This window comes from Pinus tabuliformis, chromosome 6, assembly GCF_031772625.1.
Source record: "Pinus tabuliformis cultivar Carrire ecotype Pingquan chromosome 6, CPIR1, whole genome shotgun sequence".
Taxonomy (NCBI): Eukaryota; Viridiplantae; Streptophyta; class Pinopsida; order Pinales; family Pinaceae; genus Pinus; species Pinus tabuliformis.
Genome location: NC_142292.1, coordinates 492094272 through 492382629, shown reverse-complemented (window position 1 = coordinate 492382629; position 288358 = coordinate 492094272). Strand labels below are relative to the sequence as shown.

The 288358-nt window shown below is 38.6% G+C and overlaps 2 protein-coding genes and 1 pseudogene across 2 annotated transcripts; 2 read left to right on the top strand and 1 right to left on the bottom strand.

The window, feature by feature from the left end:
- Positions 1 to 51154: 51154 nt before the first annotated feature.
- On the bottom strand, positions 51155 to 51432 carry LOC149259471 (protein RADIALIS-like 3 pseudogene; annotated as a pseudogene).
- A 1747-nt stretch (positions 51433 to 53179) lies between these two features.
- LOC149259470 (uncharacterized) lies at positions 53180 to 54028 on the top strand. Its single transcript, XM_089454234.1, has one exon. The coding sequence runs from the start codon at positions 53180 to 53182 to the stop codon at positions 54026 to 54028; it is 849 nt and encodes a 282-aa protein (XP_089310360.1).
- Positions 54029 to 58781: 4753 nt separating this feature from the next.
- Positions 58782 to 181903, top strand: LOC149259469 (cell number regulator 6-like). The gene is made up of 4 exons (XM_089418309.1): positions 58782 to 59232; positions 156701 to 156815; positions 180733 to 180998; positions 181403 to 181903. The coding sequence occupies exons 1-4, from the start codon at positions 59122 to 59124 to the stop codon at positions 181622 to 181624; spliced, it is 714 nt and encodes a 237-aa protein (XP_089274435.1). The 5' UTR covers positions 58782 to 59121; the 3' UTR covers positions 181625 to 181903.
- The last annotated feature ends 106455 nt before the right edge of the window (positions 181904 to 288358 follow it).

Below are 288358 nucleotides of genomic sequence, written 5' to 3'. Positions count from 1 at the left end.
GTTTGAGCTTGATTTTTCGTTGATCGCATGCTTGGTATCAAGTGTGATGGGATCGGTATGGTTCTTAGATAGTGGTGCGCCTTTTCACATGACAGGAGATCAAGATTTGTTTTCTGATATGGAGGAGAAAGATCTTGGAGTGCACATCGAGATGGGCGATGATGGTCGATACAGTGTGATCGGTATCGGTACCATTTCCTTTGAGAGGGAGTCTGGTAAACCCTTCGTATTGAAGGAAGTGATGCATGTTCCAAGATTGAAGAAGAATCTTATCTCTATGGCGATGTTAGAAGACAAGGGATATGATGTTGTTTTCAGCGAGGGAAAGGATTTCCTGCGCAGCAAGACAACTGGAGAAACCCGAAAGATAGGGGTTCGAGTCAGGAACCTTTATCAGTTGCATGTAGATGGCTGCGCAGCAATGGCATGCAAGGCAGAAGGATTGGTGATCCGGGATGATGGTGAGCTATGGCACAGGAGATTGGGTCACCTTCACCATGGAGCCTTGAAGATATTGTAGCAGATTGCTACTGGGCTTCCTAAAGACACTCTTGCGCAGTTAGATTAGTGAAAGGGGTGTACTTTGGGAAAATTTGTGAAAGCCACCTTTCACGAGAAGGATAGTCACGCCACGACGATCCTTGAGAGAATTCACACAAGCATGTGTGGACCTTTCTCAGTAGCTTCGACAGCAAAGCACAGGTATTATGTGATCTTTGTTGATGATTTCTCTCGAAAGTGTTGGATCTTCTTCATGCAGAAGAAGAGCAAGACATACTCAAAGTTTTGTGAGTTCAAAGCACTGGTCGAGAAGGAGTCGGGGAAGAAGGTGAAGGCTCTTAGGAGCGATAATGGTGGTGAATTCATCTCTGGCGAGTTCAAGGATTTCTGCAACGCAGAAGGAATTCGAAGAGAGCTCATAGCTCCCCATAACCCACAGTAGAACGGGGTTGCTGAGCGGAAGAACAGAACGATCGTGGGTGCTGCACGGGCGATGTTGCATGATTATGGCCTACCCCTTCACTTGTGGGCGGAAGCATGCAATACTGCAGTATATGTGCAGAACCGTTGTCCTCACAGGATACTTGGCATGCGTACACCCGAGGAGGCTTATTCTAGTAAGAGGCCTGATATTTCTCATTTGAGGATTTTTGGTTCTAACGTTTACATGCATGTGACGAAGGATGCCAGGAAGAAGCTGGAGCCGACCACAGAGGTTGGGATATTTGTGGGGTACACTAATACGCCCCACAACTATCGTGTGTATTTTCCAGACAGTCGCAATACTGTTGTGCGACGGGATATAAAATTTCAGGAGGAGAAAGCCATGAAGTGTTCGCTTGAGAGGGAGCCACACTTGCATGCAGATGAGGAGCTATTAGTTCCTAAGGATGAGCTTCAGGACGTGGATTAGCCACAGGACAAAGTTCACAGAGTGGAAGAGACCACTAATGCAGTGCCAACCATCAGAGGGTGAAAGCGCATTACAGAAGCTGAGCGACTAGCTCAAGATGCAGAGAAGGTTGTAGGACCACCTACAACTCAACGTAGACAGAGACAGTCACCTGATCGGTACACTGGATACATGGATCTTGTGAGCAAATGTGTTGTGACTGAGCCATCCTCTTTCGAGGAAGCTGTGGAGGATCCCGCATGGGTAGATGCCATGGTGGAAGAGTATGATTCGATTGTCAGAAACAGTGCATGGGAAGACTGGAAGGGAAATCAGTGGTGGGTTCGAGATGGATCTACAAAGTGAAGCAGGCAGCTGACGGGAGTGTGGAGAAGTACAAGGCAACATTTGTTTCCCAAGGCTTTTCACAGATAGAGGGGATCGATTATGAGGAGACCTTTGCACCTGTCGCAAGGTATTCTTCCATACGGACGATTCTTGCTCTCTCAGCACAGATGGGGTGGCACATTCATCAGATGGATGTGAAGACTGTGTTCCTCAACGAAGTCATTGAGGAGGAGGTGTACATAGAGCAGCCCGAAGGTTTCGAGATCTTCAGCAGCGAGTCGCATGTGTACAGGCTCAAGAGAGCAATGTATGGGTTGAAACAAGCACCACGTGCTTGGTACACACAGATAGACAGTTATTTCACCGGACTTGGATTCTCCAAGAGTGAGGCGGATCCTAACCTATACCATATTGTGGTGGAGGGTAAGTTGCTTATCATTGTACTTTATGTAGATGATTTGATTCTAACAGGTGATGAGCTGTTGATACTTTCATGCAAGGATGATCTTGCTAAGGAGTTTGAAATGAAGGACTTGGGCCTCCTTCATTATTTCCTGGGATTGGAAATTTGGTAGCGCAGTGATGGACTATTTGTTTCTCAGGGTAAGTATGCTTGGGAGATACTGGAGAAGTTCAGCATGCATGGCTGCAAGCCTGTTGATACTCCTCTTCCTAGAGGTTGGAGGAAGGAGGATGCTACTTCAGCAGAAGTAGTGGATGCCACTGTTTATCGACAGCTGGTGGGGTCGCTTATGTATCTAGTCAATACATGACTTGATATATGCTATGCTGTTAACCAACTTTCACAAGCTATGGTTAAGCCAACCAAGCTCTTCTGGGAGGCAGGCAAGCATGTATTGCGTTATCTCAGAGGCACATCGGGATATGGATTTTGGTACAGACAGGAGGATGAGGTGAAGCTGTGTGGCTTCACGGATGCAGATTGGGCAGGGAGCCCAACGGACAGAAAGAGCACAACTGGAGGGGTCTTCAGTATCGGGTCGATAGCAGTTTCTTAGTATAGCAGGAAGCAAAGATCCGTGGCACTTAGTTCAGCAGAGGCCGAGTATATGGCAGCAAGTTTGGCTGCATGCGAGGCTATATGGATGAAGAAGATCTTGGTCGGGTTGTTCGGTTCTCACTTGGAGCCTACAGTGATTTATTGTGATAACCAGAGTTGCATTAAACTCTTAGCTAATCTAGTATTTCATGATAGATCCAATCACATTGACATCAGGTACCATCATATCAGAGATTGTGTGCAACGGAGAGTCATGTTACTTTCATACATTCCAACGGAGGATCAGGATGCTGATATCTTGACGAAGGCGCTCAGCAGGAGCAAATTCGAATACCACCGAGGCAGGATAGGGGTTGCTTGATAATCCATATCTTGTTGAGAGGGAGTGTTGAGAATGCAACAAGATGATGGAGCTTAGTGGAAAGAAGTCGCCTTCACTAAGTGGGCCCGCAGGCTATTTTTTTGGCACAAAGTCTATTTTTAGACTATGTCTATTTTTAGACATATGGATCATGGTCTATGAGTTACAGGATGCTATTTGTGGATGATTGGTCATGTTGGTAAAAATATATGGACTTCTATTTTTAGGCATATGGGTTGTTTCTATTTTTAGACTACCAGGCTAAAAATAGAAAAGTCGAATATTATTAGCTCATAATAATATTTAGACTATAAACATTATCTTACCCTCTTGGAGCACTTCAGTTTGAGCTACAGATGTGGCACATGCAGCTGTCAGAAAGAAATACTATTTCCTTATGGGTCAGTTGAGCTATTGCATGGTGGACTTCAGTTAGAACTCAAGTGATTGAGTTTGGTGGAGTTGATTGAGGAGTTGATGGAGTTGTGTTCAGTTTGACTTGGTTGAACTAGTTGTATCACTAACGTACCTGGGCATGGTGGTAGTTAGTTATATATGAGCATGTAGTAGTTTAGGTTCAGTATGGCGTAATGACATATATAATGATAGTGATTTCCTAGCTAGTCTAACTAAAGAATACACTAGCGATGAGTTGTGTGAATTAATTATTAATTAATTCACTAATTATTAACTCATAAAGCAACTAAAGAATACATCAGTTAACTCAGTGCATGGACAGTTCAGTGGAGATAGGTGTTAGAGGTTGAGATTGCTATCAGTTGTGACTATAGTTGTGCATGAGATTTTGCACATGCATGGATTGAGTATTGCCAATGAGGATTGTGTGGTTCAGCCAAGTAAAAACGAGCTTGGAAAGTAATCATACCCACTTTGGATTGCGCAGTGGAGGCAGGTAAATAGTGGAGGAGATTTGAGGCATCAGATCTGAGCTAGTTTGTGTGTAACAGTTGGAGATAGTACTGAGTACTTGCAAGGAGTATTGTACTATGTATTGTTACATGTTCTCTATCATTATAATATACAAATAGTGTGGGGTTTTCAGCTGTATGCTTTCCCCGGGTTACATACTGTGTTCATGTGCACATGCAATTGATGTTTCATTGTTTTTAATTCCGCAAAATTGATGATCAACGTAGAGGAGATTATGTATTATGCATGTATTCCGCAATAGTGTATAATCAAGATAATATCTGTGAATAAGTGTCATATTATTCAAAATTTCTACAAATTCTGGTGTGGCATCCAACATCATGCCACTCTCCATTCCTTAAAAGATCAATGCACAATGGAGCGAGACATCCGCGCGAATCATCCAAGTTGATCGAAAATCGGTGCCAGCCATTGGTGAACTATGAGACGTGATCATATGACTATCTCATGACAGTCGAGTCCACCAATGCATCAAAATAGTTTTTGTGGACATACCGGAAGCATACGGTCTACTACTCAGCAAAGACTGGTCCAGCAAGATGGATAGATATCCTGTTACAGACTGGTCTCACATGTGGCTTCCGTACAAGGGCAAATGCAACCAAATATGGGTATTGTATGAGAGGTATATGAAGCACAATGTCACTCCCCTTAATAGCGAGAATAAACCGTTGGCCTTCGCAGAACTAATGTTTGGCAACTGCCTCCTAGAAATAGCGTTGCGGTGTTATCCTGCACGGTCAACTCCAACCCCACCAGACACACAATTGGGACTCCTTTCATGCCCAACCAATGGTAATGAAACTTGTACAATGCATTGTACCAATCGTAGCAGTAGCAGTAGCAATAGTAGTAGTAGCAGTACTAGCATGTCAAACGGTTCGTGTACAGACAAGTTGTGGGCCATGTATTTTGATGTCTCAAGAATCGGGTGTATCTCAGTTGCCCAAAACAACAGAAAATGCATGATTTCAAGATGCTTGAAGTCTGAGTGCATAAACAAGGTTGCTGAGTACGAAGCACTCGTGTTGGGCTTGCAAAAGGCCATCAGCCTCAACGTGGTCGCACTCAAAGTGATACTACACCCCGCAAACAATGTTGATGCTTTCAAGGACACGACAGTTGATGGAGATGAGCACAAGCAACCCATGAAAACTGCAGTTGATGGCAAGAAATGAAACCCCATCCCCAAGGGTGTGGTTTCTCTCAACAAGATCCATGACTTGCAGAACTTTTGTCAAAGTGCCAAAAAACAGCGGAACCCACAGGTCCACCACTATGAATAGACAAATAAACCTAGGAACCAATCACGGTCCAAAGATAGTCAGTCTCGGTACAAACTGCACACTACAACAGCAGAAAGTCTTCAACTTCTTGATCAAACAGTACTGGGATGTGTCTGTGTGGGCAGATGATGACCTAAGTACATATGACATGTGAATAATCCAACGTGGGATTCCAGGTAAAGGAGGAGCCAAGCCATTTCAGCAAAAGCCAGGTAAAACACATATGTTGTTTGAACTCCTTATCAGAAAAAATTGACTAAGATTTTGGATGTTTGGATTTCTTACAAAGTTCGTCATCATACATGGGTTTCTAATTTAAGTTCTGAGCATAAGAAATCTAGGTAAATTTGCTTATGCATTGATTTCAGAAACTTGAACCGCTCCCGAAATAAAAACAACTACCCTGTGCCATCATCAGAGCTTATGTTGCACGTAGTATCTGAAGTAGTAGTGTCGTCTTCACTTAAAGGTCTTTTGGAATACCATCAGGTTCCGGTAGCGGAACCTGGTAGCCTTATACTGGTTCATGAGAAGCTTGGCACACACATACGTCGTTTATAATCACTTGAAAGGAGGACTGACAACCTTCCTGTCAATGGTCGCGCCCTGTGCCATGTACATAGTTTGCTTGTTGCTTGTTGTTTCATTTTGTTTAACTTTGTTATTGTCTTTATTTTCATTTGGTTGTTTCACTTACTATTTATGTTTTCATTTGATTAAGTTTCTTAATACCTTACTACTTTTGTTTTCAGGAATAAGTGTTGCCAACTACTACGTTCTGGCTTTTGAATAGAGTATGTGGCTGAAATTTGAAGAAACTTGTGACGTTGTAGCACTTGGCCAATCTTGTGTCCGTCTTCTCCGTGCTTAGTTATAACCTTTAGCTGATGAAGTCTTGACGGAAAATACGAACCGTCTGCAAGGGAAGTTTTGGTCCAACCATGAGCCTGTGTCCACACTGGGAAGCCCCATGCCTACACTCAGCCCTCTGCTCTGTGTGTTCAAGCTCATCCAACTAGTAGAAATGGAGAAGGGGGAAATCTAAACAAGAAAACCTATGTCAGAGGTCTTACATTCTTCTATAAAGGAACAACCTCTTCTGCTCTCAATAAGTCGGGATCCCTCTTCCACCCCAAAAATAAATAAGTGCCTATGCACAGTCCTCTTGAAAAAAATACAAAGGCGAAAGAAGAGAAAGGCTTCCTGTGCAGAGAGGTGAAGCATGCAACTCCACTGGGGTACTAACCAGGCTTGCTGGTAGTGGAGCAATGTGTGTGTTCCTGCATGACTCCGTCAGGGTACTGTCCAGGCCTACTGGCAGTGGAGCAACACTAGAGATGAAAACTTATACTCTAAAAATCTTCAACTCACGAGCTAAACTACCCTTCCCGAATTCAAAACACTGTGATCAAGATGAACTTTTGATTGTGTTTGACTGATTTGGAAAAATGTGAACCATGTATGTCCATGGGGTAAGTGGGGAAGCTGAAGTAACCCGCACAACGATTCAATACTCCTCGAAAGACCAAGGCCCTGTGCTAGCAATGAACCAAAATAGAGAAGTTGGAGTTCTACCAGTGTGTCGCCAAGTGTTGTAGCGGCTACAACCACCCTCCAAAATTTTGGCCTGCACCCAATTTTGGAGCCTCCCTTGAGAGTTTCACTTGATGACTACACACACTTGGGTTCACTCCATGAGCTCGTGTGAGTCTTCGCATCCGCCCTGCTTGTTCATTTCACCCAAGTTTTTGCATGTTGATGTCAAAGTCATGCTTGCGACCATGTTCTGGTCATGCTCAAAGTCTTCGCTTCATGTGTACTTGTTGTGTTCGCTATGAAAACATTTGTCGCACTCACACACGAAGTCACATTCACTGTCGTGCAAGCATTGTCACGGTCGACCAATGATCAATCACAAGTGTCGCGCTTATCGCTTATACCGTCGGTCAATCATGTTGAACATGTGTGTCTGGATGGTTTGAGTCATCTCATCGTCGAGTCATGTAAGTGTGTGTTTGCAGGATCACATATGCATCTTTCACTCATTCACACACTTAGTCATTTTTGTTGAAGTTATTACGACCAAACTCCCCTCTCACAGCGAGACCATCACCCTGCCATCGACTCGATCGACTGTCACCCAGAACAGTGCAGAAACACCAAGAAAGTCATTTCAAGATGTGTTGCTCGTAAGCAACTCAATTTTCCTTCATGTTGGTCAACCAGATAGTTTAAACTAACAGCCACCCCGGGACTCACTCCCCTCAAAAATTGCGTAGAGGTTGCATACCTTGCCCGCTCCATTAGCTGATAAAATTGCGATGACAAGCTAGACATACACCCAATGCCCATCCCTGTCTCCCTCGGAAAATTGTGTAGTTTTTCCAGCCAAGCCTCCCGATAGTCAATCGGCTGCTCACCCAGAAAATTACGTAGTTTTCATGAGAAAGATATCTATTGCCCAGTGATCTGCTCAGCTCAAAAATTGCACAGAGGTGATTAGCAGGAAATCTTTCCAGCATCAGCGTAGTTTTTCCAACTGCTCCCGGCAGCAGACTGTCAATTCCCTCCAGGAATTGCGTAGTTTTTACTGTCGAGCCCCAACAGCTAACTGCCAGTTCCCTCCGGGAATTGCGCATTTTTTGTTGCCAGTGTCCTGAAAGCCAACTTCCAGTTCCCTCCAGGAATTGTGCAATTTTTGCTGCCAAACTCCCACTGCCCGCTCGTTCCAAAAACTGTGCATATTTTGCATGCCTAACCTTCCTGCAGCCTAGACTGCTCCCCTCAAAAACTGTGCAGTTTTGTCCTCCAGCTGAGCTAGACCTCGCAGATAGTCGTTGTTAATCCGGATTTCCCATCTTCATCACCCAGTGGCTCTTGCATAGTTTTCATCAACAATGCCCGAAGCCTCCATCCCACCTCGCAATATTGTTGCCTCTCCCAGTCACCTACATCCAAAATGATCATGTATCATCATAGACTAGGAGGTTTTTGGACTTGATGTCGTCTCGTCATGAGTGACTGGAGGAACAGGTACACAAACGAACATGGCACAGCGACTGATGGGATGAATGAAGGGAGCACATGTAGAATGACAGGTTCACCAACAAACAAACAAACGATGCATGTGAAGAGATGTGCTCGTGAACAGATGATCATGCAAAGATGTGTTCGCGGACAGACGGATGAGCAAACATGCAAGATGTGCTCACGGATGGACAGACGAACGAACATGCACCTTTCGTGAACAGACGAACTTGTCAATCCTTCTAGCATACAAGAAAGGAGCAACTTGTAAAAGCAACATCAATCGAACCCATCAAAGACTCCGCACACTTTTCCATGCAGAGGTGAAACTGTGACACACCATGAAGACATCCATCATCCAACAGCACTGCAACTCGACATGCACACCATCAGCAGCACGAATGTACCAGCACTGTCATGTCGAGTCATGTCATGAGTCATTTCGTCCACATCTCTAATGTGGGCCATATTGTCTATCAATGTAATGTAACGTGGAAGTCCAGGAGACCCACTTGTTTTACAAAGAGTCATGTAAAGTCGAAAAGTCATGGAAGTCAAACATTCATGAGGGTAATCAAACAGCCACAAGGGTTAGTTTCACCCTTGGTTATAAATACCCCCTCATTTGTACATGCAAAGGACTTTTCACCTCAGCTCCTCCCACATAGCCAAGAGACTCTGTAATCTTTTCTTTGAGGAGTAAGTAGTGGCTCCAACGCCCCGACCACGGGGTTAGCGATGTATGGTGTAACGATGTGTCTTGGAACTTTCGCTTAATTCAGAAGCCTGCTAACAGGCCAGCACGTTTTCACACATGTATTGTAACTATTGTAATACTAATCTTGAACACTTGTGATGCATGTTGTTTTAACCTATGTTAACACTTGAACTCATTCACTTGTTGTAATACATAATCTATTAATGAAAATGTGTTGTATATGTTGTTAACACTGTCCTGCCCGTGGTGGCTACCTCCCCGGACATCAGACAGACCTTTCACATAAAACTTGCTATAAAAATTGTTGCACTCACGTAGACTCATCCGCTGAGTGTTGTACGTGTTATTTTCCCTTGTGTGTTGTGACTACTGCATCCGTGTGCACTGCTCCTCCGGAAGTTGTGCACATCCTGTTGTGTTGTGTGTTCCTAGAAGAGTTGGGGCTTCCTCCCAACCGACTTGGGACTCACTCCCACCCTCTCCCTCTACAGTGAAAGAACCATTGACACAAGTGACACTTGCAATCACCAGGCACGCGAACCTCACTTCTCGAAGATAAAGCATACCACTCTCCTGTGCTGACAAGCAAGAGTTGAGGAAAATCTTTAAGATAATAGCAACCGGGCCATCATACCGGATGGGTATCCCACACCAAATGGTGTGAGCTCTAGTTGGGACTTTATACCAGGGTGATCCTCTGAATGTTGGCGAGTCTAGCACCGTCAACAAGACCATACAAGGCCTTCTTCAGCTTGCAAACATAATTAGGATGATCAAACAATTGAAAACCATTTGGTTGTTCAATGTAAACTTCTTCCTACAATTCTCCATTTAGAAAAACATATTTGACATCCATCTGATATATCTTGAATTTCTTGAAACAAGAAAATGTAAAAAACATTCCAATTGCCTCTAATCAAGCAACAGGAGCAAAAGTTTCATCAAAGTCCATACCTTCAATTTGTGCATAGCCTTTGCACACTAATCTTTCCTTGTTTCTTACCACTTCACCACACTCATTTAACTCATTCATGAAGACCCACTTCGTGCCAATTACATTCTTGGCTTTACCTCTTCCATTTGCTAGACTGGAAACTCCTTTACCAACAATCTTACCAGGTGCATTATTTCCAAAGGTTACATTACCTTTCTCAACTGGTTTTTATGGAAAAAACTTATTTTTATCTCTTGACATGTTCCTGGAAAAACCATTGTCAACATACCAATGAATTCCTTCATTCTGAGCATATAAACAATATTACATTGCTATGAATTTTCTTTTTCTTTCCAAATCTTGGGCTCCTGGCTTGTTTGATTGGTAACTAGATCAGGCCATTTATTCTTAAGTCTGCAATCTACTGCTCTATGCCCAAAATTTTGACTGTTAAAGCATTGAATCAAATTGTTCAAAGGAGTGAATGAATTGTTGGACCTGGGTCTCTCCATCTTCTTTGTAAGTGGTTGATTGTTTGGATGATAATTTCTTCTCTTTGGTCTAAGTTGCGTGTATGTTAAATTCCCTCTGCGATTCGTTGCTTTGTGTCCATAATTTGTGCATGTAAAGCAATAACATAGATATATTCCATCATACCTAGGAGAAAACTGATTTTTGAAGCTTTGTTGGGCTACCCTTTATGTATTTCGATTTTCCTCTCCAATGTTGCTCTTTCCTTACTGGTTGAAATAGATCCTTTTATTTCATTGTTTCTTATTTGTACCTTGCTACATATTGGACTACGCACTCCCTTTTCTTTTTGTGGTTGTGTTGGATCTCCTTTATTTGTTGCTTGCACAAAAGTGACCGACTTCTTTCCTTTCAAATCAACTACTAAGCTAGACTCAACCTCAAATCAAAGACCAATTCGATTAGTGGAGACTCTTTTTGCTTCTAGAAGCTCATTGAGATTTTCAGTCCCCTTTCAAAACTTTTGATTAAAGCTCAGCGAGGTCTTTGCCTTATCTAGCTCTTTCCTTAGCAAAACCACTTCCCTTTCAAGCCTTTCATATGCTTTATTCTTCTAACTAAGTTGTTGATTTTAAGTCTCTTGAATCTTCTTGTCTTATTCAATTTCCCGCAACAAAGATTCAATCACTTCAACTTTGTCCTTGAGCATCAATTCTTTCTGGGTTTTATTTTTCTTTCTCATCCTTTCAATCTCTTCAAGAGCACTGACCAAATCTCCTTCCAATTCAACTTTAGCCTCTTGTTAATCAAAATCAATAGCTTCAATTTCTAGATTGTCTATAGCCATGACCATGAATTCTTTTTTACTTCCATCATCTTTGACCTCATCATAGGATTGGATGCTTTCACTTTCAAAAGAGTTGGCATCATGGGTGTATAAGCTCTTCTTCTTAGCCTTATTTCTTTCCTTTTGACCTTTCTTGAACTTCTCTCGTAAGTCATATTCCCTCTTCTTCTTCTTAGGCCTCTTGGAATCATAGTGACCAACTTTGCCACAATTAAAAAATTTAAAAGGTAGCTTAGCTTTGTACTTTCTTAGCCTCTCTTGAGCTCCCTTGCGAACTTGGATTCTTCTTCATCTGATTCACAACACGAATCATCATGCTCTTCCTTACGCTTCTTATCTACTTTGAAGGTAGACTCCTTTACAGTAGGCTTGCCATTAGAAATTCCCATCTCATAAGTCGCTTGCTTTACCTTGTTGTCACCTTCATAGCAGTTGTTCATCTTGTCCCAAATAGATTTTGTTGTTGAGCAATCCATAACCCTAAATAATTTTGATTTAGGTAGGCTAGCAAGCAAGGCATTCATAGCTTTAGCATTTCATGTGAACTCCATATTCTAATCTCTAGTAATCAAGGCTGGAGACTTTTGATATTCTTCTTCTACTGCATCCCATACAACAACATCAAGTGATCGAATATAGGTCACATCCTTACTTTCCAAAGCACATAGTTTGTTCCATTGAACATAGCTACCCTATTTTTGAATCCTCCTTCCTAGTTTGACATGCTCTTTGATCATTCTTCCAGTTTTAAAAAATTGATCCGAAGCAACCTAGTTTTATCTGATACCAATTATTAGAAACTAGGACAATACTAAGAGGGGGGGGTGAATCATTGTTGTAGTAATTTCAAAGCTTTCTTTCACTTGTAATGATATTAGGACACCAGTCAAATTTCCAACAATTAATTCATATGAGCTTAGCAAGAACTAACATAAGTAACACAAAGAACACACAAATTCTTCAAATCTTTTCTTAAATTTACTTCACAAGGAAAGCTACCACTTGTTGTCATAAAGTTCTCTAGCTACAACTAGTAGGAATTCACTACTCCCCGATTTTTTAGTTGCAATTGAAAGGAGCTGCAACCCCTAATTTTATCAGCTACCACTGAAAGGAGCTCCAATCCCTAACTTTTACTAGCAACTACTAGACACAACCCTTGCCTTGCAAGCTACAACTTTCCTGACCTCAATGATGCATCTTTCATACTCAAATCATGAACTCATTCCCTTTTACAAAAATAAATAAATGTGTCACTTCAAACACTCACCAAAACCACCATTAAAACACCTTCAACAATCTATGATCACTAAACAAATCACCAAATACACCAACAACATCAATTCATCTCACACCCACAACTTCCACAAATTACACACATCTTGAAAAATTGATTATGCTTTTATAGAATTTGGATTAATATTTTTTAGTTATTTATACTTTAGTTTTCTTCAACTCTTTTCTTGCATGAATCTTTATTTTTTACTCATCTTGTGCATTTTTCAAGTCTTCTATATGTGTTCTTCAAGTCTTCAAAAATTTCTCACTTGTCACTGCAACAACATCTGAGTCAAACTGCTTAATTTCTCTATTCTGGAATTTTAATAGTGTTTAACATTGTTCCTTCTAAATCTGGCACATCTCTAAACTTAGATTTTTGGCTAAATTTGTCTCTAAATATGTCCATTCCACTATCCTTCTTGTCAACTCTTTCATTCCTATTCATTTTAAACTTTAGTGCTCCACCATTTATTTGACATAAACGCCAAAATTAGTTACCGACATGTTCTAATGCATAAGCCTTTAACTATAGCCCAAAGTGCTTTTATATAAACACTGCCAATTATAACTTTGCGAGCCCATTTGACTATAGCCTCGAGGGCTTATTCAATACTTGAAAATTTCATTGCACTTGGTCACAAACTCCACATAAAACCTCATCTTTCCCTTTAAGTTTGGCCCCTGCCTTTATTTACTTCTGGGATTGCATGTATCGTGGGTCTAGCACTCTTCACTTATGCTCTTTTCATTGGTTGTTGACTCCGAATGTATATGCCTCGATGTACCAGCGCTGAATCATCCCAAGATTCCTCGCCCTGCACCTTTTATTTTACTTCCGGGGCAACACCTACGTATTGATGTGTCTCGAGCCTTCTGCTATTGGTTATCGACTCTAATGTCAACTGCCATGGTTTCCTAGAACTCTGTCAGCCCAAAGCATCCTCTGCTAAGAAAAATCAAGTCCTTCCAGGGTTGTTGTTCTTATATTATGTTTCTCGGTGAGAACCACCTCTGCATTTGCAAGCCAATCAATGACCGATCGGAGTTATTTTTCCACACATTCCAAATGCCTAGTCATCCTGGTATAAATTTTCATGTACACCTTATAAACATTTCGAGGTCGACCATTTGAGGTGACATTGTGCTTACATCACCAATGTTATGTGGTTCCCTGTGAGTGGTGACACGTGTCACTCAAATTTAGCCAACTAGGCCACCCAAAAATGTTGAAAACACATGCCACATGTCCTCAGGTCTAACATCATGTTGACATCATCATCCACCTATGTCTTCCAAACTGTCTATATGTACCAATAGAAAATTGTCATGTGTATTCCAGTATGGAGAGAGAAAGGGTCTCAGGCCTTTTATTTTGTGATGAATTTATTTATTAAAAAAAATTTAAGGGTCCTAGCCATTTATAATGTTGCAATGCTTCTCCTTGGGATATGTTCCCCAACCCTACATCATCTTGGGCCTTCACTTCTGTTTGCACCTTTGTTTCTTTGGGGGAAGACCTCTCAGGGTGACATGGCTCTAGGGACCATATTGGTTAAACTCCGCCAATGAAAGCCTTTCCCACCGTTGTGTGGACTGTCCACCTCCGCCCAAAGCTATGTCATCTCAAGCGCTCCCCTTTTGCACAGCTTTGAAACCATCTGGGGAACATTTGCTGGGATGCTTTGTTATGGGGGGATCCCCCACTAGCCAATAGAAACTCATTCCACTACTGCGCTATAAGCCACATTCACTTGGACCATTAGTTAGTCACTTTGCTAAAAAGCTCCACTAAGTTTCGAAACCTCGCCAAACTTAACTTTATCCAAATGCTCCTTCACCAAATTAGATCTTCAATTTTGAATTTGTGGTACCTGAACTTTGACTCAAAATAACTTATGATCCAAGAGGGAATTTTTGGACTTCCATATACCGTTGGAAAACTCTTTTAGAGCTCTACCCATCTCAGTCCCAAGTCCTCTTAAGTTGATTTTTCGAGTTGAAAATAGATTTATAGTCAATGTATCTTCTCCATGTTTTCCTTTAACATGATTTGGGTTGATCTTCCTTCTTCTTGCAATCATCTCTACTTTTTCCTTCATCCTCATCACTTTTTCCATCAATGACAACATATTTCTAACAAGTAAATCACCATATGGGTCACCCATCATCATTATGCAAAAGTAGGATGGGACTTGGTGAATGTTTATAGATTACAAGGTGTTGAACAAAATTACGCTCAAGAACAGGTACCCCTGCCTAGAATAGATGATCTGTTGGATCAATTGCAACAAGAAAAATACTTCACCAAGTTAGACGTAAAGTTTAGATATCACCAAGTTCGATTTAGAGATGGGACTACCTTTAAAACCAGACAAGGTTTGTATGAGTGGTTAGTCGTGCCATTTTTTCTATACAATGCATTAGCTACGTTTATGAGGTTAATGAATGATATAATGGGCCCTTTTTATATATTAATTTGTTATTTTCTATTTGGATTATATACGTGTATACAATGGTACCTAGGAGGATCATATCTCACATTTTACGCATGTATTAGAGACATTAAAGAAGCACCAATTGTTGGAAAATATAAAATAAAATAAAGTATGAGTTTGCAAGATAGCCTTTGGTGTATCTAGGGTATGTAATAGGTGGAGGAGAGATGAAAATAGATGTTGCCAAGATGGAGGCCATCATGAAGTGGTTGGTGCCTAGGAATGTTTATGAGGTCGAGAGTTTCATTGGGGCAACATAATACCTAAGGAAATTCATAGCCTCATTTTGAATAATTGAAACACCAATCCACGCCATAACAATAAGTGGCAAGAGATTCCAATGGATAAATGGTTAGCAATGGGCCTTTGAGGAGTTAAAAAATACAATCAGTCAAGCACCAGTTTTTGCATTACCAAACTTGCAACAACCCTTCGAAGCAGAGACATATGTGAGTGGGTATGGTATGGGAGTTATCTTGACGTAGGAAGGAAGCCTTGTATGCTAGAATTCTGAAGTATTTCATGGGGTATTTCTTAACTACCCTACTTATGACATGGAGATTTATAGTTTGGTGCAAGATATCAAGAAGTAGAAAATTTGTATGATGGGAAATGAGACAATAATCCACACATATCACCAACCACTATAGTACTTATAGGCCCAAAGTAAGCTACAATAGACCGAGCATAACGAGTGGATGGGGTTTCTACAACAATTTCATTTAGTGATCAAGTATAAGAAGGGCAACAACAAAAGAGTTGGTCAACATGCTTTCAAGGCCACCCACATCAAATATCACATCTTTGGGAACTCGCATGCACATGGATCCATTCACCCATGATGCATATAGAGAGGCATATTCAAAGGATGAGGACTTCAAGGAGGTGTTTCAATAGTTGTAGATCCACAGTCACATGTACGATGGTGACAACACCACTTACTACCATTTTTAGGACGAGTTACTCTATAGGTTGGATACGTTATGTGTTCCTAAAGGTGAGCAATTGCAGCTGATTAGAGAGGTTTACACCTAAACGTTACAGGGTACTTTGGTGTAGGGAAGATAGTGCCCAACTTGCAAAGGTATGTGTATTGACCCAAAATGAAATAGTGGGTAGCTAGGTGTTAGGGTCCTATAATAATAGGATTCAAAATTTTGAATTGGTTATGGTTAGTCTTGTAATATTGTACATACTTTTGCTTTCTGCAAAATGTTTTCCCATATTAAAATTAAAAAATGTAAAGAGGGTATGTCCTAAAAGAATAATCAAAGGACAAAAAAGAAAGAAAAATATCAAAAAAGTAAAAAATATGAACCCCAAAAAGAGATAAAAATAGATCATGAAAGTGTGCAAATTCAAATGCCACTCCTTTTACTTTACTTTGTAAAATAATATTGTGTGCAGCTTGTCAAAAATGCCACAATCCATGATGGTCAAATAGTTTAATCTTGACTCATTCATGCTTTAAATTTCATGTTGATAGATAGAGAATAAAGATCTAGCCAAACTGTTTAATCTTGGCAAATCAGTAGTTAGGTAGAGAATAATAATGAGCTCATTAGTTTAATCTGAGCCATTGGAAGTTATAAGGTTAGAATTAGATAGTTTGCTTATCAAAAGAAAAAGAAATGAAGGGTCAGCAAGCTCAAATGCACCCAATGAATGAAGAGAAAATGCTAGGGTAAATAAAGGGTAGGTAGAAGAAGTTTTGCAAATGCACAAGGTTGCTAAGTCAAAATCACATTCATCATGCTTAATCCTATGTTTCATGTGCAGGAGGAATTGTCAAAGAGAAAGGACATTCACTAAAGCTTATTTACTAATTTCCCCTCATTATCCCATCATTACCTGTAAAAACCCTTTCCCTTCATTTTGACCTTTTATCCCTTTGTTTCACACATTTCCCTGAACATTACCCTTCAAAAATCATTCCCCCTTCCCAAAACCCCTTTCCCTAGTGTGAAACACATTCCCATCACAAATAATACATTCCCACCTTATTAATTTCCCCTTTTCCCCTTAAAAACCCAATAAACCCCTTTTATCCTAAGTTATTTCCTAAACTATACCCCCCGCTTTAAGTATTTAACATCTCCCACATTATAATTCCCCGACACCCTTTTAACTCACCAAACCTTGGTGTATAGTTAAAACCCCCGCCATATAACCCATGGTCCCCACCTTTTATTAACCCGCTACTTATATTAAAATCCCATCATTATTTGTTAATTAATTACAATTCATTGTAATTAAACCCCGGGCCCCGCCAACCACTTTCCAACTCCGTCTGTGCAACTTCACCGCGTGATATCCCTCTGATCTCCCACCTCCAGATCCAACGGCGCACATCCATATCACGCAGATTCATTGTTTGACGATTAACGATACGAGAGCACGTGAGATTCGCGGTTTTGGCCGAGCACTGTTTTGCTACATGGCAGCACTAGGTTATATCGCGTGCTCACGAAAAATACCGCCCCCCACCCAAAAGCGGTGCGATATGGCCTAAAACCACCTCCCCCCTTAAACCGAAACTGCCCATTGTTCATTCAATAAATCTCGCGCCAAAATATAACCGTTATTGGTTAAAAGGCCGAAAAAGCCCCATTTTACTCTTTTCGCTCATTTTCACTGCAAACCTCTATTAACCAATTCTGACACCCTGAACCTCTGCGTGACCAATTTAGCCACCTTTTGCCACCCGAAGACGCTGCAAACACCAAATTGAAGCCTCAGAAGCCTCTGCTGCCACCACAGAACCCTGTCTACGCGCCAAATCGCAAATTTCCAGGTATTCTTGATAGAACCAGAATGGCCCTGTAATTTAAAGTTATACACAGTAATTATCAAAGGTTAATTAATTAAATTAATTAAAAAGCCTTCCTGAACTGAAGAGAAACCTATTGTGCATCCAAACCCCTTTTTTACAGATTGAAATTACCCTCCCACTATTCCAGACCTTCTGACCTTATTCCTAAAGCCACAGAAAGAGTAATTTAGTTGAATAAACCAAATTATGGCTTCCCAAACCTCTCTAGATGTAAGACCTCTACAAACCCCTCACCTAGATATTGACCACCTTCCATTAGCTGACAGAGAATTTCAAATCAAGGACACTGCTTCCCCTAGCCACCTACTGAAACTCCACTGCTGGAGTAAAGACAAGTTTTTAAACTAGAATGATGACATTCACCTATGGGAGTCAAATTTGCCCAAGTACTTGTTCCCACAAGTACACCTATTCCCAAAAATCATCCACTTCTGCCAAGCTTGCTATATTCCCAGTCAAAGAGCCATAGTCACCCCTGACCAACAGGTTTTATTCACTATTACTGCAGAATCAATAAATCAAATGTTGCAGATCCAGCCAGGCCCAAATGAGACCCCACTTTCCATTGAAGGCTTACTTGAACTCTACACCAAGCTAGACCTTCCCAAGAAAGCTCAGATCTTTCAGACTTTCATCATTGAAGAGTCTCATACTCCAACGGATAGTCCTCCATATGCTGCCACCATTTTTCTGAGAAAGGCATATAAATGATAACCATGCTCTCTTGCATTCTAGGGTACAACATTGATGAGCATGTGGATGAGGTTATACTTGCTTTCTTGTCTATTTTTTGCCCGGGCAAACCTCCTGCTATAGTTTACAACTTTTCTCAGTTCGTGGCAGACATAATCCATGAACAATTTATCAGATTACCAAATGAGAGAGTATCCAAATATTCATCAGTATTATTTCATATGTTCTTATACTTTCAGTCAGACAAGTTTCTAGTCAGCATCCAAAAGTTAGACACCGAGGGCAATCCAAGATTTGTCATCTTTTGGACACCATTGATCCAAAGATATTCCACCGTTTTTCTTATAAAGAGTTCATTGATTCATTTGTTCATCCAGTTATAAACATGCTAACCAGTAGCTATCAGCCCAGAATAAGTGAGGAGATTAAGAGAGTTTTATAGTTGGCTAAGAACAATAGAGTGGGAGACTGGTATCTATACTAGGACCACACAGAAATCAGGATATATGGATGCCAACTCACTCCCTACAAGCTGCCCAAATACCTCCCCATGAGGATATTTTCATTAGAGTATTTCAGGCAAATCATAAACTCTGATGAAGTTAATTTCCTGTCAGCTAGGAAGAAGACTCAGTTTAAAATGAAAAACCAATTGGGCCCTTTTATATGTAATAATAGGGAAGCTAGACCAGAAGCAGACAAAATCCTACAGCAGATGAACTTCAAAACCAGTTTCATGTGGCAGTATGACCCTAATGGAGTCATAAATAAACTAAGGCTCAAATTCAAATTGAGTCCTTTCATACATGATCCTAGGCTAGACATTGAGAGATTTTCCAACCAGTCAGAATGGTTGGAAAACACTTTGATAGATGTGGAGAATATTGTAGTAGATGTGGAGAATACTTTGATAGATGTGGAAAATCAGATTGATACTAGTTCCTTTTTGTAGGTTCCAGCCCTACAAGAACAGATGACTATTACTCCCATTCTACAGACTCCAGCCAATGAGGACAGAAATGTGAAAAGAACTAGGAAGAAGGTTCTAGCTTAGGGATGGACACTACAGATGACAGGTTTGAGATCAATTACAAGAAGAGGCCCAAGCTTAATCCTATAATTGAATAAGAAAACACCATTGAGACAGTGGAAATCACTAACGCTGACACAATGGTTGAAAGGAGCAAAGGTCTAACAGTTTCAGAGGAAACTCATCAGCCTTCTACCTCAAACACTCAACTTATTGAGAAAAAACTTAGCATTGAAGTCTCTTCATCCAGCAAACCAGTGGATAAAGAGAAAGATATAAAAGAGAAGTACAAGGAAATCAAGTTGAGGAATGAGGCATTAAAGGCTGAAACATATGCCTAGTACTTCAAACAAACACCTGCCAATCAAAATAGGTTAATGTCAGCCTTTGACATTAAAACAGGTAAAATGCAAATGACATTCATGCAACCTACAATCCAGCAGCCCAAATCATCAGCAGACTACAGGAAAACAGATTTTGAAGTTTTGGCTAGGGATGTTCACCCTATTGACCAAATTGAGTTCCATAAATAGGCAAGTGAGATGATTTACTCCATAATGACCAATAAAGCAATGACTTTGCACAAACTTCAAAGATCACTGGATAACATCAAATCACAATATAAGCTAGAAAAGGCATCGTCACAGACCAAGGATAACATAACAAGTCAATGGAAGACTTGGTGATTGAGCTTGGATATAATCCCAATGATGTCAAGGCTACAGAAAAACTAATAAAAAGGAAAAATGATGATATTGCTACTTTGAAGATGCAACTAAAGTGCCTCATTCAGAACATCCATAGACCAAGGAGGTCCTAGAGAGCCAAACCCAGCAGGAGGAAATGATGAATCTCATTCTTCAACTGAATGCTCAAATGAAAGAAATGGAGAATGAATTGGACAGTTTGATACAGTTGAAACAAGCCAGCCTAGAGACAGCCACTGCCATTGCTATTCCCATAGTAACTACAGTAGTTCCATCAACCTTGGTAGCTTCATTGGCCCTAATAGCTCGACTAGCTACAACACTTCCAGCTGCAATAGAAACTACATCAGCGACAGGTTCTACAATAGCAGCAGCTCAACCAAGTGATGAGGCAAGTAAACTGGTCAAACCCATAGAGGACATGTCCATTCAGACCAATGAAATAAACAGACTTAAAGAACAAATAATAAGTCTGGAGAATGAGAAGAAACTAGCTCAGATTTTGCATAAAAATGAAGTACAAAAGTCAAACAGGTTGACTGAGAGTATAAAGAACTTGGAAAAAGAATTAGCATTGAAGGAGCCACTTGTCCAAGTGAAAGAATAGTTATGGGCCAATATCATTGACGCCATCTACACAAGTCATCTTTGAACAAAATGATTTAGTCAAAGAGGCTACTGAAGCAATTCAGAGAGTTAAGGCCGAACTTGGAGATATGCTAGAAGAAGCCTCAAGAATAATCCAATTCCTTAACTCTAAAAATAAATATGAATTGCAAGAGCTGGACATAGCTGACAGGACTGGAACTATACTAGAGGTGAAGAAAGTGCTCACCAAGAGGAACTTAATGATGCAGCTTGAGGACAAATGCCAAACCATGGAGCTGGCTATAGGCAGGTTCATGGTTAAATTTGATGCTTTGAGGCAGAAAGGTCTGCCAAATCCCTTGGTAATAAATGACAGATTAATGCCACATGAAGACTATAACAGGAAAATCAGAGAAGTGGCAAGAGATCAAGCCAATAATTCTTCTATGAAAGGGATGCCTACAGGAAAGGTTCTGTACCAAACTTTTGAGAACCTCTTTTACCTCCAGCATGAGGTAAAACACCTTTTTGTAAATAAGCCCACCTTTGCAAAATACACAGAAGCAGATGAAGTCTACAAAAGAATGGTAAATATTAAATTACCAGACACAGAGACTTGGGAAAAGTTAAATGACTTAGTGTAAAAATGCAAGGTGAAAGTGAAAACAGAGCAGTGAAAGAAAAATAGCATGTCATATTAGTCAAAGAGTATCAGATGAAAGAGTATCAGTTAAAAGGCAAAGTGAAAGAACAGTCAGCGTGGAAGACAAACAACAAATGAGAAAAGGCTGCAAAAGATCTGACAGCAGAGCCAAATAAACAGGGACAGCTTGTAGCAGTTGAATATATGTCTCTATCTTCTTGCATGAAGATATTTCTTTTTCCTAGAATAATTCCCAAAATAGTTTGGGATATTTTGTAATAATTTTTTGTATAAATACTTCATAATTCGAAGTATAGAGGGTGGATTGCTAGACATTTCTATAGTTGTATTGATCTGAAACCTAAGGGTTCATTGTACCATTTTTTCAAGTCAGCTGACTGGACTGAGTAATAAAGACATTGCATTACAGGATTCATGTATTGGGCCACTTCAGTGAAGTATTTTCTGTTTGTAAAATTGTTATCTTCTTAAGTGTTTCATATACTTGCATGTTATCTAAATTGAATGAAATAACTAGAAAATTATTACAGAATTTGTTTAAATACACTTTGTCTTGAACAGTTAATCATTTTAATGTTTTCTTCTGATATCCAGAGTAGGGAATCCTTCATTTCTCCCTAGTTTCGATTGACCCTTACCATTTCTTTCATTATCCGGTTTGAGGAACCCTTAATTGCTTCTTGACCCCGATTGAAAACCACTTCACCATCCAGCCTAAAATATCTGAATTTACTCAGCTACCTTGTCCTGTAAACACTATTTTTAGAACTTGATCCAGTCTTGTTTTCTTGACACTTGACCCCATAGCCCAATGGTAAAAGACATCCCTCTATCCATCTAGGTCAGTAATCCCACCACCAAATCAAAATCAAAACCCAATCAAAGCCTAAATAACTAGCCTAAAATCAATTAACTAAACAAAGTTAAATCATAAAGAGAGAGCCCTCTCTGACCATTAGGAAGGCTAAATCTTGATCTCGAAAGTAGGTTTGTGGTTACCTCTATCATTTCTTTCATAACAACTCTAGGGAAATTTTAGAGTGATAACATATTGGCGACCATACTGGGACCAGTCCTCAGTTTAATAAAACTTTAAGTAAATCTTAAATCTCATCTTTTGCACCTTAAGGTTATTTTAGAGTTGTCAAAAAGTTTCATAAAGAAATTAAAAAATTCAAAATTTTGGCTTCAAAAAGAACACACTATACCAGGGCAAATCCAGATCCAAACCCTGCTACAATAGTTGATGATCCTGACATAATTTTAAGAAAACCAAAAAAGGTAAAAACTCAAGGAAGTAGTAGTCAGTTAATTAAAGCAAATTCACTCCCCAAAGAATTATCAAGTTTAGAGGATATTCAGTTTGATTTATCATTTGAGCTTTCTTTGTTTAGAACCAAATCTGAAAATTCAATTCATGATACTGTAATAGACCCCAATTGTACTCAATTTATTGAGGCAGAAAAGGTGCTTATACATCCAGATTTAGATCAACATGTTTTGATACTTTTGATAAACTAGAAGCTTTAACCTCAACATTGATAAGGCATATAGATGAAGCTTATCTTCAACAATCAGCTGAATTAGTTTCCCTCACTCCTGCTACCCCTGAAATTTCTACAGAGTCTTCAAAAACTGTAAATACAGCTTCATTTACTACCACCTCACCTATAATATCCACCACAGTTCATTCCCCTAAACCAGTTATTACTCAACTTCCTCTTCAACTGAACATCTCAAGTTCATCTAGTTTATCTACAACCATCTCAAGTTCTTATCCAAGCACCACTACTTTACCCCCCAATCAAACCAAAATCTTAGCCATGGAAGACAGATATGCACCTTTAGTCTTACTAGCTCAACTACATGCCATGCCCCAAGATTACCAAAGTAAAATCTTTCTGTTTGATGCTACTGGTCAGTATACTGCCCAACAGCATGTGAATAAAATGACTGATTACTTTGAGTTACATGAGATTGATGAGTCTGATGTGAAAATGAGGTTATTTGCCCAAACACTGACAGGGGATGTCAAAAAATGGTTTAAAGGTTTACCTTCTAATCATATTGTTGATTTAGCCACTTTTCATAGATTGTTTATTGATAGATGGGAAAGAAAGAAAAACCCTTTACAAATATTGTCTGAATATGAAAACATTAGAAGAGCTCCTAATGAATCTGTTCAGGACTATTATACTAGGTTCAACAGTATCTATAATGCAATCCCTGCTAATATAAAACCTCCACCATACTTAGCACTAATCAAATTCCCTGATGGTTTTGACACTGATATGTCTTACCAATTGAGAGAAAGAAACCCTGTAACATTGGAACAAATGCAAAGTAATGTTGTTAGTGTAGAAGCCAATTTATTAGCTAAGAAAGCTAGAATGAGAAATGAAAAAAGAGTAGTCATTAAAGAGGAAACATCCACTTCAGATGGTAAAATAGATAGTTTAGCTAAAAGTGTAGAAAGGATAATGGATAGATTAGAAAATATGGAAAGAAAAACTCAGTGGGAAAATCAACAAGCACCCCCAATTAGAAACCCCAACTTTAGGAAAAATCCTAATACTGGAAAAACAAGAGATGTTATACCAGATCAATAGATTAGACCACCTTTCCAGGAAAATTATGCTGAAGGTTCACAAAACCATGAAGAAGAGGAGGACACCTAGATAAACCTATTAGGGATTAAAAACAAAGATGTTGTTTTTCTTACTCAAGAAGAACAGGAATTGTACATGTTACAACAATTACAATTGGAATCTGGAGAGTCCTTTGATTACAAACAAGGCTATGAATCTGCTATCTATGAAGTTCACAAACAGTATAGCCTTAGAAGCAAAAAGAATACTAAAATTCCCACTAAGAAATCAGTCCAAACCCAAACTAAAAAAATAGCAGAAGCTCCTGTGACCAAAGTTCTACAAATTCTCCCTAGAGGAACTCAGGAGACTTCCAGCCCAAAAATTGTAGATATAACTTCAGCTGAAACTCAAACTTCAACTGTTACTCAGACTATTCCAAATAAGAGAATTCAAAACAAAACTGCTGATACACAAACTGAATTTCCAAGTGTTGATAAAGAAGATAAAAGTACATAGACCACAATTGCCAAGGAAGATCTCATATAATCAGGCAAAACTCAATTACCATTCAACATAAAGACTGAGATAGCCAAGTTGAAAATATCAATTCCTTTGACAGAGCTAGTGTAAAATGAATCATACATAGCACAAATCACTGAAGCACTAAACATAGGTGAAGATGAAGATGCTATAAACCTTAATGATGATCAACTTGAGTTATTATTTGGTCTAGAAGTAAATGGCAAGCATCAACAAGGGGGTGTCCCTCCATTCTACATTAGCTTAATTGTTCATGATAAAATCTTACATAATGCTATGCTAGATTTAGGGGCATCCCATAACCTAACGCCTAAAGCAATCATGGAGAGATTAAACTTAGATATCACTAGGCCATACAAGGATCTGTTTTCCTTTTATTCTAGCCAAGTCAAATGCCTTGGCCTGATTAAAGATTTGTGTGTCACTCTAGTCGAATGCCCAGCAAAGAGTATTGTTATGGACATAGTAGTTGTTGATATCCCACCCGAGTATGGAATGTTATTATCTCGCTCATGGGGAGAAAAATTGCAAGGATATCTAGAATTAGACATGTCATATGCCATCATTTCTGTATTTGGTTAGCAAAGAAAGCTTTACAGAGAAACATTGATGAAATACATGGTAAGTAGTTCAGAAAACCATAGAATTACCCTATATACTCCATGCATTCTGATATGGACTCATTTATCTTATATAATTCAAACAATGGCAAAAATGAAATCACAGTTGTAGAAGAAAAATACAAAGCACCTGATAGTGAAAACATATTTCATGAGTCTCTATGGCATTTAGATTTTGATGGCTCTGTCAATAGATTAGGAGCAGGTGCAGGAGTTTGGATTCATAACATGGAATATAATCATTCTGAAGGTCATGCCTTTAGATTAAACTTTAAATGCACAAACAACATGGCAGAATATGAAGCTTTAATTTTAGGACTGCAAATTGTAAGAAAAATTGGAGCCAAGAGAGTTTCTATCATAAGAGACTGGGAATTGATCATAAAACAAATTAAAGGAGAATACCCTGTGAATAATCCTAGGCTTAGCCAATACAAAGAAACTGTTCTAGATGTGATTAAGGAACTTCTTGAAACTATTTTGCTACTATTCCTAGGAAACAGAACATGCAAGCTCACAATTTGGCTACTTTTTCTAGCATTTGCAAATTACCTTTTCAACCCAACCACCAATACACTGCTGAAGTAAGACATAGACCTGTTATACCTGATAATCTGAAATATTGGTAGATTTTTTCACAAGATTCTCAAATCTATGATTTCATGAATGTTGAAGGGGAGTTTCAAAACTGTAACATAGATACTGATTGTACAGTAGATAACATCATAAACAGTGAGTTAGATATAAATGCTTTAGATGTAGATAAACCCACTAAATTCACTAAAGTAGAAATAGATAACTTAGAAAAAATAGAAATAGAAGAAATAATCAATGATGTTCCTGAGATTCTAAACCTTAAAAATAACTTTTTGCCTAAGGGATTAGTCCCATTAGAAGATTTGTTTGATTCAAATGATGTAGCTAGAAAACCAAAAATGGAGCCTTTAAGATCAGACATAGAAGAATGTAACATAGGAACAGAAGAAAAACCCAAGCTTATCAAAATATCCAAAGCATTACCTCCAGATGAAAAACTGAAATACATAAGTCTGTTCAAAGAATTTCAAGATGTCTTTGCCTGGAGTTATAAAGACCTTAAGTCTTATGATACCAACATTATTCAGCATAAGATACCCCTCAAAGGAGATCAGAAACCCTTTAAACAAAAGCTTAGGAGAATTAATCCAGTTCTTATGCCATTAATTGAAAATAAAATAAAAAGGATGTATGATGCACAAATCATAGCACCAATTAGATATTTAGATTGGGTCTCTAATTTAGTCACTACTAGAAAGAAAACAGGAGAAATCAAACTCTGTGTTGATTTTAGGAATTTGGACAAAGTTTCATTAAAAGATAACTATCCTCTCCCTAAAATGGACCACATCCTCTAGAGGGTAGTAAGTGATTTTAGGAATTGGACAAAGTTTTATTAAAAGATAACTATCCTCTCCCTAAAATGGACCACATCCTCCAGAGGGTAGTAAGCTCATCCATAATTTCATTGCTTGATGGATTCTCTGGATACAACCAAATCTTAGTTCAACCAGAGGATCAAGCAAAGACTGCATTTACGACTCCCTGGGGTACTTTCATGTATTTAAAAATGCCTCTTGGATTAATGAATGCTGGAGCAACATTCCAAAGAGCAATGAACATAGATTTTGCAAAAGAAATCCATGACTTTCTAGTGGTTTACCAAGATGACATCACATTGTTTTCCAAATCAGATAATGAACATCTAGATCACCTAAGAAGAGTTTTTATTAAATGTATAAAATTTGGCATTTCCTTGAATCCCAAAAAAACAATCTTTGGTCTAGAAGAAGGTAAACTCTTGGGACACATAATATCAAAATATGGAATTAGAATAGATCCAGCTAGGATAGAGGCAATCTTGAACATCACTCATCCTAGAAACATCAGAGAATTACAATCATTCCTAGGAAAAATATTTTTTCTTAGAAGATTCATTTCTAACTTAGTAGAATTAATCAGAGAATTAAATAACATGTTAAAGAAAGATTCAACACTTAAGTGGACAGTAGAGGCTAAACAGTCTTTTGAGGCAATCAAAGAAGCCCTTACTAAAACACCAGTCCTCATAAGTCCTAATTTCAAAAAAGATTTTATAATTTTTTCTTTTGCTTCAGAACATACTATTGCAGCAGTCTTGTTGCAAAAGAATGATCAAGGTTATGAGAAGCCTATTGCATTTTTCAGCAAATCTTTGAGAGATGCTACACTAAAGTACAACATAATGGAAAAACAAGCACTTGCTTTAGTGAAATCTATTAAAGATTTCAGAGTGTACATTTTATACTCACACATCATTGCATATGTTCCAAATTCAGTAGTAAAGGACATTTTAACACAGAATGGGCCTGAAGGAAAGAGAGGCAAATGGATTGCCACCATTTTGGAATATGACATAGAAATAAAGCCTACAAAACTTATCAAGGGCCAAGGTTTAGCTAAACTCATGGCTGAATCGAACTGTCAGGCCTTAGATATAAATTTCATTGGTGCCCTAGATGATCAAGAAGGGATGGCGACTCCACAGATCAGTGAACCTTTCATAGATTCACCTTGGTGTGTAGATATCATATTTGTTTTACTAAACCTACAAGCTCCTCCTAGTTTATCTAGAACTAAAAGTAGATTTTTGAAAATGAAATCTTGTATCATAGATAATGCTTTATTTTGGAAAGATAATGGTGGCATTCTATTGAATTGTTTATTAAAAGATGAAGCTGAAAAGTTATGCAAGAATTTCATGCAAGAGATTGTGGAGGACACCTATATTGGAAAACAACTGCCGATAAGATTTTAAGAGCTAGTTTTTACTGGCCCACCCTTTTTGCAGATGTCAAGAAATATGTGACCTCCTGTCACAAGTGCCAAATATTTGAGGGCAAAAGGAAGCTCTTACCCTTACCTCTCAAACCCATCTCCACATAAATGCCTTTTCAACAATGGGGTTTAGACTTCATTGGGGAAATTAACCCATCCTCCTCAGCTCAGCATAAATGGATTTTCACAGCCACTGATTACTTTACTAAATGGATAGAAGTCATCCCTTCTAGACAAGCCACAAACTCTGTCATCATTTCATTCCTTGAGAACAACATCCTTTCAAGATTTGGATGCCCCCAAAAGCTCATTATTGATAATGCAGCTGCTTTCAAATCCAAGAAAATGGTAGACTTTTGTAACAAATATCACATTACCCTTGGCCATTCCACTACCTATTACCCTCAAGGTAATGGACTTGCAGAATCCTCAAACAAAATCCTTGTTAATATCATCAAGAAAATGCTAGAGGACAATAAGAAGACATGGAACAAAAAGTTGGTTAATGCCTTATGGGCAGACAAACTAACTACTAAAAAGTCCATTGCTACATCTCCTTACCAGCTAGTATATGGAATGGATGTTGTTTTTCTATCCTCTTTAGGAGTACTAGTGATGAAAATGATTCAAGAATTGCAAGTAGAACCGAATGATATCCAAAAGAGGATAAATCAGACAATACACTTGCACCAAAGCAGAGAAGAAGTCTATGTCAAATCACAAGTGATCCAGGATAAAATCAAAAAGATTTTTGACAAGAAAACCAAAGCTGATGATTTTTACATAGGTGATAAAGTACTCAAATGGGATTCTAGAAGAGAAGAGAAGGGTAAACATGGAAAATTTGATTTCCTATGGCAAGGCCCTTATATCATTTATGGTTACAGAGGTAACAATGCATTTTTCTTGAGACAGTTAGATGGAACAGATCTACCAGGAGGACCAGTCAATGGTAGAATGTTGAAGCATTACTTATCCACATATTAATAGTAGTTCATTTTACTTTGCTCATTGTATATAACATTGCAAAGTTTAGATTGGATTGGATGGTAATCTTTTGAGGTTGAAACCCGAAGAGAAGGCCCTGAGCTTTGAGAGGTGTACCATCATATGTATGAATAAAACAAATCATAGAGGAGCAGTTACAAGGCAACCACAGACAAAGTTTCAAAGGCTATTGTTCTTAAAGTTCTTCTCATTTCACCAAGAAATGCCATCCCCATGTGGAGCCACTGTTAGGGTCCTATAATAATAGGATTCATAATTTTGAATTGGCTATGGTTAGTCTTGTAATATTGTACATACTTTTTCTTTCTACAAAATGTTTTCCCATATTAAAAATAAAAAATGTAAAGAGGGTATGTCCTAAAAGAATAATCAAATATATATATATATATATGAACCCCAAAAAGAGATAAAAATAGATCATGAACGTGTGCAAATTCAAATGCCACTCCTTTTACTTTACTTTGTAAAATAATGTTGATGCAGCTTGTTAAAAAAGCCACAATCCATGATGGTCAAATAGTTTAATCTTAACTCATTCATGCTTTAAATTTCATGTTGATAGATAGAGAATAAAGATCTAGCCAAACTGTTTAATCTTGGCAGATCAGTAGTTAGGTAGATAATAATAATGAGCTCATCAATTTAATCTGAGCCATTGGAAGTAAGGTTAGAATTAGATAGTTTTCTTATCAAAAGAAAAATAAATGAAGGGTCAGCAATCTCAAAAGCGCCCAATGAATGAAGAGAAAATGCTAGGGTAAATAAAGGGTAGGTAGAAGAAGTTTTGCAATGTACAAGGTTTCTAAGTCAAAAGCACATTCATCATGCTTAATCTTATGTTTCATGTCCAGGAGGAATTGTCAAAGAGAAAGGACATTCACTAAAGCTTATTTACTAATTTCCCCTCATTTCACTAGACCCCCACATACTTATTTGCTAATTTCCCCTCATTATCCCATCATTACTTGTAAAAACCCTTTCCCTTCATTTTGACCTTTTATCCCTTTGTTTCACACATTACCCTTCAAAAAACATTCCCCCTTCCCAAAACCCCTTTCCCTAGTGTGAAACACATTCCCGTCACAAATAATACATTCCCCCCTTAATTTCCCCTTTACCCCTTAAAAACACAATAAACCCCTTTTATCCTAAGTTATTTCCTAAACTATACCCCCCGCTTTAGGTATTTAACGTCTTCCACATTATAATTCTCTGACACCCTTTTAACTCACCAAACCTTGGTGTATAGTTAAAACCCCTTCCATATAACCCGTGGTCCCCACCTTTTATTAACCCGCTACTTATATTAAAATCCCGTCATTATTTGTTAATTATTTACAATTCATTGTAATTAAACCCCGAGCCCCGCCAACCACTTTCCAACTCCGTCTTTGCAACTTCGTCGTGCAATATCCCTCCGATCTCCCACCTCCAAATCCAACGGCGCACATCCATATCACGCAGATTCATTGTCTGACAGTTAATGGTACAAGAGCACTTGAGATTCGCGGTTTTGGTCGGGCACTATTTTGCTACATGGCGACACTAGGTTATATTGCGTGCTAGCAAAAAATATCATCCCCCACCCAAAAGTGGTGTGATATGGCCTAAAACCACCTCCCCCCTTAAACCAAAACTGCCCACTGTTCATTCAACAAATCTCGCGCCAAAATATAACCGTAATTGGTTAAAAGTCCGAAAAAGCCCCCAACCTAAAGGAGACTCCAATCTCCCCCTTGCGCCACTCTGCCACCCTACTCAGCAAGCCACCACTTTCCCTAAAGGTTCTAGCCTTCAATTAACCATAGTGGGCCACATTTAATCTATTTTCACACTGGATCCACCTTTGCTCAATAACAATATAAACAATGTAAATACAATTTGTTGACTTTGTCAATATGTAGTATTGGCACAAGGTTATCATCAACAAAACTATCTCTCTCTGCTCACCAAAAATATCAAACACTAGTTTTGTAATTGCCAAATACATACCCTGTCTCAATAGCTCTGCTCAAGACATATACATCTCTACCAATCCCTAGTAGCAACAGGCCATAACTCTTCATCACTTGCTTATACTTGTACAACATCAACGTATCTACTCAACACTCTCAAAAACATAAATCAAACTCTTCCCTCATAAATCGAGACTCTCATAGTACAACAACTTCATACTTTCTCACTCAATGATATACATACATCAATTTCATAAGAAACATACTCATACATGCAACAACACATACTCTAGAAAGTGCTCTGACTCAACACTCATTCAGCCTACACTTTCTATCATAACCTCATAAAAGCTTACATGTATGCAATAATTTAACCAACAACAGTGATACAAAACAATTACAAGACTTTTGCAACAATTAAGACATGAGTATGACCTCTCTAGCTCAGTCAAATAGCATCTATGTGACGCACTATTAGAAGCACATGACAAGGCATTGTAAACTCAACCTCTAACACTTGTCAACTACAAAAACCATAACACCATCAAGAGAACACAAATACTCTTCCTCTGTCTCTGATCACAACTCTGCTCAGGCACCTCTGTTAAAATAGCTCTTTGATCTCTCACACACACTGGATCTAATGCTCAACAATCTATCCATACAATGCAAGTTGTTTTAGCAAAATGCTCATTATGCAAATTACTCACTTACCAACTCAAATCCTCAGTTCGATATTAGCATATTGCATAATCCTTGTATGTTCGAGCTGAGGATTTTAGTTGGTGCATGAGTAATTTGCACAATGATAATTTTTCTAAGATAGCTTACAATGTATCCATAGATTGTTGAGCATTGGATACAGTGCATGTGAGAGATCAGAGAGTTATTTGGACAGAGGTGTCTGAGCAGAGTTGTGATCAAAGACAAAGGTAGAGCATTTGTGTGCTCTTGATAGTGTTATGGTTGTTGTAGTTGACAAGTGTTAGATGTTGAGTTTATAATTCCTTGTCATGTGCTTCTAATAGTGTGTTGCAAATATGTTATTTGACTAAGCTAGAGAGCTCATACTTGTGTCTTAATTGCCTAGGAAACCACACAATTATATAACGCACTTTATAGGGGACAAACACTTAGTTAGATGCACACTTTGTAATATCTGATGCTCCTGGACTATTTTCAGTCTCATCAATCAAACACATAATCCTCAGCGTAGGCACTGCTATCCTAGATACGCAATAGAAGTTCAATCACACCTTTTGGAGCCATATGCATAGTTATATTGTTCCTTATGCATTGCACATTGTCTAGCACATTACTTGCACAAGAACCACGATCTTTGGTCTGGTAAGGTTTAAGCTATCTTCATTAATGCACGTCCATATGCATCGACCAAATCCATACATCGATCATACCGTAATAGTTTGATCCTCAACCTCAATAGTTACATAATGCACACAAGTGTCTCTGATCCAACACACTCTACAACAATGTGCTTTGAAATCGAACCCTTTATTGGAACACATGCTACAAGTTTGCACTATGCCATCGCTCTGATGGATATGCATTTTGTCCCACCTCCATTCAATCTACCACAAAATATATCTATAATTACTTGCCCAACATACACATATCATACCAAATTGTTGACCACTAAGCCACTACACCTTTATTGCTTTGATCATTGACCATATCCAAATGCCTTTACATTCTGTGTGAGGGCCATGTCATGCCACTATCACCACTTCAATGCGCTCACATGGACTAGTGACCAAATCAACACATTCACTACAATGCACAACACAGAGCACCTTTATCCATCTAACATTCACACAAGTAATGTTATAAATTGCAATTTAATTCAATGGGCACTCAATCACTATTATTCAAAACTTGGAGTCGATCCAAACTAGGATCAAATTAAAAATATCAAATGCATTCACACTTATGCAAAGACCAAATCAACTTTGAAGACCAACTCGAGGCATGGATTCTTAAACCAGATCTGATTAGACTAATTAATAATGCATGCATCAGATATGAACTGAACAGAGACAAAACCAACAATCTATGAAAAAACCTTTGAACTTGTGCCAGGAAAAAAATAAAGAAACAAGAAAATACAAAGAGATCAACAATAGATGAATGTTTGTGCCAAAGACAAATGATTCCACTTCAAATAACTCAATCACACTCCTCCTCAGATCTGCATGATTCCTCTTGTGTGGTGTCATCTTCCATAGTCATCGCATTCATATTTTTGGAATCGACGTTTCGAACTATCCTCTGTGGTTCATCATCAGGATAGATCCATGAGTGAATAAGCGAGAACTCAATAGGGTCAATAAATAAAGGTGTGGGCTAGGATGGGGATGAAAGACAACCGACAAGTTCTGATAAAAGGAGAGTGAAACAATAGATAATGATTCAATTCTAATTTTAGTTGTTTGTTATTTAATGATTATAAAATAGATTTCATTATTTTATTAATTAATTTTTATTAGTTTATATTAATTATAAATTAAAATTGAGTGTAATGTTTTGAATCAATTAAAAAAAAAAATGTTGGAAGTAAATTGTTATTGTACAACCTTTAATTTTATTAATAATAATTAATAACTACTATTTGTTTGTGTAGATCATCTTCCGGATTCATCTCGCATTAGGTTTTTGTTATGATCGACGTTTCGAACCAGCAACGATGGTTCATCTTCAGGATGTGAAAGATTTATGGAAGACTGGTATATTATTCAGTTCAATAAATAGATGTTTGAGATGCAGAACCGACAGTTATCTTAGGATTATTAATTTTATTAGATTATTGTTAAATTATAATTTATTGGGGTCATAATTGTTTTAAGTATATTTTATTATTTTTTAAGTATATTTTATTATTTTTAATTACAATTTATTAGGATCATAATTATTTTAATTATATTTAATTTTTATTGTTTTGTTTCAATTATTTATTAAGATTAATTATAAATATGGTTCTTAAAATAATATTAAAATTCTATTAATACTTGTTATGAAATTAGTTATTATAGTTTTAAATTTATATGATTTAGATATCTTTTATAATTAAATTAAAGTTTGCTTAAAGTTTTTCACTGTCATTAAAGGTTTTTTTTATTGCCAATTAGTTAAATTATTGTTAAATTATAATTTATTAGGGTCATAATTATATTTCATTTTCTTGTTATTTTTATTTCAATTATTTATTAAGAATAATTATAAATATGGTTCTTAAAATAATATTCAAATTAAATTTTATTAACACTTGTTATGAAATTAGTTGTTGTGGAAATTTATATGATTTAATAAATAATTATAAATATGGTTCTTAAAATAATATTCAAATTAAATTCTATTAACACTTGTTATGAAATTAGCTGTTGTGGTTCCCGGATGCGGGTGTCATCGGAGTGGACAAGGCAGTGCCACATGACGAGCACGGGCTGCCACGTGAAAATGAATGGGCTTTTAATGCCCCATGCCGTCGAAGCACCGGAACAGAGGAGGCTTCAGGGCGTCCTTAATGGAGCCGCTGGAGGTGATGGCAAGCCTGCGATGTGCATTCAATGCAGGTCACTTCATCAGAGTTGGTAATGAGCATAAGAATGAGCGTTGGCTGGCGATGGAAGCACAATGCGTGGAGAAGAATTCATGGCATGCTAAGGGTCCATGTCTCGACTTGGTGGTGGAGAGCTGGGGTGAGGTTCGCTTCATACCTGCGCCTCTTGGCCTGTGTCTACACTCTTTTGAGCACCGTTCAGTCTCATTTCAGAGGCAGCAAGCTGCGGGAAGGATTAGCATACTCTATAGGCCCTCTTGTGAACAGTACGAGGAACGGGTGGTTATCATGGTGCGCGAAAGAATGCCCTGCAGGAGAGGTCCTGGGCGTGGAGAATCCTCCCGTCCCCCTGCAGCGGACATTCATCACCATTGTTGCTGCTGTTATTGTTACCGAAGAATGGGAGCTACCCCAATTCCAGCATGTCAAGTTATGGAAGTTGGCAGCTCTTCTGAGGGGGAGCCCATGCTCCCAGCATTCGGCTCGGTTATCTTCTCACTGGGTAGCTCCAGGGATAATGAAGGAATTAATGCACATATCTCTGTGCTTTTCACCAAAATTCCAGCGGAGAACGATGAGGGGTCGTCACTGGTTCTGGCGGAGGACAGCACAGCGCGTGGCAAGGGGAAGCTCCCAATGGGGGAGCCGTCAAATGCAGTGGATAGCTCAGAGAGTGGCAAGGGAAAGCTCCCAATGGGGGAGCCGTCTACTGCTGCGGGCACTTCCGGAGGAGAACATCCTCAGCCCCCCTCCCAATTTCGAGGCCCTGATCAGCCATCCCCTGCGCAGAATCCCATGGCTATGTGGGAAGGCGTTCCAGAAGGAGAGGGCTGGAGCAGAATTGTGGAAGAAGAGCCAGAGGATTAGCTCCCAACGTCGCTCTCGTGCTTTTGCTTCCTTCTTTCAGGTTGGGTCCTCTCAAGTCGGGTTCTGGGTTCTGGTTAATGTCAATTTCCTGTTTTATATTATGGTCTGTGTTCTTCATGTAGCTAAGTCCTGCTCGCGGACACCACAGTCGCAGTGGGCGCGGAGTCTTCTGTTTGGTACTTGGTTTATGTCGCTGTTCGTTTTTTGTCTGTTCATGGCTATGTCTTCAGGCTATACAGATGGTTTATGTCACAAGTCTGTTTTGAGGTGCCCCTGCGTGGGTTGTCATGATGTTACTCGGGAAACTCTCAGTGTCATGTATTTTGATCTTTCTGCAAAAATCGCCCTGCGAGGCAATTACATGAGTCGGTCAATGCCACCCATGGAGCCACATATGGCCCTGGGCAGCCAGCTTCCTTGGATGTAAAGTTTTTTCTGTACATATCAATATAATAGTAGTTAGTATTGCCGAGAAAAAAAAAAGAAATTAGTTGTTGTGGAAATTTATATGATTTATATGATTTGGATTATCAGATTAATCTTTTATAATTAAATTAAAGTTTGGTTAAATTTTTTTATTGCCATTAAAGTTTTTTAAATTATGATTAAAGTTTTTTATTGTCATTAAAGTTTTTTAATTAGATTAAAGTTTGATTAAAGTTTTTTATTGTCATTAAAGGTTTTTAGAGAGAGAAATTGTATGATTTAATATTTATTTAGAATTGATGTTTCAATGATAATGGATTATTGTGTTGAGATTCATTTAATTAATAATCTGCTGATTGGATGTTTAAAATTTTTTATTTGTCCTAGGGATATGATATCAAATGAATGGTTAATTAAAGAATATTAATTAATATATCAACCCATGGTTAATGGGTTGTTTGAATTATTTATAGTTTTTAATAACTATTATTTAATGAATAAGTTTCTTTATTTTATTTTATTAAATTAATTAATTTTCATTAGTTTTTAATTTTATTTTTTTGGATAAAATAGAATTTTAATGTTTTAAATTATATTTAATGTTTCGAATCAAATTAAAATTTTGTTGGAAATTATAAAAATTTTAATTTTAGTTATTAATAATTAATAACTAATATGATCATAAACCTACTAGTTCTTAACTATTATGATTAATTTTTAAGATAAAATTAGAATTGAAATTAGTTAAAAATCATAGAATTTTTAGCATCTATTAGTAAGAATTTTAATGAAATTTTTTGAGGGATTATGAATTTTCACACTATAAGGAAGACATTGAAAGGGCTAATTAAGCAGTAAGAGGGCATGGATTAGCTAGGGGAAGGTGGATTCGAAGGTTACAGTGGGAATCCAGTTATCACTTATTTTCCAACCATCATCACGGTTAAGGTTGTTTGGGTGTTTTCCTATCTCTATAGCTTCTAAACTTCCTATGGTGATAATGCTCAATTTTGGCCACAACACAAGAGTTTTCAATACAAATATGATGATTGGTTTCACTGGAGTGCTCTGCCAAAGCTAAGGTTTTGGATCGATTATGTTTTATGTCGGCAACATGCTCTTGAATCCTTGCTAAGATTGATTGACAGTCTCACCAATGTAGGTTTTTCCACAGGAACAAGGAACCACATACACCCCTTTGTGGCATTTTGGATCAATGGGATCTTTTACCGATTTTAGGCATCTACTAATGGTGTTCATAGGTTTAAAGGTGGTTTTTATATTATTCTTTTTTAAAATATGAGCAATCTTATCAGTGGTGCCCAATATGTAAGGGAGGTGAACCTTACTAACATAATCATCCATTGGTTGTTTGTTATGAGGAGCCTTTGCCTTCTTGAAAGCTTTGATTCCTTGGTGTCTTCTATATCCATTCTTTTCAAAAACATCCATGAGATGGTTCTTCTCCTGTTCAAAATGGTCATGATCTGAAATGCGAACAACCCTAGTTGCTAGAGTGTTGAGAACTCCAAGTTTTTGAGCTAGATGATGGTGAGAGTTGACATGAAGATAATGTTCTATGTGAGTTTTCTTACGATAGACCTGGTGGGATATGGAGCCATCTTGGTTTCTTTTGATGAGGATGTAAAGAAAGGGAAGGTTGCCATTTTCTTCTACTTCCATTGTAAACTTGATAGAATTAGATTGACTGTTAAGGTGTTTCAGGAAAAAGTCTAATCTTTCTTTTCCACGAGGCCAAATAATATAAGTGTCGTCGACAAATCTTTTCCAAAATTTAGGTTTTAGTCTCAAAATCTTCCATAAACAGATTGGTAATGATGGGAGACAGAGGTGATCCCATAGCTACACCGCAAGTCTGTTCATAAATATCATCTCTAAAACTGAAAAAGGTCGATTTTAGACAAATTTCTACTAATTTAGCAGTGTCAGGATCAATGATTTTATGGACCACTTCCATGGCTTCATTTATCGGAATGTTAGTATAGAGAGATTTTACATCAAAACTAACCAGGATGTCATTCTAGTCAAGTTTAATCTGTTTGATCTCATTGATGAAGTAATTGGAATCTTTGACAAAGGAACCGGTGTTTCCCACCATGGGTTTAAGTTTCTTAGCAAGGTATTTCGCTAGATGGTAAGTAGGACCTCCAATGGTGTTGACAATGGGTCTTATGGGGACACCTTCTTTGTGTATTTTAGGGGCTCCATAGATCCTGGGAGTGTAGGGATTGGTTTCAATAAGATTTTTAATGTTGTGTTCTTTGCTTGATTTTATCAAGTTATTTACATTCCTAGAGATCCTTTTTATGGGGTTCTTTTTTAATTTAATGTAACAGTCGGTATTGGTCAGGTGGTCCAGCATCTTCTCATTATAATCATTTGTGTTCATTATAACAGTTGCCCCACCTTTGTCAGCTTTCAAGACCACAATATTAGGGTTTTGGTTTAGGTTCTTGAGAGCAAGATGTTCTTGTTTGGTAATATTGCTTTTGGGTGGTTGGGCTTTCCTGAGGATGATGGAGCAATCTTGTCTAACAATTTCTTTAATGTTATCTAGTAAATCCTTAATCCCATACTCAATGTTGCACATAATGTCTTCTTTGGGGATGGAATGAGGGGAAATGGAAAAATTCAAGCCTCTTTCAAGGAGACCAAGAGTAACCTGGTCAATCTTGTTGTTGGAGAGATTCACAATATGTTTGCTTACTCTCTTAGTATTTGATTTCACCGTCCCATTCTCAAAAACGTTGTTTCCTATTATTTCATTTTTTGTGGAAACCTCATTTTGGTGTGACATGTTACCCTTTTCCCTAAGTTTGTTTCTGGAAACATATTTGCAGGCAGTATCATTCAATGTTTCTGTTCCATTCATAATATACCCGTTGTTATCAAAAGAATTCATCATCGAACTGTATGCAACTGTATCTTTTTTAATGTATTCGTGGGTGTTTTCTCCTGCAGGTGTCATCGGAGTGGAGTCTTGATATGCAGATTCTGAAGCCACTGTTGTTGCTCGAGGAATTGTTGCGTTAACTATCTGCGTGATATTCTCTTCAGAAGAGTTGCTTGGGGATGGTGGCCTGGGTCCATTCGCTGTCCCAATCACTTCTTTAACATCATGGGTGTTTTCTCCTGCAGGTGCCAGCGGGGAGGAGTCTTGATGTGCATATTCTGAAGTTGTTGTTGTTGCGTTAACTATCTCAGTGATGTGCTCTTCAGACGAGTTGCGTGGGGATGGTGGCCTGGGTCCATTCGATGATGTTGTCCCAATCATACTCGTATCTTCTTTAACGTCGTGGGTGCTTGCTCCTGCAGGTGCCAACGGAGTGGAGTCTTCTGAAGCTACTGTTGTTGCATGAGGAACCGTGATATTTGTTGTGTTAATTACCTGAGTGACATGTTCTTCAGGCGAGTTGCGTGGGGAATATGGTGGTGGCCTAGGTTCATTCAAAATGAGTGAATTCAGAAGTGTGATCTCTGCAGCATTTATTCTGGAAAAATATTGCGGTTCACGGGACGCTATCATAGAGTAGGGAGTTGATTTCTTGTTCATTTTTTCAAATTTTAGGGTTTGTGTAAAGCACTTTTGTTCTTCAATTTTAAGGGATTTCAATGCTGAGCAAGCATTTATTCTAGGCTAGAGCGCTTGATCAATGTGGTTAGATAAACTTAAGTGTAGGTAGAAAGATTTTTTATTTAAAAGGTTGAGTTCAACACAGATTTTACTGATTTCTGAGCGGAGAACAGATTGGTTGGCTTTAGTAAAAATGTGATTATTTCTAGAATTTATGAGGTTATGTTTGATGCAGGCAAATGAAGGAATGACGGAGGCGTCTCTGCAATGTTTAAGAAAGGTGAGATCTGACTTCTTCTTTGCAATCAGTGATCTGAATCATTCTAATGTACGAACTTCTTGTAATTTCTCCCTCCCGTACAGGGTGAAAATTATTGATTTGAGGCTTTTGCGATTTATATTTTGTGTGGTGTCATCTTCCAGAGTCATCGCATTCATATTTTTGGAATCGATGTTTCGAACCATCCTCTGTGGTTCATCATCAGGATAGATCCATGAGTGAATAAGCCAGAACTCAATAGGGTCAATAAATAAAGGTGTGGGCTAGGATGGGAATGAAAGACAACCGACAAGTTCTGATAGAAGGAGAGTGAAACAATAGATAATGATTCAATTTTAATTTTAGTTGTTTATTATTTAATAATTATAAAATAGATTTCATTATTTTATTAATTAATTTTCATTAGTTTATGTTAATTATAAATTAAAAATGGGTATAATGTTTCAAATCAAATTAAAAAAAAATTGTTGGAATTAAATTGTAATTGTAAAACCTTTAATTTCATTAATAATAATTAATAACAATTAATAACTACTATTTGTTTATTTATTATTAACAAATATTAATTAATATATCAACCCATGGTTAATGGGTTGTTTGTTTGAATTATTTCTAGTTTTTAATAACTATTATTTAATGAATAAATTTATTTATTTTATTTTATTAATTAATTTTCATTAGGTTTTTTTTGTTGGATAAAATAGAATTTTAATGTTTTAAATTATATTTAATGTTTAGAATCAAATTAAAATTTTGTTGGAATTAACTTGAAAATTATAAAAAATTTAATTTTAGTTATTAATAATTAATAACTAATATGATCATAATATGATTGATGTGGCTTACTTTCTATGGTTTACTTGTTTTATGATTAATATTGCTCATAATCACTGACGTATCTCACATAATGTTTGTAATAAACTTATGGATTAGATGCATTGAAAAGAAAAGTATAATCTCAGTAAAGTTTTAATTGGGCATGAAATACTAATTCACCCCCCAACCCCTCTTAGTATTTCTAACACATCCCTTGTCGAAGACCCCTTTGAGCATGGAAGAAAGGTGAAGCGACTCCATTGGTAAGCACAACAAATGAGACCATTTGGATGCAACTCATAACCCATGTAATAAAATCGAAACTGAAACCCACATGTGCTAGAAGTAATTGGAGGTAGATCCAACTAAACCTATCATAAGCCTTCGACAAATCGAGCTTGAAAATTGACCCTTTTAAGTTCATGGCCTTCAAGCTGTGAAGACCTTCTTGAGCCACTCCAATTGCTTCATGAATCTGTCTCCCTTTTAGAAAGCCAAATTGTTCCATAGCAATTGATTTAGACTAAATTGGATTGAGAAGAAGGGAAATAACCTTTGTTATGACCTTGTATATTGCATTATGTAGAGAGATAGGTCGAAAATCATCAAAGGAAGAAGGAGAAGCCACTTTAGGAATCAAAGCAATAAAGGTGGAATTTAAAGCTGGAAGCATATAATGATTCCTTCAGGATTCTTCAACCACTGCTAGATAATTATTCCCCATTATTTCATATAGGCTTAGGAAAAATTCAATTCCCCAACCCAAGAGTGGTTGGAAATCCCACCCAATACAATCCATTATTTAATATAGGAGAATTGATCTAGGATGGCCTTGACAACGAGAAAATGATCCAATCACTTTCCAATACGGTCAAGGCTAGTCCTCTTATTACTCCAAGTAGGACAAATTCTTTGGGGCACCACATCAATGAGAGATCTAGCCATCAGAAAATCCCAAAAATAATCAACAAGAGGGTCAACAGTTTCCTAGTCCCCCCATGATTCAGAGGCTCCCATGAAACATTAAGATCACTCCCAATGATAAGATTTGACTGATTGATAAAAGATTTGCAAAAAAATTCCTACAATGATCTTTAGTTTTGAGGGGGTCCATGTACATTGAGTAAGGTAAATGACCAAGCGAGCTCTTCAGATTGTGGCTCGACACCAATACATGCCAACATACTCCATGAATTTAAAAGTTGAAACCATCGGCGATACCACCCCACCACCAGTCCCCCCTGAGCGACCCTCAACATCAATGCATTGGAAATTCCAGCCACGCAACAGTTTCCCCAAACATTGGACAATTGCAAAACCATGCCCCAAAGTCTCTTGCAAGAAAATAATTCTAGGTGATTCAGAATTGATAATATGCTGTAGAGCAAGTCTTTTGAGAAGACTCGCCAAGCCCCTACAATTATAGGAAAGTATTTTCATGAGAGCACAGAGGGAGGGGTTGCAATTTCTATAAGGACCCCATAAATAGAAGCTTGTCTTATTGCAACCATATCGACTTTAGCTTGTTCTTTTGCCTTGGTGAGGTTTGATTTTCAGTCCCAACCCCTAGAACCAGGGCATGAAAGTTGGAATTGGCCCAACCCAAGATTAGGGGGTTTCTGAAAACGTCTATTTGAACAAGGACAAAGGTTGTAGGAAGAGGAATCATCACTCGACATCAAAGAGTGGGAATGTGAGGGAGATGTAATGTGGGACGATAGGTCGCAAGGAGGAATAGAGAGGGAGCAAAGGGATTGTGAGGGAGCAGAGTGACGAGAAGGATATGGCCCAAGAATAGTCCAATTTGAGATAAAAGAGAAGGAGCCAAATAGACAATTCATAGATGCAGAAACATTACAAGCATTAGGAAAAAAAAGGATGAGGTTGAAGAGGTACTATGCCTAGGAAGATATGAAGGGGCCGCCGAGACGTCCTCCACGATCATAGGCTCCACTTGGGGGTAGCTGCAGTGGACACTAATTCCTCTGTGCATTGAGTGGGAGCCCCTGTTTCCCCACTAGAATATGGGAGACCATTATCATACTAACATCCTCCCAAACAGAAATGGCCCTCATCCACCGTAGCGGTCTGAGCCATAGGGAATTTTTTAGCAAGGTGCCCATATCTGTGACATTTATGGCAACTAAAAGGAACACCTTCATAGTCAAGTTCCTGAACATTTTCCTCACCTTCTCCAAGTTCCATCTCTTCAGGGAGACCCCCCCTAAGGTCCACCAGGACCAATAAACGAACCATAGTCAAAATTCCAATTGTTAAGTATGACGAATCATGGTCTAGATATGTACCAATATAATTACCCAAGTCCTCGAAGATTTCATTGGCCATGTAGTTAAGAGGAAAACTTGACACGCATACCCAAATAGGCACCACATCTAACCACCCCTTCTTAGCATTGAACATATGAGACTAACATCTGAAAATAATCAGAGACGAATTTATATGCCAAACCCTCCCTATAATGGCCTATGCATCACTTGCAGCTGTAAATTTTAGATGAATTCAGCCTTTAGATAGAAGTTCTACCACAGGCAGAGACTGAACAATAGGAGAAATATCATGGCCAACCCATGCCTTGAGGGCTTCTAGAAATCCCTTGAGTTGATTCCTCCACTTTTTCCACTCCGAATGTATCTGATGGATGACAAACAATAGGATGATCCAATCCGGATAAATGGGAGTAACAACTAGCTCTAGAAATCCGGTTCTAGCTCTAGCTCTAGAAACCCTAGAATCCAAAGCTCTAATACCAAATGTTATGAAACCAGCTCAAGAAAAGATAGAAAAGATAGATCAACGGCTTAGAATTTAGCCTCTTCGAGGGGGCAACCTCCTTTACATTACATAAATGAACAATTCTTGGATGATACAAATGAAAAGACCTCCTTTCTATATATAGGAGTCTAAGGGGTCATAACATAATCAGAGCCGACATAACAATAATAATGTAAGGGCACAATAATAACAATAGTGGGCTTCTATGGGGCACAATAGTAACAATATGGGCACTACATGGGTACATCAATATAATAAGTGGGTTGTACTAATAACAATAAGGGGTTACACTAGTAGTATAGGGTCCTAACATGCCCCTCTCCTTCAAAAAGCGTTGTCCTCAACGCTTGAGTAGTTCTTGATGCTTCTGTATAAAATTCTTGTCCTCCCATGTGGAATCTTCAACGGGTAAGTTTTTCCACTTGATGAGATACTCTGAAATTGATCGATTTCGTAGCTGTCAGGTTCTTGTTTCCGTGACTGCTCTAGGTTCCAATTTTATTTTTCCTTCCTCTTCAATTTCTGGAAATATTGTTTGAATTGGGATCTTTTGAAACTTTTGAATAAGTGGCCATACTTCTTCTTTCTTCTTCCATTCATCCCTTGCTTCGTTTATCCAATCTGGTTGGATAATAGAAATAGCGCAAAACAATGCTTCCACATCCTCATCCTTGAAGAGTCTTCCCATTTGGTAAGGTTGCCATTTTTTAAGTGCATGTAGTATTTGCTTGCTTGAGATGTAGCAGTAAAAATACCCAATCACCTACATCAAAACATTTTTCACTACGATGTTGATCTACCTGTTGTTTCATTTGATTTTGCACCAAAGTAGCATTATCCTTTAAAATTTGGAGAACTTGTTGTTGATGCTCGATGTGATCTTTCACTGCTTGAACCTTTTTCTTCTTGATATGTCCTTCTATCTCTAGAGTTTGAGGAGTGGTAATTTCTTCCAATCCTTTACAAGATATGGTCGGATTCATTTCTTGATGCTCGATGTGGTCTTTCACTTCTTGAACATTTTTCTTCTTGATATGTCCTTCTATCTTGATAGTTTGAGGAGTGGTAATTTCGACCAATGAATTACAAGATATGGTTGGATTCATTTCTTCTTTCTCGATGTGATATTTCACTTCTTGCACCTTTTTCTTCTTGATATGTCCTTCTATCTTGAGAGTTTGAGGAGTGTTAATTTCGACCAATGAATTACAAGATATGGTTGGATTCATTTCTTATTTCTCGATGTGATCTTTCACTTCTTGCACCTTTTTCTTCTTGATATGTCCTTCTATCTTGAGAGTTTGAGGAGTGGTAATTCTTGCCAATGCTTTACAAGATATGCTCTGATTCATTTCTTCTTTCTCTGGGGTGAGGTCCTGGCATATATCTTCTTTTTTTGATGTTTCTTGATCCTTTTCTTCCTCCTCTTCATATTCTATGTAAAATAATTTCTTCTCAGCACACTTATGACCTTTAGTGCATTTGCTATCACAATTGTAACAAAGCCCCTTTTCTCTTTTTTCTTCCAATTGTTGTGGTGTAACCCTTGTAGGTTGTGGAAGGCTAGGAGAAACAACACTTCCGTCATTATAGTTGTGAGGGGTATGCTTCCTGGTTTCCATAATTTTTCTTTCCACCATGTCACAAAGCCCTTTTACTCTTTCCAATTGTTGTGGTGTTGCTCTAAAGAAGGTGTTTCTCTTTGTATCCTCATAATGTGCTATCATTTCCTCCGTGAAAATTGACCATGTAACAAGTTGTTTACGAGAACAAAGCCCTTCATACCATAAAAATTGATCTGGTTCTAATATGAAGATGCAATACATACCGTTTGTAACAGTGGTACACCATGTAGATCAAAAATTGCTCCATCTGAAGTATCCAATTTACCGGATCCTTGCCATCAAACTTCCTCATATTGTTTTTTCTTGATTTTAGGAGCTCGATCTTGAAACGACTGTAACTCTATACTTTTGGATCTTCAAGTTCTGAAATTGTGACCTGCAGTAGCCCTCTGTGTCCTCTTTCCAATGCCACAATTATGACCCAAATTGGATTCTCCAAGGAAGAGTTATGCGAAATCTCCCACAGTGACTTGATTATATACTATTTCAGTAGAGCGAACTTGTACGACGTGCCACGAGTCACTATTTCGACTTTTGGATCTGAAAAATGCATACAAGAACTACAGTCTGTCCTCTTTCTGTACCTTCTTATGAAATTTCAATCCGATCCCCAGAGAGACAGTTATGACGATTTTCCCCAGGTCACCTGTTTGGAATGTAATTTAGGAGTCTGCAAAAAGACCAACTTCCTCAGATCATATCTCCACAAATATAGCGTGAAAAGCTCTGAAATTCGGACCCGAGGTTCAGAGCAATTTCTTCTCAAATGGGTTTTTTTTTGCAACTTCTGAAACGTTGCAAAAAAAAGTTATAGCGAAAATGCTATGATGACCTGTTTGGAGTAGCGAAACCCTAGATTCCAAAGCTCTGATACCAAATGTTATGAAACCAGCTCAAGAAAAGATAGATCAACGACTTAGAATTCAGCCTCTTCGAGGGGGCAACCTCCTTTACATTACACAAATGAACAATTCTTGGATGATACAAATGAAAAGACCTCCTTTCTCTATATAGGAGTCTAAGGGGTCATAACATAATCAGAGCCGACATAACAATAATAATGTAAGGGCACAATAATAACAATAGTGGGCTTCTATGGGGCACAATAGTAACAATATGGGCACTACATGGGTACATCAATATAATAAGTGGGTTGTACTAATAACAATAAGGGGTTACACTAGTAGTATAGGGTCCTAACAATGCACCCATCAAATCCGACCCATCAAAGAACAATCTCAAAAAAAATATTTTATTTATTTTTTAATAGACAATTATAATATTTCATAATTGTAAAGTTTAAAAATATTTAAAATTTTTAAGTTAATTTTTCTTCCATGTAATTAATCATTTTACCCTCCTATTTATAATTAAAGGTAAGATATTCATATTTTTGGAGATTCAAGGCCATTTAAGAATAATATTCAAGCCATAATAATGTTATTCTCAATATAGATTAAACATGCTACTTGTGGGAATTGAATCTTGAAGGTGAACGATGATAATCATTTCTCCCAACCATGAAATCTAAACTTTTGACTAGTCCACACTCTCTTTATTACGTGGAGTCTATTTCAAATAGGAATTCTAGAATTTTAATTTAATTATTAATAATTATTAGGTGGATGGTAAGGATTTAACCTCCATGAAATATTTTTAATATTGAATTGAGATTTATCTCAAAAATAGTTCTACTATTTTCGCTTTTCAATTTAATTTAAAAAAAAATTGCATCCACAAGATTAAGTTTTTCATTCTAATTTTCTTTATGATGAATTCTTATTTAAAAGAAATAACAACTTACATATTCATAATGAATAATATATACATTATTGTCCATGTTGTTTGTTGCCCTGAGAGGCCTTGGAGAGATGATTATCTTTTATCGGTTTTCCTTTTTTCCTGAAAAATTATGTTTTTTTTACGACCTTTTTTTTCTTTCTAATCATCATCTGTACATCCTTTGTAGTCTTTATCAAAAATGGGGAAGCATGACAAACACATATGTCTATAAAAAAAAAAAAAAGAAGATGAAGAGAGGATTATAGCTGAAACTCAATGGCTTCAGTTTCTTCTTCGCTGCTGAATTGGTAAATGCTGGAAGAACACGGAGGAAGCTCCAGAGCTTATTTAGAGAGGGCATTTTCTTCCTCATTTATTTCTTGCAAAATATGATTGAAAGTAATCCACTCGAAAGTGGAATCTAACTGCTTAATATCCTGTAGAATGTGATTGAAGCCGATGTTTTGAACTGTGGCCCTTCCATTGGCCCAGTCAATAACCAATTTGGAGTCACCGAGGACTTGAAGGCTGAATATGTTTTTCATCTTTTCTATTTCAAGAAGGAGACAAAACCCAATTAATTCAACTTTATTGTTGGAGCCTTTGCTAGATGACTTGATAGACTTGTTATTAGGGGTTAAATTTGATGCTTGTATATTTGGTTTTTTTGCTTTTTTACATGTTAAATACTATTGGTTTCCACATCTACACGTCATTACTGACTCGCAGATAATTTTTGAAAAAAATCATATTGAAGTGCGTATTGAAATTGACAAATTATATATATATATATACACTGCATACTGTGCTGGCAAAGCAACTACTCCGAGGATGAAAAGACAGAGAGAAGCCAATTTATGAACGAATACAAAGCAGCGCAGAGCAAGTAAGCACGCGATGGACCTCAACTAAAAAAAAGGTCCCATTTGGCATTGAGCAACAAAATTCCAAACAAATGTATTGCTTCGGGAAACTATATGTACCACTCAATACGACATCGGGCTTTCCAGCGTTTCCTCCACTAATTTTCCTCTTTCCTTAACTTTTTCACACAGTCGATGTCTATGCCATATGGAAATGTAACGAGTCAATGTTAGACTACACTCTATAAAACCGTTTATATAAGTACTCCTATAGTGAGCACCATGTAGATCATTAATTGTGTATAGCAGATAAATTTTGTAAAAGGGCATCAAAAGGAATCAAAGTTCCATATTCGAGTAGTTGGCCTCGTGGATTAGTTACCACTTTGTACATGGGTTTGGTAGATTAAACAATGTTTTGCATGAGCGTTGAGATGTACCAAAAGATATATGAGTGAAAATGGAGAATAATTTTGTTTTTTCAATTATGGAAACTAAAAATTCCATTTATATTTATAATTAATTTTATAATAAAAAGAAAATTTGAAATAAATTTATTATTTTGTATTTATATTAAAATACGAAGTTCTGTCACTCCACAACAATAAACCTATATTTATAACGACTTGATCTGTCAAATGCTCAGGCTCCATAGTTGCGAATGGCCATGATGAAAAGGTTACATAGTTAAAGCTGCAGAACTACGCAATAAATTTCAAGTGTGAATGTCAACCCATGCAGCATGAATTAATTGGGTTGATGAGTTGTAAGCTCCCAGGTAGTAGTTACCAACCTACCAGTTATGTCCACAGATTCTAGACTCTAGTGCAAATTCCAAACTCTAGCCATTTTAGCCATCACAGTTTGAGAATAGATTGTAGACCACTTGCACAGTTTGAGAACAGAATAGATTGTAGACCACTTGCACAGTTTGAGAACAAGAATATGTTCGATGGTTCTTAAGCTTCTTGCCATTAGATTTGGCCACAGGTAGGTGGTTTTTGCGTTTGGTTTTTTTTGTGTTTTTGTCTGAAAATTTTGAAATAGTGGCTTCATTGAACATAATATATGAATATAATTTGTGTTTCACATATTTATAGTTTAGTCATGGGATATTGCAAAGTACTCTTCCTTCCACCCTTCTTTGAACTTCTTGTGCTTGTTCTTGCTGGACTTTTTCTCTGCTATTTACATGGATTTAATAAGACTCAACTCTCCTCTTGATTCTTTATGGACTTTTGGGGTCTTGGTTCCATCAGTCTCTATTTTCTCCACCTTGTCTCATCATCCTAGTTTCCACTCCTAGAAAGCCTAATTTGACTACCAATCCACATAACTCAAATGCCCATCTTACTGATATATTGGCGAAGTCCTATAAATCCCCACCCAAACCCATAGGGGGAAGGCTAAGGCAAGGTGAAAACTGAGATTGGTCCCCAAACCAACCGAGGATGCTCATCCCCAAACCACAAATTTATAGTCACTTTTCACTACCAGTGTTGTATCCGCGACGGGCTCGAGTTCCGCGGCCTCACCCTCCCTTTGGATTAGAAAGGAAGGGAGATTTCAATGTGAAAGGAAATGGCGAGGGCTAACACATTGCATCAACACCTGTATTGCCAAAGATGGCATGTCCCTTACGTTTATATAGACCCGTTTTTGTTGTTGGTAATACACCCATCGCCCAAGCGAGACTCAGAATGATCTTAAATTTATATTATTTATATAATTTTTAAAAATTGTGTTTTTTCATCGTTTTAAACATCTTTTAAAATAAATCTCTGAAACACTATATTTTTATATATTATATATCTTAAATTTACTGTTAATTAAAATTAAAAAAAATAATAATACAAAACAGAGAATAATTAGACTACGTTATAAAAATATATATATCAATGAAGGAAGAATAATTAGACTACCTTATAAAAATATGTTGGGCAATAATTAAGTACTGAATCAACGCTAACAACTATTGGTTGCCTCTTTTAGTAAACACTTATATCACATAACTTGCATTAATGACTTCAGTTACTTGGGCTCTTAGATGTTCAATAAATTTTGAGTCCACAAGACTTTGAAGTGTCTTGTTTGTTTTTCTTCTACCGCCATTGACAATAGCTACATTCTAAATTTCTACCTGCTGGCTCTCATAATTAGTTGAATTCATGTAAAGAGGTCAGGAGCAGGGACAAAATTAGGTGAGTTTCCAGTCAAATATAATTAAAATTTTTACAAAATCGTAAATATTTTTCTTTGAAATTGTGAATATGGGTCAGTAAGGTGTGAAAATTGTGAAATTTAATAAGTGGATTTGTTTTGAAATTCCCAAGCTGGTCAATTTTTTTAATTCAAATTTCAAGACCAATCCATGTTTTTTTCAATGAAAATGAATTCATTATTTAGATGAAAAATATTAATTACCACTTTCTTTTATCACTTGAATATTATTTTACTTTCATATAATAAAGATGTAAAAATAGTGAGTCAATTCACTGTATAGTGTATAATATTTACTGGCATTTGTGCGAGATTGCTGCATTGGAGTGGGAGATAATGTCTGTCTCGTTCCATCATACCCTAAGGATCCATTCTCAGCGCCGATAGAGGTGATTGGGAAACTCTAGAATTAGATTTAATAATGAATGAATATGAATCTGTCATCTTTGCTGATTTAGCTAGATTTACTAATTTTCATAGATATAAGGGAAGTCAATTTATTGATATTTCAAAATTCAACTGTTTGATTTGTTTATATTAATTGAATTTTGAAAATATATAATTCAACTACTCTAAAATATATAATTCTCTGTGACCATGAAATAGTTATAAGCTGATATAAACATAACAGATACCTTGATCATAGACAGTTTAGAGTGATGAAAAAAACGTTAGTCAAAAGGTTAACTGGTTATCGATACGCTTTTGGAGACTGTTAAATGGTTGGTCAGTGATATTTTTATATAACCTATGCGTACTTTTCACACTATGGTGCACTTTACGATCCTTTTACACATTGAAAATTTCCAGCCTAAAAGTTAAATCTCTTGGTTCTTAAAATTTCTCTGTCACTCAAACCTAATTCTCAACACACCTGTCCGATAATATTTGAGATATTCGGTAAAAGGACAGTTAGGGCCGAGCTTAAATATTCTTTTTACGATATGTGCATAAATTAACACAGTCATGTCACTGTCATGGAAGATCTTAAGTAGCGAGATATTTCAAAAGACTGAGATTCAAGGCCACTGTTTAATAAAAAGATTACAACATGTACTGCAAAGAACAGAGAAAATTGTACTTTCCTGTGCTCCTCTTCTACTGGCCATTGCGGCTGGCTCCCAAGTCGTATCTCCTCGAAGATTTGTAGTTGGGATACAACACCTGGCCTGCTTCAATGCACTTCAAGTCCTCTACCAGAATCTCATAATGTTTTTTGACTTCCTCTGGGGATTTACCATTAACCATGGAAGCAACATTATGCCAACGGTCGGAGTGTCTTTGTCATAAAGAGCCAACACATTCTCAAATTGTTTGTTTTGCTTAGATGTCCATGAAGAATGCCTTCCCGATGAAGAAGCTGATTGAGAATCCATGGCACTCTTAGGCTTGGAACTGACACTTTCAGGCACAACGAATTCAATGGCAATGTTTACAGAGGAGAAAAATGTTGCTCTCGTGTATGTTCGACTGACCTTTCAACAATATTAACATCTGAGATGACAGAAAACAAATACCCAACTTAAACTTTTGGACAAAAAAAGGACCCAACATACACTTTGTGGCGAAAAACAAAGACCCAACAATGACAAAATATAGATTGGAGTGAACTCAATATAATTTTATATTAACACTTATGCCAAATTATCCTTTAATATAGAGGTTCCCGATACTACTCTATTTCAATCCACCTCTAACTGGTCAAAATTTGTTTGGGTTCTATTTTTTCTGAAAAATAGTATGAAGTCTAGGCCTTGCCACTTTTCTTTAGAGCATTATATAAGCAATGCCATTCCCATTAAATGTTGTACTGTAAAAATCTGCAAGGTTCAGTGATGTGGGGGTGTGTAAACATCTCAACTTTATTGAGTGTAATTTGTAGATCCTGCAGTGGGGGTGTGTGGTACTGGTTTGTATGACTGTCGATGATTTTCTTATGATTTGCAAGGTGACTCTGAGTACAATTTTGTATCATAAGATCAATAAACTGATTTTCTCGTGATTAGAATCTGACTTCGTAACAAAAATATTTCAAAGTTGCTTTCAATCCCATCCAAACATGGCAACTTACTAGAATTGGGAGTTTTTAAAATGTCAGCAATCCTCATGCATTTTTTCCATGTAATTAGAGATGTACATCTGTATGAGCTTATTTGTTCAATTTGGTACTTAAACAAGAATACTTAAAACAAGAATATAAATTGATTATCTTAAAAGAAATGTTTCACATTTTTTTCTTCTTCAATATTTGGTAGAAATTTATAGTTAAGATTTATAGGTTGTCCTCAATTTTTGTTGTTGGCATTCCAAAACAATTCAAAAATAGCTAAATTTTTTGTTTTGATTTTGGCCACAACAGGACAACCACCACAGTGTTGCTGCAAATTTTTTTGTCTAACCTATTCCCTAAGCAAATCGCCATAAGTGCTCAAGAAGGAGTAAGTCAATTCGTGTATATATATATATATTTTAATATGTGAGCAAAAAATTATATTTATATGTTTTAAACCAAATAAAATATTAGTTTTTTTATTTATTTGATAAAACATTAGATCACTTAAATAGATAGAAAAAATACGCAGTTTATTATAAATATTGAAAAACTTTTACCTAGACTTGAGAAATTATTAAATATTGTAAAGAATTAATAGGTATATTATTAAATGTTATAACGAATAAATAGGTATATTCCGTGGTGAATATCATTTTTTGAAATCAATGCAAGATTAATTTTTCAATATGTTTTTAATTCATGAATTGAAATTCATATATACTAATTAATTTATTTTTATTATATAGGTATTATATATCAAAAAATGTCTTCAAAAAAAGGGAATCGACTTTCCATCAAAAATTTCTTTGGATGGTTGAGTACATCTCAAGTTTTATTGCTTGATAAAGAAGGCCATGATTTTGATCTAAACGAAGATTTATATGTCTTGGGGCATAATAAAGAATGTGATGAAGAATTTCACGAGGGCGAACCTAGCACCCAAAAGAAAAAAAATGAAAGTAAGAAGAGAGTTTCGTGATTAGTGGAAAACTAAGTATAAGTGGTTGAGATAGGCAAAACATGAAGGAAAAACAGTTATGAAATGCATATATTGTGAAATTCATAAGGCAATGGGGCCATGGGGATTTGGGACTGGTTGCTCTACATTACAACATGATTATGTAGTTGTTCATGCTAGTTCAAACATCCATAAACTCTCACAGACAAAGTGGATATGTGGAAATGAGAAGAAAGTGAAGCCTATTACAGAACACATTGCATGTATTGATGATATGAACAAAGAAAGAGTCATCACTACTATGAAATTAGTGTATTGGATGGTGCAAGAGGATCTACCACTCTCAAAATATGAATCTCTTTGCTTGTTTACAATGTCCTTACACACACCAAATATGCCAAAGAATAAATATTATACATCATATACAAATCACATGGTTGCAAAAGAATTCCTTTTTGCTATATCTCAATATCTTGAAGAGCTACAAATTTCAAAAATGCTAGATAGCCCTTTTTTTTCATTGATGCTAGATGAAAATACAAATCGTAGCTTAGAAAAGCATCTTGTGGTTTATGCCACGTTTTTAAACTCAAAAGGATTGGGGCCTCCAATTTCACAGTTTTTAAAGCTCATAAATGTTTGTGATGGAAGAGGGAAAACAACTTATGATGCAATCAAACATTTAATGGAATCAAGGGGTCTTTCAAAAGAAAGATTGATAAGAGTTTCCACAGATGGTGCTTCTTCAATGGTTGGTAATGAAAATGGTTTTATTACTTTCTTGAAGAAAGATGTACCTAATCTTGTAGGTGTTCATTTCATTGCTCATCGTGAAGCTTTAGCCGCATCAGATGCTTCAAAAAGAATACCTCAATTATTGTTTGTTGAGAAATTAGCAAATAAGATATATTCTTGGGTGCAAAATTCTATGAAAAGAAATAGTCAACTTATTGCTCTATAAGAACTTATGCAACTTGAAACTCTCCAAGCTCTTCAAATCCATGGAGTTAGATGGCTTTCAAGGGGACAAGTCATTGAAAGACTTGTTGTACTCCCATATTAATATTGTGGAAAAATGAAAGAAAATACTCATGGTATGATAAGGCAAGGATCTTTTCAGTGCAATTTTGTTTACATATGCTTGCAGATATAATGTGTGAATTAAACAAGTTGAAGAAGCAATTCCAGGAAGAGTAAATTGATGTCAGCTCTTTAGGGGCAGCCATAGATGTTACTGTAAACACTTCGAAAAGATGGTTTTTAAGAAGTGACACATTTGCAGATGGCACATGTTATTTATCTAAATTTATAGATGCCTCTAAAATTGGCTTTCTAGAAATATGTGATAAGGAGGGGCTTGTTCACAGATATGAATTGCGATTTGTAGCAATTCCACATGCATATGATGATTGCGTTGATATACAAAAACAATCATGGAAACCTTGTATTGAAGGTTCAATAGAAAGTTGCAAACAACTTGCAAAGATTATGTTCAAGCTCTTGTAGAGAGTTTGAATGGAAGATTCCATGATCTTGCATTTTTCAACTTAGCAAAGTTGTTTAGCCCTTGCCATTATTTAGAGGATGTTTATGGAAGCGAACGAAATTCAAAGCGTTGGCTTGAAAATATTTTTCAACACTTACATCCTTATTATGAAAGTGAAGAAAACAAAACATCATCTGATTTTGAGGCTTGTTTGAAAGAGTTGCATCCATTTGTCAACACTCTGTGTTAATTGTGAGGGATCATCCATGAAAGATGCATGGATGATTTTTTATGTTACAAGGTTGCATACAAATTTTCCTAACATGTTAAAGTTATGGTAGGCAATACTTACTATTCTTGCAAGTACAATTGCTTGTGAGAGAGGATTCTCAAGACAAAACATAATAAAGGATGTACGAAGAACAAAGCTATCATTTGCTACATTGGATGCCTTGATGCGAGTGTCCTTAACTGGGCTTGATTCATCGATGGTGGAATGGGATAGGGTATATGACATCTAGAAAGATGCTAAAGAAATAATAATCTTAAATATTTAAAGTTGTTGCTTTTATGTTTATGTTTGTAATGGTGTTGTGTTTTGACAATTACCTCTTTTGGTGAAACTATCCAAAATTTAGTTTGTGTACATGTTGATATTGAATGTACTTTTTGAACATTTACATAGTTCATGCACATTATGTTTTTGGTTTGAAACTTATTTCACAACTATTGTTCTTGTAATGGGATTGACATCCAAGTGACTTAAATGGAAAACATGGTATGTGTGCTTCAATTTTTGTTATGTGAATTTTTTTTGTCTAATTTTAGTTGCAACAATATTTACATTCACTATTTTCATGTGAGAGTAATTATGAATATATATATTTTTCACTTTTTAATATATATTTTTGTTATTTCTTAGAAATAAAAAAATGACAGATATGGAGATACATATTTCCATCTATTTTCTCACTATTTCCATCTTAAAAAAAAAACGCTGAACATTTCAACAACTTGGAAAAATCACAGAAAAGTTTCATCAACAAGTCTCAAATGAAAGTGTAGCAATGACACTTGAGTTGATTGGTACAACAGAGCATGGAAATTTTGCAACAATTATAAATACAATTTGCAGAAATTAGATGAAACTTGTACAAATAAATATTAAAAGTCATGTGATGAGTAGTTTAAAAGTAAAACCATCGTAAAAAAATTCTCTAACGTGTAGGGGCACCCGTCAAATTTAACCCCTACTTGCTATAAAAAAAATGTGTTTGATTAAAATAAATAACCATGGCAACTCCACAGCGAGAAGGATGTCCTTAGCTCGTACCATCAAAGTATCCCTATGGGATATCATCGTCAAGCTTTGGCATTTGTGGGGCATGCTAAGGAGTGGTTTTTGTTCGAACTTGAAATCCTTAGCAAGTGCAATGATTTTAGAGGCAAACATATCAAGAGCCATTTCTTTATTTTGGAATAGTATTGTATCACGAGCTTGTCATATATCTTCAATTAAAATTGGAATCCTTAACAAGTGTAATAATTTTAGAGGCACACAGATCAAGAGCCATTTCTTTGTTTTGGAATACTATCATATTACGAGCTTGTCATATACTATCAATTAAAATGCAAGACAATCCAGAGAAAGAGTGCATTGATTTGTCCAAAGACACTGATGAACATCTAATAGAATTTGGAGTGCATTGATTTGTCCAAAAACACTAATGAACACATCTAATAGAATTTGAATTCTTATTGTTTATTGTTGTTTTATGTTTTTTTATTACATTTTTTTTAATGTATATACATTTAACTTTTATATATATATATATATATATATATATATATATATATATATATATTATATAAAAGTAATAATAATAATAATTTAAAATAAAGTTATATTTAGTTATTATTATTATTTTATTATTTTTGGCAAGGTGGCATGTATCATGCAGTAAGTGTTTTGATGTTTATTATGAATTGATATCTATCACCATTTATCAATTATTTAATTTATACAGGTACATTATTTATTAGAAATAGAGTTTAAAAATATATTGATGTGTAGAATGAATATTTCACCTCTCATTTCATTACGTCAAAATAGCCCTTCCACACTTTTAATTTAATTATCAATAATTATTAGGCAGATGGTAAAGATTTAACATCCATGGAATATGTTGAGATATTCATAGTAGTATTCCCAAATCAAGGGTGAAGATTAGTATTCCATTTTTAAGGTCATAACCAAGCCAGACACCAAATTGGTGTATGAGACCCCCTTGTTCGTGGGACAAGGGACCCACCTTCGTGCAATGATTTGACTACTAAGTCTACGAAGGCATACATACTCTACCTGCCTCTGGTTTTGAACCTGTGACCTCTTAGGATGAAACACATGCTCTTAACCATTAGGCCCACTCAATGAGTAGAGATTTTGTATTGTAAACATAATCTGGTTTCCTAGCTAGAATCCTCACAAAATTCATCATATTCCACAGTGACACTGTTTTCACCATATCAAAAAATAGAGTTTCTATGCCTATGACATTTTTTACAAGCTATTCTAAATAGTTGTCTACCATATTCCTTAGAGAAAACTCCTAACAACTTATATTTGCAAAATATCACAAAATTCCAAAACATAACAAATTATCTGGCATTAGACAACCCTGCCTCAGTAGCTTCTACCCACTGCTCAACATCAATGTCCCTGACCTGTTGTTCCTGATCTAGTGCTCTTTTGATCCTTTTTTTTTTTTTCCAGTTCCTTGTTTGTCTCTTACTCAACCAAGGCACCCTTTGCTCCATTGCTAAAATTCTCCTCCACCTCTACCAATTTGATGTCCATGGCTGCTAACTCAGTCTGAAGTTCTAATTGTGATTTTTCATACTTTCTCTACATTAGTTCATATTTCGTGTTCATCAGTGTTAGGTGTGTCAGTCTCTCCTTTTCCTCTAGGTATTTTCGTTGTGACGTAGCTTTCAACAGACCTTCCACTGCCTCCAATAGTCGTTCCAAAAGCTACTTCATCTTCTCTTGCGCTTGTTCAAAAGACATAATCTCAATACCGCCACAGATGCTCCTCAAAGCAACACAATACATCAAATCACACTAGTTATTGTGAATCTCCTCGTCTCTTTGTGTAGCTCTTGCAACGATGAACAATTTTTATTCCTATTATAAAAGTCACTAAGAAGTATTATTCCACCCCTCCTTTGAACCACTGTCCATTAGCATTTAATTGCATTTTCGCTAAATCCATGGCACTAACACTACAAAATATCTAGGTTGGATATTGTGAGTGGTAAGCAATGCAGAGGGAGAGAGAATTTAAGGTCATTCTAGTATAAAATGATTTATTTAGCACTTGTATCCACCACTATCCAACTGCTAATAATTGAACCTGCATCCACTAATTTTTTTCAACCTAATTAATTTAAGAAAATATCATATCAACAAATGTCATACTAGGCATGTTGTATTGATAAACCATGGTATTGGTCCATGATATTCTAAGAAGAACTATTTACAAGTTAAGGATTTTCATGATAAAGGAGGGGCAAATCTCAATGATTAAGAATATTGTTATATATATATATATATATATATATATGCTAATTCTTTTTATAAATAGTAATAATTTAAAATAGAATTATAATTTAATTTTTATGTTTTTTTTAATCTGGCCAATGTGAGATGTATAATGGGGAAAGTGTTTTCAGGGTTATCATGGATTGATGCCTATGGAGGTTTACCTACCATTTAATTTATATGGGTGGAGTCTAACTTATGGACGAAATGACTTTTTTTACATGAATTAAGTAATACAATTTCAAGCAAGATTGTAATTTCTTGTTATTTAAAATATATTTTTGAATGAAAAACCGAAGACACTCAAATTCCACAAATTAAACAACATAAACTTAAGTATCTCTACCAAAATTTAACTAAAATTAAAAAAAAAAGAAAAGCCAAAAACTATTTTTTTTATTAATCAAGTTATAAGTTATATGATTGCACTAATATCCATAAGAAATATTCAATTATATTTGATTTAACTTTTAAATAAAATATTTTTTCAAAATGTATTAAAATGTGGCACTAAGGGCTTTGAAGGCAAAATGTTTATCGGGCTTTTTACGGTCAAATACGGTTAAAATTGATGATCATCCATTATTAGAGTGGACAAAATGTTCATATAACACCACTGGATACGGTCAAAATTATAATAAACCCACCATGGCAAATTGTCAAAACTGAACAGCTCACTTTGTTTTGAAAGTCCAACCCTGGTTGGCCTCGCTCTCTCGTTCATTCGTAGGAACAATATGAATTAATTTCGCCTGTGATGAACCCAACGACTAATAGGTTGAGCAATTGTGTCAGACTCCCAATTGATTCCGCTAGTCACCCCCTTAGTCAACTACGGTTAAATCTAAAACCAGTTAATTTGTTTCTAGGCGGCCCAAATTTCTGAATTTAGCGAACTGATTCGGATCTCGGCTCAAGAAGTGACAATCTTGAGTTTGTGAGAACCCTGTTAGCATATTGGCCAAACATGGCAGAAGATGACAATGCCTCACGTTATGTGAAGCTTACCAAGGAGCACGATGCTGCTATTGAAGAGATACGCCCGGGGGAGCTCAATCAGCCTGTCCACGTTCCACAGGTTGGTTTTATTTTGAATCCCACTCATTTTCAGGTTCCTTTATTGTTCTGTTTCGTAGAAGATTTTCGGATCCTTTATCTGGCTTTTGCATGCCTAAATAGCTGGAATGCTAAACCGGTGCTCTTGATCTCTATTCCCCGAATGTCAAAAAACTAAATGACCAATGGGAGCCAGATCAAAGCTTTTCCTGTTCTGATACACAATGAAGAGTACCCATGAGAAAAATTGACGTTAATGGAGCAATTCAATTTAGATGAGGGCATGGATAGCTTATATGATCCCATTGAAACTGCAGCATTAGAACCGTGTTTTGTCTGTTTGCCCACTGATCTGGGGATTTGCATTATCGTAGACCTTTACTTTTGGTTCATTGATGAAGAATGGAAGGTGGATCTCATGCTTTCTTTGATCTGGTAAATCTGGTAGATGGCCCTTTTTTAAGGGACCGGGCTCTATCTTTAAATTAGATGCCTCAACTAATGGATATCATTTTTTGTCAAAAATCGCCCAAAACTTGTACCTAGCCTCATTGATTATTGCTTAGGCTTAGTTAATAGTGAAACATCACAAGGTGACACTTAATTGGCTGCATTAACACACAATTTTTTTCTGGGAGGAATTGAACCCTGATCTCCATGAAGAAAGCTCAGTTGTTTACCTCTCTTTGACAACCAGGTTGAGTTCATGTATCACATGCTTATGCATACAATATAGAGCACCTAAAATTGAATTTGTGTAACTGATGGACACGATTGTTATGTAATTTTCCATCTTGGAATTCTCATTTAAAGAATAGACTGAATCCAAGGACAACGGTTGACAATGCCATGAATGAGGGGTATTCTTATCCATTGAGAGACACTTTCTAGGACAAAATAACTTAGGTTTGCTTAACAATGAGATATTGCCAGAGGGCATCGGGATTACCCAAAACTTGCACCTAGAACATCTGATAAGATACACTGCCTCATACAAAATATACTTAGTCTCAGTTAATAATGAAATACCACAAGATAGCTCAAAATTGGCTGCATTAACATGACATATTGTTTGGGAGGGATCAAATCCTAAGAAAGCTAACTTGATTTACCACTTGAAACACAACCTTTTTGACATGGTGTGTCACATTATGCTAATGCGAACAAATTACAAAATATAAAATTGAGTTTGTGTAGCCGAGGAATAGAATTAGATGCAATCACCAGCATTGTTTAATAATTTTCATCTTGGAAGTCTTCTTCAAGGAGCGGACTGAATTCAAGGACAATATCTCACTCTTTACATCTGTCTTCTTTCTATATCTATTAATTATCATATCATTTTACTATTCTTTTGTCTGCTGCATTTATAATTTTCTGGTTGCTTTCCATTCTGTTATTGACACCATATGAGGGAGAAAGAAAAACTTAAAGCTGCCACTACTTTGTATTCCCAACTTTTTATAGAAATCCATCTGCCACTTGTTTTGTTGCTTGATCTGTAAAGTTGGTTTGCTATATTACCGTAATTTTCTTTCATTGTTCCTTGGACAGCCTTTTGCTTATCCTTCTATTGTTGTTCTTCTAGAATTTGTTCTGATAACAAACTGCAATATCCTTGCCATAACTTTTAATAGTGGAAACATATCTCTTGTTGCATCGTGAGAAAGAAGATGCATTCTACAACTCCAATGGTAGTGATCCATCATTTGTTTTGATGTTTATGTGTTCCCATGTGTGTAATAGTGCACTAGGTGCATTAAATATAGCTGATCTATCAAATTTTGGAACTTAAGATATGCAACATTGTTAATTTTAGGTATGTTCTATGCTTAGAGCAATTTATTTCAATTTTCACAGTTAGCTCCATATCTTTTCCAGATTAGCAATCACATCAGCATTAAAGTAAACTGCAGATAGAACATAAACATAAATTGCAGAAGACAAGCCAAGACAAGAGGACACAAGATGTGGCGCTAGCCAGGGACAAACCCCAATGTGGGGAAACCCTTGATCAATTCTTCTTATATGTTCTTCAATAGTTCAGCAGAGAGAGAGAGAGAGATAGTACGTTTACAACAGAAGTCAATACTTTGACTTATTTAGATAAGAGCATAGATCATCTCTAAGAAGATGATACATGAGATCAGTTGAAGACATGCTGCTTCAACTAATTCTCCAAGGTGACTCCTTCACCTATCGTTGTGCTGCATTTCGTCATCATGCTGCACCTCACCGCGCTGCACCCATCATCACTATGTTGCATCTCATCACGCTTCATTAATCATGATTGTACCCATCACTGTACTGCATTATGTGCCATTGCTGCACCATGTTGCCATCCTGACCTATGTGTTGGCTGCACCTTGCTTGCTTGTTGTCCCTAGCATGCTTGTTGTCCTTAGCATGCTTTTTGTTGCATGCTAGTTGTCCCTTGCATGCTAGTTGTAACATTGCATGCTTGGTGTATTTGCTGCTAAGTACCATACAACTGTCCCAATGTTAGTTAGCTCTCCCTTGCATGCTGCTCTCCTTCGGAGATAGATGCTCCGGCTGTTTTAGTAGTTCCCGGCAGTTCTGGCAGTTTTGGCTGTTCCCGGCAGTTCCGGTTGTTTCCGACAGTCTCGACAGTCCCGGCTTTTTCGGCAGTTCCAGCGTTTCCGGCAGTTTCGATAGTTCCGACATTTCCGGCTTTTCCGGCAGTTCCGACTTTTCCGACAGTTCCGACTTTTCTGGCTTTTTTGGCATTTTCGGCTTTTCCGGCATTTTCGATAGTTCCAGCTTTTCCGGCTTTTCTCGCTTTTTTGGCATTTTCGGCAGTTTCGACTTTTCTGACATTTCCGGCTTTTTTGGCAGTTCTGACTTTTTTGGCTTTTTTGACAGTTTCGACTTTTCCGGTAGTTTCGGCTTTTCCGGCTTTTCCAGCAGTTCCGACTTTCTGCACTCTGGATCAGGGCAACGTTATTCCTTAAGATCTCTCCTCCTACTAAAACCCAAAAACAAGTAGAGAGAGGAAGAGATCCCAAGTGTGTTGAAATGACTTGAAGGCCACCTTTATTTATACTAAAACGTTGAGCACATGTGGGGTTTATTTGGTTGTTGGCCGACCTTGATGAATTGTCTTACAACGCAAATAAATTCATAACTCCATGAATACTTATCGGAATTGGATGATCTTTAGATCAATCCTACACCTCTCGATGAGAGGGATCCAAGAAAAATATTAGCTACATAAATAAGACGACCCACATGGAGTTTGGCCCTAGTTGCGAATTTTAACAAACATAAGTCTGCACATTCTTGAGGTGCGTATTAGACCCAAGTTTACATTGGTTTGTGCTAGTAGAAACACAACGCAAAAGGCACCTTGTTGGCTTAAAAGAATGAACAAGGTTCAATGCTTAAGTAGGGGAACACAATGGACCAAACTCCTAGCTTCAACTTAAAATCTTAAAATCCTCCAGCAATTGAAACAACTTCGACATGGTCAATTCTCTCATCTTGAGAGAATCCTATAGCACGAGCAACATCATACTTAACTCCCTCTATTTGAGAGAATCCAACAAACCTACCCTTGTACTTGACAATACTCTCATTAGTTGCAAACATGGAATCATCCTCAACATCATCTTCCATCAAGGTATCACACTTGTCCTCCTGAAGACAAGTAGAAGGTAGAAGGCTCATAGATGGAAGAAACCAATGCAGCATGGCTAGCATATCTTCGAGGACGTATACTCGTCCTCATTGAATAAATGGGTGCTCCTACATGCTCCTAAGCCTCCTCAAAACCAGAAGACTCATCTAGCTTCTCACTGGAATGTACACATGCTATTGGATCTACAAGTAATCTGTAAATGCCATCCTTTTTCTCCCTTCTAGCCAAAGTCCTTGGACTATCCAGATTACAATCACTAATTGTGCACTATTGCCCCTAAAATGCAACTCTTCACTATGCATTTGTCATACAAGAAATTGAAACAAGATTTTTCTTCAAACTAGTAACAACTAAAACATCACTTAAAGGTATCTAGAAGGAAATGGAGCCAACTCCTCTCATAGGATAAGTAGCATCATTGCGAAGCTCCACACTCATGCCTTCTCCTTGCCCTTGAAATTTGTTGAATAATGATCAATCATATGTCACATGTCTCGAAGCTCCACCATCAGCATACCATCCAACACTAGACACAATGTTAGAGGAGACACATTAATTTCCTTTTGGCCTAGTCATAACAACGCTGAAATCAAGGTGTATTGGTCAGTGTTTGAGGGCAATTTTCAGTTGAGAATAACCATGTTTTCAGCAAAATTATAAACTGTCTCGTGGCTCGAGTTTCAGTGTATACAGAGCTGATATGAAGCCCAAATTCCTTGCCCGAGGAGACCTGACCATGAGTAAAATAAATATCACTCCAGAACTCAAAGGAAAGAGGTCTTCAGAGACACTTCTTAAGGGAAGAGATAAGTTGACTTTTCTCTGTGTAAATATTTTCCTTAAGAAGCAAATACAATCCTCCCTTAGAACTGGTTTTCCCCTTGTGGGTTTTTCCAGGGTCATTAGACCAAAATATTGTCTCTATATTCTGAGTGTGTGTGCTTGAAATTTATTCTTGTATCAGTTGTTAAAAAGAAATTGTAGAGTAGCTCTTTGTTTTCATGTAAATGCTAATCTGATATAAATTATCAGTCACATGTTTTATGATGGGTTTGGGCATTAAACCATGCAAAACATGAAAACTGGGTTGGGCTACATTCTCATATAATATTCTACAAATAGGTTGAAACATGAAACTATATAGCTTCCCACTCCGGACTCCAATAGGTCTAGCATGCTCAACACTAGATCCCCTAGGATATATCGATACTTGTCCCTCTCGGAACAACACCTCATACCCCTTGTCCTCCAAGCTAGAAATTTATATCAAGTTTTTCTTCAGCCGTGGAACATAAAGAACATTTGTCACTTCCAGAGGAGGTAATGACTCCCTCTGACATGATACTGTCCCCAGTCTTGCTGCTGTGACCTTAGAGTTATCTCCAAGCACAACCTCCAAGTGAATGTCATCCTCTGGGAGACTCGTGAAGTGCTCTCTCACTCCAGTCACGTGGCAGGATGTTCCATTATCAACAAACCATGCATGGGAAGATGTAACATGAGTGGCTAAACTCAACCAAGGCAAACTCAGTCTCAAATCTGGAAGTGAACTCGTCGACCTATGCTGAAGTTGCAACTCACTTCTTCTTCTTGTTGAGACATTGAACAACATAGTGACCCATCTTCCCACAAGCAAAGTATTTTTCTTTGCTCATGTCCTTCTCCTTCGTCTTCTGCTTCCCCTTATCCTTCTTTGCTACACTAGAAGACCACTTATTGGCCTTCTTCTTGCCCTTCACTGCAAGGGCAACATTCTCCTCCTCACCTCCCCCACCACTCTTGCTGCCCACCTTAGCACTCCTCCTGATCTCCTCCTGGATGAAATCATTTCACATACTCCTCCAATCTAGAAAGTGCTCTCTGGCCACAATGCCATATTGGAGGAGTATGCCTCCATCATGAAGAATGATGTCTGGGAGGTAGTGCCGTGACTTGAGGGGAAGTCAGTGGTGACTTCCAGGTGGCTTTACAAGATCAAACATGCTGCAGATGGTAGCGTGGAGAAGTTCAAAGCTTGTTTTGTGGCGCAGGGGTTCTCACAGGTAGAGGGAGTTGACTATGAGGAGACCTTCGCACTAGTTGCTCGTTATACTTCCATTAGAGCAATTATATCTATAGCAACTGAGATGGGTTGGAGGATTCACCAGATGGATGTGAAGACCGCCTTTCTCAATGGTGTTATACAGGAGGAGGTGTACATTGAGCAACCACAGGGATTTGAGGTGCATGGGAGGGAGTCTCATGTATGCAAGCTTAAGAAAGCTTTATATGGATTGAAGCAGGTGTCGAGGGCATGGTATGAGAGGATATATGCCTACTTGCAGCAGCTGGGTTTCCAGAAGAGTGATGTAGATCCAAACCTCTATTTCATTATGGTTCTTGATGGTCCATTCATTCTGGTTTTGTATGTGGATGATTTATTTATCACAGGAGAGGACAAACTCATCCAACACTACAAGAGAGATCTTGCTTCAGAGTTTGACATGACCGATATGGGACCGATGCATTGCTTTTTGGGGTTGGAGGTTTGGCGTATCTTCATTGTTCAAGGCAAGTATGCAAGTGATATCTTGAGGAGATTCTGTATGGAGGGTTGCAGGCCTATGGATACTCCTATGATTACTAACTGGAGAAGCTGCATGCTTCAGATTTCGAGTTGGTGAACCCCATCTTGTATTGTTAGTTGATCGATTCCTTGACCTATATGGTCAACACTAGAACAAATATTTGTTTCGCAGTCAACATGTTGAGTCAATTTATGATGGAGCCCAGGAGAGTGCACTGGGTGGCTGCAAAACATGTATTGAGGTACCTACAAGGCACAATGGATTATGGTCTGGGCTATGTCAGGTGTGATGGAGTCAGATTGATTGGTTGCACAGACTCCGATTGAGATGACAGAGCTAGTGACAGGAAGAGTACTTTCGGGTGTTGTTTCTCGTTGGGCTTAGCAGTTGTGTGATGGTTCATCAAGAAACAGAGGCTAGTGGCATTGAGCAGCACAAAGGCAGAGTATATGGCAACTAGTCAAGCAAGTTGCGAGGCATTTTGGCTTCGCAAGATGCTATTTGGTTTATTTGGTCAGAGGCTGAGACCAACTATGATATACTGTGATAATCAAAGTTGTATCAAACTCTCTGAGAATCCAGTATTTCATGACCGGTCAAAGCATATTGAGATCAAATACCACTTCATCAGAGACTGGGTTTAGAGGGGAGCTGTGAAGCTTGAGTATATATCCACTGATGAACAGGTAGCAGACATTCTCACCAAGTCATTGCCAAGGGGCAAGCATGTATTCTTCAGAGACAGGATGGGAGTGGTGAGAAACACCTTCCTCGGTAAGAGGGAGTGTTGAAAATGGTACCAAGGAGGTGTTTCCTAGGCATTTCTCCTTTTGGCCTAGGGAGACACATTAATTACCTTTTGTCTAAGTGATATTATGATTTTATTAATATCAAGGGGGCTAAAGTACTTTTTATGTGTAAAGTACTAAAGTACACTTTATATTATTAAAGTGACTTTTATATTCTAAAAGTTACTTTATGAGGAAAAAGTGACCATGGTACTAAAACATTAAAAAGTACTAGGGAGGCTCATTAATAGAAAGGGGGACCACATTAAAAAGGGGGTCAAGAGGAAATGATCTCCACCCTTGATCTAATGAGCTGAGATTTAATCTTAGCCATTAGATCTAAGGGTTAGGGTTCTCCACACTAAAGGAAGACAAAAAGGGAGAAAAAGGAGGACAAAGCTAATTATTCTCATGAGAGCCATTAAGAAGAGAGCAAGGGAGAGAAGGGAGGCAAGTTTGCAACCAAAGGGAAGAGGTTTAACAACTCAAGGAGGCATCCTAAATTTTCAAGCGAGATTATAGTGTTGGAGAAAGCAGTAGGGCAACTATTAATTCATTTTCTCCTTAATCTTAATAATTGCTTGTGAATTTTATTTATCTTCACGTGTTTCTTTATTAGATCTTTTCATCAAACAATTATCAAGTGCAAAAACAATAAAGACAATGGACAAAAGTATTAGGCTCCAAGCCAAGGCAAAACCCTTCCAAGGGGAAAACCCAGAAGGAATCTCTTCTCTTCTTATAGAATTTGCTTCAAATGAGAAAACCAAGACCCAAAACCCTAAACCAAGTCCTCGTCCAAGCACCAAATCATCCCTCCAAGAAACCCTTCTAATTAGGTCAGAGATCAACCAAGTGAACAAGGGTTACTTCTTTTTCAACCAGCTTCCAACTTCAACTTCGGCTCCTAGCTTCAAGTTTGCAACTTCGACCTCTTAGAACAACAACAACATTTCTTTTTGACATGTGGCAATCTTCGAAGAGCTTCTTCCTCAAGCAAGATAATGTCTCCAAAGTCAATGAGATTCAAAGTGAAACTAGGACAATATCTCGGCCTTCTTGCAACTCAGATCTGAAATTTTCAGCCTCCTGCAACTTGGACCTGCAATTCTCGGTCGACAAAAGCCTAACCCTCGCACGTGTGAGAGAATATGGCCCAAAAATAGAATTTTCTTGTTCTTCTAAGCTTCTTCTTGCTTCCTTGATCTTCGCTCCAGCTTTCGTGATCTTCCTTGCTCTAGATTGAACTTCTTTTCTTGAAAGATCGAATGGGTGCTAAATGAGGTCGAAGATGCTTGTATTTATAGCCTTTCCATGAGGTCGAATAGCCTCCTCTAGGCCGACTTGTCATTGCCTAGGCCGACTTGTGCTTGGATGCTTGTAGGACTTTCTAGAGTCTAGATTCATAATTTATATCTTTTACATGTTACAACTTGCCTAATAGGGTCTTATACAAATGATAATGAATTTCTTGACTCAAGAAAAATATTCTTTTGACTTGACAAACCCTAGAAGCATGAAGAACATGCTTTACGTAGATGACCATCAAAATGGAGCATAAAAGCCATGCTTAAAAATAATATTTTTCTTGTAACATAAGATATACATAATGACTTGAGTACATTGACAATTTTGAAGACCGAAACTAGTTACATTTTCCAACACTCCCTCTTAACTAGGGAGGTATTCATATTTGTACACTTGGTACAAGGTTATTCTCAAACTGAAGAGTTCCCATCAGAAGAGTCAAATTGGTAAGCTATCATTAAGCATCAACATTACGACCATCATTGTCAACATAGTAAGGACTTAACTTGACATGCTCTTTCTTATACAATAGCATAATTGTCAGGCCAAGAGGTAACTCCATAATGCGAATTGTATTTTGCATTAAGATTGCTCATGGATATATACATGGAGGGAGTGACTCTTGGGCTTCACCTCCCAATGTCCCTTCATATTCCTATTCTCCTTATTTATTATTTACACTATTTTACATATATTCACCCAATCCCAATGATTAGGTGTCAACATCAGTGGCTAGAGCTTCATGTGGGGGAGAGAGTGCTTCAGAAGAAGATTCCACAGATTGATCCTGTATAGGAATCCCCCTTTCAAGATGTGGAATGTGATTATCAAATTCTTGAAATGATTTTGCATGTCCGAATCTATCCAAACGATCAAGCTGTCGCTCAAAACATTGTCCGAAACTTCTTATTAACTTCATCATAGAGACGATATGCTTTGGAGGTATTTGAATACCCCAAGAAGATACACTTATGACTCCTTGCACCAAGTTTGTTTCTTTGTTCCTTTGGTATCAAGGCATAACAGGTGGAACCAAAGACCTTGAGATGCTTTATCGAAGGAATGTGGCTATACCACATTTCATAAGGAGTCTTGTTTCTAATAGCATTAGATGGACATCTATTCTTTACATACACAACACAGAACAAAACATCAATTTTACATTCTTGAAAAACATCATGGAACGTACCATATTTAAGATTGCCTTGTTCATTCTTTCAGCTACTCCGTTCTGTTGGGGATTATAAGACACAATCGTTTGATGTTTGATCCCATGTTGCCGAAGATAGTTTTCAAATTCATTTGGAGTGTATTCTTTTCCATTATCAGTGCGAATTGAGCCAATATGAGATTGTGCATCATTTTCAATCCATGCATGAAAGTTCTTGAATGTTTGAAAAACATCAGATATGTTCTTCAATAAATAAACCCAACACATTCTGGTGTAGTCATCAATAAATGTCATCATTTATTTATTTCCATTTGTATAAGGAACAGGCATTGCACCACATAAATCTGAATGAATGAGTTCAAGTTTTCTACGTGCTCTGGAATGTGAATCATGAAAAGACTGTTTGGTATGTTTTATAGTTTACTAGAATACAAGCATCACATTGCTTAAGTTTCCTAGGAATTGTAGGCAAACCAGTAACACCATTTTTCTTCAACAAGCGAACATTATCATAGTTCAAGTGTCCAAATCTAGCATGCCATAAAAGATTTGATGGAAATGTACCTTCATCATAATGAGAACTGTATGAGAAGTTTTGTGCACAAATAGAGGTACCTTGCAGCTTCAAAAGTCTTTCTTCTTCTATCCTCGTCATGACAAGTGAGTGATTTGATGCTTTTCTGACCTCTACCTTGCCATCAAACATATGAATGGAGTGCCCTTGCTGGCGGATGTGGACCAAAGGCAACAATTTTCTCCTCAGCTTTGGGAGATATAAAACATCATGCAGAAGAAAGTCTGGAAGACCAAGCAGTTTGAGCTTGATTGTGCCAAGCCCTGATGGCTTGAGTTTTGATTTATCTGCAAAGTATATTGCTCCATCAACATTGTCAGGAAATACTTAAAAAAAATCTCTTCTAAATGTCATGTAGCAAGTTGCCCCTGAATCAAGCAACCAATCATTTTTCCAAGAAGCAAGTGAAGCATTAAAGAAGTCTTTAGTTACTCCAATATTACAATGTGCCACAACATAGTGGGTGGATTCAGGTGCTTTACTTTTCTCTTTGTCATGGGTTTTACCTTTGGCTTCATTTCTTTCTTGCTAAATTCTTCCCAAGGCAATTTACATGTGGATGCATCGTGTCCATCTCCATTGTAATGTATACAATGAAGATTTGACTTTTCTCCTTGGAAATGTCCGCCCCCCTTCCTCTAAAATTTCTTCTTCCCCTTCCTCTTCCTCTTTGGCCACCTCTTCCTCTAGAAGAATCTTAAGCATGATTCTTCTCTCTATGTGCAAGACACACAACTTCTTCAGAAGATTGAGGAGCAATCTTCTTCCCAAAAGCCTTCTCTCTCTCAGCAAACTTCTTCTCAAGGGAGTCAAAGGTAATCTCCTTGAGGTTTCCACTTGATTGCAATGACTCAAGTTAATTTGAATAAGTCGAATATAGTGCCTTGACATAAGCTATAAGAGGAATGTCTATTTAAACACCAGTGGTTTTAATATCATGCATAATAGATCTTACTTCTGATGCTAAAGCAAGAGGGTCATCATTTTTAAATTCAGATTGAACAATTTAATCATCAATTGGACAACTTCAAGTTCAGAGTGTGAGTCATAGAGTTCCTTCAACTTCTGTAAGGCTTCAAAAGAATTTGAAAATGGTGAAATATGGCGACTCACCTCTTCATTTATAGATGCTGCAATCAAGGCATAGGTCTTGCTGTTCTTATTTTATCAAATGGCGATCTCCTTATCTGAGGTGGGCTTTGCATGTTCAGTATCTCCTTCTCCTACACAAACTCCTTTCCACAACTCATTGAAAATGAGAGTCTGTTTTATCTTCCGCGACCATTCTGGATAGTTCTCTTTTCCAGAGAGGACTATTCCAACAATAGATATCAATGAATGCATCTTAAAGACTATGTAATGTGTAAAAAATATGGTGTAAAATTAAAAAAAAAATACACTCCGATATATAGGACAAAGGTAATACTTGGGGGAGTGGTTACTTGGGGAAGGTGGATGTGGGGACGGTATTAACGTAATGGGCCAGGCGTATGGTAGCGACAACGTTTGCGTGGACTTTGAATATGGAGACTGAGGGATTAACCTTTGTGGGGAGGGCCGCATATGGCAACGACAACATTTGGAGTTGGGAGGATGGGGGACGGTTCGAACAACGGGAGAGGTAGTGTTGGAGTTTGGGTATTATGTAGTGTTTGTGGGTGCTATATTATATGAGTGGTATTAAGACGTAGCGTGGAGTAGCACAACGAGGGTGGTAATAACACTGGAGGGTGGTAATAACAGCGTGGAATAGCGCAGCGTGCTGTGGGAGCACAATCAGGTTGTATGTGGACTGTGTAAAACAAAGTTTAACATAGTTGACACCAGCGTTCAACGTTGCAGAGGGGAGTTGACTGTGGTGGAGATGACAATGTTTGCTGCGCAGTGGGGAAGGACTGTAGTGGAAGTGGTATACATTGTGTGGAGGGGTCGAGGGAGAGGGCCAAGGCTAAGGTTGTTAGCAACGTATGTATGAAGAGCACCGTTGAATACCGGGGAGACCGTTGAATGCAACGTTAAACAAAATGTAGAGGGCATCGTTCATTGGGTATACCACATTGGATCGGAGCCAGCGGTCCAGGCCGAGACCAACAGTGCAGGTGTAACGCATAGAAAGACAAAGTATGAGAAACCAGAAACCATCGAGGCAATGGTAGAGGTGACAATTCTGCAAAATAGGCAGAACAGGAGGGAGTTACAAGGGAAAAAAAGCTAAAAATGGAGTTGGCTCTGATACCATGTCAGGCCAGGAGGTAACTCCACAATGCAAATTGTATTTTGCATTAAGATTTCTCATGGATATGTACATGGAGGTAGAGACTCTTGAGCTTCACCTCCCAATGTCTCTTCATATTCCTATTCTCCTTATTTATTATTTACACTATTTTACATATATTTACCCAATCCCGATTCCCAATGATTAGGTGTCAACAATAATGATGGGAGGTTTTATGTGAGATACCACACTACCTCTACAAGGTACATACCCCATCCAGATGTTCACTAGGTATGTCCTTTAAGGAATATTCTTATCTCGGGTCCCCAATCCTCAAAGAATATCGGTCCTCTTTGACCACTCTTATCTTGGAAACCTGTCCAATCCTCAAAAAGTGTCGGTCCATTTCCTATATTGGATTTTCTATCCTCAAGGAAATCTTAGATGCTTCTCCAATTCTCCATCCACCATTCTCCCTCCATGGCCTTCACTTAGACTTATGACTATTAGTCTTGGTCAAGTTCATGACACATGAAGAGGAGAATACAAATGTGATGTTTGTCATGACTCCCTCTCAACCAGAGAGTAGATCATCATTCCTTGTTGATTAGGGAATTGATCCTTGCTCCTTTTCATGTATTCAAGGAGACTCTTTTTACTCCCTTTCAAATATAGAGGAGATTCTTCCACTTCCTTTTAGTTGGGAAGTCATTCAAGCTTCTCGTCTTTATAAGTGTATCAACTACTAGTTCTTCATAATTGCATGGCTCCCTCATTCCTTTGTTTTGTATCTCATTATGTTGAGCTTCCTTCTTGGATATCAGGAGCCATCTTCTTCCTTCAATCTTGTGACAGGGTTCAGGTCATCAACCTTTTGTATCACTTTCCTCTAGGTATCATCAATGAAGGCATTGTATTGAGCCTTCCAAAAATAGAGTTAGCCATAGCTTCCTTTAAACATGAAAGTGATCTTCATGAACATCATGCTATCGTCTTTATACTACTACCTTTCAATCTTAAGGTGATGATGTGAGAACCATATACCCAATCCATATGTTCTTTGAATTGAGTTCAACCCCCACAGTTGAACTTTCCTCAACTGTCATCATGCATTCCTGCAATATTATTCTAGGTAGCAAAACAATATGTTAACCAGATAACCAATATCAAAATATTAATATCAAACTTATGTTATTATGATGGCCTTCTCATTAAAGCATCAACTTACTTGAGTTATTCGAGATCAACATTCTTTCGCATGATCCATCTCCACATGAATCTTTCTTCATGCATTCATTTTAATCAGAGTGCCCATGGATCGAGCTTGATTACCAAGCTACAATATCTTCCTTTTAGGAGTTATCGTTAGTAACTCTCTTTTTTTCTTCCAGATACCATACTTGATGTTGACCAATATTATCATGTTTATGCTATCTTGTGGGAGAGTCTTGACCAAACTTCTTGTTCAAGGCATCAAGTAACCACATGGAAGACTTGCTGAGCACATTTTCATAACCAACTCTTTTTGCACAATTCTTAAATATGAAACCTTATCTTAAAGAAGAGTTTACTTAAAATATGCATACCTTTGCTTCCATATAACCATCTAGCCATCCTTCGAACGAGCTTGCTTTTTATACCTGTTAGAGATAGGTTTCTTTTCCCAAGAGATAATTTCATTATGTCTTCGACCATTTGCATTCCTTCATCCTTTAAGAGTATTGTTTCCATACTAGATGGAAAATATACCAGTCATAATGCTTCTTCCAAGAATCTTCCAGAGTGATGGTTCTTATAGGATCTTGATGATCCCTCTTTGCAAAATGACTACCTCTAACATGATGTTAGAAAATGCTTGGATGAACAATAATATGCAATATGGTCCTAATTTTCTCATTCTTTGACAACTAGATAACTTTTCAAAGCAACTTGATCATGTAGACTCTAATTCTACTATCACATGCTTCTTTCTATGATGCCATGCTTTACAATAATCAAGACTCTTCTAGAGAATGCAACAATGCATGCTACTCTACTTTCTACTTAATAAAATGAAAGACAAACTTCATAAAGAAATTGACAGAGATGGAGCTTTCTTCAATAGTAAAGATCCTTGGGATATTCTCCTTTTGACTTCTTCTCAAGTTCTCCCTTTTCTTCAACTATGTGAGCCTTACTTCTTTCATTTCTTTTGTTATCTTTCTTGTTTGGACAATCCATCTTAAAGTATCCATATTCATTGCATCCATAACATTGAATCTTGGACATATCTAGCTTCTTCTTAGACTTTCCAAACTTCCCTTTCTTCAACTTCTTGGACCTTGCAATAAATGCTTGAGACCTTTCATTCGATTCGGTGTCCTCCTTTGCCTTGATCGTTGATTCTTCCAAGATGCATTGGGTCCACAACTCATCAAAAGGTGTAGTATCCTTCTTAGAATAGATATTAGTTGCAAAACTACTCTAATAAGGTGGCAAAGCATTTAATACACAAATGTTCATCTCAGTTTCAGAAACAGTTTCTCCAAGCCCTTGCAATTGGTCTCTTATTTGTGAGATTTTCATGAGATAGGTGGCCATGTCTTCATCCTTTGATTTCCTTATTCTATATAGTTGATTCCTCAAGGAATTTTTTTGACTCGATGTACTTATAAAGTACAACTTTACTAACTTGTCATACATAGCCTTGGATGTCTTCAAATCTGCAATGAAGGGAACAAGATGATCTTTAATAGATTCAACAATGATCCTTTGTGCCCTTACTTCTCCCTTCTTGTATTTTGCTAACTCTTGAGTCTTCTCTTTGTCTGGTACAACTACTTCACCAAGGACATATTCCATGACTTCATTTTCTGTGAGTGCCAAGTCAATCTTCTTCTTCCATGCAAGGAACTTTGCTGATCCAATGAGCTTGTTGCTTTCCTTGCAAAATGTAGCCATATGATTTGAAGATTGAGACATAGGAGACAATATAACACTTACATTTCAACTAAGAGTCCTTTTCCTTTCTGATGATGTTTCCAACTATCTTGATGTTTTCAAGATCTTCAAGGAGACTTCAGTGATGCCCTAGAATGATGACTTCTAGGATTCCTTCAACAATGGTGTCTTCGAACAACTTCAAAGAGTGAGTGATGATCCAAGATTCCTTTATGGTTCCTCTTCTTCAAGATGAAGCACTAGAGACTCTTCAATAAGAACTTTGTCCTCCTTTCTTTGTTGAGAGCTCGATGATGAGGTCTTCTTCAATGAAAGCTTGATGTGGTTCTGTTTCTTTTAGGTCAGTAGATCTTCTTCTTTCCTTGTGTCCTTCTGCAAATGATTCCTCTTGACAAGCAAACTCTTCAAGATAATCTTCCAACTGCATTCTCTTGTTCAGCTTAACTCTGATACCATGTTGGAGAATGTAGTAGGGAAACTATTAATTCAATTTCTCCTTAATCTTAATAATTGCTTATGAACTTTATTTATCTTCTTGTTTTTCTTTGTTAGATCTTTTCATCAAACAATTATCAAGTGCAAAAACAATAAAGACAATGTACACAAGTATTAGGCTCCAAGCCAGGGCAAAACCCCTCCAAGGGGAAAACCCGGAAAGAATCTCTTCTTTTCTTATAGAATCTGCTTCAAATGAGAAAACCAAGACCTAAAACCCTAGACCAAGACCCCCTCCAAGCACCAGGTCAGCCCTCCAAGAAACCCTTCCAATTAGGTCAGAGATCAACCAAGTCAACAAGGGTTACTTCTTTTTCAACCAGCTTCCAGCTTCAACTTCGGCCCCCAACTTCGAGTCTGCAACTTTGGTCTCTTAAAGCAAGAACAACACTTCTTTTTGGCATGTGGCAATCTTCCAAGAGCTTCTTGCTCTAGCAAGATAATGTCTCCAAAGTCAACAAGAGTCAAAGTGAAACCAAGACAATATTTCGGCCTTCCTGCAACTTGAATCTGAAATTTTCGGCTTCCTGCAACTCAGACCTACAATTCCTTTCCTGCAGAAAACCTAACCCTCACATGTGTGAGAGAATATGGCCCAAAAACAGAATTTTCTTCTTTTAGGCTTCTTCTTGCTTCCATGATCTTCGCTCCAGCTTCCTTGATCTTCCTTGCTCTAGATTGGACTTCTTTTCTTGAGAGATCACATGGGTGCTAAATGAGGTCAAAGCTGCCTGTATTTATAGCCTTTCCATGAGGTCGAATAGCTTCTTCTAGGCCGACTTGTCACTGCCTGGGCCGACTTGTGCGATGCTTGTAGGACTTTTTAGACTCATAATTTATATCTTTTACATGTTACAACTTGTCCAATAGGGGTCTTATACAAACGATAATGACTTTCTTGACTCAAGAAAAATATTCTTTTGACTTGACAAACCCTAGAAGCATGAAGAACATGTTTTACGTAGATGACCATCAAAATGGAGCATGAAACCCATGCTTAAGAATAATATTTTTCTTTCTTCTTTTTCTTGTAGCATAAGATATACATAAACTTGAATACATTGACAATTATGAAGACCGAAACTAGTTACATTTTCCAACATATAGCTCAGAATAGATCTCGAAATTCCAGACATGAATCTCGAAAATTTCAGGCTGTTTTGCAGTGGGTTTCAGGCCAGGTTCAGGTCGATTTTCAAGGAGAGAATCCTTGCAGAGTTTTAGGAAGTTCCAGGCCGTGATTCTTGAAGGAATACCAGGCCAAAAACCAGCCCGAAGTTGCAGTAAGAAACCAGGTCGAATTCTGGGTGAGAAGACCCAGAAAAATACAGTCTGCCAGTGAGAAAAATGAGGCCCTAACAGCGCTGAAATCAAGGTGTTTTGGTCAGTGTTTGAGGGCATATTTTCAGTTGAGAATAACCGTGTTTTCAGGCAGAATTATAAACTGTCCAGTGGCCCGAGTTTCTGTGTATACAGAGCTGATATGAAGCCCAAATTCCTTGCCTGAGGAGAGCTGACTGCGAGTAAAATAAATATCAGCCCAGAACTCAAAGGAAAGAGGTCTTCAGAGGCACTTCTTAAGTGAGGAGATAATTTAACTTTTCTCTGTGTAAATATTTTCCTTAAGAAGCAAATAAAATCCTCCCTTAGAACTGGTTTTCCCCTTGTGGGTTTTTCCAGGGTCATTAGACCAAAATATTGTCTCTATTTTCTGAGTGTGTGTGCTTGAAATTTATTCTTGTACCAGCTGTTAAAAAGAAATTGTAGAGTAGCTTTTTGTTTTCATGCAAATGCTAATCTGATATAAATTATCAGTCACATGTTTATGATGGGTTTGGGCATTAAACCATGCAAAATATGAAAACTGGGTTGGGCTACATCCTCCTATAATTTTCTATAGACACTAGGTTACATAATATCCCATTTTGTGACATTAAAAACACTTCCTTACTCAAGTCCTTTCTTGTATCTCTTTATTCCTTTTTCATGTAGCCTTTCTTACTACCCTTCTTTGGCTTCCTGATGAGACCAATTGCATCTACCTCCCCTTGTTGTTTTGAACAAGACTGGAATTTCTACTTGCACAAGACCGACCCAAAGCTTTGGAAATTTCGGCAAAGTTTCTCGAGCAAAAAGACATTGAAAAAAAGGCAACTAGGAAGAATAAGTCCATTTAAGGCAAAGAAAAGCAACTTATGATCCTCTACCTTTCTCCAATGGTGACTAGCTGATCATTCAACTCACTAATCTTGGTCTAGTAACTCATCACCATATTTGTCTTGCTCATAGGAATGACTGAAAGTTGGTTTCACAATAGCATGTGTTGAGAAGCACAATGGTTTTGAAATAACTCAAACAGAACTTGAAATATTTTCTTGTTGTCTTCTTAGCAATGTGTGAGATGAAGTGATCCCTCATGAAATCAAGAATGAGTCTCTTCAACTTGGCCTCCTTTTGATGAGCAACCAATTATGTTAGATTGGTAGGTTTTAAAATCCCTTTCACTGCTTGCTCCCAAAGATCAACTCCCTCCATTAAATAACTAAATTACAAGCTTTTAAGGAACAAAATCGGAAGCTTTTTCCAACCTATTACACTCTCTTAGATCGAGAGCCACCTTACACATCTTGAACAAGTCCTCAGGTGCACAAGTCAACAATATATGAAGTAAACAAAAACCCTTTCTAGGGCCCAAATGCTCCTCCCAAGCAGTGTAGGGTATCACACCCAAAATCCTTAACAAGGTTAGGCACTTCTCCCAGATATTCCTCAGTTGAAATACAAACTCCCTCTTATGCACCGAGTGATCTCAGTGACAAAAGCTTTGAAACAATGTAGAAAGGACATGCTCACAATTAATGCAAAACAGAAATTTAACCTCTTAATTAGAGGTTTCCTAGGTCTTAATCCTATAAATTTTGAGTCTTAGGGCTGTTATGAAATATAAACAAAACAACAACAACAATGGACAATATTTTAGCTCTTAACTACCCCAATCCCTAGCAATTCAAAAGATAAGATACCAAAGTGTGCCAATAAATTTCAACCATTTAGAGCACTCTTATCATGCATATAATAGATCTGAAAGTCACTTATAACCACTGTAAATACAATGCCAAATCTGCCCATGCTTCAAATATAATGTTAAATCACTTGATTCACCCTTAACTTATGTCAAGTAAGCAAGACATATGAGTGCTGAAAATTACAAAACCAGGAAGAAATAGATGGCTGAAAATCTAATATGCAGTTACACAAGCATTGGAGAGTGAGAACTTCATTAATATGCATAAAAATGAAGTTCATATACATACCATAACCTTATCACAAGGCTAGTACAATCCTTTAGATCTCCAAAACTCTAGCTAGTGAAAACAATAAAAACCCTAGCTCAACTGTGCAAATCCAACAAGCATGTCCTCCAAGGCAAAGAAATCTCTTCTTCTTCTTCACTTTAACAAGTGCAACCTAGGGTTTCATCTCAAAACGCTAATCTCCAAGTCTCCAAGGGATGAAACCCTAACTCTAGCCATTAATATGCTCCAAAAAACTCAAGAAACCCTAGTAGCTATAAGAGAGATAGAGATCAAGTACAAAAGAAGATCCGAGAGAGAGAGAGAGAGAGAGAGGAGTAGTGTGTTCCTATTGATCACATCTCTACACAAGAATGAATAAGAATGAATGAGTAAACAAATCTCTCCTTTATTTGTATATATGAGAGGTAAAGGAGGTCAACAATACATATGTGGACCTATGCCCCTACAAGCAACCTACAATATCACATGTAGGCTCACATGTGTGGAGCACTACACTCCAAGAGTACACATTTTGAGCTCCAAGGTGACATCATCCATTAGTGAGGCTCCAAAAGCAAGGGTGCTTTTCAAGGTGAGTCCAAGTTGTCCAACACTCTTCCTATAAGCTTCTACTGACTCCAACAAACCTCTTAAGCCATGTACTCCACTGTGTTCATGTCATGTCCCTTTCCAAGTGATCATCAAAAGGGAGAAAAGGGCACCCATGGTAATCACCCATGGTAATCGCCCATGGTATTCTACCGACCCATAGTATTCGCCCATGGTATTTTCCCATGGTATTCTGATAGCTCATGACTTTAAAGGGAAGACTAGAGCTCTCTCATGAACAAGTATTGGGTATTTGTCTTCTTATTGATTTGAGAGCTCTTGGAGCTTGAGTATAAGGGTGTGAACTCGTGTAAGGAGGGTAGTTTCGGTGGTGCATCCACCCTAGCTGATTTGGCCAGATTGGTTTCGGTGTTGAGATCATACACCCGAGCTGATCAAAACTAGTTTTGGTGGGGTGATTCAACCACGTTAGCTAGTCTAGAGGAGGAACCATCTAGGTATCTCATTAGTGCTCAATGTTGGAGATTATTATTCAGCCAAGCATGCTATTTTGCAGTGGTATTTACAAGTACTAAATCTGAAGCATTGACATGTAATTGCATAACTAATAGAAATAAATAATTGGCTGAGTTATTATTTGCTGCTCATTTGGATTTTCATTGTGCATTTTATTGTATGAGGGTGTACTACTTAATTTGTACACAACATGTTTAACGAAATTTCCCTATGGAAAAAGATTTCTCTTGATTGCATTTAAAGTGTTTGAATGTGTAAGCGAAAATTTTGTGAATTTTTGGCACATATCTAAAAAGGGACATTATAGTTCACTCCCCTTGAAAGAACACTATCACAACCTAGGCATCCCTGAGTCAACTTCAAGACCCCATGCAAGCATCCAAGCCACCTTGTGTTGTCTAGGGCTCATGCCCTCCACTAGGATGCAAAATGATCCTCCTCCATTGCAGGGGATTCTCCAAACAGTAACCATCTCCATGTGGCCATCAGGTAAAATGTCATGTAAATTGTCTAAAGATCTCCAATACCCTAGGGAAGAATATCATGCAAGCACCCAATTGAGATGAACCAACCACTGAGTAAGCCATCTCAATGTGGAAATCCATTACAAACCATCCAGAGATTTTTTAACACCATGTACTTAAAATATCTTGAAGCATCCCCAAACATGGTGCAAGCACCTTTGGAGTAAGCTTGAAAACTAACACAAATCTACTAACACCACACACTTTACTTCTGTCATTCACTTTGTTGAAATAATAAAATCAAAGTTCACACATTTAAAACACCAACCATTGAAATCTAAGAAACAAAATCCAAAACAAAGTGAGAGTGGGGAGGTAGTCTGTCCTCTATTACAATCGAAGCTCTTCTAATCAATAATCCTATGAATTCATGGATTACATCAACACAAAGACCTTAAACAAGGAATCAACCTAGAGTTATTTGAAAATCCAATCTTATTCCTTGCTCTCTTTCGCATTCCAAGTTGGGAATATAATATAATAATTTTTATCAGAATATCCATGTGACCAACAAACTTATGGGTTGGAACAACTTACACTGTGTGCAACATTTGATCTAGGAGGATCCCCAATTGATCTAATCAAAAAATTCTTAGATCGCTTTTATAGATTTGGAAGTGTCCATGCAAACCAGGAATGTAGCTGTGGTTTAGTTCTGTTGTGACATGTTGAAACAAACTTGGATAGATGTTGTTGCCCCCCTTGCTAGTTGCCATCGGCGGCAGAGCATCATGGTGGGGCACCACATCATGGTAACAATTTGAGAGATCTGTCTCCCTAGTCGAGTACAAGAGGAACTACTTCTATGCAGCATTAGGTGTGTTGAATAGGTAGTGGTGGTAGTGTTTAGATGCTCACAACATTGGAGAATGACCCAAAGGTGTAAATTACCATCAAGTCGATGCCCAATAGTTCACAAGAGTTGAGGTGCATTAGATTTAGCTGTAAGAAATTTTGGGAGGATGTAACTTGTCTCTCAGGCGTCAAAGGTTCAATAATTCTATTCAAGTTCCCTACAACAAGCTCATGTAGTGGACCAGAGACAAGCTGAATGCCCAGGGCTCGAAAATGTGGACAAAGACAAGTTGGCTTGATAAGAGATTTCAGGGCTTGTAATCGAGGTTGAAACCCTTTAGAATGAATTACCTATATAGCATAATCGAGGTTGAAACCCTTTAGAATGAATTGCCTATAACATCTTGTAAAGAACCCGATGCAATGAAGTTGGTGATAAATTCTCTAGAGGGATATGATTTCTTAGAAACTGGTTCAAGTCTTTGAGAGTAGAGGGCAATCTTGAGTTCATTGTTTGCAGGAAGAGCCATTGTTATCTTCCTAAAGAATATTAGAGATTGATTTATTGCAGATTGAAGGTCATTATTGATGCAATGAGATAAAATGATGTACTTTTGTTAAATTTTGGTATGTTCTATGCTTAGAGCAATTTACTTCAATTTTTCATATTAGCCAAATGTCAATATTTAGATTAGCAATCACATCAACATGATAGTAAAGTGTAGATAGAACATAAACATAAACAATAGAAGACAAGCCAAGACAAGAGGACACAAGATGTGGCACCAGACAGGGACAAACCCCAATGTTGGGAAACCCTTGATCAAATCTTCTTTAGTCTTCAATAGTTCAACAGAGAGAGAGATAGTACAAATATAGAAATATGATATTTTATGGCAACAGTTATAAAGCCTTGACCAGAGAAGTCAATGCTGGTCAACCAAGACATAATCTTCCTCAGAACAGGATGCACATCAAGCTGAGCCAAAACACAGAAACATTGACCCAATACATCTTCCAGAATGCTGTTGTCTTCTTGCTGCACTGGCTGTCACAACTTTATGAGTTAGGGCATCAACATTCAGTTCTCCTCCTTCACACAGTCAACGATGTAGGCCTTCGAGGTGCAACTCCACCACTGTCACGCTTTCAAGTCTGACTCATGCAATCCTTAGAACAATGTTTGCTGCTGGCTATGGCCTACGACCTAGCCCAACAAGTATGGTCTATGGTCCTCAATTAGCGATCAATAATATCAATGCAACAGTATTTAGTCCTACAAGGACTTGACCCAATCTGAATATGCTGATCTGATCTTGGTCTAGGACAAATTTCTTCAAAGTAATATGACTGTGGTTTGCCAACCTTATAAACAGTCCTCAGGAATAGTCTCTACACTGTGCTGTCACCATGCTTCATTTACCATGCTGTTACCGAACCTTCCAAGCTTATTTATGCTGTTAAGTCTTCTTCTTATCTGCGGATTGGGGTCTCTCTTTGCTACGGCTAGGGTTCTTCTTGGCTATAGCTTAGGGCCTCTTCAAGGACCTTCCTTAATTGCGGTTTAGAGTTCCTCTAGCCAGCGGATTAGAGCCCTCTTTAACTGCGGGTTAGAACCTCCTTTGACTGCGAATAGGAGCCTTCCATTAGACTGCGGCTAGGGCTACTTAGTCTGCATCTAGGGCTTTCTAGTGATAGCTAATAAGTCTTCTTTGTGACTGCAGATCAGGGCTGCATATTGAAGCTCCTGTAGACAACAAATAGGTCTCCTTTAACTGCGGCCAGATCACCTCCTTTACGACTGCGGCTAGGGCAACATTAGACCTTCCTTGACAGCGGCTAAGGCACAACCGAACAACAACTTGCTTCCTCCTTGACTGCGTATGGGAGCCTTCTCCTTGACAACATCTAGGGCTTCCTTTTAGATCTACTGCTAGGGTTAGATCTCCTTTAGGACAACGTATAGGGCTTCTCCTTTAGACCTCTCCTTCCACCAAAACCCAAACGATTGGAGAGAGATCACAAGAGATGTGAGTGTGTCAAAATGACTTGAAGACCTCTTCTATTTATAATGCAACGTGATGCAGGAGCATGAGGCTTGGAGGGAAAAGGCTTCAAACTTATTCCAAAAATACAAAAAAATCTACAAGCAAAGGAGTGGGATCCTTTAGCCATCAATATACCAGCTTTCTAGATAGGATTTTGAGCTAGAATTTAGGATTGAATGATTCTGTAATTAATTAGAGTAGTTTTGATTTAGTTGAGAGCCTTGAGGAGAATATTGCTCAGATTTGATTTTTGTTTAAAATAGGCAGATTCGATCTAGTGTTTAAGGATCTAATAGTTAGAGTGGAGTGTATTAATGTAAGTTTCGAATGATGAAACAAGGATTTGGACTGATTGGAATTGATTCGGCTTGTCTGGCCTTGCAAAAACTTAAGCTCTGTGTATTTCCACTGTAAATTGGTCAATCCCGGAGGTGTGCATTCCTCTGTAATTCTCTGTTTATCATCAATTCTGGTTCGGCTGAATTTATAAAGGTAATTTGAGTTTATGTTTGGTTGATAGAATTAGTCTCAGTGTGATTGTTTTAAAATCCTTTGTCGTTATATTTACAACCATGGAGGATTGGAAGAGTTAGCTCCTAAAGCCGGAGCGACGTACCACAGTCATCCTACACCGTCGATTTCATTGACTAACTTGCGCGCTAGTGAAATCTAGCAAGCCATAGAATACTCGGGCCTCATCATCCAACGGGTTTTGGGTTGGAAAAGTTAACGGGTGTTAAGCGAGAGGTTGGACCCGAACTTTTTTTAGGTTGGCGATTAATAATTTCCATCGGGTCCGGAATTTGATTAAGGGTTGTGCAGTTTGTGCGCCCGAAATCGCTATCAGTTGTCGGATCAATTGGAGGTTTGATCTACGACAGAGGAACACTGAGCATATTTATTGATCAGGCGAGGAGCTGACCATTGGATTAGGGATTTGATCGAACAGTGGAGGTTGCGTCGCGTCGTTTAAAGGTTTGATACTCGCGGTGGTTGCGATATGCTATGATATAGTGTATAGTGGAATTCGCTATGGTTGGGGCGATATTTGGCGACCCTGCTAAATTAATAAAACAGTTAGTATAGAAATAGATGATTGATACTTCGCCTGAGATAGAAGAGGGAATTCCACTTGAATTAGAGGAGATAGTAACCGGTTTTGAGCGTTTGTCAATCACGCCTGCACCCAGGCCACCAATTGTGGTATCAAAGCAGATTATTGACATTGAGCAAGATCTCAAGGAGCAGAAGAAGAAATCCAACATGGCTTTCAGAGTTGGAGGAAGAGGTGGTGGTCGAAGAAGAGGACGACTAGTTGCAAATGCTGAAGTGTTAGAAGCTGTGCAACAGATGCAAGCCAGATTGGAAGCAGTGGAGATGGGAAGAGATGCAGATGCTGGAGATGTCAGTGAACCTGAAGCTGGAGCTGCAGAAGATGAAGAACCTGCAGAGGTAACTCCTGAAATGAGATTTTTTAAGTCTGTATTGAGATCAACATCCAAGCCTAGACTAGAAGTCTCAATCTACACAGGAAGCTTAAGCCCTGAGGAATTGATTGATTGGATAAATGATATGGAAAAATTCTTCGATTATGAAGAAACAGATGAAGGGAAAAAGGTAAAGTTTGCTGTCACGAAACTGAAAGGACATGCAACACTTTGGTGGGATGGAGTACAGGCAGAAAGGAGAAGACTTGGCAAACAACCAATTAAGAATTGGAACAGGATGGTGGCAAAACTGAGAGGTAAGTTTCTACCAAGTGACTATTAGCAAACATTATTTAGACAGATGCAGAATCTTAGACAGAGGCCTATGACAGTAAAAGAATACACAAAAAAATTCTATAAAGTAAGCATAAGAGCAGGACAGATTCAAGATACAAATGAGAAGGTTGCCAGATATGTGAATGGTCTTAGAATGGACATTCAAGATGAGATAAGTGTACTGTCTCCTAAAATAGTAGAAGAGGCTTATCAGATGGTACTGAAGGCTGAAGAAAAACTCTTGAGGAAGCAGTCTGCCAGAAATAGAGGTACTTTCCGAGGAAGGGGAAGACAAGGTGGTAGAGGAAGATCTACAACACCTGGAGATGGAGCTAGTAGCAGCTCAAGTTAGCATGCACCCACAGGAGGTGATGCAAGTGGCAGAGGGAGTTTTTCCAGAGGAAGAGGAGGCAGAGGCAGAGGAAGAGAAGTAAGATGTTACAGATGTAACAAACTGGGACACAGAGCTTATGAGTGCCCAGAAAATGTGGGAACGAATCAGAGGAATGCAATTGTTGCAAAAACTGAAGAGGAAGCAACAAAGGTAATTGATGAAGAGAATGTACCAGAGAAAGGGGAATCTTTGGTAGTCAACAAAGTTTTGTTGAAACCAGCTAAGGAAATTGTTGAACTAGCACAAAGGAAAACCTTGTTCAGGACTGTGTGCAAAGTTCAAGGGAAGTGTTGTCAGATGATAATAGATGGTGGTAGTACAGACAACTTGGTCTCCACAGAAGTGGTGGAGAAGTTGAAGTTGAAAACAAAGAAACATCCAACACCTTATAAGGTGTCATGGCTTCAAAAGGGATATCAGTTGATAGTAAATGAACAGTGTGAAGTGGAGTTGCAGTTGGGAAAATATAGAGACAAAATCCTGTGCGATGTGATGCCTATGGATGTGTGTCATATATTGTTGGGTAGACCATGGCAGTATGACAGGGCAGCTATGCATGATGGAAAGAAGAATACATACAAATTCAGCAAAGATGGTGTCAATCATACATTGTTGCCACTAGAGGAAGAAGATACATCAAAGAAACCTGATTCAAAAACCCTTTTGCTAAGTGGAAAAGAGTATCTACAGCAGATGGAGGAAGATGAGGTAAGTTATGCGTTGGTGTGCAAACCCAAGGTAATAATTACTTCCACAAAAGTTTATGATTTACCAATTGAAATTCAAGAGATGCTGGATAAATATTGTGATATCATTGTAGATGATTTGCCTGATGAGTTACCACCCATTAGAAAAATCAGTCATCACATAGATTTGATTCCAGGAGCAAATCTACCTAATAAAGCAGCTTACAGGATGACTCCCACAGAGAATGAAGAGATCAGGAAACAAGTTCAGGAATTGTTAGACAAGGGACTGGTTAGAGAGAGTTTGAGTCCTTGCGCAGTGCCAACAGTGTTGAGCCCAAAGAAAGATGGAGGATGGAGAATGTGTACTGATTCAAGAGCAATCAATAAGATAACAATCAGGTACAGATTTCCTTTACCTAGAATTGAAGATTTGATGGATTGTTTGAGTGGAGCTAGATATTTTACAAAGTTAGATTTAAAAAGTGGTTATCATCAAATCAGAATTAGAGAGGGAGATGAGTGGAAAATTGCTTTCAAAACCAATGAAGGATTATTTGAGTGGATGGTAATGCCTTTTGGATTGTCAAATGCACCTAGTACATTTATGAGACTTATGAATGAAGTTTTAAAGGAATTTATTGGTAAGTTTGTAATAGTATATCTGGATGATATATTAGTATACAGTAGATCCAGGGAGGAGCATGTGAGACATCTGCATTATGTCTTACAGAGGCTACAACAAGAGAAATTACTGTTAAATTTAAAGAAATGTTCATTCATGAAGGAGGAGTTGGTGTATTTGGGTTTTGTTGTTTCTGTTGAAGGATTAAAAATGGATCCAGAGAAGATCAAGGCTATCATGGAGTGGCCTTCGCCAAAGAGTGTCTTTGAGGTAAGAAGCTTTCATGGACTTGCTAGTTTTTATAGGAAATTTATAAGAAATTTTAGTAAGATCAATGCTCCAATTGTTGACACAATAAAGAAAGATAGACAACCATTTAGATGGACTGCTGAAGCAGAAAAGAACTTCCAGCTGTTGAAAAGAAAGATTACTGAGAAACCTATTTTAATTTTGCCTGATTTTAATAAACCTTTTCAAGTGAAGTGTGATGCCAGTGGAGAAGCCATTGGAGCTGTTTTGAGTCAAGAGGACAGGCTTGTAGCTTATTTTAGCGAAAAGCTAAATGAGACAAAGAAGAAATATTCTTCTTATGACAAAGAGTTTTATGCAGTAGTACAGTCTTTGAAGAAGTGGAGACATTACTTGATGTCCAAAGAGTTCATACTGTATTCGGATAATGATGCATTACAGTATATTATGCAGCAGCCAAAGCTTAACCAGAAGCATGCAAAATGGGTAGAATACCTGCAAAGTTTTAATTTTATATTAAATCATATAATTGGTCAATCAAACAAAGTAGCAGATGCCTTAAGTAGAAAAAGCTTTTTAACTCAAGAAAGTCAATTTCAAGTGTTGGGTTTTGATTTTCTTAAAGAGTTATATGAGAAAGATCTAGATTTTAAAGAGGCATTTGAAGCTTGTAAGAATCCTGTTTTGTTAGACAGAAGCAAGTGGCTGGATTATTTCCTGCAAGAGGGACTGTTGTTTAAAAGGAATCAACTGTGCATACCAAGTTGTTCCATGAGGGAGAATTTGATCAAGGAGAAACATAGTGGAGGACTTGGAGGGCATTTCGGTGCAGACAAGACTTATGAACAGTTGAGCAGGTTTTATTTTTGGCCAAAGATGAGGGCTGAAGTGGAAAAGTATGTGAAAAATTGCAAAGTCTGTCAGTATGCAAAAGGAAGGAGCCAGAACACAGGTTTGTATGTTCCATTACCTATTCCAGATAGGCCTTGGGATATGGTAAGTATGGACTTTGTTTTGGGTTTACCAAAAACTCAAAGAGGAAATGATTCAATTTATGTAGTAGTTGATAGATTTTCAAAAATGGCACATTTTATTCCATGTTATAAAACCAGTGATGCTACTCATATTGCTAATCTGTTTTTTAAGGAGATTGTAAGATTACATGGGTTACCTAAGAGCATTGTTTTAGATAGAGACACTAGATTTGTTGGACATTTCTGGAGGACATTATGGAAGAAGCTTGGAACTAAATTGAGTTTCAGTTCTGCTTATCATCCTCAGATAGATGGACAGACTGAAGTTGTGAATAGTGTTAGGATATTCCGACACATAGGAAATAGTTAAGTTCAACTTGGTCTAGTATAGAGTTAGGTAAAGTGTGTTTCTTTACCGTTGTACATTTTGTAACTTACAATCCGACGGTCACGATATGTAGTGATCTGACGGTTCACTCTCTCCTCGGTATTACCGACACTTGATCCGTGGCTTGACACCCGATTGGTCCATGAGTTCTATTTAAAGCGCATGGAGGGTCATTGTTCGGGTAATCCGTGCATGAGAGAAGCTTATGTAAATTTTCATTCTTTGATTAATAAATTGCCTGTAGTAGCCACGTTGGCACAGGCCGTGGACTGTTTCCCTCTTTGAGGGTTTTAACCACGTCAAAAATACTGGTGTATTGATTTGAGATCTGGTTGTGAGCGGTGTCCTTTTGGTGTTCTTTCTGAGGAACTTACCCTGTAAATTCCTACATGGTATCGGAGCTATTTGAGGGCCGCGTCCGTTGGTGATCCAAATCTGAAGCCGGTAGAACTGCATCCGACTGCCGTTTCCTAGATCTGCTGTTTCTGACTGCTTTCGGGCCGAGGACTGCTCTGTTGTGTTCGGAGCATCTGTTCTAGTGAGGAACCCCTTTCGTTTCACGCGAAAAGGTTTCCGGTAGCCCTAGCTGCGTCATTTTTAAGATCTGGAGGTATACAATCTTTATTTGCAGTTTACTGTTATTTTCTCTTTGCTTATTTCGGTTTCGGTTTATTTAGCTTTTTTTTAACTGGATCTATACCTTTCATTTCTGCGTATGCTCTTTGCCCTGCGACTCTGTGCGATCTGGGCAAATCAGAAACAGAAAGGAAGGATTTTTCTCATGCGTATGCTCTTTTCCCTGCACCTTAGTGTGATCTCGGAAAATCAGAAACATTGAGAAAAATATTTAGTTTTTCGGCTAAAGCTAACTTTGAGCCGCAAGGTTCATTTTTTTAAATATCTAGTTTTTTGGCTAAAGCTAACTTCGAGCCATAAGGTTCGTTTTCTTTGCATGTCCGTGTTGGGTTTTGTGTTTTGTGTTTTGTAGGGAAAAAGAGCTTTCTCAAGGCAAGCACGCAAACCAAGGCCCACCCCCCCTCTCTCTCTCTCTCTCTCTCTCAAATTTTTTGTATAGATCAATTGGTTCAAAGCTATTTTAAGAGAGTAGAGGTCTTGGGTTCAAGTCTCCATTTTGTGGGGGCGGATTTTTTCATTTCCGCACATTCGCGCACTTTGCCGGCAACTTCAACAATTTTTTTTTCAAAAAGCCATAACTTCTTCATCCGGAAGCCTTTTTCAGAGCCGTTTTTTTTAAAACAGCCTAATTTTTCGAGATCTATCCATTGGAACACTTACTTTCAGCATCTTCAGCTTCAGTTTTTTTAAAAATGGAAAGTCCATGCCAAGTCATTCTTGACAGCACTAACTACTTCCAATGGATAGCCTACATGGAAGATTTACTTAGAAGTAAAGGTCTCTATAGAATAGCCACAGACCAAGAGAAGAAACCAAAAGATGAAGACAAGGCTGCAAAATGGGAAAATAGACAAGATCAAGCACGTGGTTTGATAGGGATGTCTATTTCTCCTGATCTTAGATTCCATATTGCAGAACTTGAGACTCCTCATGAAGCATTGGAACAAATCACTAAAGTTTTTGGGATTAAAAATGAAATTAGAGCCCATCAACTTGAAAATGAGTTGCTTACATTGGATCCTAATAATTTTTCTTGCATTGAAGATTTCTTGTCCAAATTCAAGACCCTTAGATATCTCTTGGAAGGTGTTAAGGTTAAGAAAGAAGATAGTAACCTTATTTATTCCATCCTTACTAAGTTGGGACCAGCCTACTCTGTATTTGTTTCCACCTTCCATTCTACAAGGGAAGCTTTCATTTGTCAAGGAAAAGACTACAAGGCCCCTTCCTTTGACTCTTTTTGTGATTTTTTAATAAGAGAACAAGAAAAACTCTTACACCTTGGTCTTCTTAATCTTGGAAACTCTTCCAAGAAAGCGTTAGCCGCCCAGCAGCAACCAAATTCAAAGAATCCTAAGAAGTCATATCCTAAAAAGAATGGTCCTAAACCAAACAAGGGTCCTAAGCAAACTCAGCCTCAAAATGAAAGATCATTTCAGCAAAATGATAGGACCAATAAAAATGGAAGAAGACTGATAGACATTGTAACTTTTGTAATCGAGATGGCCACTTAGAATCTAAATGCTTTAAGAAGATGGAAGCCTTGGAAGCCGCAATGAAGAAACATAACATCCATGTGGAGCATTCTTCAACTTCAACTTCAACTTCATCTTCAGGAATGGCACTTTCTGCATGTCGTTGTCAATCATCTCAGTCTGGTTATGCATTAAATGTATCTTCTTCTTCTCATTCTCATGAGTGGCTCATTGATTCTGGAGCCTCTTATCACATGGCCAAAAACAAAGCCATGTTTTCTTCTTTAAATGATTGTAACACCAAAAATATATATGTTGGTGATGATAGATCTCTTAATGTTGTAGGGACTGGAACTGTTCATCTAGACAATGGTCAGTTTAATGATGTATTATGTGTTCCAACCTTATCCTGCAACCTTCTATCTGTATATCAGATAACTCATTCAGGTGAAGGTAAAATTGTTGAATTTTCACCTCATGATGTTGTAATCAAGGATCTAAGAGATCCTAAACAGATTCTAGCTACTGGTATTGCTGATGATTCCACAAGGTTGTATAAGTTTCACAACTTTGGGTCATCAAATCTTCCCTCAGTATTTGTTGCTCATAATGATGAAGTGAGCAAACTTTGGCATGAGCGATTTGGTCACTTAAACTATCGCTCCCTTCAGCATCTATGTAAAGAAAATATGGTGACAGGTCTTCCTATGGTATCTTGCAGAGATGGTGTTTGTTCCGGATGTGTACTCGGAAAACATCATCGGGACAGTTTTGAAAAACGTGCCTCTTGGCACGCCTCAGCCCCTTTACAGCTTGTGCACAGTGATTTATGTGGTCCACTTCCTGTTGCTTCATTCTCTGGCTGCAAGTATTTCTTAACTTTCATTGATGATTTCTCCAGACGCACTTGGGTATACTTCTTAAAACTCAAGAGCGAAGTATTTAACACATTTTTGGCCTTCAAAGCCTTTGTTGAAAAACAATCTGGACATCAAATTCTTAAGCTAAGAACTGATAATGGTGGAGAATATGTTAAAAACACATTCATCAACTTTTGCACTGAAAATGGAATTCAAATGCAACATACTGTTCCATACACTCCACAACAAAATGGTGTAGCTGAAAGGAAAAATCGCACCTTAAAGGAAATGGCTAATTGTATGCTGCAATCTAAAGGACTCAGTCTTAGTTTTTGGGCCGAAGCAATTAATTGTGCAAATTATATAATAAATCGCACTCCTACTAAGGTTCTAAAGAATATCACTCCAGAAGAAGCTTGGAGTTCCATTAAACCAGATGTAAGTCACTTTCGTGTTTTTGGAAGTGAAGCATGGGCCCATATTCCAGATGAAAAGCATAAAGCTTTAGAACCTAAGAGTGAGAAATGTACTTTTGTTGGATATTCTGAAGATGTAAAAGGTTATAGACTTATTCCATTTAAGTCCAAAAATGTTATCATTAGAAGAGATGTAAAATTTGATGAAAATAAATCGGCCTGCGAGCCTAGTCCGGCGGATGTGCCACCTCTTCCTATCTCTTCTACTTTTGAAAACATTTCTTCTTCAGATGATGAAAGTGAGGATGACAATCCTCCCCCACCTTCTCAGGATCCTCAACTTCCAAGATGGGTCCGTGCTACTCGGGATGCAGCAGGTGATCTTGCCGGTGATCCTACAGATCAGCGACGTACACGTTCTCAGTTTGAAAGAGCCTCTTCTTTACTGGCTCAAGCTCCAGTAAATCATGATCCTGACACTTTTGCAGAAGCTTCAGGCCATCCACATTGGGAAGCAGCTATGAATGAAGAATATCATTCATTGTTGGCAAATGATACATGGGATCTTGTTCCTCTACCAAAGGGACGCAAACTTGTTAGATGTAAATGGGTTTACAGAACCAAGTATGGACCAGATGGGAAAGTTGATAAACATAAAGCTCGTCTTGTTGCTAAGGGCTTTTCACAGGTTGAAGGCATTGACTACACTGAAACCTTCTCCCCTGTTGCCAAAATGAACTCTATCCGCCTTGTTCTTTCCCTTGCTGCCTCTTTAAAATGGGAAGTCCATCAGATGGATGTTAAATCTGCCTTCTTGCATGGGGACTTGCATGAAGAAATCTATATGGAACAACCCATTGGCTTCATCCAAACAGACTCCAGCCTTGTATGTCGACTTAAGAAATCTCTTTATGGTCTCAAGCAAGCTCCTCGGGCTTGGTATGCCAAAATGGATAGCTTTCTTTTAGAATCTGGCTTTTCTAGGTGTTATTCTGACAATACTGTCTACACCAAGAAAGTGGGCAACTCTCTTATCATCCTTGTTCTTTATGTTGATGATCTTATTCTTACTGGTAGTGATCCCAACCTTATAAACCATGTGAAGTCCAACCTTAAAAAGAAATTTGAAATGACAGACTTAGGACACTTACACTATTTTCTCGGTCTTCAAGTCTTGCAATCCAAGGAGGGTATTTTCCTTTCCCAGTCCAAGTATGCTTGTGATATTCTTCGTCATTTTCACATGGAAGACTGTAAGCCAGCCCCTTCTCCCTTTCAGTCTGGAGTCAAACTTTCAGTCTCTTGTACTTCTCCTGAAGTTGATGCTACCTTATACCGTCAACTTGTAGGAAAACTCTTGTATTTAACCCATACTCGTCCTGACCTTTCCTTTGTTGTTGGCCTTGTTGCTCGTTTTATGCAAAACCCCCGTGAAAGTCATTGGAAAGCAGCTAAAAGAATACTTCGTTATGTTCGAGGTACAGTACAGTTTGGGATTCATTACAGTGCCAAAGCAGCTCCTCTATTAGTTGGTTTCACTGATTCTGATTGGGCTGGTGACCCTGATGATCGGAAGTCTACTGCCGGTTATGTCTTCACTCTTGGTTCAGGACCTATTACATGGGCTTGTAAGAAACAGGCTGCCATTTCTCTTTCGTCAGCAGAAGCAGAGTATCGTGGTGCCGTGGAAGCTAGTAAGGAAGCCTTGTGGCTTCGTCAGATCCTATCAGAGTTTGGCTTTGAGCAGCAGCATCCAACCACACTTTGGTGTGATAATCAAAGTGCCATTCAGCTATGCAAAGATCCAGTCCAGCATCAGCGCAACAAACACATTGAACTACACATGCACTTCATCAGAAAGCTCATTCATGACCATGTTCTTGAAGTGCAATATTGTTCAACAGATGATCAGGTTGCAGACATCTTCACAAAGGCTCTCACAGAGGCGAAGTTCACTAAACTTCGATATATGCTTGGAGTTCAGGAAGTTGTCACTAAGGGGGGATAGGCTCTAGTGCCTCCTTCCTTCTCCTATTGTGTCATATTTGTAAATCCTTCAATCCTATCCCAAGTTGTTCTTAAGGGGGGATGTTAGGATATTCCGACACATAGGAAATAGTTAAGTTCAACTTGGTCTAGTATAGAGTTAGGTAAAGTGTGTTTCTTTACCGTTGTACATTTTGTAACTTACAATCCGACGGTCACGATATGTAGTGATCCGACGGTTCACTCTCTCCTCGGTATTACCGACACTTGATCCGTGGCTTGACACCCGATTGGTCCATGAGTTCTATTTAAAGCGCATGGAGGGTCATTGTTTGGGTAATCCGTGCATGAGAGAAGCTTATGTAAATTTTCATTCTTTGATTAATAAATTGCCTGTAGTAGCCACGTTGGCACAGGCCGTGGACTGTTTCCCTCTTTGAGGGTTTTAACCACGTCAAAAATACTGGTGTATTGATTTGAGATCTGGTTGTGAGCGGTGTCCTTTTGGTGTTCTTTCTGAGGAACTTACCCTGTAAATTCCTACAAATAGAAGCTTAGGTAATTTTTTGAGATGCAGGTGAACATCCAAAACAATGGGATCAAGTATTGGCACAGGCAGAATATGCATATAATGATTCTCCTAATAGGAGTACAGGGCAGAGTCCATTCCATATAAATTATGGAATGCACCCAAGAGGAGTGACTGAATTGAGAAATTTGGGACAAGCTGAGAGGAGAAGTGCCAAAGGAGAAGATTTTGCTACAGAAGTTCAAGCAATACATGAACAGGTAAAGCAACAACTACAGGGCAGCAACATCAAATACAAGGGCAGAGCAGATTTGAAGAGAAGAGAAATTAATTTTGAAGTTGGGGATTTGGTTTTAGCACACCTGAGGAAGGAAAGATTTCCAAAAAGGGAGTATAATAAACTGAAGTTTAAGAAAATTGGGCCATGTAAAGTCTTGAGAAAATTTTCTGCAAATGCATATGAAATTGAATTACCCCCTGATATTGGAATATCTCCAATATTTAATGTTGCTGACTTATACAAGTATGAAAAGGAACAGGTAGAAGACATAGCAAAGGAACAAGAGGTTGATTGGGTAAAACAGTTACCTATAGCAAAGAAATTGGAAGCAGAGAGGATATTGGACAAGAAATTGTTGAAGAAGACCAGAGGACAGGAGTACTTTCAGTATTTGGTCAAATGGAAGGAACAACCAATTGTTGAAGCTACTTGGATGACATAGGGCATGCTACAGAAGTTGGGCAGTTCTGTAGAAGAGCTCATGGACAGGAGCCCATGAAGAATTTTGTCCTCATGAGTCTGATGCAGGAGCATGAGGCTTGGAGGGAAAAGGCTTCAAACTTATTCCAAAAATACAAAAAAATCTACAAGCAAAGGAGTGGGATCCTTTAGCCATCAATTTACCAGCTTTCTAGATAGGATTTTGAGCTAGAATTTAGGATTGAATGATTCTGTAATTAATTAGAGTAGTTTTGATTTAGTTGAGAGCCTTGAGGAGAATATTGCTCAGATTTGATTTTTGTTTAAAATAGGCAGATTCGATCCAGTGTTTAAGGATCTGATAGTTAGAGTGGAGTGTATTAATGTAAGTTTCGAATGATGAAACGAGGATTTGGACTGATTGGAATTGATTTGGCTTGTCTGGCCTTATATGAATAAAATTGCAGAAACTTAAGCTCTGTGTATTTCCACTGTAAATTGGTCAATCCCGGAGGTGTGCATTCCTCTGTAATCCTCTGTTTATCATCAATTTTGGTTCGACTGAATTTATAAAGGTAATTTGAGTTTATGTTTGGTTGATAGAATTAGTCTCAGTGTGATTGTTTTAAAATCCTTTGTGTTATATTTACAGCCACGGAGGATTGGAAGAGTTAGCTCTTGAAGCCGGAGCGACGTACCACAGTGATCCTACATCGTCGATTTCATTGACTAACCTGCGCGCTAGTGAAATCCCGCAAGCCGTAGAATACTAGGGCCTCATCATCCAACAGGTTTCGGGTTGGAAAAGTGAATGGGTGTTAAGCGAGAGGTCGGACCCGAACTTCTTTTAGGTTGGCGATTAATAATTTCCATTGGGTCCGGAATTTGATTAAGGGTCGTGCAGTTTGTGCACCCGAAATCGCTATCAGTCATCGGATCAACTGGAGGTTTGATCTACGACGGAGGAACACCGAGCATCTTTATTGATTGGGCGAGGAGCTGACCGTCAGATTAGGGACTTGATCGGATGGTGGAGGTTGCGTCGTGTCGTTTAAAGGTTTGATACTCGCGGTGGTTGCGATATGTTATGATATAGTGTATAGTGGAATCCGCTATGGTTGGGGTGATATTTGGCGACCCTGCTAAATTAATAAAACAGTCAGTATAGAAATAGATGACTGATACTCCGCCTGAGATAGAAGAGGGAATTCCGCCTGAATTAGAGTAGATAGTAACCGGTTTTGATCGTTTGTCAATCACGCCTGCACCCAGGCCACCAATTGTGGTATCAGAGCAGGTTATCGACATTGAAAAAGATCTCAAGGAGCAGAAGAAGAAATCCAACATGGCTTTCAGAGTTGGAGGAAGAGGTGGTGGTCGAAGAAGAGGACGACCAGTTGCAAATGTTGAGGCGAAGGAGGGAAGGTCGAAATCTCCAGAGGGCCAGCGTAAGCTCTGCGCAAAGGGTGACGCAAGGAACTCAGTGCGGAGGTTGGGGAATCTATTTCGGAGGAAAAAAACAGTGGTGGGGTGAGAGGAATTTCTCACAATATTTTTGCCAGTATTTTCCTCAGGTGAGAGGAATTTCTCACAATATTTTTGCCAGTATTTTCCTCAGATTAGATTGCCAGCTGGGCATCTAAATTATTGTACTCAAAATTGCTGCTGAATATTAATAATAAAACCCTCATCTGTTGCACCGGTTTTCCCAAGTTGGATTTTTCTGGGGACAATTGTCCAAAAATAACTGTGTCGAAATTATTGTGTGATAAAATTTCTTAGTTTCCAATATTTTATTTTCCGCAGTATTTTTATGGTGAAAATTGCAGCTATGATTTTATTCGTTATTTGCCGTAGCAAATAAACTGCATAGTTAATTTTTGAGTTAGAAGAATAATTTCCAGTAGTTGCAATAGATAAAATTTCACATGGTATCAGAGCATATGTGATCAGCCAGGAAGCTCAGTAGCGAAGAGGAAAATTTTGCTGCTCAGAGGGAGCAACAGGTCGAATTTTTTTAGAGGCAGCGCAGTCCATTGACAAGTAGGCCAAGTTGCTAGGGCAGCAGTTCGATTTTCAGTTGCAGGGAGGCAGGAAAATTGAGTTGCCCATATTAGTGATTCCAACAGTTAGAGGAAGTAGTTGCAGGTCAGATTTTCGCTGAGCAGATGCCTGGTTGGACGTAGGAGGTTTTTGCCAGTGTTGTTAAAATCGCGATAAAATCGCGATTTTATCGGAAAATCGCGATTTTTTCCTCTGCCCGATCAAATCGCGATTTTTATCCGTAAAAATCGCCACTTTTTTTTTATACCGATTTTTATCGAAAAAATCGCGATTTTTAATGAAAAAATCGGCAGAGGCGCGGGCAGCGGGCTTTTTATATGCAAAATCGATTTTTTTTTTATTCATTGTGCTGTCCGCGCGGAGGAGGAGGAGAAGAGGTGAGGGAGAGGAGCTGAAGGGTTTCCGTCGGATTTGGGAGCGAATCCAAGCGTTTTTAGGAGGAATCCAAGCCAAGATCACCAATTTGTCCATAAAAGAGGTATGTAGATTAATTTTTTTTGGTTTTGCTTCTATAAAAACTTTGGTTTTCATTGTTTTTAAAGAATTTTTTGAAAATTTTCATTGATTTGGGATGGGTAATTTGTTATGACTATGAGAACCAATTTTTTATTTTTATTTTCTCATTTTTTTTAAACATTGTTTATTTTTTTTGAATTTTCATTGTTTTTTGGCATTTGCCATTGGCATTTGGTTGGGTAACTTGGGTTTAGAAATTGGGATTTTGGAAATAATTAACTTGTAATTTTGTAAATGCTAAATTGTAATTTGTATTATGTAATCCTAAATTCCTATTTCCTAATCCTTATTTTTCCATAGGTTTGCAAATTCAAAATTCAAAAACAAACATGCCAAGGAAATTGGATCCTTTCTGGGAATATGGTGACCCTAAAACTCCGAATGATAGACAAAACTTGTATTGCAAGTTGTGTGGAAAGGAAATATTCGGGGGGGTGTACAGGTTGAAGTTCCACCTTGCACAAATCCCTGGACATGATGTGGGGCCCTGTCTAAATACAAATGCTGAAATTATCCAAAAAGCCATGAGAGCATTGGGAGAATTAGAGCACACTAGAGAGGCCAAAGAAGAACTCAAAAGGCAACTAAAAAGGTCAGTTGAAGGAAGTGGGCCAAGTGGCACTGGTTCTACTGCAGCGTCAGTCAATCCGGTAGCTGCATCATCATATTTTGTTCCTCGAACCACACCTGGTTCACAACCAACTATTGGTTCAATGCTAAAAAGAACTGAAAAAGAACAAGCTGACAAGTTGATGACAAAATTTCTCCTCTGGAGTGATATTCCTTTCAGCATTATAAGGAATAATCCATTTTTCCAACCTACTGTTGATGCTATTGCCAGTGTTGGCCCGGGGTACAAAATCCCTTCTCTTCATGATTTCAGAGGCCGGCTTCTTCAAGATGAAAAGCGTGACTGCACCCAAAGATTGGAGGATTTTAGGGCATCATGGGCACAAACAAGATGCACTGTTATGTCAGATGGTTGGACTGACCAAAAGGGGAGAACCCTTATAAACTTCTTGGTTAGTTGTCCCAAGGGGACTATGTTTATCAAATCTGTTGATGCAACTCATCAAATCAAAGATGCAAGAACTTTATGTGATTTGCTGGATGTGTTTATTTTGGAGGTGGGTGCAGAAAATGTTGTCCAAGTCATAACGGACAATGCTGCAAATTATGTTGCTGCTGGTAGAATGCTTATGGACAGGCATCCTGCTTTATTTTGGACACCTTGTGCTGCCCATTGTATTGATTTGATGTTAGAGGACATAGGGAAAATTCCCTTTGTCAAAGAGGTTGTTGACTCATCAAAAAGCATCACAAAATTTATTTACAATCACACATCTGTGCTTAGCTTGATGAGAAAATGCACCAACAACAAAGAGTTGGTGCGCCCCGCCATTACACGGTTTGTGACGAGTTTCATATCTCTTCAATCCCTCTTGAATTCTATGTGGGATTTGAAGAGAATGTTTCTTTCAGAGGAGTGGCGTGCTTCGTCAATGAGCCGCAAACCAGAAGGAGAGGCCGTCTGCAGACTAGTTTCATACCAGGAAGACTTCTGGGCGGGAGTGCAGGAGGTGTGCGCTGTTACAGAACCTTTGGTAAAGGTTCTTCGGTTGGTTGATGGTGAGAAGCCCGCAATGGGCTATTTGTATGAAGCCATGGACAGGGCCAAAGAAGCCATTCGGTCCTACTATGATGATAAGGGAGATGATGGGTTTCAGAGACAACTCCTTCTATGGGAAGTCATTGATGAGCGATGGAACAACACACTCCATCGTCCCATTCATGCTGCTGGGCTTTTCCTGAACCCTGCATTTTCTTATGCATGTGGGTTTAATTTTGATGTTGAGGTCGTGGAAGGATTATTAACCTGTGTCCAGAAGATGGTGAGATCTCCAGAAGAACGTATGGAGATCTCTAGACAAATTGAGCAATATAAGTTGTCAGGTGGCACATTTGGCTTTGAGATGGCTGTCATTGATAGGACGATTAAAATGCCAGGTATTTTTTAGTTTGTAGTATGTACTTTGTAACTTTGTTTCAAATTTCATTGTTTCTTCAAATTCCATTTTTTTCTTATGTTTATTTAAAATTTTATTTGTAATTTTGTTGTAGACGCATGGTGGCAGAGTACCCCTTTTGCAAAATCTTGCCGTACGCATCCTCAGCCAAACATGCAGCTCCTCGGGATGTGAGCGCAATTGGAGTGTATTTGAAAAAATACACAACAAGAAGCGCAATAGGTTAACACTTAAACATTTAAAATATTGCAAATTTCCAAATAAATTTTTGAATTCATTAAAGTTTTAAACAATATTTTTTTTATAATATTAATTATTAATTATTAATTTATTATTTCATGAACTTTGTACAGGTTGGAGTCCCATAGACTTAATGACATGGTCTATGTCTACTACAATCTTCGATTGTGGGTGAAACAACTAGAGAAGACACCTGATACAGAAGCCATCTCATTGGATGGGATTGACACCACTGCTGAATGGAGGGTTGAGACCGAGAGGCCTCTCATGGATCCCACTGAGGATTGGTTAGTGCAGGATGAGGGGGAGGAGGAGGAGGAGGAGGAGGAGGAGCAGGAGCAGGAGGAGGAGGAGTTGGAGGAGCAGGAGGAGGAGGAGTTGGAGGAGCAGGAGGAGGAGGTGACACCGCCTACCCGGGCTACCCGGGCTACCACTACCACCAGTAGAGGACGTAGTCTCCGTCCACCTCAGCCTCCTGTAGCTGCTACTACTAGTTCTTCAGCTTCTAGAGCACGTCAGACTCCACTGCCATTTCCACCAGCACAGGCACCAGCTTCTACATCTAGAGGGAAAGAGAAAGCTGTGCCATTTTCTCGCAAGAGGGGCAGAGGAAATCAATAGGATTAGACTTTCATTTTATTGTATATGACATTATGACATGATGAGATACATTATCATATTTTTTGTTGATATTTTGAGGCTGAGTTGGACTTGGGACTCAGGACTTACTATTCAGGACATGATTCAATGTTATGTGTGATTTTAGCGCTAGAAATGATATTAAACATCTTATATATTAGTTTTTTTATCATATTTATGTGTCAATGTATTTATTTTATGTTGTAGATGGTTTGGATATTAAAAAAATTGAAAAAAAATGAAAAAAAATGAATATTTTTGTGCCAAACGCTTTTTTCCCGCTTTTGTCGATTTTTTCCGCTTTTTTCCCGGCGCCGATTAAATCCCGATCGCGCTTTGTGCAACATTGCTGCACGCTGCAAAAGCAAAATCCGCATCGGGTGGAAAAGAGGCATAACTCACCAAATTTTTCTAGCATAGCCATGGACAAAAGTAACATTCAGGGGACTTCAGATTTGTCTTCTAGATTGGAAGAGGAATTTGCTTGCTTAGCAGGATCAATTTCACAGGGAGTCTAGTATATAGATAGTGGAGCATCAACTCACATGACAGGGGTTAGAGAATATTTCTCCATCTACAAAGAGGAGCATATGGACTTCCAGATTACTATGAGAAACAAAATGAAATGTACTCTAGTAGGGAGAGGTACCATAGATTTTCAGGGGGAGTCGGGAGCAAGCACCAACGCTATAGATGTATTGCATGTGCCAGGATTTGGTATGAACCTGATTTCAGTATCCCAGTTACATGATAAGGGGTAGGCCATTCACTTCGTAGGGAAGAAAGTGTATGTCAAACACTCGAGCTAGAAAAAAGGTAAGACAAATTGGAGTTCGAAGTAACAGATTGTACCGGTTACAAATCGACTCTCCAATGGCACTGATAGGTAGTGACAGTAGCAGTGGGAAGGAGCTGAATGAGTTATGGCACAGGAGAATGGGACATCTACACCATGGAGCACTCAGGATGCTCAAAGAAACGGTAACAGGGGTTCTTGAATTGGGCACTGAGCACAATGATGTGTGCAGAGGATGCGTACTTGGGAAGTATGCTAAGGCAGCATTTCCAAGAAGTGACAACAGAGATGATGGCATGTTAGGACTTATACACTCAGATATTTGCGGCCCGATGTCCACTAGAGCTCTCAGCGGTGCCGAATATTTCGTCACTTTTATTGATGATCATTCCAGGAAAACCTAGATATACTTCTTGAAGACTAAGGATGAGGTCTTTGATCATTTCAGAGAGTTTAAAGCTCTCGTGGAGAATGCGATAGGGAAGAAGACCTAGGTGCTTCATGGTGGGCTCCAGTATTGTAGCAATAATGCTACAACTCCTGGGGCTTCCTATCTCTAATTTTATCAACTCGGTAGTTCGTACAAACTTGGAAGCGACGGTGCTGTATGCACAAGTACTAGCTCTTGTCGCAGCTGTCACTTGGTCAGCTGGCACAAGTCCGCTAGGGCTCAAGCCAACTTCTATATGCTCTCAGAAGAAGCTTTCTAAATGATGGACGAAGGCTATCTCAAGGGAAATTGATCTACTTTGCAAAAATGAACTGAAAGCCAACCAAAGCATGGAAACCCTAGTAAACCCTAATCTGACTAGTTTAACCTCTATGGTGCAATAGTGAGAGTGCAAATGTCTACAAATGATGCCATTACTTCTAATGATGTGAAATGCATGAACTCAAACTACTTCTATGAAAAAGAACATTGTTTTTGTATTTTTGCTTAAGTGGATGGAGTGATTACGAATTTGTTTCTTATTAGGGTTTGGCTGTGCAGAGGTGGTGTGAAGGGAGAGAAAGCTTGGGAAAGGTCAGGATGGCTAGGAAAGGTCCCAGAGGGTCCCTAGCATCAGTCCACAGAAGTCTACAATGTTCAGATGCTCGGCAACCAAGTTTGCAGGCTTCTACAGGATGTCTGCAGGGGATCCTACAGGAAACTAAGGAATTCTACAGGAAATCTGCTAACTTCTACAGGATGTGCTGTAAGTGGAAGTTTTGGGTGATGGTGAAGTGATGGAACAGTATGGGTGGATAGGTAAGGTGGAGATGGAGCTTGTGATGACTCAGGGGCAGAGAACCAGGATGGAGAGAGAGTGCACGGAGTTGGTTGGTGGATAGAAGGATGGCAGCAACGAAAGGTCAAAAAGATGAAGCTACGTGGGCAATGGAAGAGTTGGAAGGTGAACGAGCTGAACAGAGGTCGAGTAGGTGGCTTGAGGAGAGGTTAAGAAGGAGAAGAAGGAAGTGGACTGATATGGAGCAGTGTAAATAAAACAAATTACTTATGTCTTGCACCAAAAACGAGAATTCATTAACCAGTGCTACCTGCGCTGTTAAACCAAGGAACAACGCTGTAAATCATGAAGAAAAGTCGTGCATGGAATTGTAATGACGAAGTATGGCTCAAGAGCAAAATCAATGGAAGGATCCACGATTAAAACGACTGTGTTGCAGCTTGCATAAAAGTGGAAAAAGACTGCGTTTTTTTTGGTGGTTGGTATAGACTGCACCCCAATCCCTAAACAGAGATGGCAGTGGAGGCACTAACAACCTTTTCTTGGAGCTCCAGTGGATTACAAACCTCCTATCCTAATCTAAGCAGCTGAAAGTAATTTAACCATAAGCTAATCCTACTCAATCTTGTTAAAGAAATCAAATCAGCAAACTGTATTCTTTGAAATGCATATCAAAACAAGGAAACAAAATGCTGGAAAGAAAGGTAAATAACACTACAAGAAGAGGAGATCTATTGCTCTCAGGTTGGGCCCTAACCTGAGAGCTATAGCTCCCTTAAAAGCTCAGAATTAGATCCAAATCTGCTTGCCTTTATTCATAATCAAAAGTCTAATGTCATGCCAAAACTGGCTTACAAAAACAAACACCGAGCTATGCTCAAAAATTACAATATCAGTCCAAAAGTTCAAAAAGCTCCTAACAAAGGCTACGACCTTCATATTTATACAAAATGAAGATCAAGCTGGCTTCCTCCATTCGTGGAGCTTGGCTGTCCAACTGAAAGTCAAACTGCTGTAAAACTGCTGATCCTGTAGAACGTGTTGGCTGCCTTTAAGCTCGGTGGGGAGAGCTGTTAGAGCTCGGAGTTAAGGTGAAAATCATGAGGAGGGTCATCAAGACTGTGGACAACCTCCCTATGAACCCGCAATGTCACCTTTGCTGTCTCCTTGTCTCCTTTTGCGTGGTCTTTTGCTCTCTTTAATGCCAAGAACCTGAAATCATCATGTATTAGTCACATAGATATAATGCCTGCCCTTCTTCCTACAAACAACACGAATATACTAAGAAATGAATGCATAAGTGGTAAAAGATGAATGGTTGAACAAGGTAAGTAGGCCAATATGAGCCCAAATTGTACCAAAAATTGGGGCTCATCATCACCCCCCAGCTGAAATATTTGCTCATCCTTGAGCAACTTTGCTCCGGCTCCTCGTCCTTGGCCGAGAACTAGAGCCCGGAGCATGCTCTTCCTTTCCTGTTCTTGGTGGCCCTGCCTTTTCTGCCCCTGGCGGTGACGAGGGTGGCGCTTCCTCCCCCTTTCCCGTTTCCTTGAGCCAGGCTTCGGAAGCCGATTGGCCTATCCTTCGTGTCCAGGAAGTTATTTTTGGGCTTCCTCTCTCGGGGGTGGCCGATGTTTTAGAGGGGGATCTTTCACTGGGTGAAGTAGGGACACCCCCTAAAATGGTTTGGCTGCTGGGTGGAGGCTGCGGCTTGCCCGTGTTTATTCTCTTACTTCTCCGGGCTTCAAAAGGTAGAGGGATCTCCCTCTCTCTCTTCTCCTTCGGCTTTGGAGGTGTACTGAGGGCGGCCAGCGCAGCTGCTGCCTCCTTTTCGAGAATACCAGCCTTCTCTTTCTTGCGTTTTGCTTTCTCAGGGCTCCTTGTAGAGGGCCCCTTCTTTTTAGATTTCGGGCTTCCTGTAGAAGACCCTGCTTTACCCACTTCCAGGCCTTCTGTAGAAGATCCTTTCTTTACCAATTTTGGGCTTCCTGTAGAAGACCCTGTTTTAGCCACTCTCGGGCTTCCTGTAGAAGCCCCTGCTTTGGTAATTTTCGGGCTTCCTGTAGAAGCCTCTTTTTCAATGATTTTCGGGCTTCCTGTAGAAGCCCCTTTTGCCAATTTCAGGCTTCCTGTAGAAGCCCCTATCTCTGTTTTCGGGCTTCCTGTAGAAGCCTGTTTCTGCTTTCCTGTAGACACGGGTGTCACCACCTTTTCTTGCTTAGCTGCATGGGTTTTGCTTTTTGGTTTGGTTGTAGGTGCTGACGAGGTACTTGGGCTGATGTGGACCACCTTAGCTTTGTCCATTCTGCTCTTCAACCTCTTTTCTCTTGCTGATAAGATGGGTGTGCCACCTTTTTCTTTGTCATCCTTTTCCTCGTGGTTCTTCTTTTGTTCTTTCTTCTGCACTGTGGTCGGGGTCTTCTGGCCTTTTTCTCCCTTTCCCTCGGCCACTGCTTCTTGTTCCTCACTGCTGAAGGAACCCGTTTCTTCAATCAACATTTTTATGTCTCCATCTCTTGTCAAATTCCGGAATGATTCCCATGAGAGGGGAACCTTATATGAATGAAGCGCATCCTCCACAAGAAGTTTGATCAACCCATGGTGGGCTACCTGATCTGGTATGCCTTCTTTTAACTTTGTGGCACACTCAATTAGGGACTGTAGCAGGAAATAAGGAATGCTCAGTTTCTGTTCTACAGGAAGATAAATCCGGTGCCTCAATTCAGTGAGCAACCGAAAGTGATATGCATACACGATGCTAAAACGGCCTTCACAGGTTATATACTTCATGATTTGCAGGCTGACTTCATTCCATGGTGGCAGCAAGCTGGTTCTTCGCACCCCATTTTTGTCCTCCGAGAATTCCTCCTCAGGTGGAAATAATTCTTTCTTGGCCTGCTGGCTCAACTTCCTTTCCTCCTTATCCCATGGCAAACCCATCGGAAGTTCAGTAATTCGACTGATATATTGCGGGGTTAGCTTGAGGCTTAGACCCCTGAAGTTCACTGTGGCCAGTGTCTTGGATTTCGGCTTCAGAGCCTGCAAAAATTCTTCTGCCACTTCATCATCGTACCCCTGCAACTTGTCACAAAAAGATATCCATTGAACCCGTGTGAAGAGCTCTACCACTTCCTGGTTTTCCCTTAATTTGGTTGAATCAGTGGGTTCTCGTCTTATAAACCCACTCGGCATGATAAAACAGTTTTCTTAACCAGAGGTGGTGATTGTGGAAGAGATTTTAGTTTACTGAGACAGAGCGTAGAATGTCATGCACATAACCCACAAAACTTATCCCTGAGGAACTTAACACGATTTAATTACTCGACATCCTGTAGAATGACAGTATAGGCACAGCAGACAACAATTTCACCATTTTTCTATGACCAGACTGTGGACGACAATTCTGCCACCTTTAATAACCAATTGCATGAAGAGTTCAGGGTTACCTCTTTAATTGGCCACCTTTTTACGTGAGGCACCCGCTTTCCTGTAGAAAACTGCGTTCCTGTAGGATGACAGCGTTCCTGTAGAATGACAACGTTCCTGTAGAATGCAGCGCGCGATTTTCGGGAGAGACTGCAGTCGGTCTGCGCCTTGGGTGTGCTTCTCAATCGTTCTGATAGCCAAAGGCTCGGCGTATCAAACTGCAGAAGGATCAGGATAGCCGCTCGAGTTTAAAACGGTGGTTGATACATGCATGAATGCAATCTAGCCGATTAGATTTTGAATTCGGCGGAATCCGTGGCGCGGGGGTGAGCTGTCCCCGCCGGACCGTTGGGTGACGTCACCCCATCATTCAACTGCGCGTTCACTTGCTGCCGCATCAATTCCCGCAGATCTGCCGCCGCCTCTTCGGTTAAACTCGGTTTTTTTCGACGGGATTGCTCTCACGTGCGTGCTGCTATTCTTTTTGTCATGGCCGCCACCCTCTCATCCAACTAGACCATTAACTGGCCGACGTGGCCGGCCAAATGGCCATACGGCCGCTCAACCCATTCACCTTTACACTTAGCAATCAATCAAAGTAACATTCATGCAGTCTGATGGAAGGAAGGGTCGAGACACTTACCTGCGCGGCTGCACACGATGTTTCGGCTCTTTGGACGCTGATGAGTCGATTTACCTGCTGCTGGCGAACTTACACAGGCCCGGAGGTCCATGTTCACAAGCTGCCGTCGATGGATGGGATGCTTCAGTTGCATGCGCCCACGTTTCCTTGCATATGGCCTGTGCTGTGAATGGTATCCACTCTAGCAGGCTTAACTGTTACAGGACTCCCGCGGGATGTCTTGGAACAGTTCTTCCTCCTTGGGTGCATGCTGCACGACGATGGATGGCCTCACGATCATGCTCTCGGAGCTTCTGGCTGACTGTGATGAATATGGTGTGAGATCTCTAGCGCTTTTTCCATTTACAATTTGCTTTTTCTCGAGACTCATCGATCTGCTTTGCTGGTGCAGGTAACTTTGTTGCATGTCGACAAGGATGGTGGAACAAGATAACAGCAATGTGCATGGTTGACAACAGTGGCGTGCATGCGTCCAAACTGATCCTTAGCCGTTAGATCTCCTCATGAAATGAATTCTGGCCCGTTCTGAGCTTCTACAGGAAGCTTCCTGTAGAAATACAGCGCTTCCTGTAGAAAGGATGCGTTCCTGTAGAGAGTCTGCACCTTCCTGTAGAAGATCTGCATCTTCCTGTAGAAACTCTGCATTTTCCTGTAGAAAATCTGCGTCTTCCTATAGAAGACTCAAGCTGTAATAAAATTGCACATACCTTGGAGAAAATGAGTATTCTTGGAGGAGGTGATGGTGAGGTGTCCTGACTGCATGATGAGGACCCTTGGCTTTGAGTTGAGAGGCTTCCTCTCCTCCATAGAACACCTGCATGCAATTTTACATAATGCATCTGCTGACCTTGTTTTTTCTTGTGTTTTTTTCTTTTTCTTTTTTTTCTTTTTTTTTTTGAAAGATAACAGGGGCGCCTCATTGAGGTTTTCACCCTTGCCATCTGCCTTAAGCACCTCAAAGAGGTTTTCACTCAAGGATCTTTTTCCAATCTCTTTTTTTTTTTTTTTTTTTGAAAAGACAATAGGGGCGCCTCCATGAGGTTTTCACCCCTACCACCTGCCTTGGGCGCCTCAGAAAGGTTTTCACCCAAGGATCTTTATTATTATTATTATTTTTTTTTTTAGATTCTTCAGGGTATGCCCAAAGCAGAGGCAGAACCCTTCTCTATGACCAACACTGCCTTCTCCATAGTTTTGATGAACTCTTGTCTTGAGGGAGGCTTCCTGTAGATCTTCAATCGATGCCCATTGACAAGCATGGGGATGGCTTCCTCATCAATGGTCCGAATAAGAACAGATCCATTGTCATGACATTTTTCCACTGAATATGGCCCTAGCCATCTGGTTCTCAGCTTCCCCTTGAAATCTTTGTATCTGGAGTCATACAACAAAGCCCAATCTCCCGGCTGAAATTGCTTGTCATGGAGATGTTGGTCATGCCACACCTTTCTCTGAAGTTGAGCCACTTCTGAGTGAAGGAGGGCCTGCATTCGGTGCTCATCCAGGCCATTCAGCTGCAATAGCCTTTCTTGTTGTGCATGGCTGAGATCTAGGTCCAGCTGAGCTGCCATCCTCAAAGTGTTGTATTCAAACTCAATGGACAGCAAAGCTTTCTTCCCATAGACCAGCTCATAAGGTGTGAAGCCGGTGGTGGTCTTCCAAGTGGTGTTGTAAGCCCATGTGGCTTCAACCAGGCGATCTGCCCAGTCCTTTCTGTTGCTACTCACCACCTTAGTCAAGATCCCCTCTAATGCTCTATTGGTGACTTCCACCTGCCCATTTGCTTGAGGGTGATAGGGGGTGGAAGTCCTATGCTTGTTCTTGTGATGAGCTAGTAGATCTTCAACCAGGTTGGAGGTGAACTGGCTCCCTTGATCGGTGACCAGCTCTCTTGGATAGCCAAACTTATAGAAGATGTTTTCTCTTAGGAACTCGGCCACCTTTCTTCTGTTGCTGCTTTGATTGCTTTGGTCTCTGCCCACTTTGTCAGGTAGTCAGTGCACACAATGATGTAAGACCTTTGCCTCGAAGGAGGGTTGATTGGGCCCACAAAGTCCATACCCCACTTTTCAAATGGCTCAAGAGTCACCTGAGGTTGGAGAGGCATCTCATCCCTTTGGGTCGGTTTCCCCATTCTTTGGCATTGGTCACACTGGCTGACATATCTTCTGACATCTTGATGAAGTGTGGGCCAATAGTAGCCTGCCTGCAGGATTTTGAAGGCAGTTCTCTTTGCTGCAAAATGTCCTCCACAAGGCCCATCATGACAAGTGAGGAGGATATCAAAGACTTCCTCCTCCCTTACACAACGCCTTAAGATCTGATCGGGGCCAAGCTTGAACAGATTGCCCCCGATCCAAGTAAATGAGGCACTTTTTCTGATGATTCTGCTCTTCTCTCTGGAAGATAGGTGCGGAGGGAACTGTGCTGAAACAAGGTAGTTTGCTATATCAGCAAACCATGGAGAGAGTACTGAAATAGCAAACAGATGTTCATCGGGCATCTGGTCATCCACCGTTCCATCCTCATCTGCAGACAAATCCAATCTAGATAAAAAGTCAGCAACAACATTTTCTCTACCTGGTTTGTCAACAATGGTCAAATCAAACTGCTGCAATAAAAGTAACCATCTAATAATACGAGCATTCACATCTGGTTTATTCATTAAATATCTAATTGCAGCATGGTCTGTATGTACAAAGGTTTGATATCCAGTAATATAATGTCGGAACTTGTTCAGTGCATGGACCACAGCCAAGAATTCTTTCTCGGTTACAGTGTAATTCAGCTCAGCTTTGGACAAGTTTTTGCTAACAAAGTAAATGGCATATGGAAGTTTTTGCTCAACTTGTCCTAAAGCTGCACCTATGGCTTTGTTCGAGGCATCAGTGTGGATGTGGAAAGGTAGGGCCCAGTTTGGACCTCTCAGGATTGGGGCTGACACCAACTTGTCCTTCAATTCATTTAAAGCCCTCTGACAATCGTCAGTCCATTTAAACTCCACATCTTTTGCCAACAGGCCAAACAATGGCGAGGCTAGCTTGCTGAAATCTTTAATGAATCTCCGGTAGTATCCTGCTAATCCCAAGAAACTCCGAACATCCCTTACCTTTTGAGGAGGTGGAACCTTCTTGATGAGAGCAATTTTGTTAGGATCCACCTGCAACCCTTGGCAAGAAATGGTATGGCCTAGCACGGTCCCTTCAGTCATTAGGAATTCACATTTTTCAGGACTAAGGGACAAGTTCATCTCAATGCATTTGGTTAGGACTTTTCCCAGATTGGACAATGCTTCCTGGAAGTTGGCCCCATAAGGAGTAAAGTCATCCATATAGATTTCTACTGCATCATGGACCAGCTCCGAGAAGATGCTTAAGACAACTCTCTGGAAAGTAGCAGGAGCATTGCATAGCCCAAAGGGAAGGACTCGGTAGGCAAAGGTGCCCCAAGGACAAGTGAAGGTGGTCTTATCTTGGTCTTCCGGGCTGATTTGGATTTGGTTGTACCCGCTAAACCCATCCAGGAAAGAGAAGAACTTCTTTCCTGCCAGTCCATCCAACACTTGATCTATGAAAGGTAGAGGGAAATGGTCTTTCTTGGTAGCTTTGTTCAGTTCTCGGTAGTCCACACAGATTCTCCATTTCCCATTTTTCTTGGGAACCAACACCAGAGGGGACACCCATTCACTATCTGAGATGGGGTAGATGAATTCGGCATCCAACAGTTTTTGCAATTCTTCCTTGACAATGTCCTTAAGGGCTGGATTCATTCTCCTCTGGGGTTGCCTAACCGGCTTACAATCCTCTTTGATGTATATGTGATGGGTACAAACCGAAGGATGGACTCCTTTCATCTCCTTATAGCTCCAAGCAAAAGCATCTAGGTGACTGGCCAACAGGCTACACAACTCCTTTTCCTGGGGAGGAGATAGGGAGGAGCTGATCTTCAACGTTCTTTCAGGGCCGAACTCCACATTCTTGACTCTGGGAGTGACAGGGTTGGTTGTACAAAGATCCACTAAGGTGCTAGCTTGGGCATCCTCCACCAATTTCTCTAAGGATAGTGCACTGGAAGGTGGATTCTGGATCAAGGTCTCAATCAAGTCATCCTCGGTTGGGGGGTCTCTTCTAGTGGTCTCTAAGGTGCACAGAGGTGCTGAGTACACCTCGCCTTCCTCTCCTTCCTCTAACCAGAGTGGTAAGTCATGCTCTAAGGAGGGTTGGGCAGGAGGGTATAGGACTAGCTGTTTGGACATAGGACCATTTTTGATGGTCATATTTCCTGCACGACAACTTATGTAAGCATCTGCAGTGGCTAACCAAGGCCTTCCCAAAATGAGAGGATATCCAGTAAGCTTTGCCTTGGGTTGCAGAACCAAGAAATCTACAGGGTATTCCCAAGAGTCGATAGAGACCAAGACATCCTCCACAATCCCTTCGGGAGTCACAGTGGAGCGATCTGCTAATTGCAGTACTGTCGAGGTCTTCCTCAAGGAACCCTGAAGATTGAGTTTGAGCATGGTATCCTTGGTCATCACATTAATGGCAGCCCCCAGATCGATCAAGGTGTGAGGTATGATGGTGCCATTGATGTGGACATCTACTACAGGACTTCCAAGATCTAGGTACTTTGGGCAGATGACTTGTCCTAACATAAGGTCAGACAGTTGTCCTATGACATTGATGGTTGAAGCATCTTTCTTCCGCCTGCCTAGGTGTTTGAAACACTTTTCCTTAACCAGTTTGTTGTATATTGGCACATCCTTGATGGCTTGGAGAAGTGGTATTTTTACACACAACTGCTTGAGCTCACCCAAAAGCTCATCCTCTTCTGGGTTGGGTTGTGTGGTGGCTGTCAATCTCTCAGGAAAGGGTGGAATAGCCTTCGGTTCACTTTTCTGTTTATCTTCCTCATCCTCTGGGGGAGGAGGTTGGCGATCTGGTAGAGTCTTTCCAGATCGAAGATTGATCTCCTGGATCTCCACAGCATAGGTAGGGCATGAGGTTTCCCCAGTGTATACCTGCTGGGCCTGTCTATTGTTGGGGTTCGGGTTCGGTTGAGCAGGCATTTGAGGTTGCCTTGGAGGAGCAGGAGGTAATGGCTGAGGTTGAACTGGTGGTGGAGGCAAAATGGCGGGAGGAGTATTGTACTGGGGCCTCCACCCCGACTGAGGTGCATTCCACTGAGGCTGTGGCTGGGCATGTGAATGATATGAATGAGAAGTAGGTTGAGTAGGGTACTGAGGTGGATAAGACCATGGAGGAGGCATGGACCAGGAAGGATGAGCAGGGGGACCCCAGGAAGGCATAGGAGTCGATTGGTTGGGGCTGTAATAAGCTTGAGGTGCCCCTTGCATTCCCTGCTGATAAGTTCTAGATCCTTGTGGCCTCCTTTGGTTGAGGTAATAGAGAGGTTCAGTGGGAGCTTCTGTCCCTTGGTACATGGCTTTAAACCCAGGTAAGGTTGGACACTGATTTGTGGGATGGTCCTCCTCACAAACGAAACATACTTCAACCGAATGCAATGGGCATTCGTTCTTAGGGTGTCTCCTTGTGCACCTAGGGCAGAAGACAGCCAAGGCTCTCTCAGCTTCTTCTTTCTTCTGCTGGATTCTGAATGTGTCCAGCTGCATGGCAATGGTCTGTCTCACCTCACTCTTGAGATCTTCTAATTGATTTGCAAGCTCATGTTTGGAGAAAGGGACACTAGTTGAGAGGAGGTTTCCCCTACCTCGTTTCCGAGCTGCCCTGGAGTGGTTTCGAAACACAGTCTTGATGTCCTCATAAGGCAGTTGGTAAATGTCCCCCCTAGCTAACATGTGAAGGGTATCTAAGAGGTCTTCAGGGACTCCTCGGAGCAGGACCAACTTGAGGGATTCAGGGTCAAGTGTGCACCTGGCCCGCTTATAGCTAAGTTGGAACCTCTCCTCATAATCCTCTAAGGACTCATCATTTCCCATGGTCATCCGAAAGATTTCTCCCTTGGTTTCCTTAGACCTACAATAATCCCTGTATTTGGTATTGAAAGCTTGCTGCATCTGAGCCCAAGTGGTGATACTATTCCCAGGTAAACCCATGAACCAGCGTAATGCTGCATCCTTAAGAGTTGAAGGGAAGAGTTTCAGCTTTTGCTCATCTTCAGTATAGTCATAGGTCCTACAAAGGACAGCAAACTCAAACAGGAAGGTATCAGGGTCTTCAGTAGTCAGTCCATGGAAGTGAGGTAAGGCGGAGGGGCTAATGTTCTTCATTTTCATCTCTCCATTGGTCTCTCGGATGGGGAAGGCACCTTCTATTCTCTCATCTTCTCTTCTATTGTCAGCCATAGCTTCAGATGGAGTGGTCTCTAACTCTTCTTCTACTATAGGATCTTTGTATATCTCAGGATGTTCACCTATAGGTTCTTCTGGGTCACTGTCACCAAAGAAGAGAGAAGGGTGACTCAGTGATGTGGTGGGGGTGTTGGGTAGGAATTTGCCTGATTTATCTCGGTTCCTACGAGGCATGAAATGGAAAAGACTTCCTTTTTTGGTTTTTGTTTTTTCTTTGGTACCTGCAAAACTGAAATAGATTGATCTACAACTAACTATAAAGATGCAGAATTAAACTGAAAGCAGGAAAGAACTAATCTACTTTGCTCAAATGAAATTGCAGGAATGGAAACACTAGTCTACGCTTGCAGAAATGAAAGGCTAATCTACGAAAGTAGGAAATGCTAATCTATGAAAGCAGGAAATACTAATCTATGAAAGCAGGAAATGCTAATCTATGAAAGCAGGAAATGTCTATGCTACTTTTGCAGAATGGAAATGAAATAAACTACTTAGCAGAAGATTGTAGTGGAAAATAGAAGAAAAGCAACAATTACTAATACTCTGACGCTTCCTCGGCAACGGCGCCAAAAAGATGGTGGGCTTCAGTATTGTAGCAATAATGCTACAACTCCTGGGGCTTCCTATCTCTAATTTTATCAACCCGGTAGTTCGTACAAACTTGGAAGCGACGGTGCTGTATGCACAAGTACTAGCTCTTGTCGCAGCTGTCACTTGGTCAGCTGGCACAAGTCCGCTAGGGCTCAAGCCAACTTCTATATGCTCTCAGAAGAAGCTTTCTAAATGATGGACGAAGGCTATCTCAAGGAAAATTGATCTACTTTGCAAAAATGAACTGAAAGCCAACCAAAGCATGGAAACCCTAGTAAACCCTAATCTGACTAGTTTAACCTCTATGGTGCAATAGTGAGAGTGCAAATGTCTACAAATGATGCCATTACTTTTAATGATGTGAAATGCATGAACTCAAACTACTTCTATGAAAAAGAACATTGTTTTTGTATTTTTGCTTAAGTGGATGGAGTGATTACGAATTTGTTTCTTATTAGGGTTTGGCTGTGCAGAGGTGGTGTGAAGGGAGAGAAAGCTTGGGAAAGGTCAGGATGGCTAGGAAAGGTCCTAGAGGGTCCCTAGCATCAGTCCACAGAAGTCTACAACGTTCAGATGCTCGGCAACCAAGTTTGCAGGCTTCTACAGGATGTCTGCAGGGGATCCTACAGGAAACTAAGGAATTCTACAGGAAATCTGCTAACTTCTACAGGATGTGTTGTAAGTGGAAGTTTTGGGTGATGGTGAAGTGATGGAACAGTATGGGTGGATAGGTAAGGTGGAGATGGAGCTTGTGATGACTCAGGGGCAGAGAACCAGGATGGAGAGAGAGTGCACGGAGTTGGTTGGTGGGATAGAAGGATGGCAGCAACGAAAGGTCAAAAAGATGAAGCTACGTGGGCAATGGAAGAGTTGGAAGGTGAACGAGCTGAACAGAGGTCGAGTAGGTGGCTTGAGGAGAGGTTAAGAAGGAGAAGAAGGAAGTGGACTGATATGGAGCAGTGTAAATAAAACAAATTACTTATGTCTTGCACCAAAAATGAGAATTCATTAACTAGTGCTACCTGCGCTATTAAACCAAGGAACAACGCTGTAAATCATGAAGAAAAGTCGTGCATGGAATTGTAATGACGAAGTATGGCTCAAGAGCAAAATGCATGGAAGGATCCACGATTAAAACGACTGTGTTGCAGCTTGCATAAAAGTGGAAAAAGACTGCGTTTTTTTTGGTGGTTGGTATAGACTGCACCCCAATCCCTAAACAGAGATGGCAGTGGAGGCACTAACAACCTTTTCTTGGAGCTCCAGTGGATTACAAACCTCCTATCCTAATCTAAGCAGCTGAAAGTAATTTAACCATAAGCTAATCCTACTCAATCTTGTTAAAGAAATCAAATCAGCAAACTGTATTCTTTGAAATGCATATCAAAACAAGGAAACAAAATGCTGGAAAGAAAGGTAAATAACACTACAAGAAGAGGAGATCTATTGCTCTCAGGTTGGGCCCTAACCTGAGAGCTATAGCTCCCTTAAAAGCTCAGAATTAGATCCAAATCTGCTTGCCTTTATTCATAATCAAAAGTCTAATGTCATGCCAAAACTGGCTTACAAAAACAAACACCGAGCTATGCTCAAAAATTACAATATCAGTCCAAAAGTTCAAAAAGCTCCTAACAAAGGCTACGGCCTTCATATTTATACAAAATGAAGATCAAGTTGGCTTCCTCCATTCGTGGAGCTTGGCGGTCCAACTGAAAGTCAAACTGCTGTAAAACTGCTGATCCTGTAGAACGTGTTGGCTGCCTTTAAGCTCGGTGGGGAGAGCTGTTAGAGCTCGGAGTTAAGGTGAAAATCACGAGGAGGGTCATCAAGACTGTGGACAACCTCTCTATGAACCCGCAATATCACCTTTGTTGTCTCCTTGTCTCCTTTTGCGTGGTCTTTTGCTCTCTTTAATGCCAAGAACCTGAAATCATCATGTATTAGTCACATAGATATAATGCTTGCCCTTCTTCCTACAAACAACACGAATATACTAAGAAATGAATGCATAAGTGGTAAAAGATGAATGGTTGAACAAGGTAAGTAGGCCAATATGAGCCCAAATTGTACCAAAAATTGGGGCTCATCACTTCACTCAGATCATGGTGGAGAATATATTGATAAATACTTCACAGATTTCTATGCGAAGGAAGGCATCAAGGCAGAATGGACAACTCCATATAATCCACATTAGAATGGTGTAGCGGAGCAGAAAAACAAAACCATTGTTGGAGTTGCAAAGGCTATGTTATATGACCAGGATCTACCCAGATTTCTGTGGGCAGAAGCATGTAACACGAAAGTGTATATTCAGAGAAAAATCCTCATAGAGCATTGGGGAAGAAAACACTAGAAGCAATCTTCACAGGGAAGAAGCCAGAAGTTAGCCACCTCAGAATTTTTGGCAGTGTCGCTTATTGCCACGTACCAGATGATAAACGAACCAAATTGGATCAAACTGCAGAGAATGGGTTCTTCGTTGGGTACAACAAAACCTCAAAGGCATTCAGGATCTACATTCCTAGCAATAGAAAGATAGTAGTAAGGCGAGACGTGAAGTTCATGGAGGACCAAGCCTTTAAGAGGTCTCGTGAGATGCCTGCAGATGATTAGAATCAGTGAGCAGAAGCTCCTTTGGTCCAGCAGTAGGGGCAGCCAGTAGGACAGGTAGGAGGACAGTCACAAGGGTCAAGTACTGTGACCAGCACTAGTATTTCCTCAGGTGTAGGAAATCCGGGGAGTTCTCAGCAGATGGAGCAACAAAGATAGGATGAGGAGGAGCTGGTAGAACCTCCCACGACTAGTGGTCGAGCTAGCAGAGAGGTTTGTCAGACATTAAGAGATGCAGAGGAGTTTATTGGAACTCCTAGGACAAGCAAGAGACATTGCAGACAACCTAACAGATACCAAGTATTGGTGGCTCAGGTTGCAGAACCTTCCAACTTTCAGGAGGCTGCACAACATCAGGTGTGGGTAGATGCCATGGTAGAAGAGTATAGCTCTATCATGACGAATGATGTTTGGGAGGTAGTGCCTAGGCCAGAAGACAAATCAATTGTAGGTTTGAGATGGATCTATAAGATCAAGTATGCGGCAGACGACAGTGTGGAAAAGTACAAGGCTAAGTTCATGGAAAAGGGGTATGCACAAAAAGAAAGGATATATTATGAGGAGACCTTTGTCCAGTTGCCAGATACACTTCTATCGAGTCGGTTATATCTCTACCAGCTCAGATGGGGTAGCAGATTCACCAGATGGACATGGAGACAACCTTCTTGAATAGGGTGATAGAGGAATAAGTGTACATAGAACCGCTAGAAGGCTTTGAGACTCATGAGAGGCGCATGCATGTGTGCAAATTGAAGAAAGCTCTATACGGACTCAAGCAGGCTCCCAGGGCATGGTATGGTAGATTTGACACCTTGCAGCAGATGGGGTTGGTCAAGAGTGATGAAGATCCTAACCTTTACTATTTGATAGTAGAGGATGAACCTCTCATTCTAGTTTTATATGTGGATGATCTCTTTTTGATAGGATCATTAGGGCTCATAGAGGATTGCAGGAGGAGCCTGGCAACAGAATTTGACATGAAGGATTTGGGGTTGATGCACTATTTCCGAAGATTGGAAGTGTGGTCGAAGGATGGGGAGATCTTCCTTGGGCAAAGAAGATACGCTACAGATATTCTGAAGAGGTTCAGAATACAAGATTGCAGACCCATGTCTATGCCCATGATTACCAATTGGAAGAAGATAGAAGCATCAGATGACAAAGATGTCGACCCCACCTTGTATAGACAACTCATTGGTTTCTTATGTATCTGGTCAACACTAGGCCAGATATCTGCTTCGCAGTCAATACCCTTAGTCAGTTCATGGTAGAACTGAAAAGGGTACATTGGGCAACAACAAGGCATATTCTGAGGTATATTGTGGTACAGTCGAGTATGGGTTGAAATATACTCGAGGAGATGGTGTCAGACTTGGTAGATACACAGATGCAAATTGGGCAGGCAGTGCAGTGGACAGGAAAAGTACTTTCGAGTACTGCTTCAGTGTTGGATCGAGGATGGTTTCTTGGTGTTGCAGGAAGCAGAAGTCAGTAGCATTGAGCTCTGCAGAAGCAGAGTATATGGTAGTTAGCACAGCTACGTGCAAAGCCACATGGCTTCAGAAGCTGCTAGTAAGCTTGTTCAAGCAGAAGATGGAGGCAACCAGTGTCTATTGTGATAATCAGAGTTGCATAAAGCTAACTGAAATTCTTGTGTTTCATGACAGGTCGAAGCACATCGAGATTCAATGTCACTTTATCAGAGATTTTGTACAACGTGGAGCAGTCCAATTGCAATATGTTTGAAGAGCAAGTTGCAGACATACTCACAAAAGCTCTAGGGAGAGCTAAGTTCGTCTATTTTAGAGAACAAATGGGTATGGTGGAAAACCCGTTTTAGCAGTAGAGACAGACTATTTTGGATGCCTTTTAGTTGCAGATGTTGCAGTTGCAACAACAACAAATGAGAGGGAGTTGCAGTGCAGAAGCAGGGTCAACAACAACATAGATGCAACATATATCAGAGTTGCGCAGTGGTTGGTGGGCAACATGGCCAAACATCAGCAGCATGATAGGAGATGATATAGAGGCAGGGTTCCGATACAGGATGAGCGGTAGCACTAGAACACATTCCTAGCTTAGAGGGAGTGTTAGTTTTTGTAGCATCAAATGTGTTATAGCCTTGAAATTTTGTGGAGAGGCTAGAATAAATGAGATCTCCAAAACCCAGAAATCGTTTCTGGAAATTCCTCCTAGAAGTGTCTCAATTAGATTATTAACCGATTTTAAAATATTTCCCAAGTCTAAACTTAGGAAATATGGTTAATTAATCAGTATTAATTGAGATAATGTGAGAATCATCTAGAAACTCACACGGATCAATCCAGAGACGATCCTAGCCATTGATATAGTTTTAATCTTGGCCGTTGGAACTCTAACAAAGGATTATAAGAGGAGGTTGATGTGGTGATGGAGAAATCATCCAGTTGCTCAGGGAGTTCGATTTTCTCAGAAGCAGCAGCTAAGCAGAGAAGATAGAGCCAGAGGGCGAGTAGCAAGTGGAAGAGGAGGGTAGTAGCATCCCGAGAGGAAGATTTTCAGTTCCCGGAAGAGAGGCAAAGGAGGGAAGGCCGAAATCTCTAGAGGGCTAGCGTAAGCTCTGCGCAGAGGGTGACATAGGGAGCTCAACGCAGAGGCTAGGGAAGCTATTTCAGAGGTATAAAAGTTTAAAACAACTGTGGGGTGAGAGGAAATTCTCACAATATTTTTGCCAGTATTTTCCTCAGATTAGATTGCCAGCTGGGCATCTAAATTATTGTACTTAGAATTGTTGCTGAATATTAATAATAAAACCCTCATCTGCTGCACCGGTTTTCCCAAATTGGGTTTTTCCAGGGGCAATGGTCCAAAAATAATTGTGTTGAAATTATTGTGTGATAAAATTTCTCAGTTTCCAGTATTTTATTTTCCTCAGTATTTTTATGGTGAAAATTGCAGTTGTGATTTTATTCATTATTTACTGTAGCAATTAAACTGCATAGTTAATTTTTGAGTTAGAAGAATAATTTCCAGTAGCTGCAATAGATAAAATTTCACAATATCAACTTGAATACACTAGGCAATCTATGAGAGAAGATACCAAATGTTTGCCAACAACTTTCAGCCGTTTAGGGCAATCGTTTCATGCATAAACCAAATCTGAAATCACTGCAATTAATGCAGATTCACAGTAGTAAATCTGTCGTATTATCTTCAATTATCTTTGATGTTAAATCCCTCATCAATTTCAGCCTTAATATATGTCAAATCAGTGGGACATATAAGTTTTAGAAATTATGGGTGTGGGGAACCTTTTAGGTCTCTTGTTCAAGAAGTGCTCAGAAAATAGCGAATTTTTTATTACTTACTTCCAAGGGTTATATCTATAGGGATGAAAGCTAGGTAGTTATAAGCTAGGTTGGAATCACCAAGCCCTTGTGAATAAATCTATCTAGGCAAGGTAGACACCACATTGGCTATCCCATATGACATGGTGCATATGGCACTTCACTTACTATACCAATACCTCTCGGTTTGTGCTTTATTGATGAGAGATAAGCCAGTAAGATACTTGTAATGTATTAGAACCTATGTGGTATGGAGATACGCCAATAAGAGATACGAGACAATCCAAATAAGAGATGAGCTAATACCCCAAGGGTTTGGAGGCTCTAGGGTAAACCATGAAAACAATGGTAGCTGAAAATCAAATATGTAATAAGACAAATTTGGATAGCTGAAAACTTCAAATTTCAAAATAAGAGATGAATTTTAAGTACATATTCTCAACGTATCACAAGTTGGTACAACCCTCCAAGCTCTTCAAAACCCTAACTCCACCAAAGATACCCAACAAGCCAGAATCACCATTAGCAAGTCCTCCTTGGCCTCATGCAAGACATATCATCTTCTCTCCTCCTCAATAAGTAAAACTTAGGGTTTATTACCAAAGCCAAAATCCAATTCCTCCTTAGGGATCAAACCATAGCACTAGACTCTAACAATTCTCCAAGAAACCCCAACACTTTTAGACAAACAAAGATAAATTACAAAGAAGTTTGAATAACAGAGAGGAAGAGACTAACACTCTTGCTACATCTCTAACCCAACTGAAATGAAGAAGCATGTATATGATTGATGATGATAATGACTCTCTCGTTCCTCTATTTATATGAGAGGTTAGAGAGTTATACAATGATAAGTGAACAAGTCCACTACAAACAACCTACAAGACACACGCATGTCCATACATGTGAAGTGCTCTACTCTAAGTAACACATGTCAAGCTCCAAGGTGACGACGATCATTAAGTAAGGCTCTAAGGCATGAGTGCTATTCCCCAAGGTTCAATACTCCTACTCCAAGGCTCCAAGGCTCCATTGCATCTCCAAGGTCATGTGCCTCCTCAGGGACCACCACACTTACATGTCCACTCCCTCGACTCAAACTCCTCAAGTCAAATGTAAGCCTCCATTTAAGCAACCAAGCAACCCCATACTCTCTAAGGCTCAATGCCCTCTTTTGAAATGCCCATTGCTCCTCCTCCAATGCAAGGCATCCTTCAAGCAGGCAACCTTCCTCCATGTGTTGGCTACATGAAGAAGCAAGCAATCTCCATAAGTCTCCAACATTCTAAGGAAATGCCATACAAGTATCCATACAAGGTTTAACAACTCAAGATTAAGCCATCTCTAATGTTTAAGCCCATCATAGCATGCCAAGGGTTAACCATATGCCATGCACCCCCATCTCATGAAGCAGCCCCAAACATGGTGTAAACACTTTTGGAGCAAAATCCTGAAAGCTAATAAAGTATATATAGAAAAATATGAAGATTGATGATGGTTCAAAGTGATCATGGGGCCACAACACTTTCTTCATTACTATTAACTAACTAAACAAAACATAATTAGCTAAGTTGTAGAGAAATGTGTAGTACAAGGTCATGGAAGACTTATTTCTATCAGAAAACATGAAAACACATATGGTACATCATTAAATGTGTTTCTAGCTATACAAATGCATTCCATGTGTGGGAAACACATTTTTGGGCTATACTGTTGAAAAATGGTAGATGTGGTCGGTATCATCATTAGCAAATTCAAAGGAGAAATGATTTATTTTCTTGTTGTCCATGTTGGCCTCAATTGGACAAGTCAACCCCATCACTTGAAGGGGTTTGACCCTAAGGTCAAAACCCACCTCTTGACTCACATATATATTGGCATTTGTTGGACCTCATTTGGCATCACAACTCATCCATTCGACCTACAACAAGGAGATCTGTTCACACATGCGAAGGAGGAAGAAGACTAAGGTTTCTAGTGAAGTTTGACCTCTCTTATCTCTACGTTGACCAACGTTGACTTGACTCTTTTCTTTGTTGTTTGATTGAATCTTTGACTGTGATTGGAGGTCGAATATTCTTAGGATCATTGACTGTTCATTAACTGAAGTTTTGTCTTTGTTCTGGGCTGTTGATCGAATTTTGACACTAGGTAAAACTTTGAGGTTTGACCGAACTTTCTATGGAAATTGCAGGGTCAAATTTCGGCCCTTCAACCAGCGGCCTCAGGCTGAAGTTTGACCTCTTGTATAGACTTTGACTATGAGCAGGTTGTTGACCTATTCTCTCTTTTGATTGGTTTTGACTTGGCATTTATTGAAGTCAAAGGTTGGCACTTTGACTGGAATATTCTAATGTACAATTGATGAATTGAACTCTCTCTCATAAGGAAAGATTACCATGTTTTCCCCCTTGTGGGGTTTTGTCCCAAGAAATTTTGGTGTCTCTTGTTTCATTGTTTTTACTGTGATCTCTATTGCTCTACTGAAATTAATGGTTGAAATTTTCAAGTGTAACTGCTTAATGATTGGAATGCTCTAAAAGAAGTCAAATTGTATCATTGGAAATAGTTATCAGTTTGAAAATTGTTCTAGTCTTGTCTGCTACTAGAAAATCAACATGGTATCAGAGCTTTGGTCAAGGAAAAGAGCATTGAGCTCACCTTGAAGAGCATTGAGATCTTACATCTTTTGTCTTGATTGATCATTTTCATCATGAAGACGGAAAACAAGCTTGAAGGAGCTACAAACTTTTGTGCATGGAAGACTAGAATTGACCTTGTTCTTGCAAGGCATAAAGTCTTGGGTATTGTGAAAGGAAAAGCTATTGAACCAGTTGATCAAGTAGGAAAAGACAATTTCCAAGATTATGACATCTTGGCTATGAGCATCATTGTGGAATTTGTTAGAGATTATCTAATTCCTTATATTGTTGACCATAAATCTTCCAAGGAAATGTATGAGGCTCTTACTAGATTATACACCATCAACAATATTAGTCAATCTATAATTCTAAGGAATCAGATTCATGATGTTAAGATGACAAAGAATGATAACGTGGCATCATATTTCGTAAGAATATCTCAATTCAGAGATTAAATCAAAGCTATTGAAGAAGATGTACTTTATAAAGAACTAGTAGCTGTAGCACTCAATGGTTTGCCTGACTCTTGGGATTTTTTTGCATCAAGCATTAGTGGCAGAGAAATTGCTCCTACCTTTGATAAACTATGGGTTGCTTGCACTCAAGAAGAATCTAGGCTTGCACTCAAGAAGAATCTAGGCTCATGTCTAAAGGCAAGATTCCAAATCCAGGTGAAGATTCTCAAGCTTTTGCAGCCCACTCAAAGAATAGCAAGGGAAGAAGAAATTTTGGAAGATTTCAAAGAAGTATAGGAAGAAGACCTACTCCAAGAAGAGGACCTGCTCCACAAAGAAGACCTCCTCCTCCCTCTCAAGAAAGAAGGGACATGTCAACTGTTCAATGTTATCGTTGCGAAGCATATGGTCACTATCAAAACGAGTGTCCTCAAAGGAATGATGATCAAAAAAGGAAAGGGAAGCAACATGCTTCTGCTACTGATCTTAATGAACCCTCAATTAAGAGGAAGCCGAGGAAGAAAGATTCTGATGATGATAAATATTCCTTTTATTCTGCGTTTTCAGGTTCTATTGTAGGTCATGATGAAGTTTGGTTGGTGGACAGTAGTGCCTCTAGGCACATGATTGGAAGTCATTATAATTTCTGTGATCTAGTTGAAAAGAAGATATCTCAAAGGGTGGAGCTTGGAGACAATGGCAAGTACGAAGTTAAAGGCATTGGTTCATCATCCTTCCAATTGGAATCGAGAGGTAATGTCTCTATTAATAATATTTTATATGTTCCTGGTTTGAAGAAGAATTTGTTATCCATTTCATCTCTTGAAGACAAAGGATATAGAATTGCCTTTGTTGATGGTCAAGTTCTAGTATGGAAGAAAGACTCCTCCTTTGAATCTGCCAAAGTCATTGGTGTTCAAATAGGAGGCCTATATCGTCTCCTTGGTTGCTCAATTCAAGCCTTGATACACAACACCTCTGATCTTTGTGAACTATGGCATCGAAGGTATGCTCATGTTCATTATAAAGCTTTGACTAGAATGAAGGATTTTGTTAAAGGTGTACTTGAAATCAAGATTGAACATGATGGAGTTTGCAAAGGATGTGCTCTTGGGAAAAATGTCAAAGGAAGATTTACTAGTAGTGATAGTAGATCCAAAGGAATCTTGGATCTTGTACATTCTGATGTTTGTGGACCTATGTCTGACAAATCCTTGGGTGGTCATTTGTACTATGTCACTTTCATTGATGATTACTCTCGTAAAACATGGATTTATTTCTTGAAATCCAAGGATGAAGTGTTTGAAAAGTTTCGGGAATTCAAGGCATAGGTTGAAAATGCTACAGGAAGAAGGATTAAGACATTAAGATATGACAATGGAGGTGAATACATATCCAAGGAGGTCATTGCTTTTTGCAAGGATGATAGAATTAAGAGGAAGTTGGTAGTTCCCTACAATCCTGAACAGAATGGAATTGCAAAAAGGAAGAACAAAACTACTATGGAAGCTGCCAAAGCCATACTTCATGATCAAGTGTTGCCAATGTTGCTATGGCGAGAAGCTTCAAAGACAACTGTTTATGTTCAAAATAGATGTCCACACTGAATCTTGGAATATAAGACTCTTGAAGAAGTCTTCATAGGTGAGAAGCCCAATGTTGAACATTTAAGAATTTTTGGTTGTCCTGTTTATGTTCATGTGCCCAAGGAGAAAAGAACAAAGTTGGAATCTTCTGGGAAGAAGGGAACTTTTGTTGGCTACAATGAAAATTCAAAGGCTTTTAGAATCTATGTACCAGGACAACAATCAATTGAAACTTGCAGGGATGTCATTTTTGATGAGGATGCTACTTTTTAGAAGTCTAAAGGATCACACTTGGACTCTGATGATGAGATGCAGGTGGCTCCTAAGAATGTGGAATCAAAACCTAAAGAGCCTGAACCTATGGAACAAGATCCTCTAGAAGAGTCAGATGAACCACATGAATTTGTTGATTCACCAAGAGTCATTGTACTTGAGACTAGAAAGAGACTAGCTTGGCTTGAAAGAACTTTAAAAGAAGCAGAAGGACATGCAACACCTCGTGGGACCTTCAGAGAAAGCAAGAGGCCAAAGAAGTATTCAGGTTATGCAACATTGATGTGTAAGATCATTGAATCTGAGCCATCCACCTATGAAGAGGCAACCAGACTTCAAGTTTGGAGAGAGGCTATGATTGAAGGGTGCTGATCCATATTCAAGAATGATGTATGGGAAATTGTGCCAAGATTTGAAGGAAAATCTATTGTCTTCCAAATGGATCTACAAAATCAAGCATGCAGTTGATGGAAGCATTGAGAAGTACAAGGCAAGATTTGTGCCCTGTGGATTCTCCTAGAAAGAGGGAGAAGATTATGAAGACACATTTGCTATTGTTGCCAAGTACTCTTCTATTAGATCTATTATTGCTCTTGCTTCTATTATAGGTTGGAAACTACATCAAATGGATGTTAAAATTGTTTTTCTTAATGGAGTCATTGAAGAGGAAGTAATGGAGAGACACATGTTTGTAAATTGAAGAAAGCCTTGTATGGGCTTAAGTAGGCTCCTCGTGCATGGTACTCTCGTAATGGTGGCTATTTGTTTAGTCTTGGTTTCACAAAGAGTGATGTTGATCCTAATCTATACTTCAAAGTTGTTGAAGGTGAGCCCTTGATTTTGCTATTGTATGTCGATGATCTATTTCTGACAGGCGCTGAGAATCTCATTGTCCAGTGTAAGAGGGAGTTGATTTTTGAATTTGAGATGAAGGATCTTGGTCTTAGGCATTGCCATTTGGGATTAAAAACATGGCAAAACGCTGGCGAAATCTTTGTTGGGCAAGGAAAGTACATCATTAAGATCCTTTAGAAATTTGGCATGATAGATTGCAAATCCATGGACACTCCCATGGTGGCAAATTTGAAGAAGCTATGAGATTGTGATATTGATCTGGATCTTGGTCTTATGCAATACTATTTGGGATTAAAAACATGGCAAATGTCTGGTGAAATCTTTGTTGGGTAAGGAAAGTACACCATTAAGATCATTTAGAAATTTGGCATGATGGATTGCAAATCCATGGACACTCCCATGGTGGCAAATTTGAAGAAGCTATGAGATTGTGATTTTGATCTGGTTGATCCCTCTATGTATTGTAAAGTGATTGGATCATTGAACTGTCTGGTTAACACCATACCTGGTATCTGCCATGTTGTGAACACATTGAGTCAATTCTTGGTTGAGCCCCAACATGTGCATTGGGTTACAACGAAACATATATTGAGATATCTATGTGGTACCATTGATTATGGTTTGAGATATGTTTCTAATGGTGAATGGTAGCTGTATGGTTTTACAGATACCAATTAGGCTAGACGCACTGAAGATAGAAAGAGCACTTCTGGTTTTTGTTTTAGCTTGGGCTCTTCTATGATATCATGGTCAAGTAAGAAGCAGACTTATGTTGCTCTTAGTACGACTGAAGCTGAGTATGTAGCTGCCTATTCAACCTGTTGTGAAGCAGTTTGGCTTTGAACGTTGTTTGCTGGTTTGTTTGATCAAGTGCTAGAATCGACCATTGTATATTGTGACAATCAAAGCTGTGTAAAGCTTTTTGAGAATTCAATTTTTTATGACAGGTTGAAGCACATTGAGGTCAAGTATCATTACATCCAGAATATTGTCCAGAGAGGAGCTGTGAGGCTTGAATGCATACCTACTAATGAGTAGATTGTTGATGTTTTGACGAAGCTACTGTCCTGAATGAAGTTAAATTATTTCAGAGAAAATCTTGGAGTAGCTAAGAATCCCTCTCTTGGAGAGAGGGAACATTGATTGTATGACATCATGAGATTGGCAAACTTCCTTGGGCTTGGTTGAGAGACCATAGTTTATGGCCAAGAAGATTATCCTGGTCACTCCCTTGGGTCATTGAGATTGACTGAGAAACCAATATGGTTGGGGAGTTTGGTTATGAGGCTTGGAGTGATCCCTTAGGTCATTGTGTTTGACTGAGAGGCCAATGGGTTTGGTTGGGGACATCGCTTTTGAATTCTCTTCCTTGAGTCATTGTGTTTGACTGAGAGACCAAGTGGACTTGGTCTGTTAAATTTCCATGAAACTTTGGAAACACTTAGATGAATAACTGAAAACTGAAACTAGTTAACTTTCACCAAGATATAAACTTTCTTAACAATTTATATGTAGCGGAATAAAAACATAGAGATAAAAACACATCGCACAAATTGACACACTTTTCTCAGGAAACCCAATAGGGAAAACCTACTTGCTTGATGTGGCTATTTTATTGATTGTCTTGGAACAATTGAATCTATTACAAAGCAATCTGTCTCTCTTGAGAAAGCCTTCTGCTTCTCTCTCAAATCTCAGCTAATACAATTGATCTTTGCTGACCTTGATCTTGCTTGATCTCGACCCTTCTAGCACACAATTGTTCCTTTGTTGCCTCCTTGACTTGCTCTGCAAAACCTGCTCTTTTATGCTTGATCTTTGCACACTATAGGCTCCTTAATCCTTGCACACTAGGTCCCTATTTCCTAGCGCACATGAGATCCTATTCTCTAGTGCATATCAACTCCTATTTTGTAGGGAAAATCCCTATTTCCCTGCGCACTTCCTGCATCCTATTTCTTAGGAACCAAGCTCGTCAGCCCTGCAGACAATCAATCTCCTATTTTCTAGTGCACGTTTGATCTCCTATTTCTTAGGACACAAGTTCTACGCTTTCCAAAATCAAGGCTCCTCTCACAAACTCGTGAGCTGTCTTGTCACACAAAGCTTTGTGCACAAAATTAATGAATTCCCTCTGCTTTTGTCCTCTCTTTATAGATTCAATCCATGCTAAATTAGGCTAGTTCAGATTTAGAACTCGAATTGTCGATTGACAAGTTAATTGAGAGTGAACTCTTTCTCTCTCCAATCAACACTGGATATCTAACTCGCCCTTCCTTCAATCAAGACTGAAGACTAACTTGTTCTAGCTAAATTGTTAACTGCCAACCAATCCTATAGTCAAACTGATGAAGACTTCCACTTAACTAAAGCTCTAACTCTACGCATGCTAACTTGATGATTATTCTAGTATATTGGAAATAACTCATCTTAATTGAAGTCTAACTCATGAGGACAATTCGAGCTCTTCACTGGCTAAGGCACAAGCCAAAAGACCTTGCTGGCTACATTTTCAACATGGTCGGGAAGATTGATTTTCAGTACTCTCTTGGGTCATTGTGCTTGACTGAGAAACCATTTCATATGGTTGGAGAGTTTGGCCTCATTGATTGATCCCATGGTCAGTTGAGTTCTAACTTTGATGCTATTGGTTTTGGCTTGTGGGATGAGCTTGATGCTATGTATATTTCCTTATGATGATACTTGTATATCTGATTTTGTGATCTATCCCTTAGGTCATTATTGAGAGACCAATGGATTGGTCGGGAAGATTGATCTTGAGAGAGAATGAAAAGTATCTCCCTGGATAAGAGGGAGTGTTGAAAAATGGTAGCTGTGGTCAGTATTTTCATTATCAAATTCAAAGGAGAAATGATTTATTTTCTTGTTGTCCAAGTCAGCCTCAATTGGACAAGTCGACCCCACCACTTGAAGGGTTTTGACCCTAAGGTCAAAACCCACCTCTTGACTCACATATATATTGGCATTCATTGGACCTCATTTGGCATCACAACAACTCATCCATTGGACCTCATTTGGCATCACAACAACTCATCCATTTGACCTACAACAAGGAGATTTGTTCACACGTGTGAAGGAGGAAGAAGACAATTTTCTAGCAAAGTTTGACCTCTCTTATCTTTGCGTTGACCAATGTTGACTTGACTCTTTTCTTTGCTGTTTGAACAAATCGTTGACTGTGATTGGAAGCCGAATATTCTCAGGATCGTTCACTGTTTATTGACTGAAGTTTTGTCTTTGTTCTGGGCCGTTGATCAAAGTTTGACCATAGGTCAAACTCTGAGGTTTGACCGAAATTTCTGTGGAAATTGTAGGACTGAATTTTGGCCCTTTGAATAGCAACCTCAAGCCAAAATTCGGCCCCTTGGCTAGCAGCCTCAGGCTGAAATTCGGCCCCTTGTACAAACTTTGATTGTGCGCAGATCGTTTACCTATTCTCTCTCTTTTGACTGGTTTTGACTTGGCATTTATTGAAGTCAAAGGTTGGCATTTTGATTGGAATATTCTAATGTACAATTAATGAATTGAACTCTCTCTCACAAGGAAAGATTACCGGGTTTTCCCCCTTGTGGGGTTTTTTCCCAAAAATTTTTGGTGTCTCTTGTTTCATTGTTTTTATTGTGATCTCTATTGCTCTACTGAAGCTAATGGTTGAAATTTTCAAGTGTAATTGCTTAATGATTGGAATTCTCTAAAAGAAGTCAAATTGTATCATTGGAAGTAGTTATCAGTTTGAAAATTGTTTTGGTCTTGTCTGCTACTAGAAAATCAACATATACGATTGTTCGCATGACATGTTTCTAAAAGTAAATTTGATTATTTCGACTTGGTTTGGCTTAGTTTTTTTTTACCATGTTTGACCAAAAATGCTGGCAATTAATGGTAATGTTACATTCTTAAAGATAAATAAAATTACTTTTACTTAATTTTTAACATTACCATTAATTGTTTTAGGATCTTTGAGAGTGGTTCCAATCTCATTGGACTTCATATGGAGAAAGTAGAATTTCATATCCTATTCAAAATTCAACAAAGTTAACAATTTTCGATTTTCAAGATGGGTAGGATTACAACATTTTCATGAGGGTATGTGTTTAGCATTCAATTAAGATCACCAACCCCTTTATGTACCCTAATGTTGATGGTGTTGATTGTTGAATTCCTTTGTCATTTCCTTAGTGAAAATGTACCCTTCACTCAAGCTAAAATCATTGGTTAGGAATGTTAAGCTTTTTCTACCATATTTTAAGGCTCGGATTATGTAGTTTCATCAAAATTGGATGGTGTTGATTGATGTCCTTGGAGGATCTAGGTCGAGGCAAAGGACAGATGATGAGGTAGAGGGTGACACTAATGATGAGGATCACACTATAAGCTGGTGGAACATTGCTTGCCATTTAAATATGCTTGCTCCTTTATTTGTAATTCATAATGCTTTCTTTCAAAATTTCAATATAATGTGTTGTTTATAAAATAACACATTATATATATATATATATATATATATAGCACATTGTTGAAAATTGGGCAGCTATGGGACAAATTTCCCATGAGGAACCCTAAAGACTCAACAAAATCCCATCATGCCCCAAAAGTGAATCCAAATTGATAAGAGAAATATTATTAATAATATGGCACAAGTTTAGGCAAGAAAAATGTATTAAAACATTATTGAGAAAAAAAATTGAATCTGGGTAAATTATTAATTAATGTGACAAAAATATTTGGTGCAAGTCATCATCAAATCAATATGGGAAAACGATCATCTAAGCCATTAATAAATTTATTTTAATGTATTTAAGTATAAGTTGAAAGTGTTTTATCAAGTCAGCTCCATGAGAAGCCATTTCTATTTGACCCAAAGAAATATCTATATAAAGGTCATATTTTGCTCCTTGAAGCCAAGCAAGAGCTCACATTGGTTTTTGAGGTCAACATTTTTGGGTTCGTATTTCTCCTTTTGTGGCTCGCATATCACTTCTTGAATCACTCTCAGTTTTATGCTTCGCTCTCAATCAATGATTACTACAGTAGCTCACTCATATATCTTTGACTGGTTCGATTGGTATTCCCTGTGGCATCACATTACAAAGCTTTGATTGGTATTCCCCGTGGCATCACATTACAAAGGTCTGATTGGTATTCCTTGTGGTATCGCGTTACAAAGGTCTGATTTGTATCACCTATGGCTCGTGGATCGTATCTATTTTACAGTGACCTGCATTCTACAATGGCTCACTTTAATAGTGACTTTCATTCTTATTGGCTTTGAGGTTGCACAGTGGCATCATGGCATCATTGCTTGACATCACACACTGGCACAATGGCATCATTGCTTGACTTTAACGAAGCGACATCGCATCTTTGAGGTTTGACATTACAGTGGCCCACACATATCTCTGAGGTTTGAATTCTCAACAAAGTAGCTCGCACTCTTTTCTTGGTTTGCATATATACTACAATAGATTGCATTATACAATGGCTCTATCATACAATGGCTTATTTACCATGGCTTGCATTGGTATGTGGTTCATTTTCTAGTCATTGGGATTCTTAGATGTATCTCAGTGGCTCGCACTATCTTTTTGTAGCCTGCATTTGTCTGTCTTCTATTTTGCTGTGGCTTGTATTATGTTGTATGAACAATGATCTTCTATATGGCAGTGAGCTTGCATAACTGTAAGTTATATTTTAGTGATCTTGATGGAAGAACAAATATCTATATAACAATGGTAACATGACTTAGTTTGGTGACAAAGATACATGAAAAAGGTAGTATGTTGTATGGCTATGTCATGAGTTCTTATGTTAACAATTATAATGACAATATCATATGCATTGAGACATAGCAATGACCTTGTGGACAATAAGTTAGTATGACAGTGCTTCACATAATGGTGTCCATTGATGTATGGTAGTAATACTAGCTATGACAATGACCCCTGCTGATGACTGACAGTGAGAGTAGTAGTGACCTTGTAGCAGTGATAATGGACAATATCGTATGCATTGAGACATAACAATGACCTTGTGGACATAAGTTAGTATGACAGTGCTTCACATATTGGTGTCCATTGATGTCTGGTAGTAATATTAGCTATGACAATGACCCTTGCTGATGACTGACAGTGACAGTAGCATCAGCTTCCTTCCAGCTTGCTGGTAAAGCCTTGGGAGTCTTGCACTTCCTTCCAGATTCTTCTGGTAAATGTTGTATGTACATCATGATGAAATTTGATGACTAAAAAAAAGTTTCCTGCAATCCCAACCCGGTTTTAATTTCACCTTATCACTCCCATTCAGTTAAATGCCCTTTCCCATAAACATACATTCAACATATAGAATTCTGGAAATGAAATTTTCAGATTAAAACACATGGGACTGTCAACACATGTTGAAAATAAATATGGACATAACCAGACTAGCAACACACATAAAAATACACAGATTTTTGGTCAACTTAGACCCAGGCAAAACCCCTTCAATCTTCTCCGGGGAAAACCTGTTAGAGAGCTCTTCAAATTTATTTATCTTTCAAGTTCAAGAAAAATACATTTGCAGACAAAACAAAACAACAAAATACAACTTATCTCTTCAGCCCAAAACTCCTTGAAAATCATGCCCACTTTGCCTCTATTTCCGTGCCCACTTGACGCTGAAAATATGTACTATACGGATATGACTGTGTGGACTCCGTACAGACTGTACGGATTTTCTTTTTCAATTTTTTTTCAAAAACTTCTCTCGAACGGCGTGCAGCTCACAACATTCAATGTTGTTCGTACTGTACCTTTTGCTGTCTTCTATGCCTTGATTTCCATGCCCAGCTTTGCCCAGAAATCACTCCTTCAGCTTGCTGCAACAAATTTCTCCTTCAAAACTTTTCTCCAACTCTCAACTTCCTTTCTCCAATCTGCTCATGAAGAATGAATGCGGTCTTTCTTTTCTTTTCCCCCTTTTGTTTCCCTAAATGACTTTTGGGCAACTCTAAGATCTAATGGCTCAAATTCATTTAGATCAAGGGATGAGAATAAATGTGCATTTAATAATCACTTTCTATTTTTTAACTCACCCATTAAATAAAATACCCACATTGTACTTTATGTCTAAAGTCACTTTTCACTTTATAATTTAACATTGACTTTACCACTTATAAAGTCACTTTCACTTTATAAAGTCACACTTAGGAAAACAATTATTTTGGACACTTTTCCCTAGGTAGAGACTAACCCATGGGAAACCACTTGTGCAAGGTACATTAAAAATCAACACTCCTTACCGAGGAAAGTGTTTCTCACCACACCCATTTTGTCACTGAAATGGACATGCTTGCCTCTTGGCAAGGACTTCGTGAGAACATCGGCCACCTGCTCATCTCTTGATATATACTCCAGCTTCACTGCTCCCTTCTGAACATAGTCCCTGATGAAATGATATTTGATGTCAATGTGTTTTGACCTGTCAAGAAACACTGGATTTTTCGTGAGTTTAATGCAAACTCTAATTATCACAGTGAATAATCGTTGGTCTCAACTCTTGATCAAATAGGCCATACAACAACTTGCAAAGCCAGATGGCCTCATAAATAGCCTGACTAGCAGCCATATACTCAGCCTCAGAAGAGCTCAAAGCAACTGACTTTTGCTTTTGACTGAACCACGACACAACTGCCGAACCCAATCCGAAGCAACACCCTAAAGTGCTTTTCCTGTCAGAAGCACAGCATGCCTAATCTGAATCTGTGTAACCTGCCAACCTCACTCCATCTCCCTGCCTATAGTCCAGACCATAATCAACAGTCCTTTTCACGTAACGAAGAACGTGCTTTGCAGCTACCCAATGCACCTTCCTGGGCTCAACCATGAACTAGCTAAGTGTGTTCACTGCAAAGCGTATATCTATCCTAGTGTTGACCAGATACATCAAGGACCCAATAAGTTGCCTATATAATGTGGGATCCACCAAACTAGAATCTGAAGCATGAAGCTTCTTCTAGTTGGTGATCATAGGTGCAGACATGGGTCTACAGTCTGCCATTTGAAATTTGCTCAACACATCCACAACATACTGCCCCTGCCCCAGAAAGATATGCCCCTCCGCCTGCCACACTTCAAGCCCCAAAAAGTAATGCATCAACCCAGTGTCCATCTCGAACTCCATAGCAAGATCCTCCTTGCAACCACTAATCAGTCTCTTTGCCCCAATAATGAACAAGTCATCAACATACAACACAAGAATGAGCGGATCATCCCCTACAACAATGTAGTATAGGTTCGGATCTGCATCACTCTTCGTGAAACCCATTTGCTGCAAGTAAGTATCAATCCTCGAATACCAAGCTCTCGAAGCTTGCTTAAGTCCGTAGAGTGCTCGCCTCAACTGGCATACATGGGTCTCCCGCCCAAGTACCTCAAAGCCCTGTGGCTGCTCAACATACACCTCCTCCTCTATAACTCTGTTCAGAAATGCGGTCTTCACATCCATCTGATGGATCTGCCAACCCATTTCTGCAGCAATAGAAATAAGGGATCGGATAGAAGTGTACCGAGCTACGGGAGCAAAGGTCTCATCATAGTCAACTCCCTCTATCTGTGAGAACCCTCTAGCCACAAACCTCGCCTTGAACTTCTCAATGCTGCCATCCACAACATGCTTGATCTTGTAGAGCCACCTGGAAGTCACAACTGACTTGCCCTCAGGCCTAGGCACCACTTCCTAGACATTGTTCTTAATGATAGAGGCATACTCCTCCACCATAGCCTCTCTCCATACCTCCTGGCTGGCAGCCTCCTCATAGCTAGTAGGCTCAAAGTCAACAATGTTGGTAGCCTTGGCTACATAATTGCAAAACCGCTCAGGTGGCACACTCTCCCTGTTCACCCTCTTCGGAGGACCAACAGATTTTGCTTCCTTCAAGGTGTCTTGAAGCCACTTGGGCCTCCTCTTCCTTGAAGAAGCTTCCCCATGGGGAACCTCATCTTGTACCCATAGTCACCAGGTTCGAGTTCGAGTTCGAGTTCGAGGACCATGAAATTCGAATAAAGTTCGGCAACTCAAATTTTGTCGATAAAATTCGACATATAGAAATTCGAAAAAAAAATGTATATTAAAGATAGATATATCATATGCATATGAGAAATGGCATGGAGTGAATTTTATCATGATTATCCTTATAATCAGACTATTAAATGCTTAATATCAAATTTTATATCAGAATAGATCAATTTTTCAATAGCTGCACTCACCAATTGTTAGCTCAAAACCAAATATCAGACCTTTATGACTGCTGCAACCACAGTTTGTTAGCCCACATACACATGCCAATAACAGATCAGCCTTATAGAGAAATAACTAGCAGAGCTAGGGAATGAAAATTTGGAGATTTGACCACAAAAAAGTGATGTTTAATGCTTGATACTTGGTGACCAACCCTTGCAAGGTCTGAAAAACGCCGAATTTCCCTTGAAAAACGCCGAATATGTTCGTTTTCCCTTGAAAAACGCCGAATTTCGAATTTAATGCTTCAAATTCGGCGTATCTGGTGACTAAGCTTGTACCCCCCAGTCTGGTGAACCTTAAGGTCTGCCAACTGACCTTGGTGTGCTTGTACCAGCACCTGCCCTCGAAAAACCTGTACTGGCACTTGTGCCTGTGTCAGATGAAGTGCCATGTGAACTCTGTACCAGTGGACTTCCTAAAGAAGTGCTCGGTGAACTCGCCGCTGGTGCCCTAGATATCACTGACACTAAAGTACCTCCTGTACTAGTCGATCCAGAACCCTGAGGTCCTGCTCCTTGTACCCGACCTCCCTGCCGAGGAGAAGTCTGTGACTCTCTCTCATCATACTCCCGTGATCTTCGATAGGCCCTCTCCTCCTCGAACTTCACATCCCTCCTAATCACCACTCTCTGTTTAGAAGGAATGAAGATCCGATAGGCCTTCGAAGTCTCGCTATAACCCATAAAGATACCCTTCTTTGCCATGGGTTCTAGCTTCGTCCTCTGCTCCTTGGGGATATAAGAATATGTGAGACATCCAAAGATACCCATTAAATAAAGTACCCACATTGTACTTTATGTCTAAAGTCACTTTTCACTTTATAATTTAACATTGACTTTACCACTTATAAAGTCACTTTCACTTTATAAAGTCACACTTAGGAAAATAATTATTTTGGACACTTTTCCCTAGGTAGAGACTAACCCATGGGAAACCACTTGTCCAAGGTACATTAAAAATCAACACATCATACATAACAAATCTTTTTTGGATGACATATTCTGTGTACTGATTTTCTGATGTGACGCTGTTTCTTATGTTTCATGTTTAATGCTCTAAATACATGTTTTAAACTAACCAATTATGAAAAGTAAGTGAAATACAGATTCACCCCCTCTCAGTATTTCCAACAATGATATCATCTTCAACAGACGTAAGGCGTACCTCCAACACTTAGCTTCTAGATGTAAGAAGCAAATAGGTGTGAGGGTGAAGAATCTCTACAAGTTGTAGGTAGAGACAGGCACAACCTTGAGCAGCAAGGCAGGAAGTTCTCAGAAGGTAAAAGTGATAGTTGAGCAAGAGCAGGACAAAGCTCTCAAGATGGTGCCTCAACCAACATCTTAGTTTGAGTCTAGGCTAGTTGGCAATTGGGTCGACTAGCAGGATAATGAGGACCATTGCCCTGGGCGAGTGGAGGCAGCTACTTAGTCAGTAACTCCTAGTATAGAGAGAGTTAGAGCCAAGTGGGCAGAGGATTTGTTGAAGGGAGATCAAGAGAGAACTGGATCTTCCAGTATCTCCTTCAGCTAGAAGAAGCAACCACAAAGGTACACAAGGCACATGGCACTTATGACTGAAGTGATGGACTCACAGAACATGGTGGGAAAGAACAGGTTTTTAGATAAAGTTCCGCAATAGAAAGCAGGGAAGTCTTAAAGTTTAGAGGGAGCAGCTGCAACAACGGAGAACGTGGTAGTCTTGGAGATAGATCTAAGTGGACAAGGTTCTTCCAGAAGCACCTTCGTTGCTAAGAGGGAGTGTGGAAAATAGTAGTGAGTAAGGTCTTATTTGGCTTGTGCCTTAGTCAAAGAGACCACAAGCAATCTTGTCTTTAGCATGCACGAGTTCCTAGAAATTAGGAAGAGTCATGGAGTAGTTAACTCATGCGCAGAAGTTGGAGGTTCAATCTTCTTTGTCTCCAAGTGCGAGTTATTTTTGGAAAAGGACGAGTTAGTGAGCTTCAGTTTCTAATTGAGGCAGGATGAGTTAGAAGATTCAGTTTGACTCAGTTAACTAGTCAATCACAAGACCGAGTTCCAAAAATAAACTTGCCAGATTTAGATGGGTTGAATTGCTTACAAGGAGGACAAAGGCACAAAATTATTCCTTATTGTGTGTGAGAGAGTTCTTTGTAGAGGCAACTTATTTTGGAGGAGCTAGGACATAGTTTGTAGAGAGCTTCCTTGTTGTAGATTTGCACTAGGAAATAGGAGTCGAGCCCTAAGTAATAGGGAGTCCCTTGCGCTAGGAAATAAGTAGCTTGTGTGGAAGGAAATCAGGCCTATCTTAGTGCAAGGAAGCAAGTGAGCAGAGGTCGAGTGTATGCAGGGTGTATCCAACTAGTATAGCATGAGGACAAGTGTGTTCTCTGGGTCACTGTCTTCCTTGTAAGAAACCAGATTGCTTAGTCATTATCAATAAAGAATACTACATCAAAGAAGGGCTTTTCCTAATTGCTTTCCCAAGAAAAATTTATTCCGTCTCTTGTGTGATTGTGTTTTATATCTGTGTTTTTTATTCCGTTGGATATGAATTGTTAAGAAGCTCTATATCTTGGTGGAAGTTAACTAGATTTCAATTTTCAGTAATTCACTAAGCAGTTGTAGAGTTTCATGGAAAACTAACAGAAAACCCTACAACTTTTCTTTTAGGAGAAATTGTTCTTCAACAATATTTACAATTCCAAGAATATTCTAGGAGTCTACGGCAAAATCCAAGTCTATTCACCACTCAAACATGGTCAAAATTCCAGCCTAGTCAACGTTGGTCAAGCCTTCAAAATAGTCAATTTTGGTCAAATTTTTAGCCTGGTCTGTTGAAGAAAAGTATAACTAGGTTCAGTATTTGTCAATGTAATTTTGATCTTTGTACTTGTCAAGAAAAAGAAATATTCTTTTTATGTAATTATATGAATGAGTTTCTTGCTCATTCCATAGGTCTAGGAAAGTTAAAGAGTCAAGATTATGTTAAAGAGCTCTTTATGAGAATTTTTGTAATGGACATGGATCAACCTAGTCTCAAGAAGCCCTCCAGGACAAGCACCATTCTTCAACAAAGAAGACTACAAGCAAAATGATGAAGAGAACCAGGGTTGCAGGGGAGTGGCTCCCCCCCCCCCCCCCTTGAACCCACTCCCGAATCGCGCTCCCTTTAGGAGCGACTTGGGAGTGACTAGGGAGTGCGCTCTTGAAATCGCTCTTGCATGGGAGCGAATTTTCGCTCCCTAGCCTTTTTTGCAATTTTGCAATTTTGTTTTGTAGTAACATTCCAAATCAATTTTTTCCAAAGAAATAAATAATTTTTTAGTGGTGCAACCTAATTATCAAGCCCTATGGCCCTAGTATTGATACTTTGAATCTTCATTTTCATCCTTTTACTTAAATTTTTAACATTACCATGAAATGACTCAGGATGTTTGAGAGTGGTTCTGACCTCTTTGGATTTCATATGGAGAAATTAGAATTTTAAATCTCATTCAAAATCCAACAGACTTATTAGTTTTTCAGGATTTCAAGATTGGGGGGATTGCAATGTTTCCATTGGATTTTGTCATGTATTAGGGTATGGAACTTGTATTTAATGAAGAGCACCAATCCCTCTATGTACCTTGATGTTAGTGACATTGGTTATTGAACTCCTCTATCATGACCCTACTAAAAATGTAACCATCATTCGAACAAAATCTTGACTTGACATGCTATGTTTTTTCTATCTTATGTTAATGAGGGTGATATTAATGACGAAGATCTTGATTTTCCAACAAGACTAAAAAATTAGACATTTCTCGCGGCGGCAAGAGACCCAAGCATTAGCAATAGATAATAGATTTACTTGTCTTTTCTAGTTTCTAGTAGTTTTTATAATTGTTGACTCTTTCATATTTATTATGATATTTTTTGTAAACAATATATGACAATTTAAGTTTGAAGTTGGCAATTATAACTCATTGGTAATGAATTATGAATATGATGCTTCGTGAAAGTTGAAAGTTGTTTCATTTCATTTCATTTCATGTTAGATATTATTTGTTGTAATGGTTACACTTAGCTTACAAGTACAACTTTGGTGATCAATAATGATAAATGTTATATATTGAATTTTGAAAGCTTGAAACTTTAAGATTGATGAATCATGATTCATGAGACTCAATATGTTGTATGTTACTAACTTGTGGACGTGGTTGATGAAGATTATAACTTCTAGATGATTGTTGTTATATTGTTCAATCTATGCTTTTTATGTTTTTTAATATCTAATTCATCATTCTACATGTTTTTGTTGACATATATGCATCAAAATATAAACTATATATATATATATATATATATATATATATATATATATATATATAAAAAAAATGTTCCGGGATTCGCTCCCAAATCGGGAGCTTTTGAAAATGTCGCTCCCGCTCCCCGTTTTCACTCCTGCTCCCCGTTTTTGTTCTCGCTCCCAAGTAACCTTGAAGAGAACATCATGTTGGCCTGCAAAAATGAATTAAATAACTAAAAGTTGACATGCCGACTCATATAATGACACGACAGTTCACTTGATTATGTCGGCTCAAATACAAGGTCAAACCACTATAAATAGGCGTGTAAAGTTTAGAATTACAGTAAGATAATTTCAGATATCTCTGCAACTTTGGAGGTGCAGGAACTCACATTTTTCTGAGATGATTCGGTGAAGAACAAGGACTGTAATCCGCATTACAGGAGAACAGTATCTCAAACCTCTGAAATCTCGAACAAGGTACAGGGGAGCAGACATCTCGATAAAGTGCAGTGGGACAGTATTTCAGATAAATGAAGTGGCTCAGAATCTTAGATGAGGACAGTAGTCCTATGTTTCTTGGATGGACATCATGATCTTTGTCTCGACATACCTAACACAGTCATGTATCCATGTGATCTCATAGTTACATAGTTACAGTCTCATGAGGAGGATCTCGATGTGGCATATATCCTAAACATAGTCATGACCTTGGCATAGTTGCAATCATGATGAAAAACTCAGTTCAACTATCATATATATGGAGATCTCATTGTTATAACAAAGACCTCGATGAAGATGTAGCATTGGTGCAGCAGTGATGAAGATCTCAATGAAGGTGCAGTCATGGTGCAATAGTAATGAAGATCTCTGTGGTGCAGTAGTGATGGCCTCAATGGTGGAGTAATGATGATGATCTCAGCAGTGACAAAGAAGAGGATTGGTGTCTTGGTCTTGGAGTGGCATAATAGGTCAAGGGTCAAGGTCTTGGTGTTCGTCAATTAGAATCTCTATAAGAAGAATTTTGTGCGGGTTTTCCTCTCCAAGAGGGAGAGGTTTTGGCCCTGGCAAAAAGCCAAACATCTTGTGTTCTTGTCTCTTTGTTTTGGTAGTAGTTTGATGAAGCAAACACACACACTAATAATAAGAAGAAGATCAAGCTAAGATAAATTTTAAAAGCACTTCACAAATTGTTATCAAGTCTAGAAGAATCACATTAATCCCACTTGCCCTAGATACTTCAACATGGTCAACCTATCTCGCGGTCAACTCGGTCCTGTGGTTGACTTCCTCCAGTCAAACCCATGGTCAACCTGTAGTCAAACAGTCTCTCTTTGTGGTCAAACTCAGCTTTCTTTTGCGGTAAAACTTGGACTTTTCCTCTAGTCAATCTTGGATAGATTCTCGGTCAAACATAGCCAGATTCTCGATCAAACATAGCATATCAAAACTTGGTCAAATAGTAGCTCTATAATCTTGGCCAGACTTCCAAATCCTCCTCTTGACTTCTCATGTGTGGATAAGAATAGAAGAGAGAATGTGTTCCAAATTGGTCAAAATGAGGAAGTCAACTTGTGTATTTATACTTGTCAAATGGGTGATTTTGACGAAGGGTCACACCCTTTCATGGTGGGGCCGACTTGACCATTTGGAGCCTACATGAAGCCCAAAAATACAAATTTTTATTTTGATTTCCATAATTTATTTAAACTGACTTGGAAGACTTCTTGGCACCTGGGAATACCTCTCGGTGCTACACAAAAATCAACAAGGACAACCCACCTAAGCCGCAATCAAAGATTGGTAATGTGAAGACGAAGAAAGACACATGATAGTGGTGCGAGTTCCATAAGGGCCCCACTCATAACACCGATGAATGTTGCGCAAAGCATTCATTGGTGGCCGAGCTAAAAGCCTCAGAGTTAGATGTAGGTTCAGACTCTGAACCAGACCTAGACAAGGGGAAACAGATCATTGATGCAGAACCTAGTGCCATCGTTGCCACCATCAAGGTCCAACAAAGTGAGCTCAAAGATTCGGAAGAAGGTGTGCACCTTTTTTACTCACAAATGTGAGTGAAGGGTGCTCCACTGCATTTCATTGTTGATAGTGGGAGTCAAAAGAACCTCATATCAACAAAGGTCGTTAAGCGGCTGAGCCTGGCGGCCATACACCATCGAGTTGCTCCACCAAGGGTGAGATCTTTGTGTTATCCAACAGTGCCACCTGCCCTACAAAATCAAGCCTTTCAAGGCGAGGTATTGTGTGATGTTGCTCCTATTGAAGTTTTTGATGTTCTATTAGGCCAACCATACTTGTGGTCATGCTGTATATGAGTGTAGGCCTCATAGTGTTGTTATTTCATTGGGCAGACAACTATACAGGATACCAGAGGTAGTCCCGCCTACTGCCATTTTTTTGATCTCAGCTAAGCAATGCAGTAAGGTCATCTTCGAGACTAGGAAATTTGTCCTTTCTGATTTGCTCTCAAAGTAAGGGAATATTGTGGCCACATCCATGGCCTCCACACAGAGCTCCACCACACAGTAGAGGAAAGTGGATAAGGTCATGGAAGAATATAGAGATATCTTCTCCTCACCCACAAGGGTACCTCGACATTGTCAGGTCAAGCATTCAATCGATCTGACCCCCAACGCACATCTACCCAATGGGCCAATCTACTCCCACTTTGTTATGGAAAATGAGGAATCAAGTGAAAGATCCAAGAGCTGCTCCAGAAAGGGCACATCCGACCAAGTTCCTCACCCTATGGAAGCCCAATTGTACTCGTGCAGAAGAAAGATGGGACTTGGCGACTCTGCTTTGATTATTGGGCCTTGAACAAAATCACAGTTCAGAATCGATACTCGATTCCTTGGATTGATGACCTTCATGCTGAGCTCAAGGGGCCAAGTACTTTAGTAAGATTGATTTGAAGTTTGGCTACCACCAAATAGAACCAACTGATGTGTGGAAGACTGCTTTCAAGTCCAAGGAGGGTCTTTTTTAATGGTTGGTCATGCCCTTTGGTTTGACGAATGCCCCAACAACTTTCATGAGGCTGATGGATGATATCTTGCAGCCTTTCACCAACTCTTTTGTGGTTGTATATCTGGATGATATCCTTATCTTCAATAAGAGTTGGGAAGAACATTTGCAACATATTCAATAGGTCCTTCACACTCTACGACAACACAAGCTATGTGCTAACTTGGAAAATGCTCCTTCAGCATGGACAAGGTCCAATGCCTAGGCTATATTATTGATGAGCAAGGTGTTTATGTGGATCTAGCCAAGATCCAAGTCATTCGGGATTGGCTAGCCCTGACAACTCTAACAAAGTTTCGCAGCATCTTGGGCCTTGCTAACTTCTATCGAAGATTTGTGTTGGGGTTCTCTTATATCACTTGACCTTATGTCAAGTGACCAAGGGTGGAGAAAAAACATTTTTTTTGGTCTGAGTCACAACAAAAGGCATTTGATGAACTAAAAAACCGCCTTAGGTCTGCACTAGTCCTCACCCTGCCAAAACTACAATAGCCATTTGAGATTGAGACAGATGCCTTCGGCTATGCTATTGGTGCAATCCTCATCTAGCAAGGACATTCGATGGCCTGTCATAGTAAAACACTCTCTGATACTATCTAGAGATACCCCACCTATGGTAAGGAGATGTATTTCATTGTGCAAGCCTGCCGACAATGGCAACATTATATTCCGAGGAAGGAGACGATCATCCACACAGATCACATGCCTCTTCAATTTATGCAGACACAAGGGAAGTTACAGAACGAACGACATTAGAAATGGTCTACATACCTGCAACAATTCCATTTGAACATCAAATACAAGAAGGGTAGCACCAAGCATGTCGCAGACTATACCTTAGTCGACCCCCAGTCATGGCACTAACCATAGTTCTCAACTCCTGTGTGCATGAGACCTCTGAATGGCCACAATTATCCAACAATGTCTCAGAATTCACTACCACATACCAGATGTTGATGGCAGGCAGGCAAGTTCCATATTTTCATCTCTAGGATGCATTTTTGCGCTACGTGGGACACCTATATGTTCCTTCAAGCCAGCGTGCCAAGCTGATATGAGAGGCACATTATAGTCCGGTAGCAAGGCACTTGGGTGTGGAGAAGACAATGGTAGTACTGCAAAAGTATTTTTATTGACTGAAACATCAATAGGATGTTGTTGCCAAGTATATCAGGTCCTACATTGCTTGTGCCATTGCCAAACCAACCATTAAGAAGCAAGGCATGTACACCCCTCTGCCTACTTCTAACCGACCTTGAGAATCCATCTCGATGGACTATATGTCAGGCCTTCTTCTACCAAGCATGGTAATGATTGTGTTTGTGGTCGTTGATAGATTTTCTAAGATGGCCATTCTAGCTGCTTGCAAGAAGAGTATCACAGTAGAAGCCACTGCCAAGCTCTTCTTCGAACGTGTGTAGGTACATTTCGGGATCCCACAAACCATCATATCAAATCAAGATAGTAGGTTCCTAAGCACATCCTTGTCAAGACGCTGGCCATTGTTGGACACTAAGATCACCAAATCAACTGTCTTCCACACTCATATTTGATGGCAAGATAGAGGTCGTCAATAGGATGATCATGCACATTTTGCGCATGTACAACTCCAAGCATCCATGAACAAGGGATGAGAGTCTCCCCTATGTTCATTACAACTAAAACAAAGCTCTCCATAGCTCAACTGGCCACAACCCCTTTTAGGTGGGCCTGAGATTTCAACCATTGGTTCCCATTGATGTCGCACTGCCCCTTGCAACTCCATAGATTTAATCTGCACATGTTCAATCTGAAGTCGACAAAGCTACCAAGTTTATTGAATGAATTTAGCACATTTGCCAGCAAGTCCATGATATCTTGCAAAAAGCCAATACTAAGTGTAAACAATGCCATGTTCAACATCGAGTGCCGCACAATTTTCAAGTGGGGGACAAGGTTTGGCTACATTTGTAGAAGCGACGCCTTGCAAGGGCCCATTGGAAGCTTAGGCCACTCCGCTATGGACCTTAAACCATCACCAACGCTGTGGGTGACAACGCTTTTGAGCTAAGTATTCCCTCCTTCCTTGGCTTACACTTAGTGTTCAATGTGGACCGCCTTTGGCCATACTTTCCACCATTGTTGGACACATTAGAAATTGCAGAGCAACTCACACTTATAGAGCTCGACCTAGATTGCATTGAACAAGCCACAATTGAGATTAAGAACACATAAGGCTTCAATGAGGTCATGGACACATAGATTAAGAACACTCACCAATTGAGGATCTAACTGTATCGGGTTGTCAAATTAGGCTAACTCCTACACTAAGGCAATTGTCTCACTAGAGGCAAAGTTCAATAGAAGTTTCCCCATGTCATGGAGGCACTCAATGCAATGGAGACCATTGCTTCTTAAGGGGGGAGGACTGATCCAAGTGGATATTGGTGGCCACCCACCTATTTGATTGGCTCACAACACAATTTTATATTTTGGTAGTTTTCTATTTTCAACAGTTTTTAGGTCTTGAACTTTCGAAGTTGTTTTGAGGCCCTAGATGACGTTTTTTGGGAAATGGGTCAGCAACAGTCGGAAAATGTACTTCTCAAATAGACCTTTCCAACGGGCTATTGTGCATGCCAAATAGAGATTGTATGCCAAAGTTATGACCTTGGGAAGCTAACTTTCCAACTTACCCCATCAGGGCCCAATAGCCTTTGGCACTTCATCTCCTAGGGTAAGTTTTTGGATGTTTAAAGGTTTCTCGTTACTTCTTTATGATAAAAAGTTCTTTGAGCCTCATTGTAACATAGTTCAGGAAGGCATGCAACTGTCATATCTCTTCGTAGAGATAACCTACCACCAATCGAGCTAGTTTGTTTTCATTTTGCATGTATATAGTTTCACCATTTTCCATTTATTAATAGAAGTCAAGTTTCACTATATCTCTGTGTTTTGGTTATAAATCTATATATCATTTTGTTCCCTTCATAAATCTAGATCAGTGTGCTCAAATAAGCATTGTACCATGGAAATAAGTTGCATCTATTAGTAAAGATGACCATGATAACAACAAAATGACAAAATAGAAGCTCCACCTAGGTTTGAACCTAGGGCATACCACCAAAGGACTATAACATGATTAGTGCCTCATCAAACTTTAGGAAAGGCTTGCCCATCAAAGATGTATGTAATACCCCACCTATCTAACTCAAACTTAGGTAAAAGTACATTAATGGGGATACTAACATCATCAAACACATTTTGCCTAAGTGATTGCTAATGAATGTTACAATATAGAGTCGAACAACCTAGGGAAATCCCACCATGGATAAGTACATCAATGAGGATACTAACATCATTGAACACATTCCACCTAGGTGATATCTAGCAAATGTTATGATATCAAGTCATACAACCTAGGAAAATCCACCTGTGCAAAGTACTACCACAACACATCCATCATCAAGTATGTACCCACTACAAATCCAACACAAGAGGACCATGTAGAGAAACCCCTTCCCAGTGACACCAATAATGTGACATCACCATGAAAAAGTCATAGGACACTCCAACAACATCATGAAACACTTACCTCATAACAACATCATCCATGAACAAGATGTAGTACATCCAAGATAAGTATATATACCAACCACACCAGGACAAGATGACATGTTCCATAACCATCAAAAGCACAACCAAGGGGCAATCAACTTGGTAAACACACGTGAGAAGACCACCAAGCAAGCCAACACAATCATCCAACCAAGGAGAAGTGAGATTCCCCCACACCAAAGACTTCCATCAAATGATACAGTGCTATGAAGAGAAGAGGCTCCATGAAGATGTATCACCCTGAGTTGTTCCAATGGTCCAAAATACCATCTGCAAATCTCATCACTGAGATGAAAATAAAAAAGTGGAACCTCATACAGTATGAAGTGTAATATGGTCCACATGAACTATTGATGGAAGATTATTAGTTTGGTTTTCAAATTAGGCATAGTTTAGTCAGTAACAAGACATGGCAAAAGCAAAGTTGAATGCAAAGGTTCACTGATGTGTGCACTGAATTTTGTGCAATATGTGGAACAAAGAGAAGTGTCATGGGTGTTAAATGGCTAATGCATGGCTAATACACTTAGCATGGGTGGATTGTTGAAAAATAATGTAGCTATGGTCGACATTTTTCATTGCAAAAACATAAATAAGAAATCAATTTGTGTCATCCACAAGTCGGCCCAAACAAACCTACAAGTCGGCTCCAAAGGGATCTTCATGTCGGCCCCATTAGGGCTAATTAGCCCACACATTGTTGAAGAAAGTGTAACTAGGTTTAGTATTTACAAATGTAATTTTGATCTTTGTACTTGTCAAGAAAAAGAAATATTATTTTTGTAAATTATAAGAATGAATTTCTTGCTCATTTCATAGGTCTAGGAAAATCAAAGATTCAAATTTATGTATAAGGAGCTCTTCTTGAGCCTATGTGTAAATGAATACTAGTCCAAAAATCCCTCCAAGACAAGCACAATTCTCCAAGGCATGCACAAGAAGAAGTCTGCCAACAAAACGATGTGAAACACAGTCATGTCGGCCTACAAATGAATATAAATGACAAGTCGGCTCACAAAAGGAGACACAACACTTCACTCTGTCATGTCGGCTCACAAAAGGAGACACAACACTTCACTCTGTCATGTCGGCTTATTTATGAAGGCAAAACCACTATAAATAGGCGTTAAGGTTCAGAATTATAGTCAGGATTTTCGGACATCTCTCTGAAACTTCGGATGACATAATGGGTGCAGGAGACAGTAAGGATGGACAACATCACTGTAATCACGGATGGGTGTCATTGAAATGATCACAATCTCGACATAATGATGAGGATCTCAATACAAGAAGGGAACACTCTGTCTCAATATACTAGACAGTATCATGAAGGCTTCTGTATTGAGATGGTCTCGATCATAATCCTCAAAGGTAGTGACAAGACCTCAACATAATGACACCTATGGTCTCGGTCATAATCCTAATGAAGAAACCTCGTTGACATGGTAGTGATCTCAGTAATAGTACAACAATGATCTAGTTCTCGGTGAAGGTGTAGCATGGGTGCAACAATGATGAAGATCTCGATGAAGGAGCAGACATGGTGTAGTAATGATGATCTCAATAAAGCAGTAGTGATGATGATGATCTCAGCAGAATAGGAGGATTGGTGTCTTGGTCTTGGAGTGGCCTAGTAGGTCAAGGGTCAAGGTCTTGGCATTTGTCAATTGGAATCTCTATAAGAAGAATTTTGTGTGGGTTTTCCTCTCCAAGAGGAGAGGTTTCGGCCGTGGAAAAAAGCCAACATCGCGTGTTCTTGTCTCTTTTGTTTTGGTAGTTATTTGATGAACTAAGAAGACACTAATAATAACAAGTGAAGACTATGCTAAGAAGAAAAGTTAAAACTCCTCACAAATAGTTATCAAGCTAAGAAGAATTACATTAACTATAAGTGCCCTAGATTCTTCAACATGGTATCGGACCTAAGGTGCTAAAGTCAAGGAAGTTGAAGGAATTGAAAGATTAGTCTTCAACAAGTAGTATACAACAACAAGACAATTCAAGATCAAGTAATCTCAGATAAAGTGAAGTCCCAATACCATTGCTCAGAATTCGGATCACAGTCAAAAGAAGTACCTCTCACAGTTTCAGTGCTAGCCCCAAATTGGGTGTCATTACAATCTATGTCATACCACAGAGATATCAATAACTTAAGTCTGAAGCAGTTTCAATGCTTGGTATTGAACAGTGCTCGAAGGCCTCAAAAATCTTTGCTCATTCTAGTCAACTCAAGCAAGGTTCTACTCCAGCAAGGAGCATTACAACAAGGTTACAAGGACATACAATCACATCATACATTACAACAATATCACTTCAACAGGAGAACACAATGCCACATCTTGGATGGGCATCATGACAATACTCTAAAATTCTTGATTTCGATTTCATACCCTCACAAGGAATCAAGTAATCTCAACATTTTATAAAAGCAGTAGTGCTTGGTGTTGAACAAGGCAAAGAAGTCTCAAGAAAAGTCTTGGAACCCAATTGTACCAGGCAGCTCAAGCAAGAATCTCATTGAAGGAGATCATTCAAGAAGGCATCAAGGTGAAGATTTCATCTTCACATGACAAGCAAGTATCTTTTCATTCTATATTCAAGTTTGGTTAAAATGACTTCATGATTGCAAGGACATCTATGAATTGGATGGGTTATCAAGATTCCTTGCATGAAGAAGGAGGATAGACATAGTCCTCTAAGTAGTTGAAGTCATCAAAAGGTCTCCTCTGAATTTATAAAAAAGGATATTTATGAAAGATCCCCTCACACAGCAAAATTGGAGACATCAAAGTGTTGTAGATGATAAACTCATTCTCTGAAAATGCAATCTGATCTACATGAAAGTAAAGGGTATCAAAGAATGTAGGATATCTTCCATCTACAAGACCTAGAAAGGAAGATAACCATAATGCACTAACATATAATCAAGGTAACAAATATCCATGGGATAAGAAGGTTACCTCATTCGACAACTTATGGTCTCTATGATAAATAGAGAAAGACAAGTTGATTACAAAAGTATTGAATAGGTAAATAACTAAATCATGTGCAGAAAGGAAAGGGAAGTTTGGTCCTCAAACAAGGCAGAATAGGTATAGCTAAAATCATGGAAGTTGAAGAAAAGGGCCTTGGAAAGAGGGACTAACAAATCTCTCCTATGATTAAGATGGTATCCCTCACAAAAGGGTCTATCATAAGCTTCTGCTATAAGATATGACAATGATGATAAGATGCATCATGGCATCATGGAAACATTAAAAACAAGAACTTGTGACATCTCTATGGGAATCATGAAGGACAAAAATCCATGATAGACAAAACATGAAGGATATAGTTCTTAGGAACCTCAGTATACATTGGAGGAAAGGAAGAAGTCATCTAGGACAAAGCTCATCATACATAAAAAAGGAAACATCTGCAAGTTGGGGATATACAAGATCCTCAAAATTCGCTAATGGAATCCTCATCGTAGGGTTCATTAATCTAGAGAGGAAGCAAGTGTTTCAACAAGAACTCCAACTTATGAAATCCATGAGATGATGATGTGATGACATGAAGCAGATCAAGGGATTAAAGAACTTTTCAATCAAGGACGCTGCTGGAAGAAGCCTCGATGACCTGGAGGTAAAATAAGGTATGTATGCTTGTGTTTAATATTATAATGTCATGTTATATGTTTGTAGGAAACATGGATCATTGCTTTTATCTTTAAGAAGCATGATCAAGAGAAAAAGGATCTCGTCCTCTGAAAGGATGCAAGAAGGAATAAGTCACACTAGATGAAATCAACATAATATGTCCTCATATGAAGTATGAGGTGATTGACTACAATGAAGAAACTCTGATTGAAAGCTATTGGGAATGGAATGTGTGAGGAAGGAAGAGATCGTGAGATATGCAACCATGATGAAGGCAATCAACATCCAAAAGACCAAGAATATTTAACTAGGAAATCTCCCGGAAAGATATGAAGACTCTGATGAAAGTCTGAAAAAGATGAAGACCCTTGACAGTGAATATATTTGGGAGATGTGTCAATATGTGTGCAGGATGCTGATACCTACAATAAGATGTCATGATGAAGAGCCATCTCGTAAGGTTAATATGATGTTTTGATTTATTGAATAATATCTAGATAATGCAGGGCTACTTAAACAAGAGTTGTAAATACAAGTACAACTAGCATTCATGTGGTGGATGGAAGAAACATGATGAGAAAGAAGTAGTCATATAACGAAGGTTCCAGATATGAAGAAGGCCACTTTCCATGAAGAAAGGAATGACATGATAAACTAAGGAGGAAAGTGATCGATAGCTGTTGCCCTACAAGGAAGAAGCTCAACTAAATTTCATGACATCAAGGAGAGAAGTTGATCAAGTCACTGAAGGACCCACGAAGAAAGAAGTTGCTAATGTATAGAAGAGTCCCTAGCTAAGAGGGAGCTCTGACAGGTCCTTGATCAAGAGGGAGCTTGGATTGGATCACCCTTGATTAAAAAGGAGTGACAATTATGTTTTTCTATTTCATGTGTCATGCTCTAGAGCAGGACTAACAACCGTAAGTCTAGGTGAAGGCCATTTAGAGAAATGAAGACACATGATATCCTCCCTAGTTGAGAGGGAGAGTTAGACACAACATTGTTGTCTTCACTTTGGAAGAAAGAATGGAGGATTGGGTATACATTTGGCATCCGATGCTCTTTGAGGATGTGTAGGGCATCCAAGACAAGAGTAGGCAAGAGGACTGATATTCTTTGAGGGCTGGGAACCAAGATAAGAATAGTCCTAGAAGGTCATACTCAGTGAACACCCGGGTGGGTATGTACCTTGAGAAACAATGATAAAGGTGTCCATAGTCATTGGTCTCGTCAACATTGTGCTCTGATCTGATGAGAGATAGAGCTGTTAGTCAAGGCATTGCTGAGGAAATTATGTTGGTTACTATGATGCTATACATATGGGTTAACAATCCGATTCTTCTTACGAGAAATTCTTCAAATTGAGATGACCAAGTACCATCATAAACACCTCCCTAGTTAAGAGGGAGTGTTGAAGAAAGTGTAACTAGGTTCGGTATTTACAAATGTAATTTTGATCTTTGTACTTGTCAATAAAAAGAAATGTTATTTTTGTAAATTATAAGAATGTGTTTCTTGCTCATTTCATAGGTCTAGGAAAATCAAAGAGTCAAAGTTATGTATAAGGAGCTCTTCTTGAGCCTATGTATAAATTAATACTAGTCTAAAAAGCCCTCCAAGACAAGCACAATCCTCCAAGACATGCACAAGAAGAAGTCTGCCAACAAAACAATGTGAAACACAGTCATGTTGGCCTACAAATGAATATAAATGAAAAGTCGGCTCACAAAAGGAGACATAACACTTCACTCTGTCATGTCGGCTTATTTATGAAGGCAGAACCACTATAAATAGGCGTTAAGGTTCATAATTACAGTCAGGATTTTCAGACATCTCTCTGAAACTTTGGATGACACAGTGGGTGCAGGAGACACAAAATCTCGGACACTTTGTAATCTAGGATGGTTGCAAGAGACAAAATTTCGGACAATTATCTTCGCATGACAGTAAGGATGGACAACATCACTGTAATCTCAGATGGGTGTCACTGAAATGATTACAGTCTCGACATAATGATGAGGGTCTCAATACAAGAAGGGAACACTTTGTCTCAATATACTAGACAATATCATGAAGGCCTCTGTGCAGGAAGAAAAGGCAGTCACAAGACCTCAAGATAATGACACCTATGGTCTCGGTCATAATCCTAATGAAGAAACCTTGTTGACATGGTAGTGATCTCAGTAATAATACAACAATGATCTAGTTCTTAGTGAAGGTTTCGCATGGGTGCAACAATGATGAAGATCTCGATGAAGGAGTAGACATGGTGTAGTAATGATGATCTCAATAAAGCAGTAGTGATGATGATGATCTCAGCAGAATAGGAGGATTGGTGTCTTGGTCTTGGAGTGGCCTAGTAGGTCAAGGGTCAAGGTCTTGGTATTCGTCAATTGGAATCTCTATAAGAAGAATTTTGTGCGAGTTTTCCTCTCCAAGAGGGAGAGGTTTTGGCCTTGGCAGAAAGCCAACATCGCGTGTTCTTGTCTCTTTTGTTTTGGTAGCTATTTGATGAACTAAGAAGACACACTCTAATAATAACAAGTGAAGACTATGCTAAGAAGAAAAGTTAAAACTCCTCACAAATAGTTATCAAGCTAAGAAGAATCACATTAACTATAGGTGCCCTAGATTCTTCAACACACATGTTTTTTATATATATGAGCTCATTGGCACTCATTTCTACCAACCAATTCATCAAGCATTCGATCTGCAATTAGAGAAGCAATACCACACATGCGAAGGACAGAAAGAGGACTATTACAACTGCGTTGACTTTCTTTTGGTATCTACATTGACTGAAGTTTGGCTTGGGCTTATTCACATTCATTCCACTGCAAACCTAATCTCTTTGAAGGCCGAATACCTCTTGAAAGTTCGTTGATTCTTGGGACTGTGATTTCGCTCATTTTGCAAGACGTTGACCTGGGTTGACCGAGGGTTTTTGACAGTGAATTTGGGCCGAGCTTCTGTGGACATTTTAGGACTATTTTCGGCCTCTTGTGACAGGGATCTTAGACCAAAATTTCGGCCTCTTTGTGCAGACCTTATTCATTGGACAAAAGTTGATTATCTCTCTTACTATTGGCAGAATTTGACTGGTATTTCATTGAAGACTATTTTTGGATTTGTTGGAACAATTTTGATATAACTTTGATGGACAAAATATCTCTCTCATAAGGAAAGAATTTTGGGTTTTCCCCTTGTGGGTTTTGCCTTGGCTGTGAGCCTAATCTTGGTGTCTCTTGTCTCTTGTTTATTGTCTATTGTTCATTGTCTACTATGATCTCTATTTACTGCTCTTGTTGAAGAATTAATGGTTGAAGTTTTTCATGTATAGCTACTTGATTAAAGTACAAAGAAGGAGATGTTTGCATTAATAGAAGTGGTTATCAATTGTAAAAAACTATTCTAGTTATTGCAACACTAGAATTTCAACATGGATGAGGCTGGCTGAAACGTGATATGTGTTTAAGTAATAGTTTGATAGATTGGGGAGGTATTACCAATGGTTTGAAAGAATGAGAGTTTGATAGGACCTAGCGGCGTGGTAAAGGTAGTGTTGAAAAGTAACTAGGTTTGGTCTTCATAATGACGTGTAATTGTGATTTTATGTAATTGATGAAAAGAAGAAAAATAAAATTATTATTGTAATGCTTGTCTCATGGGTTTCATGAGCAAGGAATTTTATTTTTAGTGATGACTCCCATTGTGAGCCTTTAAGATTTGTCATCTAGTCATAAAAGTCAATTTGAGTCTATGTCATGTATGAATGACCATTCTTGGGCACATTACATTTTTGTATGAGTCATAAAAAGTATAAGAAGGCCCTCCAAGACCAAGACAAAGTCACCTCCTTCAAGTTGGCTAATTAAGCATGGGCAACAACTATAAATAGGGTAGTTTGGATTTTATTTAGTGACAAAATTTCAGAGCAGATTTCGGTGATCATCATACAATCTGAAGCACAAGGGTGCGAAGTACAGCAAGGAAGCCTAAAAGATTAGCGAAAGGAGGAGGAAGTAGAGTGCAGTTCTAAGCTTCAGGTTTTGGGTCTGTTTTAGGGTTCTCTTGCTATCACATGTGTGAAGAAAGAGGAGATAATCTGCTGCAGTAAGACCGAGTTTGAAGGTAACCAGATTGAAGTCTTAAGGAAGGTCGAGTCAAGCTAGAAGGAGACTCAGTCACAAGCGAAGTAAATCAAGGCATAAGAAAAGTTCTTATGTACAAGTTAAGGTTTCTGAATTAGGATTGCAGACCTAACTCTAGGAGGTCGAAGGCTTGAAGCAAAAGAAGGTCGAAGTGGAAGAGGAGCCAATACAAAGGAAGGAGTACAAGGTTAACTATCATCGAGGGAACTTTTGTTTTGGTCTTGGAGTGGCAAATAGGTCAAGGGTCTTGGTCTTGCTATTCGTCAATTGGAATCTCTATAAGAAGAATTTGTTCGGGTTTTCCTCTCAAGAGTAAGATCTTTTGGCCCTGGCTGATAGCCTATATTCTGTGTCTCTTGTCTCTTTATGGTTTATGCATTGGTAGCTGTTTGATGAAAACGAACACTAATAATCTAAGTAAAGGAAGATCCTAATCTAAGAAAGTAAAAAGCATTCACAAGTAGTTACTAATAAAAAAAAGATCACTTAATCTCTATGCCTTAGATTTCTCAACAAGTAGTAGGAGCAAAAATGGGATGAATTCATGTTCTTTTAATGGTGTGCGAAGGTTATGGTTAGCATTTACAAACTAGAAAGGGGGCAGACTGCCATCTGAATCAGGAGAAATGGCTTCCTTTTTTTTTGGATTGAACTATGATTAAGGCATGGAAAGTTCAAGCATCAGTTGGCCCATTTGGCAGAGACCACTGTGATTCATTGGAGTATTGGCATGCTATATTGAGATATAGATAACATCACGAAGCAACAAAATATTTCTACTAGTGATGAGTTCAAAACTGTCTCATTCGCTGTGGATTTCTCCATATCTTGTTTTTCCTCTTACTAATTTGTAGTTGGTTAACTGTCTCATTTGCTGTGGATTTCTCCATATCTTGTTTTTCCTCTTACTAATTTGTAGTTGGTTTCCTTTGAGCTTATTGGTGATGTTTTTTGTAACGAACAAAGTTCGTATACTCAGAGGAATGCTCTGATACCAATGTAACGAACAAAGTTCATATACGCAGCAATAATCTTCAGAATACTTCGAAGACAAAGACATCCATTGTAGGACAAGTAATTGTATATTGAATATTATATAAAATAATTGATGAGATGATTACAAATGAGGGTGAGGGCCTGCTTATATACCTAGGCATGTACCTCTTCACAAATGGTCATGTCCTTAGAGACATTCCTTTTCACTACTAATTATTAGTTAATTAATCATTAATCATTATTATTGTTATTTACATTATTTGTATTATTTTATATATATTTTATTCATAACATTTTGTCCTGTTTTTATCCAGACACTGATAAAATGTGGAACATAGAATGTTGCATTTTTGTGACATTGACATATGACGCTGCATAGTTAGTAAGCCACATGTGAATGCCGCCACTGTATTTACCACTCACAATTGACTCCATTGTTTCGTGACTAGTCAACATTTTACTTGCCAAGAGTATAGTATGTACTATGAAGTGGCCTATCTCATTGTATACAACTGTCAGATAAATTCCATTGCAAGACATGAATCATATTGTTTGTATTGGGCTTCAAATCTGTTAATGTTTGGTATGTTCTATGCTTAAGAGCAATTTACTTCAATTTTCTTGTTAGCCCAATATCAATGTCCAAATTAGCAATCACATTAGCTTGATAGTAAAATGCAGATAGAACATAAACATAAACAGTGGAAGACAAGCCAAGACAAGAGGACACAAGATGTGGCACCAGCCAGGGACAAACCCTAGTGTGGGGAAACACTTGATCAAATCTTCTTTAGTCTTCAATAGTTCAGCAGAGAGATAGAAATAGAGTACAATGATTTAAAGTCACTACTGACTTGCCAAATAGGAGATCAGACATCAGAGATATTAACCATGAGGATGACTTCAATAAAGCTACAGTTCTGGTACCAAAGGCTGAAGATTTCTATACAGCAGATGTTAGCCCTAAAGTTGCTTCACCAATCACCTAGAGTACTGCTGCTGTCCTTCCACAAGACCCTCCTTCCTTTGCTGCATCACTGGTTATATCAAAGCTGCAAGTTAGACACCCTTTACATGCTCCAAGGACTGGTGTCTTTTCTTGGCAAAACTGATCACTGGTTAGGGCACCAAACACTACTGAAACAGTCCTCCAACAATCATCAAAACAGCCTTTAATCTCTGCGGTATTACCTCACAGGAGAACTCCTTGGTTATGCTGTTGATCTGGGCATATACAAGCGCTCAAACACCCCTACGCAATCCTAGACTGTGGTGTTATGGCCTGCGGCCTAACATAGTCTTCTTGTAGCTTCCAGGCAGCATAAACCTTATTCCTTGTCCCTCCAACAATATTCCAACAGATCTGTTCCTTAGCTCCTCTAACTTGGCCCTCCTTTCAGTCTTCCTGAAATGGCTTCAGAACAGCCTTATTTCACCCACGCTGAATGCTCCTTCTTGCTGCGGCTAGGGCATATCTGAACTGTGGCTTTAGACCTTGCTTTTGCTGCGGATTGGGAGCCTCTCTTGACTGCGTATTAGAGCCTTCCCTTTGACTGCGGCTAGGTCTCCCACTTGACCTCTCTTGCCACTAAACCCAAACGAGTGGAGAGAGATCATGAGAGATGTGTGTGCCTCAAATGACTTGAGGTCTCCTCTATTTATAATGCAACGTTGAGGTTGAGCTGGGGGTAATTTGTTTGCTGGCCGACCTTGACAAATTGTCAATAACACAAATAAATTCATATCTCCATAAACACACGTCGGAATCGGATGATCTTTAGATCAATCCTACACCTCTCAAAGAGAGGAATCCAAGAAAAATATCAGCTGCCATAAATAAGGTGACCCATATGGAGTTTGGCCCTAGTTGCCAATTTTAACAAAATCACATTGTATTTCACTATTCCTAAAGCTGTGTTCATGTTGTCTATGGAAACTGTGTTGCAATGTCTGTTCTAGAATCTTGTTCATTAAAATCTGTTTCTGTTGCATTTTTTTGTAACATTGACACATGGAGTTGTATAGTTAGTAGCATGTGAATGCCGCCACCTGTAATTACCGCTCACAATTGACTCTCTTGTTTTGTGACTGGTCAACTTTTTACTTGCCAAGAGTATAGTATGCAGTGATGTATCTCATTGTATACAGCTGTCAGTTGAATTCCATTGCAAGACATGAATCATATTGTTTCCATTGCGCTTGAAATAACATTGTATGTCACTGTTCCTAAAGCTGTATTCATGTAGCATGTGAATGCGGCCACCTGTAATTACCATTCACAATTGACTCTCTTGTTTTGTGACTGGTCAACATTTTACTTGCCAAGAGTATAGTATGCAGTGATGTATCTCATTGTATACAGCAGTCAGATAATTCCATTGCAAGACATGAATCATATTGTTTCCATTGCGCTTGAAATAACATTGTATGTCACTGTTCCTAAAGATATATTCATGTTGTCTATGGAAACTGTGTTGCAATGTCTGTTCTAGAATCTTGTTTTTTAAAATCTGCTTCTGTTCCATTTTTTGTAACATTGACACATGAAGTTGTATAGTTAGTAAACTGCATGTGAATTCCACCACTGGTATTTACCGCTCACAATTGATTCCTGTTTCGTGACTAGTCAACATTTTACTTGCCAAGAGGATAGTATGCAGTGACCTATCTCATTGTGTACAACTGTCAGATAAATTCCACTGCAAGGCATGAATCATATTGTTTACATTGGGCTTCATGTATGTCACTATTCCTAAAGCTGTATTCATGTTGTCAATGGAAACTGTGTTGCAATGTCTGTTCTAGACTCTTATTTGTTAAAATCTGTTTCTGTAATGAACATTAGTTCATTTATGGAATCTCAAACATAGCAAGGGTAAAGAGTTGAAATCCATTTAGGATAAATAATTATATAATTGATAATGATTGGATGAGATGATATACGGTGAGGCTTGTGACAGTATAGATAATCATGCTTTTATTGTTGCATGAACATGCTAATAGTTATTTTCTTAAACAAGTTTTTGGTTGGTGGTTTTCCCTGACTTTCATAATATTTTGTACTAAAATTCAGCTGGGTTTTACATGTAACAGTTGGTTGTACACAGATGTCGTGAATGTGGGCAGGCCCTTCCCGAAAGCTATGAACCACCTGCTGATGAACATTGGACAACAGGAATCTGTGGCTGTGCTGAAGATCCTGAGAGTTGTAAGTTCAATTCCAATCTATAAGCTATATATTGTCTTCTTTTCTGTTGCTACTTGAAAGCTTGATTGCATTTCTGACAGATTAGATGTAAAATGTATATACTTATAATCTCTTTTGATCGAAATATTTGCAGGATTAGATTTAATAGAAATAAGTATGTTTTAGTTACCTTTTGTCTCAATCAAAAATAATCTTCTTAAATTTAATTCTAAGTTGTTTAGATAATCAGAAGCAGATGCAGGTTTTGGAAATGGTACTTTTGATTTTCCAAAAATGGGGAGAGGGTATATAGATGATATCTAAATCTTTGTGTTTTTTAAATATTCATAAATATTAGAAAAAATCAGAAAATTAAAACAATTCACAATTAACATATTGTTGATTTTTCAAGTGCAATAGATTCAAGCACAATTTCTGAAACTGATAATTATTTCTAATATTATTGATATTATTTTTAGCACTTCCAGTTTATCATTAAGCAATTATACTTCAGAAATTCAACCAAAAAAACAGTAGGACAGTAGAGATCACAATAGAACAATGATGCACAAAGACACAAGATTTTATCCTGGGAAAACTCTCTTCTAGGGAAAAATCCAACAACCTTTTCTTAGAGAAATTATCCAATTCAACAAGAGAAACAATCTGACCTTTTCAGTCAAAATAAACTCAAACTGACCAGCAACAAGATCCAGGTCAAACCTGGTCAAACTGTCCACAAGATCCTGTCAAACATCTGCTCAGAAATTTCGGTCAGCTCTGGTCAACTAGGCCGAATGTTGGCCTCCTGCTCCTCCACAGAAAATTCAGTCTACTTCCACATGAAATGCTCAGAAAAAATTCGGCCCTTCTCCACAAGTGCGAAGTCAAACAGAGTCAAAACATAGATAAGATGCTTGGTCAATGCTTGGACTAGTCTGGTCAAACTTCAGACTGTTTCTTTCCTTTCTCCTTTGCATAGATGAACAAAAGATATGATTCTTGAGTGATCCGAATTGGTCGTTTGAGGAGGAGGATGAGTAGCATATATATAGTCATCTCATGAGCCCGAAAAGGTGTGACAAGTAGGCTGGCCGACTTGACTTTGTGGAGACAAATAATTTAAATTTCAAAAATTTAATTTCCCTCTTTTGAATCCGACTTGAAATACAATTCATATTTATCATTTCTTTTGATTTTTTCAGAGGGCTAAAATAAATTATGAATACTGACCATAGCTACAAAATTCATCACTCCCTCTTAGCTAGGGAGGTATTCATAATGATTCCTTTAGATGTTCTCTTGTTGAAAAATTTATCTATCCCAAGAAAAGGTTGAATGAACTAGCTATCTCGATGAATCCATCCACCTCATGTTCTATACTAGAACCCTGCAGAAAGCATCCCGCATCAGCATCATGCAAAGAAATCTAGTCACCCACTAGACATATCCCCTTTGCAAAGGATCTAGTCACTCACGAGCCAATTACCCATTGGCTGGTTAGGTACCCCTTGACACAAGACTAGTCCTTGTTTCACCAATCCACCAAGTTGTCACTTGTAATCAAGCACCCTCTAACACGTGGTGAAACCCTAAGCCCATTTACCATTCCCACATGTCGTCACATGCTATTGAATGGCAAATCACTTGGCTGATGTTATAGGCACTCACTCAGCCCACTAGTTAAATAACCATTAGCAATATGGTCAGGTAACCCCTGACCGAGGGGAGCACTTTGGGCCTTTATGCTTACTGGGCCAATCTTTGTAGCCACATTACATGGCCCTCGGTCATTACCCATGACTTGTCATATCTTGACCTAGGGAGAATCTTCGCCCCTTGATGCTATAACATCAATGCTTCCTTTAGCCAAGGGAAGGATTCTCAACCACTCCAAGCTTGTCCTTGAAGTATACAAACTTCATCTTGGGACAAAGGCTTTGTGAGAATGTCAGCAATCCTACTCATTTGTAGAAATGCATTGGAGCTTCACTGCTCCTGTCTGTACCATATCTTGGTAGTTGATCTCAATGTGCTTTGACTTTCATCACGATTGTTTCCAACATCTCATCAAACAATCTTGCGAATAGCTTCCGAAGCTACGCTTCTTCAAAACTTACCAAACCAGCTGCAATATACTTCGCTTCAGTAGTGCTATCAACTTCCTGCTCATCATAGCAGATCCCAAGCTGAATCATTATACTCATGTGTTCTTTTGCACTACAACTGTACTTCATCATTTGAGGCATATCTCAATTTACATCCAACTGTGCCATGTCGGTACCTTAGCACATGTGCTCCCTCTGCCACCTACATTCTTCAGATTAGTTGCCATGGATTGGTTGTCCATCATCCCAAATCTTTGAAGAATCGTGATAATATGCTTCATTTGACCAAGGAAGTGTTGGAAAATCAAAGTAGTTATATTAGGGTTTGATTCTCCTTTCTTGATAATTACTTGTGAGTGTGTTGGCTTCTTTTACTTCTTTATTATCTTATCTTTCATCAAGAAATTACCATATTATGTGTGTATGAAGATCACAAAACAAGAGACACAAGATGTAGACACTATGCCAGGGCAAAACCCCCCGAGGGGAAAACCCAGTCAAGAAAATTCTTCCTTTCAATAGTATTCTTTGAGACTCTTCACCCTAGACAAAGACCAAACCTTCCCTCAACACCAATTCAGCGTCCTAGATCTTCGACCTCTTTCCACCAACTTCGACTAGGAAACAACTTCCGGCATCAACGAAACTTGGAAGACTTCGATCTCCCAAACCAAGGCACGAAACTAAGAGAGAGAGGCACCAAAATGTCGATTTCCTTCTTCTTCTTAGACTTTCCCAAACTCGCACTTCCTTCGTCTTTCTTAGACCCACTTCGTCCTACTTCGCACTTCTCCAACTACTCTTGAGATATCGAACTTTCTTGAGATGAATTGCTCCAAATGACTTCGACTTACTTCTATTGATAGGCTCCATGTGAGGTCGAATAGTGTCCTTAGGCCGACTTGGTGTGGAGGATATATAAATTATATTTGACTCAATACTAAACCTTTTAACATGATTCAAAAGCCAAAGAAGGGTCTCTTTGAATATACAATGACTCTATAAACTCAATATTAATCCTAGGAGTCCGCAATGGGGACTTTGACTAACATAATGATGACCCAAGCATGAAACCCATGTTTTAATAAGTCATTGTTACAATAATAAAATTTCTTTTCTTTATTCTTTTGACAAGTACATTTCATGATGACTCAAATACATTAATGAAGACTGAACCTAGTTACATTTTACAATACTCCCTCTTAACTAGGGAGTTATTCATAATATACAATGGAAGATCTCAAACTATATGAAAAATGAAGAACTTTAGGCATCACAATGCCATGGATTAGATTCTTGACCAAGGTAATCTATCCATTGGTCTCTCAACAATTTAGGCATCACAACACCACAGAATAGATTCTTGACCAGGGCAATCTATCCAAGTGGGAATAAGGTGTACTCAAGCTTTCAGCCTCTCTAGGTACCATCAGGCTTATTTGCTAACCACCAACCCAGGGACCTAGGTGCGTATCCATGGTCAGAGCTCTACGACCCACGCCACCTTCCCTACTTTAAGACCTAGACATCAACACAAAGTGTCAGCCAGATGTCTTCCCAGACAATGCTTCACTCGCAAAGCCTCAACAAATCTCTTCCACATTCTTATCATCAATACAATCAACAATATCTACCAAACTAAGCAGGTTCCTTATATATTCAAACTTCTTATTAGGAAGAGCCTTTGTTAGTATGTCTGCTACTTGTTCATCTGTCGAGACATACTCCAACTTCATGATCCCATCCTGCACCAAGTTCCTAATAAAGTGGAACTTATTGTTGATATGTTTCGTTCTAGCATGAAACACGGGATCTCTAGACATCTTGATACAACTTTGATTGTCACAATTAATCACAGTAGGACCCAAAGACTTCTCGAACAAATCTGTCAGAAGCTTCCTTAACCAAACAACCTCTTTTCCTACTTCACATGCAGCCACATATTCTATCTCAACACTACTTAAAGCAACATGATCTTGCTTCCTACTCATCCATGAGATCATAGCAGCTCCCAGACTAAAACATCCTCCGATAGTGCTCCTTGCATCGGTCTCACTACCATTCTAATCATAGTATGTGAAACCAATTAGCTTGACTTCCTTACTATCATACTTTAGGCAACGATGTATAGTGCCATGAAGATACCTCAATATATGTTTGGCAGCTATCCAGTGATCATGACAAGGCTCCAACTGAAACTGACTAAGAATGTTTATTGCAAAACATATATCTGGCTTAGTATTTACTAGATATATTATGGAACCCACAAATCGATGATAGGAGGTAGGATCCATGAGACTAGAGTCAGATCCCCTCAACTTCTTGAGATTGGTGATCATAGGAGTAGTCATCGGCTTCGAATCCATCATCCCGAATTTCTGCAACAACTTGATGATGTAATTTCCTTGCCCCAAATATATCTCCCCAGGTCTTTGCCATACTTCTAGACCAAGGTAATAGTGCATCAGTCCTAGATCCTTCATTTCAAATTCAGCTGCCAACATCTTCTTGCATTCTTGAGTTCTTCACTCTACACCTGTGATGAATAGATCATCCACATATAGTAGAATAATGACGGGCTCATTATTCATGACCTTGATGTAGAGATTCAGATTGACAAAACTCTTTACGAACCAAATTCTAAGTAGATATGCATCCATCCTAGCATACCATGCCCTAGGTGCTTGCTTCAAACCATATATGGCCTTCTTAAGTCTGCAAACATGAGAGTCCCTACTATTAACTTCAAAGCCTTCGGGTTGTTCGATGTACACTTCCTCATCAATGGTCCCATTCAGAAATGCGGTTTTCACATCCATTTGATGGATATTCCACCCCATTGTAGCAGCCAATGAAACCAACGATCTAATGGTAGTGTACCTTGCTGTGGGTGCAAAGTGTTATCACTAGGCTAGAAAGAGTTGGGCTGTCTTAACCTCTAACCTAGTGCAACTATTTCAGACCACTTGGACTGGAAGTTAGCCCTTCCAATTTGAGAGGGCTCTCTCAAATGTTTATCAAATTTACTTGAAACAACTCAAACAACAAATAACTAACTCTGATTTCTTTTTTTGTGGTTTTGCAGGTAAATAAAAATGTGATCATTGCCACAGTGTTTAATGGAAACTGAGGCATCTATAGCTTTGAAACTGATATCAAATTAACATCCACAGTCATACATAGTAAATGAAGGAAATTGGAGCAGTTTGACAAGATTTCCAAGTAATCAAGATACTATGTAAAACAAAAAACAACATGGTAAGAACACATGAAAGCCATGACATGAATCTCAGGTACAAAAACAAAGTTGCTGCAAATTTTCTATTAATAGGATCAAAAGATTACATAAGGTCAATTCTTCACATTATCCATCAACCCTTCTCAAAGTTGAAAAGCTACCTATTTATAGAGAAAATATATTTTTACATCAACTTCTCACCTGGGCCAGATTCGATCCACTATCTAAGAGACTTATTTCTATTTTTCTTCTAACTGACAGAGTCCTCATAGGGATTTTCTATTTTACATAGTTGGAATTCAACTAGGACTCTACTAGCTTTTAAAACTCTAACCACTTTCTGTTGATGAAGATAACCGAGCTCAACTACTTGCTGAATTTGCTGGAGTGTCATTACACCTTCGACATGTTGTTGATGACTAAATTTCTTTTTGTTGACTGTCCTCTTTAATGAGTTGGCTATTATGCTAATGTGGCTATGTGCTGACTTGGCATTCTGAAAAATAGGAGTTTTGCATGATGAAGTGGACACCCTTCATGATCTAAAGTCCTCCTTATCATCTTTTTAGATTTGTCTGCAGTTTCATCATAAAATTCTATCTGCTTTGACACTTCATTTTGCCATTCTTCAAACTCAAGTTTGGTTTTGATAACTTCTTGTCTAGCTTCTCTTAATTGTTCCTGTAGAACCTCTATTTCACTTTTTTCTTGAACAACCTCCTTGCCTTTCTTTTTCTTTGTTGGCTTCTTTGATGGTTTTGTTTTGTCCAATGGTACTTCAGGTATCTCCTCAACTTGCTGCATTGATCTTGTGACAGGTTTCCTTGGCCTAAAAATGAAACCATGTTCTTCTTGAGTAAAGTCTAATTTCTTAGCCCTCTTGCTTTTCTTCTTGGTTTCAATTTGGGTCACTTCTATAGGTTGCTCAACTGGGCTTTCTTCAATTTCTATAGCTTCTAGAATATTAGTTAGCTTGCCCTTCTTTGTACTCTGTTCTCTATTCTGTCTTCTAGTCATCCTCCTTTTGGTGCTTGTGGAAGTCTCTATTACAGGTTGCTCTGCCACTGATTGTTGCTCGACTACTAGTTGCTGCTCTTTTCTAGGGGTTGTGGATTTAGATTTTGGAGTTCTCCTAGAGGGGGTAGCAACATCTAATTCATATCCACTTAAGAACAAGAAGGTAAGCCAATCTTTGTTTAATCTATTTAACTCTTCAACCACCAGCAATTTGATAAGTCCATGATGAAAAACAGAGGTACTGCTTGTATCTGGTTTAGCTTGAACCTTGTCAGCCATTTTCCCTAGACTTCTGAAGAGATAGAAGGGGATATCTAAGGGTTGTTTACCTGTGAAGTGGAGCAACAACCTGAAGTGGTACTGGTAGACCATATGGAACCTTCCTTCACATGTAAAATATTTTTGAATAACCATCAACAACTTGGAATAATGCTCCTTAAGGCAGGTTCTGGAGATGCCTACTGTCATATCAATCCCTCGATGTTCTTCCTTCAAAAATTCATCACAATTTTGTAACTGGAACTTCTGGACTTTAAACCACGTCTCCCCTGACCTTGGGATTTCAGTAGCATGGGCAATGGTGTCTGGAGAGACAGTCAAACTCAAGATGCCAACCTTCGTACCAATCCTGGTGAAATTGATGGCGAAGTCTTTAGTAATTTGCACATGAAAACCCTGCAATTTTTGGCAAAATCATAGACATCCCACGTTGGCAAATGACTGTACAAAAGCAAGGTCTTCTTCAAGCAATTTCATATCCGTGGGCTCATAACGCACTACAACACCTCCTTTGTATTGTTTTCTAGATGCCATGCTATCAACATGTCGGGAGCTATTTGCACACTGCTTCCTCTTCACCTGCAGATCGATTTGAGGACACTTAGACTGCACTTAGACCACACTTAGACTCATTTTGACAGCGCAAACCCTATTACAATGACCACACTTGTGAACCTTTGGTAGCAGCAGATGGTATAAAGAGGAAAAGGAAAGGTAAGAATGAATAAAAAGAAGTGGAGGGCATGATAATAAAGGTATTTTACGACTCAGCACAACTTTGACATCACTAAAAATCATTTAAAATAATACTGTTACACAACGACAGACTTTCGTAGCGAGACAAGTGTTAGGATGGACCGTTTTGCTACAGAACTGTCAAGAACTTTCATAGCAAATTCTTGGTTTGTTGAACTAGAGTTGTTGCGAAAGTTTGTAAAACTGTCAGATGACTCAATTATGAAACGATGACCTCTATACAAATGGAATCATGACCTTTCCTCTTTTATGATGATCCTATCAAACACTAAATGTACCATATGACAAATTTTACATGAACCTAAACATAAAAAAACCTTATCGAAAATGACTAATCAAACTGAAAATCATTTCTAGGGGTTATCATGGATAACACAAAGGTTTCTTCATAATTAATGCCTTCCTTTTGAGAGAAACCCCTTGCAACGAATACTCCAAATTCTCAGCTGGAGGACCCACGAAGAAGAAGTTGCTGATGAATGGACAAGTCCCTAGCTAAGAGGGAGTTATAACAAGTTACCAATTACAAAGGAACTTGGACAAGTACCTTGTCAGAGGATACTTGGGCAAGTCTTCCTCAATTGAGAGGAAGTGATAGACACAACATTTTTGTCTTCACTTGGGAAGAAAGAATGGGAGGATTGGGTAATCATTTGGCATCCGATACTCTTTGAGGATGTGTAGGGCATCCAAGACAAGAGTAGGCAAGAGGACCGATATTCTTTGAGGGCTGGGAACCCAAGACAAGAATAGTCCTAGAAGGTCATACTCAATGAACACCTAGGTGGGTATGTAACTTGAGAGACAATGGCTAAGGTGTCTATAAGTAATTGGTCTCGCCAACATTGTGCTCTGATCTATTGAGAGATAGAGCTGTCAGTCAAGGCCTTGCTGTGGAAACAATGTTGGTTACTATGATGCTATAACAGATGGATTGCCAATCTGGTTTCTCTTATGTGAATTCTTCAAGATTGAAACATAGCCAAACACCTTGTAATGTGGTATGAATACTTCCCTAGTTAAAAGGGAGTGTTGAAAGAAATGTAACTAGGTTCGGTCTTCATAAATGTACTTTTGATATTTGTATTTATTCAAGAAAAGAAATATTTTTTTTATAATATATGTTAATGAGTTTCTTCTTCATTAAAATAGGTCTAGCACATGTTAAAGTGCTATAGGCGAGTCAAATAGTCAAAAGAAAATGTTGAAGACCTTAAGGGCATGTTGCACCATGTATATGTTTGTGTAAGAGTCAAAGAACATCCCTCCAAGCAAAGTCAAGTCTCCTCCAAAGCAAATACACCATCAAAGAAGCTATCCGAAGCAAAGACATCAAGTCGGCCTACAAATAGCTAGTCGGCCTTCAAGTCGGCCTAAAGGAGGGACAAACCTCTATATATAGAGGTTGTCCACTCCCTCAAAAGACAACGCATTGATATCTCTGAAATCAACGAAGTAAGGAGGCAAGTAAAGGGTAACGAAGGACGAAGAAAGGGTCTCCAAGTGCAGCGAAGAAGAAGGGTACACAACCGAGCTCAATAGGACTATTTCTAGGGAAAGCTGTAGTCACACGTGCGAAGGAAAGAGCCTCTTCCTGCGGTCATTACAACACTATCATCACAGTCACATAACTTCGTTGGTTGGGCAATCTAAGTAGGCCTATAAGGCCTCTCACTCAAGCGAAGAAGGAGCTCTCTCAAGCGAAGAAGGAAGAGGTCAATATCACAAGGAATACAGTCACACGTGCGAAGAGAAGGAGGTTGTCTCTACTGTCATAACAACCCTCCCATTACAATCATACAAGTTCATTGGTTGGTGAAGAGAAGGAAGGGATCATCATAAGGAAAGGGTCTCATCAAAGGTATCTCTTCTAGAGCAAGTGCAACAAGATCTAACAACAGTTGGAAGGAGGACGAAGTGCTGGGAAACGAAGTGCCGGAAGAAGGAAGTGTCGGGGAACAAAGTGTAGAAAGGAGGAAGGAATTGACTTGTGCTTGGAGGATATTCTTGTCAAGGGTCTAGGGTTTGACATTGATCAATAAGAAGCTTCAATAAGAGAAACTTACTAAACGGTTTTCCTCTCAAGAGAAGAGAGGTTTTGGCCTTGGCAGAGAGCCAACATCTTGTGTTCTTGTTCTTATGTTTTTGATAGCAGTTTGATGAAGTGCACACACATGCATTAATAATAAGAAGAAGACGATTAAGCTAACAAGAAAAAGCAAAAAGACTCCACAAATTGTTATCAAGTCAAGAAGAATGAAACTACACCTAATTGTCCTTGATTCTTCAACATGATCTTCCTCCTTGTCTGGTTCTCTACAAGAGCCTTAAAATATTGGAACCTCTTGAAGACCTCATCTTCAGTCTTCAAAAAGAAAATCCGAGTCTTCTTGGAGTGGTCAACAATGAAGGTCACATAGCAATCACATCCAGTAAATGATACATGAGACATAGGACCACAAACATCAGAGTGTACCAAATCTAGGATACTTGCAGCTCTAGTGTCACTGCTCCAAAAGATGACTTGGTGTACTTTCCTAAAGCACACCCCCTGCATGCATCGTGATGCTCCGTGCTGAGGTTAGGCAAACCTGTAACCATCTCCCTCAACATCTTAAAAGCTCCATGGTGCAAATGGGCCATCTTTCTGTGCCATAGCTCACACAAATCACCTTGCTCGCATGTGCAACCAAGGCTCTAATAGGCTGAAACATAAGTTTGTATAGCCTCCCACTACGGGCTCCAATCACACGAGCATACTCGATACTAGATCCTCTAGGATATATCAACACTTGTCCCTTTTGGAGCAACACCTCATACCCCCTGTCCTCCAAGCTAGAGACTGATATCAAGCTCTTCTTCAACCCTGGAACATAAAGAACATTTGTCACCTTCAGAGGAGGTAATGACTCCCTCTGAAATGATACTGTCCCCACTCCTGCTGCTCTGACCTTGGAGTTATCTCCAAGCACAACCTCCAAGTCAATATCATCCTCTAAGAGACTTGTGAAGTGCTCTCTCACTCTGGTCATATGGAAAGATGCTCCACTATCAATGAACCATGCACGGAAGATGTAACATGAGTGGCTAAACTCACCACCAAGGAAAACTCATCCACCTCTGTTGATAAGGCAAACTCAGTGTCAAATCTGGAAGTGAAATCATCCACCTCTGCTGAAGCTGCAACTCCCTGCTTCTTATTCTTCTTGTTGGGACACTGAACAACATAATGACCCATCTTCCCACAAGCAAAGCATTTCACTTTGCTCATGTCCTTCTCCTTCACCTTCAGCTTCCCTTTCTCCCGCTTTGCTCCATTAGAAGACCCCTTCTTACCCTTCGTTGCAAGGGCGACATTCTCGTCACTTCCCCCACCACTCTTGCTGCTCGCCTTAACACTCCTCTTGATGTCCTCCTGGATGAAATCATCCCACATCCTCCTCCAATTTGAAAGGTGCTCTCTGGACACAATCCCATGTATGAATTCATCGCATTTCTCGGAGAACCCATCCAAGGCAATCCTGATCAACTGGTTCTCTGGAATAGCCTCTCCCACGACAACCAACTCATCCTTCACCTGTGAGATCCTGATGAGGTATGAGGTCACAATGTCGGTCTTGGTCATCTTGGTCTTGTGTAGCTTTTGCCTCAACACCATCTTCCTTTTTTCATTAGAACTCTAGTGTAATGAGACCAAGGACTCCCACATCTGGTTGGAAAATCTCATCCCGGACACATGAGGGAATAAATGGTCCTTGATGGCATCTAGAAGAATCTTCTTAGCCTGCACATTCTTCTTGTTGAAGTCCACTAATTGAGCTGGGTCAGTAGGTGGTTGCATAGGAGCCTCTACAATGTCCCACACTTCAACTTCCTCTAGTAAAAGCATCATTCTCTCCTTTCAAGGGCCAAAATTATCAGCCCCTGCCAATCTATCCTTTACCCTCAACCTTGTTGTCATGACCTTCCCAACCAGCAAATGGAGCAACTTTGTGAACTAGGAACCTTCCTCTCAACTGCTGAAGTCTTTGGGTTTTTGGCAAATTTTCTAACTCTGTTCAATATTAGCAGAAGTTTAATGCTTGTTGGTCCTTGTATCAGCTATGGCAAAATCTCTGGTTTGACCCCTCTTTGGCTTTGATACCATGTAGAAATTTGAGTTTAATTTGTAGCCCAACCCAATTTTATGTTTTGCATGGTTTAATGCCTAAAACCATCATGAAATACAAGACTGATAGCTGCATTTACATAAAACATTAGAGCTAGCCTACCATATTCTTTTGCATAACTAACATACTAGATAAAATAGGAAGCACACAATATTAGACAGTGATTTTTGGTCAATTTGACCCTGGAAAAACCCCACAACCTCTTGGGGAAAACTAGTTTTTAAGGAGGTTTTAATTGCTTCTTAAGAAAATTAATACACATGAAGAAAAATAAATTTATCTTCCTTATTCTCTTGTTCTCTTAGTCATAAACTCTGATTGCCTTTGGTTGGTTTTCTGTGCAGCTAACAATTACTAATTTTTTGATGTCAAATAGAGCATGGAAGACTTGGAACTATGATCCGGATTTAAAGAGGAATGCAATAAATTACAGAGATAACCATAAAGATAGATATGAAGCGGAAATAATACTTCATTTCATTACTGTAAAATACCGAAATATGCTTACAAACAAAAATGGAAATAAACCAGCTAGGGCGATGGTAGCTTATCTCTGAGAAGAGATGTGGCGGCTACATGCCTCTAAACTGTGTTACAATAAGGCTCGAAGGCCTGTTTATTGTTGAGAAACAATGGAAAACCCTTCACCTCCCAAAACCTAACCCTAGAAGATGAAACACCAAATTGTGGGCCCCGTTTTGGGTAAGTTGGTACATCAACTTCCCGGGGTCGTAACTTTGGCACCCGATCTTCGTTTGACGCATACAGTAGCTTGTTAGAAAAATCTATCCGAGCACTACAACTTTGAGAAGAGAAACATCGGTCCATGACCCATGTTGCTCCCAGATTTCCCAAAAAACGTCGTTTAGGGCCTCAAAATGGCTCTGGAAGTTCAGGACCCGAAAACTGCTAAAAATAGTAAATTGTGCTACAATTACGGAAACTGAAAAACTGAAAGAGACAGTTGTGGGGGTCCAAATGGGATAGGTGGGTGGCCACCAACATCCACCTGGATCATTCCTCCCCCCTTAGGAAGCAATGGTCCCCATTGTGTTGAGTTCCTCCATCTGCTGAACTTGTTCTGCAATCTCTGATGTGTCCAGTAATGGTGGGAAGCATGGTCGACGACGGTCCACATTGAACACTTGTTGCAGGCGAAGGAATGGAGGAATGCTGTGCTCCAAAGCATTGTTCCCCACAGCCTTGGTACTGCTATAAGGACCATGTCGGAGTGGTCTGAGCTTCTGATGGGCTCTTGTAAGGCGTTCTTTCTGCAGATGTAACCAAACTTTGTCGCCCACCTGAAACTTGTGTGGTACCCCTGTGGGTGAGGAGAAGTTGTTCCTGTGTTCTTTCATGATCGTATCCCTTTGCTGCTGCTGCTGCGTGGAGGAACCCTTCGCGAGGGTCATGGATGTGGTGACGATCTTCCCCTTACTTTGTGAGCGAACTAGACAGATGAATTTCCTAGTCTAGGAGATGAGCTCGCTGCCTTTCTTAGCAGCGATCAAAGAGGTGGTGGTAGGTGGGGCTACTTCCGGTATCGTATAATGAATTACACAAAGAAATAATGACAGCATGAGGCCTTGTCTCATACATAGCATGTCGCCTCCACAAGTATGGTTGGCCTAATAGTACATCACAAACATCCAAAGGTGTAACATCACACAATACCTCGTCTGTGAAGGTTTTGATGCTGTAAGGAAGGCGGCATTGCTGGCGAACTTTGAGATCTTGTCCTTCATGAAGCCACCCGATACTGTATGGCTGCGGGTGTGGTGTAGTCGGTAGGCCCGTCCGCTTCACGATCTCAGCTGAAATGAAGTTCTTTTGGCTGCCACTGTCGACAATGAATTGTAGCGGCGAACCCTTCACCCACATCTGTGAGTGGAAAAGACGTTCCCCCTCCTCTGGATATTCGGGCTCATTCTTCTGGATCTTGGCGGTGGCAACAGTGACGCTGGGCTTCGCATCAATGATTTGCTTCCCTTTGTCATTCCCCTTGTTGGGTTCTGACTCAGGGTCGGAACATGCATTTGATTCTGAAGCCTTCAACTCGGCCACCAGCGACTGCTTGGTCCGACACTCACTTGTGTTATGAGTGGGACCCTTGTGGAACTCACACCACTTCCCTGTGTCCTTCTTCGACTTCGTGGTGTTGTTCTTTTCTTGCGGCTTTGACGGGTTGTCTTAGGTCACCCCACCTTGGCTTTGTCCTTTGGTGTTCGGATTTGCAGATCCAAAGTCTCGCTTCTTTTGTTTCAACTTCTGCTCGATTTTGACAGTGTATCGGTATGCCATGCCGAGCAAGGAGATGTTCAGGAACTCCATCTCTTCCTAGATGTATCTATGTAGGCAACTGCGGTATTTGAGTACCAAATGCAGGTCAGAATCCTTGATACCCAACTATGTGCGAAGGGTATGAAAAATGTTTGTGAACTTTAGCACATCTTGGTCTCGTCCCTGCCGCGGCGTGGTCCACTTTATGTATTTGTCCTCATAGCTTTTGACAGGGTAGTACTACTCGTTGACAGCATCCCGGAATGAATCCCAAGTGGGTGCGGCTGAAAATAGTGAGCCCATACTTTCATTCTTCTACTCGCAGTAGGTTTTCCACCAGTCCTTGATGTGGGGGGCTGCTTTGAGAAGAGTGAAAACAATCTTTTCCCAACTTGAAAATTCATGAACAGAAAACTACCCTTCTAGCAGATTTAACCATTTATCTACGACATCTGCATCTATTTGACCATCGAAGATGGGGATTTCAAAATTAACTTGTACCTTAAAGGGCATGGCATTTCCAGAGTAGCTACTGGAAGCCGATGCGTCGCCTCTGAGTACCCGCTGAAGGATTTGGGCAAAGTTGTCCATCATCGTGTTATTTTGTCGCTCGAGGGCTTCTTCGAGCAAGATTTTGATAGGATCTCCTGCCCCCTCGTCTTTCTTCTCATCCGCCATGGGAGATCGTCGAGATTTGCGACGCTGGTCTTGCAAAGTTTCGACCAGTTCAAGCCCTAACTCCTTATATCCCGACCTCGTTGGGGACATGCAAAGAAAAACAGAGAAAAAGCAGACCGCTTTGATACCACTGATCCGGATTTAAACAAGAACGCAATAAATTACAGAGATAACCATAAAGACAGATATGAAGCGGAAATAATAATTCATTTCATTACTGTAAAATACTGAAATATGCTTACAAACAGAAAAGGAAATAAACCAGCTAGGGTGATGGTAGCTTATCTTTGAGAAGAGATGTGACGGCTACATGCCTCTAAACTGTGTTACAATGAGGCTCGAAGGCCTATTTATTTTTGAGAAACAATGGAAAACCCTTCACATCCCAAAACCTAACCCTAGAAGATGAAACACCAAATTATGGGCCTCGTTTTGGGTAAGTTGGTACATCAACTTCCCGTGGTCGTAACTTTGGCACCCGATCTTCGTTTGACGCGTACAATAGCTCGTTAGAAATATCTATCCGAGCACTACAACTTTGGGAAGAGCAACATCGGTTCATGAATCGATGTTGCTCCTAGATTTCCCAAAAAACGTCGTTTAGGGCCTCAAAACGGCTTCGGAAGTTTAGGACCCGAAAAACTGCTAAAAATAGTAAATTGTGCTACAATTATGGAAATTGAAAAACTGAAAGAGACAGTTGTGGGGGTCCAAATGGGATAGGTGGGTGGCCACCAACATCCACCTGGATCAAACTATGAGTGCATTCTTTGACTGCTTTCAAACTTGAATCCAATGCTGGAGGAGTCTCAAAATGTACTCAAACTGTGAGCAACTTTGTGAGCACTGTAACCATAGTTTTAAAAAACGGAACCGGTGACCAGACCGCTCCACCTATCAAACCGAGTTTCAAACCGGTACTGTTCAGATCTCAATGAATCTTTCTTTAAAAAAATACATGAAATACTTAGTTTTTAATGAAAAAAACTATTTTAAGACTTAAAACCATGATTTCAAACCAATAGAGATAAAATATGCAAAGTTTTCTCATCTACATACCAGTTAAAGGTGAATATATCAAATTGGCATCGAGTGCAATACATATCAACAACATAATACATAATCAATGAGGCTCTAAATGGCCTCTAGAGTCCAAAAACAATGTTATAAGCTATGGGGTCACTGGCCTACTACAAGTCTACATATCAGTGATCAACATGATCACTCCTCATCATGATCAAACTCATCACCACTACTAGACAAGGGATCATCAACATGAGCTACATAAATAATCTAGCTGAGTGTTTGAGGACTCCTAAAACTCCTCTGCAACCTTAGTAGTAGTGGTAGTAGTAGCAACAAAAATAGAAATCAAAACTACAAATCATTGATCAACATGATCACTCATGAAACTCATCATTGGTTCAACACTACGAAAAATTGGATCATCAACAAGAGATACATAAACATCATCTCGCTCAAAGTGTTCAGACGTGGATTGCTCAACCTTATAATATGATAAAAATTGAAGTTTAACATGCCTAACTAGTGATTTTGGTTTGAGTGAAGGGTTCATCTCCTCAGCCTTATAATGTGGTAGAAAAATCTTAGCATCCCTAACCAATTATTTTCCTTTGAGTGAAGGGTACATTATTGTTAAGGCCATGGTAGAGGAGTTCAACAATCAACACCACCAACATAAACAAAGTTCAAAAATCAATGCCACCAACATCAAGGTCCTTAAAAGGCTTCATGCTCTTGGTCAAACGCTAATCTCATACCCTCATGCATGATAAAATCAAATGGAAACATTGCAAACCCCCAAACCATGAAATCCTAAAAACCATTAAGTCTGTTGAATTTTGAGTGAACTCTAAAATTCTAGTTTCTCCATATGAAATCCAATGAGGTCAAAACCACTCTCAAACATCCCAAGTCATTTCATGGTAATGTTAAAAATTTAAGTAAAAAGATGAAAATGAAAAATAAAGGAAATGTCACTTTTACTTTAAGAATTTAACATTACCATTTGGCATTGATTGCTAGTGTTGCTAGGGTTGATATGAGTGAGGCAAATGAGAGGGGAGGCATGCTTTTCTTAGACGAGTTGTTTTTGGAGGGAAACAACTCCAAATTTCCCTCAAAACAACATCAAAACTTAGAGAATTGCATTTTGTGGGGTCTGTAGCTGGCCTAGCAATAAACCGGTTAGTTTATGAAGGAACCGGTTTATGCTAAATTGCAGGAAATGTTGCCCAGGGGTCTATTTCCGGCTGGAAACAAAACGGAAACGAGGAAACTTGTACCATACGGCTTGGAAACTCATTTCCGGTCGTATTGGCCCGTTTCACGCTAGGGAAATGTGGCTAGTACGGCTGGAAATGAGTTTCTAGGCCATACGGTAGAGTTTCTAGTTAACACTTGACGTTTATTTTATTTTATTTTTTTAATTTTTTCGCTTCTAATTTTTTATTGGGCAACTAAAATATCTTCTGGATGCTTCTAGATCCCTCTCTCAAGTTATAAAAAAGAGGATTTTTTGAGTGGGGTAGCCTAATGTTCAAGCCTATGGCCCTAGTGTTGATATGCAGTTCATGGTAATGTGAAATTCTTAAAGTAAAAGGATGAAAATTTTCATCATTTTACTTAAATTTTTAACATTACCATGAAAATTTTGAGGATGTTTGAGAGTGGTTTCTCCCTCATTGGATTTCATATGGAGAAAGTAGAATTTTAGATCTCACTCAAAATCCAATTGACTTATCTGTTTTTCAGGATTTCAGGATTGGGGGCATTGCAATGTTTCCATTGGATTTTGTCATGTACTAGGGTATGGAACTTGGATTTAATCAAGAGAACCAAGCCCTCTGTGCAGGGGATACTCCCAATAATCAAGAGCACTTAGGGTACTAGGGTATGGAATTTGTATTTAATCAAGAGCACTAAGGTCGTTCGACTATGTAGGAGGAGACTCCCAATCAAGCACGAGACAAGAAATTGGAAATTTCTCGTGGTTGATTTTGGATATTTCTATTTTCATTATGTGATCATTCATGAGTAAATGTGATGTAAATTTATAGACTTATAGTTTATGCATTGACAATTGACCATTTAATCATAATGTAATAAATTAGAATGTATCATGTATGCTCTATGATTGCACATATTTCTTAAATGTCCTAATATATATATATATATATTGCGTTTCCCCGTTTCCAAAATTTGGGGGGGCTACATTTCGTACCCATTCCCGTTTCGGAAACTCATACTCGTTTCCATGTATCGTGCAAGTTAGGGATTATGGGAAAACTGGCTCGTTCATTCATAAAATGGCCGGTTTGGGTCGATTTTTGTGGTTTTTTGGCGAAATAGGCCATAAACTTTGTCTAGTTTGACCCGGTCGCCCAATGAACCGGCCAGTTTGACCGGTTTCCTATTCAAGCCTTCCGGTTTTTAAAACTGACTGTAACCCAAAAAATTCGACCTAGGATTACCCTCCTTCACAACCTAATATCTCCACAGAACTTGGCCTATACACCTTCAAAAATTTGGTTTGACAGGTAGTGAGAAATCTGGTATATCTGCCAGTCAAATCAACCCTTAAACTCGTCCAGGTTGCACAACAAACACGACTGCTCCCTAGCTTTAAACTCAAACTGTTTCTCTCCAGAAATGTGGATTGTTCCTTCACCAAAAATTCAGACTGATAACCTCCTTTATTTTCAGCATGAACACTTCACAAACTTGGCCTAAACTCTCTTCTCGAGAATCTCAGGATTCGTGCCAGTCTTGGAGCAGAAAACTCGGGTTCCTCCTAACTGTACACTTCTTCCTTCCTTGCAATCAAAACTATTCTCCTTGCACTCACTTTGCTCTCCTCTTCTTCTCAAGAGTTCCAATGAATCAAATGATAGTCTCTTTTCTCCTTTTGTTTGCTTGGGGGAAATCCCTAGGAATGGGTGGCTATGATTTAATCTTGAGACCTTAGATAGGAGAGCTAAGATAAATTCTCAAGATTTGGACCCCTCATATATTGGCCCTGTTGAAAATGTAACTAGTTTCAGTCTTCATAATTGTTGTTGTACGCATTTCAATATGTATCCTATATAACAAACAAAAGAAGAAAATAAAAAGTTATTATTATTAAAACACAGGTTTCATGCTCATTCTTGATGGTATTCTAGGTAAAAGCATGTTCTTCATGCTTCTAGGGTTTGTTAGGTTTTAGAATTTTTTGTCTTGAGTCAAAGGAGTCAACATCATGTTTATAAGACCCTTTCGGGCAAAATGTAATTGGAAAAGAATTATTTTTGAGTCTAGAAAGTCCTGGAAACTCCAAAAGTACAAGTCGACCTTGGTAGCTTCAAGTTGGCCTAAAGGAGGGAATTCGATCCCTTGGAAAGGCTATAGAAAGGAACAATTTGACCTCATTTGTCACACACTCTCAACAAGAAGTTTGATCTGAAAAGAAAGAATTCGATCTATAGCTAGAAGAAGGAAGAGCGAAGGTCTAGAAGGTAAGAGAAATCCAAGGCGAAAGCAAAATATCTATTTTTGGGTTCTATGTCTCTCACAAAGAAGGGTTTGCTTGTCAAGGGGAATCATTTGTGGAAGAAAATAATTAGAAGACCTATTGATCTAGAAGGAGGGTTTCTACATTGAAAAAGATCAAGACTACATCAAGCTCTCATCAAAGGAAGGTTTGAGAGGAAGACTACAAGAAAGGTTGTCTCTTGAGAAGGAGATCTATTTAAAGGCTCATTAAAAGGCATCTTTGAAGGAAGCATCAAAAGGATTTCGGTATCATTCAATACTCTTGAAAGCTGTTGTTGGAGGAATCTTAGGAAACATCTTTGAAGGACATCATTGAAGTTTCTTCAAAGGTCTTGAGGGAATCAAGAAAGATTGAAGACATCATCAAGGAAGAGGAGAATCTTGGTTATCAAGTAAGTATCATATAATTACTCTATGTCTGAATCTACTAGTCATATGGGTTCTTTTTGCAAGGAGAGCATTAAGCTCGTCGGAGCATCAAAATACCTAGCATGGAAGAAAATGATTTGACTTGGCACTGATAGAGCATGAGGTAATGGAATAGGTAACTGGGGAAATTACTGAACCTGGTAAAGACAAGTCTCAAGAACTAGCAAAGTACAAGAAAGGGGAAGTAAGGGCACAAAGGATCATAGTTGAATCAATCAAGGATCCTCTTGTTCCATTTGTTGCAAATTTGAAAACTTCCAAGGCTATGTATGACAAGCTAGTAAACTTGTATTTTGTGAGTACATTAGGACAAAAGATGTCTTTGCGGAATAAACTAATACAAGATGAAGAAATCAAAGGATGAGGACATGGCATCCTTTCTTATGAAGATCTCTCAATTAAGAGATCACTTGCAGGGGCTTGGAGAGACAAATTTTGATTTAGAAATGACCATCTATGCACTAAATGCATTGCCCTGGAATGGAGCAGTTTTGCAACAAGCATTCAACTCCTTTTGATGAGTTGTGGGCTGAGTGCATTTTGGAAGAATCAAGGATCGAGGTAAAAAATGACATTGGATCAGATGAGCAATCTCAAGCCTTTCTAGCACGAGTCAAGAAGCTGAATAAATGAAAGTTCGAGAAGTTTAAGAAGAAAGATGTCCAAGGTTCAATGCTTTAAGTGCAAAGAGTATGGACACTATAAAAGGGACTGTCCAAGCCAATAAAACAACAAGAGAAAAGGAAAGAAGCGAGGCTCATGTAGCTGAGGAAGTAGGAGAACCTAAGTAAAAGACGAAGAAAGAAGAAGTGAAAGATCTTTACTATTAAAGAAAGCATCTTGTTTGTCAGGTTCTTGGTAAAATTGGTCTTTCCTTTAGGATAACATGCATTGTTGTTTACTTTAGAAGAGTCTTGATTTTGTGTAACATCATAGAGAGAAGCATGTGGTAGTAGCATATGTAAAGCCTATTTGGTTGACTTGCTTTGTAGAAATCATTTAGTCTTTAAAGAAGATAGATAGACCATTTTGCATATTGTTCATCCGGGCATTATCTAACAATATGTTAGAGGTAGTCATCTTGCTTAGATGGATCATCATGATCCTGGAAGAACCATCATTGTGAAAGGTTCTTGAAGCACTATGACAAAGTTAGTATACATTCCATGTAATGTGGAAACAATACTGATAAAGGGATGAAGGAATGCAATGGGTGAAGATGCAAGCTCATCATGAGACATATAGCTAGATGATGGAATAAGAAGCATAATAATACTTTGGAAGTGACTCTTGGTTAAGATTCACGTGTATAATCTTGTAACATGCTTAGTATGATTGTATGATGTTTAAAAGGAAGAATTTGACTTTCTTAAGGATGTATAAGATGATTAAGACTTTCTTAAAGATAATGATTAACATTTAGGATAATCTTCGGAAGAAAAAGTTCTAACTTGGTAATCAAGTTCGATCCTTGGGCACTCAAATCCATGAAGGTTCATATGGAGATGGACCAAGACGATGTTGATGGAACGAGAAGGTCATCATGATGAGGTAAGTTTGATTTTAATTATTGTTAGTTATCTAGTTAACATATTATTTTGCTATCTGGAAGAATGTTGCAGGAATACATGATGACAGTTGAGGCAAGTTCAACTGTATGAATATGTATGAAGAATGTTGAGGGAAGCTCAATAACTAGTACCTAGCAATTGTGAAGTCAAGATGTGTCCATCTTGGGATTGAAAGGTCAAAGGAGATCGCTTTCATGAGGAAGCTATGATCAACTTGAAGTTTGGAAAGACTCAATGCAATGCCTTCATCTATGTCGAAGATGAAAGTGATGAACAAGAAAAATGACTTGGATCCTGTCACAAGATTGAAGAGTGATGATGGCTCCATGATACCTTGAAAGGAAGCAGGTTCGATACGATGAGATGTAGAGAAAAGAGGGAGCCAGGCAGCTATGAAAAAAAATGGTAGCTGATACTCTTATGAAGACAAGCTATAAGACTTGTGGTGTTGACTTCCCAAATAGAAAGGAAGTCTGAAATCTCCTCTAGATTTGAGAGGGAGTAAAGGAGTCTCCTTGAATAGGAGCAAGGATCTATTCTCTGGGCAAGAGGGAATAGGGATATCCTCTCTAGTTGAGAGGGAGTGATGTTGGACATCACATGTGCATTCTCTTCTTCAGGTGATGAAAAGAGAATGATGGAGGATTGGATAAGCATTTGTGGTTTCCTTGAGGATATAAAATCCAAGAAAGGAAAGGTACCAACACTCTTTGAGGATAGGATAGGTATCCAAGAGAAGAGTGGTTGAAGAGGACCAATATTCTTTGAGGGCTCAGGATTGGAGATCCAAGATAAGAATAGTCCTAAAAGGACATACCTTGTAGACATTTGGATGGGGTATGTGCCTTGTAGAGATAGTGCGGTATCACACGTAAAGACTCCCGACAAATGCCTCGAATAAAGTTGATCTTGTCAAGTTAGGCCTTAGTGACAGTGTTGGTAATAACGATGATGCTTATGGTTTGGCTTATCAATCCGACTCTTCTTATGAGAACTCTTTAGTTTGAGAATGATGTTGTCTTGGTTGTTCAATTATGAATATTTCCCTAGTTAAGGGGGAGTGTTGAAAATGTAACTAGTTCTGGTCTTCAAAATTGTTGTTGTACTCATTTCAATGTATCTTATGTAACAAACAAAACAAGAAAAGGAAAAGTTATTATTATTAAAACATGGGTTTCATGTTCATTCTTGATGGTCTTCTAGGTAAAATCATGTTCTTCATGCTTCTAGTGTTTGTTAGGTCTTAGGATTTATTGTCATGATTCAAAGGAGTCAACGTCATGTTTATAAGACCCTTTAGGGAAAAATGTAAATGGAAAAAGAATTATTTTTAAGTCTAGAAAGTCTCGAAAACTCCAAAAGTACAAGTTGGCCATGACAACTTCAAGTCAGCCTAAAGGAGGGAATTCAACCCCTTGGAAAGGCTATATAAAGGAGTAGTTTGACCTCATTTGTCACACACTCTCACCAAGAAGTTTGATCTCAAAAGAAAGAATTCAATCTGTAGCTGAGGCGCTGAAACTTGAAAGAAGGAAGAGCGAAGGTCTAGAAGGCAAGAGAAATCCAAGGAGGAAGCGAAATCTTTGTTTTTTGGGCTCTATCTTTCTCACACGTGCAAAACCTAGGGTTCCTGCGACTTCCTAGAAAGGCCGAAATTGCAGATTTGAGTTGTAGGTGCAGCATTAGATTGCAGGAAGAGCAAGTATTCTATTTGGACCTCGTTGACCTTGGGAAGACTTGTTTTGCTCATAGGAGGATTGCTGGAAGAACTGTCTTAGGGTTTTTGTGTATTTGCTGTAGGATTGAAGTTGCAAAAGAGTTGCAGTATTGACGCTCGTAGGTCGAAGTTGCAATGTGAAGCTGGTTGGTGCTAGATCAATGAAAGACTTGTTGGAAGGGTTGACTTGATCTTGGAGAAGGACTTGGTATAGGATTGGGTCTTTGTGTCTCATTTGAAGCATATTTTAGAAGAAGAGAAGAGAGCCTAATTTCTGTGTCCTCTATTGTCACTGTTTCGTTCTTGATATTTGTTTGATGCAAAGATTTAACTAAAGAACATAAGAATGTTAACAAAGTTCACAAGCAAATATTAAGGTTAAGAAAAATTGATATAATAAGTTGCCTCTTTGAATTTTCCAACATGCCCTATCTTTAAGTGGTTTCCTAGTACTTTATAATGTCTTTTCTCCTTGGTCACTTTTTCTCTCATAAAGTGAACTTTAAAAAATAAAGTCAGTTTAATTTTATGAAGTGTCGCATGTATTTTTTCCTCATAAAGTGATTTTATAACACAAGTCACTTTTATAATAAAGTACAAGGTATATTAAAAGTACATTTCCCCCCATGATTTAATTATAACACTTCAAATCCACCACAAAAGTCATTAAAGCGTCTTCCTAGACTTAGAGACTAAAGACCATAGGCAACACTTCCTTGGTACTCCTTAAATTTTCAACAGGAACTTATTAGACTAGCGGAACCCCGTCTTATACCTCCTAAGAGGTTGGGGACATTACGGAAAGGAAGTTCTGATTTTTGTTGCTGTACAAACAATATTTACTCCATGTTTGAAACTCGTGAAAGTATATTCTTGAAACATGTCTGGATTGAAACAATGGTGCTTTCCATGTTGGAGATGTTTCTTCTCACCTTTTTGGTTTTATCTTGATGTTGTTCGATGACTGATAAGTGATACCTTCAAAATGTGATTAAAGTCTAATCTTTCGGTCTAACTGGTAGTCCCACAGCTTGTTCTATTTATTTATTTATTTTCATTATAAATCAGACCTTGCTTATAACTTCTCATTGAAATCTCTCCCATTTGGTAAACTGACTGAATTGGTGTAACTTTTGTTTCAGGTTGGCGTGGCCTGTTCTGTCCATGCGTTTTGTTTGGGTACAACGTACAAAATATGAGGGATGACATACCTTGGACTGCACCATGTACTTGCCATGCAATCTTCGTTGAAGGTGGCATGGCATTAGCATTAGCAACTGCTCTATTCCATGGTATAAATCCTCGTGCAGCTTTCTTGATTGGAGAAGGTTTATTTTTTGCATGGTGGATGTGTGGCATTTACACAGGTCTCTTTCGGCAAGAGTTACAGAGGAAATATCATCTTAAGGTAACGAATATACAATCATTTGTCACTAGAAGTTTTCATTTTTTGCAATAACCGTCTTGAACTACAGATAACGTACAGAACATTCTGAAGAATACAGTTAACCTCGCCAATACGATAGTAATGCCTCTCCCAAGTTTCCTTGTTTCTATTTTTGATTCTGGTCATCTTAGATTGTGTTATATCTTGAAAACTGGAGCGACGAGAAATTGAATGGTTCATTCACAGTTGATAATCATGCAGTTCATGACAAAAGACATCAAATTGATTTACTGCTTCTTTCTTGCGAGGGACATTCTCATTGGCCACATTCACTACTGCTATAACAGTCTTTCATCTGAGAGGCTATGCATAAAATTTTAATGTTAGTACAGAAATGTTTTGATATCTTTGTATGCTTTGTGCAGAACTCCCCTTGTGATCCTTGTGTAGTACATTGCTGCATGCATTGGTGTGCTCTTTGTCAAGAGCATCGTGAAATGCAAGGGCGCTTGTCAGATGATGCTGTGATGCCTATGACAATAACAAGTCCACCTCCTCCCCAAGAAATGCAGGTTCCTGATAATAATGGTCACGGTGCTACTGATAACAATGACGAACAAAAGCATGTAGAGATGGAAGCACTATGATATGCGATTATTGGTCCTGCCAAAGGCAGTACTATGGTAATCAATTTGAGTTGACTGGCTATTAGGAATTCACTTATGTAATGTTTTCTTGAAGTTCAAGACCTCAAGATTTTTGACATTTAAATTATTCTTTCCCGTTTACAACAAGAGCCTTATTATTATTTGTTTTCAATTTAGGTAAACTTTTATTTGATAAAACATTGGTCCCTTGAAAATAAGAACATAATGAGTCTGAGCATATCATTGGGAGATTTAATAAAGGTGGGAATTGGAATATTTCACGGGTGGATTGCTTCCAGGCTCCTCGCATTCATATTTTCATTAGCCATGCATTGCTTCCACGCTCCAGGCATACATAGAAACTCTGGGACCTAAAGTGATTGCAAGTGATGGAAGCTTTGAGCCAGTCCTTATATAGGTCCAGCAGCCATTTAACCCCAAGACTAGTTCTCTTTCCATACCCAATCAATTGAAATTACATACGAGAGAAGAACATGAAGGATCATACAGAGCTATTCTCTTACCAATTCTCGCCATAATTTCGTGGCTCCCTTTGCATCCGAAACTTGAGGCATTCAGTTGCTCATTCGAAGGCGGATTTTAAAATCTCTAATGCGCAAGGCAACCGTTGTTTAACAGCCAAATTCCCACGCCTTCCAATTCTCATTATCGCCCATCTACTATTGGCATATAATCAATTCATCGCTGGGCAGTCCAGTCAATTCGTCCCTATATCACTCTGCAAAACCCCAAAGCGTGCAAAACATTCTTATTAACGCACCGACATGCTGCAATAAAGGGCTTACCCATTGGCAATAAAAACGCAGATCAGTCTAGATGCATGTGAATCTATGATGAATGTCTATTACAGGTTGGGCTTTTCACTCTAACCTCCATGCAATCAGATCCTCAAATGCTGTAAGTCGTCTACGGACCCCAACGATTGAGCCATTGACGCCGTACCAAAAAAATAAAATTCCGCACTCTGCAGAAGTCATAAATTAAATCTTTGGTTACTGCAATGTCGAAGAGAGATTCCTAAAATCTCACTGTAGTATAGTCGTTTAATTTTGTGACTGTCATGCAAACGAACGAGCTTGAAGTTTAAGCATCTTCCTTTTTAGTAATGAATGGCCTGCTGTTATAGGTATGTTCTTAAGAGTTATGTTATTGCTGTTATAGGTATGTTCTTAAGAGTTATGTTATTGGTTTATAAGTTTGAATTGTGAATTCTCTAAAATCTGAGCGTCTCAAGGTTTTTTTTTAGAGTGTTGAATCTAAATAAAAACCGATTTTAAAACGACAGATCTGTGCAATATTTTTTTCCAATTCCAATGAAAAACTCCAAAATATATAATCTTTGCAAAGATTTATTGGAATTATAAATTTGAATTGTGAATTCTCCAAAATCTGAATAACCCAAAAGTTTTTCATAATGTTAATTCATATATCTAAATAAAACCAATTTTAAACAACAGATTTGTGCAATGTTTATGTGTCAATTTCAATGAAAAACTCCAAAATGTATAATATTTAAATAACCTAATGAATATCATAAATTTATTATTATTATTTTAATCCTTTACTTCTTTCAAGGGGGTGAGAATTTAGAATTTATTGAGAATTCAAATCTTGCTTTAAAATGAAGGGAAGGGGATCTTATGATGTTGGATGGTTCATAGGAAGATATGATAATACAATGAATTCATGCCCACACTCTGGTTTTGTTAACGGAAAATGGTGAGAATTTAGAATTTATTGAGAATTCAAATCTTGCTTTAAAATGAAGGGAAGGGGGATCCTCTGATGTTTGATTGTTCATAGGAAGATATGGTAGTACAATGAATTCATGCACACATTCTGGTTTTGTTAACGGAAATTAATATTAATGTGGGTTTTTTTTAGTTTAGGAAGGAGAAAGCATGTTTTGAGTTATTTTGCAAGGAAAATTTTAGTTTATAAAATTAATTTGATTTTTTAAAGAATTAATTGTTAATTGTATGATAATGATTGTAAAACTGTTAGAAAATCAATTAGGGATGTTTCTAATCAATCTTTAAATCTTAATAAGATAAGATGAAGACGCTTAAAGTCCTTATTAAAAGGAAGAAAATGTACTATATACACAGAAAACAAGAACCATTGATTTACCTATCTTAAAGTATACCCTCGAAAGTTTTGGAGGAAAATTCTAATTCATAAATCTTAAGAAAATATTATGATTCCTTGAAGAACTAAAATTCCTATTTTAAAAATCTTTATGAATCCCCTAATCTTATGGACATATTTGTAATATTCCTATAAAGGAGGAAATATTCTCTTTGGAAGACGGAGATTTGGGTTAAGTGGCTCACTACTGGGAAAGCTAAGGACATTGAAGGCTATCAAGTTGAAAATTTTAAAATATTAGGGCCTATCCTCATCTCTCACATACACAAGCTTTTTCTATTTGATCATGACACAAAGCTTCCATAAGGCTTGGATGCAGAGTCTCATTGTACCTATCTTTAAAAGTGGGGATAAAAGCATTCCCTCTAATTATAGTACCATTATGATTATCCCCATTTTAGTCGAGCTGTATGAAATTATTTTGGAAAAGAAGATTAGCTTATGCTTGAAAAACCATGATAAATTAGCTAAATGCCAAGTCGGGTTTAGAAGATATCATTCAATCATGGACCACCTTGTTACTCTTAGGGTCATTGTGGAGTAATGAAACAATAATAAAACTGATCTCATTTGTTGTTTTAGACTTTAGAAAACATTTTGACACCATTCCTAGGAAAAACCTTTGGAAGAGATAACTGTTCTTCTTGAGTTGAGGGTTGTTGTGACTATGTTGTATGCAAATATTATTGCCAAGTTTAGGACCATTGAAGGTTGGATGGAAGAAGTTAACTACAATATTGGAGTCGAACAAGGATCTCCTTTGCTCCCTATCCTTTTTGGCATATACAATAAGATGTTATAAGAGTGTTTGGAATAAGTACATTGTGTTCATCCCACTCTCACTTTTATAGTCATATCTTCTTCTTTATATTGTTGATGTTGTTTTTTTGACAATGAGTTATGTTATTGGCAAGCAATTAAGAATCCTCTATGATGGGTAAGACTATTAACATTGACAAAACAAAAGTCACAATAATTAAATTATGAAAGATCACATATGATACTTTCATATATGACAACTACTTGGTTGTGCTGAAATTCTAGTGTTGTAATGACTAGAATAGTTTTTCACAATTGATAATTACTTCTATTGGTGCATATCATTCATTCTTCATACTTTAATCAACAAGTAGCTATACATGAAAAACTTCAACCATTAATTCTTCAAAAAGAGCAATAAATAGAGATCACAATGGACAATGAAAATTACACAATAAACAAGAGACACTGGGAAAACCCAAAATTATTTCCTTATGAGAGAGAGATTCTGTCCATCAAAGTTACATCAAAACGTTCCAACAAATTCAAACTGCCTTTAAAGAAATATTAGCCAAAGTTTTTCATTATCTTAGCTCTAAATTCACTGTACTAGATTGCTCAATAAGGCCAAAATTAGGGCCTGCAATCACTATTATTGGAGGCTGAAAATAGTGTTGTAGTTACCATAGAGATGTCACATAAGCTCAACCTCAAAATTAGTCAAGAAACTTCAGTCAAGGAGCAATAACCATAGCCAATGAGTATATCCAAGTCTCTGTAGTTTTCGACCTTCAAGGTGACATAAAATAGTAGCGCAAACAGAAGTGAAAATGCTTAATACAAATTTGGTCAACTTCAGTTCCAAGAATAAGGTCAACACAGATCAAAGAAACCCTTTCCTCTTCTTCACACATGTGTCCTCTTCTTGTAATTGCAAATCGAATTGCTTGATCAATTGGTTGGTCGAAATGAGTGTCAACGAGCTCATATATATAGGTGTCATGTGTGGGCTAATTAGTCGTAATGGGGCTGACATGAGGATCCCTTTTGTGCTGACTTATAGGTCTTCTTGGAGCCGACTTGTAGGGCTAGTTGGGCCGACTTGTAGATGACACAAATCAATTTCTTCTTCATAATTTGCAATGAAAAATGCTGACCATAGCTACATTATTTTTCAACACTCCCTCTTAGCTAGGAAGGCAGTTTTTCATTCTCTTTCAAGATCAATCTTCCTGACCAATTCATAGGTCTCACGACCCACAAATTAAGGAAGAGATCGCATTCCAAGTTTCTCTCTCTCAAACTCATCGTAAGGAAAGATACATAACATCCATCTCAAAGCATCTCCCCAACCGTGAGGTCTCATGGCACACAGCCTGAGAGATGAACCAACAAAGCATCTCCCAAACCACAAGGTCTGACGACACACAACCTACAGGAGGAACCAACAAAGTGTCTCTCAGACCACAAAGTCTCACGACACACAACCTATAGGAGCAATCATCAATACATCTCCTGGACAACAATGTCTCACAACACACAACCTATAGGAGGAATCATCAATACATCTCCCAAACAACAATGTCTCACGACACACATCCTATAGGAGGAATCATCAATACATCTCGTAGACAACAATGTCTCACGAGACAGCCTACAACAGGACTCACCAATACATCTCCTAGACAACAATGTCTCACATCACACAACCTACAGGGGGAATCATCAATACATCTCCCGGAAAACAATGTCTCACAACATAGCCTATAAGACGAATCACCAATACATCTTCTGGGCAACAATGTCTCATGACACACAACCTATAGGAGGAATCGTTAATGCATCTCCCAGACAAAAATGTCTCACGGCTCACAACCTAAAGGAGGAATCATCAATACATCTCCCAGAAAACAATGTCTCATGACACATAGAATATAGGAGATGTTCCATAATATGATGCTATGTAATTTGTGTTCCCTCTTCAATGAGATTCTCAGACATCTTAGTGTCTACATATAAACATCAACAACCAATTCAACATCAGAAATGTAGCCATGGTGGATCTTAGTTCTTTATCAAACGCAACAACATTCAGTTGTTCGTTTAGCTTCAACAAAGGCTTCTCTCAGAAGCAGACTTCAACAACTATCAACAAACAATAGTAGACCTTAGTAGTGCCTTCTCACAAAAGCAATCATCGACAACCATAATATAGTATAGTAGACAATAAATGGCTTCTCACAAAGGCAAATATCCATAGTCGAATCCCACAGATAATAAGTGGCTTCTCACAAAAGCAAGCATCATCAACCGTAGTAGAATCCAATAGACCATAATCGAATCGAATAGATAACAATAGACTTCAACAGATAGATCAACAAACCAATCAGTGAATCAACCAAGTCAACATCACAGTCTTGTAACTTCTTCAAATAATTCACAAGGGAGATGTCGATGGACTTGTAGTCCATTGTGCCAAAGAAATTACCAGGCTTATGCCTCAAAAGCAATTCCCTCTTACACATAAATCCTCTACATAACAGAAAAATAACGGGCCCATCTTTAACATATCTAGATCAACATTAGTCTTCAAAACTTCTAGCCACCTTCATGGTAACGAGCTTCAATGAGGTTGATCTCATCTTCTCCCACTAGTACAAAGCCTATCACCAGTCTTCTTGTCACATTGTTCTTCCATCATTTCCAATGATTTTCCACACCTTGGTAGTCTTCATTATGTACCTGCAATCCTCACAAGGAGGCTATGGAAGAACAAGAACAACCAATCAAGCAAAGAGACTCATAATGAAATAATCAAAAGAAACAATCAAGATAATACTTATCTTTTGAGAGTGTGTGTCAGCGCCCTCTTGATCTTAGCCTTCTCAGATCAAGTCACTATCATCAACAAGTCCACATCATCATTATCATTAAGAAATATTATCCAATCCACGCCATCATTAACATCAAGAAATTAAGTCTACATCTTTATCATCATCAAGTAGTCCACATCATGAAGGAATCATCATCATCATATCATCATAGAGTCCATGTCATCATTAATAAGTTGACCTCGTACATATAATCATTGAGCAATTCTTCCAAGGAGTTCAATCCATATCATCATCAAGGAGTCCACTCCATGAACATCCGGATTCTTCATCATCATCAAGGAGTAAGCATCAATGAGTTCAAATCACCATCAAGGAGTCCAATCATATCATCCACATCATCGATCATTGTTAGCAAAGAGTACTTATCATCATCAACAAGGAGTACACATTGTCAACATCATAGAGTATGCATAATTCATTATTAAGGAGTCCACATCAACATCCTTTTGGAGTCCATATCGTCATCCACATCATCAAGAAGTCCATATCAACATCAAAGAGTTCATGTCCACATAATTAAGAAGTCTATATCATTAATGAGTCCACATCATTAACAAAACCACATCATTATCAATGAGTCCATATTATCAAGAAGGAATTAGGGTTAGGTTCATTAGACTTATATTTTTTTTCTCCAAACCCAACCTAGGGTTTACAAATCATAAACAATCCAACGTCAGTCTTAATTGAAACAACAAGAGAAACACAAGATAATTATCTTTTGAGATCAAGACAACTCCCTCTTGGTCTAGAGTCCTTTTAGAATCCAACCTACAAATCAACCTCAACATCAAAATGTCAAATCTTTTAGCAATCAATTCATAAGCCCAACAATTTCTCAACCTTTTAAATCGAGGTATGATTAATAACTATTGGCAATAGTTTTGCATTCAAACACTTGTTGTTCTTCAACAACATCCTTGCATCACTCATCATGATCTGTCTTAAGTTCAGGCACTCCCTCTAACAAAGTCTTTAACAATTTCTCAACCTTTTAAATCGAGGTATGATTAATAACTATTGGCAAGGGTTTTTCATTCAGATACTTGTCATTCTTGAACAACATCCATGCATCACTCATCATGACCTGTCTGAAGTTCAGACACTCCCTTTAACAAAGTCTTTCAATCTTCCCAAAGCTTTGTACTGCATATGAGCGACCCTTCTATGCCAAAATATCACTAATTCTGTAGTATTGTGAAGAATGACTTGGAAGGAACGACCAAGGAGACAATATAGTCCCCCAATTCGTACCCCAATGACTTTAGTAGATTTAAAGGATGTATTTTTATTCCATATTAAGACTTGTCCATCAACAAAAAAAACTCTATATTCTTTGTCTTCAAGAGATGATATGGACAACAAATTCTTCTTTAAACCATGAACATATAAAATATTATTAATGTATACAATACATCCATATTCCAATTTGAAGGATGACATACCAATGCCCTTGACTTCATATTTGCCATTGTCTCCAAGCTCGACCTTTTGAGCGAACTCTTTTCGAGTAATTCAAATAGATTATCATGGTTTCCAATCATGTGCCTAAAATCATCACTGTCCACAAGCCAAATTTCATCAAGATTTCAATGGACCCTGTAAGAGCACAAATACATGAGTGTTCAGATTCAAAATCATTTCTCCTATGCCTCCTCTTTGATGATGGATCATTCAGATAAGAAACATATGCATGATGTCTTCTTCTTTTATGATCATCATCCCTTTCTTAATCATCTCTTTGATTCTTTTGAGGACATTGGTCTTGATAGTGAACATAAGCTTGACAACGAAAACATTGAAAAATTGTTAGATAATTTCCATCTCTTTTATCTCTTCTATTTGTAGAGGGAGGAGGAGGACTTCTATGAGAGGAAAAATCATTCCTTGACACAGATCTTGGACCTTGTCTTTTACCAATTTGCCAAAATTTACTTTCTTCTTCTTATTTCCCTTTGCATGAGATGAAAATGCTTCTATACTTATATCTTCAATGTCTCCTCTAGGATAGAGTCTTGACTCTTCTTGAGTGCATGCTGCCCATAGTCTGTCAAAGGTTGGGGCATCCTCTCTAGTCCTAATACTTGATGCAAATGCGTCCCAATATCTAGGGAGACCACCCAAAGCAACAACTACTAATTCCTTATCAGATACTTCTTCATCAATGGCTATGAAATGGTCTCTAATTTGAGATATCTTGACAAAATATGATGCCACTGTGTCATTCTTTGTCATCTTGATATTACGAAGCTGTCCCATCAGATTGATGGATTGATTTACATTATTAATGGTTTACAATCCAATGATGACATCATACATAGCTTTATCAGTCTTATGTTCATCATTATAGGGAATCAAATGATGCCTAACAAAATCCAATAAAATTCTTCTTGCCAAAGTATCATTTTCACGAAACTTCTCATTTTCTGTTTGATTAGATGGTTCAATAACTTTACTTGTGACAATTCCCAAGACTTTGTTCCTTTTAAGAATGATTTTAACCCTTGCCTTCCAAACCCTGTAGTTAGTGGCTTCTTCAAGCTTTCTTTCAGTCTTCATGAAGGAGGAATTCATGATGAATATTGCTAGTCACAATAGAGGACATAACCCAAAACTTCTTAAAGTACCTTCTAGATAACCTTCAAGTGCTCTTCAATATGAACTCTCTGCTCTTTCTTCTTCACCAAAGCTCTGATACCACGTTGAAATTTTAGTGTTGTAATGACTATAATAGTTTTTCACAATTGATAACTACTTCTATTGATGCAAATAGTTCCTTCTTTATACTTTAATGAACAAGTAGCTATACATGAAAAACTTCAACCATTAATTCTTCAACAAGAGTAGTAAATAGAGATCACAATAGGCACTGAACTGTAGACAATAAACAAGAGACTAGAGACACCGGGATTATGCTCACAAGTGGAGAAAAACCCACAAAGGGAAAAAACAAAATTCGTTTCTTATGAGAGAGAGATTCTATCCATCATAGTTACATCAAAATTTTCCAACAAATCCAAACCGTCTTTAATGAAATATTGGCCAAAGTCTGTCAATATATCAACTCCAAATTCACCTTACTAGATTTCTCAATAAGGCCAAAATTAGGGCTTGTAATCACTGTTATTGGAGACCGAAAATAGTGTTGCAGTTACCGCAGAGATGTCATAGAAGCTCAACCTCAAAATTAGTCAAGAAGCTTCGGTCAAAGACCAATAACCACAACCATCGAGTATATCCAAGTATTTGTAGTTTTTGGCCTTCAAGGTGACATAAAATAATATCCCATACAGAAGTGAAAATGGCCAATACAAATTCAATCAACTTTAGTTCCAAGAATAAGGTCAATGCAGATGAAAGAAACCCTTTCCTCTTATTCGCACGTGTGGTGTCTTCTTCCTGTAATTGCAGAGAAAATGGCTTGATCAATTGGTTGGTCGAAATGAGTGTAAACGAGCTCATATATATAGGCGTCATGTGTGGGTTAATTAGCTGTAATGGGGCCGACATGAGGATCCCTTTTGTGCCGACTTGTAAGTCTTCTTGGAGTTGTTTTGTAGTAGTTGGGCTGACTTGTAGATGACACAAATTAATTTCTTCTTCATAATTTGCAATGAAAAATTCCGACCATAGCTACATTATTTTTAACAGGTTGTAGTTATTTTATACAAATATATTGGAATCAATATCCATCACAAGCTCAAGTGAAATTATAGCCTATCGAGAAGGAGAAGTGGAGGATGGAAAAATTATTATGGACTTGAAAACAATTATAAGTCAGTTTATGTTTAGATATGGGATAAAAAACTCCTCTCTTAGACTCTCGTTACCCTTATTATTTTTATATTGATGTGAGGTTTGGGGATGAAATTTCTCCATAGAGTAATGGAGGAAGGTATAATAGATTCAAAAACAATTTATAGCATATAATCTTAAGATTAAAGGAAATATCCCCTTTTCTAGGCTCATCATTGACGCAAGCATTTCCCCATTGAAAATATAGCTAAGATGAGATATTTATTTATTTCGTATCTAGATGAATCAACAACTAGGTTATTCTCATACTTACATGACATGGGGTCGACTCTGACCATTACCACTATACCTCTAGGGCCTATGACTTGATCTCCTTTCCATAGATTTGGCTACTTTGAGGGATTTGAACCTTGGGTCTCTTTGTTTACACAATACTTCATCACGCCGATCAACATTAAACTGGACCTGGAAACAATGAGATATTTAATTTTATTAATATTTTTTTTACTATTTTAAATTTGTAATTAATATATTATTATTTATTGTTATAACTAATAATAATATTATTGTTATAATTAATAATTTTTTTATGATTAATTTCAATGAACAAAATGGTGTATGGTTTTCCTAGTCAATTGTTGGCCATTTGTGATTCATTTTAGACACAATAGAGATAATTATAGCTGAAATATCTATATCTCATAGCTGTCATAGCGGGAAGAAACTTCGATATATATAATATTCAATTTTTCATCCTTTTGTAAAGATGAATGAAGGGCTATGTATCCCTTGACTTTGTTTTATCCATGACTTCGATATAGTTTTTGACCAAGTGGGATGATTGAGTGGTTGGCACAGTGGAATGTTATCCCCTCTACCTTGTTTCAAATTTCATAAGGGCACATTTTTGGCTTGTTATGATAAGGCTTAAGGAGTAGGCTCCCCCACCCTCATGTAGTCTCAACTCTTTCTAAGCCATAAATTCTTGGTATATATAGCTTACTGGTTATTAGATATACTCTTGGTGTTATAGTGGCAGTTGCTAGATTTGATCTTGGGCGTTGCCCAAATTATTCCAATGAGTTACCGATTCACCATAATATATATATATATATGCTTTGCTTAGTGTGAGAAAAATCAACCCCAGAAATACAATGTGTCGACAAATAATTAATTAATGTTGCATATTGTCTCTAAGATAATATTTGCTAATTAATGTTGGATTTTTTGTTTTTGTTTATTACTATTATTTTAAATGTGAATAATATCTTTTAATTTTATGTATATTTTATTATCAACTTCATGGTAATATTTACAATCTATCTTTACTTCTTCCACCTTGTTAAAAGCAGAATGAAAATAACAATCACATTGTAAGTCTTCTTTGCTTGTTTGTTTTTTTTTTTCTTCTCAAAAGTGCCACCACATTTGGTTTTTCTTTTGTATTGATAATTTCAACTTTACAACATGCATTTTTGTAATCCATTATTATCTCCTCAGTAAAGGATTTTGCGTAATCAGTTGTGGTTAGGACAATTGTTGTACTCACAAGCTCCTTGAGTTTCTAAAAGTTTTGGTTGCTTCTTGAGTCTAAGAAAATGCCTCATTTTTTAATAACACTATTAGATGTGCTTTTATTTGAACATAATTATTGACAAACTTGTAGTAATAGCTCATCGATCCTAATAATCCTCTAAAATTCTTCAAGGCTTTTGGAATTTACTATTTTGTCACAAATTTAATTTTGTTAGGGTACACTTTGACACCATCATGAGATATATGTCCTAAATATTCATATTCAAAAACCTCAAAGGAACACTTAGAAGGCTTCACATATAATTTTTGTTCTTCCAATACTTTTAAGACCATGTCAACAATTTGTACATGCTCTTCCCAATATTTTATGTAGATTGGTATATCATCAAAAAATACTAAGAACAATTTTTTGATAAAGGGTTTGAAAATAGTTCATCAGGCTTGAAATGTGGAAGGTGCATTAATAAGGCCAAACAACATCACTAGAAAATCATAATGACCTTCATGTGTTCTAAAGGCTGTTTTGGGGGTGTTTTCTTGCCTCACTCTGATTTGATGATATCCAAACTAGACATTGTACTAGGTAAATAAAATTTCTCCTTGCACTATATGTAATAATTCATTAATAAGATTCCCATAGAGGGTTATGAACATCCATCACCCCATGAATGTCCATCCTCGTATGAATTCGAGAGAACAAATGGTGAAGTACATGAGCATTCGTTGCATGCCTTTGGCAAGATGGAAACAATGGAAGGCTAATGCAATTATGAAAAAGCATGGGAAGGTAATGGGGTCTATGTGCCTGATATAGTCGCACTCCCCAACTACTTCATGCCATATGTGTCCACTAGTGGAGACAATTGTGAATCATGGTGCCATCACATAACAACAATTCCTGATGAATATGATAGATGGGAAATTTCAAAGGAGTGTTTCAATAGGATGTATGTAGCCTTTAAGGCATGTTGAGCTTTATGGCTTATTCTTCAATTGTTTCAGGCTCAATGTAGTTTTCGTCAACCATTTTGCTAATGATAATGTCTATGGTATCTTGGTAGATGAGTATAAACGATTTTCCTTTTGGGTTAAGGAGCTTGATCCTAGGAAGGCCATTTCCTTTTTCTACTATATAGGGGACTTTTTTTGGGTAAATTTGGGCTTATGGCCTTTGATATTCCAACTATAAATTTCCTATTCTATTTTCCTTTGCCAACACTAAAATGTGTTGAGTCTCCCTTCTTAACTAAATGTCCTGGTTATTGCCCAATTATTTTCAATCCTTATCATGGTGTTCTGTTTCTTGTTTTTTGACCCCTTTTCTTATGCATGTTTTCCCCTCCCATATCAATGACCCCTGCTTGTTAGTCAATGGTCATCCAAGGTATGCTTATAAATCAAAAGGAACTAGTTGGTCTTAAATTTATAGATACTCGAGAAATCTATGGTACTCAAGCATAGATTTGAGACCAACTAAACCTATGCTCAAGTACCATGTAGTGGAGACATGGAGGTTGTAGTGGTTGTGGTGGTTGAGGTAGAGGCAATAGGGATAGTGAAGGGGCACATGGCTTGCAAGTTTAGGAAGTTGTGCAGGAGGCAACCAATATATATATATATATATATATATATGGAATTAAACCCTCCCAATATATGTGAACATATTTCTACTTCCGAAGAAGAAATCTAGCTTGATTGCATAGACATACATGACTGAGATACTAACAATGTGATAGGAAATTGGGTGCAAGATGTTGGTAAATCAATGCAAGAGACAAAAAATACTGGAAAATAGTAGAGCTTCACTAGCACACTAAGACAATGATAGGAACGATCTTATAGGACAAGAATGAGCAAAGAGAGGAGGTTCTTCTTCAACTGGATGAGGTCATTCTTCAACTTAAGGACATCATGGCTAGACTACCAACCTTGCATTCTCAAGATATAATACCCGCAAATGCAACCTATTCAGTTAGTTAAATAAACATTGGTGCCAATATTCATGTCATAGGTTAGTTTGATATGATTATATATGTTGCAATTTTTCATAGCTTAGTAGAACCTATTAGCTATCGTAAAGATAGATAACACATATATATTACATAATTTAATGATACTTTTATTAATGTTTTTATTTAGAACTTAGCTCAAATTATATGGTTTGACAAATTATTTTTTGTGGTCAGTTGAGTTTTCCAAGTGGTTAGCAAACCAAAAAATACAATATGTATTTTGATATTTTAATTAATTAATAGAATCCATACTTTAGCTTATAAAAATAAAAATAAAAATTCTTCAATGAATGAACCACACTTGCTTGTTCGAAACGCGTTGACAAATGAATTTTGATGTGATTTTTTCCGAAAACTCTCCTAAAAAAACTTGATATGGATCACAAAAGCCTAAATTCAATAAGATAATGAAACTTATCTTTCATGGTAATTTTGTTAAGCTCACTATCATCTTGACACATATGCCATGAACCTTCCTTTTAGTAATCCATCACCATTCATGAATATAAAGCACTTTGTCTATGTTGAATGATGCTAGCCTCTAACATTTCTTGAACTATATGCTCAACGTCACTCTTTTATGCATATGGGTATATGTAAGGCCTAATGTTAGGTGGTACACTTCTTGGTTCAAAATGAATAGTATGATTATGATTTCGGGTAGGTGGAAGGCCCTTAATATTCTTTGTACTTAACTCAGAATGATTGTTAATAAATTTTGGAGATCCACACATGTAGAGGGTCTAGATGTTTGAACATTTGGTGAGCACATTTTTGTAATTACACCATGATGCCCCTTGTTTAGTTATTTCGTTATGTTATTAGAGCTTATCACTTTAAAGTGTTTTCCTTAGATACCTCTGAGTTCAATTTCCTTTCCTTCTAGTGAAAATCTCATGAAAGAATTCTAAAAATTAATAGCCATTATTTCCAATGATTGTCCCTTGGATCCCTAATATAGCACCAACACCACCCATTTGGTTTGCAAATTGGACTATCCAATAAATATTCCCCCATAGTAAGCTTAATAATAGGACACTTCCTTGAAAAATTTACGGTGCCTCCATTTGCAATCATTACTTCAAACTCTGGTGCTAGAAATATAATTCAGTAGAGAAGTTTGTTGATTGAAGTTTTGGGTACAATAAAATCAATCATCAATTTTAGTTTTAGTTTTTATTTTTGATATATCCTTCTATCTTAAAAGTTTGAGGAATACAGATGCCAACCAATGCATGACAAGACACTGTTCTTGTAATTTCTTCTAATTCAAGGTCTTCTAACAATTATAGTTCTTGATCTTGTTCTTCTTCACAATCCATGTAGAATAATTTCCTCTCCCTGCATTCATACCCATGACTGTACTTGCTATCATAATTGAATCATAGTCCCTTTGCTATCATTTCATAAATTTTTTGAGGTGTCATGTTGTATCTCGAGTGAGGTTAGGAAAGGGAACATATTGCTTTTCTATAATTTTTAGTGGAAACCCTTGTAGTACCCATATTTTCACTTTCCATTTTCATTGCCACATTGAAAGCATGCTCTAGGGATTTAGGTGTGAAGAGACATACCTCATGTTGAATGCTTTATTTTAAAGCATCCATAATTGTTTTTTACAAATTAACCTTTGGAATGCTTTTTTACTTTGACACCTAACTTGTATTTTTCAAAGTATAGCAAACAAAAACTTGAACGTTTTACCATAGGTTGTTCATTACATCTTCTTAGTTTTCCAATTTTTTCTATTTCAAACATCCCAAAAAAAATTATAATGAAAATACCAAGATGGCTTATTTGAGACTAATTTTAGGGTTTGTCAAAAACATTAATTTCCATAGCCCATATTTCCTAAATTAAAGTGAATTGAAACTTGAAATTTGATTATAGGTACTTTCATATGTCTCCTCGGGATCCCAAAAAAATCATTCTCTAAAACTATTGAAAATGACATTTATAGCAAAAATACTAAGAAGACTTATTTGAAGGAGCCAAATGGTAAATCAAAGGATTGTATGCTTTGATACTAAAAGTAAAGCAACAAACACCCAAATAGCATAAAAATAGAAATAGGAGTAGCTCCATGCCCTCACAATTATATAGAAAATGAATGAGAAGCCTCTTTGAGGGGGAAATATCCTTTTATAATATAACAAATGCATAAGGTGAGATCCTCACTAAAATTATGCCTCCTTGCTACATATAGGAGACAAATGATAGAATTATAATTAAAGGGTCTAACTATCCAATAAGAACAACACTAGAAAAACAATAGAAATGTAATAACTCAATATAAAAGGTTTAGCGTTAACATTTTTCAATTTTTTTATTATTAATATATAAATACAATGTTTTTGGGCCATCAAATTTATCTTGAGATGCAAGATATAAATAATGAACTTTATAGATAACTTTGATGTAAATTGAGATGGGGCTTCATCCATCAAAAGAGAGTATGATCATGTTTTAAAGAGGAAAACATACATTGCAAATTTGATATTCATTGTTGACATGGTTTAATTTTACTGTCTTGTTATTACACATAAATTCAATAGGGTCATATACAACTAAAATATCCCAAGGGAATGCCAATTTTGGGATTCCTAACATAGTTTTTTGCATGTAACACAATAACCAATCAAAAGAGAACTGAACCGAGTTCTCACTTTTTAAGGGGTAGCAAAATATCGTCCAATTTCGAAAAGTGTTGATGTTGGGCATGGAATCCCCCCACAACATGTTTTTTTTGGTCAAATGTATTGTAAGACTCTGCGAATTGTGGTTGCAGAGCGCGAAGTATAGGTTGAGTCATAGGGTTGTCCGCCCTAAGTATTGTAAAGTAATGCAATGTCATGTTAGCCTAGCGGACCATGGGATTGTATAAGTAGAGAAAGGCTCTAAGTTGTAAAAGTAGCGAAGAAGCTGAGTAGTGAAGATAGAGCATAGAGGAAGAGTCTAAGTGTATTGGGTCATAGTAATAGGAAGAGGCTCTGCAGCTGAGTGCGCAGAGGCCTAGTAGAGTCTGCAGTTGAGTGCGCGGACCCCTACAACTGAGTACGTAGGGCGGTGTCGAGTCTGTAATCTTGAATGAAGAATAATAAAGAGAATTTGATTCCAATTTCTGTGCATCTTCTTGTATATTGCCTTCTTTACATTTATACTGTTTTGTTTATCGCGCGCACTTATATGATTGTTGGATATACTATTAATTATCACTAGTCTTACACAAATAAGTTAAGTAATCAGGTAATAACAGGTTAAATAATAAGGAACTTGGGTATAATATGGATTGCGCCCCGAGTAAGGCTGCGCGGAGGCAACATCACAGGTTGCGAGGGACTAATCAGTGCGCGTAGCGACGTGCACGCAGGGTCAAACCACAGATCTCCAGAAGCTCATCAGACATCCCTAGGGTGTAGAAACCTAGTTCTAGCACCCTCCCATACTACTTCAAGTGAGACCTCAGTCTAAGCTCCACGGACTGTTGCCGAAAGGGCCAGTAGTACCAGGATTTGCTTGGCTAAATCACCTCTGAACCTAGGTCAAGTCCATACAATCCAACAAATGGTTCCGTTGCCGGGACCGGGATTTGCATAAGGGATGTCTGATGTCGTGCCACTGGAATCCCACAAAGAATTAAATTGAAGAGTGGTTGGACAAGAAGATTCACGAGTTCGCGGCGCAGGAAAATAGAAATCCGTGAGTATCTAAGGAACGATGGTTGGAGCGCTACTTGTATACAAAAATCCATGAAATTTTCTTTTCATCCTTTCCTTTTGAGCTGTATGAGTAGATCGCGAAGCTAGCAGACAATCAGGGAAGGTGTAGGCTCGACAAACCAATCGTGTGGACTCTAGAATTACTGCGTAGATTAGAAGCATCAAGAGATAAGATTGCGCGAGCCGTGGACCATTGGCTTGACTGAATTATAGGAGGATTTATCATTGATTTCGCGGTAGACACGATCGTCAGCTACAGTGAGGCGGAGCAACGTTTCCTTAAAGGACCACAAGGTAAGTATATTAAATCTTTGAACACTTGGATTAAGATGCTATTGTGTGAAAAGCGAGCTATGCGAATAAATTAATGTTTGGGACTATGCAAAGTGGGAAGATCTACAGAAGTGGAAGTAGTGAAGAATTGGAAACCAGTCCCTTAATTTCCCCCTCGCGGGAAAGCAAGGAGGAGCTCGCAAAAGTTTCTCCGAGAAGCGCGATCAGTCTGATAAGGCAGCGCATTCCACGCCTACCACCTCCACCTACACCGCCACCCGTCTCACCCTCCTCACCTCCATCTCCACCCACCCCACCTCCACCACCACCACAGTTCATTATGGCTAGTGCGATCAAACTACCAGCATTCAGAGGAGTAAGGAATGAATATCTGGACCAATTCTGGTTCGTGGTAAGAGTAGTATGGGAAGCACAGGGCGTCGTGAGTGACAATATCAAGAAGGCTACGCTGGTGAGCACGTTGCAGGATCACGCATTAACATGGTACATCAAGCATTCTAGTGACTATCCAAACGCAGGAATCGCAGAAATCCAGATTGCGCTAAATAGGGAATTTAGCAAGCCAAAGTCAGAAACACAATCAATCATCGGGTTTAAGGAGATTGCGATGCTCTTGGGCGAGACCCCCTAGGATCTAGACCAAAGACTGAAGGGCATGATTCGTGAAGCCAACATGACATTGACAGATGGACAACACCGTGCATGGTTTGTAGCATCACTAACACCGCACTTAAGGACGACGTTGTCACAACAAAAACTTTCCACCCAGGCCGAAGCTTTGGAGATGGCGATGAGATTGCATGAGACCCCTATACAAGACCCTGGTCTGGGAGTCCAACAAATCCACGTGCAACTGCAAAATTTGTGTCTGGAAATGCAGAGTTTGAAACAGGACAGGACACCTCAGCCAGAGGTGCGCGAGGAGGTATGGTGCATAAAATGAAAAGGCCAGGGGCATGACAAGGACCACTGTCCAGTGTTCGCGAATTACTTGGCAGGAGGAGGGCCGATGCCGTTAATACCTGAGGCATAGGCAGGACCGAGCGCGGTGCCTGCATTATGGTGCGCGATTTGTCAGATTGGAGGAAAGCACACTATGAAGAATTGTCATCTATTGCACAAGTAAATGCAGTCGTCCTAGCAATTTCTTTGGAACTTCTGTAGGTCGGTAGGCCATTGTGAGCGCACGTACAGAAGCTACGAACTAATGATGGATCAGACTCTTGCCTACAGGGTGCAGACTGAAACGCGAGCCCTCGACCCGAATGAAGGAATGGCGTGCATCAGATTTTAGGGGCGCGGTCGAGGTCGAGGTGGAATGGGACCAGGAAGGGGTCGCAGACAGTTAATTTGTTATAATTGCAGAGGGCCACGACACTATGCCCGCGATTGTACAAACCCAACAAGGACATCATGATTGTACTGTACTCAGTTTTATCATGAGGTAGTAGACTGCCCTACATTGATAGCGAGACTGCGCGGAAAAGGGGTACTTCAGCCCCCTCTGACTTAGAATTTGTAGATGATGAGGTCTGAATCGCGCGAAGAAGACCCGAATGTAAACATGATGCTTAGGAGCGGTGTGACCACTGGTGAGGATAAAGGGAAACAGTCAGAAGAAAGTGCGTGGGTTCGCAAGGCTCCTACAAAGGAACCTGAATTTGATTTAGAACGCGCAAAGGAGACATTCATGGAAGCTAAGAAGAGCTTCATGGAGGCCTCCACTTTAGGTAGTAAGGATCAATTAGAACTAGGGATGGATCCTTCAATGCTCACTACCTTTCTGGATACATGCATGAAACGGCTACGCGACAGCAAGGTAGTAAAAGGACTGCAGGAACTTATCACTAGGTGCGCGGGGTCAGAAGAGCCGTGCATGGTCCGGAAACTTGGAAAGCATGCATTACGCACATGAAGGGAAATGAGGTTGACTACGCAAATTGGTGAATATGAAATGGATCAGGTAATCCTGGATCTTGGATCGGATGCGAATGTACTGCCAAAACAAACATGGGAACGCATGGGCAGACTCGTGCTATAGTGGTCTCCTATTCAGTTATGAATGGCGAACCAACAGAAGATCTTACCCATGGGAAGATTTCAAGGGGTAACAGTAGATATTGAAGGTGCAAGCGCGCAGGCAGATTTTGAAGTGATAGAGATTGTCGATGACAGTAATCCCTATCCCGCGCTACTAGGAATAGACTGGGCCACCGATATGAACGGAGTCATAAATCTGAAGAAGTGCAAAATGATCTTTGAGAAAAAGTCACTACGCGTAGTAGTACTGCTAGATCCAGCCGAAGGAGCGCGATACACTGAACCGGTGCGTGACGATGATAGTGATGACGATCTTGATTGTATTTACAAGATAACCGCACGAGAAGAGGATTGGGTGAATCCAACTGCAGATGGAAGGATTTCGTGGGAGCGCGAAAGCTCCTGCACTTCGGATTCAGACGAAGAGATAGAGCGATGGCAGAATCGGCTGCACGAAGTAACAACGCTTAATTGCAACATGATGGTTAGATCACTGCGCTGCATGACAACAGAAGCAAGGGATCTGCCGACATATGATGGGTTGATAGTAGTGGATGAATTCCTAAGCAAATTTGAAAGTGCAGTACCAGAACAGCAACGGTTCAATGCGCTGAAGTGGGCACTGCGCGCAATGCCCGCACGATGGTGGGGCATGCATCAAGGAAGTTTTGAGGACTGACGTGGATGTAGAAGGATGATGCGCCTACGTTTTGGAAAACCCTAGCTCATAACGAGAGCCAGTCAACAAGGGCGGAACAACTTGTGCGCCCACCTTTCTTGATGGGTACGGACATATGTTGTATAGCCCGCACAAGCGCACACCACTCCCAAAATAGAGAATTGGAACAAACTGCAGCAGCAGGAAAGGCGACGCGTGCTACCAATTATCCACAGAGAAGCATTCGATAGGGTGTGAAAAGTACTGAACAGGGTTCACCAGGCGAGACACACTGATTGGGACCTGTGCGTACCAACGGTTCGATGGGCCTATAGGACCATGTGCAAAACCCTAACCGCGGAAACGATTCCAAAGGTGTGGAACATAGTAGAGACTGTAATTTCTGAAGAGAATGCAAAGAGGAGTCCACCCGTAAGAGCTCCCGCAGTTGTGACAGTGCACAAAGACCAGGATGAAGAAATCACACAACTACGTGAGGTCGAACACATAAAGATTCAAGAAGCCATTCGACGAGGGAACCTTAGACTTCGCGAACTCAAAAAATACCGGGTACGATTGAGGAAGAAAAGCATTTTGATGGACGTCGAGATCAAGAGGCTGGAAAACGAGATCAAGCAAGCATGTCTCGTCAATAAACCAAGGATGACAAGACAAGGTGCGGATGATCATACCACTGGATTAGAAGATTGTTGCCAAGAATTTATGACTCTACTGCCATGGCTACGACCGCACCTCACCAAACATAGTAACCAGGGGAGCACACTACATATGGTAGAACGCGTGGCGCCAGCTGTCGCGAAGGCAATTGAGGAGTTTCCGTGGACTATACTAGAAGGTGAGTTGAAGTCTCGCACAGGTGGTGTGACCACCTGACTAGCCGTAGGGAGCACAGTCTCAGTGCTCCAAGCAGTTGAAAGAGAGCATGGGACTATAAAAGAGTCTGTTTGGGAGGTGCACGATAAGGGAGGTGCGCGTAGAATCAACATGTCACAAGGTTCATGCCCGCGCACGGGGGGCTGCACTGCCGCATGGGTAGGCTGGGAAGTGACCATTGGTGTCACTGTTCATGACGGGATGTTCGATTTAAGGCAAAAGGGAGCGGGCGGTGGGCATTTAAGACGCGAATTAAGGGCAAGATTTGGGACAATCTGCTGCCAAGAAAGCATTGATGGCCCAGAATTGGGGGGAACGATCGAATTTGAATTCAAAAGGCGCTATAAAACTCCAGGGGCTAGCCACGAGACAACACTTGTTCACTTGAGATTTGAGCAGTTGATTAGAGCACAGAGTGTTGCGCGCCGAGCGATATTCGAGCCCCGAAGTTCGCGAATGACCACAGACAGTTCAAACAAGATGGTGACTACTAGGAGAGGTTTGGGCTTTGCAGAAGGAATCACCGACGAGGCCGCAGAAAACCCCATGGTACACGATGTTCCCGAAGATACTAGGGTCACACCAGAAATCCAAAAATCACCTCAGACGCCAGACCGAAAAAATATAAGCAGGCAGCAGGACCAGTCCACATGTCCCCGAGGAATCCTCGGTTTGGTAAGCTCTCAATGGAAGAAAAGGGCAAGGCTGTCACCATGGAGACAAATGACGAGGAGAAGGACCTACAAGCTCTCGTCAATGAGATAGAGGAAGCAGAGGACATGGAAGAGGATATCCAACTGGTGCGCTCTGCAGTGAAACTGCCTGAGTATGTCCCTCCGTGAAAAGGGAAAACCAAGATTCCAAAGGATTTGGATGCCTCCAAGAGCGCACTCCAGACCCCGATCCTCCCTGATGGAATTGTGTTTGAGGGCTCGCACCTGAGCTGCGTTCCTACAATGAAGTTTGAAGATTGGGACCTCGTGGACAGTGAGAAGTTTCCACACTTAGAGACGGAAAGCCTCATGAAGCAGAGCACGGAAGGGCTAGTCACAACATTAGAGCTGCGAAAATGGCTGCGCAGTGTGGAGAAGTCGGATTGCTTCATCTGCTATGGATTCCACACTTTCACCACGCACCCATCACTATTTTCATCATCAGAAAACTGCTTTTCCTGGTGCACGATGGGTACTTATGGCTGGAGGAGCCTATTCCCATCACGACGAATCTCATCCACAGAATTTCTCAGCCTCCTTGTAAGGGAAAGGACCCTGCAGCGATAGCAGGAAAAAGTAGAGATTTGGCTCTCGCGGAAGCCATGAAGAAAAAATACTCGAGAAGAAAAAGAGGGGTTACACAATCAGTAGCATCAAAGATAAAGGGGTGCATGTAGCCACCCAACTCCTGGCTGGGAAGGTAATGAGAAAATGCTGCGGCAATGAGGTACTAGTGCCGGTAGTTGCGTTGGCCAAACAATGCGTAGAGGGGGTCCAATTCAACTGGGTCAAGTTCCTCTGCGAGGAATTATTGACCAACTGCAAGGAAGCCTAGGAGAAGGGTAAGACCTTCCACTATGCGTGGCTGCTCTTTTCCATTCTGCTGGTAGCGGGAGAACTGCCAGAGGACAGTTAGTTCCTGAGCATTGAACATGACATACCAGAGGCCACAAAGTATGCATTGCTCTGGGCTACCAAGGATGCGAAGCGGATTCGCGAGACAAAGATCTTCTGGGTGCTCATGGAGGCGAGCATCCGGATGTGGATTAATAGAAGGCCGCGCCTGTCCCCCACAATGCACAACAGTTTGCGGAGCTTTGCAGAATTCAAGGTGGACATGCATAATATTTACATCAAAGCACGAAAGGATCCGGTGCAACAGTGGACCAATCTCCCCTTCATCGCCACTGATGATGCAATTTTTATAGTGCTAGAATCATGGCCACCAGAGTGGCGCGCTCCGGATCTGGCAGAGTTGGATAGGAAAACAACACAAAAAAGAAAGGATGAGGCCAAGTTGCGCGTCACGAAGTTGGCCGAGAAGAGGCGCAATGAAAAAGTGGCAATAAAGGTAAGGGCAGTCCGTGAGGCAATAAAGGCAGCTGCAGAGCAGGAAAAGGCCGCTGAAGTAGCAACAACAACGTAGACAATGGGGGCCACAACAATGTAGGAAGAGGAGGGCCAGGAATTGTCTACAAGACAGGAGGCAGAGGACACAGACCTTGCAGAAGAAGGCGCGGACCTGGGCATAACTTCCACCCAACTCAAAAGGCCGCGCGTCACAGAGAGATCGGGTCCATAGATAAGGTCAAGGCCTCCAAATTGGCCATCGACCCGATCACGTTAATAGAAGGCGACCTCTATGACATCGGTGACACAATTCACGAGGTCACCAAGGAAGCGTTCCAAGAAGCCATGTCGAAGCAGCAGACTGTGTTGGGGGCCCTAAGGGCGCAACTGTACGAACTATAGGTGCGGCCCCCATAGGAAGGAACTGTAGCCACCTACGCCGAAGCAGGCACATCGATAGCAAAACAGATGCTACGTGCAAGGATGGCTAATACCGTAGTGCTACTGGAGGGGGCGCTAGCAACAGAGAATGGAATCGACAGAGCCGCGGTTGGCAGGATCAAGGGACTTGGCCTTAATTTGGCTGCCCTTACGCGAGACACACCATACCAACTGCAGGATGGAATAACAGCAGAGCTCTGCGCCAGGGAGGGCTGCGCGATTCAGGTGATGAGTGAGAAAAAGATCAACATCAAACAGCTCAGCCTGCAGCGTGACAAACTGGTGTCATAAAACCAACAGTTAGTGCAGACAGTTGATGAAGTGTGTTGGCGAGTTCCAGAGTTGTTCATCACCACAGACCTACCAACAGAAATGCGAATCCACTGTTTGGCTAGTGGAGTCTGAAACGCGCGCGAGGACACAAGCGTGTGCAGCTGGAGCTGAATCTCTAGATTGCCGAGCTGTGGCTGAAGGCGCAACCTTCCACTCCTCCAGAAGTTAGAGAGCAGCGCATTAGCGCTATTCAAACAAGATTGGAAGAAATTGGATGGGCAGTGCAGGAATATACCAATATGTTGGACCAAGCCTTTGGAGTCCTCACATCCTTGCAGGAGGACCCCAACATACAGTGCCTAGAAACAAAGGCGCGTGAGCTTTAGGAGCAGTACGAAAATGTAAGGGGAACTGCACAGACAGTCGTCCTCACTCAATGGCTCGTAAAGATGCATCAAGAAAGGGCACTAAAAGAGTAGGTGGATGCCACAAGATAGAAAGAGGCACTTATCAAAGTACACATCCAGCCATGGATTAATGAGGTCTTCACCATTACGGTAGATATCGAGGTAAGCTCGCACAGATGCAAGGGCTCTATGTGCTAAGGTAGGGATTCGATCCTCACAAATAAGCATTGGAAGAGCGCATGCAGCATGTCCAACAAACTGCAGAACAATGCGCTGCGGACCTCCGAGCAGTACGGGACCAGTTGGAGGGGCTCCGCGCCAAGATCGCCATGCCAACAGAGTGACTCGAGACTAGTCACGATGATTGTGTTGGGGGCATGTTGGGCATGGAATCCCCCCACAACATGTTTTGGGGCTCAAAGCCCAAGTTTTGGTCAAATGTATTGTAAGACTCTGTGAATTGCGGGCGCGGAGTGCGAAGTATAGGTTGAGTCATAGGGTTGTCCGCCCTAAGTATTGTAAAGTAATGTAATGTCATGTCAGCCTACCCATGGTCCGCGGACCATGGGATTGTATAAGTAGAGCGAGGCTCTAAGTTGTAAAAGGAGCGAAGAAGTTGAGTAGCGAAGATAGAGCATAGAGGAAGAGTCTAAGTGTATTGGGTCGTAGTAGTAGGAAGAGGCTCTGCAGCTGAGTGCGCAGAGGCCTAGTAGAGTCCGCAACTGAGTGCGCGGACCCCTGCAGTTGAGTGCATAGGGCAGTGTCGAGTCTGTAATCTTGAACGAAGAATAATAAAGAGAAGTTGATTCCAATTTCTGTGCATCTGCTTGTATATTGCCTTCTTTACATTTATACTGTTTTGTTTATCACGTGCACTTATATGATTGCTGGATATACTGTTAATTATCACTAGTCTTACACAAATAAGTTAAGTAATCAGGTAATAATAGGTTAAATAGTAAGGAACTTGGGTATAATACGGATCGCGCCCCGAGTAAGGCTACGCGGAGGCAGCATCACAGGTTGTGAGGGACTAATAGGTGCACGTAGCGACGTGCGTGCAGGGTCAAACCATGGACCACCAGAAGCTCATCAGACATCCCTAGGGTGCGGAAACCTGGTTCTAGCACCCTCCCATACTACTTCGGGTGAGACCTCAGTCCGCGCTCCACAGATTGTTGCCGAAAGGGCTAGTAGTACTGAGATTTGCTTGGCTAAATGACCTCTGAACCAGGCCCATACAAGCCAACAATTGATTCAAAATACACCTTTTTTTGGAGCATATTTTTGATACTTTAATTTTTCTTTGCACTTTTTTTTTTAAAATGTTAGTGACTTTCATGCTAATTTTGTAGAGTGTTGATGCTTTGACACATTAAATTTTCTGATGTATTAAGTATGAACATTTTTTTTGAAATATTGTTGATTTTCATGCAGATTTTCAAAAGCATCAACCTTTTTTTTTTGACTAAATTTTTTTGTGCCTTAAGTATGCACCTTTTTTTAAAAATTTGTTACTTAACCATTTAAATTAAAAAAAATGTATATAAAAATGTATATATATATATATATATATATATATATATAGAAAGAGAAAATACAAAAACAATGTATATATATATATAACACATTAAAAAATAATAAATAAAATCGGCTTTCTACCCCTACAATCGTCGCTCTGTCTCCAAGGGGCAGGGGTGGCAGACCGATTTTATTTATTTCTTTTTCACACACCCACACACACATGTTTGTTTTATTTTTTATTTTTTTTGGTCTTTTTTATATTTTTTTTCTTATTTTTTTATGTTTGAATTTTCACCATTTTATGGGATATTTTTCGTTATTTTTTTTAAATTTTGGTTTTTCATTTGTTTTTTTATACAATTTTTTTGGTCATTTTTATTTTTTAATTATTATTATTACTATTATTATTTTGGGTTATGATTTATTTATTTTTTGTTTTCTTTTTTTTTTAATTTTATTCATTTATTTAGTTTTTGCTGTAGTGGTTGTGTCGATGTTCGACTACCAACCGGACCCCAATATGTGTCAATTTGATAGTTGATTTTTCAATTTTCGTTACAAGGAATTAAGATCGCCTCCAATATGTGTTAATTTGATGGTTGAGTTTTAAGTTTCAATTGCAATGGGTTAAGCACAGCCCCACTATGTGTGAATTTGATGGTTGATTTTTAAGCTTTCGTTGCAATGTGCCAAACTGTCTTAGGCTAAGATTTTAAAAGAACTATATTTTTAGCATTTGGTATAATGACTTTTTGATTTAGGTATTTATTTTTAAGGTTTAATTTAGTCATGATATTTGATCTCAAAATTTGTTGAAAATCTAAGGTTTGTTATAGTCATGATATTTGTTTTTAATTCCATAGCTAAAAAATGGTGAAATTTTAGGGATTTTTGGAGTCGTTATATTTTATCTTTAATGCCATGGTTGAAAATTGTTGGAAATTTTAGGTTTTTTAGAGTTGTGATATTTTATCTTCAACTAATTATTGAAAAATATTGGAATTTTTTTCCGAACTTAAACAAGAACGTAACAAATAGACATAACCATAAATATAGAGATACAATAGAAATAACACTTCATTTCACTAATATGAAATACTGAAATATGCTTACAACAGAAAGGAAATAAAACTAGCTTGGACGATGGTAGCTTATCTATGAGGAGAGATATGGTAGCTACATGCCTCTAAGATGTGTTACAATGAGGCTTGAAGGCCTATTTATTATTGAGAAACAATGGAAAACCCTAAACTTCCAAAAACATAACCATAGGAGATGACGCGCCAAAGCAATGGCCCCCTTTGGGTAGATTGGTACATCAACTTCCCGGGGTCGTAACTTTGGCATATGATCTCCGTTTGACGTGCACAATACCTCGTTAGAAATATCTATATGAGGAGTAAAAAATTTGAATTCAAACATCAATAAAAACTTGGTGATTGCTTGGTTTTTCCAAAAAATGTTGTTTAGGGCCTCAAAACGGGTCCAGAAGTTCAGGACTCAAAAAACTGCCAAAATTAGTAAACTGTGCCACAATTAAGGAAACTGAAAAAATGAAAGAGACAATGATGGGGGTCCGGGTGGCCACCAATATCCACCTGGATCAGTCCTCCCCCCTTATGAAGCAATGGTACCCATTGCGTTGAGTGCCTCCATGAGATGGGGAAAATTCTGTTGAACTTGGTCCCTGGTGAGCCACTTGCCTTGGTGCAGGAGTTGGCCAACTTTGACAACCCAATATAGTTGGATATTATGCTGGTGAGTGTTCTTGATATGTGTGTCCATGATTCGATTAATTGTGGCCTATTCCATGTAGTTTGGGTTTAGTTTTGTTGGTGTAAGTTGTTTTTCAATGTCGGATGTGTCCAATAATGGTGGAAAGTATGGCCGAAGACAATCTACATTGAACACTAGGTGTAGACCAAGGAAAGGTGGAATGGTGAGCTCGAAGGCATTGCCCCCTACAACATTTGTGATGGTGTATGGCCCATATCAAAGTGGGCGAATCTTGTGGTGGGGTCTAGTGAGACACTCATTCTGCAAATGTAGACATACTTTGTTGCCCACCTGGAACATGTGCAACACCCGATGCTGATCATGGCGCTGTTTGTACTTAGAATTGGATTTTCCAATATATCAGGGACCTACTAGCATATGTGTTGAATATGCTCAATGAAGCTGTTAGCCTTGTCAGCTTTGGACTGGACGTGAGCCGAATCTGCATGAGTGGTTGCAAATGATATGACCACATTAATGGGACATAGTGGCTGAAATCCCAGCTCTACCTGAAAGGGGCTATGATCTATTAAGCTATGGAGAGCTCTATTGTAGCTATGCTGGACATAGGGGAGGCTGTCACCCCATGTGTGTGGATGCATCGAGTTGTACATGCGCAAAATGTGTACAATCATCTCGTTGACGACCTATGTTTGGCCATTAGTTTGGGGCTGGAAAGTCATGGAATTAGTAAGTTTGGTATCCAACATCAACGAGAGACTTGACCAAAAGTCACTTAGAAATATGTTGTGCCGATATGAGATAATGGACTGTGGGATCCCAAAGTGTACTCAAAGAAGAGCTTAGTAGTGGTCTATGTTGTGATACTCTTCTTGCAGGCTGCCATAATGGCCATCTTAGAGAATCTATTGACGACAACAAAAACACAATCATTGCCGTGCTTAGTATAAGGAAGGCCTGGCATGTAATCCATGGAGATGGATTCCCAAGGTGAACTAGGAGTAGGAAGAGGAGTATATAGGCCTTGCTTCTTGATGGTTGGTTTGGCAATGCTGTAGGCAATGTAGGATCGAATGTACTTCCCAGCATTTTGATGAAGGTTCAACCAATAGAAATAATTCTGCAGTACTGCCACTGTTTTCTCTACTCCAAAATGTCTAGCGACCCGACTATAGTGCGCATCCCAAATCATATTGGTACACTCGCTTGAAGGAACACAAATGTGTCCTAGGTGGCATAAAAATGCATCTTGGAGGTGAAAATTTGGAACTTTCTTACCTTCCAGGAGTGTTTGGTATGTGTCACCGAATTCTAGATCTCTCTTGTAAATATGTGGCCACCTTGAAGTCTTGTGCCCACAAGAGTCAAGCATAGTGATTAGCACCATGGCTGGTGGTCGGCTGAGGCAGTTTGCAACATTATTGGTGTTGCCCTTCTTGTACTTAATGTCCAAATGGAACTGTTGTAGGTATGTCGAGCATTTCTGTGGTGATCTTTCTGAAACTTCCCTTTTGTTAGTATGAACTACAAGGGTCAGTGGTCTATGTGGATGACCATTTCCTTCCCTAGAATGTAATGCTTGTACGTTTTAACCCTGTATAAAAATTACCTGCATACGAATTCTAAAAACAGAAAATAAACAATGGCAAGAGCATAAAACATAAAATAGATATACATAGAGATTTTCCCTTGAATCCCAAAACCGAGACTACCATATTGCTTTTTCATTATATTCCTTTCAATGTTACAACATACATACATACATACATACATACATACATACATACATACATACATACATACATATATATATATATATATATATATATATATATATATACCGAAGCATTCATAAACCCTAATCCATTAACCTTGGATTAGAACATAATCATAGTTTCCCTGGCCGGATCTACAAGATACCATGGGAAGAAAACCATCATGCCCAAAAGCATGTGAAAAACCCATGCACAAAACCATAGGTAGGGATTTGCAAGGTTGGTCTTGCAAAGGTTCGACTAGTTTGAGCCCTTATTCTGTATATCCAGACCTCGTTGGGGACATGCAAATAAAAATAGAGAAATAACAGACTGATTTGATACCACTGATCCGAACTTAAACATGAACACAACAAATTACAAATATAACCATAAATACAAATATGCAACAAAAATAACACTTCATTTCATTAATGTCAAATATTGAAATATGCTTACAACAGAAAGGAAATAAAACTAGCTCAGGCGATGGTAGCTTATCTTTGAGGAGATATGTGGCAGATATATGGCTATGAACTGTGTTACAATAAGGCTATAAGACCTATTTATTATTGAGAAACAATGGAAATCCCTAAACATCAAAAAACCTAACCTTAGGAGATGAAGCGCCAAAACTGTGGGCTCCGTTTGGGTAAATTGGTACATCAACTTCCCAGGGTCGTAACTTTGGCATACGATCTCCGTTTGATGCACATAATACCTCGTTAGAAATATCTGTCCAAGGATTACAAATTTTGAATGAAAACATTAATCATTTGTTGTTTTAGACTTTATAAAACATTTTGACACCATTCCTAGGAAAAACCTTGGGAAGAGATAACTGTTCTTCTTGAGTTGAGGGTTGTTGTGACTATGTTGTATGCAAATATTATTGTCAAGTTTAGGACCATTGAAGGTTGGATGGAAGAAGTTAACTACAATATTGGAGTCGAACAAGGATCTCCTTTGATCCCTATCCTTTTTGGCATATACAATAATATGTTAGAAGAGTGTTTGGAATAAGTACATTGTGTTCATCCCACTCTCACTTTTATAGTCATATCTTCTTCTTTATATTGTTGATGTTGGTTTTTTGACAATGAGTTATGTTATTGGCAAGCAATTAAGAATCCTCTATGATGGGTAAGACTATTAACATTGATAAAACAAAAGTCACAATAATTAAATTATGAAAGATCACATATGATACTTTCATATATGACAACTACTTGGTTGTGTTGAAATTCTAGTGTTGTAATGACTAGAATAGTTTTTCGCAATTGATAATTACTTCTATTGATGCATATCATTCATTCTTCATACTTTAATCAACAAGTAGCTATACATGAAAAACTTCAACTGTTAATTCTTCAACAAGAGAAATAAATAGAGATCACAATAGACAATGAAAATTACACGATAAACAAGAGACACCGAGATTAGGCTCACGGCCAGGGAAAAACCCACAAGGGGAAAACCCAAAATTATTTCCTTATGAGAGAGAGATTTTGTCCATCAAAGTTACATCAAAATGTTCCAACAAATCCAAACTGCCTTTAATGAAATATTAGCCAAAGTTTGTCATTATATTAGCTGTAAATTCACTGTACTAAATTGCTCAATGACGAAATTAGGGCCTGCAATCACTATTATTGGAGGCTGAAAATAGTGTTGTAGTTACCATAGAGATGTCACATAAGCTCAACCTCAAAATTAGTCAAGAAACTTCGGTCAAAGAGAAATAACCACAACCAATGAGTATATCCAAGTCTCTATAGTTTTCGACCTTCAAGGTGACATAAAATAGTAGCGCAAACAGAAGTGAAAATGCCTAATACAAATTTGGTCAACTTTAGTTCCAAGAATAAGGTCAACACAGATCAAAGAAACCCTTTCCTCTTCTTCGCACATGTAGTGTCTTCTTCTTGTAATTGCATATCGAATTCCTTGATCGATTGGTTGGTCGAAATGAGTGTCAATGAGCTCGTATATATAGGCATCATTGTGTGGGCTAATTAGTCATAATGTTGCTGACATGAGGATCCCTTTTGTGCTGACTTATAGGTCTTCTTGGAGCAAACTTTTAGGGCTAGTTGGGCCGACTTGTAGATGACACAAATTAATTTCTTCTTCATAATTTGCAATGAAAAATGCTGACCATAGATACATTATTTTTCAACACTCCCTCTTAGCTAGGAAGGTAGTTTTTCATTCTCTTTCAAGATCAATCTTCCTGACCAATTCATAGTTCTCACGAACCACAACCTAAGGAAGAGATCACATTCCAAGTTTCTCTCTCTCAAACTCATCATAAGGAAAGATACATAACATCCATCTCAAAGCATCTCCCTAACCACGAGGTCTCATGGCACACAACCTAAGAGATAAACCAACAAAGCATCTCCTAGACCACAAGGTCTGATGGCACAAAACCTACAGGAGGAACCAACAAAACATCTCTCAGACCACAAGGTCTCACGACACACAACCTACAGGAGGAATCATCAATACATCTCCTGGACAACAATGTCTCACAACACACAACCTATAGGAGGAACCATCAATACATCTCCCAAACAACTATGTCTCACGACACACATCCTATAAGAAGAATCATCAATAAATCTCCCAGAAAACAATTTCTCACGAGATAGCCTACAAGAGGGCTCACCAATACAACTCCCAGACAACAATGTCTCACATCACGCAACCTACAGGAGGAATCATCAATACATCTCCTGGAAAACAATGTCTCACGATATAGCCTATAAGAGGAATCACCAATACATCTTCTGGACAACAATGTATCACGACACACAACCTGTAGGAGGAATCGTTAATACATCTTCCAAAAAACAATGTCTCACGGCTCACAACCTAAAGGAGGAATCATAAATACATCTCCCAGACAAAAATGTATCATGACACATAGGATATAGGAGATGTTCCATAATATGATGCTATGTAATTTGTGTTCCCTCTTCAACGAGATTCTCAGACATTTTAGTTTCTACATATAAGCATCAACAACCAGTTCAACATCAGAAATGTAGCCATGGTGGATCTCAGTTCTTTATCAAACACAACAACATTCAATTGTTCGTTTAGCTTCAGCAAAGGCTTGTCTCGGAAGAAAACATCAACAACTATCAACAGACAATAGTAGACCTTAGTAGTGCCTTCTCACAAAAGCAATCATCGACAACCATAATATAGTATAGTAGACAATAAATGGCTTCTCACAGAGGCAAACATCCATAGTCGAATCCCACAAATAATAAGTGGCTTCTCACAAAAGCAAGCATCATCAACCGTAGTAGAATCCAATAGACCATAATCGAATCGAATAGATAACAATATACTTCAACAGATAGATCAACAAAACAATCAGTGAATCAATCAAGTCAACATCACAGTCTTTAAACTTCTTTAAATAATTCATAAGGGAGATGTCGATGGACCTGTAGTCCATTGTGCCAAAGAAATTACCAGGCTCATGCCACAAAAGCAATTCCCTCTTATACATAAGTCCTCTACATAACAGAAAAATAACACGCCCATCTTTAACATATCTAGATCAACATCAGTCTTCAAAGCTTCTAGCCACCTTCATGGTAACGAGCTTCAATCAGGCTGATCTTGTCTTCTCCCTCTGAGTACAAAGCCTATCACCAGTCTTCTTGTCACATTGTTCTTCCATCATTTCCAATGATTTGCCACACCTTGGCAGTCTTCATTATGTACCTGTAATCCTCACAAGGAGGCTATGGAAGAACAAGAACAACTAATCAAGCAAAGAGTCTCATAATGAAATAATCAAAAGAAACAATCAAGATAATACTTATCTTTTTAGAGTGTGTTTCAGCTCCCTCTTGATCTTAGCTTTCTCAAATCAAGTCACTATCATCAACGAGTCCGCATCATCATTATCATTAAGAAATATTATCCAATCCACGCCATCATTAACATCAAGAAATTAAGTATACATCTTTATCATCATCAAGTAGTCCACATCATGAAGGAATCATCATCATCATATCATCACAGAGTCCATGTCATCATCAATAAGTTGACCTCGTACATATCATCATTGAGCAGTTCTTCCAAGGAGTTCAATCCATATCATCATCAAGGAGTCCACTTCATGAACATCCATATTCTTCATCATCATCAAAGAGTAAGCATCAATAAGTTCAAATCACCATCAAGGAGTCCAATCGTATCATCCACATCATCAATCATTGTTAGCAAAGAGTACTTATCATCATCAACAAGGAGTACACATTGTCAATATCATAGAGTATGCATAATTCATTATTAAGGAGTCCACATCAACATCCTTTTGGAGTCCATATCGTCATCCACATCATCAAGAAGTCCATATCAACGTCAAAGAGTTCATGTCCACATAATTAAGAAGTATATATCATTAACGAGTACACATCATTAACATAACCACATCATTATCAATGAGTCCATATTATCAACAAGGAATTAGGGTTAGGTTCATTAGACTTATATTTTTTTTCACCAAACCCATCCTAGGATTTTACACATCATAAACAATCCAACGTCAGTCTTAATTGAAACAACAAGAGAAACACAAGATAATTATCTTTTGACATCAAGACAACTCCCTCTTGGTCTATAGTCCTTTTAGAATCCAACCTGCAAATCAACCTCAACATCAAAATGTCAGATCTTTTAGCAATCAATTCATAAGCCCAACAATTTCTCAACCTTTTAAATCGAGGCATGATTAATAACTATTGGAAATGGTTTTGCATTAAAACACTTGTCATTATTGAACAACATCCTTGCATCACTCATCATGATCTGTCTTAAGTTCAGACACTCCCTCTAACAAAGTCTTTAACGATTTCTCAACCTTTTGAATTGAGGTATGATTAATAACTATTGGCAAGGGTTTTTCATTCAGATACTTGTCATTCTTGAACAACATCCTTGCGTCACTCATCATGATATATCTTAAGTTTAGACACTCCCTTTAGCAAAGTCTTTCAATCTTCCCAAAGCTTTGTACTGCATATGAGCGACCCTTCTATGCCAAAATATCACTAAGTTCTGTAGTATTGTGAAGAATAACTTGGAATGAACGACCAAGGAGACAATATAGTCCCTCAATTCGTTCCCCAATGACTTTAGTAGATTCAAAGGATGCATTTTTATTCCATATTAAGACTTGTCCATCAACAAAAAAAAATCTATATTCTTTGCCTTCAAGAGATGATATGGACAACAAATTCTTCTTTAAACCATGAACATATAAAATATTGTTAATGTATACAATACATCCAGATTCCAATTTGAAGGACGACATACCAATGCCCTTGACTTCATATTTTCCATTGTCTCCAAGCTCGACCTTTTGAGCGAACTCTTTTCGAGTAATTCAGATAGATGATCATGGTTTCCAATCATGTGCCTAAAATCATCACTATCCACAAGCCAAATTTCATCAATATTTCAATGGAACCTGTAAGCGCAGAAATACATGAGTGTTCAGATTCAAAATCATTTCTCCCGTGCCTCCTTTTTGATGATGGATCATTTAGATAAGAAACATATGCATGATGTCTTCTTCTTTTATGATCATCATCCCTTTCTTAATCATCTCTTTGATTCTTTTGAGGACATTGGTCTTGATAGTGACCTTAATCTTGACAACGAAAACATTGAAAAATTGTTAGATAATTTCTCTCTCTTTTATCTCTTCTATTTGTAGAGGGAGGAGGAGGGTTTCTATGAGAGGAAAAATCATTTCTTGATGCAGATCTTGGACCTTGCCTTTTAACAACACTTCATTTGAATTTGCCAAAATTTACTTTCTTCTTCTTATTTCCCTTTGCATGAGATGCAAATGCTTCTATACTTATATCTTCAATGTTTGCTCTAGAATAGAGTCTTGACTCTTCTTGAGTGCATGCTGCCCATAGCCTGTCAAAGGTTGGAGCATTCTCTCTAGTGCTAATACTTGATGCAAATGCGTCCCAATATCTAGGGAGACCACCCAAAGCAACAACTACTAATTCCTTATCAGATACTTCTTCATCAATGGCTATGAAATGGTCTCTAATTTGAGATGTCTTGACAAAATATGATGCCACTGTGTCATTCTTTGTCATCTTGATATTACGACGTTGTCCCATCAGATTGATGGATTGATTTACATTATTAATGGTTTACAATCCAATGATGACATCATACATAGCTTTATCAGTCTTATGTTCATCATTATAGGGAATCAAATGATGCCTAACAAAATCCAATAAAATTCTTCTTGCCAAATTATCATTTTCATGAAACTTCTCCTTTTCTGTTTGATTGGATGGTTCAATAACTTTACTTGTGACAATTCCCAAGACTTTGTTCCTTTTAAGAATGATTTTAATGCTTGCCTTCCAAACCCTGTAGTTAGTGGCTTCTTCAAGCTTTCTTTCAGTCTGCATGAAGGAGGAATTCATGATGAATATTGCTAGTCATAATAGAGGACATAACCCAAAACTTCTTAAAGTACCTTTTAGTTAACCTTCAAGTGCTCTTCAATATGACCTCTCTGCTCTTTCTTCTTCACCAAAGCTCTGATACCATGTTGAAATTTTAGTGTTGTAATGACTATAATAGTTTTTCACAATTGATAACTACTTCTATTGATGCAAATAGTTCCTTCTTTATACTTTAATCAACAAGTAGCTATACATGAAAAACTTCAATCATTAATTCTTCAACAAGAGTAGTAAATAGAGATCACAATAGATATTGAACTGTAGATAATAAACAAGAGACTAGAGACACCAGGATTATGCTCACAGGTAGAGCAAAACCCACAAGAGGAAAAAACAAAATTCTTTCCTTATGAGAGAGAGATTCTATCCATCATAGTTACATCAAAATGTTCCAACAAATCCAAACTGCCTTTAATGAAATATTGGCCAAAGTCTATCAATATATCAACTCCAAATTCACCTTACTAGATTTCTCAATAAGGCCAAAATTAGGGATTGTAATCACTATTATTGGAGACCGAAAATAGTGTTGTAGTTACCACAGAGATGTCATAGAAGCTCAACCTCAAAATTAGTCAAGAAATTTCGGTCAAAGAGAAATAACCACAACCATCGAGTATATCCAGGTATTTGTAGTTTTCGGTCTTCAAGGTGACATAAAATAATATCCCAAACAGAAGTGAAAATGGCCAATACAAATTCAGTCAACTTTAGTTCCCTGAATAAGGTCAATGCAGATGAAAGAAACCCTTTCCTCTTATTCGCACGTGTGGTGTCTTCTTCCTGTAATTGTAGAGAAAATGGCTTGATCAATTGGTTGGTCGAAATGAGTGTAAAGGAGCTCATATATATAGGTGTCATGTGTGGGTTAATTAGCTGTAATGGGGCCGACATGAGGATCCCTTTTGTGCCAACTTGTAAGTCTTCTTGGAGTTGTTTTGTAGTAGTTGGGCCGACTTGTAGATGACACAAATTATTTTCTTCTTCATAATTTGCAATGAAAATTTCTGGGCATAGCTACATCATTTTTAACAGGTTGCAGTTATTTCATACAAATATATTGGAATCAATATCCATCACAAGCTCAAGTGAAATTATAGCCTATTGAGAAGGAGAAATGGAGGATGGAAGATTTATTATGGACTTGAAAACAATTGTAAGTCAGTACATGTTTAGATATGGGATAAAAAACTCCTCTCTGAGACTCTCGTTACCTTTATTATTTTTATATTTATGTGAGGTTTGGGGATGAAATTTCTCCGTAGAGGAGGAAGGTATAATAGATTCTGTTAGGCCCCTATAGTACTAGTGTAACCCCTTATTGTTATTAGTACAACCCATTTATTGTATTGTTGTGCCCCCTATTGTCCCCATATTGTTATTACTGTGCCCCATAGAATCCATCTATTGTTATTTTTGTGCCTTTATATTATTATTGTTAGGTCGGTTGGGTTATATTGTGACTCCTTAGACTCCTATATATAGAAAGGAGGTTTTGTCATTTGAATCATATAAGAATCATTCATTTGTGTAATGTAAAGGAGGTTTCCCCCACGAAGAGGCTGAATTCTAAGGCGTTGATCCATCTTTTCTATCTTTTTGTGAGCTGGTTTCATAACATTTGGTATCAGAGCTTTGGATTCTAGGGTTTTGTTGCACCAAATAGGTCTTCGTGGCATTTTCGCTATAATTTTTTTTCTGCGACGTTTCAGAAGCGAAAAAAACCCATTTGATACGAAATCACATTGAACCTCGGGTCCTAATTTCAAAGATTTTTGCGCAATATTTGCGGAGATATGATATGAGGAAGTTGGTATTTTTGCAGACTCTTGAATTACATTCCAAACAGGTAACCTGGGGAAATATTCATAACTTTCTCTCTGAGCATTAGATTGAAATTTTGTAAGAAGCTACAGAAAGAGGACGGACTGTAGTTTCTTGTATATATTTTTCAGAGCCAAAGGTCGAAATAGTGACATGTGGCACGTCGTACAATTTCGCTCTACTGAACTAGTCTATAATCAGGTCACGGTGGGAGATTTGGCGTAACTCTTCCTTGGAGAATCCAATTTAGATCAGACTGGTGGCATTGGAAAGAGGACGCATAGGGCTACTATAGGTCGCAATTTCAAAATTGGAAGAACTGAAATTACAGAGTTATAGTCATTTCAAGATCGAGCTCCTAAAATCAAGAAAAGGCGATATGAGGAAGTTTGATGACAAGGATTTGGTAAATTAGATACTTCAGATGGAGCAATATTTTGATCTACATGGCGTACCACTGTTACAAAAGGTATGTATTGCATCTTCATATTTAGAACCGGATCAATTTTTATGGTATAAAGGGCTTTGTTCTCGTAAACAACTTGTTACATGGTCAATTTTCACAGAGGAAATGATAGCACATTACGAGGATACAAAGAGCAACACCTTCTTTAGAGCAACACCACAACAATTGGAAAGAGTAAAAGGGCTTTGTTACATAGTGGAGAGTAAAATTATGGCAAAAAGGAAGTCTAACCCTCACAACCATAAATATGGAAGTGTTGTTTCTCCTAGCCTTCCAAAACCTACAAGGGGTTACACCACAACAATTGGAAGAAAAAAGAGAAAAAGGGCTTTGTTACAATTATGATAGGAAATGCACTAAAGGTCATAAGTGTGCTGAGAAGAAATTATTTTACATAGAGTATGAAGAGGAGGAAGAAATGGATCAAGAAACATCAAAAGAAGAGGATATATGCCAAGACCCAACCCCAGAGAAAGAAGAAATGAATCAGACCATATCTTGTAAAACATTGGCAAGAATTACCACTCCTAAAACTCTCAAGATAGAAAGACATATCAAGAAGAAAAAGGTGCAAGAAGTGAAAGATCACATCGAGAAAGAAGAAATGAATCCAACCATATCTTGTAATTCATTGATTGGAATTACCACTCCTCAAACTATCAAGATAGAAGGACATATCAAGAAGAAAAATGTTCAAGAAGTGAAAGATCACATCGATCATCAAAAAATGAATCCGACCATATCTTGTAAAGGATTGGAAGAAATTACCACTCCTCAATCTCTAAAGATAGGACATATCAAGAAGAAAAAGGTTCAAGCATTGAAAGATCACATCGAGCATCAACAAAAAGTTCTCCAACTTTTAAAGGATAGCGCCACTTTGGTGCAAAATCGAATGAAACAACAGGTAGATCAACATCGTAGTGAAAAATGTTTTGATGTAGGTGATTGGGTATTTTTACTGCTACATCTCAAGCACACTATTTATGAGAAGGAAATGTTAGAAATACTACATGCATTTAAGAAATGGCAACCTTACCGAATGGGAAGACACTTCAAGGTAAAAATGGATCATGATAGTCTTAAATACATTTTAGAACAACTATTATCTTTAGAAGAACAGAAAAATGTGTCACAAATATGATGGGTTATGACTTTGACATCATCTATAGAAAATGGAAGCAAAATTTTGTTGCAGATGCACTCTCAAGAAAGGATGAGGATGTGGAAGCATTGTTTTGTGCTATTTCTATTATCCAACCAGATTGGATAAACGAAGCAAGGGATGAATGGAAGAAGGAAGAAGAAGTATGGCCACTTATTCAAAAATTGCAAAAGATCCCAATTCAAACAATATTGCCAAAAATTGAAGAGGAAGGAAAAATCATATTGGAACCTGGAGCAGTCACAGAAACAAGAACCCGACAACTAGGAAATCGATCAATTTCACAGTATCTCATCAAGTGGAAGAACTTACCCACTAAAGATTCCACATGGGAGGACAAGAATTTTATACAAAAGCATCAAGAACTACTCAAGCGTTGAGGACAACACTTTTTAAAGGAGAGGGGCATGTTAGGCCCCTATACTACTAGTGTAACCCCTTATTGTTATTAGTACAACCCCCTTATTATATTGTTGTACCCATGTAGTCCCCATATTGTTATTATTGTGCCCCATAGAAGCCCACTATTGTTATTATTGTGCCCTTACATTATTATTGTTATTTCGGCTCTGATTATATTATGATCCCTTAGACTCCTATATATAGAAAGGAGGTCTTTTCATTTGTATCATCCAAGAATTGTTCATTTATGTAATGTAAAGGAGGTTGCCCCCTCGAAGAGGCTGAATTCTAAGGCGTTGATCTATCTTTTCTATCTTTTTGTGAGCTGGTTTCATAACAGATTCAAAAACAATTTATAGCATATAATCTTAAGATTAAAGGAAATATCTCCTTTTCTAGGCTCATCATTGACGCAAGCATTTCCCCATTGAAAATATATCTAAGATGAGATATTTATTTATTTTGTATCTAGATGAATCAACAACTAGGTTATTCTCGTACTTACATGACATGGGGTCGACTCTGACCATTACCACTATACCTCTAGGGCCTATGACTTGACCTCCTTTCCATAGATTTGGCTACTTTGAGGGATTTAAACCTTGGGTCTCTTTGTTTACACAATACTTCATCACGACGATCAACATTAAACTACACATGGAAACAATGAGATATTTAATTTTATTAATATTTTTTTTACTATTTTATATTTGTAATTAATATATTATTATTTATTGTTATAACTAATAATAATATTATTGTTATAATTAATATTTTTTTATGATTAATTTCAATGAACAAAACTGTGTACGCTTTTCCTAGTCAATTGTTGGCCATTTGTGATTCATATTAGATACAATAGGGATAATTAGAGATGACATATCTATATGTCATTGCTGTAATAGCGGGAAGAAAATTCGATATATATAATATTCAATTTTTCATCCTTTTGTAAAGATGAATGAAGGGCTATGTATCCCTTGACTTTGTTTTATCCATGACTTTGATATAGTTTTTTACCAAGTGGGATGATTGAGTGGTTGGCACAATGGAATGTTATCCCCTCTACCTTGTTTCAAATTTCATAAGGGCACATTTTTGGCTTGTTATGATAAGGCTTAAGGAGTAGGCTCCCCCACCCTCATGTAGTCTCAACTCTTTCTAAGCCATAAATTCTTGGTATATCTAGCTTACTGGTTATCATATATACTCTTGGTGTTATAGTGGCAGTTTCTAGATTTGATCTTGGGCGTTGCCCAAGTTATTCAAATGAGTTACTGATTCACCATAATATATATATATATATATATATATATATATATATATATATATATATATATATATATATATGCTTTGCTTAGTGTGAGAAAAATCAACCCCAGAAATACAATGTCTTGACAAATAATTAATTAATGTTGCATATGGTCTCTAAGATAATATTTGCTAATTAATGTTGGATTTTTTGTTTTTGTTTATTATTATTATTATTATTATTTTTAACGTGAATAATATCTTTTAATTTTATGTATATTTTATTATCAACTTCATGGTAAGATTTACAATCTATCTTTACTTCTTCCACCTTGTTAAAAGCAGAATGAAAATAACAATCACATTGTAAGTCTTCTTTGCTTGTTTGTTTTTTTTTCTTCTCAAAAGTGCCACCACTTTTTGTTTTTCTTTTGTATTGATAATTTCAACTTTACAACATGCATTTTTGTAATCCATTATTATCTCTTTTGAAGATAATAAATGTTGTAAGAATTACTTCAAACTATCATGATTTGTTTTCCTATTAGCTAAGAGTACCATTTATTAATTACATGCAACATGACTAACATTTTGTTTTGATAAATGGGTGTGAGTAACTTCTTTCCTTTATGTTGGTTGCTTTTAGATGCAAGGGACCTTCCATATTGCATTAAAATTGCACCAATACCATGCTTTGAGGCATCACGCTCCTCAATAAAGGATTTTGCGTAACCAGTTGTGGTTAGGACAATTGTTGTACTCACAAGCTCCTTGAGTTTCTAAAAGCTTTGGTTGCTTCTTGAGTCTAAGAAAATGCCTCATTTTTTAATAACACTATTAGATGTGCTTTTATTTGAACATAATTTTTGACAAACTTGTAATAATAGCTCATCGATCCTAATAATCATCTAAAATTCTTCAAGGCTTTTGGAATTGACTATTTTGTTACAACTTTAATTTTTTTAGGGTACACTTTGATACCTTCATGAGATATATGTCCTAAATATTCATATTCCTAAACCTCAAAGGAACACTGATGGGAATGATCTTATAGGACAAGAATAAGCAAAGAGAGGAGTTTCTTCTTCAACTGGACGAGGTCATGCTTCAACTTAAGGACATCATGGCTAGACTTCTAACCTTGCATTCTCAAGATATAATACCCTCAAATGCAACCTATTCAGTTAGTTAAATAAACATTGGTGCCAATATTCATGTCATAGGTTAGTTTGATATGATTATATATGTTGCATTTTTTCATAGCTCAGTAGAACCTATTGGCTATCATAAGGATCGATAACACATATATATTACATAATTCTATGATATTTTTATTAATGTTTTTATTTAGAACTTAGCTCAAATTATATGGTTTGACAAATTATTTTTTGTGGTTAGTTGAGTTTTCCAAGTGGTTAGCAAGCCAAAAAATAAAATATGTATTTCGATATTTTAATTAATTAATAGAATCCATACTTTAGCTTATAAAAATAAAAATAAAAATTCTTCAATGAATGAACCACACTTGCTGGTTCGAAACGCGTCGACAAATGAATTTTGATGTGATCTTTTCTAAAAACTCTCCTCAAAAAACTTGATATGGATCACAAAATCCTAAATCAATAAGAATATGAAACTTATCTTTCATGGTAATTTTGTTGAGCTCACTATAATCTTGACACATATGCCATGAACCTTCCTTTTAGTAATCCATCACCATTCATGAATATAAAGCACTTTGTCTAGGTTGAATGATGCTAGCCTCTAACATTTCTTGAACTATATGCTCAACGTCACTCTTTTATGCATATGGGTATATGTAAGGCCTAATCTTAGGTGGTACACTTCTTGGTTCAAAATGAATAGTATCATTATGATTTCGAGTAGGTGGAAGACCCTTAATATTCTTTGTAATTAACTCAGAATGATTGTTAATAAATTTTGGAGATCCACACATGTAGAGAGTCTATATGTTTGAACATTTGGTGAGCACATTTTTGTAATTACACCATGATTCCCCTTGTTTAGTTATTTCGTTATGTTATTAGAACTTATCACTTTAAAGTGTTTTCCTTAGATACCTCTGAGTTCAATTTCCTTTCCTTCTAGTGAAATTCTCATGAAAGAATTCTAAAAATTAATAGCCATTATTTCCAATGATTGTCCCTTGGATCCCTAATACAACATCAACACCACCCATTTGGTTTGCAAATTGGACTATAAAATAAATATTCCCCCATAGTAAGCTTAATAATAGGACACTTCCTTGAAAAATTTACGGTGCCTCCATTTGCAATCATTACTTCAAACTCCGGTGTTAGATATATAATTCGGTTGAGAAGTTTGTTGAATTTACAATTATTGAAGTTTTGGGTATAATAAAATCAATCAACAATTTTAGTTTTAGTTTTTATTTTTGATATATCCTTCTATCTTGAAAGTTTGAGGAATACAGATGCCAACCAATGCATGACAAGACATTGTTCTTGTAATTTCTTCTAATTCAAGGTCTTCTGACAATTCTAGTTCTTGATCTTGTTCTTATTCATAATCTGTGTAGAATAATTTTCTCTCCCTGCATTCATACCCATGACTGTACTTGTTATCACAATTGAATCATAGTCCCTTCGCTATCATTTCATAAATTTGTTGAGGTGTCACCTTGTATCTTGAGTGAGGTTAGGAAAGGGAACATATTGTGTTTTCTATAATTGTTAGTGGAAACCCTTGTAGTACCCATATTTTCACTTTCCATTTTCATTGCCACATTGAAAGCATGCTCTAGGATTTAGGTGTGAAGAGACATACCTCATGCTGAATGCTTTATTTTAAATCACCCATAATTGTTTTTTACAAATTAACCTTTGGAATGTTTTTTTACTTTGACACCTAACTTGTATTTTTCAAAGTATAGCAAACCAAAACTTGAACTTTTTACCATAGGTTGTTCATTACATCTTCTTAGTTTCCCAATTTTTTTCTATTTCAAACATACCAAAAAAAATTATAATGAAAATACCAAGATGGTTTATTTGAGACTAATTTTAGGGTTTGTCAAAAACATTAATTTCCATAGCCCATATTTCCTAAATTAAAGTGAATTGAAACTTGAATTTTGATTATAGGTACTTTCATATGTCTCCTCGGGATCCCAAAAAATTCGTTCTCTAAAACTATTGAAAATGAAATTTATAGCAAAAATACTAAGACGGCTTATTTGAAGGAGCCAAATGGTAAATCAAAGGATTGTATGCTTTGATACTAAAAGTAAAGCAACAAACACCCAAATAGCATAAAAATAGAAATAGGAGTAGCTCCATGCCCTCACAATTATATAGAAAATGAATGAGAAGCCTCTTTGAGGGGGCAATATCCTTTTATAATATAACAAATGCATAAGGTGAGATACTCACTAAAATTATGCCTCCTTGCTACATATAGGAGACAAATGATAGAATTATAATTAAAGGGTCTAACTATCCAATAAGAACAACAATAGAAAAACGATAGAAATGTAATAACTCAATATATAAGGCTTAGCATTAACATTTTTCAATTTTTTTTTTTTTATTAATATATAAATACGATGTTTTTGGGCCATCAAATTTATCTTGAGATGCAAGATATAAATAATGAACTTTATAGATAACTTTGAAGTAAATTGAGATGGGGCTTCATCCATCAAAAGAGAATATGATCATGTTTTGAAGAGGAAAACATACATTGCAAATTTGATATTCATTGTTGACATGGTTTCATTTTACTGTCTTGTTATTACACATAAATTCAATAGGGTCATATACAACTAAAATATCTTGAGGGAATGCCAATTTTGGGATTCCTAACATAGATTTTTGCATGTAACACAATAACCAATCAAAATAGAACTGAACCGAGTTCTCACTTTTTGAGGGGTAGCAAAATATCATCCGATTTTGAAAAGTGTTGATTCAGAATACACCTTTTTTTGGAGCATATTTTTGATATTTTAATTTTTCTTTGCACATTTTTTTTTAAAATGTTAGTGACTTTCTTGCTAATTTTGTAAAGTGTTGATGCTTTTACACATTAATTTTTCTGATGTATTAAGTATGAACATTTTTTTTTAAATATTGTTGATTATGATGCAGATTTTCAAAAGCATCAACCTTTTTTTTTTACTAATTTTTTTTGTGTCTTAAGTATGCATCTTTTAAAAAATATTTGTTACTTAACCATTTAAATTTTAAAAAAATTATATATATCTATATCTATATCTATATCTATATCTATATCTATATCTATATATATATATATATATATATATATATATATATATATATATATATATGAAAAGAAAAAATAGAAAAACAATGTGTGTATATATATATACACACATTGTTTTTCTATTTTTTATTTTCATATATATATATATATATATATATATATATAAAATCGGCTTTCTACCCCTGCCATCCTCGCTCAGTCTCCAAGGGGCGGGGGCGGCAGACCAATTTTATTTATTTCTTTTTCACACACACACACACATGTTTGTTTGTTTTTTAATCTTTTTGGTCTTTTATATATATATGTTTTTTTCTTATTTTTTATGTTTGAATTTTCATCTTTTTATGGGTTATTTTTCATTATTTTTTAAAATTTTTCGTTTTTCATTTGTTTTTTTATACAATTTTTTTGGTCATTTTTATTTTTTAATTTTTTTCAATGTTTTTAATTTTTAATTTTATTATTATTATTATTATTATTATTATTATTATTATTTTTGGGTTATGATTTATTTATTTTTTGTTTTTGTTTTTATTAATTTATTTAGTTTTTGTTGTAGTGGTTGTGTCGATGTTCGACTACCAACCCGACCCCAATATGTGTCAATTTGATAGTTGATTTTTCAATTTTCGTTACAATGAATCAAGTTCGCCTCCAATATGTGTTAATTTGATGGTTGAGTTTTAAGTTTCAATTGCAATGGGTTAAGCACACCCCCACTATGTGTCAATTTGATGGTTGACTTTTAAGTTTTCGTTGCAATGTGCCAAATTGTCTTAGGCTAAGATTTTAAAAGAACTATATTTTTAGCATTTGGTATAATGACTTTTTGATTTAGGTATTTATTTTTAAGGTTTAATTTAGTCATGATATTTGATCTCGAAATATGTTGAAAATCTAAGGTTTGTTATAGTCATGATATTTGTTTTTAATTCCATAGCTAAAAAAAAGGTGAAATTTTAGGGATTTTTGGAGTTGTCATATTTTTTCTTTAACGCCATGGTTGAAAATTGTTGGAAATTTTAGGTTTTTTAGAGTTGTGATATTTTATCTTCAACTAATTGTTGAAAAATATTGGAATTTTTATCCGAACTTAAACAAGAACGTAACAAATTATAGATATAACCATAAATACAGAGATACAATAGAAATAACACTTCATTTCACTAATATCAAATACTGAAATATCCTTACAACATAAAGGAAATAAAACTAGCTTGGACGATGGTAGCTTATATATGAGGAGAGATATGGTAGCTTGTTACAATGAGGCTCGAAGGCCTATTTATTATTAAGATACAATGGAAAACCCTAAACTTCCAAAAACCTAACCATAGGAGATGAAGCGCCAAAAATATGGGCCCCGTTTGGGTAGATTGGTACATCAACTTCTCGGGGTCGTAACTTTGGCATACGATCTCCGTTTGACGCGCACAATACCTTGTTAGAAATATCTATATGAGGAGTACAAAATTTGGTGATTGCTTGGTTTTTCCAAAAAATGTTGTTTAGGGCCTCAAAACGGGTCCAGAAGTTCAAGACTCAAAAAACTGCCAAAATTAGTAAACTGTGCTACAATTAAGGAAACTGAAAAACTGAAAGAGACAATGATGGGGGTCCGGGTGGCCACCAATATCCACCTGGATCAGTCCTCCCCCCTTATGAAGCAATGGTCCCCATTGCATTGAGTGCCTCCATGAGATGGGAAAACTTCTGTTGAACTTGCTCCCTGGTGAGCCACTTGCCTTGGTGCAGGAGTTGGCCAACTTTGACAACCCGATATAGTTGGATATTATGCTGGCGAGTGTTCTTGATCTGTGTCTCCATGATTCGATCAGTTGTGGCCTATTCCATGCAGTTTGGGTTTAGCTTTGTTGGTGTGAGTTGTTTTACAATGTCGGATGTGTCCAACAATGGTGGAAAGTATGGCCGAAGACAGTCTACATTGAACACTAGGTGCAGGCCAAGGAAAGGTGGAATGCTGAGCTCGAAGGCATTGTCCCCTAGAACATTTGTGATGGTGTATGGCCCATATCAGAGTGGGTGAATCTTGCGGTGGGATCCAGCGAGACGCTCATTTTGCAAATGTAGCCATACTTTGTCGCCCACCTGGAACATGTGCACACCCGATGCTGATCATGGCGTTGTTTGTACTTAGCATTGGATTTTTCCAATATATCATTGACCTACTAGCATATGTGTTGAATATGCTCAATGAAGTTGTTAGCCCTATTGGCTTTGGACTGGACGTGAGCCGAATCTGCCTAAGTGGTTGCAAATTGTATGACCACATTAATGTGACATAGTGGCTGAAATCCCAGCTCTTACCTGAAAGGGGCTATGATCCATTGATCTATGGAGAGCTCTATTGTAGCTATGCTAGACATAGGGGAGGCTTTCACCCCATGTGTGTGGATGCATCGAGTTGTACATGTGCAGAATGTGTATAAGCATCTCATTGACGACCTATGTTTGGCCATCAGTTTGGGGCTAGAAAGTCATGGAATTAGTGAGTTTGTTATCCAACATCAACCGGAGACTTGACCAAAATTCACTTAGAAATATGCTGTCCTGATATGAGATAATGGATTGTGGGATCCCAAAGTGTACTTAAAGAAGAGCTTAATAGTGGTCTCTACTGTGATACCCTTCTTGCAGGATGCCATAATGGCCATCTTAGAGAATGTGTTGATGACCACGAAAACACAATCATTGTCGTGCTTAGTAGAAGGAAGGCCCGACATGTAATCCATGGAGATGGATTCCCAAGGTGAACTAGGAGTAGGAAGAGGAGTATATAGGCATTGCTTCTTGATGGTTGGTTTGGAAATGCCGTAGGCAGTGTAGGATTGAATGTATTTCCCAACATTCTGATGAAGGTTCAACCAATAGAAATAATTCTGCAGTACTGCTACTGTTTTCTCTACTCCGAAATGTCCAACGACCCGACTGTAGTGCGCCTCCCAAATCATATTGGCACACTCACTTGAAGGAACACAAATGTGTCCTAGGTGGCATAACAATGCATCCTAGAGGTGAAAATTTGGAACTTGCTTACCTTCCAGGAGTGTCTGGTATGTGTCACCGAATTCTGGATCTCTCTTGTAAATATGTGGCCACCCTAAAGTCTCGTGCCCACAAGAGTTGAGCACAGTGATCAGCACCATGGCTGGTGGTCGGCTGAGGCAGTCTGCAACATTATTGGTGCTGCCCTTATTGTACTTAATGTTCAAATTTAACTGTTGTAGGTATGTTGAGCATTTCTGTGGTGATCGTTCTGAAACTTCCCTTTTGTCAGTATGAACTACAAGGGTCAGTGGTCTATATGGATGACCATTTCGTTCCCTAGAATGTAATGCTTGTAGGTTTTAACCCTATACAAAAATTACCTGCATACGAATTCTAAAAACAGAAAATAAACAATGGCAAGAGCATAAAACATAAAATAGATATACATAGAGATTTTCCCTTGGATCCCAAAACCGAGACTACCATATTGATTTTTCATTATATTCCTTTCAATGTTATAACACACACACACACACACACACACACACACACACATATATATGCCAAAGCATTCATAAACCCCAATCCATTAACCTTGGATTAGAACATAATCATAGTTTCCCTGGCCGGATCTACAAGATACCATGGGAAGAAAACCATCATGCCCAAAAGCATGTGAAAAACCCATGCACAAAACCATAGGTAGGGATTTGCAAGGTTGGTCTTGCAAAGCTTCGACTAGTTCAAGCCCTTACTCTGTATATCCCTACCTCGTTGGCGACATGCAAATAAAAACAGAGAAATAACAGACTGATCCTCATACCATTGATCCAAACTTAAACATGAACACAACAAATTAAGGATATAACTATAAATATAGATATGCAACAAAAATAATGCTTCATTTCATTAATGTCAAATACTGAAATATGCTTACAACAGAAAGGAAATAAAACTAGCTCGGGCGATGGTAGCTTATCTCTGAGGAGAGATGTGGCGGATAGATTCCTATGAACTGTGTTATAATGAGGCTCGAAGACCTATTTATTATTGAGAAACAATGGAATGCCCTAAACATAAAAAAACCTAACCTTAGGAGATGAAGCACCAAAATTATGGGCCTCGTTTGGGTAAATTGGTACATCAACTTCCTAGGGTCGTAACTTTGGCATACGATCTCCGTTTGATGCACACAATACCTCGTTAGAAATATCTATCCGAGGATTACAAATTTTGAATGAAAACATTAGTTAAAGTATCAAGTTTGCTTGGTTTTCCCAAAAAATGTTGTTTAGGGCCTCAAAACGACTTTGGAAGTTAATGAACTGAAAAACTACCAAAAATAGTAAACTATGCTACAATTAAGGAAACTGAAAAACTGAAAGAGACAATGGTGGGGGTATAGGTGGACACCAATATCCACCTGGATCAATCCTCCCCCCTTTGGAAGCAATGGTCCGCATTGCGTTGAGTGCCTCTATGAGATGGGGAAACTTCTTCTGAACTTGGTCCCTGGTGAGCCACTTGCCTTGGTGTAGGAGTTAGCCAACTTTGACAACCCGATATAGTTGGATCATTTATCAGCAAGTGTTCTTGATATGTGTGTACATGATCCAATCAGTTGTGGCCTCTTCCATGCAGTCTCGGTTTAACTCTGTTGGTGTGAGTTTTTCTGCGAATGTGTCCAACAATGGTGGAAAGTATGGTCGAAGACGGTCTACATTGAACACTAGGTGAATACCAAGGAAAGGTGGAATGCTGAGCTCGAAGGAATTGTCCCATACAACCTTGATGATGGTGTATGGCCCATATAGGAATGGGCGAAGCTTGCAGTGGGGTCTAGGGAGATGCTCCTTATATATTTGTAGCCAAACTTTTTCGCCCACCTAGAACATGTGCGACACTCGATGCTAATCATGGCACTGTTTGTACTTAGCATTGTCTTTGTCCAATATATCATGGACTTGCTGGAAGATGTGTTGAATGCACTCAATGAAGCTATTATCCTTGTTAGATTTGGACTGGACGTGAGCTGAATCTGCCTGAGTGGCTGCAAATGGTATGGCGACATCAATGGCACATAATGGATGACAACCCAGCCCTACCTGAAAGGGGCTGTGGCCTGTTGAGCTATGGAGAGCTATGTTGTAGGTGTGTTGGACATAGGGGAGGCCATCATCCCATGTGCATGGATGCTTTGAGTTGTACATGCACAAAATGTGTACAATCATCCTGTTGATGAATTCTGTTTGGCCATTAGTTTGGGGGTGGAAATTGTGGACTTAGTAAGTTTGGTATCCAGCATCAACTAGAGACTTGACGAAAATGCACTTAGGAATTTGTTGTCCCGATCTGAGACAATGTACTGTGGGATCCCAAAGTGTACCCACACTCACTCAAAGAAGAGCTTAGTAGTGGCCTTTGTTGTGATACTCTTCTTGCAACCCGTCATAATGGCTATCTTAGAGAATTTGTCGATGCATTAGGGGAATTTTGAGGTCTAAAATGGGCCTCCTAAGAAAAATGTACAACCAAAATAAAATTTATAAGAAATGATAGGATTCAAGATGATGATGTCAACCATGGGGGATGATTCACCATTTTTGGAGTAAGAAAGTAAAAAGATTATAAATAATAAAATAATAAAACTACTATTTCAACTTATTTCCTTAAGGTTTTACTCAAATTTCGAGCAGGAGTACTCGTTGGATGCAAAATTTAATTCCTCATACAAGGAGTATCCATGTTGCATACTTTCAATGGACCCTACTACATAAAAAATGAGAAATACATGAAAAAACATGATTGCAATAACATTTTTCATGTATTTCTTATTTTTCATGTATTAGGTTCCATCGAAAGTATGTAACATGGGTACTCCTTGGATGATAAATCAAATTTTGCATCCAATGAGTGTTTTCACTTGAAATTTGAGTAAACCCATATGGAGATAAGTTGAAAATACGAGTTGAAAAAATAGTTTTTTCTTTTTTCCTTCTAAAATTTGATGATGTAATGTAATCTTATTTTATTATTTCCACTATTATTTTATAATTTCCTTAGGAGGCCCATTTTAGACCTCAAAATTTCCCTAATGTACCACAAAAACATAGTTGTTTCCGTGCTTAGTAGAAGGAAGCCCCGATATGTAATCCATGGAGATGGATTCCCAATGTCGACTTGGAGTAGGCAGAGGAGTGTATATGCCTTAATTCTTGATGGTTGGTTTGGAAATGGCACATGAAGTGCAAGATCGAATGTACTTTCCAACATATTGACGAAGGTTCAGCCAATAAAAATACTTATGCAGTACTGCCACTGTTTTCTCTACTTTGAAGTGTCCAATGACCCAATTGTAGTGAGCCTCCCAAATAATCTTGGCATGCTTGCTTGAAGGAACACATATGTGTCCTAGGTGGAAAAACAATACATCCTATAGGTGAAAATTTGGAACTTTCTTACTTTCCAGGAGTGTCTGGTATGTGCTGTCGAATTTTGGATCGCTCTTGTAAATATGTGGCCACCACAAAGTGTTGTGCCCACAGGAGTCAAGAACATTGATCAATGTCATGCCTGGTGGTTGGATGAGGTAGTCTGCAACATTATTGGTGTTGTTCTTCTTGTACTTAATGTTCAAATGGAACTATTTCAGGTTTGTGGGCCATTTCTGATGGCAATCATTCTGCAATGTCCCTTGTGTCTATATGAACTACAAGTGTCGGTGGTCTATGTCGATGACCATTTCCTTCCCTAGAATGTAATGCTTATAGGTTTTAACCCTGTACATAAACTACCTGCATACGAATTCTAAAAATAGAAAATAAACAATGGCGAGAGCATAAAACATAAAATAGATATACATAGATATTTTCCCCTGGATCCCAAAATTGGGACTACCAGATTGATTTTTCATTATATTCCTTTCAATGTTACAACACATATATATACATGTTGAAGCATTCATAAACCCCAATCCATTAACCCTGGATTAAAACATAACCGTAGTTCCCTTGACTGGATCTACAAGATACCATGGGCAGAAAACCATCATGCCCAAAACCATGTGCAAAACCCATGCACAAAACCATAGGTAGGGATTTGCGAGGCTGGTATTGTAAAGGTTCGACCAGTTCGAGCCCTAACTCCTTATATCCCGACCTCTTGGGAATATGCAAAGAAAAACAGAGAAAGAGAAAACTTCTCTAATACCACTGATCCGAACTTAAATAGGAATGCAACAAATTACATATATAAACATAAATACAGAGATGCAACAAAAATAACACTTCATTTCATTAATGTCAAATATTGAAATATGCTTACAACAGAAAGGAAATAAAACTAGCTCGGTTGATGGTAGCTTATCTTTGAGGACAAATGTGGCGGCTACATGCCTCAGAACTATGTTATAATGAGGCTCGAAGGCCTATTTATTATTCATAAACAATGGAAAACCCTAAACATCCAAAAACCTAACCCTAGGAGATGAAGTGCCAAAACTACAGGCCCTGTTTGGGTAAATTGGTACATCAACTTCCCAGGGTCGTAACTTTTCATACGATCTCCATTTCGTGCACACAATACCTCATTAGAAAGATATGTCCGAGGAATACAACTTTCAAATGCAAACATCAAATAAAGACTCATTTTTGCTTGATTTTCCCAAAAGACATAGTTTAGTACCTCAAAAGGGATCTAGAAGTTCAGGACCCAAAAAACTTCCAAAAATAGTAAGTTGTGCTACAATTAAAGAAACTGAAAAAATGAAAGAGATAGTGGTGGGGGTTTGGGTGGCCACCAATATCCATCTGGATCAATTTTAATGATTTTAATGATTTTTGGAGTCATGGTATTTTATTTTTAATGCCATTGCTAAAAAATGTCAGAAATTTAGCGAAAAAAACGTTGATGCCAACATCAACACTTTGATTTTAGGGTGTTTTTTGTGCCAAAAAAATTTGTTTTTTATTGTCATTTTTAAAAAATGTGGAAAATTTACCCTAAAAAAAACTCCGTTCCAACATACATACTTTTCAATTTTGGGCTGTTTTTCAAGTCTTTTGCGGTTTTTTGGCTAGATTTCTCGTTTTGAGGTTACAATTCTTATTTGATAAGTTACTTTGTTGTGTTTGAAGCCACAACACTCACATATTTGGTAATTTATTGAATCTTGTTGATAAATATGTGTTTTTTTCTTTAAATGATGGAAATACTAAGAGGGGGGTGAATCAATATTTCCTTAATTTTTCAAAATTGGTTATTTTTCTTAAAAATTTAGAGTATCAAGTTAGAACATAAAACATCACATGAACAATACACACAAATTTCATCTCAATCAAGTGCTTTGTTATGTATGATATACATACAAATTTACCAAACGAATATGGGAGGAAGCACAAGACTCCCCAAGGATTTTACCAGTAGTGCTGGAAGGAAGTAATTTCTCCCTATGTTTGGGCTCCCATGCAAGGGATAATGGCCCAACTACAATCACCTTTTCATCAGAAGCAACTACCTCTGTTGCTACGCTAACACTGCCACTGCTCCAACTATCCATTATCACTCTTGCTGCTCTATCTGTCCATTGTCACTCCCATTGTCCACTGTTGCCATTGATGCCACTGTTTCTCCTTCTACAATTGCTACCACTCTTTTTTGCCTCTGTCTAACTATCCCCTACCACTATTTCTACTTATGTTGCATAATATCACTATCACTTATAAAAAATGGACTATCACAACATCATTAATGACATCATCACTGTCACAATTACTGTTGTCATCATCATCAAGCCATGGACTCTATTATATCATTGCAACATCCACATTATAATGTCACAAGGTCATTGTTACTTGGTAATTGCTTCGACAAGCGTGGATTACTGCAAACATCATTAGGATTATTTCTATCATCAAGGATATAAAAGATAACATGTCATCACTATTGTCGCACTGTAACTGGTACCACCACTCTCACTGCAACTGTCACTTATGCCATTGACGCACAAGCACAAAAACACTACTACACATCAGTATGTCTCTATCATACTTCATGTTGAAATGTGGAAAAAAGAATATTCCAATTTAATTTGTCCTTGAATTAAATTGTGAATTAAAATCGAATTTAGTCTTAACCACTACTTGGAAATAGTTAATTAAGTTATTTTGACTTAATTAGTTGGAGAAATTCAAGTTAGAAGTCTTTTTGAAGTCATGCAAGAGTGATATTGTAAATTAAGGAGATAAGATTGAGTTATATTTGAGTTGTAATTAGTTAACTCAGTTTATTGAGTTAAGTCCACTTAAATTAGTTCCAAATTGTTTGAGGAACTAATAGAGAGTTAAGAGTCAGTTGATGCATGCATGCATCCAACTAGTGTACTCCAGTTAACTGAAGATTCCCTCATCAGAAACTCATGCATGTCTATTATGAGAAATACCCAGTTGAGATTAAAGTCAAGGACAATATACTATCAGTTGCATGTGCTGTCTTATAAAAAAAACTCATGCATGCAGAAGGAATAATTCCTTGAAGATTGCGCAGTTCTGACAGTGTGTGAGATCAAAAGTGTTCCACTTGGTGAGATGAGAATCATCCCAGAGGAACAGCGCAAGGAAATAGGAGCTTGGAGGGCAGAGATGAAGGCTTGAGAGAAGCTTTGATTTCCTATGAGAATCTGTGAGGATTGTACTGAGAGTTAGCTAGATGTGAGAGCTAAGGCTTTGTATAATTCTATGTATTTCCACCTTGTATGATAATACAGATAGTGGGGTTTTTACCTGAGGCTTTCCCCAAAGTATTTTCATGTATATTGTGCATTGATTCTTCTTCTTCTGGTTATATTCTTCAGCTCGATATTTAAGCTTCCGCAAATTGATAGTAGAAGTAGGTTATAGTATTATGCTTTGATTTAAATTGCATTATCAGGTTAACCTACAACATATTTTCTACATGGTATCAGAGCTCGATTCGTAGAGAATTTTCTACATGGTATCAGAGCCAAGTTTATCGAAGCTGTGAACAATATATTGAGAAGAGAATTCAAAGTTTGAAGTTTGGGGTTGCAGGTGCAAATCGATTTCATATCATACTTCAAGGTTCGCCAATGGCGTTCTATGGCTTGAGACTCGAGTATGCCTTAGAAGGTAGCTAGAATTACATAGCATGGAAAGATAGAATGGAGGTTGTATTAGAAGACAATGGCTTGAAGGAATTCATTGATCAAGAAATCCAAAATCCAGCTTCAAATAATGCACAAGAGTTGGCTAAGTGGAAGAAGTATGTGGCGAAGGCAATACGGATCATCCTTGAAGGAGTTCGAGACCATATTGTCTCGAGTCTCCATGGGAAGGATACTCCATTTTCAATGTGGAAGACATTGAAGGACCTCTACCAGAACAATAGTGACCAGAGGAAATTGGCGCTCAGGGAAAGCTTCGAAGAATCAATATGGAGAAGGGCGATACTATCTCCACATATTTGAACAAGCTCACCACCTGCGGAGATGAGCTTAACAGTCTAGGAATAACTATTGCCGATGATGATATGGTGAGCCTCGCTCTCCTTGGACTTTCAAAGAGTTGGAATAACTACCAGGACTCTGTGAATGGAAGGGAGAAACTGCTGGATTGGGAACAACTGTGGTCAGATCTGATGCAGGAGGAGATAAGGAGGAGCACACGAGATGGTTCTTCATCCAAGAATGATGATGAAGAAAATCTGGCCTTAGCAAGTAAGGCAGGGAAAGGGAAGGGGAAGGCTTCCCATTCCAAATTGAATTCTTCTCATGGAGGGAAGAAGGGTGACAAGTCTAAAGTGAGATGCTTTAATTGTCATGAGATGGGACATTATGTGACTAATTGCCCATCGAAGAAGTCCAAGAAGAGATCCTCGAAAGGATCGGAAGGTGAGGCATTAGCCTCTCAGTTCGAAATGGACTTTACCCTCATCGCATGCATGGTGTCATCGATGATGGGTTGTGTTTGGTATCTTGACAGTGGAGCCTCATTCCACATGATCGGTGATAAAAGTTTATTCAGTGCCTTGGAGGAGAAAGACCTCAAGATGCGCATAGAGATGGGTGACGACAAAAAGTATAGTGTTTCAAGAGTGGGCACGGTTGCTTTTCAGAGGGAGCATGGAGCTCCTATCACCTTGACAAATGTGAAGTATGTGCTTGGGCTGAAGAAGAACTTGGTATCGGTCACGATGTTGGAGGACAAAGGCTACGATGTTGTCTTTAGTAAAGGAAAAGTGTTCCTCAGACACATAGCCACGGGTCAGACCAAGATGATAGGGATTCGGGTGAAGAATCTCTATAAACTAGAGGTAGATGATTATGCAACATTGAGTACGAAAGCAGAATTAGTGCAAAGCCAAGACATTGGCGAGTTGTGGCACAAGCGGTTGGGCCATTTGAATCATGGGGCTTTGAAGATAATGCAGCAGATATCTACATGACTTCCCAAAGGTAAACTTGAGCAAGTTGACACATGCAAAGGTTGTACCTTGGGAAAGTACACCAAGTCTTCCTTTCATGATCGAGAAAGTCGAGCAGAGGCTATCTTAGAGCGAGTTCATACTAATGTGTGTGGACCATTCTCGACGGCATCCACATCGAAGCAAAGGTATTATTTGATTTTCATTGACGACTATTCTCGTAAATGCTAGATTTATTTCATGCAGAAGAAGGACCAAACCTTCACAAAGTTTTGTGAGCTCAAAGCTTTGGTCGAGAAAGAGTCAGGGAAGAAGATCAAGGCCTTAATAAGCAACAACGATGGAGAATATGTCTCTCAAGAGTTTAACAACTTCTGTGTAGTGGAAGGAATTAAATGAGAGTTGATGACACCTCATAACCCACAGTAGAATGGGGCGGCCGAGAGGAAGAACAGAACTATTGTAGGGGCAGCACGGGAAATGCTGCATGACCAATGCCTACCACTTCACTTGTGGGTTGAGGCATGCAACACAATGGTCTATTTGTAGAATAGAAGCCCACATCGCATACTTGGGATGAAGACACCAGAGGAAGCTTTCTCCGGTAAGAGACCAAATGTGGGTCACTTCAGGATCTTTGGCTCATTGGTATATTGCCATGTGACAAAGGATGCACGGAAGAAGATTGAGCCGACAACAGAGTTGGGGATACTTGTGGGGTACACTGATACACCTCACAACTATCGGGTGTACTTTCCTACCAGTCGGAGGATAGTGGTTCACAGATATCTCAAGTTTGATGAGCAGAAGGCCATGCGAGTTTCCCTTGAGAGGGAGCTCCAAATACAGGCTGTGGAGGAACTGTTGGTTCCTAAGGAGGAGGAGCCTCAAACTGATGCGAATCAGCCGCATGCAGAGGTTCCAAGAGCAGAGACATCCACTCAAGCATAGTCTTCTAGAGATGGACGAAAGCGCACAAGAGAAGCTGATAGATTGTTGAAGGATGCGAGAGAGAATGTGGGAGAACCATATTCTCAACGCAGACAGAGGATGTCACTTGAGAGGTACACTGGATACATGGCCCTTGCTGGGGAATGTGTTGAGACCGAGCCATCTTCCTTTGAGGAAGCAGTGCAGCAGCCAATTTGGGTTGATGCTATGGTGGAGGAGTATGACTCCATAGTTTGTAACAGTGTTTGGGACGTGGTTCCGAGACCGGAGAACAAGTCAGTTGTGAGTTCCCGTTGGCTTTACAAGGTAAAGAAAGCTGCTGATGATGGGAGGATCATGTTGCTGCAGTATATTTCGGCAGAGGAGCAAGATGCTGATATTTTGACAAGGGCATTGCCAAAGTGTAAATTTGAGTTCCATAGAGACAAGATCGGGTAGCAGATGATCGATTTCTTGTTGAGAGGGAGTGTTGAAATGTGGCAACACGAATATTCCAATTTAATTTGTCCTTGAATTAAATTGTGAATTAAAATCGAATTTAGTCTTAACAACTACTTGGAAATAATTAATTAAGTTATTTTGACTTAATTAGTTGGAGAAATTCAAGTTAGAAGTCTTTTTGAAGTCATGCAAGAGTTATCCCTTAAATTAAGGAGATAAGATTGAGTTATATTTGAGTTGTAATTAGTTAACTTAGTTTACTGAGTTAAGTCTAGTTAAATTAGTTCCAAACTATTTGAGGAACTAATAGAGAGTTAACAGTTAGTTGATGCATGCATGCATCCAACTAATGTACTCCAGTTAACTGAAGATTCCTTCTTCAAAAACTCATGCATGTCTATTTTGAGAAAGGCCCAGTTGAGATTAAAGTCAAGGAAAATGTAATATCAATTGCATATGTTTTCTTATAAAGAAAACTCATGCATGCAGAAGGAATCATTCCTTAAGGATTGCGCAGTTCCGACAGTGAGTGAGATCAGAAGTGTTCCACTTGGTGAGGTGAGAATCATCCTAGAGGAACAAGGCAAGGAAATAAGATCTTGGAGGGAAAAGAGGAAGGATTGATAGAAGCTTTGGTTGCCTGTGAGCATCTGTGAGGATTGTACTAAGAGCTGGCTAGCTGTGAGAGCTAAGGCTTTGTATAATTCCTATGTATTTCCACCTTGTACGATAATACAAATAGTGGGGTTTCTAGCTGAGGCTTTCCCCAAAGTATTTTCATGTGTATTGTGAATTGATTCTTCTTCTTCTGATTATATTGTTCAGCTCGATCTTTAAGCTTTTGCAAATTGATAGTAGAAGTAGGTTATAGTATTCTGCTTTGATTTATATTGCATTATCAGGTTAACCTACAACAAATTTTCTACATGGTATTAGAGCTGGATTTGTAGAGAATTTTCTACACTCCAAAGGTTATTGTCATATCATGAATATAAACCACAATCAAACTCACATACCAAGGATACAATTATTCAAAATGGAATTACATACGTAATGTATAAGAGCATATATCATATGGGAGTTACTACCTTCATATGCAATCCTTTTTTAAGAATTGTTGTCTCTAGTTCTACAAAAGCTAATAAATCTATTAGCAATGTACATCAATCATACCAATGTCAAACCTTGCAACTTATAGTACTACTGAAGATATCCCTATGAACCCCTTGCTAGATTTATTAGTCATAGCGATATTCTCTGCCTTTGTACATATATTTTTTTACCACATTCACCATTTTATGACCAACAATTATATGAACACTCTCTATTGCAACCATCCATACACAACCAATTTATCTGCATCCAACCACATACCCTAATTCTATACAACTATGATACCCCTTCAATAATATTATTAACTTATATGCTCTGCCATCAATCACGAGCTTTCCAAATTATTTCCAACTACACATTTAGACTTTGGGTGCAATGACAATGTTTAGTATTTTGTAAACTTCAATACAATACATTGCCTTATGTAATTACTTGTCATATCTGTATAAATTCCCTATTAATAGTATCTACAATGCTGCTCTAATCACTGTCACAATGCTGCAAGAAGACCAGACTTGGTTGTTGCTGCCAAGCTAGTGCTTCTTCTTGTAGATTCCTATGAGTTGTAATGCTTTGTCCTTTGCATACAAGACTTAGGTTCAATGTGATAATTCCCTAAGCTAATAGTCCTCCAAATCAAACTGCAATCTTTTTAGGATCCTATACTGCGAATTGAAAATAAGATATAAGATAAAGGAAGTTGCAGGAGTATAGGTTGCTTGACTTGTTCCTGAATTTAGGCTCCCAAATTTTCATAAGAAACTCTAAGCCAAAGAACAATGGAACACTTTGAATCAACATTGAATTTAGGCCTTCAACATGGCACATGTTTATTCCAATGAAAACAAAATAACCCATATCTTCGATATGAAGCTTTAGGTCATCAAATCGTAGAGAATAAGAGGTTAAGAAACATAGTTGCAGAGGATTGTTGTTAAGGCTACAAGAGGGTTTCAGATGATTCTCCCATAGTTTTGCGTTCACTTCAACATTCCTTTAGAGACCACCTACATAAGATGAAACTATCAAATCCCACAGATATGAAGCCACATAACCTCAATCTAGCTACAGGGATAGTTTTATTCGCATCTCAGAGATGGTCAAAGTGAGGACCGAACAACTCACGTTTCCTAGTGATTGTTCAGTGACTTCACACAAAGATATACCCATTGTGCATGAGAAGGACCACATAAATTATAATGTCAAATTTTATATAGAACCTTCTCAGAAAATACTCTCTTCCTGCAAGATGAAGCAACAAATCCAAGAAGAATATCCCAGCAATAGATGAGACCAACAAAACATCGAAATCCTTACCCAAACAAAAGAACAAACCAAAAAACCCTTCCTAGTTGCAAGACTAGTTCCAATCTTCTCCATAGGCTAGAGAATGATTTTATAGGAATACACCTGTTGGTGTGGAGCATGATTATTTAGAGGTCTTTGTTTCAGCCGGATGTATACCCCAGGAAGTTTGTACACCCCTCCATGCGGGGGGGACTTGTCCCCCCCGCGGGGGTTCGGGGGGGCCGATCCCCCCCGGCTGGGGGGTCCGGGGGCTAGCGGTCCCCCGGCGAGGGTTTCGGGGGCAGCGCCCCCGAAGCTAAAAACATATGTAAAATTGCCTTGTAAAAGTATAGTAATTTCTAGTCAATTTGGGCCGTTCATTAGGCAGATGATCTGACGGTAGAAATTATGTTTAGTTTAGGGTTTTTTGCCCTAGAAGGCAACCCCTCTCTTTGTATGAGGGCATTGTATTGAGGCTGTGTAATAGATGTGTATTCTCCGAGCGAGAAATAGAGAGGTGAGACTGTGAAATAAAATAGAGGATATTACAGCAGATCTGCTGTAGGTTGTGTCTCTTCATTTTGCTGGATAATAGAAAGGAAGGACTGGCTGTTCGGGGTGGACGTAGCCCAAATTGGATGAACCACATATATCTGTGTCTCTCAGGTTTTATGCGTTTGTGTTTTTCCACATATTATATGTCTTGCATTTCTCTGTCATATATAATATTTTTCTAACAACACCTACATCAACTGGATGCATGAGTGTTGTTGTAGCATCCATTGTTATTTAAGTTTTATTTTCAGTTTTATCAAAAATATGAAAGAAAAATCAAATATTATTTTATAACGGGAATAAAAAGAAATGCGAAGATTTGAAAGGAATGGTTGATTTTATATTATTAACGGCTTTTGAAAGTGATAAACCCGCGAGAAGATATGGGCCGTCCGATCAATAGGCCATAGATCCGAGGACAATCGCACAGTTAACTAGAATGGGGTTTATTTTGGAGATCAGACGCGATGGTGTATCAAATACAGTTTAATTCGGTGAAGTCCAAGCCAAATACCGGGTCGGAATATCGGGTCGAAAAGTAATCAGATTCTATCTTTAAAATCGGACCCGATAAATGATTAACCGACAATTTTTATTTCCTATCGGGTCCATATGACGCCGACGGATATTGGGTCAGCAAGTAATTAGGTCTTATCTTTAAAATCAGACCCGATAAATCATTAAATGCAGTTTTTATTTGCTATTGGGTTCGTATGGGGGTCAAAGGGGTGTTGAAAAGGCGGACGTGATAGGTTTATGAACCAGAGTTTTAATTTTTTGAGTTCCTTAATAACCGATCCATTGTCTAAAGGTCATGTAGGTTCAAGAGGCGCAATCAAGCGATAGCTTGATAAGTACGTTGAGGTGTGCTGCGGGGAAACAATGAGCGCGAAGGTTAATTAAAGCTCAACCCCCCTAGTTGATCGTGATGTTAGCATGGCTGACCGAAATGTGTGGCCTGAAATCACTGCGGGGGCTCAACCTCGTTGAAACTCTCGTACATTCTTTACCCCTGCAATGAGCTCCCAAAGCCTTCCGCCCCACGTCGCTCATTCCACATCTTCCATTGCTTTCATCTGTTAATTTCCCATGTCACTCACCATACCCCGCCACTTCCTCCACTACTCCATTAATGGATGACAAAGCAACACAAAGATACATCAGCAGAACCACAGGCTCAAGCTACAGATTCGAACAACGAACAACCATCACCTTCTAATTTCCGTTACTTCCTGTTATTTTATTTTCTTGAGAATGAGGTGTCTTTTACCCTCCATGTAATATTCTGTAATAATTTTTACTTTAGATAGTTAGAGGATAGTTAGGTAGTTTGACAGTTTTGGTGATTACCAACTATCTCATAATGTATAAAAAGAGGAAAGTTTACAGAGAAGGGGTTCAAACTTTGGAGAACCTGGAGACTAGGCCACTGTATTCTTGATACAACTGTTGATTAATGAAAGAATCAGAAGTTTTCCACACATTGTTGGGTATGGTTTTGTGACTTCTCTGTTATGTGTCATCAAATGTTTTCCTCCTTTAAGTATGGTAATGAAGTTGCAGGTCTTTATTTTCTTATGTAAATGAAGTTAAAATCCCTTAGAGAGCACTCCTATACTTGAAGTTCCCACCTTTCTTCTAAGTTACAGATAGTAGTTTCTATGTAAGACAACATATTATCTTTAACTTCTCCAAGTGTCAAAGATAGTAGATTATGTGTAAAACAACATATTGTCTATGACTTCTTCAAGATTTCTTCATTCATCATTTATATTCAGCAATCAAAGGGCATTCTGAGATTTTCATGTCACCTAAGTATTGAGGGTTTAAAACCAAGTCTTTCAGGTCCTTCATTTGAGAATACAACATACAATTAATTGACAAACAAGTGACAATAATTATAAACATTAATGTCTTAAGCATAATTTCTACACAGCTAGGAAATTGGTTTCTTAAGTTACAACATTAATTGGTGCCGCTGCCGGGGAGAGAAGACAAGAACACTTTTCCCTGGGTTTTCAACAGTTTCCTCTGGTTGTTTAGTGAGGAGGAAATTTTTGGCTGTTTTAGATAAAAGCAATAACTCTAGCTCCAAGAAGACCCCATACAAGATCAAACACCTCACAACAGAAAGTTCAAGCCCTTTCAGATCCTGAAAGGCTAGTTTCTAAGAAGGTTGGAAGGTCTAAAACCCCACTTACACCGATTCCTGCACTGTTTGCATGAGGCAACAATTCATCACATCCGTCACCCAAACATTCATTTGATCAAGAGTCACTTTTTACATCATCTTCATTTCAAGAACCCAATTGTCAAGAGCAGTGTTTAGAGTCTGTTACTTTTCCATTATCTGTTATAATTTTTCAACTTGAACCTATAACTACATTACCACCTCTGCACACTCCATTTACCCCGCAATCAGGTTCCACATCTGTTGGTAATAAAGGTTCAATAAATTTGGGAGCAAACATGGCAGCGCCTGCATTCTCTATGAATAGGTATGCACCTCTTCAATTGCCACAACCATTGAATCAAAATTGCCACAAGAATACCTCAAGATTCTTCCTTGTTTTACAGTGGAAGATGAACAAACAACAGAGAATCATGTGTCAGTATTTTTTAATTTTGCAGAAAACCTAAATTTTGAACATCTAGATGTTGTTCTAAGACTTTTTATTCAATCCTTAGATGGAGAAGCAAGAAAATGGTTTAAAGGGCTTCCTAATAACTCTATTCCTTCTTGGGAAGAGATGGAACGCCTATTCACCCAGAGATGGGGAGAAAAAAGAGAACATGGGTATTCACTCACAGAGTTTAATGCTATAAAGAATAAATCTGATGAAACTATAGTTGAATTTGTCAGAAGATTTAATAAATTGTACAATGGTCTTCCAGTGGAGATTAAGCTCCCTCCTGTTGGTGCAAAAATAACTTTTGTAGGGGCTTTTGAGTCAAATTTTGGATTCACATTAAGGGAAAGAAGATCCTAAACCCTTGATCAGATCCAAACAGATGCATTAGAGATAGAAGCAAATTTGGTAGCTGCAGGCAAAGCACCAGGACACGGCCTATTCAAGACAAGGGAAAGGCAAAGAGAGAATCCTCTCAAAGTCAAACGTTAGAGGATATGAGTAATGTAATTAAAACTTTGTCAGATAAATTGATTAATTTAGAGTTGGAAAATAAGAATTCTTAGAGACAAGTACAACATAATAAGAACTTTAATCCCCAATACAGAAGACAGCTTTTGCAAATCTTGCAAAAGGAGAAAAAAGAACAAGATCATATTCAAGCACCATTGTATATAGATTCAGATCCTGGTGAAGTACTAGAGCACCCCAGGGACCATGAAGATCAAATTTCTACATTATATGCAATAGATGAAGATGAACTTGGTGTTAAAGGAGAAGAGTATGAATATGCCGAAACAGATGCCATTTATGATGAAAATAAAATTGATGAATATTGGAAGCAATTCTTTGATTTTATGCAGGCAGAATTACATAAGAAAGATGATTTAAGGTCAAGGAAAAGATCAAGAAGTCAGGAAAATGAAAGTGAGCAGCAAGTTCCAGCTTCCTCACCAAAGGTGACTCCACAAGAATTTCAGGCTGCAAAACAAGTAAATAAAGGAAAGCAACAACAAAATGAAAATGACAAGACACAAATACTTCAAGGTGAGTCTTCTCAAGACCAAAGTGAAAAAATTCCTTTGGAGAAACTTTTTTCCATTCCCCAAGTAATTTCAGTCATGAAGAAAGGTGAAGATGAAAAGGGATATTGTTGAGTTTATTAATTTAAAAGAGAATGTGAATATAAATGACATTGTAAGTCTGCAGGATGATAAACCAGTAGTGGTTTTTGGTCCACATGTGGAGGAAGTAGATCCTTCAACACCTCCTTTTTATATTTCATCATTGATCCATGATTTCCTCCTGCATAATTTTATGTTTGATTCAGGAGCTTCACACAACCTTATGCCATTGTCAGTGATGAAACAACTAGTTCTACAAGTTACCAAACCTTATACAGACTTGTATTCTTTTGATTCAAACAAAGTCAAGTGTCTGGGGGTCATTAAGGATCTGGTAGTGTCACTAGCCCAGATCTCGTGTAGAAGCTTGGTCATGGATGTAGAAGTAGCAGATATCCCTGCAAGGTTTGGAATGCTACTATCTAGGTCATGGGGGGCTAAATTGGGTGGTGTTATGAAACTAGATTTTACATATGTTGTTATACCGACTTTTGGTGGAGAAGAGAGAAGATTGTACAGAGAAACTAGATTTGTAAAAACAATTACAAAAAATGGAGCAAGTAATTCACCTATATATAGCCAGGAGAAAGATGACTTTGCTTGCTTCATGCTGCATGATAATGCAGAGTTGGATGAAGATAATCAGAAGCAGCTTACTTCAGCCAATGTAATTATAGAGATGCAAACTGAAGAAGTGTGGAAATGCTTCTTTGATGGAGCTTATTCTTAGGAAGGAACAGGTGCTGGTTTCCTTATAATTGCACCTGGAGGTAATATGTTCCCTTTTTCTTTTAAATTGGAGTTCGAAGCAACAAACAATGTGGCGGAATATGAGTCCTTGATTATTGCTCTGCAAACAGCTAAACATATGGGAATTAAGTCAATTTCTGCTTTTGGAGATTCAGAGCTGATTATAAAACAAATAAAAAATCACTGTCAGACAAAACACCCTAGGCTTAGGGCATACATAAATGAAGTATGGGATTTGGTTGAGAACTTTTTCGAAGCTTTTAACATTCAATTTATTCCAAGTGATTGGAACATATTAGCAGATTCATTGGTTGTGGCTGCTAGTACTTTCAGGGTTCCTATTAATTCAAAACTAAGATATGAGGTAGAAATGAGGCACAGACCTTCTGTTCCTGATAATGTTAAATATTGGCAAGTTTTTGAAGATGATCAGCAGATTAAAGAATTTTTGACTATGGTTGAAGAGTTTCAGGGCACAGAAATTGATTAGGATGAAGATGAAACAATAGAAGTTGCAGAAGTTAGTGGTTTAAAAGATTCAATAGCTAATCAAAAAGTTTTTCAATTGAAAGATAATATTCTGCCAAAGGGACTTGTCCCTCTTGAAAGGCATTTTAACCCTAATGATGTGGCTATTGACTCAGGAAAAATTTCACAGGATGAACACATTCAAGATAATAATATTGGAACTCAGGAGGAGCCCAGGCTAGTCAAATTATTCAGTGGAGTTTCACCTAATTATCAAGAGAGATATATTAAACTTTTCAAGGACTATGTTGATGTCTTTGCATGGTCCTATGAGGATCTCAAAACATACAATGTAAATATTATTCAGCACAAGATCCCCTTGAAAGAGGGAATTAAACCCTTTAAACAGAAGCTTAGACAGATAAATCCTCTACTTCTACCATCAATTGAAAAAGAGGTCAAAAAGTTGCTTGATGCCAAAATAATAGTTCCACTCAGGTACTCCAATTGGGTGGCTAATTTAGTGCCTATAAGAAAGAAAAAAGGAGAGATAAGGTTATGTGTGGACTTCAAAAATGTCAACAAGGCTTCCTTGATAGATAATTATCCATTGCCTGAAATGGATCATGTGCTGCAGAAGGTAACAAGATCTTTTAGAATGTCAATGCTGGATGGGTTCTCTCGGTAAAGCCAGGTGGCTGTGAATAGAGAAGATCAAAAGAAGACGACATTCACAACTTCTTGGGGGACCTTTATGTATGCTAGAATGAATTTTGGATTGATGAACGCATGTGCTACATTTCAGAGGGCTATGGACATTGCTTTTGTGGGAGATAAGTTTGTAGTAATATATTTGGATGATATTACTGTTTTCTCAAAGTCTGATGAAGAACATCTAGACCATCTGAAAAAGACTTTTGAAAAATGTAGAAGATTTAGGCTTTCCTTAAATCCCAAGAAATCCATTTTTTCTCTGGAAGAGGGCAAACTGTTGGGGCACATTGTTTCTAGAGATGGAGTGAAGATAGATCTAGCAAGAGTACAAGATGTGCAAAAAATACCACTGCCTAGGAGTAAAAAGGATATTCAAAAGTTTTTGGGAAAAATAAACTTCTTAAGGAGATTTGTGTCCAATTATGCAGAAATTGTAAAAGAAATTACTAATATGCTGAAGAAGGAGAATGAAGTGCATTGGACCAGGGAAGCCAGAGAATCATTTTCCAAGATTAAAGAAGCATTGCAGGCAGCTCCAGTCCTAATCAACCTTGATTATCAAAAGCCTTTCCAAGTTTTTTCATTCGCATCACCGAATTCAATAGCTGCTGTCTTGCTGCAGAAGAATGATGAAGAGAAGGAGCAGCCTGTTGCATTCTTTAGCAAGATTCTCAGGGATGCTAAGCTAAAGTATAATATTCTTGAAAAGCAGGTGTATGCTTTGGTAAAAGCCCTAAAATCCTTTAGAACTTATGTGCTACAGTCACAGATCATTGCTTATGTGCCAAATGTTGTAGTAAAAGATGTATTAGTATAGGGTGATGTAGAAGGAAAAAGAGGAAAATGGATAGCTAAGATCCAAGAGTATGACTTGGACATAAAACCCACAAAGTTGGTGAAAGGGCAAGGATTGGCAAAAATGTTGACAGAGTCAAACTTTCAGGTATTGGGAATCAACTTGCTGACACCTGTACAATTGAAGAAAGTGAAGAAAAGCCAGATCCAAGTATGAAGATCAGGTATAAATTTTTATGTTCAGAATGGTACAAGCGTATAATCCATTATTTGTGTTTTCTCTCCTGTCCCTAATCCTTGGATAGAACAAAGTATAGAGCATTAAAGATCAAAGCACAACTATATGTGATTGTGGAAGGAAGATTATGCTGGAAGGATCCTATAGGAATTTTGTTGCTATGTTTAACAGAAGATGAGTTTACAGAGGCAATTAAAGATTATCATGAGGGGTTATGTGGAGGACATTACAGTTGGAAGGTTACTGCACATAAAATCCTTCAGGTAGGATTTTATTGGCCCACTCTATTCGGTGATACCTACAAATTTCTCATAAGTTGTCAGAAATGTTAGCTTTTTGCTGAGAAGAAGAGGCTAGCTCCCTTTCCTTTGATCCCAATCTTCATAGAAGAATCATTCAAACAATGGGGTCTAGATTTTGTTGGGGAGATTAACCAACCCTCAAGTGGAAAACACAGGTGGATTCTTACAGCTACTGAGTACTTCACCAAGTGGGTAGAAGCTATTCCTACTAAAAGGGCAAATGACCAGGTGGTGATGAAGTTCTTAGAAGAAAATATTTTTAGCAGATTTGGATGCCCTGTCAAAAAATCGTAATAGATAATGCTCAAGTCTTTAGTTCAAACAAGTTTAATGATTTTTTCCAAAAGTACAATGTTATTTTATCCCATTCAACAGCTTATCATCCACAAGGAAATGGTCTGGTTGAATCAACAAATAAAACATTGATGAGGATCCTTAAGAAAACTATTGCAGGGAATCAGAAAGATTGGGATTCTAAGTTGAAGTCTGCTCTCTGGGTTGCTAGAGTAACTACAAGGAGATCTACAGGCAAATCACCTTTTGAATTAGTATATGGAACTCAGGCTCTGTTTCCAAGTCAACTTGTGAAGCCTATGATTACAATGATTCAGGAGGCGAAAGAAGAACCCAATGCTTTGATAAGAAGAATGAATAAAGTAGTGGAGCTAAGTGAAAACAAGGACAAAGTAAGAGACAACCTAATTATGTATCAATCAAAGATGAAAATTATTTTTGACAGAAAATCTAAGGAGATTGACTTTAAAGTTGTAGACCTAGTATTAAGATGGGATACTAGAAGAGAAGATAAGGGTAAGCATGGGAAGTTTGATCCTCTTTGGTATGGCCCTTTTAGAATTGTTGAAGCAAGGTCCAATAACACTTTTCTTCTTGAGAATCTTGATGGTGAAACTCTACAACTGCCTGTCAATGGGCAGTACCTCAAGCATTACTTCTAGTTCTGAAGCATAAGCATCCTATCATTGTAGATACCAGAGTGAATTTACTGTAAAAATGCCATAGAATTTGAATTGGTTAAGCAATATATGACTCCATGACCGAGGTGATGGCAATGATCTATGGTTCTTAGTGCTTCTGTGACAAAAGCACTATCCCTAGGTGGAGCCAGATGTTGTAGCATCCATTTTTATTTAAGTTTTATTTTCAATTTTACCAAAAATATTAAAGAAAAATCAAATATTATGTTATAACGGGAATAAAAAGAAATGCGAAGATTTGAAAGAAATAGTTGATTTTATATTATTAATGGATTTTGAAAGTGATAAACCCATGAGAAGATCTGAGTTGTCTGATCAACAGGCCATAGATCTGACAGTAATTGCGCAGTTAACTAGAATGGGGTTTTTTTCGAAGATCAGACGCGTTGGTGTATCAAATACAGTTTAATTCACTAAAGTCCGGGCCAAATATTGTTGGAAATAATACTGAGAGGGGGGGGGGTGAATCAGTATTATCAAGTTCTTTTAATAAATCTTCCTTATTTATACTTTGAATTATTTTTGCATGTCAGTACCATAAAATAATGAGCATGAACAAGAAAAACAGATAGTCACACCAAAGAACACCAGATATAAGGTGGAAACCCAATGTGGGTGAAAACCACCTGCTGCAATATGTCTCTATCTTCTTTCAAATTAGAAACTCCTTTTACAATGGTTTTGTACTGGTGCAGTCCTTTACCAGTACGCAGGCTGCAACCTGCAGAGAGCTACAACTCTCTCTCGTTTTCCAGTCTCTCCTGGAAGGGAGCTACAACCCCCTACTTCTTTTCTTTCAAGGACCACTTTTCATAAATTTTCAAACTGGATCCATAAACATCAAGAGATCATCAAGTACAAGTAAATCACCTAGTCAACTGCAGTAACCAGATCAATAGTAACAGTAAACTAAACCGAGAACACCTTATCAACAGAGAAAAGTCAGTCAAATAAATGCCTTAATACAGATCCGCAGTTTTCCTTTATCTGGCATGCGTTGCTACGCACTTCACCTTCTGCACTTTTGTGTATCCCCGCAAAGAGCCTTGAACTGCACTGCGTATCCACGCACTGTTCCTTTAAATGCGCCGCGTACCTTCACTGTACCCCCGCACCCACTGCTTCTATCGCGCCGTGTACTACTACTGTGGCCACGCACCCTCAGATGCTACCGCGTCGCGTATCTACGCACCTGTGGCTTCTGTAGCACCACGTACTTTCACTGTGCCTCCGCACCTGAACCTCTATCGCGCTGCATACCCACGCACTGCGCCTTCTTCTGCTGTGCGTACCCATGCACTGCGCCTTCTTCTGCTGTGCGTACCCTCGTACTTGCACCGTTAATTACCTGCGTACCTCTGATTAGGGCCAAATTGGAAGTCCACCAGTGTGCCACAGATAGTCAGATGCCCATATCTGATCATGCGCCCGAGAGATCACACTTCATAGATTCACTTTCAACTTCACTTATATATAGATCAAGCTTTTAAATCGATAACCCAATATTTCAGATCTTAAGATATTCAATTTGCAAAAGATGCCCTAGCCAAGTGATCTCCTTCCCTCTTTATAGTCAAGCCCTCATTCACACCATGGGACAAAACCATCAATAACCAATACAAGGTGTTACACTAAAAAATGTCACCATGACTATTTGCAGTTAGTATGGCTCCATCCACTGTCATACTATCCTCCTTGGCAAGTCTTATGCCTCTGCTCTCCATGTCAAACTTCAAGAAAGAGAGAAAAGCCATTTAAAAGTCAATTATCTCTGGTACGCAGTTTCTCTTAGCCTTACCTGCGGGTACGCAACCCAAGTTCACAAAACCTGCGTACTTGTACGCTCTGTATGTAAAGGGATGGGTGCGTACTCCTGTAAAGGTCAAAAGGCGCAAGTTTCACTCCAAAAAAGTTACTTGTGGTCATTTCTAGAGTCTTCTAGAAGCATGTTTGACGTGTATGAAGCGCCTCCAGATGGTTCATGTATCCCTACCAAAGAGGAACTTATCCCATCAATAGGGGAGCTATCCCATCCAAAGAGGGACTTATCCCATTGATGGTGGACCTGAATAACTTCCTCTAGAGCACTATAAATACAGGCATTGGGCCAAAGGGAGGGGAGGTTGAAAGATGAACATTTCTAAGGGTAGATGCTGCTGGAATTAGGACTTCCTTGTAGAAGCTTGTGAGGAGAGATTACCATCTTTACTTGTTTCCATTGGGAGGTGGGTGAGCTGATCAGAGTAAGGGAGAACTCTTGTGGACCCTGGGAGGAGCTTGCACAACACCAAGGCTCAGGTTGTAATGGTTCCTTTTGTTACCTTTTAATACAAATTAGTCCATTCTTCTCAACAATTTGTTATTAATGAGTTGTTTCATATACTCCTTGGTCTATATGTTAAATATGTTTTATTTTATGTGATATTCAAGTGCTATTTAATTGTTTGATTGTTGGTGAATGCAGGTTTCGAAGGGAAGGAGGAGCTCATCCGGATCAACGAAGCTGGACTACTACAACAGCGTTGGATTACAGGTAGGATCTAAACACTTGATTTATCATATTGTAAAAGCATATTTAGGGAAGGATTGCTCTTATTTGTCTTGTTTGTCATTAGAGAGTCTTAGGCTTTCTAGGAAGGTCGGTTGTGTCCGCACTAATGACTCTTTCCGCGTGACAAAATGGCGACTCCACTGGGGACTCCATGAATGTGTTTGAGTTCTTTTTGATTTGATATTTTGGTCTGAGAAAAATTGCTTGTTTTCTGATTTTTGGTTGTCTAGCTGTGTATTTGGGTGGGTTAGCTTAGAGTCATTTTAGTTTTTTATTTTTCTTAGTCTTGCCAGCAGTACACAGTCTCTGGGTTTAACACAATGCGTACTTGTACGCACTGCGTCTTTGTGCACAGTGCGTACCCGCGCCTGTGTAAACAGATGACCTGCGTACCCCTGTCAATTTTGAGAAAATTTCAATTTTTGCTTTTTGCTCTTTTAGATTTTGCTTTTACTTTGTTTTTACTGCCCAGATCCATCAGTTTACTGTCAAAGATCTTCACCTAAACTTGTCCCGTTAGTGTCGAGGGTTTTGGTGGAATTTATAGGGATTTTTGCCTTAGGGTTTGATTTTTAACTGGTCCTGTAGTGACTTTGGTGTTAGGGGTTGTCAAACTTTGGATCTCCCTGGTTTTGATCAGTCCTCTTAGGAGTCGGGCCTGTCATAGAAGTCACCCTAGTGAGAGACCTACCTTTGTGTCTTCTCTTTGCGAATCTCGAAAAGTTTGTTTGTTAAAGCCTTGAATTCCATTCTTGAGAAAAAAGAACAAAAAGATTTCGATTTTGTTTTTTGGTTAGTTTATGATTCTGCATGAACTGATCCTTAGTTGCATTTTGACTAAGTAAAACATTCGGGAATCATCCTTGTAGGCTTTTGTACTCATTATTTTTACTTTTAGGTAAATTTGCTTTTGATTTGCTTTTGAATGAATTTGATTTGATTGTCTTAGATTTGTTAAATTCGATTTGATAAAATAGTTTTACATGCTTTATTAATTTAGAAAAAATACAAAAATTCTTTTGGAAAAAGTTTGCTTTGGTAGCGTTTGTAGACTTTTGGAAGAAAAAGGAAATTTCGTAGAGTAATTAGTGGTCATGAGTTGTGTGTTTTGAAAAGATAAAGAGAATTGTTTCTTTGATTGTCTTTACTAAGAAAGTTGTTTTCTATAAAATTTGCATTTTCCAACTCTCTTAGTTAGGAGATTCATTGAAAAAGAAAAGTAATGTAAATCATCTTTGTAGTGGTTGCGAGTCGAGTCTACACACCACCAGTTTCATCTCCATCACCTTTTGTCTTTAAGAAAAACCATAGAATTAACGCTTAAAGTAAAATCAATGTAGTAACTTTTATTTACTAGGGCTCTGAAACACCAATTTAGATCAGGTTAGTGTCTTGGAGTAGGAGAGTAATTAACTCTCCAAGACAACAAAACCAAACAAGTAGCTTATCTTGTGATAGAATAAATCCAATTGTCTCATTTGTACTCTGGGAAAGCTCCTCCCAAAGGAGAAGCACGAGCTCGTGTCCGAACCAGTGAGGGGATCAATCCTCCCTCGTTGGGAACGACGCCAGACACGCACGTATTACAAACGGTAAACCTCGGATTAACCATTGTCAAGGAGCCAAGGGTCACTTGTCGGTAAACCTTGGATTATTGTCAAGGAACCGGCAAGGGGATTGAGCTTGATACTCTGCCCTTGCGTGCTGTCGGAGTGTAGATTGTTCCCCCAGGTGCATTTGTTGCGGTTGGTAACCTTAGTGACCATTATCTTTAGGATTCTACCGAGGTGACGGTGGAGGGAAGATCCCACTGTACCTGGAGCAGACGTCGGCTAGACTCACTTGTATTTTCCGGGGGTTCACTTCACTCGAGACGGTTAAAGTGGAGGAACTTGTGCTGGTCTATTCATTAAGCAGGTTGCCGGGGTAACTGTTCCACCCGCCACTTCTGTACTGAATCCGACGATGTTGGGTTTCATCTCCAACTAGCGTTTTCGGTTTGGAAGGCTACTGTTTGTGCTTGGTTTGACGCCCTAGATTCTTTAGGCGTATGATTCAAATTTGTTTGTTTCTTTAGAGACTTTAGGTGGTTTGCTTTGAGATTTTACTTTGTTTGCGTGTGCAGTAGTTAAAAGTTTTTAACTGTGGCGGAATTACCGAGACAGTCCCGTAGACTTCGGGGCAAGTCTCCTGAGGTTGTTTCTGTGGCCGAATTGTTGAGAAGATCCCGTAGACTTCGGGGTGAATCTCCTCAAGAGGTCCCAAGTCATTACGAAGGTTTAAAGGTCCTTGTAACTCCTCCTAGCGGCAGTAGAGTAGGTTCACCAGAAGAAGGAGAGTCTTCGTTGGTAGTCCATCAAGATTACCAAAGTCTAGAGACAGGTTATAATCCTGAAGCAGTTGAAGTTTCTGAGCTTGCTGGTAGTTTTTCATCTACTAGTGATATAGGCGAAGAACCTGAAATATCTGAACCTGTTACTCCAACTTCTAGTGTACCAGATTCACCTAGGGTAGAAAGAGTCATCACCGAAAATCTTCCTACTGGTTTGATAGCGATTGAAGAACTTGCTCCAGAGGAAGAATTAGGCGTATCTGCCCTTGAAGATCAACCTACTATTGATCTCAGGGAGCGTGAATCTATCTTTTACAGTCCTCCTAGAAGTACTACTTGGTACCTTTCGTTAACCAATTATTTAGACAACTCAGGGGTAGGTTTTTCTCCACCTCGTACTCCTTTTCCACCTGGAGGTATTTATACTCCTGTAAATATGTCTGGTCAGTCGTCCGTGTTTACTCAATCTCCTGAATCTTTCTTGCACGGCGGTCCTTCTGTTCCCACCGGGTATCAATCACTTTCTGGTACTTTTGCGGGGGCATCTCCTCAACCCATTGATCATGGGTTATTAGCTGGAAACAATGGTAACAAACCGTTGGGTGTAGGGGACATTTACATGATGTCAGGTTCAGTTCCCGTTTCTCAACCTCAAGGTGGTCAATTACCGCCTGGGGGGCAACCTCAATTAACGCCTGGGGGGCAACCTCAAGGTACACAAATTGTGTCTGGGGGGCAGCTTCAAGGTCACTATGTACCCATGGTACAATACATGCCTCAAGGTCAACCCTAGCCTCAATATGTATCCCAGGGTCAACCTCAGTATCAATATTTACCTCAAGGGTATCAACCCCAAGGGTATCAACCTCAAGGGTATCAACCTCAAGGTCAAGGTCAACCCCAGTATCAGTATTTACCCCAAGGTTATCAACCTCAAGGTCAATACTCGAGTCAAAGTTATCAACCACCTCAAGGTCAGTCATATGTTCAAGGTATGGGAACTATGCCTTTCAGTTATCAATCCTATCCTCAATCCGGTTATGGATCTCAATATCCTCAACCTGTTACGGGTCAATACCCCGGAATGATAGTATGGGACCCATCACAAGGTCAACAGGTATTGCAGCCAAGTATACAGTTGGTACCTCAAACTGGACAACCCGTAGTTTCTGGTCCACCCCAGCAACCGCAACCTGTCCAGTCAAATGTTCAAACTTCTGTAACTTCGGTAGTTACTCAGCCGCCAATTGCACCTAGTACTCCATCTCAAACGGCTGCTGCAACTACCGCAACATCTACCGCACTTACTTCTGGAGTATCGACAGCTCCGGTTTCTACTGTCTCTGCAACCACTCCTCAGACATCTTTACCGTTGTCCGGATCTACGATTCAAACCACGGTCCAGATGCCTGTAGGGCAGCCTGGTTTAAGTATTGTTGTAACAACTCAACCTCAATTTACTCACCAACAGTACCAGGGACAGTACCAATTCGGTCCTGCTGTCCAACAACCGGTTTACCAGTATCAACCGTATCCTGGGTACACTTATCAACAACCTCAACAACCCCAGTACGGTCCGGTTAATCCTGGTTTTCCAGGAGGATATAATATCCCTAATGCGATTCCTGTTCCTAGTTATCCTGGATATCCTCCTCCTGGGACTGGTCTTGTGACCCAGAGTTTTCGAGATCCTAACCGGCAGTTACCGTTTATCGCAACTTTGGATTTACCAGACTTGACGCGCCTAATGAATGATCCAATTCAATATCTTCCGTTCTGGCCGCCAATGCCAAATAAGTTTCCCAGCGATATACCCAAGTTCGAAGGTAAGTCTGGAGAGGATCCGTCCAATCACGTGATGACTTACCACCTCTGGTGTGCTTCAAATTCTATCTCGGATGATTCGATCCGCTTACGTCTTTTCCAGCGTACGCTCATTGGTCTCGCGGCCAAGTGGTACATTGAGTTACCACGGGCCTCTTTTTACAATTTTAGCCAGTTAGCTACCTCGTTCCTAACTCATTTTCAGTTGTCGGTCAGATACGATAACGGCACAGAGCTATTAAGTTCATTAAAGCAGTCGACCTCCACTTACATTTTCAATCATATTCATGAATGGAGACGTCGGAGACGTTTAGTGAAAGTTTTTATCCCGGACCAAATCTTAGCTGAATGGTTTGTAAAATCATTATTACCGAAGATTACTGAAGATGTAGCTAAGGCCGGAGTAGTTACTGAGGAGAAAGTCATTGCTCAAGCCTAGTACCTTGACTTAGTTTACACTCAGTCGGGTACGTTGCACGAGAAGATCCCAGATCTTCCTAAGTCGAATCAAATTGCTGCTGCTCCTTCGGGGTCTCATGCTGCTGATGGCATGATTGGTACGGTGAATACTAAAAGTAAGAAGAAATCCTCAAAGAATTCTTCTCCAATAATAATCTTACCGGACTCCCTGACAGGAGAATCTTCTCCTGAAATTACTGCCGATGTTCACGCTGTAGACTCATCTACGGCTAAATCAAAAAACGGTGGTAAGAAGAAAGGCAAGAAGAAGGATAAAGCAGACAAGGCTCCAAAGGAGAAAAAAGAGAAGTCGGAATCTAACGACGAAAAGCGCAAACATCGATATCCTTGTTTAATTTGTGAAGAAGATCATTTCACAAGAGATTGCCCTCATCGGGCAGAGGTTGTGAAAATCGTTAAAGGTTCCCCAACTCCTGCTATTTTGAAAGATCCATTTCCAAAGCAGGAGAGTAAAATGATAGGCTCTTCCTCCAGTGCTAGTGAAGAGCCCATATTGATGATGTCTCATGTACGGATTGCGACTCGATCGCAAGATTATGGTAGTAAGAATCCTGTTGATGGTAAAGAAGCAGAATCTTCTCATTCTACTCCATCAACCTCAGCTCCCGGTTCCGATCCACTACAGATCGAGAAACCTAACCCGGACTTGATAATTAAACCGCCTGCCAAGGGTATACTTCGAAAGTCTGCTTTCAATTCACATGCGAGAGCAGCTCAGAATTATAACATTGTTGAGGATTTAGCTTTTTCACCCTCAGCAATGTCGGCTTTGGAAGTGCTGCAATCATGCCCAGCACAACGAAAATTACTCTTGTCGGCTATAGGAGCTGTGGATATTCAGGACCCGAACCTGATAATCTTTGATCTAGAAAATAGTACACCGCGTCTCCCTCATCAAATGGCTTTCCAGATTCCAGTGATAGTAAAAAACAGGCCTATTCATCGGACTGTAATTGATGAAGGAGCTTCTACGTGTATTATGTCGATTCAGTGTTGGAGATCGCTTGGTTCTCCTTCACTGAACCAATCCCTGACGATTCTTAAGGCCTTTGATGGCCGTGGGTTCCATCCGTTTGGCATTCTACAGGATTTGCCTATAGGGGTTGAAGGAAAAACCGTTAGTCTGGATGTGGAGGTGGTTGATGCCCCTCTAGACTACAACCTTCTTTTGGGTCGCAGTTGGTCTTACGCTATGACAGCGGTTGTGTCATCGGTCTTCAGAGTTATAAAGTTCCCACATAATGGTAAGATCGTGACGATAGACCAGCTGGCTTACTTTTCATCCGACCCAGCCTCTTCAGAGAGTATCCAGCATGTCGGTAAAACGACTATCCCTTACAGGGATGTTGGCGTAGGATTGGTTAAAGATTCCGGTTTACTGGGAACTTTTCCCTTTCCTCCGATCAATGCAGACCCTTCATTCGCATCCATTCATATGATTACTTCAGACACTATTATTTACGACGATCCTTGGATTGTCCCATCTGAATCTGAAATAGACTCCTTCGGTAATGCAATGCCTTTGAGTCCATATGAAATTGCTTATGAGGCCGTGCAGTCTTTTTCCGACTCCAGTTCAACCCAATTTGACCAAATGAATGTGGTCTGTGAGGAATCACTTTTCACATCAACCTCAGAACGGATAACGTTTCCCGAAGTTGTGTCATCTGACGAGCAACTTCGCGAAATCCTAAGTGTAGACGATCTACCATGGGAAGATCTTCATCATAGATCTTCGTTTTTACCTGAGGCTGATGACTTTGAAAATGATTTTTCATCAATTTTTACAGCTGAATATGTCAAGGACGCTCAGAATCCCATGAAACATCTTGATTCAGAGTTGAATTTGGGAAACATTTCCCAAACTATTGCCATTGACATTTCAGTCAAAACCGGAGTTATTGAAAACATTTATATAGGTGCCTCGTGTACAGATAACGAAATTCAAACATACAAGGTCCTATTTCAAGAATTCCGCGACGTGTTTGCCTGGTCCTATGAGGAAATGCCAGGAATTGATCCCTCCATTGTTGTTCATGAAATCAAGACCTACCCGGACGCTAAAACCGTTCGGCAACGTCTGCGTCAGATACACCCTAGGAAAGCGGCTGCGATTAAAGCAGAAGTCGAGAAGCTGTTGAAAGCAGGTTTCATTTATCCGATCTCGTTAACGGATTGGGTATCGAATATTGTTCCGGTTAACAAGAAACAAGGAACAATAAGAATATGTATAGACTATAGGGATATAAATCGTGCTTGTCCCAAAGACAACTATCCTACACCCTATATCGATCAAATAATTGATGATTGTGCCGGCAGTGAAATATTTTCCTTTATGGACGGTTTTTCCGGTTACAACCAAATCAATATTCTACCTGCCGATCAACCAAAAACGGCTTTCATTTGTCCTTGGGGGACATTTGCTTACTGCAAATTACCTTTTGGACTTAAGAATGCCGGAGCCACTTTCCAACGGGCAATGTATTACGCGTTTCACGACATCAAGCACATTGTGCAACAGTATCTCGATGATTTACCTGCTCATTCTTTACATCGAGCTGATCACCTTGTCCACTTACGCGCTATTTTTATGAGGTGTCGGCATTATCGAATTCGGTTGAACCCACACAAATGTGTCTTCTGCATAGAAGTGGGACGATTGCTAGGATTTTTCGTTTCAAAAGCCGGTATCCGCGTCGATCCCTCGAAGGTCGAAGCCATCATCAAATTGCCTCCTCCTTCGAGTTTGCGCCAAATCCAAAGTTTGCAGGGGAAAGCAAACTTTTTACGTCGATTCATTTCTAACTACGCCGAGGTTACAAAGGGTTTCACCCGGTTGTTGAAACAAAACGCTCAATTTTCTTGGGATGAGATAGCTCAGAAATCTTTTGATGCACTTAAGCACGCGTTGACCCATGCACCGTTGCTGCATCCTCCCAACTACAACCAGGACTACTTTTTGTATCTCGCCGCCTCCCACTCCACCATTGGAATGGTCTTAGTTCAGGAAGACGAATTTGGAACGGAACATGTGATATATTATCTTAGTAGGACATTAAATCCCACTGAGCTAAAATATTCACATGTGGAGAAATTGGCCCTGGCAGCTGTTCAGGCTGTCCAGCGTTTTCGTCATTACATTCTCCTTCGTAAAACTACAGTGATTTCGGATTGCAACCCTATGATCTATATTTTGACAAAACAATTGCTAGGGGGCAAGTACTCCAAATGGATTGTTATCCTGCAGGAGTTCGATTTGGAGTTTGAGAAGTCCAAGCCTAAGAAATCCTTAGTTTTTGCGGAATTGATGTGTGACTTCCCGCGTGTTGACACGGAGACTGTGGCAGAGGAACCCATTGCGGACGAATCTCTGTTTCTTATCATCACTTTAGATCCTTGGTATGGGGATATAATCCTCTATCTCCAAACCCAATCCTTTCGGCCCGAAGCTTCAAAGTCGGAACGCCGGAAAATTCGATTCCAGTCCCAACAATACAAAATTATTAGAGATACTCTTTATCGTCGTGGGGCAGACTTGGTTTTTCGTAGTTGTTTAACTCATGAAGAGGTAGAAAGGGTTTTGAATGACTGTCATTCTGGAGCATGTGGCGGTCATATGTCTGGGTATGCCACAGCTCAGAAGGTGTTGCGTGCTGGCTATTTCTGGCCGTCCATGTTTAAAAATTGTATCATTGCGGTCCGAAAATGCCACAACTGTCAAGTGTTTGATCGCAAGATGCGCGCACCACCTACTCCTCTCCACCCTATAATTTCCGTTGGTCCTTTTGCTAAATGGGGTATCGATTTTATTACTTGTAACCCTCACTCGGCCGGGGGGCATGCATATATCATCCTTGCGGTTGATTATTTTACTAAATGGGCCGAGGCGATGCCTACATTCGAGGCAAGAGGCAAAACAACAGCGATTTTCGTATTCAATCATATTATTGCTAGGTTTGGTGTCCCGCAAGCGATCATCACTGACCATGGGCGCCATTTTCGAAACATTATGATAACAGAACTTACAAACCAGCTTGGTTTACGCCATGATAGTTCTACTCCTTATTATCCTCAAGCAAATGGTTTGGTTGAATCCATCAACAAATTTCTAGTTATCATGATCCGACGAATCATTGGTATTCATCGGTCAAATTGGCACAACATGTTATTCTCAACGCTTTGGGCGTATCGAACCTCAGTAAAAACATCAACAGGGTTCACTCCTTTCCAACTAGTTTATGGTTTGGAAGCAGTGTTGCCCATTGAATGCGAAATCCCATCACTTCAAATGGCTATCGAATTACTCCCAGCTACTTCTGAAGAGGAGAAGCGTCTGTTATACTTAGCTAAATTAGATGAGACTCGACGTGATGCTGCTTTGGCAATCGAGACTCACGCAAAAAGGATGAAAGCTCAGTATGATCGTAACGTGACCCCTCGTAATTTTTCAGAAGGAGACCTAGTGCTATTATATGATCAAGCTAACGATAAATTAGGTGCGGGAAAATTCGTTCCCATGTGGCATGGGCCCTACATTGTCAAGCGAAAGCTGGCAAAAGGGGCCTATGAGCTGGTAGATTTTGATGGGGATTCTTTGGGTAAGCCCAGAAATGGACTTTACCTAAAGAGGTATTATGCTTAAATGGTGGGTATGGAGATTTAGTTAGTTCTAGTTAGGTTAATTTTCTTTCTAGCTGGTGTGTTTGCTTAAGTTTAGGCTGTATGCTTAGTTTAAAGAGTGTGTTTTTGTCGTTATTCTGGCTTATCTTGGTTTTACTCTTGATATTGCAGATGTCGACGCCTCTTCAAACATACATTGGATTTGCTGATGGTGCTTGTCGTAGTACACGGAATATCTCTTCCGCAGCTTGGGTTATCTATTCGCCCTCTGACGAGTTAGTTTCTATGCATGGGGTGAGCCTCGGTCAAACAACAAACAACATTGCAGAATACAGTGCAGTGATTGAATTATTATCTGAATCTATTTCGTTTGGGATTCGGAGTTTGATAGTGAGGTTAGATTCTGAACTCGTTGTATTACAACTTAATAGAGTCTATGCCATTAGAAATCCTGTGTTATTAAGATTGTTTTTGAGGGTGCGTCTCTTGGAACGTGAATTTGATTACATTGAATATCAGCATATTCCAAGGTCTTTAAATACATTAGCAGATGCAATGGCGTCTCGAATGTTAAATAGACATTTGTAACAATCATAAATGTAAATTTATAAACATTTCATCACACATGTTTAACAAAATAAGCCGATAATAATGATATATATAGATAGGAGTGTGTCAAAAATATACATCGTCTTCGATCATAGGTTGAAAAACACCTTATGATCGCCAAAAATGATAAGTACAAAAAAACCAAAAATGTCATATGTGTCTACAAAGTGACTAGCCAATCACTGGTGGTGCTCTCTATACGAGACCACTGCCCGTGCTACCCTACACAGGAACCTCCTAAAAGGTCCTGGGACTGCGACCACATAGTGCTGAAGTCGGATAGGAATGCCATCTATAGTGGTCTCTGGTATATCCGCCGTCAGACGCTCTAGATCCTGTTCCAGCTCGGCTAAGGTCTCTGCGGCCGCATCCTGTGGGGCTGGTGCTGGTACAGCTGGTACTCTCCTTTCAAAAGCCCGGAGGTTGGCCGGATGCCGTGGACCTACATCTGCATTTTGAAAATTTGTGCCGTCAGTTTTGAGGCGATATATAAAAACAAAAAAAATACATACATAATTTAAAAACTTGTGAAAAATGAAATACCTTTGTCGTCCCATTGTTCTCCCTGTGGAAGAACCATGTCCGGATCATTCCGAAAATCCATTCCGGCGTACGGAAAATCCTGAATCGCAAAGACCTGGCCCTCCAGCCAGTGAAAGTAACCATCAGGAAATCGAACAACTGCTGCTCCCTCGTCAGGATGCCATGCCATTACCGCAACCCATCTCGTCAACTTAGGCTCCCAAGGAGGCCCAACTGGAACTGTGAGATGCTAGGGGATCAACATTGGAACTCTCTCTAGGGAAAAGCTCACAACTAAAGGCCCATATCCAAAGGTTTTCAGTTGTCCTCTCTTTGCCCTGGTTAGTTGGCCCTTCATATTGGCCAACACAGCATCGCACCAGTTGAAAATGGTGCCTTGGAAGCAATCTATAGCCATCCGCATTTGGGACCCGGTGGCATGGTGCAAAGCGGCCGCGCCGCAAAGTCTGGTAACAGTAAAGGCTATCACCATAAGTTCAGGTCGGGATATATATTTGATTTCTATCCCCTTCTCCTAGTTTTGATTGTTGCACCACTCTAGCCGGAGACTAGCAAGGGATTGGCCACCCGGCCTAGTCCCGAATAGAGAGAGTTGCTTGCCCCTGTTAGGCAAGCCAGTGAGAAAGTATATGTCGGAGGACTCTATCTCGAGCTGGTTTTCTCCGATGTAAAAACATTGATCCTGAATATTCCACCTTTCAACCAGCCACTCTAAGAATGGCACCTGGGCCCTCTGCCAGGTATGGCCCAGTACTTGTAGAGACCACATGCCTTTAACGCATCAATAGAAGGTTGATGACCTATTGCGGCCAAATCAATGTATTCGTGCTCTCTTTCACGCCAATCTAGCATGGTGAGTGACCTACACACCAAGAAACAATAGTTAGATTTCATTAAATAAAATTTGGTTGGTTAAAATTGGAGTTTGGGGTTTCAAAATCCGTGTTTCACGGGGTACGCACCCCGCGTTCAGAAGACAGAGCGGCGGTACGCAGCTGTCCTGAAGGCGGGTTGCGTACCCCGACCTTTTTCCCATATACGAAAAAGTCGGGGTACGCGGGTCGCCCATGGGGCACCTGCGTCCCCCGAGAAACATATTTTAAAACCCTAAACCCCCTAAAAAATCAAACTAAAACTTGAAATGAAATTCTAAACGGATGAAATTGAAGAGGAGGATGTTGTGAAATACCTGAAAGAGACGGCGCTCGATTCTGACGGTCGGATTCTCCGCAAAGTCCACGGGAAGTTTTCTTGTCAAAAGCCCTTTTCTCAACCTCAGCAGTAAAATGGTAAAAATGACATGGTAAAAAGTCTTTTTATAGGTTTTTTGGATGAATGAATGCTAAGTTTGTTTATTTTTCACCATGAAAGGACATTTTTCAATGTATTTAAACATGTATGAGTAATGTGTTTTTTTTGTGCAGGACAAAAGGACTTTAGAGTAAAATCATCATTTTTCACGAACCAAAACATCAGAGTCATCTTTTAAGCTCTTTTCTGACTCCTAAAACATGAAAAGATTGCCGAGCATTTCTTTTACACTCGTTAAAACGGAACTAAAAGACGGTCCCCTTATAGCTCTTTTCTGACCGTAAAAACAGGAAAAGATTGCCGGGTTTTTGTCGTTTCAAACTCGATACGGAAATAAAATGATGTGTCCTTGATCGCTTTTTACTTTTCAGGTCAGAGACACTAATCATGAAAGTATTCCTTGGTCGCAAGATCAAGCGGTTCTCTCAGGTATTATTTTATACTTTTTCGGGCTTGGGAGACACAAATTTACGAAAAAGTTCACCGTGGAGTCTCCTTTAGTTTTTTCAGACTCTCTAAAAATGAAAAACGCCGAGTTTCGCCTATACTGGACTCGTTAAAATTTCACAGTAAAGGACCTGTTCGATTACAAACAGGAACGGACCACTCCTTCTTAGGGTCCGAATCTAAACTAAGTTGGATTCATCCGAAGGATGAGCTTACAATCAAGCATATGTTATCCTCCTCAAGCTTGTAAAAAATAAAGAGGTACTTGCTAGAAATGGTGGGGGAAAAGAGAGAAGAATGAACCGATTTGTCATCCTTTGTTACAGAAGAACCTTATCACCACTCTTGAACACGACACTTTCCGTTCACCTGGGTTGGGAAATCCTTTGCCTTAAAAGTTGATCAAACCACTTTGAAAGTCTTCAACCGTTTCCGGGTATTAACTTTGGGTCAATCGTCACCAAGCCATCTGTTGTGTCGTTATGTGTTCAAGAGGTCTCTGCAAATAAACCATTCATATGCAAAATACTTGTCATCCATTTGACCATCCTTGAGTCAGTCCTTACAGCAATATTTCTTCAACTTGAACAATGATTTCGTTTTGTGGGCTCGCCTGCAACGAGTCGCTTTCTATCGACATCAGCACATTATCTAGAAAGATGACTTAGAAATCGTCAGTACCTTGAAGGCTGCATGCATCAATGGCAGGTTTCTCGCCTTTGACGACAGTTTACATCATTGACTTTCGATCAAAGGATTCCGTGACGTGTTCGACATCAACTCATTCATTCACATTTCATGGATTGTACTGGGTACTTTGAGAACCATTGACATCACTGGTGGTCTCTCTCACACTTGTTAACAGTTTACATCATTGACTGGTAATCAAGTGGTTTCTACCATGCTCGGCATCAACTCATTTATTCGCATGGATAGAATCGTACCAATTCGGGAGATAGAAATGAAGACCCTGGATCTAGTTTCCACCATCCAGGCTGCGAGGAGTTTTGTATTCATTATACAGTAGACTAATCATAAACAGATGGCTGCGTCCATACTGTGTCTACAAAAGTCTATGATTGTGATGTACTGCAAAATCATTCTTGTATCAGAGCAGTAGTTAGATTGTTAGTTAAAGTTTTCAATCTGAGTATGGGAATGCCTACCTCAGCGATGATATCATTTTATATATGTATTTTGTGTTGAATATTTGCAGGTTCTGACCGGGTCCTCCGCAAGATACTCCTTGAAATGATAAAGTACTTCACCCTTCCTAGATCATAAAAACCCTAATCTACTACAGGCTTCGCACTTTAGGGGGCAATCTGTTACACTAAAAAATGTCACCATGACTATTTGCAGTTAGTATGGCTCCATCCACTGTCATACTATCCTCCTTGGCAAGTCTTATGCCTCTGCTCTCCATGTCAAACTTCAAGAAAGAGAGAAAAGTCATTTAAAAGTCAATTATCTCTAGTACGCAGTTTCTCTTAGCCTTACCTGCAGGTACGCAACCCAAGTTCACAAAACCTGCGTACTTGTACGCTCTGTATGTAAAGGGATGGGTGCGTACTCCTGTAAAGGTCAAAAGGCGCAAGTTTCACTCCAAAAAAATTACTTGTGGTCATTTCTAGAGTCTTCTAGAAGCATGTTTGACGTGTATGAAGCGCCTCCAGATGGTTCATGTATCCCTACCAAAGAGGAACTTATCCCATCAATAGGGGAGCTATCCCATCCAAAGAGGGACTTATCCCATTGATGGTGGACCTGAATAACTTCCTCTAGAGCACTATAAATACAAGCATTGGGCCAAAGGGAGGGGAGGTTGAAAGCTGAACATTCCTAAGGGTAGATGCTGTTGGAATTAGGACTTCCTTGTAGAAGCTTGTGAGGAGAGATTACCATCTTTATTTGTTTCCATTGGGAGGTGGGTGAGCTGATCAGAGTAAGGGAGAACTCTTGTGGACCCTGGGAGGAGCTTGCACAACACCAAGGCTCAGGTTGTAATGGTTCCTTTTGTTACCTTTTAATACAAATTAGTCCATTCTTCTCAACAATTTGTTATTAATGAGTTGTTTCATATACTCCTTGGTCTATATGTTAAATATGTTTTATTTTATGTGATATTCAAGTGCTATTTAATCGTTTGATTGTTGGTGAATGCAGGTTTCAAAGGGAAGGAGGAGCTCATCCGGATCAACGAAGCTGGACTACTACAACAGCGTTGTATTACAGGTAGGATCTAAACACTTGATTTCTCATATTGTAAAAGCATATTTAGGGAAGGATTGCTCTTATTTGTCTTGTTTGTCATTAGAGAGTCTTAGGCTTTCTAGGAAGGTCGGTTGTGTCCGCACTAACGAATCTTTCCGCGTGACACAAGGGATCCAAACCGGGGCTAAATTAGATCCTATACCATGGGCCAAAACCATAGAAACAGAACGGCGGGCTAAATACCACGGGCCAAACATAAGAAACCCCACGTAAGCGCGCTTCTCTGCCTTGAAATGAGTGAACTGTGGTCCGCACCTTTTACATGGTGTACCTACGGGTATGTACGCACTTCCTGGCCGGCGTACTTGCGGGTCCGCACCTTTTGAACCATTCACCTGCATACCTCTTAATTTCCAACATTTTGAGAGCCTAAACAGAGCATTGCCACTTAAGAGAGTTGCCATCAAGTACAACACCTATATCATAGAGCCATACCAGAATCATAATGCCAACAAATATCGAGTTGGAATATCGGGTCAGAAAATAATCAGATTCTATCGTTAAAATCGGACCTGATAAATCATTAACCAACAATTTTTATTTAATATCGGGTCCGTATGACGTCGATGGATATTGGGTCAGCAAGTAATCGAGTCTTATCTTTAAAATCAGAGTCGATAAATCATTGTTTTTATTTCCTATCAAGTCTGTATGGGAGTCAAAGGGGCGTTGAAAAGGTGGACGCAATAGGTTTATGAACTAGAGTTTTAATTTTTTGAGTTCCATAATAACCGATCCATTGTCTAAAGGTCATGCAGGTTCAAGAGGTGCGATCAAGCGATAGCTTGATAAGTATGTTGAGGTGTGCTGCGGGGAAGCAATGAGCACAAAGGTTAATTAAAGCTCAACCCTGTACTTGACCGTGACGTTAGCATGGTTGACCGAAATGTGTGGCCTAAAATCACTGCGGGGGTTCAACCTCGTTGAAACTCCCGTACATTCTTTACCCCCACAGTGAGCTCCCAAAGCCTTCTGCCCCACATTGCTCATTCCACATCTTCCACCGCTTTCATCTGTTAATTTCCCACGTCACTCACCATACCCAGCCACTTCCTCCACTACTCCATTAATGGATGACAAAGAAATACAAAGATACTTCAGCAGAATCACAGACTCAAGCTATAGATTCGAGCAACGAACAACCATCACCTTCTAATTTCCGTTACTTCCTGTTATTTTATTTTCTTGAGAATGAGGTGTCTTTTACCCTCTATGTAATATTCTGTAATAATTTTTACTTTAGAAAGTTAGAGGATAGTTAGGTAGTTTGACAGTTTTGGTGATTACCAACTGTCTCATAATGTATAAAAAGAGGAAAGTTTACAGAGAAGGGGTTCGAACTTTGGAGAACTTGGAGACTAGGCCATTGTATTCCTAATACAACTGTTGATTAATGAAAGAATCAGAAGTTTTCCACACATTGTTGGGTATGATTTTGTGACTTCTCTGTTATGTGTCATCAATTTTTTTCCTCCTTTAAGTATGGTAATGAAGCTGCAGGTCTTTATTTTCTTATGTAAATGAAGTTAAAATCCCTTAAAGAGCGCTTCTATACTTCAAATTCCCACCTCTGCAATTCTTCTAAGTTACAGATAGTAGTTTCTGTGTAAGACAACATATTATCTTTAACTTCTCCAAGTGTCACAGATAGTAGATTTTGTGTAAAACAACATATTGTCTATGAATTCTTCAAGCTTTCTTCATTCATCATTTATATTCAAAAATCAAAGGGCATTTTGATATTTTCATGTCACCTAAGTATTGAGGGTTTAAAACCAAGTCTTTTAGGTCCTTCATTTGAGAATACAACATACTTGGTTTCCACATCAGCTAGTTGCTACCACATCAGAAACCCTTGGGGATCTTGACCATGGAATGGGGCTTGAAACTTTGACTAGGGATATCTCTCAAACTATGAGGGTGCATGAAACACTCCATATATCAGCAGAATCAACATGCCGAGTAGAATCCATGGTGAGGCTTACCAAGATGAAATCAATGATATGCATAGTCAAAATCTCCAACAAGTGTGGGTTATGATCATCATCCAAGGAAACCAAACCCTAGATCTAAGGTTTAAACAATGCATCATCTCATTCATGACAACCAACATACCAAGGACATCAATGAAAACATCCTGCACTTGCTACACCCTCTTTGATATCAATGAAAACATACCCAATAATATCCCCCTTTGTCATTGATGTAAACACACTGATCATGACTTGGTGTGCTACATAAGCTTCCTTTGACTTCGTGTTTCGTCTCTTAATTTGTTTACAATATTCTCTCCCACTTTGAAGATAATGGCAAAGGATGGCTGATGTGTCTTTGACAATATCTCCATGTGAGATGGCTCCCCCTAACAATATGCTTACCTGTTGCATCATCTCTATAGACTCCCTCTAACAATGTGCTTTCCTGATGCATCAATTCTTTGATATGTGTTTTCTGGCTGCATTATCTCTTCTATTCCATAAACTCCCCCTAATAGTATGCTCCCTTGTGGCATCATCTGATCTTGTGATGTAGCCCCCCCTTTCTCCATGCTTCTAATCTTCCAAATGTGTGAGAATTCATTGTGAAACCTATTTTCTTTGCTAGACCCTGGTGGTCTTGTCTTCCTTCCCAGTGAATGCTTGATTCTACGAGGTCAAGTCATTTCTACAATCTCATGCAAAGTGGCCAAAGTTACAACACATATAACACTCTACTTATGGTCTTAGTAATGACACAAAGGTGTTGTATTTTTTGTTGTCACAGGCATATGGGATTCTGCCTTGTCTTCCAAAAAAATTGCCTCTAAGGTTTTGATAAAACCCTCTATTAATACTCATACTATATTCCCTTCACTCTCCATCTCTATGTCCATAGTTGGAACATGCATAACAGTAACCACAAAATGTTCCTGCATAACTGAATGTATAGAGTGATGATCTTTTAAAAGTGTTTCACCTTTGAGAATATCCAAGGCTTTGGTGCTTGTCACTTCTAATTTCTCTTCTATGATTTGGTGTCTTGAATGCATCATATTGAATTCTTGAAGGATTGGTATTATAGCTTCCAATGTTGGTTGACTTGTGCAAAACTTTGACTTTGGGCTTCTCTTCTTCTTTGACATGAGGCTTCCTTTCATGAGGCTTCTCTTCTTCTTTGACATGAGGCTTCCTTTCACGAGGCTTCTCTTCATATTTGGAATCTTCATCCTTACAACATGAGGACTCACCAGCATATCCAAAACCTGTCTTGATAAGTGGTGATATTTGGAAATTTAGGATGTCATCTGAGACCTATGAGCTCCTTAATATTTGATTCAAATTTTCCACTTCTTCTCTCAAGGTGATAATACCGTGTTCATAATTTATGCAATCCTCTTCCTTTATCTTCATTTGACTTCTCAAGACTTCCTAAGTTCTTTTGAACTCTTCAAGTTCCCTCTTCAAAGAGGTGATGAATTCTTTATCTTTCTTGTTCCATTTATTTGGCCTTTCCAGCATATTTAGGAGTTTGAGAGATGCAACTTCTTCGGAATTGATATCAACATTCTCCTTTGATTTCCCCATCTTAGATGCTAAAAATCTCCCTTCAAGCGGTTAAGCTTCCAATAAGGACGTGCTTTGATACCAATTTTTGGAAACACTGAGAGGGGGGTGAATAAATATTTCCTTGATTTTTCACAATTGGTTAGTTTTCTTAAACATTCAGAGCATCAACTTAGAACATAAAACAATAGATGAAAAATACACAAAAATTTCATCTTAATCAAGTTCTTCGTTATGTATCATATACATACAAATTTACTAGATGAATCTGGAAGGAAGTGTAAGGCTCCCCAAGGGTTTTACCAGTAGTCCTGGAAGGAAGCAGTTTCTCCCTAAGTTTAGGCTCCATACCAGGGATAATGACCCAAATACAATCAAATTTTCATCACAAGCTGCTACCTTTGCTGTTGCACTAACATTGCGATTGCTCCAATTATCCACTGTCACTCTTGCTGCTCCATCTGTCCATTGTCACTCTCATTGTCCACTGTTTCCATTGTTACAACTGTTGCCACTACTATTGCTGCTACCACTCACTTCTACCTTTGTCTAGTTGTTCTCTACCATTGCTGCTACTTCTGCTACATAATATCACTATCACTTGTTAAGAAGGGTCTGTCACAACATCATCACTAACATCATCACCATCACAATTACTGCTTTTATCATCATTAAGCCATACACTCTATTATATCATTGCAACATCCTCATAATGTCATAAGGTCCCTATTGCTTGGTCACTACTCTCATCAAGAGTGGATTATTACTATCATTATTAGGATTACTTTTTTCATCAAGGATATAAAACATAACATATCATCACTATTGTCGCACTATAAAGTTTTCCACCACTCTCACTGCAAATGTAACTTCTTCCATAGAGGCACAAGCACAAAAACACTTCTACACATCTATATGTCCTTATCATACTCCGAAGGTTATTTTCATATCGAGAATATAGACCAAAACCACACTCACATATCAAGGATATTGTTCTTCAAAAGGGCATTGCATACATAACTTATAAGAGCATATATCATATGGGATTCATTGCCTTCATATGCATTCCTATTGCAAGAATTGTTATCTCAAGTTCTAAAAAACGCAGTAAATCTATTGTCAATGTGCATCAATCATACCAATGTCAAACCTTGCAATCTATAGTACTTTTGAAGATATCCTTTTGAACCCTTGCTAGATTTATTTTTCACAGGGATATTCTCTGCCTTAGTACATATATTGTTCTGCCACCTTTTCCATTCTATGACCAACAGCTGTATGAGCACCCTCTGTTGAAACCATACACGCAACCAATTTCTTTGCATCCAACCACAAATTGTAATTCTATATTATTACTGAACTCCTTCAGTAATATTGTTAACTTATATGCTTTGCATTCGATCACAAGCTTTGTAGATTATTTCCAGCTATACATTCAAACTTTGGGTGTAATGACAACGTTTATTCTTTTGTAATATTAAATACAATACAATGCCTTACACAATTACTTGTTATATATGTATCAAGACACTTTTAATACTTCCTACAATGTTGGTCCAACCACTTCCAAAACTCTACAAGAAGACCAAACTTGGTTGCTGCTGCGAAGTTGGTGTTTCTGCTTGTAGATGCCTATGCCTTGTAATGATTTGTCCTATTCATACAAGGCTAAGGTTCACAGTGATAATTCCCTAACCTATTGTCCCGGTGACCACAACAATATCAAGTCTTAAGATATTATTCATCAACCACAAACCCATGTGATGCATGCTTCAAGAATCCCGATGGCCATAAACTGAGTGATTTTTGAACCAAGAGAATTTGTATTTATCCTATAATGCTCCACAGGAATCATGCAAAAATTTGCTTAGGAAATATGAGGTGTTATCATTATTTTTAGGGCTGCAACATATGGTTGACTTATCTAGTCTATATGTCAGTGAAATCACCTGCTTTAAGCACATTCATGGCCGTAGAGAAGTCATAGGTGCAACGAAAAATATTCATGTATATTTGCTGGTCAAAGAGCTACAAAGAGGGTGGAATTTCTTCAAGGTTTATTAGGGCCATAGATAAAATCATTTTGCTACAGATGTTAGTCCCCCAAATTGAAATTCAAGCATTTTAGCATCCTCCACTGTGGAATACAAACAAGATATACGATAGAGGAAGGTTGTTAGAAAATAGATAATGGAAACTTATTATGCTTATTTTCCTTAACCTTGATACTTGATTGTGAATATTAGTTATCTTCCTTACATTATTTTGGTAGATATTTCCATTAAACAATATCAAGAACAATAACAACAATAATAAAGGACACAAATATAGGCTCTTAGCCAGGGAAAAACCCCTCCAAGGGGAAAACCCATAAACTCTTCTCTTCTTATAATCTGTTTCAAATGAGATACAAAGACCAAAACCTTATACCAAGTCCTTCTCCTAGTACCAAGTCAATTGTTACTCAATTTCTTTCTTGATTATGCACCAACTAGTTTCAATGCTGCAACTCGTCCCACAACTTTGACATTGCAGCTTCTCTGGAATCCCTAATCCAACCTCCTCGTGAGACCTTCCTATATCAAGGAAACTCTCCCAAGGTCAATGAGGTCAATATAGGGGTTTCCTCCTTCCAACTACAAGATTCTACACTTCATCCTACTACAACTCGGTCTTGCAACTTTGGCCTCTTCCTGCAACTAAGAAACCCTATAATTTTGCACGTGTGTGATAGATAGGGCCCAAAACAAGAAAATTTCAGCCTTATTTCTTTTCGCAGACCTTCACTCTCCTTGTCCTTATTCTTCAGCTACAAATTGAAATTTTTTCTTGAGATATCGAACTTGTGGAGTGAGTGTCTTCAAATGAGGTCGAACTGCTTCTTTATATTGCCTTATCAAGGGGTCGAATTCCCTCCTTTATGTCGACTTGTACTTTGGAGCTTCCAGGACTTTCCAAACTAGAAAAAAGTTCTTTTTACAAATATATTTTTGCCTAGAAGGGTCTTATAAACATGATGTTGACTCCTTTGACTCAAGACAATAAATCCTAAGACCTAACAAACCCTATAAGCATGAAGAACATGATTTTACCTAAAATACCATCAATAATGAGCATGAAACCCATGATTTAATAATAAAATTATTTTCTTTTCTTGTTTGTTACATATGATACATATTGAAATGAGTACAACAATTATGAAGATCAAAACTAGTTACATTTCTGAACACCCTTTCTTAACTAGGGAGGTATTCATAATTGTACAACCAATACAACATCATATCTCAAACTGAAGAGTTCTCAGAAGAAGAATTAGATTAATAAGCCATACTATAAGCATCATAATCATGACCAATACTGTCCCTGAGGCCTAACTAGACAAGCTCTATTTTAATAAAGAGAATTATACGGGGAGGCTTTACGTGTGATATTGTACCTACCTCTACAAGGTACATACCCCATCCAGATGTCTACAAAGTATGTCCTTTTAGGACTATTCTTATCTTGGATCTCCAATCCTGAGTCCTCAAAGAATATCTGTACTCTTCAACCACTCTTCTCTTGGATACCTTTCACATCCTCAAATAATGTCGGTCCCTTTCCTTTCTTGGATGTTATATCCTCAAGGAAACCACATATTCTTATCCAATCCTTCGACATTATCTCTTCATCACCTGAAGAGGAGAATGCATATGTGATCTCCCGCATCACTCCCTCTCAACTAGAGAGGACATCCCTATTCTCCTTTAATCTTGAGAATAGAACCTTGCTCCTAAATAAGGAGACTCCTTTACTTCTTCTCAAAATCAGAGGATATCTAAACTTCCTTTCTATATGGGAAGCCACCATCAAAACCCTTACAACTTGTCTTCATAAGAGTATCAACTACCAATTTTGCATAACTACTCGACTCCCTCTTTCCTCTGCATCATCGAGCTTTGTTTCTTTTAAGGTATCATGGAGCCACCTTCTCTCTTCAATCTTGTGACAGGTTCCATACCAATCTTCTTGCTCATCACGTTCTTCTTTGACATGAAGGCATTACAATGAGCCTTCCCAAACTTCAAGTTGATCATAGCTTCTTCTTGAAAGTGATATTTCCTTAACCTTTAGGTTATCTTATCGCACTGCTACATTTTAATCCCAAGATGTCCATAACTTGAATTCACAATTTCTAGATACTAGTTATCGAGCTTCCCTCAATATCCTTAATCCTTACAATTGAACTTTCCTTAATTTCCGTCATGTATCCTTGCAACATTATATTATGTAGCAAAATAATATCTTAACCAAATAACCAATAATAATGAAAATCAGACTTACCTCATTATGATGACCTTTCCATTATATCGACGTCCTCATGGTCCATCTCCATATAAATCTTCCTTTGTGCATCATAGTTCCCAAGGATTGAATTGATTACCAAGTTACAACTTTTTCTTTCAGACACTATACTGGATGTTCATCATTATCTTACATATTCTAGAGAAAGTTTTAATCTTTTATACATCCTTAAGTAAATCAAATTCTATTTTTCCAAAGCATCATATATCCATATACCTAGGCATATTTTATGACCAACTTTCCTTTCTCAAGATTTGGTATATATATGAATCTTACCCAAAGGTTGCACATCCATAATTCATTCCTATTCTTTCACCCAATCATCTAGCTACCTATATATATCATAAAGATCCTGCATCCCAACCCATTGCATTCCTTCATCCCTTTACCAATATTACTTCCACATTACATGGAAGGTATAATTACTTTGTCATAGTGATTTTCCCAAGTACCTTCCATAATGATGGTTCTTCTAGGATCATGATGATCCATCTAAGAAAGATGACTACCTATAACATAATGCTAGAATGTTCGAATGAACAATATGAAAAATGGTCTATCTATCGATCTAAATGATTTCTACAAAGCAACTTAATCATGTAAATTCTAGACATGCTACTATCATATGCTACCTTTTATGATTCTATGCAAAAAATACTATCCTTAAAGAAAGATTAATCCTCAATGAATCTGACATTCAATGAACCTTCTTTAGTAGTAAATATCCTTCACTTCTTCCTATGTTCTCCCACAACTTCAGCTACATGAGCTTCACTCATTTTCTTTCTCTTATTGTTCTGCTTGTTTAGACAATCCCTCTTAAAGTGTCCAAATTCATTGCATCCAAAACATTGCACTTTGGACATGTTTTTATCTTTGGACTTACCAAGCTTTCCCTTCTTCAACTTCCTGACTCAGGCTAGAAAGGCTTGAGATTGCTCATCTAATCCAATATTATCCTTGACCTTGATCCTTGATTCTTCCAATATGCACTATGACCACAACTCATCGAAGGGGGTTGAATCCTTTTTGGATTAGATGCTTTTTGCAAAGCTACTCCATTTTGGTGGCAATGCATTTAGTATATAGATAATTACTTTAGAATCACTGGTTGGTTCCCCAAGTCCTTGCAGGTGGTCTCTTAGTTGAGATACTCTCATGAGGAAGGATTCCACATCCTCATCCTTTGATTTCTTCATTTGTGAAACTTATTCCTCAATGACACATTTTGACTTGTACTTACCAAATATAAATTCACTAGCTTATCATACATAGCCTCACAAGTCTTCAAGTTTGCAACAAATGGAACAAGAGAATCCTTATTTTATTCAACTATGATCCTTTGAGCTCTTACTTCCCCTTTCTTATACTTTTCTAGTTCTTGTGTCTTATCTTTCTAAGGCTCAGTAATTTCCCTAGCAACATATTCCATTACTTCTTGTTATGTGAGTATCAAGTCAATTATTTTGTTCCATAATAGATAGTTTAATGCCCTAATGAACTTGGCTCCCTTAATTTTATTTGAGAGAAAAGGTTAAAGTTAACTAAATCTTCCCTTGAAGATTTGGCTAACTTGGCCTTCTATTCCCTTGACCTTGATCTCCCTCTCTTGAGATCCAACTTAGAAAATATTTGGGATATAATTGAAAAATAACAAATCTCATAGGCCATATTGTATGAAGAATAAGATGTTTTTAGTAGATATCAAAATACTTTGAGAGTGAGAGAGGATAATAGGAAACTTAAATCTAGAAGTTTATGGTTGTAGTTTAGAGATGAAACACCAAAATTTTCCATCAATAATTTAAAGCTAGACAATAGAGAAATATCATTAGGGAATTCAAAACTTATGAAGGAAAGGAGCTTACTTCCTTTGGAAATATCAATGAAGTAACTTCTCATCTCTTTGAAATAAGAGGAGGATATAGAGGATATGTTGGATCACATACTAATGAAAGTCTCCCTTGTTGAAAATGACTCCCTCATCCACATTATTTTAGTAGAGGAGGTTTAGGGGGTGGTGGAACAATTGGGGCCTAACAAAGATCTAAGCTCAGATGGATTCACTACTCACTTATATAGGAATTGTTGGAATATGGTTAAATTTGGTCTTATAAGGATGCTAAAATATTCCAATTGCTCAATTCGTCTTTTGTTGGGGGTGGGATGGGAGGGAAAAAATTTCCTTTCTTAATCTCATCATGAAGGAAGTTAATCCCTTATCTTCCATGAGATTTCATCCTATCTTGCTTTGCAATGTTTTATACTATATTATGTCTAAATAATTGAAAATGGGCTTAAGCCCCTCCTTCCAAACTTATCTAAAAAATTGGGGAGGATTTATTGGGAAAAGATAGATTTCAAAAAATATCATTTAGCTCAGGAAGTGATGCACTCTAAAAAATTTGTGGAAATAAGGGGATGCTAGTCAATATTGACATGAAAAATGAATTTGACCAAGATACATATTCCTTTTTGCAGTGCTTTGCAAGTTTGGATTTTCCCCTCAATTTATTCAATAGTTAACATCTTGCATCTCTAGTTCTTGGACTACCGCTCTTGTCAATGGTTTTCATTATCTATTTTTCAAGGCCTCGAAATGTAGTAAATAGGGATGCCATTTATCACCTCTCCTTTATATTAACATGTTAGATTCACTGAGTGGGAAGTTAGGACATTAATGTAAACCAAAGAGTATCCTTGGCATCTGCATTGTAAGGGGGATGAAAAAAATAAACAACTCACAACTTGTAGATGACAAATTACTTATTTTAGAGCATACAGAATAATAGTGTCCAAGCTCAAATCTCTTATGGATATTTATATCAAAGTCTTGGGAGGCCTTATCAACTATACTAAAATCCAACTCTATGCCTTGAACATTGTGTGTAGGATGCAAACAATTATAGCCAAAATTCTCACCTTCCAATCACAAGATAATCGGAAGTAATTCAAATACTTAGGCATCCCCATTGGATTTTATTCCCCTAAATCAACACCCTAGTCGTATATCATATCTAAAATTGAGGCTAGATTCCAACAATGTAGTAATGTTTGTCTTAGTGCTTCCTATTTTCCAATTCTACAATCTTTTGGCTTTAGTGGGTATCAAGTCTTCCATATATATATATATATATATATATATATATATATATATATATATCTATATCTATATATATATATATATATATATATATATATATATATATATAGATATGATGGTCTAGGGATCAAAGAGCTCACCTTGGCTAACATTGCATTAGAAGCCACACTACAATGGATACTCATCTTGGGTAAAAATGAATGGTGGAAAATGGTTCTTCACAAAGTATCTAGTAAGGGACCATATTCGTAGTTTAGATCACCCCTTCTTCCACAAAGTAGAGATCACAAATTTGGAAGCTTCTCACCGCATCAGTACTCCTTGAGTGTAAGTTAACTTGGATCCATAGAAATGGGAATAAATCAATATCTAAATATATCATATAATCAGAAAATAAATTATATATCATACTCAATATCTCCTCCCTCTAAAAACTTGGTTGGATGAGTAGAAACAATTCACTCTCCATGATATTTTTTCTTGGTCTCAATGCTATGGAATGTGGAATAATTAGGAATTCAGATATGTCCCTCATCAATTGTAGGTACTTATGCTTGAGCTTCTCTACCTTTTCCATGTTTGTGCCCCTTTCCATAAACAATCCAATTTTTCAAGAGGACAAAACCTAAATAATTACGTGGTCAGAAAAGGTTATAAGAAACAACTTTCACAGGTTGGTCTTTCCCCCAGGACCATAATTTGGAAGAACATATGACACCCCTATGGTGTCCCTAGAATGAGTGTATTCTTCTAGATGGTTTCCCATGGTAAAATCCTTATGTTTGAAAATATTCAAAGAAAGGGAATCTCACCCCCCTCTATATGTGCTCTTTTCAATTTTACATGTGAATCTATTTCCCATCTCTTTTCTTGATTGTTCCTTTTCTAGGTTGATATTGAAATTTATTTTACAAGGAATTGGTCATAAAGTTCGTTAGCCATCTTCTTTCCCCTAGTTACTTTGCCATTGACATAAGTATTACTATAGCTCTTTCACCCAAAAACCATTTTTAAAATAGTTTGGCCTTCCCTCCCAAAGTATGTCTACTAGAAGATATGGATGGCTTGTAAAAAAATTCCTTTGAAATAGAGACCCCTTGGTGGGGAGAGTGGTTGTCAATGTTATGCATATCCCCTTTGAGAACCTAAACTCCCATTTTCTTCCCCCCTAAACCTCTGTGAGTTGCGATGGCTTCAATAGTTCCATCCGCTCCTTTGGCACACCTCCCCTTAATCACTTACATCCAGGTCATCTTGGAAACTTTAATTCTATGTTTCTGACTTTGTCAGTTGGATTTTATATCAATATTAATTTACCTTATACTTTAATGGAGCTTATAAAGGAATCTTGATAGGTGTAGGGGGTGTCATTTATGACCCTAGATGAAACATTATAAACACCTACTCTTGGAACTTGGATATAGCTACCAACAATCAACTTGAATCTTATGCTTTACTTTTGCAATCAAACTAGCCTCCTCCCTAAATACCCTAACCTTGAACATCACTGGATACTCCAAGAGAACTACACATCACTTGTGTCTAGGCACTTCTCCCTCTAATTCATCTTTGAAATATTTTTTTTTCCATATTCGCTTACTCCTTCCTACCTTTGCCAAATATCCTTTCATTTTACTCCTCGAGTTAATACTTTTTTTGTGGATTTGTAATAAAATAAGGGTCTTTTAAAAGTAGTTGTGACCAATTCTGCTATGAAACCAGCTCACAAAAAGATAGAAAGGATAGATAAACAACTTAATAATCAACATATTTGAGGGGGCAACCTCCTTTACATTACACAAATGAACAATTCTTGGATGATACAGATGACAATACCTCCTTTCTATATTAGGAGTCTAAGTGGTCCCAATATCATCAGAGCCTACATAACAATAATATTGTAGGGGCACAACAATACCATAAGGGGGTTGCACTAATAATAATAAGGGGCTACGCTAGTATTATAGGGTCCTAACATGCCCCTCTCCTTCAAAAAGTGTTGTCCTCAACACTTGAGTAGTTCTGGATGATTTTGTATAAAATTCTCATCTTCCCATGTGGAATATTCAGTGGGTAAGTTCTTCCACTTGATGAGATACTCTAAAATTGATCGATTTCATAGCTGTCAGGTTCTTGTTTCCGTGACTGCTTCAGGTTCAAATATGATTTTTCCTTCCTCGTCAAGTTTCAACAATATTGTTTGAACTGGGAGCTTCTCACCTATAACCTTCTTTAAGCATGAAACATGGAAAACGGGGTGCACTCGGGAAGATGCAAGAGGCTCCAATTTGTATGCCATAGTGCTAATATTTTGTAACACCTTCTAAAAACCATAATAATTTGGCGATAATTTATTATCCTTCTTAGCTTGCTTGAGGGACGTTTGTTTGTATGGTTTTAGTCGTAGAAATATCCAGTCACATACATCAAAACTTCTTTCGCTGCGATGTTCATTTTCATGTTGATTCATTCTATTCTGCGCCAAGTGAGGTTATCCTTTAAGAGTTTGAGAACTTGTTGTTGATGCTCAATGTGATCCTCCACTGCTTGAACCTTAGAATTTTCTTTTAAAGATGAGGTGATGGATAGTGGATGATATCCATAAAGTGCCATAAATGGGGTCATTTTTGCTGCAATATGGAAGGAAGTGTTATACCACCATTCAGCCAGAGGAAACCACTTGACCCATTGTGTCTATTTATTAGATACAAAGAAACGAAGATATCCTTCCAAACATTTGTTCACTATCACAGTTTTCCCATCAGATTCAGGATGATAAGATGAGCTATGAGCTAACTGAGTACCCAAATATTCCACCTCTTGTACTCCAAAGAAACAATTGGAGCTTTTTGCATATAATTGTTTCTCCTCCAATAGTTTGAGCACCTTGTCAACATGTTGAACATGATCCTTCCAAGACTTGATGTAGATTAGTATATTATCAAAAAATACTAACACAAATTTTCTATGTAAGGGTTTGAAAATGGAATTCATCAAACCTTGAAATGTAGAAGGTGCATTGGTAAGGCCAAAACGCATGACCAAAAATTCATAATGACCCTCATGAGTTCTAAATGTTGTTTTTGGAATGTATTCAATCTTCATTCTGATTTGATGATATCCTGAATGAAGATCCAACTCAGTGAAGTAAACTGTTCCATGTAATTCATCAATGACAGGAATGGGAAATTTATCTTTAATAGTAAGCTTGTTGAGCTCCCTATAATCTGGAGACATGCGCCATGATCCATCCTTCTTGTGTACCAATACCACTAGAGTAGAGAAAGAACTTTGACTAGGTTGAATTATACCAACCTCTAGGATTTCTGCAACCATACGTTCAATTTCACTCTTTTGGGCATATGGATATCTATAAGGCCTGATGTTTGAGGGAACACTTCTTGGAATCAAATGAATGGCATGATCATGATCATGAATAGGTAGGAGGCCTTTGGGAGTCTCAAATACCTTGGAATGATTTTCCAGAACTTTTTAGAGATCTGGAGAAATAGATGATTTTGATGTGGGTACCTCTAATGAACATAATTGTGCAATTTCACCATGTTGTTCTTTCTTTAGAAGCTTTGTCATCCTGTTAGAGATTATTATCTTTCCTGGTTTCCATGCGATACCCCTTAATTCAACCTCCTTTCCTTCCCAAAAAAATTTCAAGAAAAGTTCTTGAAAATTAAAAGCTATCATACCTAAAGATTGTAGCCATTGAACTCCTAGTACAACATTCGCACCACCCATTGGAATGGAAAGAATTGGACTATTAAAGACATATTCTCCCATGGATAGCTTGATATTATGTCACTTTCCAAAGCAATTTATGGTTCCTCCATTTGCAACCATTACTTGACACTCTGGTGCTGGATATAGGAAGCAATTCAATTCCTTGGCTATCTTACAATGAATGAAATTATGGGTACCACCCAAATCAATCAACACTTTTACCTTTTTCTTTTTGATATGCCCTTCTATATTGAGAGTTTGAGGAGTGGTAATTCCTATCAATGCATTACGAGATATGGTAAGATTCATTTCTTCTTTCTATGGGATTTGTTCCTGTTGTATATCCTCTTCTTTTGACATTTCTTGTTCCTTTTCTTGCTCCTCTTCCCCATCTATGTAAATTAATTTATTCCCAGCACACTTATGACCTTTAGTGTATTTTCTATCACAATTGTAACAAAGCCCTTTTGCTCTTTTTTCTTCCAATTGTTGTGGTATCATCCTTGTAGGTGGTGAAAAGCTAGGAGAAACAACACTTCCATCTTTATAGCTATGAGTGGTAGGCTTCCTTGTTGCCATAATTTTTCTTTCAATTTTTCTTGCCAACATGTATGCCTTCTCCAATGAATCAGGTTCCCAAAGGTGAACCTCATGTTGAATGTTATCCTTTAAAGTCCCTATGAAGACATCAATACTCTTCTTCTCTGGAATATCATTTAACCTTATATTCAATTTTTGGAAGTCCTCAATGTGCTCTACCATTGAACCCTTCTGTTTGAGATTTATCAATTGGCTAAACGAGGTTTTGCTCTGTGTATCCTTATAATGTGCTATCATTTCCTCCGTGAAAATTGACCAGGTGATAAGTGGTTTACGAGAACAAATCCATTTATACCATAAAAATTGATTAATTTCTAAATATAAAGACGCGATACGTACCTTTTGCAATAGTTGCACATCATGTAGATCAAAATATTTCCTCATCTGTAGTATCCATGTTATGGGATCCTTGCCATCAAAATTCCTCATATAGATCTTTGGAATATGGTGGGTCTTCAATCCAATTTTAGATTCTATGAAATAATGATTACCATTTATTTTTTTCTCATCACGAGTTTCCTCTACTAGCTTTTTGTCATTAGGAGGCCTTTCTTGTAGCAGCTTTCTCCCACCTTCCTTCAAACCTTCCATGTCTTTCTTCAAATATTCCATGCCTTTATTCAAATCAGCTTCCCTACCATCAATATTAGCTTCCATGGTACATATAAAACGGTTTATCTTAGCTTTGATCGCATTTTTCAAATCCTCCATCCAATTTTGCTTACTAGGTGTTTCTATTTTCTTGATTCGAGTCATTCTTTTTCTTGCTTTTAGCAGCTCAATCTTGAATCTATTGTATCTCTGAACTTTCAGATCTCCAAGGTCTGAAAATGCGACCTCTAGTAGCCCTCTGCGTCCTCTTTCCAATACCACCAGTCTGATCTAAATTGGATTCTCCAAGAAAGCGTTATGCCCAATCTCCCAATATGACCTTCTTATATACAGTTTCAGTAGAGCGAACTTGTACAAAGTGCCACGTGTTACTGTTTCCACCTTTAGACCTGAAAATAATACACAGAAAAGTACAGTTTGTCCTCTTTTTGTATCTGCTTATGAAATTTCAATCTGATGCTCAAAGAGAAATTTATGATGGTTTTCCCTAGGTCACCTGTTTGGGATGTAATTCAGGAGCCTGCAGAAACCATAAATGTCTTGGACTGTATCTCCGAAAACATAGCAAAACAAGATGTGAAATTTGGGCCTGAGCTTCACCAGGGTTTTGGCTCAAATGGGTTTTAATTTTAGAGTCTTAACTTCGTAGAAAAACAATTATAGCAAAAATTCCATGATGATCTGTTTGAGATGGAATTCGGGAGCTTGCAAAAACCCTAACTTCCTCATATCATATATCCAAAAATATAGTGAGACAAGATCTGAAATTCAGAACCAAGGTTTAGAATGATTTAAGATCAAATGGGGTTTTTCTTTTAGCTTCTGAAACTGTGTTGAAAAAAAGTTATAACAAAAATTCCACAATGACCTATTTGGAGTAGAGAAACCCTAGAATCCAAAGCTCTGATACGAAATGTTATGAAACCAACTCACAAAAAGATAGAAAAGATAGATCAACGACTTAATAATCAGCCTCTTCGAGGGGGAAACCTCCTTTACATTACACAAATGAAAAATTACAAATGACAATACCTCCTTTCTATATATAGGAGTCTAAGTGGTCCCAATATAATCAAAGCCTACATAACAATAATATTATAGGGACACAACAATAACAATAGTGGGCTTCTATGGGGCACAATAATAACAACATGGGGACTACATGGGCACAACAATACCATAAGGGGGTTGCACTAATAATAATAAGGGGCTACGCTAGTAGTATAGGGACCTAACAAATTCATTGCTGGGAAACATTCCTCACAACCTATTCCATGGCTATACCTTCAATAACTCACTTCCACCAACCAATGAAACACATGCCATAATGGAATTGAAAAGGTATCATGCAAAGGTAATCCACTTCATCACCCCACTTTCCTAAACTACTACCCTCCCCCCATTTATAAATCATTTTCACATATTTCCCCACATTAAGGTGGAATTTCTAATGAAATTATAGTCATGGATGTCCAATCAAATCATGGCATGGTTTAGTGGTATAGGTTGTTACTAGGGGCATTTTAAATCCTCCTAGTCCCTTATTCCTCTTTAATTTATCTTCATCATCTTTCATTTTCACTATTCCTTTGGTGCCCCTCATCTCCAAGTTTCTCCTTGTCATTGCCCCATTCCTCTCTATTTCCTTCCTCATCATGGTATTTTATACTTTCTTTGCTATTAATATGGTTCTATCTTAGCTGGATAGTGAAGTGGTAGACTATGATCCTCCTACCTTACCCACCAAATTTATCTTGATAATGTTGCAACTCAGTTCAATATGATGACATATTTGTTGGTTTAACATTGGGAATCTATTTGTTAGTTACAAGATGAAATGGGTGCAACTAGCTTTCAGACATTAATGTAGGTTAGGGTAAAATTTTTTCATGAGCTTCTTCCTTTGTGTTCTTAGGTTCCTCATTATTAACTAGTGCGAATTATGCTTTCCTAGACCTTAATGAAGCAACTCCAGGGAACACTTTTGCAACTCATGGATTCACTAGTCACCCTCCCCCTTTTAGCTTAACTTAATGTATTTTTTCTATATTAATATTATTAGAATTTATCTTCGGGTTTACACAATCCAATTTTTTGTTGACGTTAAATTGATCTATTTTGTTGATTTCTAGATGTAATTTCAAATCCCATTGGTAATATATGGTTCATTTTGAAAGGTAGTCCTACTTATGTACTCTTGTAGTATCCACCACGACATATTTTTTCCATATTAATACAAATCTTCCAATTCTTGTTAAAAAAAGAAATAATCATACTCATTATAATCAAAATCTATGGTGAGAGCCAAGACTTCTTTGATTACTTCATTTGCATCAACTTCCTACATGCACCAACAACCACATCAGTGTCATCTATTTAAACAAAGTAATCCTAGGTATTAGTTGAACAAGAATAGATTCAACTGATATCACATTTAGAGAATGCAAATGACATCTACAAAAGTTGTCCAAAAGAAGATATTATGAGGATAATAGTGAGTTGAACAATGTTTTAAAAATAACAAAATTCATCACTCCTAATATGTCATTTAATTTTATCTCTTTAGACAAAAAATATGGTTGCTTTCTCATAAATGACTTTTAAAGCATGTAAAATATATTTATTATAAATGTCCAAAGCCTGAAATATTTCTCAATATTTATATCGAGGTTTTTCTTTTTTCACCAGAAACATCAAGTAATCATCATTATCCCATAATGATAAGTTTTTACCTTTTCAAATTTTATTATCCCCAATTCAACACCGATTAACTTATACCATTAACATGTGTTATAGGTCATTTTGTTCCATTCACTCAAAAATCCTGAAAACCCAAATCAACCAATATCCTTAACACTTTGTCATTATCCCTTCACAAATCCCTAAGCATTATTTCTCCAAAAAAGTTCGATTTTATGGGTCAATCAGCTCAAAAATCACGTTTTTAGCCCCAACACACGTTGTACTTCAGTCCACCTACAATTTTTGCAAGTTGCATAACTGTTCACCTGCATTGACCAGTGCAGGTTTCTCTAGTTTGCAGGTGTGATGGTTCTAGAATTTCGGGAAATTTTTTTAATTTTGAATCTTCTCTTTCCAGAAGCTTCTAAGGTTGTTTTAACATTTACCATGGATAAAGATCTTGAATTCCTACTCTAGAGGTCTTATCTCTTATCCTTAGAGATTATCCTCTTTCATATGTGGATCTCAAGCCTAGATTGGTAAATCCTAAACTACCACTTTTACCCTATAAATCTACTGCCTTCCATAGAGTCTGGGTTGGCTTTTAGAGATTACTAGTGCCCTCATGCTACTAATTCGAGCTCAAGGAATCATCTTCCATTAATGCATTAGGGTTGAGTTTGAAGGTTTACTTTGTGGCAAGGAAGGATAAGACATTTGGGGAGACATCTACAAATTCAAGCATCTATAAATGCTTGTAGCTCTCTTCTTCATTTATTAATCAAAAAGCAATATGTTTTCCTGTTCTTGTGTCATGTTGATGCTTATGTATTTCCATGCCATTTGACTCATTAACTAGAGACATTAATTTATGCTATGTGAATATTGTAATTATGTTGCTTGTTTTAGTCATTTTGCAAGTTCCATTTATAGCGCTTGGAGTTAGAGTTGGAGCTTACAAGCAAAGCGGAGAGGAGGACTTACTATAAATTCTAGGTAGGTCTCTTTTCATATTCTGATCTCTCCAAGAAAAACATAGATATTTTTTCCTTGTTTCTAGATCAGGCCACTAGAACTAGGGAGTTCATTTTTGTTTGCAGAAGTGAATTTTCCATATAACAACTTGGCGACTCCACTGGGGCTCAATATTTCCATTTGTGGTTTCCTTGACTTAGTCATTTTTAACCTTTAAAATGACCTTAATTAACTTATTTAGCCAGTAATTGACCTTAAGAAAATATAATTCTAAGATTGGTAGGGTTTTTTGTGCCATATAATTTTGAGCAAATTAGCCCCAACACACTCTCTATTTTGAGACAGAGCGACCTAGCACACTCTCTCCTCTCTACAAGTGTGATGGTTCACACTGGTGCCCACTCTACAGTTCATGATGGTCCTATAGAAGGCAACAATTTTCATTGATACAAAATGTTTTCTTGAGTCTTTGAATTTGTCTGTGTCTTAGTAAAGCCATCATTGTGTTTACATTTGATTTTGTTATCCTTTGATGAGAGTTTCTTTGATTTGATTTTTTCTTCTTATCAATTAGGTTTTTGTAAACATTTGGCTTGATTGTTGATTGGATAAAGAAATTTTTTATTACAATCTCATTTTGTGTGATTTCTTTCATCAATGATCTAATTGCATTTTATTTTCATCGCATTTGAGAATTAAAAGAAAAAAAAATCATTATTCGCATTACATATAGGGTTTTTAATTTGAATTGGAGTAGTAGCATTGAAAGACCTGTTTATGAATTTTTATTTGCTGCATCATTGATTGATGAATGATTATTTGTTTCTTCCCTCTCATAGATAGATCTTCATAAAAAAGTAAAAGAGTTATTGTTATCCTTGTTATCATACTAGTTGCATAATAGGGAATTCAGGTGAACGCATACCGTGAGCCTTGAAACTGAAACGTAATTGAAGATCAACTTTAAATTTTTCTCAATTAACCTAAGGACATTTGGAACATTAATGAAACACATGGAGGTCTAGGCTAGAGACGTGTTCCAACATATTTAAGTGTAGGAGATGTCATTACTTGTTTGCATTACATTCTAGGGGTAGTTGATATTCCACGTACGTAAGTATATTAGGTTGTTCTCCTCATACCCTTGGGTATATCAAATGGTGCTACATGTATGAAAAGTATATTAGAATACTTCCAATCATACATGATGCATTAGAAAACACTACTGCGGATTGCGTGTCCATGTACCTTCAGGTATATTTTGGAAGTCCCTTATAGGTTGTTATCCCACCATAGTTAATTGAGTTAGACACCTTATCTACTATGATACACCAAACACAACATTCAAGTAGATTTCCTACACATATTGGAAACAATATTTTGCAGTTCACAATGACTTGGTAACCCTTATCTTCCTAATTACCCCTTTGTTTTATTCTGTGTCTTTAATATCTAAAATTTATTAATCCATCATGGAAGAACACCCTAAACAACCCTGTCATTCATGT

Excerpts from the sequence above, each read along its gene's own strand:
- LOC149259470 (XM_089454234.1), top strand. The coding sequence starts at position 53,180 with ATGGGGCCATGGGGATTTGGGACTGGTTGCTCTACATTACAACATGAT.
- LOC149259469 (XM_089418309.1), top strand. The coding sequence starts at position 59,122 with ATGGCAGAAGATGACAATGCCTCACGTTATGTGAAGCTTACCAAGGAG. Across the intron at positions 59,233-156,700 it reads AGCCTGTCCACGTTCCACAG|TTGGTTGTACACAGATGTCG; the intron begins GTTGGTTTTATT and ends TACATGTAACAG. Across the intron at positions 180,999-181,402 it reads AGAGGAAATATCATCTTAAG|AACTCCCCTTGTGATCCTTG; the intron begins GTAACGAATATA and ends TGCTTTGTGCAG.